The 263,189-nt window shown below is 47.5% G+C and overlaps 2 protein-coding genes across 13 annotated transcripts in view; both read left to right on the top strand.

Moving 5' to 3' along the window:
* tacc1 (transforming, acidic coiled-coil containing protein 1) overlaps window positions 1–4,355 on the top strand; it is a 457,444-nt gene extending 453,089 nt beyond the window's left edge. For all 12 annotated transcript variants that reach the window (XM_072485833.1, XM_072485836.1, XM_072485825.1 and 9 more), the window contains 2 exons: window positions 1,247–1,367; window positions 2,318–4,355. In XM_072485833.1, coding sequence (XP_072341934.1) covers window positions 1,247–1,367; window positions 2,318–2,386 — 190 coding nt within the window. In that variant the 3' untranslated portion in view covers window positions 2,387–4,355. The remainder of the gene's footprint in view (window positions 1–1,246; window positions 1,368–2,317) is intronic.
* Window positions 4,356–77,992: 73,637 nt separating this feature from the next.
* On the top strand, window positions 77,993–230,372 carry LOC140396918 (pleckstrin homology domain-containing family A member 2-like). Its single transcript, XM_072485847.1, has 12 exons — window positions 77,993–78,383; window positions 118,586–118,749; window positions 155,464–155,520; window positions 166,086–166,134; window positions 173,372–173,469; window positions 183,437–183,571; window positions 197,886–198,035; window positions 198,492–198,560; window positions 202,813–202,877; window positions 203,026–203,089; window positions 217,204–217,287; window positions 226,544–230,372. The coding sequence occupies exons 2-12, from the start codon at window positions 118,597–118,599 to the stop codon at window positions 226,955–226,957; spliced, it is 1,338 nt and encodes a 445-aa protein (XP_072341948.1). The 5' UTR covers window positions 77,993–78,383; window positions 118,586–118,596; the 3' UTR covers window positions 226,958–230,372.
* Window positions 230,373–263,189: the final 32,817 nt, after the last annotated feature.

The following is a 263,189-nucleotide window of genomic DNA, read 5'->3' on the forward strand; positions in this document are numbered from 1 at the left end:
ACCATAACAGTGGTTTTCTTCCCGTCAACGTTCGTAATTTCCAGAAGCTTCACCAAATCCCCACATGTACCATTAGGTACTTGATCAGACATGTTAAGTGTTACATTTTTAAGTTTCAACCCTTTTTTTAAAAGCCTCATGTTGCCCACTCGGGGCTCCCTTGGTGTTCCTGTATGTTTAATTCTCAACTGCAGGCCAGGGTCAGCATTTGCTCAGTACCTTTGCATCTGTATCGTCATATCGGATGCAGCAATGCTGCGCTGTCCTCTTATCCAGGCATTGTCAAAATCGGGGGCGTGACCCTCTGGTGGGTCGCGGGCGGGTGTTGGGAGGGTCGCGGAGCCATCCGTCGCGGCGCTCCCGATCACGCAAGTCTGCGCGCAACAGCCACAGCAGCCGGCATTATTAAAAGCGGCCTTCAAAATGGCCAGGAACAGATTTTTAAAATTCGGCCGCACTGTGCATGCGTGCCCGATCATTGGTGCGCACGTGCAAAACTATGTGCATGCGCACCGATGATCGGGGGCACATGCGCAGTGTGTGGCCACATTTTTTTTTATATGGTCGCAGCATTTGTTTATCCAGTTTGAGGGGCCAAAGGGACCCAAAACCATTTCCTCCATTTTTGTCAGCAACAAACAAGGTAAGAGAAAATGGTGGGTCGCGCAGGTCGGCCGGCGAGGTCGCCAAGATCGGTCGGCGTGGGTTGCGAAGCTCGGCCGGCGTGGACCGGCCGGAGTGGGTACCGAAGGTTGGCCGGTTGGTAAAAATGGGTCCCCGGAAAACAAGTTTGAAGAACACTGCTCTTATTCACCTCGATCGGGGGAAGGGGTTCCAACTGTTTGTGCCAGTGCACATTGCAGTTGCTTTGCGCAGGTTGGTCCTTGGGTGACAACTGTCGTAGTTTGAAGTACTCTGATTGGGCTTGCGCTCTTCATCCTCCATCCTCCTTGATTAGACTGAGTTGCTTTCCCAGAGCTGGCTGCCCACTGTAAATAAGGATGCAAAGGACATTGCTGTCAGTCAGTAAGAGTTATGACAGCTAGCAGCTTATTTATTGGTGGACTTGCTGAAACCTTCTCCCAGACTCCTGAGTGATGGGAATGAATGCCTAAATGCACAAGTTCATAATTGTGAGGCCTGCCTTTAGAGATCTTCCTTTCATCCATCTTCAATGCTGTTGTGTAACCAAAGTCATGCTGGCAGTAGAAGTAGTCCATGCAGTAACTCTCGTAACCAATTGCAGGGCCAACGAGGAGATTGCTCAAGTGCGTGCCAAGGCGAATGCAGAAGGAGCAGCCCTGCAAGCTAGCTTACGGAAGGAGCAAATGAAAGTGGATTCCATGGAAAGGACAATTCAGCAGAAGGTAAAGTCATAGAATTTACAGTACAGAAGGAGGCCATTCAGCCCATCGAGTCTGCATCGGCCATTGGAAAGAGCACCCCACCTAACCCCACACCTCCACCCTATCCCCGTAACCCCACCCAACCTTTTTGGACACTAAGGGCAATTTAGCTTCGTCAAACCACCTAACCTGCACATCTTTGGACTGTGGGAGGAATCTGGAGCACCCGGAGGAAACCCACGCAGACACGGGGAGAATGTGCAGACTCCGCACAGACAGTGACCCAAAGTAAATGGGGATTGGAGGTCAAGAGTGCCAAGGCAATGTATTAGAGTGGGAGGACAGCATTGGTATCACTCGCTCTGCCTATGCATGATGTCAGCATTCAGAGGTCTCTAGGAAGGGAAGTAAAATCAAACAGAAGGTCCTGCTACAGCTGCCGTCCTCTCAGTGGTCATGCTCAGAGCGGAAATGCGAGTGTTTGTGGTGCAGGGAAATTCTACGGCAAGAAGGAAAACGTGAATTAATTTTCTTCCAATACCTCTCCTGAAAGCTGTGGGTAGTACCTCTCCTGAAAGCTGTGGGTAGTGACCGTTTTCAGGTGCATTGCTGAATTGGCACAGGTTGATGAATGTTTTGGGGATCTTCACCCCAGGATGCCATCACAGCTGATTCTGTTCTCCCCCAACCTCCAGCTGCGATTGGTAAGTTTTTCCCTCCGGTATTCTGGAGTGACTAGGCCAGTTATCCTTTCTCCCTGACTGATTTATTAATTGCATGAACCAAGGTTGCGACAGGGAATTTCCTGGTGTGCCTGTCTTTATGCAACTTTACAGGGTCAGTTTAGCCAAGCAATTACTTTCCAGTTGGGCACCAGTGGTAAAATTTCCCCTCGATATGCAAAACCTAAAGTGTCAACCATGATCTAGCTTCAAACCGGTTGCCAATGTAATTTCTTTCCTCACTCGCAGAACCAGGAGATTGAAGAACTGACCAAGATTTGTGACGAGTTGATTGCCAAACTAGGGAAAACCGAGTGAAGCCGGCAACCCTGACACTGGACACCGCACGACAAAGCTTTCTGCAGACCCTCGTTCCCAAAGCACGCTGCCTTACTTAGAAATAATATCCAACTACAATGCATCTGGTCCCTGGAAGTGGCCACACCCAGTAGTCTGCAAAGTACATGTGGATCGGTCATGCACTGTTTACTGCACAAACAAGAGGTTGCCAAAACATTCCCAAGGCTGTAGGCGCCCAGTTTCTCTGACATGTAATTTGCTTTGCCAACACACCAACTTCATCTTTTGTTGCCACCCAATCATATTTGCATCTTCAGCTAAATATATAGTGCTTTAAGGTGTCATTCAGTACTTAATGTGTAATTATGAAACCAGCCTTTTACCGTCCGTTACATGTTCTTCAACTGACGATAAACCTAGAGACTGAGTTTTGACCTTCGATTTGACTTATTTGGTGTATTGGTGCCACAATTGACAAGAATCACTGCTTTGAAGTGAATGCTAACACAGCCAGTGCTGGGCTTTTCTTGACTGTAGCATATCTCTACAGGTCAGTTTAAAGGGGTCAACCAAGCCCTGTGATTTACTTGTGTCTTCCGACCCAATTGTTGCCATGACATTGGACAATCCACTGGCTTTCCATTTAACATGGGGGCACTAAGCAGTGCCATTGAAGATGCCAATAATGTTTTTTTTTCTTTAAAGCAGAATTGATAATACATTTTGTGAAAATCCTATTGAAAAAGTACTGGCAGTAGTTTCCCTTTCTCAACATTGAATGTGCATGCACGCTCACTATGTTGGAACCCAGGAGAGCATTCATCCCAAGACCACTTGGGGTTTGGAGGCTCACCCAGTTGAGCATGACCAAAACCCCAGAGCTTGTGGACGATTTGTTTGGCTGCGAGGTAAGCTTATCCTCTGAATGGATAATTGCAGGTTTCCCGTCTCCAGCCCTGCTGACTGTTGCCTGCCGAGACCCAAGTTGCAGCAGATCAGTGCTTCTGAGCTGCGCAGTTCGGGGCCTGAAGTCGGCGGATGTTGTACAAAGTCAGATCTGCAGATCAGATAATGGATCACACATTGTCTTCAGCATAGCTGTTAGGTGAACAATAAGGTGGTGTACAGGCGTGCACCCCTAAGTATCTCATTTCAGAGTTTAAGTGAAGGAGCTCATTTTTCTCAGGACACTCACCATTTTGATACTATGGGGTTTTGGGAGCCTGGGTTTGAGGTGTGAGATGTTGGCACACAGTGCAGTTATACACTGACTCCACTTTCCTCACACCATACAACACAATACACAAATATATTCATATTTCCACAAGTTCCATACTGTTAATAGTATAATGGGATTATGAATGCACAAAAAACTCTGTACACTGTACAATATATGTTTAATATTAATATAAAGATGTTCTAAACACGGAAACTGACTGATAAAAGTGCATATACTCAAATTCATGGTCTAGAGTCTTGTGTTTCCCGCCACCACTCCCACACTAACATCTTCCCCATCCTGACTCCTCCAACAGCATAAGTCAGTGCAGCAAGATACTGGCTGCTCGCCCCTCAAGACCGAACTCTGCAACTCTGAACTTTTGTTCTGCCTGCATCAATAACTTTCTGATATTGTGATAGTGCCAGTGGAAATAGAGTATTTGGTGATTCACGTACAAGTCCTTTTACTGTGTCTTTCCACTTGTGACTTGCCTGAATAACTTGAACCAGCTCTGGTGTTCCTTTGTAATTTGTCTTTTATTTTTTTGCCTTGGCTATGTTTAACTGCTTTTCACTTTGGAAAAACTCTTCACCTGCATAATTTTTATACACAGATATATTTGTCTTTTTATATGTTATGGTTCAAAAAGATTTTTAAAGTTGTAACTACAAAAAAGGAAAGATATTATAAAATTTTAATTCCATGTACTAATATATTTTTTCCATTGTCATTGCCTGAATAAAAATGATGGTGAGTTTTCACTTGCATCAGCTCTGTGCTCTACCTTCCTCCTTTTTCACTATTAATGTTAAAGAAATGAGATGCTTCAGGTGCCTGACGATGCAAATTCCTACCCCTGAAGTGATCACTCCTGACGTCTTGATATTATTTGTTGCCATACAAGTGTAGAAAGGGTAGGAACTGAGTTCCCCTTCGCCATTTCAGCAGCACACTTACACCAGTGGGTTTGTGTTTCTGTCGGACACGAGTACAGCGCAGTACAAGAATAAGGGTCATTGTATGGCAGCAGTCACAAGATGAAGTGGGAAATTCTGAAATGCTGGAAGGCTGAGAATGAAAGTAGACCGCAGCTCCACTATTAAGATTAGGGTTGTGAAAAGAGTCTTTCTCGAAGGCAGCATGGTTCAGTTAAGCTATGTAGCATTGGAACATATCAGTAATAGAGAAGGGCTCCCTTGTGGTATATGTAAATTATGAAATGATTATACGCAAGGTAAATTTGGTTTCAACTCCAGTTGGGAAAAACTTATCTGGCCGTTCATAAAACTACTCTGATGTCTTAACTCTTCCATCATGTTCTGACTATTCTCCGGAAAACGTCCACTAATTTGTTAAGATGCAATCTACCCGAATGAGTCCCATAGCGTACGCAATTAGCTGGGTGTTTCTAGGCACTCAGAATGCCGAGACAACATGCTATCGAACAGCCATTTGGGTAGATTGGTGGCCTCGGTGGGAACGCACGGCCGAGGCCGCACTTAGTCCTGTTTTCTGCACTGAGGATCTCGGCACACTGGAACTCCTCAGTGCAGGCAGAGATTTTAAAATGGCTCCTGATCTCCTGACCCCCCCCCCCCCCTGCTGCGACCCCAGAATTCCCCAAGTTGCCTGTAAAGGGGTCCTTGCACCACCACCCCCCCTCTCTGGGCATCCCTGGGCCCAATCCGCAGTGTGCAGAGAATGCCAGCCTGGTACACTGGCAGTACCACCTGGGCACCGTGACAGTGTCAGACTGGCACCCAGGTGGCAGTGCCAGGGTGCCACCCTGCCCAAAGGGCAAGCACCTAGGGCCTTCTGATCCCCTGGGGAACCTCCACGAGTACCGCTCCATCTGTCCCCGTTTGTGGAGACCAGCAGTGAACAGTGCTTGCTGAGGTCTCCAAGGCAAGAGGGTTAGATTCCATGCCTTGGTTAGATCTCGGAAACGCTTGTTAGTGAGACTGGCTGTCTCGTTCTAAGATGCAGATTTGTCAGAAAGTGATCCCGCCCATAATGGGCGGAATTTACATTGTGATGTCTCAAGATCGCGGCGAGCTGTGTAGATCCCAGAAGAGGGTTGGAGATGTCTTTCGGCATCTACTGCCCGTGCTATGTTTCGGGTGCAATGCGGCCGATCGATCTCGCCTGTAAGTTACAGGAGCCCAATTTTGCCATGCTTCTGGGTGAGGAAGAATTGTCTGGCTCCCCTTTTTGGTTCATCACCCCACCCTGTTGGTTGCAAAAAGGTTAATTTTACAAGGAAACCCCATTGGCCGGCTGCGGAAATGGAGAATCCTGCTGCTGGCAGGAGTTTGCACCGCGCCAGAAAAAGGGGTTGGCAGGATGGAGAATCCCACCCACTTCTTTCGCTCCAGAGTCAGTTTTCTTTAAGTCTGACCATTTCCACATTGAGATACAACTCCGATGTTTTGGGTGTCTGCTGGGATGCGACTGGTCAGTCTCCAATGTCTCTGCAACCGCAGGAGATTAAGGTTCAGTCTTTTGCATTTTTCCTGTCTCCCCTTTCAATTGTCTCTGTCTGAACTGGGCTTGACACCCTTCAAAGCACCATTCCGCGGTCTCTCTCAGGACTAGTTGGTCATGTATAATCTACATCGGATGGCTGACTTTCTGAAAAATGCCTATCGGCCATCTTTGGCTCAGTGCCTTTACTTGCATTTCTTTCAAAAAACGCATGTCTCCCTTAAAAAGTTCAATGTGCCCGAAAGTAATTCAGGTCTGTAATGCATTGTTGGAACAATCATCAGTCATTATACAACAGACATGAAGACTGAATTCAGGCAAGAGCGATGGAGAAGTTTCAATGTAAAGTGCATTAAACAAAATCCTGTATGTCACTGAAGACGAGGCAAAACCTCAAGACACCTTTTACTTATTTTTCAATGATTACTGTACATCAGAACACTCAGTATAGCATCAGCATTGGAACAACCCATTTGCATTCTTGCAAGTGAGAAATAGTTGGAAGAAATGAAAATTAATTAGGATTGCAGAGAAAGGTAAGGAAAGTATACTTATCTCCATGTTTAAACTCTCTGGTTATATTGTTGCTCCCTGTCTCCATGACCTCCTCCAGCCTTGAAACAACACAACCTCTCTTCACCTCTCTGACTCCGGCATTGTGTCCCACCTCCTTTCAGTCCAGCATTGGTGGTTGTGCCTTCAGCTATCTGTTTCCTACACTCGCAAATTTTCTCTCTAACTTTTCCACTTCTCACTTGTGCTCGCTCTCGCTTTAAACCCACCATTTTGATCATACTTTTGCGCACTTTTTTTTTGTTTGACATGCATTTTATTAAGTCTAGCGATATTTTCCTGATATATATTAATGATATAGATGGTGGTGTTCAGGGCATGATTTCTAAATTTGCAGAAGATTCAAAGATTGGCAACGTTGTCAGATGGATGAGGATAGTCTTGAACATCAGAAGCACACGTATGTTGGTGGATTGAACAGACAAGCGGCAGATCACATTTAATGTAGAGAAGCTTGAGGTGATTCATTTTGGCAGGAAGAATATGGAGAGACAGTACAAAGTAAAGGGAGAAACTCTAGAGGAGCAGGAGGTGTATGTGTACACAAGTCATTGAAGATGGAAGAGCAATTTGTGAGGGCAGTTAAATCATGGGATGAGTTAATAAATCATGGGATTTATTAATAGGGGCATTGAGTATAAGAGTAAGGAGGTCATGTTGAACTGATATAAGACATGTGTTTGGCCTCAACTGGAGTACTGAGTCCAGTTCTGGGCACCATGCTTGAGGAAGAATGTGAAGGCATTAGAGAGATTCACAAGAATGATTCCAGGCAAGAAGAACTTTAGCTGAGGCGAGATTGGGGTGGTAGGGACTGTTTTCCTTGGAGAAAAGAAGGCTGTGAGGAGACAGAGCTATTCCAGACCGGGCGGGAAGGGGGGGGGGATAGTGAGGAAACTGCATCCACAGAAGAGTACATCAAGAACTAGAGGACAGAAATTCAAAATAATTGGCAAAAGAAGTAAAAATAATGTGAGAAAAGACTTTTTTTCACCCAAAGGGTGGTTCGAGTCTGGAAGGAAAATCCTGAGAGGGTGTTAGTGGCAGGTGACGATGACGTTATCAAAAGGAAATTGGGTAACTCTCTGAAAATAAATAATGTGCAAAGTTACAGGAATAAGGTAGGGGAGCAGGATAAGGTCGAATGCTCAGAGAGCTAGTGCAGAGTCAATGGGCCGAGTGGTCCCTTCTGCACTGTAAAGGTTCTGGGTCACTATACAGTGCAGTATAAATGAAAGGTGTGTGTATATTCCATTATCTTCATTGTAATTCCCTATTGTTCATCTTGAAATTAGTTGTGTTCTTTAAGCATATCATCAGATGACAGACCCTCTGACAAACTAGATTCATCATGAGCTCTTAATACACAGCGACTGCCTCTCAGAATTCCAACTTTGCCAAAAACGAAAAGACCATAATGAAGACCATAAGGACCTGTTTGCTGGACTGGTGCTGCTTACTGCCAATTTAATGCAAGTGCTGTAGCTACCTGGGTTGGCCACTTCCTGACTTAAAATGGAGAACTGCAAAGACTGAAGGGAAATTCAGCCAACACAGGCAAAGACTAGCAAGTACAGAAATCATGTGTATTGAGACTTGTAAGAAACCAGACAGCACTGAAACCAGCAGCCATCTGCATAGTAATGAACAATTCCAAAGCACAATTGCAACAGTTAAGGTGAATAAAGCCAAGCCAGACTCCTCAGCGCCAGCAGGAGCCAAGACAAAGGAAAGCCAACGGATATTTCGGGACCGCCCAGCGATCAGGGAACAACTCCAGTATTGGAGAAATCAATCCAAGTGATCAGAACGCAGTCCAATCATTTGGAACCAGGTACGGGGTCCGCCCCAAAGGGTGGAAAGCCCCCAAGTTCAAATTGTCCTTCTTGACCGGGTCACTCAGCAACGCGAAGCAACCCCTGAGAGTGAACTGTCCAGTGGCCGCCAACCAAGTAAGTCTCAAGTCAACTCTCGCTACGAGATAGGCGCTCCTAGCTACCAGTCCATACCAGCTTTTGAATCCTGCAGACTCGGGACCTGAACGAAAGGCCATTTGTTCCCCTGACCTGGTGGGCCAGTCCGAAGCTAGGTATAGGCCTTTTAGTGATAAGAATAGTCTAGAAAGTAGAGTTTTATGCATGAGTAGTGATTTACTGTGTAAAATAAATGTGTTTTGATTTGAATCTTACTAATTGGTGTGTTGAGTTATTGATCATTTCTTGAACTTGAACCTCGTGGCGGTATCATAAAGATACCTGGCGACTCTAGAGCAAAGGTTAAACAAACAGAGCAAATTACAAATTAAGAGCCAACCAAAAGTTAGCAACAGTGCTAATGCTTTCTTTTCTCCATAAGCATATCACTATAAACTTGCTGCAATCTGCTTGAGCATTGCAATTCCATTGTCGTTTTGGCTGTCGAAATTGCTGCACCGGGGTTGTGTACACTGACACCACTAAAGAACAAAATGGTGAAGGAAAGGTCTCTCTGCTTTGTGAAACTGAAATCATGAATGTATTAATGACCCAAGCTTGTAAAACTACTCTGTTTGATGGATGCACAGGGCACAGCAACAGGCTGATTTTTATGCTCCCCTCAAACCTCCCATACTTCCTCCTCTAAATCTACTATCATTCTCTATTCCCTTCCCTCTCCAAATGCTTGTTTGGCTTCTCCATAAATGCAATAATCCTGTCTGCCTCAACCACACCCTGTGGCAGGGAGTTCCACAGAAGGAATGTTACAAAACTTAAGCAATTAATTAATGTTATTTTACACTTCTAAAATATTTATCAAAAACAAGTAGGCTTTTGAAATTCTTTATAGGCCCAAGTTAAGCAAAGTGTGAAAGAATTGGGCAAATGATGATAATCTTTATTAGTGTTACAAGTAGGCTTACAATTAACACTGCAATGAGGTTACTGTGAAAATCCTCCAGTCGCCACACTTCGGCGCCTGTTGGGGTACATAGAGGAAGAATTCAATGTCCAATTCACCTAACAAGCCTGTCTTTTGGGACTTGGGGGAGGAAACCAGAACTTCCAGAGGAAACCTGCGCAGGCACGGAGAGAGCGTGCAGACTCCGCACAGACAGTGACCCAAGCCGGGAATCAAACCGGGACCCAGACGCTGTGAAGCAACAGTGTTAACCATGTGCTACATAGGCACGAGCAGAAAAACAGGATGGGTGAGATTTTGCGCCTGGTGCACATCCCGCCGCTATTCCAAGAGAATAACTGGAAAGCCCCTAAACTATGTTTGTGCTGGGCACGGAGCATGATGTTCCCGGCCCAAGGCATCTGACGTCCTTGCTAGGACCAGATGAGCATCTTTAAATGAGCATTTTATTTTTGATAGAAGAGCTACTTTACCGAATTTCTGAATGACACGAGCCTATAAATTAATTTCAGCTGCAGAGGTGTACTGAGTTGCTGCTGCCTATCTGCTCTAACAATCAGTAGAGTGTGTGGGCCACTGGGCTTTATTGAACCCTGCCAAGATCAGTGAACACAGTAAGAAGTCTTACAACGCCAGGTTAAAGTCCAACAGGTTTGTTTCGGATCACTAGCTTTCGGAGCACTGCTTCTTCCTCAGATGAATGAAGATCAGTGAAGGTCAAGGTCTGTCATAATTTCAGGCTGCTATGCTATAATACATCTGATGGTTGCTATCACGGCAGGGATCAATTAATTGTTCTGGGAGGGAAGAACAAAGTTGCATAGGCATGCATGGTTGAAGACTGATGCCAGAGATCAAACTGCAGATTGCTGCCATTTGCTTCTGACAGAATATGTATGTGTTCTGGGATGTGATTCCTACTTCCTGTCAGCACTGTTGTTTCCTGAGCTTGAGGGTGTGTTTGAACAGCTGGATTCACAAGTATTCCCACTTCATAAGTGCTCAAAGAGCTCATTAGCAGCTTCAAACTAATTATTAGTGTTCAGATGCACATGGATTGGACAGTTTTGCCAGGTGAGGCTGTAGTGGTTACAGAGATCAAAAGCATCAGCAGGAAACCAAGATGAAGCCCTTATTTTCCCTAACAGGTGGCATACATAGCCAGAAATAGTACACTAATAATTACTTAGCATGGATGAAAATATACACCATTGTTATTTTACACACAAATTGCTGCTTCCTCCATTCAAATTACAAATATCAATCAGCAAAGCAATAGAAGCCACAGCTTTTTATCGATGTGGAGACTGGGAGATTGAGTGAGGTTCACTAGTATTCCCACTTCATAAGTGCTTAAAGAGCTCATTAGCAGTTTCAAACTGATTATTAGTGTTCAGATGCACAAGGATTGGACAGTTGCCGCCAGGTGAGGGGATTTGATGGGGTGGTTGGGTGGGGGAAGAGAGACTTCAGAAGCTTTATGGGTGCATCGACTATGATTGGACAATCGGCCGTCCTCATCCATTACCTAGCTTGCGCCTGATACTGTCGTCTCACTCGACTTCGACTCATGCTCCTTTTTATCAGCAATCGAATGTTACAGACTGGGGTCGCACGCTGAAGCTCCCGTCTCTGGTCTGGAGGTATGAGCCTTAATTGAAGCGCCCCCTTTACTGGCGATCTCACTGCCTGAGATCACTAAATCAATCGGCATCGCATGAAGTAAAAATACCATCATCTGGTCACATCGACTCAACGAGCATCGTTATCAAAGGAACTTCAAAAGAGATTTCAATATGAGAAAAGCTAGTCGGTTTGGATTTTGCAAAAGGGACAGAGGTTGTCACTGGATATTTCCAGCAACCATAATAAAACATTGGGTGAACCTCTCAGTGACATTAACATTTATACTGTGTGGTTTGGCCATCCTCCCCCAGTAAGTTCTGTCCTCCTGCTGAATGCACTTCGTAATCCTTTCCTGCAGAACTGCAGAGGTGCACTTAAAAAAGATACACAAATGTGTGAGTTAACTGGCACCATGTAGAAATATCCTATACTTAAGAACAGCAATTAAAATTTTGGTTCCGCAATAACGTCTTAGCTATGTTATGCCACAGGTTTATCTTGGATTTGTTGTGTGCAGGTGAAGCATTGAAATGCTACACCTACGTTGCATTACATTAGGATTGTAACAAACGGGGATCATGGAACTGCGTAGTTTGCAGACAGCTGTTCCATAATCACAGGATCAAGTGAATACAGCATGACTAAGAGGAAAACTGCCTGTGACTATTTCTCAGTATACCTCTGCTTTTTCTCTGGCAATGAAACTGGGAAACCACCAGATTCTTTTACGGAAAGCATATGGATGTAGAATTTTGGAGCGAATTATGAAGCTAGCATTTTTTTGGGATCAATTTGGCACATGAAGAAATAGTTGCTTTTATTCAGACAGTAAGACTTGTTAGCCTCTTGAGTGCGACTAAGATGTGGAAAGAAGACGGGAGGAAAGTGGTAACAGACCTTTGTCCAGTTTCAATAGATTTACCGGTTCCTCCCACTCCCACTCTGAAATTTGATGTCATGAGCAAAAGAATATCTTTCTGTTCATGAGATCAGGAAAGTGGACATTTCTGGAAACACAAGTGCTGTCATCGGCTAGTCTTGCAAAGCATTGTATTGGCCTCTTGGATTGCAATCCATATACACAGGATTCTGAGATACAGGAAGTAATGGCATTTCTTCTGTCCTATCAGAAATATTCTTTAATCACAGACATGCATTTCCCCATGCCAGTTTGTCACGAAGTTATGCACTGGACTCTAGATTTATAACTGCAGAACTTAATGCTGAAGACACATTGTTACAACTGGTCCCCGGGTGATATCCTGGGCGAGATTGCTCAAACTTTACCATCCAAATTGTTATGCCCCAGGTGAGGAGGGATGAAATGGCTCCCTTTGCTTATTCAACTCTCTCTGCTGGTCACAACAAGGTTTATCTCTCCCTTCCCAGATCCCTTTTCCCAGTCCATAATTTATGTTTTAAGAGGAGCCAATTTAACCAGGCTTTCTTGAGTTAAAGACGGAATGAGTTTATTATGAGAAAATGGTAAAACATGTGTCAGGAATCTGCCTGAAGTCAGCGGAGACGGTATTCAAAGGGGCCTCAGTTGGTATGTGTCTCTCCCGGTCACGAGTTGATTTAGATAATCAAGTGTGAATAGCCTATGGAGAAGAAACCGATTATAGACGATTGGGAAGGGCCCTGAGATCGACATATGTTAATATATATTCAAGGAAGTTGATGGGGCAGACAGCCGAATGCACAGAGGGCATAATCAAAGAACAACAAAGGTATAATTGACCAGACCCTGAGATGGAAGGGAGGCAGTTACCATCTGTCAGTCTCTGAAAGCAGACAGACCAGTTTACAGCCACCAAGCCTGAAGGCCAAGTTTACAGCAAACAAGCTCCTAAGATTTAGAGCCAGGTCCCTTCAGAAAACCATCGTAACAGCAATTTTCATTGCTGGACCAGGAAAAGACGGTTCCCAGATTTGAGTATCATCCTTGTATTGTGTGGTAACTGTCGCTGGTTATCCAATTTGGATGTTGTTTGGGGAACAGTCTGAAGAGTAGCAGCTAAGGCAGGTAAGTCCTTCATATCGGGAGCAGAGCTGAGTGGGAGAAATCCGGAATGCAGTCTAGGCAGGCTCACTGGAGTAGATTCTGAGCTATATTTTCTAAGGTAAGAGCTTTTTTCTTCTCACACGTACTAGAGAGTAGCAAGTTAGATTTAATATTTTATACCAACCTGTACTAACCAGGAGACGCATTCATTTTTGGGGGCCTTTTCGTGAAAGCAGCAGCAGTAAATTTTTATTAAAGGCCCAACTAGTATTTCATTTTTAATCACACCCAACAGAGGGAGAGAGATGTCAATTAGGGGGTTGTATGCTACTCCTGCACGATGTGGGGCATCATGGACACTTCAAGTGTCCTGCGGACTACATCTGTGGGGAGTGCATTCAGTTGCAGAAGCTCACCAAACGCATGGATTGGTTAGAGCAGCAGCTCGAAGCACTGAGGAGCACACAATTAGCTGAAATTGTTATGGATAATAGCTTCAGAGATATGGTAACACCCAAGATTCATGAAGATAGATGGGTGGCCACCAGATGAATAAGCAGATAGTGCAGGGGTCCCCTATGGTTGTCCTCCTATCTAACAAGTGTGCCGTTTTGGATACTGATGAGGGTGAAGAGACATCAGGGGACAGCAGCAGCAGTGGCCAGAGCGAATGCACCATGGCTAGCCCTGCTGTATAGACGGGGGGTACAAAGCACAGCATAGCAATAGTGTTAGGGGATTCAATAGTCAGGAGCACAGATAGGCGCTTCTGTGGCCGTGCAAGGGACTCCAGCGTGGTAGTTTGCCTCCCTGTTGCCAGAGTCCTGGATGTCTCTGAGCGGGTACAAAGCATCCAAAAACAGGAGGGAAATCAGACCGAGAACATTGCCACGAATGACATAGGTAGAAAGAGTAGCGAGGTCCTGCAATGGCAATTTAGGGAGTTTGGTAGGCCTCGAACAGAAATCTTTGGCTATCCTCCAATTCTCTGGGATCTCACCTGTGGCCAACAAGGAAACAATGTTGCCCCGTTATTTGAGAAGGGTAGCAAGGATAACCCGGGTAATTATAGGCTAGTGAGCTTGACGTCAGTGATAGTGAAATTGTTGGAAATGATTCTCATCTGAGGAGGTGGCAAAAATGATTGACGAGGGAAGGGCTGTAGATGTTGTCCACATGGACTTTAGTAAAGCATTTGACGAGATCATGGCAGGCTGGTGCAAAAGATTAAATCACCCGGGGCTATGGGGTGAACTAGCTCGATGGATTCAGAACTGGCTTGGCCATAGAAGACTAGCACATCTTTTGGGACTTGCGGGAGGAAATCGGAGCTCCCAGAGGAAACCCACGCAGACACAGGGAGAACGTGCAGACTCCGCAAAGTGAGTGACCCAAGCGGGAATCAAACCTGTGACCAATGTAGCAACATTGCTAATCACTATGCTACCATGCTGCCCATCACTAAGATTGCTGGAGTTGCATTGTCAGAAAATACAGCAGGATATATATATAGGCTGCAAAATTGGGCAGAGAAATGGCAGATGGAATTTAACCTGGGCAAATGCAAGGTGATGCATTTTGGTAGATTCAATTCCGGTGGGAGCTATAAAATAAATCATAGATTATCATAGAATTTACAGTGCAGAAGGAGGCCACCCAGCCCATCGAGTCTGCACCGGCTCTTTGAAAGAGCACCCTATCCAAGGTCAAACACCTACACCCTATCCCCACAACCCAGCAACCCCACCCAACACTAAGGGCAATTTTGCACGCTAAAGGAAATTTATCACGGCCAATGCACCTAACCTGCACATCTTTGGACTGTGGGAGGAAACCGGAGCACCCGGAGGAAACCCACGCACACACTGGGAGGACGTGCAGACTCCGCACAGGCAGTGACCCAAGCCGGAATCGAACCTGGGACCCTGCAGCTGTGAAGCAATTGTGAATCACAATGCTACCGTGCAGAATCATCAGGAGCACAGACACACACAGATCTGGGCATGCAGGTGGAAATGTTGGTAAAGAAAGCATATGGCATGCTTACCTTCTTCAGATGGGGTATCGAGTATAAAAGTTTGTAAATAATGTTCGTTATATAGAACATTGGTTCAGCCACATTTAGAATACTGTGTCCAATTCTGGCCACCACACTACCAGAAGGACGTGAAGGCTATGGAGAGAGTACAGAAAAGGTTTACCAGGATGTTGCCTGGTATGGAGGGTATTGGCTATAAGGAGAGATTGAATAAACTGGGATTCTTCTCCCTAGAAAGACGGAGGCTGAGGGGCGACCTGATTGAAGTTTATAAAATTATAACAGGTGAATTATAGGGTGAACAATTGGAAGCTTTTTCCCAGGGTGGAAATTACAAGGGGGTGCAAGTTCAAGGTTAGGGGGGATAGGTTCAGTGGAGATGTGCAGGGATAGATTTTTACACAGAGGGTGGTGGTGGTCTGGACTGCACTGCCAAGTGAGGTGGTTGAGGCAGATATGTTAGTGACCTTTAAGACTTATCTAGATGGACACATGAATGAGCATTGAAGGATACAGGCGGGTTGGTCCAGAAAGGACACATGATCGGCGAAGGCTTGGAGGGCTGATGGGCCTGTTCCTGTGCTGTATTGTTCTTTGTTCTTTGAGTTAAGGTATTGTAGATATATTTTGTAACAAGGGGTATGTTCTATATAAACTGTGTGTGTTTAGTAATCCATACATCCTAATTTTGTGAGACTAGAGTAGTCCTGTTTTTGTGTATTTGTCTTTACTTTAATAAATAGTCTTTAATAATTGTTCCATTCTCATTGGGGTTTAACTTGTCTCCTCATACCAAAATAAAATAAAACTGTACACCCCCATGATCCAAGGTTCCAAGTAGGGATACCTTTGCAGAAAGCTTCAGCATGCTTCGTGACACATTCATACAGATTAAGAAGTGAGAATTGAGTCAAAAGTAAGTTTTTTTTTAAAAAAAGTATGTGAAACAGTCCTTGACTCATGAGGAGCAGGTGATTGGCCATTGCACTGGTTGTGATTCGAGATACCAGTGGCAAATAGTCAGTACTGAAGATCCGGTCTTGAGCAGTTTGGCAGAGAAGCTTCCCCGTTTTGTTCCAGATGTGGGGCGAAATTCTCCCCCAACGGCGCGATGTCCGCCGACTGGCACCAAAAACGGTGCCAATCAGACGGGCATCGCGCCGCCCCAAAGGTGCGGAATGCTCCGCATCTTTGGGGGCTGAGCCCCAACATTGAGGGGCTAGGCCGGCGCCGGAGGGATTTCCGCCCCGCCAGCTGGCGGAAATGGCGTTTGTTGCCCCGTCAGCTGGCAGAAATGGCGTTTGGTGCCCCGCCAGCTGGCGCGGAAATGCGGCGCATGCGCAGGAGCGTCAGCCGGCGCCGGCAGTTTCCCGCGCATGCGCAGTGGGGAGAGTCTCTTCCGCCTCCGCCGTGGTGGAGACCGTGGCGGAGGCAGAAGGGAAAGAGTGCCCCCACGGAACAGGCCCGCCCGCGGATCGGTGGGCCCCGATCGTGGGCCAGGCCACCGTGGGGGCACCCCTCGGGGTCAGATCGCCCTGCGACCCCCCCCCCCCAGGACCCCGGAGCCCGCCCACGCCGCCTGGTCCCGCCGGTAAATACCAGCTTTGATTTACGCCGGCGGGACAGGCAATTTCTGGGCGGGACTTCGGCCCATGCGGGCCGGAGAATTGAGCGGGGGGTCCCGCCAACCGGCGCGGCCTGATTCCCGCCCCCGCCCAATCTCCGGTACCGGAGACTTCGGCGGGGGTGGGATTCACAGCGGCCAACGGCCATTCTCCGACCCGGCGGGGGGTCGGAGATTGACGCCCGTGGTCTTTGCTGATGTGGCTTATTTCAACAATCAGAGAGGGAGATAGAGATATACCTGTAAACAGTTTCTGCAGGGGTGCTGCTGCTGGCTGGCTGTCTTGACACTCCAGCACTTGTACACGCACATGCACGTATCCCACTGTATTTACATTTTGAGTCTACAAATCTGTCTGAACGATATTCATTTCCCATTATAGAACATAGAACATAGAACGATACAACGCAGTACAGGCCCTTCGGCCCACGATGTTGCACCGAAACAAAAGCCATCTAACCTACACTATGCCATTATCATCCATATGCTTATCCAATAAACTTTTAAATGCCCTCAATGTTGGCGAGTTCACTACTGTTGCAGGTAGGGCATTCCACGGCCTCACCACGCTTTGCGTAAAGAACCTACCTCTGACCTCTGTCCTATATCTATTACCCCTCAGTTTAAAGCTATGTCCCCTCGTGCTAGCCATTTCCATCCGCGGGAGAAGGCTCTCACTGTCCATCCTATCTAACCCCCTGATCATTTTGTATGCCTCTATTAAGTCTCCTCTTAACCTTCTTCTCTCTAACGAAAACAACCTCAAGTCCATCAGCCTTTCCTCATAAGATTTTCCCTCCATACCCGGCAACATCCTGGTAAATCTCCTCCATACCCGCTCCAAAGCTTCCACGTCCTTCCTATAATGCGGTGACCAGAACTGTACGCAATACTCCAAATGCGGCCGTACCAGAGTTTTGTACAGCTGCAACATGACCTCATGACTCCGGAACTCAATCCCTCTACCAATAAAGGCCAACACTCCATAGGCCTTCTTCACAACCCTATCAACCTGGATTGGATTTCGGCGGGAGCGGTGCGCAAGTGATTTCTGGGAGGTAAGTTTCTCCTTTAAAAACACTTACTTTCACAGGAGCAGGACATTGGATTTCGGCAGGAGCGGTGCGCAAGTGATTTCTGGGAGGTAAGTTTTTCCTTTAAAAACACTTCCCTTCACAGGAGCAGGCCTTGGGATTTCGGCGGGAGCGGTGCGCAAGTGATTTCTGGGAGGTAAGTTTCTCCTTTAAAAACACATTATGTCCGACTGTCTCCACTGGAAATGGCATTTAGTTTCTGTATGCTTTGGAAGTATCCATGTCTGGAAACAGGGAGATTCCATTATCTCTCTGAATATCAACCACCAGCAATTCAGCCAGTGACTGACTTTACATCCTCAGCCATTTTTGATTTGTATGTTCAATTTTTAAAAACTTAGGTCCTAATAAAAGTACAGTGAAATCATACACTTGAGTAATTGGAACATGTTGCAAAATTAAACCTGGCAAGATGTGAAAAATTGTTTGGACTGACAGGTACATTCCATTTCCACCACCTCCTACATTCATTGCTTTTTTAGTCCCCAATTCTATTTTTTTCCAAATAAGGAGCAATTTAGAGTGGTCAATTCACCTACCTTGCACATCTTTTTGGGTTGTGCAGGGTGAAACACACGCAGACATGGGGAGAATGTGCAAACTGCACACGGACAGTGACCCAGGGCCGGGACCGAACCCGGATCCTCAATGCCGTGAGGCCGCATTGTTAACCACTGAGCCACCCTGTTGCCCTCTACATTCATTACTGACAGAAAAAGGCCCGATCCCAGTAACTGCAGGGAAACCGGTGTGTTCGGCGCGCTGTGCATATTTTTGCATTGTCCAACCATTAGAATTCGAGCCCAGCAAAGCTCCGAGTGTCAGTGGGACGCATCCCAATTCTCCACGGGATGACTTAGGCTCCTGAATGGAGAATCCTGGCCGATAAATCCAGAGAACTGTTCCAGTTCAGGCGGGTTCCTGACTGAATGCAGAATTCCATCAAAAATTATGATGGTGCAGTGAGATGAGGTTGATATTCAGAGATTTGTTCTGCTTGGCAAGCGGTGGCTGGTGGTTTCCAGACAAACAAGTTGCATAGTCAGCCTGGAGTCCTGCTGTTGGATGTTGGCAAGTTGGAGATAAATCAGCAGACTGACCAGTTTCTGAGTTCTCAACTCTGTTTTAGATCCAAGGATGGTTTCGCCAACAGCGTCCTCTGGGTCGCCATATTGGTGTGTTTACGCCACCCTCCAACCGATCTCTCAACATCTTGGGGAGGGATGCAATTTAGTTACAATGCTCGAAGGCGGCGAAGGCATGTCAAAAGCTCCAAGGTTTCGCACGGCCATGTTAAAGCGGTATCGATGCATGAGGTTATAATGATTTGTGACAAATTCTACTAGTTTGTTAAAGATTTTTGAGTCAGGAGCCACTGGGTAGTTAAGGGTCTTACTAACACTGAAAGTTGGGGCCCTGTAGGCGGACAGGAGTTTTACCTATTGTTAGTCATTTTCAACAATCCCATTTTGCTGGAAGAAACACAGCATCCATTCAGTGTACTTTGCCCAGTCTTCCACACCTGCATCCCAAGGCCTCTAGTCTTCTGAAAAGCAGCATTTTAAAGTCTCACCAACCTCGTTCTTGTGCTGGGGAATTCTGGTGCAGTCAGGACATCCAGGATCACATCCATTGTTTGCCTCACGAGTCCCACAGGGATTTCAATTTGGGTATCCCCTTAGGTCTTGTGAGGGTTATTACAATGGTCACCTTACAATTCTAGATATCAGGAACTTGCGGTATCCACCTTTTGGTTGAGCAAAGTTTTTAAACAATTAAAAAAGAATAAAGTTTGATTTACATAGTTTTTGACATCTTTCTTGACTTATTGACATGACAAATAGGCTTTGGGAAGTGCAACTTTAAGGCATGCAGATCCCTTCCTCCCCAAAATCTCCCATTTTCCTCTTAGTGATCACGAAACAGTAATTGGCAAGTTAACACCTCTCGGTGGGGGGAAGGGGCTGGGGTGGCAAAAACTGAGCAATAATCTGCCACTTTGCGAGTCCTCTTCCTCTGTATGGCCCAAAGCGCACCACAGCCAATGAATCGCCACCGTCATTCTACTTCCTTTTTCGTGTGGCTCATTAGATTAAGAAGGGTTAGGGTCTTGGGCACCAGAAGCATTGAGGCGCCTCCGTACAACCCCTTCCAAATCTATTCAAACACAAACCGGTTGTAAAATGCATTCAGTTATAGGCCTGTAGTATATTGACATACTGCTTCATAATCAAGCAAATCATATAATAATCTTCATTGTCACAAGTAGGCTTACATTAACATTGCAATGAAGTTACTGTGGAAAGCCCCTAGTCGCCACATTCCGGCACCTGTTCAGGTACACCGAGGGAGAATTCAGAATGTCCAAATTTACCTAACAGCACGTCTTTCGGGACTTGTGGGAGGAAACCGGAGCACCCGGTGGAAACACACGCAGAGACGGGGAGAACGTGCAGACTCCACACAGACAGTGACCCAAGCCGGAATCAAACCTGGGACTCTGGAACTGTGAACCAACAGTGCTAACCACTGTGAATCATCAACGCAACTATTTTTCTGCATAAGCCACTTTTGGACATTACATATTTCGATGAGCCCTATGTGTTAATTCACCTGTTGCTCATCGTCACCACTTAAACGAGCAATGCCGACAGAACTCTTTATTGGGTACCTAGATTATCAGTGGATATTTGAACTCATCCAATCAAAATCTAATGGAAGAACCATGTGCATTGGTGACAAAATAGGCGAATAGCAAATACATTGGTCAGTGACCAGCAGAGTTTGAAACTTTATATGCTTCTCTCGTGAAGGAAGCAAAATAAGAATATAGTTTAATAAAGAACACTCTCGGATCGCAACTTCTGAGTACGCATTTCCCTCTCATTGCATCCGGTGTGTCAGCCACTTCCCTTATACAGTACTGAGTGGTATAGTGTGAGATATTGGAGCTGTCCCCTGTTCCAGCCTGGACTGCCACCCTCCATGAAGAAAATTGTGACCATGGTCTACTTCACAGCCACTCACAGTACTGTCCTCATCTGCTCGCAGGCTGCAGGTTTGTCTACGACTGGTGGCAGATTTCAATGTGAACCTCCATCATAAATTGGAGATCACGCGCATACTACTCCTAACTGAGGAAAATTGCTCCCTGAAGACCAAGGGTGTATGTGACCTTTGGCTATGATCTCTTTTCTATCCATCTCCTCCCTCTTCCTACAGCTTGTCCTTCTCCATGCACCTCTACACATTTTCCTTGTCATTTGTAACTAATCAGTGGTCTGAGGTCTTGAAATGAAACCCATGCCTTCAACCACGTACCACATCATTCCCAGAAAACTTCACTTACTTCAAATGACAGTTCACGACTGCCACTAGAAATCAATCAGCAACTGACCTGATAGTGGGAGCTCCTTCCTCGTGTTGATCGCGAGTTCAGCTGTGTGAGATTAAGAGGAGGTATTCGCCTCAGTGTTACGGTCAAAATGGCACTGTTCGAGTCAAATAACTATTACATGCTTACTGACGTCATGATCTACCCACTCTTCATACTTATTTTGCACACTTCTGGCACTGGCACGACAGACCTACCAAAATGGCATCCTCTGTTGTGGCCCACATCAGAAATGTGTGAGTGCAGTGCCATTTTGGAAACAAAATGACACCCTCATGCCAAAAATATGGGTATTGTGGAGCTCAATTTAGCAGCCTAAGTGTATGATGCAACAGGATCAGTCTCCACTCGAATAAAAATCTTTTCAGAATGCTCCCTTTACAGTACTTTTGAGTGAAACATAGTTTTGTGGACCTCCGCTACATGATGTTGCAAATGTTACAAATTCCCTTCCACAATTTGCTGATCTTCAGTCAGAATGAAAGAAGTAAATAAGCTGCCCTTTGGCTGATGTTGTGAGAACTCATCCAGATTGTGCGTCTTTCATATCATGAAGTGAAATGAGCTGGGGCCCGATTTTAACTCTGTTTGAATGAGTGCCACAGCTCTCACAACATACAAGATGGGATATTAATATTTAAGGACCCAACTTTTTCTTGAAGGTTCAGTTATGATATCAATTTTCTTTGCCCTTTGAGTGGTTAATGGGGTTTTATCGCACAAACAAGGCCTTGAATTCCATGATTGAAAGTTGCTAACAGTAGAACATATTAACTTAACGTTATTTTGAAAACTCCCTGAAATGAAGCCGTGTTTCCCTATTTGTCACATGCTAGAAACTTTACTTTCATCACATCTCCAAACACACTTCAGTTCCCTTAAATGTGCATCATCTGAGGCTGAGAGATTTGAGTTCATGCGGTTGGAATGAGTAGGCCTGAGGGCAAATGATTGGCACTGTGATTAAATGTATTCCTGGAGGCTTCATCATGACCTGCCCGCACACCCCAGTCATTCATCTTGCATTGTACTGCCTTCGCACGCCAATTAGAAAGCAAGACTCAATACCCAGTTGAATGGTGCTTCACTGTCACCCAAACAGCCTTCTTTTTCCCCTCTTCAATATTTTCAAAGATATTCAAAAAAACATTTTTAAATGTCCCGATGATTCTTCTCCACGGTTGCACATAAGACATGTCCTGGAGATTGATTTTCAATTCCTGGAGATTGATCTTTAATTCCTGGAGAATCCAGGCCAATCCTGGAGAATAGGCAGCTGAAAGGCCCACACTGAGCTTGCCTGGCACTTAACGTCAGCACGACAGCGGGAAAACCATTTGAATTTCAGGCCTGCACCTCTTGGCCCCACATTCAGGCAAGTATTATTTTTAACTTACCTTTTTGGTGCCTGCATGTGGTTTCCTGAATGTTCCGAGCTGCATTCAGGAAAAAAAGATTAGTAACGTTTCTGTCAAATGGGCCCCTTACTTGAAACTGTGAAGGATCTGGGGGCTATTTCAGGCACGGGCCCTGGATGTTTCTTTTGATGCCCTCACCAATATGTCAGGCTTCCTGTTCAGAGTGGAACACCTCCCATATTGGACAATCTCGTCCCTGTTTTTCATCTGCGTCATGGGGTTTCTAGGCCAGAAAATCTGACCTGCAATTTGTACCAACGTGCAATAAAACGTTAAATTGTCTGCTTTAATAATTGTCATGAATTGAAAGCACAATTTAGATTACTTGTCATGAATTGGATTTAACATATAAGACAAATTACAAATGCACGTTAATTAATGAACTGTTTCTTCAATTCATATCTCCACCCCCCCCCCCCCCCCACCCCCCTGGCCATTTTGTCTTTAAATTACCATGAATATGATTCACTTAGGCTCCGTGATACTGAGGCAGATGACCTTGCAGTCTGCCATGTTGATATTGTTGTAAGACGTTGTGTATAGTTCAGAAGGTCTCTTGAAGACGTTCTGAGTCTTGTATAGTTTAACAGTAAACGTTCATTAACGTTTTGTAACTCTAAACGTATGCACAGTACAATGTCTAAGCTGGGAGGGAGCGCCCTGCATGTTTGCATCTACACACGTTTATGTCCAGTACAAAACTGCCCTACAGAATTGGGTCATGTGTCCCTGTACATCACAGTGTAGTTGGCACTGTACCCAGTCTCACATTAACCCTTTCGATGCCAGACCCTTATATTCACAGATATTTGAAGAAAACAGAGAGCTTCCATTCTAACTGAAGCTATTTTGAAAACTATTTGAAATAAAGAACATCTCCCTATTTGCCAGGATAGAAATTCTGCTTTCATCACATCCGCAAACACACTTTACCCTTCAGTTCCCTCAGACTTATATTACCAGTCAGAGAAAATTCTGTTCTGCACTCCTGACAAGCAGTGCTAAAATTATGGACAGGATGCCTGTTAACCCCACTTCTCTGGGGTTAAATACTCACTCATTTTTTGCTTTGAGCCTAAAGCTGTCAAATGCTGCTCAAATTTGTCATTAATGCTCCTAAAAAGCAGAAGTCAGCCTTTTTGTAGAATGTTTTAACTCATTCTTTGGAGGAGGAGTGGAAATATGTAAGATGCTGTTGAACACAGGTTATCCATGGACGATTTTTTCTTGAAATTGCCTGTTTTCGCCACATCCTTTTTTTTGTGTTGCTCCGGCCAAATATGTATCATAGATTTAAGTAATGCATTTGAATCCCTGCTTAATTTCAGAACTATGTTCGTAAAGTCTTCAGTGATGTGATAGGAATCCATGTAGACAAAGAGGGGTACACTTTAAATTCTATGGCTTTACTGAGCCAGCCAAGATGCAGGTGGTATAGTTGGCCACACCTTTCATTGGCTCAGCAGTCTGGGTGGTTTCTTTCCAGTAATTGCTGTTTGAATGGATTTTTGTGTGGATGTCCAGTCAGGACATTACCAGGCTTGTTAGTGAATCCGTCTCCCCACTCATAGTGTGGAATCTTGCAGCCCTGTCGCGGTGAGCCATTCTAAAGTCCATTAAATTTGTGAGACAGGAAAATCCCGCCTGCAGGAGGAGCCATATAATTCCACCCATTATGAGGACTGCATGACCTTTATCATTCAGGGAAACTGAATGCACGTGTTAATATATTACATTTACATTGGGCGTGATCTACCTGAATGGGAACCCGGCGCTCGGAACGCTGAGAAACACCACGCCATTGAACTCCCATTTGGGTAGATGTGGGGCCTCAGCAGGAAATGCCCCAACGAGGCCACACTTAATCCCATTTTCTGCAATGGCGAGCACTGCTTCCCGGAACTCATCAGTGCAGGAGATCGGAACGCCATTTAAAAATGGCATCCCAAAGGTGCCCGATCCCCCCCACCTCCCCCCCCTGCCCCGGCATGACCCTGAATCCCCAACTCAACTTCAAGGGCATCCTCAGGCCCGCCTCCCCCCCTCACACACACTCACCCAGGTGGCACTGACAGGATAGTGGTGCAAAGGTGCCCAGGTGACACCAGTAGTGCCAGGGCGCCACCCTGCCCAGAGAGCAAGTGCCTGGAAGCCTCCAATCCCTTGGGAAACCCTCACAAGTGCCGTTCCGTCTGGTCCCCGTTTGTGGAGACCAGCACTGAACCTCGCTTCGCCAACATCTCCAAGGTGAGGGGATTCGATTCCATTGTCTTGGGTCGATCGTGGGAGTGTACATTAGAGTGAGACTAGCTGTCTCACTCTAATACGCATATTTGTCACACAGTGAACCCACCCACAATGGGCCAGATTCACATTGTGACGTCTTATGAGGTCGCGTGGCAAGCTGGGTAAATCCCAGAAGAGGGACCTCCCGGCATCTACCGGTCACATTGCTCTGTCTTTTGGACATAGCGTGGCCGGTAGATCACGTCCATTATGACTTAAGCTCACTGGGGAGCAGAGTCAACTCTGAAGGTTGTTGGTTTAAATTTCAGAGACTTGAGCACACAATATTAGGCTGACAATTCAGTGCAGTGCTAAGTGCTGTATTCTTCTCAGTGTGATGTTTCAGATCAGACATGAAGCCAAGGTTCCATCTGCCCACTCCGATGGATATAAATGGTCTCCTTGCACCATTTTGAAGAGGAGCAGTGGAAATAACCAAGAGAATGTGTGATGATGCAGTTTAGGACCGTGAACTCAGTTTTAAACTTCAATCAATGCAGGCAATTCATTGGTCTGTTCGTCATTAAAACAAGTAAAGGTGGGAAAATCAACAACGTGAGGAAAGAAAACTTCTGCTATCCAACATCACTCAACGCTTCAACCCAGCAGTGAATAAAGCTCGACCTGATGATCTGATGATTGTTGTCTGCCCACATTTCTGTGGTTTGCGCAGACAGACCAGAGGCCTGCCCAGATAGACTACGCAGTCAGTAAAGAATTTACTTCAGAAGCAGTTAACTTTCGTTCAAAGAATGATTAGTTGATGTGCACCTTGGGGTTCATAGCCCAAGAAAGGTAGGACATACCTGGAAATGCAAGTGATTTACAGTTTTAAAGAAATAAAGGAGACTCTGATAAGCCCCGATTGTTGCAGGAGCAAGTAAACTAATGCAGAATCCTGAAATCTGCAGAATTCTCAGAGGGGGCGATTTTGATGATGCACAGATTTATCACAGACCTTTCACTTCTATCAATCCAACAAGATTGTTGGATTTGTGTTCTCTGTCTACGAGCTACAAGGTTCTCTGTGAAATAAATTTCAAAGGGCTACAAGCTACAACAGAAACTTCCTCAATCTATTCTCGAACATCATTTTTCCTCATTTTGATGAACCTGAATTTCACCAGACAAATTAAGCAATTAAAATAGCTAGCCAATTATTAACTATTTTGCAGTCAGGAAGAATCTGCAATACACATTCCTTTACACAAGCTAAAAGTCAGGAAGTTAAGAAGGAAGCGGCAGGTCACACATTAACAATAATATTCGCAGCCATACGGACGAAAATACAATCCATCTGTCCAAATGGATATTATCTTTGTAATAATGAGACAAATATTTCCTGGTCGGTAACTGTCAGTTGAAATAGATCTGACATTATAAATGCTTGTATTATTCTACATTTATCCATAGTTATATATCATAGTCCTATCACAAAATGTATGCATTAGATTCAAATAGAAAATAAGGACTAGCAGGAGACTTCAGAATCAGGGGCGGGATTCTCCGCAATCGGCGCGATGTCCGCCGACTGGCGTCAAAAACAGCCGAATCAGTCCGGCATCGCGCCACCCCAAAGGTTCGGAATTCTCCGCATCTTGAGGGGCCGAGCCGTCACCTTGAGTGGCTAGACCCGCGCCGGACTGATTTCCGCCCCGCCAGCTGGCGGGAAAGGCCTTTGGTGCCCCGCCAGCTGGCGCGGAAATGACTTTGCCGTGCGGTGCATGCGCGGGAGCGTCAGCGGCCGCTCACGGCATCCCCGCGCATGCACAGTGGAGGGGGTCTCTTCCCCCTCCGCCATAGTGGAGACCATGGCGAAGGCGGAAGGAAAAGAGTGCCCCCACGGCACAGGCCCGCCCGCGGATCGGTGGGCCCCGATCGCGGGCCAGGCCATCGTGGGGGCACCCCCCCGGGGCCAGATCGCCCCGCGCACCCCCCCAGGACCCCGGAGCCTGCCTTGTCCCGCCGGTAAGAGAGGTGGTTTGATTCTCGCCGGCGGGACAGGCATTCCAGCAGTGGGACTTCAGCCCATCGCGGGCCGGAGAATCGCCGGGGGGGGCCCGCCACTCACTTGAGAAAGTGATGGCGCAAACTGCCTCCTTGAATACAACTGCGAGCTTTGCCCAGCCAGGGAACAGTTCATTAGTCCAGGCCTCAGGATTACTCGTCTAGTATCCCAAGAATAATGCTATGTGACCCCTATAATTGCTCAGTCAGAATCTATTATCAATACTGGCGTAGAAATATGTCATCAAAAAGATTGGCAGGAAGCACACTCAGATTTTTAACAGATTACTCGTCCATCTCTTGTAATGCTGCACAACATAATATCTCAAATAATTATTCACAGGATAGAAAAAAGGCCATTTGGCCCAATGGTGGCTATGCTCCTCTTACTTCTTTCTGCTGTTTCTTTGTCTCTCATGTTGCTATGTCATTCTCTTCCCTAAATTCTTCCTGTTGCTGGCTGTTTGTTTCTTCTATCCTTCTGGCGAGGTGTGTTGTGCTGTGTGTGTGTGGGTGGGTGGGTGGGGAGAGGGGGTAAAATGGTGCCACATGGCAGTGAAAAGAGCCATCAATGGCCACGTTTAACTTGCTTGGTAAATATGACCCTGAATGATTTGCTTCCCTTCCATCATGACTCATCATTTCTCTTCTCCACTCACTCCGATGTCTTTTCCTATTCCTCCCCTTCCTACTTCAGTGCCAACACGACCCTTGCCAATTCTCCTTTGAACTCGCCACCCAAACCTTTTATCTTTCCCTAACTCTGACTTGCCTCCTCTCACAGTGAACTCTCTGCCCTCCTCCAGGCCCCTTGAGAAGTTGTGTCTATCTCCCTCAGTCTCAGAAGCACAACAATCGTCAGCACAGATGTGAGGAGCAGCTGGCTCCACAACTCAACTGATTCTTGATGCGCAATCAATTGCATCCATAAAAATGAGTCCGGCGGGGGTGATGTGAAACTATATACAAGTTGTGCAATTCTGTACAGTGTCAAGAAGAAAAAGAAAAAATCCATGTTGACGGTCCGGAGTCCGTCAAAGGTTCAGCCGATCCGGTGCTTTGGTGCTTCGTTGGGAGCGGCGTAACGGTGGCGCAAAGTCGGTGCTGGCGGTTATGGAGGTGACACCGATGGCGGTGGTGGCTGTGCTGATGCTGGCCAGTCATCGGGGAACTCCAGGAGCATGCCAAAGTCCTCTTTGTCCGCTTGTGCGGAAAAGGGGGGGGGGGGGGGGGCGGTGGTCTGGTGGGGTCAGTGTTGGCGGCACGGTGGGAGGGGGGTGCGCATGGGTGGTGGAGTGTGTTGGGGTGGAACCTGAAGGTGCCAGGTCCCTGAGTGAGACAGTATCTTGGCGGCCGTCGGGGAACTCAACGTAGGCATACTGGGGGTTGGCGTGGAGCAGTTGAACCCTGTCCACCAAGGGCTCCGCATTGTGGAGTCGGACGTGCCTACGGAGAAGGACCGGTCCTGGAGCTGTGAGCCAAGTCGGGAGCGATACCCCGGATGTGGACTTCCTGGACAAGGTAAAAACACGATCATGGGGTGTGTTATTAGTGGCGGTGCACAATAGTGACCGGATGGAGTGTAGAGCGTCAGGGAGGAACACCTGCCAGCGAGAGGCTGGGAGGTTCCTGGACCGTAGGGCCAGTTGGACGGCCCTCCAAACCGCCCCATTCTCCCGTTCAACTTGCCCGTTTCCCTGGGGGTTGTAGCTGGTCATCCTGCTGGAGGCTATACCCCTGCTGAGCAGGAACTGATGCAGCTCATCGCTCATGAATGAGGATCCCCTGTCACTGTGGATGTAAGCGGGGAAACCGAACAGAGCGAAGATGGTGTTGTGGGCTTTGATGATGGTGGCAGACGTTATATCGGGGCATGGGATGGCGAAGGGTAATCTGGAATATTCATCGACCACACTGAGAATGTACATGTTATGGTCGGTGGAGGGGAGGGGCCCTTTGAAATCCACGCTGAGGCGTTCAAAGGGGCGGGAAGCCTTCACCAGGCGCGCACAGTCCAGCCGGTAGAAGTGCGGCTTGCACTCCGCACAGACCTGGCAGTCCCCGGTGACTGTCCTCACTTCCTCGATGGAGTAGGGCAGATTGCGAGCTCTGACCAGATGGTACAATCGAGTGACCCCCGGGTGACAAAGGCTGTCATGTAGGGCCCGGGGTTGGTCTACTTGTGCGCTGGCACATGTACCTCGGGAGGGGGCGTCTGGTGGCTCATTGAGTTGTAGCCACCTAAAATGGCTGATTCCCTATTAATTTGGCCAAAACCCGATTTAAAATGGCAAACCGAAAAGGCTGATGGGAAAAACAGCCAACAGGACACAAACGGACAGCTGCAGACAGAATAGCGTATTCGGCTCTGGGGAAGTCGGCCCAGATCGATACTCAAGACTATTAGCAGCACATGAACCCAGACATCTGCAGTTTAATCGGCTATCCCCGGGAACAATTGCAACATATTAGCAATTGAATGCCGGGCCAGACCTGTCGGCGCCTGCAGTGGCCGAAACAAAGACGGTGAACGACCACCCCCCGATCGAGGAATCGCCCCATTATTGGAGCATATCGAACCCAGTGATTGGGAACAAGTCCAATCACTTGGGACTCAGGGTCAAGGGCCGCCCCGAGAGGCGGGAAGCCCCTGGGCCCTATAAAGTGAGGGGCCAAGTTCAGATCTCTCTCTCTCTCCCTTCTTCACCTGCTCGCAACCTTCGCAAGAACATCGACCAGAAACTGTAAGTTTGACTCCAGCGATCGCTACCCGCTAGAGACTCCTAGCCATCGACCCGTATCAGCCTTTTGAATCCCGCGGGCCAGATCCGATTCGATAAGCCATTCGTTTCCCTGACCTGGTGGGCCCTTCCTAAAGTTAAGTATTGGCCAGTAGTGGTAGGTTTCGATATAGATAGTAGGATTATTGTGTAAGCATTTATTGTTGTACATAATAAATGACCGTTGATTTCAATCTTACTAAGCGGTGTGTTAACTTATTAACCATAACTCGAGCTTGAACCACGTGGCGGTATCAGAAAGATACCTGGCGACTCGTGAGCAAAGGTAACATAATCAGAGCTAATAAACTAAGGCTAAAACGAGCAACAGAGTTTACCGGGGCGATACAAAATCTTGTAATTATAGGTGGAGAGCTCGATTCTCCACCGCAAGATTTTATCATTTTTGATCTTGCCCCGCTGTGTTACTGAACATGAAGGCTACCGACCGTTGGTCAGTGAGGAGAGAGAATCTCTTACCGGCCAGGTAATGCCTCCAATGCCGCACAGCTTCAACGATAGCTAGGGCCTCCTTTTCGACGGATGAGTGTCGCATTTCAGAGGCATGAAGGGTGCAGGAAAAGAATGCCACTGGTCTGCCTGCCTGGTTTAGAGTGGCCGCAAGGGTGACGTCTGAAGCATCGCTTTCTATTTGAAAAGGCAGTGACTCGTCCACTGCGCGCATCCCGGCCTTGGCGATGTCTGCTCTGATGCGGGCGAAAGCGTGTTGTGCCTCAGCCGCGAGAGGGAATTGGGTGGACTGAATGAGTGGGCGGGCCTTGTCCGCATAGTTTGGGACCCACTGGGCGTAGTAGGAAAAGAACCCAGGCAGCGTTTGAGGGCCTTGGGGCAGTGGGGGAAGCTCCATGACGGGGTGCATGCGGTCAGGGTCGGGCCCGAGAAGTCCGTTTTGGACTACATAGTCGAGAATGGCTAACCGGGTTGTGCTGAACACAAACTTCTCTTTGTTATAGGTTAGGTTGAGAAGAGTGGCAGTGCGGAGGAATTTATCGAGGTTGGCATCGTGGTCCTGCTTGTCATGGCCGCAAATGGTGACATTATCTAAGTATGGAAAGGTGGCCCGCAAACCGTACTGGTCGACCATTCGGTCCATCTCCCTTTGGAAGACCAAGACCCCATTTGTAACGCCGAAAGGGACCCTAAGGAAGTGGTAGAGGCGACCGTCCGCCTCGAAGGCTGTGTATGGACGGTCCGACTTCCGGATGGGGAGCTGGTGGTAGGCGGATCTCAGGTCAATTGTTGAGAAGACCCAGTGCTGCGCAATCTGATTGACCATATCAGATATGCGTGGGAGGGGGTACGCGTCAAGCTGCATGTACCGATTGATGGTCTGTCTGTAGTCCATGACCATCCTGTGTTTCTCCCCAGTTTTAACCACTACCACTTGGGCTCTCCAGGGGCTGTTGCTGGCCTCGATAATACCCTCCTTAAGCAGCTGCTGGACTTCAGACCTGATGAAGGTCTTGTCCTGGGTGCTGTACCGTCTGCTCCTGGTGGCAACGGGCTTGCAATCCGCAGTTATATTGGCAAAAAGGGAGGGGGGATCGACCTTGAGGGTCGTGAGGCCGTAAACGGTAAAGGGGGTAAGGGCCTGCCGAATTTGGGGGTGAGGCTCTGGAGATTGCACTGGAAGTCCAGGCCTAACAGGAGTACAGCGCAGAGATTAGGAAGGACATAGAGGCAGAAGTTACTAAATCCTACGCCCTGGACAGTGAGGATGACTGTACAGAAGCCTCGGATCGGGACGGAGTGGGATCCGGAGGCTAGGGGGATCCTTTGATTGGCAGGGTGGACCGCGAGGGAGCAGCGCCTTACCGTATCTGGGTGAACAAAGCTTTCGGTGCTCCCGGAGTCCAGCAGGCACGAGGTCGCGTGGCGATTTTCACCGTCGTTGACGCGGTGTCCAGGTTGTGCGGGCGAGATTGGTCCAGCATCATCGAAGCGAGCTGCGGGTCGTCGGATGCTTCGGGTGGCGAGCGTGTGCGGTTCCGATCTCGAGATGTCCAGAGACCCTGTGGGGGACAAGATGGCGGCGCCCATTGCGGGGTTGGGACAAGATGGCGGCGCCCATTGTGGGGTCAGGACAAGATGGCGGCGCCCATTGTGCGCACATTGCGGGGTTGGGACAAGATGGCGGCGCCCATTGTGGGGTCAGGACAAGATGGCGACGCCCATGGGGCGCACATGGCCGAAGGGGGACAAGATGGCGGCGCCCATTGGTCGCACATGGCCCCGGGAGGAGAAAATGGCGGCTCCCATTGTGCGTTTGGCATGGGGAGGGGGTGATAGCGGGCGCGATCGCAGCGATTGCGCGGGCTTGGCACGCAGCCGCGAAGTGGCCCTTCTTACTGCAGGATTTACAAACGGCAGTGCAGGCCGGGCAGTTTTGGCGTGGGTGCTTCTGTTGACCGCAGAAGTAGCTGCGGGGACCCCCGGGGTGCGCGGATCGGCGTGCGGTGCAGGCTTATTGGGAAGACTGGGTCCCAGCTGAGGAGGTCGTTGGTGGGGTCCAGGAGGGGTGGGAAGGGGCAGAAGGGTGGGCAGCACGGCAGGGCGGGGGGGGGTAAGATTGTACATTACGGGATGCAACTGTCATGGAGAGTGCCAAGGTTTTCGTCTCCGCCAGTTCGAGCGTGGCCCCTTCCAGGAATCGTTCTCAGATGCGGTCCGACGTAATCCCCGTCACGAAGGCATCGCGCATGAGGAGGTTCGCGTGTTCAGCGGCTGTAACGGCCTGACAGTCACAGTCCCGGACGAGTGGAATTAGGGCGAGCCAGAAGTCTTCGATGGACTCACCAGGTAGTTGCGAGCTGGTGGGGAGTACATGCCTGGCCAAGAGCGTGTTCGCCTTCTGAGCATAGTGTTCTTTAAGGAATTCCATTGCTTTTGTGTAATTCGTGGCGTCTTGGATCAACGGGGACACGCTGGAGCTCAGTCTGGAGTGCAGGACGTTTATCTTCTGAGCCTCCGTTGGCGCGGGGTCTGCAGCATTGGTGTAGGCCTCAAAACATGCTAGCCAGTGAGTAAAGTCTTTTCTGGCGTCGGGCGAGTGCGGATCCAGCTGCAGGTGATCGGGTTTGATTCTGATATACATTCTGTGGAAAAATCTGACTGCAATAAATTGATGCGCAATGAATTTCACAAAGACACAGATTGGGTACAACTGTGGCTTTATTGCAGTCAGATGCGTGGCCTCCTGCTGCAGCTGGTGAAATGGCAGGGCAATGGAGATCATGCATATTTATACAGTTCTTAGTGGGCGGAGCCAGCCGACAGGAGCTACCGGCGAACCTGCAGTGCAGGTCCTACCTTACATCCCCTAATACAGTAGTTCACCACAATTCTTTCCAAGGAAGCAAGGGGAGGCATTGGTGCAGTGGTATTGTCACTGGACTAGTAACCCAGAGACCCACGGTAATTTGCTGAGCACCCAGATTCAAATCCCACCATGGCGGAGAACTTAAATTCCATAAAAGTCTAATAATGACCATTGTACTCTCGGGAAGGCCATTCTCATACCACAGCAATGAAAGAGAAAATGCTGGAAAATCTCAGCAGGTTTGGCAGCATCTGCAGGGAGAGAAAAGAGCTAATGTTTCGAGTCTGAAAAGAGCTAACGTTTCGAGTCCGATGACTCTTTGTCAAAGGGGGTGGGAGGGGGACTCAAAACGTTAGCTCTTTTCGGACTCGAAACGTCAGCTCCTTTCTCTCCCTACAGATGCTGCCAGACCCGCTGAGATTTTCCAGCATTTTCTCTTTCGTTTCAGATTCCAGCGTCCACAGTCATTTGCTTTTATCTCATACCACAGGAAAATGGTTGACTGTGAAAATGTTCAAACGCAGTCAGTTCAAGCAATAAGATGAGCAATAAATGTGACACCCACAAACCATAAATGAATAGAAAAAGCCTGACCCCAGACTATCGATGAGTTGGCAGTTCATTATCTTTCTGCCAGATGGTTCCTTGTCCTTGTCCTGCTGAGCCTCAACCTAAATCACTGCTCCCTAAATGTTCCCCTTGATTCACTCAAAACATGCTGATGGAGAAAATTCTCTGAACACTGCAGAACCTCTTCCCCCTCTCTGTCCCTTGTAACTATCTCAATCTAGATTCCAATAACAAAAGTCCCCCATTAACTACTCCATAATTCTTGCACTCGTCTGTAGTTTTTCTTGCAAATGTATTCCTCAATATCTTTCCCACTCATTGGTGTAACAGTATCTTTATTGTTTCATTAACTGTTACCAAATAGATTGCGACCTGAACCCATCTAGGACATGCCCTCTCTCTTTCCAGCACTGTAATATTCTCATGAATCAAGATTGCCATCCTTCCTCTTTTATTTTCTTCCATCTTTGTCTGAACACCTTTTAATCCAGGAATCATTAATACCCAGCCCTATCCTTTTTTGAGCCTGGTCTGCATTAACACCACAACTTCACATTGTCACATGGCATCCTGCAGCTCATCAATCTCATTACCACTCTGCGCATTCACATCCATGCACTGTAAACCTAATTTAGATCTTATTACTTTCCCCTTACTCTGAACCCACCTAATCTCCTGTATTATTCCTGTTCTGGTGCTATTGTCTCTGCCAATTCTCTGTACCGTGTTGCCTTTCTCTAATATTGGGCTGGGTTGTCCGTTCAGGAGTCTAAGGGTCCGATCTATTGCTGTTCACACTGACAGGATTTTCCGGTCCCACGCCATTGTCATAATATGCACCAGTATATCATGGTGCAGACACACACTGATGGACACACAGCAAGACCAATTAACACACAACACCGCAGCCAATCACCAGTTAGAGCACACTCACTATATAGACAGAAGGCATCAGAGTTCCCACTCATTCGGGATGCAGCTTCTCAGAAGGACAGAGCTTACAGCACTGATGTTCACCATGTGCTGAGTGCATAGACTGGTTAGGACAGGCATAGGTCTTTAGTTTAATCTAACATCGTGTTAACCCACAGTGAAAGTATGTTCAACAGTTTCTAACTTAATAAAATAGTGTTGTATTATTTTAAGTGTTGATGGCCTGTATGTGTTCCACGGATTCCGAGCACCCGACACAACAGCCGGCGCACGGGTTTCCCGGCGACAAGAGGTGAAGTCACCGGGAATTCCCGCTGACAATGGCGGGTTTGTTAAATCCGCCCCCACTGCCGAAAAACATGCGCCGGGTTGGCATGTAAATCTCGCCCTAACTGTTACCGCCAGGACTGAATAGTATGCGACTGAATAGTGTTGGGGCCCTATTCGTTCTGTGATTCAGGACATGAAAATGAGTTGTACTCCACCAGTGTCAATTGGCAGCAATTCCCCGTCATTAGGCGGTGTAACTGCTAGGGGGCGGAGTTAGTACTAAAGAGCCTCTCAACTGGAGCTGCTTTTAAGCACCACTCACCACGCACTCATTGCAGCCACGAAGATGGCTTATAGAAGACCTGCACCTCCCTCCCTCCCCCTGCCGATTTCAAGTGACTGAAGTGGACCCAATGCTCGATGCCAATCCGGAGAAGTGGGACACCCTCTTCTCCATGGTGGGCCGCAGACTCAAGCCCGCCCTCCTTAACAGCACTGTAGGACGTGATGGCAGGGGCAATCGGTGCTGCCAGCCTCACAAGGAGGAGACAGCTCATGATCCTGTGGGGTGGAGTTCACTGGTGAGGCCTCTGCCCAGAGAGGGTTCCATAGGCCATGGTGCAGATGTCCTTTGATTGGGATGTGCTCTGCTAATCCCCTGTCTCCTCTGCAGTGGGCAGCATTTCTGAGGAGTGCCAACACCTGGTGGGCCACGCTGATGATACAGCTGGGGCATGAGCGTTGCCACATGGGCGGCCTGGTTAGGCTCCCACATTACTAGAGGCTCTCTGAGCATTTACAGGACACAGTGAACAGTCAGTAGTGTGAACTACCAGGAGCCTGTAAGTGTCACCACTTACTGCAGCAATGGTGGTCTGAGCCAGGACACCTTGATCCTGAGGGGAACACCCCGAGTGCACGGACGTGGCACCAAGTTGTTTCCTGCTACTCTCCCCAGCCCAGGCAGTCAACCCCCAGCAAGCCCAACGATTTTTGACACTTTTGAGAGTTTTTAAGCCTCTCGCATCCCCTCAACAGCCACGGCGCCCAGCCCCACTTGTAAATACCTGCATCAATTACTCCCCAAACAGGCGCCGGACTGTGGCAACTAGGGGCTTTTCACAGTAACTTCATTTGAAGCCTACTTGTGACAATAAGCGATTTTCATTTTTCATTCATTTCACCAATTTGTGTCCACGTGACTTCTGCCTTAAGAGGGTCAGAGGATTTTGGAGGGGTCGTGCATGGTGTCTAACCCACTAATGAAATTTAAATCCATACAAATGATGGTTTTGCATGGACCCACAGGGCGCAAAGTTTGATTGGAGCATGGTGTAGGAATCGCTGCTGGGCACAAATGTTGTATTTTCAATTGTGCGCTATTTTCCGCCTGATTGTAATTCTCACTGTTAGCGGCCCCAAAGGGAGAGTTCAGCCCATTACCTCTTGCCGAATTGTTTTCAACTTTTCCCAATGAACAAACAAACTGCTCTTCAAAGATATGTCCCACCTCTTCCAGGTCTGGTCCCAATATTCAAAGAATTTAAAGCCTTCCATCCCGCACCTTCTCTCACCGGTGCATGGCATTGGGAGTAATGTGAAGATCCTGCTTCCTCGTTTCTTTCTTAAAGTCTGCCTGCAGGACCACATCCCTCTTTCAATCTACGCCAGTTTGCAACACATTTACAACACTTCCTAAAACCAAGCAGGGTTAGAATAGGGTCAGTTGCCAAGAAAAGAGGATATCTTGGTAATGTTTGGCTCTATTCAGTGGACACCACATTTCCATTCATTCCTTTTAAAAAAACATTTCCAATTAAGGGCAATTTAGCGTGGCAAATCTTTGGGTTGTGGGGGTGAGACCCACGCAGACACGGGGAGAATGTGCAAACTCCACATGGACAGTGATCAGGATCGAACCCGGGTCCTCAACGCCACGAGGCAGCTGTGAAAACCACTGCACCACCATGCCACCCACATATCCATCCATTCCTGGTTGTGAAAATGAAATGAATAAATGTGCAAAGCCCTCAAAGCAGAAAAATGCCATTGCATGAATAGGGTTGCCAGCTATGATTAAATATATTCCTGGAGACTTCATCCCATGATTTAACCCCACACGCCAGCCATGAGTCGGCCAATACATCCATCCTTGTGACATTAGGCCTTCCTATGCCAATCGGGAAGCAAATAGATTCATTACCCAATTGGATGGGGCTTGACTGTCAGCAAAACAGCCTTTTCCCTATTTCCCACCACCCCACCTCCACGCCATTTTTATATGTGACAGAGAAATGTTCAAAGAAAATGTTAAAAACCCATATCTTTTAACATCCATATGATATTTCTCCAGCAGTGTCCTGGAGATTGATTTTCAATTCCAGTGAACTCTAGGCTAGTCTTGGAGGCTTGGCAACCCTATACACGAACCACGCTGAGTTGAAGGTCTTGAATGAATGTTAGGACAGAACATGTCGATTAAATCACTCTCTAATAGCACTGTGGGTGTACCTACACCACATGGACTGCAGCGGTTCAAGAAGACAGCTCACTACTAGCTTCTCAAGGGCAATTAGGGATGGGCAACAGATGCTGGCCTAACTAACAATGCCCATATTCCATGAATGAATAAATCAGAATAGGTCACCCCAGTTGAGAAAACAGACAGCAAACACACTTTGTTGTTTATTGCTGCTCTCGAAAGACTTGCCTTGGAAGATTTTCCTATTCGGCCTCCATGGCAAGAGATTTTCAATTGGGTAGGTGGTACTTACATCAGCCTCCAATTGCCTGCACGCCTGCCCTCGGCCCATTCCTCGGGAGTCAGGACAATAAAGCTCTGTGAGGTGGCTGACAGGATCACTGTCCCTCAGCCAGCGGGAAACTGCCGTAGCACCTGAAAAAAAGAAAACATTGTGAAACCTTTTTGAGCAATTTAGAAATGGGAAATTTTAGAAACTGTAATTTTAAACTGAAATCCCCTCACCCATATTTTGGGGGGACTTGTGATGCAGTCAATGCTGTTCCCAGTTCCAAACTACAGACCGGCGTTCCAGCTTGATATTCCCGCCCATGCCGGGATACAAGAATAACAAATATTCGGATCTGGTAAGAAATGATTAAGAAATTCTATCCATCACTATGTTTTGGAAAGAGGGACTAAAATGAACCATCGTGCAAACAAGGAGGCCACAACCTAACTCCAACAAGGCAAACTAAAGTATATTCACTCTTTCGTGATTTTGTGTCGCAGAATTAGGCTGCACGGTTACAGCCACTTTGCATAAACAGTTTACTGCTCTTTGGATACACCAATGCCCTTCGGTGAGCTCCACCATGCTTCACATTCATGATGCACTAAATAAATCAGCATTTAGAATCTGCAATTCATCAGAGCATGAGACAAGGGATATTTGCAACAATTATTTTTAGTTGGACTATTTTATTTTCACTGAGTTTGGCTTAGGATTGTATATTTTTGTCCTGCTTACCATTGACAGGCAGAAAATTTATATTTAGAAATTTATGTTTATATTTAGATTGCTGTTTTCAGTCACTCTGAATTCATTATCTCTTCAGAGGATTACATACAAGACCAGAAAGAAAGCTGAATAGCCAGCTCTGCCTCGCAATGATGCAGTCAAGAGAATTGCTCACAATATTTTACCAAGCTCTTTCACTTCTATAACCGTTTTCCAATCGAGTAAACTAGGCCGATAGACCTTTTACGAGTTTAGAAGAATGAGCAGCCATCCCAGTAAAATAGACTTCAGATTTGATAGAATCATAGAATTTACAGTGCAGAAGGAGGCCATTCGGCCCATCTGCACCGGCCCTTGGAAAGCGCATGACACTCTATCCCCGTAACCCAGTAACCCCAGGTAACCTTTTTGGACACTAAGGGCAATTTAGCATGGCCAATCCACCTAACCTGCGTATCTTTGGACTGTGGGAGGAAACCGGAGCACCCAGAGGAATCCCATGCAGACACGGGGAGAACATGCAGATGGATATGCAGATAGGCTGGATGGTAGGAGAATGTTTCCCCTGGCTGGGGAGTCTAGAACAGGGATCAGAGTGTCAGAATGAGGGACGAGATGAGGAGAAATTCCTTCGCTCAATGGGTTGTGAATCTCTAAATTTCCCACCACAGATTTATGGATGCTCAGATGCAGACTACTTTCAAGACAGATACTTTTGAATACTAAAGGAATCTAGGGATATGGGGGAAGTGCAGGGAGCCAAATTTGGTCAATTGATCTACTCCTGTTTCTTATATTCTTCTGATGGGTTTTAAAGATATGAATGATGATCTTAAAATCAAAATTCAGGGGACTTGGGAAGCTAGTGGACGTCAGTGAGGACTGAGGTGATCGGTGAGCAGGGATCTAACATTCAGCCAACAAGGCTCTGGGAGAGTTTAAGTTAAGGCAACCTGGAGCTTACTAAACTAATATGGATGTCAGACCAAGTACATCAAGCTCACCTCACAGGGTTGCCGATGGGATCTCTCTATGAGCCGATGGCACATCATAGAATTGAACAACCCAGTGTCAAGCTAAAATAAAGCTGTTGCCATAACCTTGTATGACACAAGATGAGAAATCAGAATGTACTGACAGTCAATTAGGTCCAGGAGGGTCATGCAGCCCCTCTAGTTAGCTTTTGTTTTCCACGATATGCCTCAGCCAGGTAGTCGCTTTGCTACAATATCCAGCTAAACTTTCCAATGCACATTCAAAGTAGTTAGATCAGCGTAGCTGTTTCTGTACCAGTAAAAGATTTGAGACAGGACAGCACGGTGGCGCAGTGATTAGCACTGCTGCCTCATGGCGTTGAGGACCTGGGTTCGATCCCAGCCCTGGGTCACTGTCCATGTGGAATTTGCACATTCTCCCGTGTCTGCTCAGTGAGGACTGAGGCGATCGGTCCTCACTCAGCAGATTCCCTGGGGGATCTCACCCCCAAAACCCAAAAAGAGGTGCAGGATAGGTGGATTTGCCATGCTAAATTGCCCCTTAATTAGGAAAAAAAGAATTGGGTACTCTAAATTCATATTCAAAAAAGATTCAAGACAATGATGGACAGAAATGGCAGAAGAGCAGGTTTCAGAGTGTCGGATAGGGGTTCTTCTGCCAGCTTTGGCATGCCATTGCCTCTGTCCGGTGAGTGGCACTATTCCAGAAGATGAATTAATTAGGGATCTGAGGTTGCAGCTTTTATGCTTGACACATGGATTACTGGTGTAATTACTTACGTAGTGAAATATAAATGATGAGCATAATGGATTCCTTTCTAAGCACTTCTAACCTTACAGCAACTTAAATATAAATAATACTTAAATAATTAAAAGGAAACTTGTGACTGACTGGTGCAGTTGGTTATGTTCAATAGTTTCATGGTTCCAATTTTCCAGGCATGGGCTTTTTGATACAGAAACATAGAAACTAGAAGCAGGAGTAGGCCCATTTGACCCATCAGAGCTGCTCCATCATTTAATCTGATCATGGCTGATCCTCAATGAAATATATGAGGAATGTTCTTGGGTGGGATGCTGGGTGTGGGGGTGAGGGGCGGCGGTGGGGGGGGTGGGGGGGGGGGGAGGTGGTGGATGACAAGTAGTTTTCCATGGAGCAACCATGGAGGTGGCAGTGTTCCAGAATGCTCTGACAGGAGTTAGCATTAATACCAAGCCAAATGTAAATGAGAGTGAGAAATTGAGTAGAAATTTGCAGCCAAGTCCGTTTCTTTGTATCTCGCTGCACAGGGAAATTAGTAGTTGCCTGGGAGCAAACCGTCTGTTTGTCGGTTGTTGATTGATGGTTGCCATGGGAAGACCAAGAGGTGTGAGGAAGTAATATGTTCTCAAAGCTATGATACAGCTCAGCATTTAAATTGTAATTGTATCACTCTCAAAGTTCACAAATCATTATCCTTGACATAGAATCCCTGCAGAAGGAGGCCCATTGTGTCTGCACTGACCCTCTGAAAGAGTACCCTACCCACGCGTACGCCAGGACTATACTTTTTAATATGTTACAGGCAAAGTAACATCAAACCTCTATGATTATACCTCTGTGCCGCCACCTCCCCCTAATACTGTTCATGGTTTATGATAGTTATGGGATAGGATTCTCTGTCCCGGCAGCCGGCCAATGGGGTTTCCCATTGTGGGCACCCCCATGCCGTTGGGAAAGCCATGGCCTTGAATGTGCTGCCGGCAAAACGGAGGATCCTGCCAACGGAGAATCCAGACAATGAGCTTTCACGTTGTCTTCATTGGGGATCAGACTATTAGTGGAGTTTGGGGCACGAACCCACAACCTATCACATCACTGGAGTGTAGCCAACCCTGTAGTTGTTTCTTTAGGGATTTGGGAGATGCATGGCGGCACAGTGATTAGCACTGTTGCCTCAGCGCCAGGGAGCCGGGTTCAATTCCGGCCTTGGGTCACTGTCTGTGTGGAGTTTGTACGTGCTTCCCGCATATGTGGTGGGTTTCCTCCGGGTGTTCCGGTTTCCTCCCACAGTCGAAAGATGAGCAGGTTAGATGGATTGGCCATGCTAAATTGCCCCTAGTGTCCAAAAGGAGGGTAGGGGTTACTTGACAGGGTGGGAGCGTGGGCCTTGGTTGGGTGTTTTTTCAACCAATCAGTGGAGACTCAATGAGCCGAATGGCCTCCTTCCGTACTCTTGTGTATCTGTGATTCAAACTGTCATACCTTATGCCTTTATCCAGTTTTCCTAAATAAAGCAGTGGACATTGTTAATGAACTCAGTAATATCTATTATCCTTGACCTGTCATGATTATTGTTGGACTTGGAATGATTTATTGCAATCAGGAAAGATTATGTTAGGTTTAAACAAGGTTTTCAATGTTCAGCTGTAATGAAACAGCTGCCAATGTTGTTCATCGGGTGGAGTGTGATGTTTTAACCCAGCAACCTAATCATTCTATGGCCTGGCAATTGTTCATTAACCTATTGAGAAATCATATTGAAATTTGGCTTTTTAGAGGCAGCAACGTGATGTTTGCTCCAACCTCTTTGAAAATGATATCGGTGTTTTGGAGTCCGTCTGAACAAATTAATCTGAGCAGAATCCCTACAATGCAGAAGGAGGCCATTCAGCCCATCGAGTCTGCACTGACCCTCTGAAAGAGCATCCTAACCTGAGCCCACTCCCCGCCCTATTCCCGTAACTCCACCCAACCTTTGGGCATTAGAGGGCAAGTTGAGCATGGCCAATCCACCCTGCACATGTATGGACTATGGAACTGGAGCACCCGGAGGAAACTCACACAGACGGGGGAGAATGTGCAAACTCCACATAGTCATCAACGTCGGAATCGAACCCTGGCCGCTGGTGCTGTGAGGCAGTAGTGCTAACCACTTTGCCACCATGCAGTTAATCCATTAACAATCATCCATACACATTATAAACTGCTGACAGATCCTGTGAACAAATAGAATTTTCTTCAAATGAGCACACAAGGGCAGCTGACAGAATGTATCTTTGTGAGTTTCTCCCAGTGCCCAGCATCAGTCAAGTTGACCATATTGTCAAGTTGGTCATAGTCTTTTGAACCCAGCAACCTAGTCCCGAAAGACATGCTGTTAGGTGAACTGGACATTCTGAATTCTCCCTCAGTGTACCGAACAGGCGCCATAGTGTGGCGACTAGGGGATTTTCACAGTAACTTCATTTCAGTGTTAATATAAGCCTACTTGTGACAATAATAAAGATTATTATTATCATTCTATCGCGTGACAACTGTTCATTAACCTACTAAGAAATTATATTGAAATTTGTTTTTTTAGAGGAAATAAAGTGATGTTTGCTCGCAACCTCTTTGGTGGTTAGCACTGCTGCCTCACAGCGCCAAGGACCCGGGTTCGATTATGACCTTGGCTGACTGTGGTGGAGTTTGTATGTTCTCCCGTGTCTCTCCGTGAGTTTCCTCCCAGTGCTCCAGTCCAAAGTGTTTTTTCTGAACTCTTGAATGGGGAAGCTATATGAACTGAGTCACGATGTCATCTAAAAAAAAAATCAAAGTGGGCTGGGCAAGGAGGAGATTGGTGGGGGAGCTAACCTCAGATGTGGTGGCAGTAGGGACACCAAAAGTGGCTTCAGTATTCTCGGATTGCAATAAAGAAAATGACTTGTTGGAAATACTAGTCTATGGATGCTGGGATAGAGTAGAAATGAGCTAAGATGTGATGTCTACTGTGCTGAAGTAGCATAACCTATGTTGACGGTCAAGGCGAATACTTGAGTAATGGTCTCCTCGGTCAGGTATCAAAGGAGTGTGTGGAACAATAACATAGCATGAGGTCGGCATCTTGCTGCATGTGATCCATTTAGAGCAGTCTGGTTCACAGTGTTGTCCGTGTTATATTACTGGGTTCAGGAATATGTATCGTTACTAGTTGCTGTATATTCAGAAGGGTTGATGGTGTGATCCTGAAGAAACCACGAGTCTTCAACTTAAAGCAAACTAATTTATTAAGTAACGATTAATTATAATTGAGTTCAACACTCTACAGAACTATCACTAGTAATCAAGTAATTAAATATTAATGCACTAACTGATTCAAAACTACACGTGCTAACTATGCTATGATTTATCTATCATACATTACTGCTGTCTAGTCACTCCTGGGTTGAAAGGGACCAAGTTCCTCTGGGAGCTGATACTTGAAAATGAAATGAAATGAAATGAAAATCGCTTATTGTCACAAGTAGGCTTCAAATTAAGTTACTGTGAAAAGCCCCTAGTCGCCACATTCGGGCGCCTGTTCGGGGAGGCTGTTACGGGATACTTATAGTGGGATCTACTGGTGCACTCTAGTGGTGGTGTTACATCTAGATGTTATAATTAACCCTTTAGTTATCTACATGTATACATATTATTACAGTCAATACTTCTTCCTTTCATAAAATGTTTCTTCTTCCCTTATTCTGGTGTGACCCAACCACCTTTCCAGCTTGAACCAAGTGCCCTACCTGGAACTTATGGCACTTTCTGGAATTGTTGCAGAATAATTGAGTTATTCTCTGGAATGTGGATCCACAATCGGTTGACATGAAGAGGCAATTAAAGCCGACGCTTCTGAATCAGCCAACTATTTTTGCAGCCAGTGTGAGTAAATAGAGTTAGGATACAGTGCAGTGAAGATCACACTGAAGGGCAGAATAGACTCAATGGGCTGAATGGGTGTCTCCAGATCCTATGAAGTGTTGTTCAAAAAAAAATCATTCCAATGGGCCAGGTTTCCAGTTGGCCTAGCACTGCGTACTCAATGGTCTGACTCAGATTTCTAATTACTACCCACACAATGACTGAGAATCACAACTCTGATTTAAAAAAAGGCACTTTTTAAGGCGGGGGAGTGTGTGCACATCAGTCTTTGAAAATGGCAGGACGAGTTGAGAAGGTTGCTAAAAAGGTATGTAAAATTCTTGGCTTAATAATTAGAAGCTCAGAGTACAAAAGCAAGGAAGTTATGTTACAACTTTATAAAACAGTGGTCAGGTGCCAGCTGGAGTATCTTACTCGAACGTGGGCACCAGACATTCAGGCAGGACATCAAGTCCTCAGAGAGGGTGTGGAGGAGATTTACTGGAATGGTGTCACGGATGAAGGACTCCAGTTATGGGGAAAGAAGAGGGAAACTGGGGTTGTTCTCCTTAGAGAAGGTGATTCGATAAAGATGTTCAAAATCATGAAGGGTTTTGCGAGAGTAAATGACGAGAAACAGTTTCCAGTGTTAGAAGGGTTGGTAACCAGTGGGAATAGATTTAAGATAATTGTCAGAAGCAGCAGAAGCAATGCAGGTGGGGTAGATCTGGAATGGGCTGCCTGAAAAGGTGGTTGAAGCCGATTTGGAAGAGTGTTGGATAAATACAGGAACAGTTTTCAGGGTCATGGAGAAAGAGCTGTGGAGTAGGAATGATTGGATAGTTCGTTCGAAGAGGCTCAATGGGCCAGATGGCCTCTGTCTCTGCTGTATCATTCTATGATTCAGCTCTGGACTAATGTTTGGAGAAAAAAAAGGTGATCAGAATTTGACAAAATCCTGCCGAGTCCACTGTGACAACAGACATCACTGAGTTGGATGTCACTGACATTGATGAGCTGGTAATCTTAACGCTGCCTCTTACTTCACAGATGCCTGACCTGCTGAGTATTTCCAGCATTTTAGGATTTTATTTGGTAAAAGGGCAATGTTGAGAATAAAATGCCAGGGCCACTTTGTTAATATTACTGCAGCAAGTTCCCTGCCAGAAAGATGTGTCTGTGGTATTGCTAACTTTAGGGTAGGTGCAGGGGAGTGTAGCTAGGTGTTTCTAATTTAGATTTAAAAGATGAGTGGGTGTATTTCACATAGACTGTGTGAAAACTTTGAAGGTGGAAAATAATAGACTAAGAGCAGGAAGCAGAGTGTGAACAATTTTATGAGCAAATGCAGAGTTGACAGCATTGCTAGAAGCTGACCACTATTTTTCCAATGCAGACAAAACCTCAATAGGAAAAACATTTTTAGTTTCTTGCTGATATGCTAGTCTTATGTTATAGGTTTAAACATTATTTCACAGGATGTGTGTGTTGCTGGTAGGCCAAAATTTATTGCCCGTCCCTAATTGCACTTGAGAAGGTGGTGGTGAGGCCGCCCCTTTGAACTGCTGCAATCATTGAGGTGTAGGTACACCCAACAAAGTGCTGTCAGTGAGGAAGTTCCATGATTTTGACCCAGCCACAGTGAAGGAATGATGATATATTTCCAGGTCAGGATGCTGTGTGTCTTTGGAGGGGAACTTCCAGGTGTTCCCATGTGCTGCCCTTGTCCTTCTAAGTGGTAAAGGGTGTGGGTTATGGGCATGCTGTCGAAGGAGCCTTGATGAGTTGCTGCAATGCATATTGTCAACTGTTGCACTGTGCATTGGAGGCAGAAGGAGTTAATGTTTTACAGGGTGGAAAGGGTGCCAATCAAGCGGGCTGCATTGTCCTGGATGATATTGTGCTTCCTGAGTTTGTTGGAGCTGCACTCATCCAAACAAGTGGAGAGTATTCTATCATATTGCTGACTTGTGGATGGTGGACAGACTTCGGCAAGTCAGGAGTTCAGTGACAGAGGTTGCTTTCGGAAGTCATACATGCACTGTCACACAGCTGAAACTTGTTCCACCAGCATCCTGGACAATTTTGTCCCCTGTTTATAGATGTGCTCAATCTAGGTTGTTTCTAAGCCATGCAATATCTTATTCTGTATTTCAGGAGACAGATGGAGGTCTGTCAGAATGCAGCTGACAGCAGTGTCAAACGCAATTGTATTTGCACATTTTACTCTGGTATGAAAAGACATATTTCATGTTTATTCACTGCCGCTAACCAAAACATTTCTAACTTTTCTCAATTCTAATGCAAGCTCACTGACCTGAAATGTTAACCCTGTTTCTCTCCCCACAGATGCTGTCAGACCTGTTCAGTATTTCGAACATTCTCTATTTTTATTTACCATGAAAAGATTCAATATACATCTCTCATCCAACATAAGTTAAAATGGGTGCCTGCCATACCAAATAGGGGTGGGCATAACTTACAAAAGATTGATCATTAAAAAAAAGACTTGCATTTATATAGCACCTCTCACAATGTCAGAGCATCCCAATGTATTCTACAACCAATGAAGGAGGATAGTTACTGAAGTAATGCAGGAACACTCTGCAGGTATGGACACAGAGGGGCGAAGCTCAGATATTTGACTTTAGCTCCAGACAATTTGTCTCTTAGCTGGGCTGTTGAATTGTTCTTGCCTTATGACAATATTTAATTTTAAGGTGATTGGGAAAAGAATCAGAGGCGGCATGAGGAAAGCCTTTATATACATTGAGTGGTACAGATCTGGAATGCCCTGCCTAATAGGCTGTTGAGTACAGATTCAATGGTAGCCTTCAAAAGATAAAGCCCTGAAGGAGTAAAAAAAATTGCAGGGTAATGGGGAAAGAGCAGAGGAGGGGGACTAACTGGATTGCTCTTTGAAAGATTTGGAGCAGACTTGTTGAGTTGAATGGCCTCCTTTGTGCTGCAATGTTCCATGGTTCTAGAAATGCACACCAAACCATACTGTTCTGTGCAGAAATCACTTGCTGTCCCCTGACAGCTAATGGACATCACAATGGTTATACAGAAGGCAGTGTGACCAACCATTCTGTCTTCCAAGCCTTGTGATGTGGTGCTAAGGCTTATGATATAAAATTTGATTTTACCAAGTCACGTGAATCCGTGACTGTGTTCCTGTAATTCACTGTATTCGGGGGTGTTGCACCTATGTGCAATTGTATTATCTGTCTTTAAAATTTACTTCCTATCAGAAACCACCCATTCTAAAAACCACTGTAATAATTTTGTTGAACAACGCTTCATAGGTAATGGAGTAGGCCATTCAGCCCCTCGAGCTTGTTCCACCATTTAATGAGATCTTTGCCGATCTATACCCTAACTTTATTTGCTCACCTTGGCTTCATATCCCTTCATCTATTGGCTTGCAAAAAAAATCTGTCTACCTCAGATTTATGTGATCAACGACCGAGCATCTCCTGTCTTTAGTGGGAGAAAGTTTCACCCTTCTACCACCCTTTGCAAGAAGAAGTGTTTCTTTGTCTGGTTACAGGACAGCAGGTGAGACAGAAAACGTTCAGAGCCACAGGGTAAAAAATGGGGGGGAAACTCCAATGATTAACCTCGTTATATGGAAAACCACAACCAAAACAGAGAACAGCTGTTGTCTGGAAGCTGAAACACACTCCACGTTCTGAGTACATTGTTTCAGCTTCAATCTCACTTTATGATGCAAACCCATGGTTTGTTCTGAAGGACATGTCTGACTATCTCTCAGGCTGTTGCATATTACAAAATCTGCAGCCCACCAGTGCGAAGGAGGTTCTGGGAAATGTGGAATATGCTCCACCTTCCAGTCTTGAGTGACTGTGTGGAATTTGCACTTTCTCCCCATATCAATGTAGGTTTCCTCCAGGTACTCCGGTTTCCTCCCACAGTCCAAAGAAGTGCGGTTTAGGTGGATTGGACATGCTAAATTGTCCCTTAGTGTCCAAAGATGCACAGGTTAGGTGGGGTTATGGGATTACAGGCTTAGGGAGGGGCAGTGGGCTTGGGTAGGGTGCTCCATCAAGAGGATTGGTGCAGACTCGATGTGCCGAATGGCCTCCTTCTGCACTGTAGGAATTCTACAGTTCTATGTCTTGAAGCACAAAGTCAGCTGGTGTGCAAAACAAACTGAGTGTGAATCTCTGAAGAAATGTGTATTTTGATAGCTATAATAGGGAGTCAGGATTCAAAGGAGAACAAGGGCCTGCTGACTGGTCAGCTGTCTGCTTCAGTTACCAGAGAAAAAACACTCATTATAATTGTGAAAGAGGGTTTCTCAAGCTCTTTTTTAAAAAGCAGCTGTAAATTCTCATTATTTCTGACTTTGCTGAGTATTCATTTCTTTCTCTTGCTAAGTTACTTTTGAGGTTTGATGTTTATCATTATCAGTCTGGTGCTTGAGTGTCTTATCTATCCTGAACCAGCCGGGCAAGCTGACATTTACAGTCCTTGATGAGTTTTGCCAGTATCGGCAAAGGGGTGTAAATGTCAGCTGAGTCTTCATATCTCCAGATCTCCTGGTCTAGAGTTCAAACAGCATTGGCATCAGAGGAATGAATGATGACAGTTTAGGAGCTGGAGAAGGCCGCCCAGCCCCTTGTGCCTGTTCCATAATTCCGTGAGATCACGGGCTGAACTGTATCCAAACCCATCCACTCTCAACACTTTTGGTTAGGAAAGTTCTTTCAATCTCAGATTTGGGCGAGTCAGGAGTTCAGTGATAGAAGTTGCTTTTATTAAGTGAGTTAGCATCTGTTGCTTTTGCGGGAGGGAGCTCCATACTTCTCCCACCTTTCGCATGAAAAGTGTTTCCTAACCTCTTATTTCCTTATTTCATTTTAATATCTCGAGGAGAAAACGCAAGGACAATTTGGGATATCGTCGCTTGATGAGTTAGAAGTGGAGGATGAGGAGGAAATTCAAGTGTTTCATGTAGTAATTAGGGTCAAAAGGTACTCCTGAAAGGTACTTCCATGTTAAAGCAAGGTATGAGTTTTGAAGGTTGATGGCGGGAGGGGGGATAGACTTCCAGACAGGGGACTGTAAGCATAAAAGCCTTCACAAACATATTGTGTGATAGGGGATCGGCAGGATGTTTCTGGATGAATACTTCCTTTTATTTCAGAGTGCAGCTGTACATCCCCAGAAAATGCTTTCCTACCAGGAGTCCCCCCCCAGAAAAGAAGCCACAGAGCAGTCCAGACAGAGGCAGTGAAATGAGTTACTGTTATAACATTCACCTGGCATATACCTGCTGGGTCAGAGACAGGAAGCACCACGTGTCAATTCCTGAATTTCTCTCTGTTCTTCCATCCCAGGGCAGCACGGGTAGCATGGTGGTTAGCACAATTGCTTCACAGCTCCAGGGTCCCGGCTTGGTTCACTGTCTGTGCGGAGTCTGCACGTGCTCCCCGTGTGTGCGTGGGTTTCCTCCGGGTGCTCCGGTTTCCTCCCACAGTCCAAAGATGTGCAGGTTAGGTGGGTTGGCCATGATAAATTGCCCTTAGTGTCCAAAATTGCCCTTAGTGTTGGGTCGGGTTACTGGGTTATGAGGATAGGGTGGAGGTGTGGGCTTGGGTAGGGTGCTCTTTCAAAAAAAGAGCCGGTGCAGATTCGATGGGCTGAATGGCCTCCTTTTGCACTGTAAATTCTATGATTCTATGATCCCAAATAAAATAGTCTATGTAAAAATATTGTCAGGGATCTGACATTCAATGCCACCAGTGAACGGTGTGCTGCCGAGAAACACGTAGCTGAGCGGACCGGAGAATGCAGCCCTTTAGGAAACTTTGATTTGATTTCCTATGTCATCAGGAAATCTGTGTCTTGCATTCTGCATCTGTACTTAGTGAGCCAGACACTGCTGTTGAATGTCAGATCCCTGACAATATTTTTACATAGACTGTTTATTTTATTTGGGATGGAAGAACTGAGAGAAATTCCAAGCAATAACCTTCAAACCAATTCATTATAAGATATGGCAACATTTTCTTCCTTCTCATGCCATTTCAAGGGTTATATTAAATGATCTAAATATTTACAATTGCACTATCATTTCCCCTTGGCCTTTATAAGAGCTTAATGAGGAACCAACAAGAATATGTTGTTTCTGAGCAAAACGTTGGCCCTGGAATTTGCAGTTGTAATGATGGTGAAACTGTCAGGGTTGTCTGTTTTTACTGGGTAAAAGTTAACAATAACTTTAGGCATTTGCACCATGCACAGTTAAGTGTGGAAATCCTAGTCCAGCACTATGTGCACTGTTGCAGTCCTCATAGGTGCAATCTAAACAGGTTAACAGACTCGTGAACCCTTTAGGCACCATTTTGACTGCAAAACCAAAGTATTAAATTATGTTCAATGAGGAGTTTCTAATGCCATACTAAATCATAATTACTGTAGAACAACATTTCTGGCGCTCTTAAGCTAATTTTACAAATGTGGAGTCTCATGCTCTCAGAAAATTGCATGATTTAAAAAAATAATAAAGATTTTCCCCATGTGGAAGATCAGTTTCTCGCTTGATTCATGTGTTGTTCTCCCCCCCACCACCGGCAGTGGGATTCTTCGTCTCGCCTGCCAGCCAATGGGGTTTCATATTGTGGGCAGCCCCACTCCGTTGGGAAATCCCCGGGCATGGGTGCACTGCCGGCACAACGGAGAATCCCGGCAGCAGAGAATCTAGCTCCGTGATTTTTATTTTATTGCTGTGAGAATCTGAGAATTCTTCAGTCTGATTGCTGATCAGCCTGCCTACTGCCTGCCATGTTGCTGAATGCCAAAGATTCCCTATTCATGCTACCACATTCAAAGTGACAGTGGACTAGAGGAAATATATGCTGGAAAGTACACTGAATACGTGTCGGAAACTTGTTTCAGGGAGCACCATCTTTCAGCACTGACCACAAAATGCCCACCATTATGTTCTTTTCCCATTTTGATCATAATTCTAACTCTACTCCAATAGTCTTCTTCACAATCTCCACTTTTAAACCAGTTAAAACATGCTGTTGAAGCAACGGGTTCACAGGGCCACTAATTAACTCAGATTTCTTGCAGTGGTGGACTCCGTTACGTTTGAAGCTGCATTATGATAGATATCAAATTAACAGCAAAGAACAGATATTAAAAAAGATGGAGCGTCAGCAAGATCTTCTTAACTGATGTCAAAAAGACATCATCCTCAGTGTCACTCTCAGTAGTGTCAGTGATCTTGCTTAGTCTGCTATTTAGTAGCTATCTTGCAAGCTTTGATATGAATCACAGGGTTGATTCCCCAGTAGGGTCATGGGTCCAAAAGATGCTTAAAAGACTCCTGTTTCGGGCAGGGAAAACACTATGGGTGGGATTCTCCGATTGTCGACGCCAAAATTGTGTTTGCCGTTTGGCCGGAGACTCTATTTTTACGCCAAAATCAGGGGTGGCGCTGTTTGGGGAAGTTCCCACCTCCCCCCCCCCCCCCCCACCCCCACCCCCCCTCAAAAACAGCATAATCACTGAGTACGCCGCATGCCGTCACCTGAGGCCCTCTCCTGATGCTCCGCCCTGATGGGCCCACTTCCCGATGGCGTCAGTCGCGTGAGCTCACAGTTTTCGGGGACCTCGCGTGGCAGCTGCGGACTGTGTCCAGCGCTGCCGCAGTCGGTGGGGTGGGCGTTCCACTGGCGGGGGAAGCTTCAGCGGGGGTTGGTAGGCGGTCAGGGGGGCAAGGGGGGTTACAGGTGGCACTATCTGGCAGGCCGGATACACGTGCTATTGGCGCCATGTTGTATGCCACCGCAGTTTGCCGCCGTGCGCATGCGCGCCCACTCTTCGTCCGCATCTGCAGGTAAAGCCGGGAGCTTTACGTAGCACAACTGCGAGCTCCCCACCAGGCGCAGCATCGGTGCAGGAGCGGCACTAATTAACTCACATTTTGATCGTAAGACCAGACACTTGCTTCGGACATCGTCTCAAAATCAGAGAATCCAGCCCTATGTAAATGTAGCACTTGGGTGATAATCTTAAGACGTGTATCAAGCTGATTCTCCACATATCCCTTCCTGTAAGTGCCCACTTCTCATCATGAGCTGGACCCTTAAACCAACTGGGGAATTAAACCTGTGATACATGTCAAAGCTAGCAAGACTAGCTATCGAGTGTCACACTGAGCTAGATCACTTACGCTACTGAGGGTGAGACTTTTGCTTTAAGCAAACATTTCTAGAAGGAGAATAAAAACTAAAAGTCATGCAAACATTCCTGTGAAATTAATGTTTTGTGCTTAATCCTGGTAATCTGATACTATCCATTTCAGTTTAAATCATACTGGTTTGTGTATTAGCATATTGCAAGCCTTTGTTTTTAATGATTTCTCAAATTACAACAGATTATTAACTATTAAAATCTATTCAGATTTTGAATATCTAAAATCAGAAACACCCATGAATTAGTATAAATAGTCACTTGGCAGTAGAACTTGGTATTACTTCAAGATTCTTTGAACACACAACAAATGCTGCCGAATCACAGAATCATGTCCAATGTTAGACATTGAGCTCTGCATCTCAGTCCCTTTGGCTGCTCATAATAGGCAGAGTACTGACTGTGCTCAACCAACCTGTGCTTGCAAAACTCAGAACATAATGTCTGACATTAGATGTGATTCCGCGATTGGATAGAACTTGTTGAACAGTAACGAATGCTTTAAAAATGACACTTAACCCAATTTGAGATTATCAGTCTGGCTCACAATGTAGTTTACGGTTGCGAGACGCTTTGGGCGGGACCCCTACAGGGGGCCAGCCCAGCTGTCGATCCTGGCATCAGATGGGCATCGCGGATCTGCGCATGCGCAGTAGGACCGGAGCAATTTCCGCCCATGCGCGGTGTCTCCCTTCTCCGCGCCGGCCCCGACGCAACATGGCGGAGGGCTACAGAGGCCGGTGCGGAACAAAGGAGGCCCCCAGCCTGAGAGGCCGGCCCGCAGATCGGTGGGCCCCAATCGCGGGCCAGGCCACAGCGGAGGCCTCCACCCCCCCCTCCCCCCCGGGGTCGTACCCTCTGCCACCCACCAGGCCGCCCCCGGATCCATCCACGCCGAGGTACCGCTGAGTACGACCAGGTTAGAATGGTGCCGATGGGACTCGGTTTTTTTTGTCCGGCTGCTCGGCACATGCCGGGCGGAGAATCGCCGTGGAACCCCGTAGAGCGGCCCCTAACCGACCCCAAGCAGGTGGCCCCTAACCGACCCCAAGCAGGTGCCAATTCTTCGGTCTCCGGAGAATCGCGTCCCGGCGGCGTGGCGCGATTCGCGCCGGTCGCGGCAATTCTCCGGCCCGGCCCGGGGTGAGAGAATCCCGCCCAGGATCTATTCCTAAGCAGTGACCTGTCTTCTGCAGGCAAAAGGAATATATCCAGACATCTTTGAATAAAAAAATGCATGGGGGACAATGGCTCCATGGTAACATCTCAAGCAGTCAGAGTCAACTTGCCAACCAATAAGCACCCCTTTTCTGATCCATTACAGATTGTGGTCCCCTTTGAAATTTGGCATCCATGTATCTGTCCTGCTGACTGCAATACAAAAAGCTTCACCAGCATGAAATTGTGTCACTTAATACTGCATAATCTTTATGTTCGGCACATTGTGAAGCCTCCTAAACACAAACTTTGCAAACCAAAATATTCAATCTCCAGGAAGATCACTGGACAAGGCACAGAGAATAAATGGAAAATTTACACAAAATTCCCATTTAATGATTTGATTTGCGATAAACTGGAAAGTGAACTCCTGCTGCTTCTGGCTCTACAGAATTAGGACCTTTAATGATGCCTTACGGACATTTTGTGAGTAACCTTTAACTATCATCGTTTGTTCATGGGGTCTTCTACTCCAATATGAAGCCAGCGCTTGCAGGGCACAGATTATTTTTCACTCAAATTGTGCACTGGAATTTATTCAATGGTCTCTACTTGTCCTAAAAATAGAAAGATCTGCTTCAGACTGGGCAATAAACAAAAGTAACATTTTATTGAAGTTCTCCTGAATATATTTTATTTCTCCCATTTAGTACGGAATCTGGGAAGCAGGTGGGAAAATAGAGTTGAGGCCCAAGATCATCCATGACCATATTGAATGTTGAAACGTGACAGACCATATTGGCCTCTCCTGCTTCTTGTGCAATTTTGTATTCTGAGTCACCCTGTGTCATCATCACCATCTGTGACAAGAAGGGTGGGACAGTAATCCGGATCTGTTCAAATCAAACGCTTGGAAGCTTCCAAAGCAGCCAAAGGAGTGCCGCTGTCCAGCCGGAATTTTCCGCACCCTCCATGGTGTGTGTCAGGGTGGCGGAGGTGGTCCGCCATTGACTAGTGGCGGGACCTTCTGGTCTCACCGCTGTCCACAGTGTTTCCTGTTCTTTGCCGTCGGCGGGACCAGACCATCCTGCCGGTGAGAATGGCCGGAAAATTCTGGCCACTGAATCTGAAAGTCCCTCCAGAAAAATGGTTAGATTTCATGTAGTCTTTTTCCATTTCAATGCAGCTGTGCTTAAGAAATCAACAGCATAGGATGTAATGGGGGCAAAATGTCATTTTGTACCACTTCATGACACCATAGAGTCTTTATCAGCTGTGGTACTGCACAACACTACTCAGAACTTTTTAGCTGGGGTGTTTCATGGCTGAAACTTTACAGGGACAGTAAGCGGTACTGCGCCCGTTGTGCTACTTTCCATTCAAAGTCACTGAGAAACAAGTCTAGTGTTGATATAGGTGTGTGCAAATATTCTGCCGAAGTGTATGATTTGGGGTTTGTTTAGTGTTCATTCCAAGGCCAGTCTTTCTATTTACAGGACAAAGTAAAAGAGTAAAATGTTACTCCTGTACAGTCCCCACCATGCCATTCCAAATAAAGCCTGAAGAGCTTCACCAATAAAACTCCTCATCCACAGCTGTTTCTCAGCAACAACCATTGCACGTACATTCACAGACTTAAACTCTAGTTGCCAGCTGTCAGTGATGAACAGCTCTTAACATGCAACTTCAATTATCCCTGTCCACATTTAAAAGCCCATGCTCACACTCCCATCACCTCTCACAAATCCACAACTGCCTCGGAGTTTCATGGTCCTACAGTAAAATCCTCCACAAAACATGTTGCTGGTCTCAGATCATTAGGTCTTGCACCAAGATGTGCAGCACTCTTTAGAGTCGTATAATATTGCCTTCTTTCCAATATGAAGCAAGGCACACGGAAGCTCTTGTATACAGTTCTCTCTCGCTCACATACACAAGCACACACAAAAGAACTTGCACTGACAATGACCTAATACACTCACATAGACAGAAGGAAAAGAGGGCAAACCAAAGAAGGAGAGATTCGTAGGGGTAACCTACAGTTTCTGAAGGATGGGGGATGTTTTCAGGAGGGTTTAATGGAAGGGAATGAGATGGAGAGGTAGATGGGTTTCATGGGGAATTCCAGAGAGTGGGACACACATGGCTGATGGCACGATCATTGGTGGTGGGGCAATGGTTGGAGGAGGCACACAAGAGCTTGATGCCATATGTATAGTGAGTTCAAGCTGAAGGACATGTTGGGTAGGCCAACGAAGAGTACAGCAACAAGCAAGTGTGGAAATGGAGGGATTTAAAGGAAATGATCAGAATTTTAAATAGTGTAACATGGTTTATAGCCTATTATGTTGGGTAAAAGAAAAACCCTTAACTCTGATGGTCTTCAGACACTTGTTACCTGTGTAACGGTTTGAGGCGTATATATCAAGGTTGAGAAACCCATTTGTAGCATTGTGCGTTGACAGAACATGTAATATTTACCCAACTTTATATTGATGTACACTTAATATACTGGTTTGAAGTAACTGCAAGCCATTGGGTTGTTTTTTTCACTTTTTCAGCTCGTCATGTGAATTCAGCCTGGGCCAAATAGCAACAAAATGTTTCCATTACAAAATCCTGGGCCAGAATTTTGCACACGGAAGGTTTTACGGCCGGGGCGGCGGATGAAATTCTTATTGGGGGCACCCCACCCTTAAGGCCCAGTGGCCTCCATGCCTCCTTCACCCCCTGAACATCTCCTCTGCCATCCCCAGGCCATGAGACCCCATGAGCTTAGCTGTGTCTCAGGACGTTTTCTCAAGACAGCTCTTCCAGCCATTGAACACAGTTGCTGCAGTGAGTGAGCTACTGGTCAACTCTATGGTGGGATTTCCTTCTGAGCGTGGGGTGGAGGTCCTACCTAATGCAAATCAACACTCGTTAGAATGTAAATTGACAATGGAGAAGTCGAAGTTAGCTGGAATTTATTCCCTACCAACTCTTTAGATGGCAGGGACCATCCTAAAAATTCAGACACTGCTTTGATCAGAAAACATTCATTTGGAGAACAATTCTATGGTTGCCAAGAGTTTACTGGTAAGTCTTTCGTATGGCCAAACACCATATATCCCCAGACAGTAAGCACTGCATGGGGTTTATATTTATATATCAATTTTTGTGACCTGATGACATCCCAGAATGTTTTACATGCCAATGGGATTGCAATGTAGTTAAGTATGACCACCATGTTGTGCACAAGGAGGCCCCTCAAACAGAATTGAGAGAAATAGCCAGATAATCTTGTTGGTTAAATATCGGAACATTGGCCAGGATACCTGGAGAATGCCGCTGTTCCTCTTTGATCAGAGCTTGTGTGTCTATGAGCGAAAGTGAATGTAACCTGAATTTAATGCCACATCTGAGAGGTGGCACATTGAAAGTTGCAGCAGCACCTTCTTAGTACTGAAGTGAAATATCAGTGTGGATGGCGTGCTCAGGTTCAGAGAGTGGAACTTGAACCCACCACCTTCAAACAGAGAGTCAAACCTGATGCCGGCTTTCAGAGCACATGAGTCCCTGTCCTCATTTGATGAGGAGATTGTATTTTCTAACCTGATTCTGGGGTCCTCGATATACGCATCTACACAGAATGGCATTCAGCCTCAGACTAGCACTCTTCTCGTAGCACTGAGTGAGGCTGAGGTGGTGAAACCTTTTCTGTTACAGTGCCACACACTTTCACCCATTGGCACAGCCTCAGTGTTACCTGTCCCTGGACTGCAGCTGGCACTGACAACACCACCATCACACCTCCTGTAAACATAGTCGCTTCATTGGCTGCACTAACCCCCTGAACCCCAACCTCCCCTCCTCATCCCCTTCCACACCCATTCTGTACTTTAAATGGTTTCAACCAAAGCTTATGTGATAAAAGTCATTTTGGGGAAGTTTCCTCACTTGATTGTGTTCGAATGTGTTCGTTTACACAGAGATGTGACAATCAATAGACGTTAAATATTCTGTCATCACAAACCGTGATGCACTCTTTCATTCTTCTGAACTAAAGCCAATCTGGCCAAAATAATCCATCAGAAATAAATGGTGATCCATCCTTTAATTAGTGTTATGTCCGAGGCGTTTTCAGAACCCCAAAATGTATCATGGAGTTCAACTAACCTCTCCCTTTAACGGATTTGTTGCTTTTCCTAGCGCATGGCTTTTTCCCGAGGTGCGATATTACAATTATGGACACATGGGGCGGGATTCTCCGACCCTCCCGCCGGGTCGGAGAATTGCCGGGGGCTGGCGTGAATCCCGCCCCCGCCGGTTGCCGAATTCTCCGGCACCGGATATTCGGCGGGGGTGGGAATCGCGTTGCGCCGGTTGCCGGGCCACCCCCCCGTCGATTCTCCGGCCCGTGATGGGCCGAAGTCCCGCTGCTGGAATGCCTGTCCCGCCGGCGAGAATCAAACCACCTCTCTTACCGGCGGGACAAGGCGGCGCGGGCGATCGGGGTTCTGGGGGGGGCGCGGGGTGATCTGGCCCCGGAGTGTGCCCCACGGTGGCCTGGCCTGCGATCGGGGCCCACCGATCCGCGGGCGGGCCTGTGCCGTGGGGGCACTCTTTTCCTTCCGCCTTCGCCATGGTCTCCACTATGGCGAAGGCGGAAGAGACCCCCTCCACTGCGCATGCGCGAGGATGCCGTGAGCGGCCGCTGAAGCTCCCACGCATGCGCCGCACGGCAAAGTCATTTCCGCGCCAGCTGGGGGGGCACCAAAGGCCTTTCCCACCAGCTGGCGGGGCGGAAATCAGTCCGCCGCAGGCCTAGCCTCTCAAGGTGAGGGCTCAGCCCTCCAAGATGCGGAGAATTCCGCACCTTTGGGGCGGCGCGATGCCAGACTGATTCGTGCCGTTATATATATATGCTTGGTTGACTTCAGCTCCAGCACCTTGCTTTCTTCCTGCAGCTCTCTGGAAATACACAGACACACCCAAGCTGCTTTTTCAAACTGGCTTTCTCCCTTCAAGCAGATCACAGCAAACCAGAACTTCTCAAGCTGCTGTATCAAACTGGCTTTCTCCTTTTAAGCAGCTCACAGCAAAACAGCCAGGCACTTTTCAAAACTGAAACTTCAAAATGGCTGAACTGAGCTGAGCTCCACCCACTCTATGACATCACTGTTTTCTTAAAGGTACACTGCTTAAACATCCAATTCTTAAAGGTGAGTTTAAGAATTGTCACATGACATGAGTCTGCTGCTGCCAATGAGAAGAGAATCTGTCAATCAACAGTTGGCCCCATTCATGGATTCGTCTCTGCACCAATTGGCAAGGTTCACTGGGTAGGTATCAGTCTCAGCAAGGACAGCATTTACCTCTTGCTTTTGGAAGGTATTGGAGTTGCAGTTTGGACTTGTAGTCTGAATTTGCATCAATTGGTAAGCATAATGGCAAATAAAAGCAGATTAAAGTTTTCAGTGGATGAGGAAACATTTTGTTATTTCATCCAAGGTAACGAACTCCTGGAGTCATTGCAAATTGTAGAATAACAGGTCATGAAAGGGCAACAATTCACACCTGGCCTTCCTTGATAAGCCCATGATTACTCACAAGTTGTGCTTATGAAATTTTATTTAGCCACAAAACTACAACTGATATACTTCTGGTCATAGTACTACAGGGTTGCAATAATTCCTGCAGCTGCGCTAACAGACTGTCCCACAATCAAAGATTATCATAGAATTTACAGTGCAGAAGGAGGCCATTCGGCCCACTGAGTCTGCACCGGCTCTTGGAAAGAGCACCCTACCCAAGGTCAACACCTCCACCCTATCCCCATAACCCAGTAACTCCACCCAACACTAAGGACAATTTTGGACACTTAAGGGCAATTTATCATGGCCAATCCACCTAACCTGCACATCTTTGGACTGTGGGAGGAAACCGGAGCACCCGGAGGAAACCCACGCACACACGGGGAGGATGTACAGACTCCGCACAGACAGTGACCCAAGCCGGAATCGAACCTGGGACGCTGGAGCTGTGGTGCAATTGTGCTATCCACAATGCTACCATGCTGCCCGACTGCTGCCCGAATCGGCAGCTGTACTCCTCCACATGCACAGCACTGCCAGTGGCCTACCATGCCTCATTTACCATTAAAAAGTCACACTATGCTTCAATCACACACTAATTTCCCACTGCCCTATTAGCTTCACTCCCTATGGAAAAAAACATTCGCAGGCATGAATAACTGCAAATGAACAAGGAAACAGTCAGCATACTGCACATCCGATTAGAATCAGGAGATGGTGGTGTAGGTATAATGTCACTGGATTAGTTTAGCTTATTTGGTTTGTGATGCAGAGCAAGCCCAGCAGTGTGGGTTCAATTCTTGTTCCGGCTGAGGTTATTCATGAAGACCCCGCCTTCTCAACTTTATCCCTCACTTAGATGTGGTGGTCCTCAGGTTAAATCACCACTGGTTAGCTCACCCCCTCAAAGGAGAAAGCAGCCTATGGTCACCTGGGGCTAAGGTGACTTTACTTTTAGTAATCCTGAGGCCCAGACTAATTCTCGAGGGACACGGATTCAAATCCCGCTATGGGAGCTGGTGGAATTTAAATTCAATGTAACAAAAATTGGAATTTAAAATTTGTCTCAGTAATGGTGACCATGAAACTATCATTGATTGTTGGATTTACTAATGTCACTTTAGGTAACCAAATCTGCCATTCTAACCCGATCTACATATGACTCCAGATCCATAGTAACAATGGGCAGGATTCTCTGGCTGCTCACACTGGCGCAATCTTACAGTCCTGCCGATGGTGTTCCCCTGCCGCGGGTTTCACAGCGCTGAAGGGTGGATTCAGCAGGAAACCCCATTGCCAAGGGCGGGACCAGAAGACCTTGCCGTTGGCCACAGACCTCCATCACTGCCGAACGCACCCCAGAGGGGGAGGAAAATCCAACCCATGGTTGACTCTTAACAGCCCTCTGAAATGGGTGAGAAGCAACTCAGTTCAAGGGAAATTGGGGATAGGCAATAAACACTGACCTTACCAGCTGTGCCCACATCGCATGAGACAATCACAAAATTGCACTGCATTTTGCATTTCATTTCAAATGTAACATGGGAGCACTTCTTATAGGTGCATTAGAAGATACTTAACTTAGCTCACAAAACTATCTACACCAAATTACTTGGAGGCCTGATTAAATAAGATCTGAAGTGTCCAGAAGGACAAATGGCCATATCTCGACTGTGGACACATTGAAAAAGTAGGATTTTAGAATGCTGTTGCAATGCAAATTCACAGCAGGGGACCGAAGTGAGGCGGAGGGATACTTTCATGCGTGGGTGCATCTGTCTCGCCCATGTGTCTCCAGAGATTTGGCTGTCCAAGCAAACCATTCCTGACCTCTGTCAGGGCCTGCAAACTAATTTAGAACAAGTTTTGCAGTGAGTATAAACTCCTGAACGGTAGTGGGAGCAACAGCTGTTCTCATTTCTGTGATAGTTCTGATGTCTGTCAGTCCTCTGTCAGTATTATTGTATGTATCGGTCTGTCTCCCATAGCTGACAGTACAGAACAAGTGAAAGGTGATTTGGGAGCACCAAAATAAAACAGGCTGAATTCCCTCACTAGCTTTGAGCAGCTGAACATAGGGTGGAAACACTCCTCCTGCCCATAATGCAGCCAGACCCCGCAACTGGTGTCAGTTGTGTTCATTGTCAGTGATGACTCTGCTCATTTCCCAGCTTCAGCACAAAGATCATCTGTTCCACATCAGAAACCTACAGGCACTTGGAGCAGAGCAATCTTGCTGAACACGTTGCATCTGAATTATTAGGTCCTATACTGAAAAGGTATAGCTATTTTACATTGCCTTGACTCCGTGTAAACTAACATACTCGGACACACTCAAATGAGGAAACTTCCTGAAAATTATTTTCTGTTTGTAATTTCCATGGGGGTCGTTGGGGAGAGATTAACAAGAAATATCTGAGGTGCATTAGGGCAGGTGGCGGAGGGGATGGTGGTGAGGCAACCATTTCATCTCCAAGTTGCTGTAAAAAGCAGCGGAGTTTGTAGGTCGCCATTCATGCACCATGGAAATGTGGTTCCCTATCCTGGAACACATCAGATGTTTTACACAACCAACTTTGTTGCTCATCCTTGTGCACTTGAGGCCAAATCATATTCAATGTTGACCAAGTAGAAGCAATAGATTTTTGGAATTGGAAGAGGGCGGACATCCTGTTGGAATGGGAAGTTTCCCAATCGAGTGGAGGAATAGAGATCTGGAAGTGTAGCTGCACATATTTCTAAAAGTGGAATTGCAAAGGTGAATAACAGTAAAAGGCAAAAATGTAAATGTCACCGAGACAGAGTAGGGTGATAGGATTAGTGTGGATAGCTCCTAATCTGGACTAAGCCAACACCAACAGAATGGGCTAACTGGCCCCCTTATGTGCTGAAATGTCTACGAGTGGGATTTTCCAGCAACGGGTCCCACCAAAGTCTATGGCATTTTGTGTGGCACGCCTGTCCCGCCCCTGGGTTCACCTTCAGTGGGACCAGAAGATCCTATTGGCAGAAAGGGCCAGAAAATCCCACCCTACCTTTCTATATAATAATAATAATCTTTATTGTCACAAGTAGGCTTACATTAACATTGCAATGCAGTTACTGTGAAAAGCCCCTAGTCGCCACATTCCGGCGCCTGTTCGGAGAGGGAGAATTCAGGATGTCTAAATTACCTAATAGCACATCTGTCGGGACTTGTGGGAGGAAACTGGAGCCCCCAGAGGAAACCCACGCAGATATGGGGAGAGCGTGCAGACTCTGCACAGACAGTGACCCAAGCCAGGAATCGAACCTGGGACCGTGGTGCTGTAAAGCGACAGTGCTAACCATTGTGTTACCATATAGCCCGTATATATATTTGACTAATGAGCCATTCCTATCAAAGTCCTCACTTCAACATTGTGCTGTGAGGCTGAAAAACTTGTTTTAAACTCCGAACACCAACTGTGTAATTTCACAAACATCTTTTGAGCAGATGAAACATAATCCATCATGTCTGAGCGCGTGCACTCATTTTATAAGTGTCTGGATTCTATAAATTCCTTTGCCTATCTATTGAAACCACATGACGAGCATTTCAAATCTGACATTCCCGAAAATCTATTTTTTAAAGAAATGTGTCCTGCTCTCTTTTCAGAAAGTTTTCTTCACAAAACTTTCTTCAGCCAGAGAAAGATGATGTTGTCTAACATTTCCCCTGCAGCTCACATTCAGTGCCAGCTTGTGAAGGTTCAGTCACTGGGAAGAGGGAACAAGTCGAGTGGCAGTACAATATTCGGAGCTACTTGATGAGTTGTGCTCACTAATGTTGGTGCCTCACATCAGCTTGGGCTGTGCAGTGTGAATGAAATCATCAGCACATTTTTAGAATAACACAGAAATCCAGAAGCTGTTGTTAATAATTCTCAGCTCATCCCAGAGGATGCATGGTTGAGGTTCTCCCCACTGCAATCTCCAAGCAATCAGAAAATTGACAAAACCTTCCATCTTTATGTTGTTAGCCTTGCTGTAAGAACAATTGAAAAGGTTGTTCCTTGTTGAATGAAGTGCAGCTGGCTAACAGCATACTAATTTCATACATACTGTCAAAAAACCTCATTGGCCCTGAACAACTAATATTATATTTGTGAAATGTCAAATTTTTCTGTTATGATTTTTAACATTCACATATTTTAAAATAATAAATGTTAGTTATAAAGTTTATTTTTATTTTATCTTCTGTCTTAATTGAATCATAATTTTTGGCACTATCTGAAAACTGAAATTAGAAGTCGGGACAGCACTTTTAATTTCCTGGTTTGCTGTCTGTGAGAATAGTTTAATGTAATTGATTACTTACTCACTTGATGAGATTTCAACTGGACTTTCTTCAACAAAGTGACAGAGTACCTTTTATGTCTACCTAAGAGGGCTTACAGGAGCACAGCTGAATGTCTCATACAGGAAATCACACCTCCAACAGTGCCGCACGCCCTCAGTGCAGACTTGATTTTTATGCTCAACTTCTGGAGTTGGACTTCAGCCCACAACTTCCTGGACTCAGGGGCAAGAGTGCTACAAACTGAGCCATGATTACTAGTCCCAGGTGGAAATGTATCTAATTTCTAGTTGCTGTGCTGAAAATTGTTATTTTAGTTCTAAATCTATCACTGTCCAGCTGTGAATGCAGATTTTCCAATTAAAAATAGCAAAGACTTGAAGATAACCAGCGCCCTTTGGTAGCTGCATGAAACATTGGTTGAAAGATACACGCTTTGTTCCAGTTAGACAAATCACATAATCATGTAATTTGGTGGAAACACTTTCTCACATGCGGGACTTTTTGCGATGTTGGTAAACACCAATAACCTCCTCATGAGAGCAGATATTTCCTTAGTCAAAGTCTGAAATTATCTCAGTTCAGTCTCATTAGCAGAGACAGCACAATGTTAACTAGCATTGGTCTTTGCATCTATCAGTTGGTATAAATGCTCTTGTTCACATATGTATTGTGCTCTCCACTTTATGGGTAAACTTCCATCATGTGTTCTCAAATTTCTGAAAATCACATAATGCAAGCAGAGAAAAACCCAAATGAAACTGTGAATAAACACAAAGGACTCAAGAAGATACAATTGCTGGTGCAAAGTATCACCTTCAGATAATTTAGTTACATTACTTAGAGCCATTAGCTGGGCTGTCTAACCCTGCCACAAGACGGCTAATCGTATCCTTTCTCTGCATTACTCTTTCCCAGGTTATTTCTCACCTGTGTCCTGTGACATTTAGGGAATGCTTGAGACAGAATTTGAAACTGTGCTCAAACAACAACTGAACCTTCTTATCAATAAATAGCTTCATCAGGAGTCTGTTCTCAGTGTTTCTACCCCCAATATTTCCAATAAATTAGAACAAGTTCCAATCCTTATATATCATCTTTCACCTCAATTAGCTCCTCAGTTCTGATTGATGTCTTCAATTCTACCTGGGTGTAAGGTGAACACTTGAATGACAGGACGTTGGCATGCACTTCAGAGCTCCGTGAATATCAAACGCTACCTGACTGCTCAGATCAGCAATAGGTGTAAACTGAAGCCAAAACAGAAGAAATATATTTTCCATGGTCGAAACATGAAATATAATTTTGGTTGTTTACCTTTTTAAAAGTTTCCCCACCCCTTCCCCTCTTGTCCTGAAGAGGATTACTGGCATACAGTTCCAGCATTGGATGCAGCCTTCCATACGTCACTCTTCATAATAATAATAACCTTTTATTGTCACAAGTATGAAGTTACAGTGAAAAGCCCCGAGCCGCCACATTCTGGCGCCTCTTCGGGTAAGCTGGTACGGGAATTGGACCCACGCTGCTGGCCTGTTCTGCATCACAAACTAGCTGTCTAGCCCACTAAGCCAAACCAGCCCTTAGGTCAATAAAGGGTAGGCTTTCCCCCTCAGTGCCCAAGGTATAAGAGCTCAGTGGAGCAGAAGCCTCATTTCAAAATCTGGCACAAGGTGCTTGGTGCTTTCATGGCCAGTGAAATGAATGAACAGGAAGTTGAAAGGGTTTGTCCCCCTCCAAGTTCTTGAATTCTGCTCCTGACACTAAGAATGATTGGCCTCTGGAATGTACTTCTGGAAAGAACAGCTAGGACTGAAACTCCGGGATTGTTACACTGAACACTGCAGACGCTCTGGATGGTTGAATTGAAATTGTTTGAATTGCCTTCTTTATCCATAATTATCTTTTCATGAAATCTTGAAGTACATGAAGTACATTCCTTTGTGAATGGCGGTAGCCTATTGATTGTGGAAAGCATCTCAGATGGCACAAAACCATAATCAGCTAATATCCACAGATGCACATTTTACCTTACAGGTTTCCCGATTGCAAAGAAAAAGTGAAAGGTGGCTTGATTCTGCTCCTTCAAAGGGCGGCGCAGTGGTTAGCACTGCTGGCTCATGGCGTTGAAGACCCGGGTTCGATCCTGGCCCCAGGTCACTGACCGTGTGGGTTTTTGCACGTTCTCCCCGTGTCTGCGTGGGTATCACCCCCACAACTCAAAGATGTGCAGGGTAGGTGGACTGGCCCCACTAAATTGCCCCTGAATTGTAAAAATTAAAAAAAACTATTTTGCTCCTTCATATTCCTGTTTGCTGAGACAGCGAAGTGAGCTCAATGTGGAAAGATGGAATCGAATATTACCAGGTCATTGATGAGCAGATACCTGAAGGAAGCATAGCTGCTTGATCAACATATTTACACCAATGATTCAATAATATCCTACAGGCAAGAGAAGCTGCTACTATGACCCAGTCTCCGCTGCACATGTCTCCAGAACCAGACTATGTGGTTCTTCGCCCAGGGACATTTCTGCACAGTTCTGATCTCCATAATATAAAAAGGATATTGAGGCATTCGGTACAAAAAGGATTCTCAAGAATGGTGTCACAACTGATTTTCTTATTAGGAAAGGCTAACAAGCTGTGGATATGTTCTCTAGAAGGTTTGGGGGATGATCTGATAGAAAAAGTAAAGACCTGTGCTTATTTTGTACCTTTCATGACTCCCAGACATCACAAAGTGCTTTGCAGCCAATGAAATACTTTTGAAGTGTAATCAATGTGTAACATAGGAAATGTGGCAGCCAAATTGTGCACAGTAAGCTTCCACCAACAACAATGTGACAAAGGTCTTTAAAATTATGAAGATAATTATGAAAATAGGGAAGACCCGAACTAGGGGCTATAAATATAAAATAATCGTCAATCAATCAAATCAATCCAATTAGTGCACGGATCACAGGTGCAGCAAGTAATTACAAAGCTAATTTAATGTTATCATTTATTGTGAGGGGAGTTGAACACCAGAGTAGGGAGGTTATGCTTCAGTTATACAGGGCATTGAGACCACGTCCAGAGTGCTATGAATAGTACTGATATTCTTATTTAAGAAAGGATGTAAATGCGTTGGAAGCAACTCAGAGAAGGTTTACTAGATTAGTACCTGTAATGGGCAGTTTGTCTCATGAGGAAAGGTTGGACAGGATAGGCTTGCCTCCGCGGGAGTTTTGAAGTATAGGGGCTGGTTTAGCACAGTGGGCTAAACAACTGGCTTGTATTACAGAACAAGGCCAGCAGCGCAGGTTCAATTCCTGTACCGGCCTCCCCGAACAGGCGCCGGAATGTGGCGACTAGGGGCTTTTCACAGTAACTTGCCTACTTATGACAATAAGCTATTATTATTAGAAGGGTAAGAGGTGACTTGATTAAAACATATATGGTCCTGGCAGGTGGCTGTGGAAAGGATGTTTACTATTTAGGATGCCCATTTAAAACAGAAAGGAAAATGCATTTCTCTCAGAGACTTGTGGATCTTTGGAATTCCTCAAAAGGTAGTTGAGGCAGAGGCTTTGAGTATCTTTAGGGCAAAAGTAGATGGATTCTTGATAAGGAAGGGGGTGAAAGGCTATTGGGGGGTGGTGGTAGGCAGGAATGTGGAGTTGAGGTTAAAATTAGATCAGCCATGATCTCATTGAATGGCGGAGCAGGCTCGAGGGGTTGGTGGCCTGCTCCTGCTCCTAATCCGTCTGTTCGTTTCTGTAATTCATGAGAAACCTCTTTACCCAAAGAGTGGTTGGAATGAGGAACTCTACCACAAGGTGTAGTGGAAGTGATTAGCATAGCTACATGTAAGGGGAAGCAAGAAAAACACAGGAAGGAGAAAGGGGTGAAGGATATGTTGATAGAGTGAGATGAAATGGGTAGAAGATAGTGAGTGCGAAGAATAAATGCTTGCATAGATCAGTTGGGCTGAATGGCTTGTTTCTGTGCTGTAGATTCTCTGTAATTTTCTGTCAAGGTAGGCAATAAATATTGATTGCCTTGTTCAAGTTCTAAAAATAAATATTAAAACAAGGTTCATAGCTACTGGCAGCCAAATGAGAGATCATTCTTCACAGACCGGGGGCTGAACTTTGAACGTACCTCATCTCTGTACCACATCTAACTAAGCCACCAGGGGTGCTATCGTTGCAGCAGTTTTCTCCACTAGTAAACAAAATACATTATATAAACCACTTTAGCAAAAAGTCAAAACGGCATAAGAGTTTGCCACTTATTTTCAGACAGTCAAACAAGTTCAGGAAACGTACAGGGAAACAGGCCGACCACGAGAACAAACTTAGCAGATCGCACTGCAGTTAGGCGAAAGGCTGCTACGTGACCTGACAGTCGCAGCTAGTTACTACGACAACCATTGCTACTTCAGTCAAACACACTGTGTGGAATTCTGCTGAAAAAAAGGCTGTCAAAATGGCAGTTTGAGGGAAGCTGAATCACTAGTGGGCACGAGTCAGAGTGTGAATAACAAAACCCAAGGGGGAAGGGGGAAATAAAACTGAGCTCTGGGCAAGTTAGATCTATCGACGCAAACGATTATGGGGTAATCATTCACAAACTTGCTGTATTTCATGTTGTCCCCCCGCCCCCCGCCCTCTCTTCAGGAGGATTTGTCACATTTTATAAGATCAACTCCAAGTAAAGAAGAACATGATTTCAGTTAGCTTCCTCACCCACCCCCTCCACAAGCTCTGCATCAGTAGAGCCACGGTGAAATGTGATCACCTTGTGCCAATCCACAGTCCTTATACACAGGAATAAAAGAGTGGGGGCAGGATATTAATCTGCACAGGGGAGAAAACATTTGTGATAAAGTTTTAAATTAGTGGTGAGCAGCTGTAATGATTATTCATGAGCTGCACACATGGGCACAGCTCCAGCACAGCTCCTTTGCACCCTTTCATGAACCAAGAAGAAGAAATGCTTCCATTGCTTTGAAATCTGCAGTTTAAATGGGCAACCTCTAAATCACAAAAGCAAAATATTGCAGAGGCTGGAAATCTGAAACTAAAACAGAGAATGCTGTAAGCACTCAATAGGTCTGGCAGCATCTGTGGAGAGAAAAACAGGGTGAACGCTCTTTTGCCAGTTCTGCCGAAAGGCCATCGACATGAAACTTTAACTGTTTTTAAAAAATATATATATTTATTCAAATTTTTCAACAGATTTTCAACAGACCCCCCCCCCAACAAAAAGAAAGAAACAAGAACACAACAATCAAAAATTATACATTGGATTTCCCCCATATACAATAACCCCCCATATGACATTTAAAAGCACCAATAGGGAAGCCCCCCCCACCCACCCAAACGCTCCCCCCAAAAGACCCCCCCCCCCCCCCGGCTGCTGCTGCTGCTGACCTCCTCCTAACGCTCCGCGAGATAGTCTAGGAACGGTTGCCACCGCCTGAGGAACCCTTGCACAGACCCTCGCAAGGCAAACTTTATCTTCTCCAGCTTGATGAACGCTGCTATGTCATTGATCCAGGCTTCCACACAAGGGGGCTTCGCATCTTTCCATAATAGCAAAATCCTCCACCGGGCTCCCAGGGACGCAGAGGCCAGAATACCGGCCTCTTTCGCCTCCTGCACTCCCGGCTCGTCCGTTACCCCAAATAATGCCAACCCCCAGCTCGGCTTGACCCGGGCTTTCACCACCTTGGACATAGTCCTCGCAAAACCCCTCCAAAACCCATCCAGTGACGGGCACGACCAGAACATATGGACGTGATTTGCCGGGCTTCCTGAGCACCTCCCACATCTATCCTCCACCCCAAAGAACCTACTCAACCTCGCCCCTGTCATATGCGCTCTGTGAGTAACTTTGAACTGTATTAGGCTGAGCCTGGCGCAAGAGGAGGAAGAATTAACCCGACTCAGGGCATCAGCCCACAGACCCTCATCTATCTCCTCCCCAAGCTCCTCCTCCCACTTGCCCTTTAACTCCTCCACCGAGGCCTCCTCCTCTTCCTTCAGCTCCTGGTAAATCGCTGAAACTTTGCCTTCTCCAACCCATACACCCGAAATCACCCTGTCCTGAATCCCCTGTGCTGGGAGCAGCGGGAATTCCCTCACCTGCTGCCTCACAAACGCCCTCACTTGCATGTACCTGAAAGTGTTTCCCGGGGGTAACCCAAACTTCTCCTCCAGCGCCCCTAGGCTCGCAAACGTCCCATCGATGAACAGGTCCCCCATTCTTCTAATCCCTGCCCGATGCCAGCTCCGAAACCTCCCATCCATCCTTCCCGGGACGAACCGATGATTCTCCCGAATCGGGGACCAAACCGAGGCTCCCACCTCGCCCCTGTGTCGCCTCCACTGCCCCCAGATCTTCAACGTCGCCGCCACCACCGGACTCGTGGTGTACCTTGTCGGCGAGAGCGGCAGCGGTGCCGTCGCCAGCGCCCTCAGGCTCGTGCCCACACAGGACGCCATCTTTAACCTCTTCCACGCCACCCCCTCTCCCTCCATTACCCACTTACGGATCATCGCCACATTGGCTGCCCAATAATAGCCGCACAAATTCGGCAGCGCCAGCCCACCCCTGTCCCTGCTACGCTCCAGAAACACTCTCTTCACCCTCGGGGTCTTATTCGCCCCCACAAAACCCATGATGCTCCTACTTACCCGTTTGAAAAAGGCCTTGGGGATCATAATGGGAAGGCACTGGAACACAAAGAGAAACCTCGGGAGGACCGTCATTTTGACCGACTGCACCCTACCCGCTAGTGAGAGTGGCAGCATATCCCATCTTTTAAAATCCTCCTGCATCTGCTCCACCAACTGCGTCAAATTGAACTTGTGCAGGGCCCCCCAACTCCTAGCTACTTGGATCCCTAGGTACCGAAAGCTCCTTTCCGCCCTCTTCAGCGGTAGCTCATCTATCCCCCTTCCCTGGTCCTTTGAATGCACCACAAAGGGCTCACTCTTCCCTAAGTCGAGTTTATACCCCGAAAAGTCCCCAAACTCCCTTAGGATCCGCATGACCTCCGCCATCCCCTCCACTGGATCTGCCACATACAGCAACAGGTCGTCAGCATACAACGACACCCGGTGTTCCTCTCCCCCCGGACCAGTCCCCTCCATTTCCTGGACTCCCTTAGTGCCATGGCCAGAGGCTCAATTGCCAGTGCAAACAACAAGGGGGACAGGGGGCACCCCTGCCTCGTCCCCCGGTACAGCCTAAAGTACTCCGACCTCCGCCGATTCGTAGCCACACTCGCCACCGGGGCTCTATATAGCAGCCTGACCCAGCTGATGAACCCCTCCCCGAACCCAAACCTCCGCAACACTTCCCAAAGATACTCCCACTCCACCCGGTCAAAGGCCTTCTCCGCGTCCATAGCTGCCACTACCTCCGCTTCCCCCTCCACCGGGGGCATCATAATCACATTGAGGAGCCTCCGCACATTTGTATTTAATTGCCTACCCTTCACAAATCCCATCTGGTCCTCATGGATCTCCCCCGGGACACAGTCCTCAATTCTCGTAGCCAGCACCTTTGCCAGCAACTTAGCATCAACATTGAGGAGCGAGATCGGTCTATACGACCCACATTGCAGTGGATCCTTGTCCCGCTTCAGGATCAAAGAAATCAGCGCCCTAGACATTGTCGGGGGCAAGGTTCCCCCCCCTCCCTCGCCTTATTGAAAGTCCTCACTAGCAACGGGCTCAGCAGGTCTTTGTATTTCTTGTAGAATTAACCGGGAACCCATCTGGCCCCGGGGCCTTCCCCGCCTGCATGCTCCCCAATCCTTTAACCAGCTCCTCCAGCCCAATCGGCGCCCCAAAACCAGCCACCTCCTCCTCCTCCACCCTCGGGAACCTCAGCTGATCTAAGAATCGTTGCATCCCCTCCTCCCCCGCTTGGGTCTCAGACCTGTACAGATCCCCAGAGAAGTCCCTAAATACCTTGTTTATTCTCACCGCACTCCGCACCGTATTCCCCCCTCTATCACCGCACTCCGCACCTCTATTCCCCCCACCAATCTCCCTCGCTGCCTCCGTCTTACGAAGCTGATGTGCCAGCATCCGACTCGCCTTCTCCCCATACTCATACGTCGCCCCCTGCGCTTTCCTCCACTGTGCCTCTGCTTTCTCTGTGGTCAACAGGTCGAACTCCATCTGGAGGTTCCGTCGCTCCCTGAGAAACCCCTCCTCGGGGGCCTCTGCATACCTCCTGTGCACCCTTAAAATCTCCCCCACCAACCTCTCTCCCGCCCCTCACTTCTCCCTGTGGGCCCGAATGGAGATTAGCTCTCTCCTGACCACCGCCTTCAGCGCCTCCCAGTCTACCCCCATCTGCACCTCCCCATTGTCGTAGGCCTCAAAGTATCTTTCAATGCACCCCCGCACCCGCCCGGACACCTCCTCATCTGCCAATAGTCCCACATCAAGGCGCAACAGCGGATGCTGGTCCCTCTCCTCCCCAACTCCAGCTCCACCCAATGCGGGGCGTGGTCCGAGTTGGCTATGGCCGAATATTCCGTTCCCTCCACTTCCGGGATTAGCGCCCTACTCAAAATGAAGAAATCTATCTGGGAGTAGGCTCTATGGACGTGGGAAAAGAAGGAAAATTCCCTGGCCAGCGGCCTGACAAACCTCCATGGATCCACTCCCCCCATCTGGTCCATAAACCCCCTGAGCACGTTGGCCGCAGCCGGCCTCTTACCCGTCCTGGACCTAGAGCGGTCCAGTGCTGGGTCCAGCACCGTGTTGGAAATCCCCCCCATTATCAAGCTTCCTACCTCCAGATCCAGAATCCGACCCAGCATGCGTTTCATAAATCCGGCCTCATCCCAATTCGGGGCATATACGTTCACCAGCACCACCCGCACCCCCTGCAACCTACCGCTCACCATCACATATTGACCTCCATTATCCACTGCAACATTCATTGCCTCAAACAACACCCGCTTCCCCACCAGTATTGCAACCCCTCTGTTCTTCGCATCCTGCCCTGAATGGAAGACCTGCCCTACCCATCCCTTTCTCAGCCTAACCTGATGTGCCACCTTCAAATGTGTCTCCTGGAGCATAACCACGTCTGCCTTCAATCCCTTTAAGTGCACGAACACCCGGGCCCTCTTGACCGGCCCGTTCAGGCCCCTCACATTCCAAGTCATCAGCCGGATTGGGGGCTACTCGCCCCCCCCCCCCCCCCTGCCGACTAGCCATCTCCTTTTCTAGGCCAGCCACGTGCCCGCGCCTCCTGCACCCTCCGGTTCCCCAGGCGGCGGACCCCGCCCCGACTACCTCTCCTACTTCCAGCTCCCCTTTGGCCAATGCAGCAGCAACCCTGTTTCCCCCCCTCCCCCCGCGAGATCCACATCTAGCCATTTTGCTCCCCCCATGACACTCCCGTAAGTCAGCTGACTCCTGCTGACCCCGGCCTCGCCCGCCATTCCATCGACCCCCCAGTGTGAGAATCGCCCCTCCCCTTGGCAGTCAGTGTGCGCTCCTCTCCAGCACCGCCCTTCCCCCCCGGCCCCACCCCCATCCTTCCCTAACGTGGGAAAAAGCCCGCGCTTTCCTGAGCCGGCTCCACCCCCTCTGGCGCAGCTCTATTTTGCGGCCTTACCCCAACTCCCCATCCCCGGGCCTCCACTCCCCCTCTTCCTCCGTGGGGGCCTGCCCCTCCAACACCGACGCCCACACTCTCCCAGAGCCCTCACACCAAATCCATTCACCCATCCCCACCCAGCACTCAAACATTCCCCAAACATAATAAACAAAGTGAACACAGTAAACATCCCCCCACGACAAACCCTCAATTTGAGTCCAACTTTTCAGTCTGTATAAAGTTCCATGCCTCATTGGGCGTTTCAAAATAGTGGTGCCGATCTTGGAACGTGACCCACAATCGCGCTGGCTGCAGCATACCGAACTTCACCCCCTTTCGGTGGAGCTCCGCCTTAGCCCGATTGAAACCAGCTCTCTTCTTAGCCACCTTCGCACTCCAGGCCCGGTAAATTCGGATCTCTGAGTTCTCCCACCTGCTGCTCCGCTCTTTTTTGGCCCATCTCAGGACATACTCTCTGTCCATAAAGCGGTGGAACCTCACCACTACAGCTCTTGGCGGCTCGTTGGCTTTGGGTCTCCTTGCCAGGACCCGATGTGCCCCATCCAGCTCCAGGGGCCTTGGGCAAGCTCCCGCACCCATCAGCGAATTGAGCATCGTGCTCATATATGCCCCGGTATCAGGCCCCTCCACTCCTTCAGGGAGACCCAGAATCCGAAGATTCTACCTCCTCGACCTATTCTCCAGGTCCTCGAAGTTTTCCGCCCACCTCTTGTGCAGCGCCTCGTGCGTCTCCACCTTCACTGCCAGGCCCAAGGTCTCATCCTTGTTCCCCGAGGCTTTTTGCCGCTTCTCCCGGATCGCCGCCCCTTGGGCCTTCTGGGTCTCCACAAGCTTCTCATTCGCCGCCTTCATTGGCGCCAGCATTTCTGTCTTCAGCTCCTCAAAGCAGCGTTTAAGAAACTCCTGCTGCTCCTGCGACCACTGCGCCCATGCTGCTTGGTCTCCACCAGTCGCCATCTTGTTTTTCCTCCCTCGCACTTTTCGCTGCCCCAAGATCACTTTTTTCACCGCTCCACTCCTGGTCCAATCCATTTAATGTCAGGGGGACCTTGCTGTCACCTTCCCACACTGGAAGCCATCAAACAATTGCCGTTGGGGCCCCTCTGGAGAGCCCAAAAGTCTGTTCCCGGCGGGAGCTGCCGAACGTGCATGCGACCTACCTAGGCATAGCCGCAACCGGAGTCGAAACTTTAACTGTTACCCCCGCCACAGATGCTGTCTGACCTACTGAATATATCCAGCATTCTCTGTTTTTGTTTCAACCTCATAACAGGTATCCTTGGGGGGTAAGAAGAGTGCATGAATATGGGAATTGTACCAGAAACAGAGAACCCAGGCGAGACAGTCAATCCTCAACATGCTGATCCAACTTTTATGGGAACACATGACTGTGTTTTCAAAATCTTTTTAACCATGTTTCTTACTTTTCTCTTCTTCTGCGGTCGGCATCATATCGGAGTGCCTCTGAGGAGGTGGTCCTTCCAGATCCTGGAAGGGCACGTCCTCTGCATATTGATACAGTCTGTGTTGGAGAAAAGAGAGGCAAACACAGCCAGCAACAATAATTTGCTTTTACACACCATTGTGAACATCGCACTTCAAATGAGCATTATTAAATAAAACCTGACACTGAGTAAGGTGAGGAGATATTTGAACAGGTGATCAAACATTCGGTCAAAGAGGTATGCTTTAAGGATCATCGGAAAGTATGGGAGAAAGATAGAGAGGTTTAAGCTTGGGATTCCTTCAGGCTTAGGACCTCGGCAGTCGAAGGCACGGCTGTCAATGTTGAGGAGATGGAAATCAAGGACACATGAGGACTGAAGTGGAGGAGTGCAGAGATGTCAGGGGCTTATCAGCATGAAGAATGTTACAGAGGTAGAGAGTGGCAAGGCCCTGCAAGAATTTGGCCACAAGAATACGAATTTTGAATTCAAAACATTGCTGAACCAGGAACCATGGTAGGTCAGTGAGCACAGGAGTGATGAATGGGATTTTCTACAAGTTAGGAAATGTGGCAGCAGAGTTTTGGGTGTGCTGCAGTTTATAGAGGGTGGAAGTTGGGAAGGCTGCCAGGAGGGCTTTGGAATAGTCAAATTTGAAGGTAACAAATCCATAACACTAGGATAGTGCTGTATCCTTCACACGACTGTTTATTACATCCAGTTCACAAATGTTAAAGAAATTGCTTTTGTCTTAAATTGGTGTAAGTTTCCAACAGCCTTGGAAAAGCATTGTGAAAGGAATAGTAACTGTACACCTCAACAAGATTATATATGACTGTAATGGATAGTAAACTGTTAAAGCAATGTCCTGGGGTGAATTCAGATTCACTCATATTCATCAAGGTTTAAATGAAGAGTGTTCAGGCACCTGGTCAGTCATATGCAAATTCTGAGTGACTGAACAGGAAGTTGAAGGTTACACTTAACCAGACAGTGTCTGCTGCCTGAGCTGAGTTACAACTGCCTCTGGATATGTTTTTGCCACTGCTACACATGAGTAACTCAGTGTGTTGGTTTTCGGGGGAGTAGAATTGGGTTGCCTTGCTGAATTGCATCTTTTGTCCTCTGATCTTGAAAATACAACGCCCAGGCTTTCTCACATGAACTCATCTACTTCTATCTGAGATAACGCTTTGCCATGTCTTAACCATGAGCAGCCTCAGTTGCTTGGGTCTTGGGGGAGTAGACTTAGTGGTTGCCTTGATGAAAATACAGCTGATCATGAAATTACATTGATCTCAACCAGGAACAGACAACAGTCTAAACACTGTGCGCTCCTCAATACAAGTTTTAAGGTTAAGTCTGGAGGCTACCCACAGAAACATCAGTGTGCAGTCATCAGTGAAAAACCTAAGGGCTGTTGGACAGGGGATGATCCAAATTAATGAGCATGCCATTTCACGCTGAATGATGGAGGAGTTATTTCATGAAATTCTTACTGATGAATTATTGACAAAATGTATTAAATTCAGATTATAAACCACATGTCCCTCAACAGCTTTATCACAGTTTAAGAGCATGGAGCATATTCAAAAGCCTTCTGATTTTTCAGCAAGTAAGACTTTTGAACAGAATGATTGCAGTGTAAATGATCACACCAGTGCTTATGTAGGGCACAATGCCTAACTTTACTGTAACCATAGTAATCTGAATCATCTGTGCTGCTTGAATATGTTTCAGCAGAAAGAAAGAATAGAAAAAAAGGAAATGTGCAGGATAGCTCAGCTTTCTTGTGTTGGAAACATATAATTACAACTGCCACTGCAGATACATATGTGCACAGATATATATATATATATACATACACAAAATCCTAATGATGTCAACGCAAATAATATTTCCATGGTAGACGTGTGTATACATTATGCATTTACATCAATGCAGTCATGAAGCTTATGTAGAATACAGGGACCAAACTTGCGGAAAAATTACTCTTCATCACACTTTGATGTTGTGCAATGAGCCTTTTGTGTAACATCCTTAATTCAGAACCTCACATTATTCATACCAGTGGCACATCTGTAACCACAAGCACATCATTCTACTGTTTTACACCTCAAAGAATTGTCTCCAGACGTACAGTACACCAACACTAGGAAGACAAAATCTGAAACTGAACTGCTGGGTGTTTATAACACTTTGACACAATATTGCGGAAAAAAAATCTTACACATAAGAATTTATTAGGGACCTGGTATTCGCATAGATATTTGCACTTCTGACACACATGGGGGCACACACAATTGAACTGAGGCAGCTTTCAGAGGTCCATCTTCAGTTTGCTCAGAATGGATGATTTTGGTGACTTCAGCTTTCCATGGTCAAAACTACCATCAAATAAAATCAAAATAGCCGAAACTGCCCAACCCCAACCATCTCAGCACACTTGCATGGAATACATGTGGCACATACACCCACCCATCACAGTCACACACCGAAAGGATGCACCCATCGACACATAATTCACACGTCAGTTCTGCAGACCACATATCCGTGCATTCGCACTTATGTCCAACACATGGCATTTTCTAACTATTGGTTCTTGGGATGAACTGCTCTGATTGCGAGGACACAGCGCAGATACAGGTTGTGGGAAGGGAGAATGAGAGGGGCCAGAACCGGCTCTTGCTTTCCACTTGTCAATTGGCTGCACTTCACGTGCAGTGGTGCTTTTTAAGGTGCAGATGCATGACAACGGCACAAGTCTGCCAATGATTAACCTCCCAAGCCGTGCCAGGTATACATTTACAATGCTTTTGCTTTGGGAACCTATTTAGTGAAATATCTTCTCATTTTTCCTGCACCGTGCGCCTGCACCAATAGATTCAAAACAATCTAATGTAGCTCCACGGGCTGGCTTAACTCGCTCCGCTGAGCACAAATTGGTGCAAGTGCATCTTGAAATCGTAGATGCAGCAAAAGGAGGAGGCCATTCGGCCCACCGCGGCCGTGCTGGCTCTTTGCAGAAACTCTCCAATTATTCCCATTGCTCTGTATAGGTCATCCCTGCAAGCGTTTGCCCCAATTCTCATGTGGAAAGTTGCAGTTGAATCTGCTCCCCCTTTCAGGCAATGTATTACAGATCGCAACAACGTCTAAAGTAATTGTTCCTCCTCCCAATTCTCCCTCTGGCTCCTTCCGTCAATACCACTCCAGCTTGCAGTTCCTCCTCTAAACAATGCGCGCTGCCTTCACGGCTGCAAACAAGGTTCAGGGATTCACAACTGCTGACTTGAGGGGACAGATAACACCGTCTTGCCAAAAGTCTCTCGGTTAATCGCTGTTGTCTCGGTGAAAGTTACTGAAAATAAAACTCCCGGGGGAAAGGCGAAACAACGCTGGCGGCAGCCCTCTGCATAAGTTTTGCAAAGGGTCTCTCCCCCCACCCTACCAAAAAAAATTGGGGAAGTCAGTCAGAGGAAGGAGTGTTTTATCTTTCGCTAAACCGCACCCACCAGTGAAGTCCAACCCACTTTTAAACTTCTGCTGGCTATTTCCACTCTGTGACACGCCTCCCCTATCCAGCTAAATTGCATAGAAACTCGGTAAAAAAAACTCGTGTGACGCTTTCTTCCTCCCCTTTGCCTCTTTAAATCTGGAGCTCAAATAATCTGGCCTCACTTCTCAGAGAGAGAGATAAAAAAACACACAGGGCTGATCTTACAGTTACCAGTTTCCATTTATAGTTAACGTTGACATCCGGGTTGGGTTGGTTAGCGACTGCTGTCTTCATGTAAATTTCACCCGGAAAAAGCGAGAGAGAGAACACATATTGCAACCCCGCTGCAGAAAAGGGTTTTTATTTTTTTGGCGGGGGACAGAGAGAGTTTCAGCTCCACATTCTGATCAGCCACGTTCCAAAGTGTTTGCTGCATGCAACAGATTGCCGTTTCTCATCTGGGTAAGTTGATGGATAAAGCATCCGGTTTTTTTTTGTTTTGTTTTGTGTTAAGCTGCCTGGGCAGGAGAAGCGTGTGTGGACGCTTGTACTTGTCAAGCTGCTGCCGGGCCGCTCTCAGCAGAGGAGCTCCAAGCTGCCAGCCCAACTTCGTGGCAAAGGAGCTGGCGCGCCTTTTGCCTCGTCCTGCCTGGGTTTGCAATTTTTCTACTGGGGGGTTTTGCACCCATTTGATTTTTTTTGATGGCCTGTATGTGACAGCTTGGCAGGCGTGTGCAGCTCCAAATTTGGGGCACGGACCAGCCAAACTGGGCTCTTGTAGGTCAACGGAGAGAATCTCTCTCTCTCGATCTCTGCAATTGGCAAGTTCGTGTCCAGAGACTTAGGGTGTGGCCAGGTGTGCCCGAGGTGGCAACAGAGGGTTACAATGTGGCGGACCAGGGCAGGAAAAAATTCAGAAAGGCTGATGGGGTGCTGGACTCTTGTAGCCAGAGAGCTGAGAATGCAGCAAGTCGGGCAGAGGTCAAGTCATTCTTTCACCGTGCATTCACCACCACACCTAGAGCCACTTCTGGGCACCACGCCTTCGCAAGGATGTGCTGCTGGCTTCGGAGAGAGCGCAGGGCGGGTTCAGCAGAGTGATTGATTGATACACGGTTCTGCTCCAGACTGGGTTTCTATCTCCTGGAACTTAGAAGGTTCAAGATGAATTCTGTCAACCTCTTGGACATATTGAGGAGGACCAGATGGGTTAGACGGAGATACAGACTGTTTCTGCTGGTTGAGAAGTTGAGGATGAGGAGGCATGGTCAGGAAAAATCCCCAGCCAGACCTGACAAGAAGTGAAGTGAGAGAACACGGGTGGTGATAGAAGTTTGGAGCTGTCCTCCACAAACACCAATTGATAACGAGTCAATTATTAATTTGAAATCTGAGATTGATAGATTTTCAGTAACCACAGGGACCAAGGGACAGGAGACAAATTGGTACATGGAGTTCGATCGCAGATTAACCATGATCTCATTGAAGTTTTGAGCAGGTTTGTGCGAGAGCTTGATGGCCTCCTTCCTGTTCCCATGTTCCGAGTTTCTGACCGTGCTTCAAGTGTAACATGGGGAACCGTTAGGAATGCATATATCCAATCACAGCAATGGGTCTGCGATTGACACCACATAACTTTCACACAAGCCATGAGGCAAATATGTCACACCCAAATGATGCACAGCCTCCTGTTAAATCAACACAAAATTCACAGTAATGATATCAGTCAGCAGGCACGTCTGATATTACTGAGATAGGTGCAACATTTATTTGTGTGAAAGAATCACGTTTTGTCTGATGTAGCTATTTATCTATTAAGGGCTGTCAGTAGTGGAGGCAGGAGGAGTTGGTCACCTACCTGCTTTGCAACTGAAGATTGAAAGATAAAAATAATGCAAATTTAAGCCATGGTCATTACAGTTCAACAACAGCAATAACTTTAAGAAGTCTTACAACACCAGGTTAAACAGCAATAACTTTGTGTTTGTACTGGGACTTTCACACAGCAAAATACCCCAAGATGCATTATCAAAGGAAAGTTGATGATGATGCTGAGCAACATAAGGAGATATGAGGACAGATGAACAAAAAAATTGGTCAAAGAGATGGGTTTTAAATGAGTGCCTTAAAGGAGGAAAGAGAGATCAGAGGTGCAGTGGTTGACTGTGGAAATTCCAGAGCTTAGGACCCAGGCAGTTGAAGGTATATCTGTCGATGGTGCAGCAATGAAAATCGAGCACGTTCAGGAGAATCGGAGTAGCACTCAGAACTCAGAGTTTGAGGGGCTGGAGGAAAGTGCAGAGGTAGGAGATATTCGAAAACAAGGATGAAAATTTTAAAATCAAGTGTTGATTGACCAGAAGCCAATGTGCGTCATGAAGCATAATGGCTCAGTGAGGAAACAGGGTAGTGATAAATAATTGTTTTTCTCAAAAGGATACTGACATGTTGGTGCATTGGGCAGACAAGTGACAGATGAAGTTCAATGCAGAAAAGTGTGAGGTGGTGCATTTTGGCAGGAAGAACATGGAGAGACAGTATAATACAAAAGGAAAAACTCTTAAGCATGTGCAGGAACAAAGAGTCAATGCACATGTCCATAAATCATTGAAGATGTCAGGGCATGCTGAGAGAGCAGTTTATAAAGCACTTGGTAGCTTAGGTTTTATTAATCGAGAGTTGAGTGCAAGGAGGTCATGTTGAACTTGTATAAGATGCTAGTTCAGCTTGAGGGCAGCACGGTAGCACAATGGCTAGCACTGTGGCTTCACAGTGCCAGAGTCCCAGGTTCGATTCCCCGCTGGGTCACTGTCTGTGCGAAGTCTGCATGTTCTCCCCGTGACTGCATGGGTTTCCTCTGGGTGCTCCGGTTTCAGTTCAAAGACGTGCAGGTTAGGTGGATTGGACATGCTAAATTGCCCTTAGTGTCTAAAAAGGTTAGGAGGGGTTATTGGGTTACAGGGATAGGGTGGAAGTGAGGGCTTAAGTGTATCGGTACAGACTCAATGGGCTGAATGGCTTCCTTCTGCACTATGTTCTATGAGACTGCGCCTAGTCCTGGGCATCATATTTGAGGAAGGATATGAATGGATTGGAGAGAGTACAGAGGGGATTAACAAACATGATGACAAGGATGAATAACTGCAGATGTGAGGAGAGGTTGGGTCTGTTTTCTTGGAGAAAATAAGGCTGAGAGGTGACTTGACAGAGGTATTCAAGATCCTGAGGGGTATGAACAGGGTAAATGGTGAGAAACTGTTTCCTCTCAGGAGTATATCAAGAACACATATTAAAATAGGGGGTGGGGTGGGAAAAAAAAAAGAACACAGATTAAAATTAATGGGCAAAAGGAGAAGTGATGTGAGGAAAAATGTTTTCACCCACAGGGTGGTTGGAGTCTGAAAAAAAAACTTCCTGAAAGGGTGGTGGTGGCAAGTTCGATTGAGGTCTTCAAAATTGGATTGCTATCTGAAAAGAAAGAATGTGCAAGGTGACAGGGTTTAATGGGCAAGGAAGCCAGTGGTAAGAACCACAAGGATTTATTGTAACTAAACATAAAGGCTGTGATTTTATGGCCACGTTGCACTCAGGCAAGAGCACAATGTGCATGGTAGTTCCCAGGAAAGATCTCTCACAGGCTTCCCACAGCCTTCCCGCCTCGCGGGACCTACATAAGTCCTGTGAGGCATTGGGGTACCAAATGGCATGCACGTAAGTAGGTTTAAAACCTACTTAGGTGCCCTTACCCGGGATTTACCGGCCTCCCCAGCGAGGCTGTAGCCAGGTGCCGTTCAGTACTGGTCCACACAAACATGGACCAGGTGGAATGGAACCTGGAACATTTTGTGGGTCAGCGGAGGCCCCGGGGTATAGCTCAGGATGGTCCTCTTGCTCTCCCCCTGAAACGGGCACCAGGGAACTGCTCAGCTGACAACTTGGACTGCCAAGGTCCCTAGGCAGCACTGCCAAGCTGGCAGGAGCACTGCCTGGTTGCCAGAGTGGCAGTAGAAGGGTGGCAGGGTGGTACTGCCAAGGGTCAGAGGGGGGCCATGTCCATAAAAAGAGGATGGAGGGTTGCATGGCAGATAAGTAGGGGCCTCTGGGAGGTTGGGGAGTGATGGGTGGGGGTCCTGGAAGGGGGGGGGGTTATATGGAGCTGTGGGGGCCTGAAGAGGGGGGATCCCCCTCAGGACCCCATCGCGGGCTGTCCTCACCTGGGGGTGGGGGGGGGGGGGGGGCGCCGGTGGCATGGGGTAGTGCTCAGGTGTGCCGGGAGTGACATTGCCCATGGGTTGATGTGTGGGGGATGAACAAGCTCACTTAGACATCGGGGCACCCTTTCAAAATGGCGGTCCAATCTCTGAGTTCAGCTCCCTAGTGCTGAAAAAATTCTAAGTGTGGGCTAAACTGGTGAGAAACTCCCCAGAGCCCCAAAAAGTGACTAACTGTCATTTGATTGTCGTGGGGAATTCGCCAACAGGAAACTCCCTGAAAAACCTGCCATAATTGAACTTCTACGTTTTTCCGTTAACTTCCATCCAAAGTCTGCCCACGACAGTAACCATGTACAAATCACAGTTGCCGTTGGGAGAACCAAGTCCCTGCTCGGGCCGGCTTTTATGCTTGGTTTAACGAGTCTCAGCTGAGTGGGCCTCTGCCCACTACCGGGTAAGCTCGTACTCCTCTAGCCCCATGGGGAGATTTATTATAGTTTCCCCCTTGACCTCATGCGGTTTATGACAGAGGGATAAGGCAGGGAAGTGGGAATGGGGAGAATGTTCTTTCAGAGTGCCAGTGCAGACTCGATGGGCCGAATGACCCCCTTCTGCACTGTAAAGATTCTGTGAATTTTGTGAAGTTGGTGCAAATAAGAACGCAGGCAGCAGAGATTTAACTGGCCTCAAATTTATGGAGGCTGCTTGAATCTATTTAGATGTTTTCTGATCACAAAGTATAATTCACTTTCACAAAACAGGAATGCAATGGATATACAATGGTACAAATAATGGGGCCAAATTCATACTTGCAGTAGTTGCAACAGCATATTGCTGGATGTATACTTTTACACTCTTACCATAATTACGTTATTACACTCAAAACTTGTTTTACAGCCAACTTACAAATGTCACTGTAAAAAGGTACCAATTAAAAATGAAGTGCTGATCAAGATCAAAGATCTGGCCAGTGATGTAGTAATTGAATATGCTCGAGCACGTGGGTGTGTGTGTAATGTGTGAGGTCTGTAACTATATAGACTGAGATCATTAATAGCATCACCAAATCTATTTGTTACCTTCATATTTCTGCTTCCTGTACCGGCTGTGGTTATTCATGAAGGCACCGCCTTCTAAACCTTGCCCCTCACCTGAGATGTGGTGAATTTCGGGTTAAATCAACTCCAGTCAGCTCTCCCCTTCACAGGGGAAAGCAGCCTACGTCATCTGGGACTATGGTGACTTTATCTTACCATTTCCGCTTTGCATCGATTCAAGAAGGAAAAAATAGCAAGATTTCAAATAATTCAAGGTACCTACTTCAGAGTGATCTTGTACACAACGAAACAACACAGATATGCATATAAGGTACGCATTTTGAAATGTGTAGAAATTTCTTGGCATGAATTTTCTTTCCGAGGGTTGCAACTCTTTCAAACTTTTTTCCTCAAAGGGTAGTGGAGGCAGAGGCTTTGAATATTTTTAAGGCAGAGCTGGATAGATTCTTGAACAAGGGGATGAAAGGTTACCAGCGGTAGGTGGGAATGTGGACTGAGATTACAATCAGATCAGCCATTATCTTACTGAATGGCGGAACAGACTCGAGGGATTGAGTGGCTTGCTCCTAATTTTTATGTTAGTTTGCAAGGCACCATGAATTTACATCTCCTGCATACGTACTAAATTGCTTTACAGCAATGCTTTTGAACGTTATGCCCCAAAACGCGACAATTAACATTACTCACGGCAAGGTCCCATAGACAACAATGCGATAAATCACCTGTTAATCTGATTTTGATGTTGCTGCTTCAGAGACATAAATCTTGGCAAAGCTGGAGGAACCATCGGATCACCTGACAGACAGATTCTAAAAGGTGGAGCTGCTAGAAAAGCAATTCTTCCTCAGCTCTGTGCTGAAGTGAAAATTTTAGAGCCTTCTACTGCCCAACTGGTAGAAGTGAACCAGTTGGATCAGTTGCTTCTGTACAATCTCACAATACATTGCTGTCAGAAATGGTGAGGTCAGTGTCAAGTCAGTCTGGCAATCACAAGCTCTTTTTTCCCCAACATGCCTGTGTGTGTTCAGAGCACTAAAGGGTGTTATTGTTCTGCAGGCAGTTCTGTTTTGATGTACTCAAATCCATAACCACATGCACAAAAACATGAAACAAATTAGTGCTTAAAATGGTGACTCGACAAAGCGAGGCAGTTCTTGCAGTGACGCATGTTGGCATGTTTGGAGCTAGGAGGGTGTGTATGGAGACAAGTCAATCGCCAAAAAGAAAGTGATTGTATCAAGGGCTTCATTGTGTCCAGTTGCAGGCACATGACAGAGTTGTCTTTTCAGGTCTTTCCCTTGGAGTTGAAATTCTACCTCCTTTCAAAGATTGAAAAGCAATCAGTTTTCTCTCTGCACATTTGTCCCATTTCATTCATTTTAGAAACGTTTTTCCCTTTTGTTTCTCTTGCTAGTTTTACTAATGAGTAGTTAGGGGTAGGAATCCTGGCCGAAGTTTCAACCCTCTCCCTCAGCAAGGAGATCCAATCCCTACCCTGAGGTCAAAAATAGATTGGGGGAATAATACTTGGACCATCCTCGTCTGCATGACTCAGTGACATGCTAGGGAAATGTGTTCAGTCAGCATGGGAAGGCATTTAAAATACGAAAAACACAGTCTGAAAAATGCAGATAGCTGCGGTAGTGTTTCTGCCATCATTTTTGAAATCAAGTAAAATGCGGCTGCATTTGGATGGACCAAGAGCTTTTCGATTGTAATAAACAATGAATAATGATCTAATCAGCTGTGGTGGTTAGATTGATTAGAATAGGACATATGCAATGGTTGAATGGTTTATGACTTGTCTTGTTTCACAGTATTATTTCTACTGTGTTGTCCAGAGTGAAGGTGGAAACCCCACAGTGCAGGAGGCCACGTGGCCCATTTAGACTGCACTAACCCTATGAAAGAGCACCCTACCAAGGCTCACGCCCGCACCGTATCCCTGTAATGCCGCCTAACCTATACATCCTTGGACACTAAAGGGCAATTTTATCATGGTCAATCCACCTAACCTGCACCTTTAGACTGTGGGAGGAAACTGGAGCACCCGATGGAAACGCACGCAGGCACGGGAGAACGTGCAAACTCCACACAGTCACCCGAGGTCGGAATTGAAACCGGGTCCCTGGCGCTGTGAGGTAGCAATGCTAACCACTGTGCCACCGTGCCACCCCGTGTTACTTCCTATTCCATTTCCCCTTTTCCACGTTCCTCCTGGGTTGGACAATTACCGTAGAGCAGCCACGTGCCCTCCCCCTACAAACGCTACAAGGGTGGCATGACAGCACAGTGGTTAGCAATGTAGCTTCACAGCTCCAGGGTCCCAGGTTTGATTCCTTGCTTGTGTCACTGTCAGTGCGGAGTCTGCACTTTCTTACCCTATCTGCACGGGTTTCCTCCGGTGCTCCAGTGTCCTCCCACAGTCCAAAGATGTGCAGGTTAGGTGGTAATTGCCTTTAGTATCCAAAAAGGTTAGGTGGGGTTACTGGGTTATGGGGATAGGGTGGAGGCGTGAGCTTAAGCAGGGTGCTTTTTCCAAAGCATTACTCGATGAGCTGAATGACCTCTTTCTGCACTGTAAATTCCATGATTCTATGTCAGTCACTTCGCAAACCTGCTTGGCTTTGTCCCAAAAGTGTTTTGCTTGCAAAGCTCTTCCTGCTGTACCTGCACATCAAGAGAAACAACTTGCAAAGGTGTAGTTGCCTTCAGAACTCAGGGCACCCCAGAGTACTTTACAGACAACAAATACTTTGTGCAATCTGGAGAATTACATTACAATCTTGTTTCCCTTTCCCCTCCCATCTCCACTCCAGTCTCCAGTTATTTGCAATACTTAACATGCTAAGTGGTTTAGCCAAGTGCTTGTATATAAAATTAAAAAGACGTTCATAAAAACATGCCTGAATTAACTGATAGGCCAGCTACAAATCTTAAAGGCACGGTGCGAATGATGTGACTTGTTCAATGTAAAAAAAAATTGGATTCCATTTCACTGGATTCTCATTCTATCGTCCATCATATATCACAGTAGCTTCATTGCAGTGGTAATGTAAGCCTACTTGTGACAATAATAAAGATTATTATTATTGTGTGGTGAACATGGGAGTCCTGAGGCAATACAATGCATGAAATAGGTTTGAGGGGCTGAATAGCCTACTCATGTTCCTATGTTCAGTACACCACAATGACCTGAATGTCTCTTGTACTAGTTTTCTCTTCCAAACTCTTGCCAGGGCATAATTCCATGAACTCGGTCACTCTCTAGCCTGATGGTTATCATTCACCAATCAGCCTCAGCAGCCTGTATTGGCTGGCTATTCAATATTGGAAGCATTAAGGCCAAATCTAAAGTAAACCTGAGGTTAGCACTAATAATAGTGAACCCGTGTTAGAATCTCACCAGTCTCGGAAGATGAATTCACCTTAAAGTGGAAATGTTTTTAAAAATGAATCCAGTTTGGAAATTAAGAGAAGTGGCATGAGTAAAAGTGTGGTTAAAGCTGTTGGATTGTAGTTAATTAATTAGTGATGGAAACCTGATATCTTTCCACCATTATGTGTCTCCGGTTCTTTGCCAAGGCACTTGACATTCAATTGTGTGTGCAATGGAGCAAACAACACAGTTACATGACATCACTCCCACCTTCTCTGCTTGACTACAGATGGGAAACACCTCCTGAGAACCAATGTTAGGCAGCAGAGCCCCTTCACCTCCATAAGAACACTGTATACAGGACACCTCACCTTCTTTGTACTGGCCCCTGAATAGAAAAAAGTGCATTCCAAATAAAGAACTATTTCCCAACTGAATTCCGCCAGTTTTGAATTGATTGTGAAGCACTTTATTTTGTTTTATTTGTTCATGGGATGACGGTGTCCTGGCTGGGTCCATCCCTAATTGCCTTTGAACTGAGTGGCTTGCTGGGCCAATCACATTGCCGTGGGTCAGGAGTCACATGTGGGCCAGACCAGGTAAGGATGGCAGATTTCCTTCATGACATGAGTGAACCAGACGGGTTTTCACAGCAATGGCTGATATGACCATCATTAAACTTTTAATTCCAGATTTTTAAAATTTAATTCAAATTTCACCATCTGTCATGGTGGGATTTGAACCAAGGCTCCCAGATCATTATTCTGGGTCTCCGGATTACGAACCTAGTGACAATACACTATGCCACTGCCCCCTTGTGATGTCCTAAAATTGTGAAGAGTGTCTGCCTTTTGTGCTGTTTGGGTACAGATTCCTTAGCCCCAATGCCCATCCCCCTCCCCAAAATCGAAGGAAGAAAGCTGTAGTGTGAGTGTAGGCTGTGAGGATTGGGACCAAGGCTGTTGAAAGCATTAGTACGGTTTGCTGTAAATTCAGACCAAAAGTGCGCCCAAGTGACAAAGTGGTAGAATGCTACAAAATGTGTCTTCTATCTGAAATGTGTCAATAAAACCAACCAAAGTGTTGCACTCCCTGTGTGTCCTCCATAATACATTTGTGTGAGTGAAAGAAACACTGTCAGGTTTTGGTGTTTCTCTTCTCTCCGTGGTTGAGTTATCTTAGTCTGGTTACAGATAAGAGAAAGAAAAATATTGGGTCTGTTTTGGTGTGATTGTGTCAACGTGGGTTTATTTGACAGCTTTGTTTTAATCTGGTAAAGGGATGGGAGCAATGGACTGTTTCCCTGTCTTTGAGGAGTCGAGAATGTGGGACACTCGAGGGTTTCGGGGCTGCGACCTTAATGATTGCAGCAGAGATCATTTCAAAGTTTTTAAGGAAAAGTGGTTGAAGGGGAATGTTCTAAAGAGTAACATCAGGAGCACCTGATACTGATGTAACTGCTGACGTGACTGTGCAATGTCACATGATTAAGTAACAGATCTGAAGCAGAAGTACTTATGAATACTAGTCTTGGGCTAACAAATGGCAAACATTAAAGAAACCCCACCTAGACCATGAATGAAAGAAGAAACAGATATGGAATGGGCTCATGTGATTGGACTTCAACTCCCAACGTGGGCTGGATGGGCTAAAAAGCCTATTTCTGCTTAAATAGGGACAGGAAGAGGTAATTTAAACCATTGAATCTGTTCTGTTATTAATGGCTGATATGTGATTAACTCCTTATGCGTCTTTTAGCTTATCATCATTAATACCTTTGCTAAACAGGAATCTATCGTTCTCAGTTTTAAAATTAATAATTGATCCAGCATTAATTGGCATTTTCAGGGAGAGTTACAAACTTTTACTAACTTTTGTGTAAAAAATGTTTATTAATTTCACTCGTGAAAGATATGACCCGAGTGTTTATGCTCTCTCCCTTAGTTCTGGACTCTAGGACTAATGTAAATAGTTTCTCTATCTCATATCTGTCACATAAATATCTTGGAAAGCTATGATTAAATCACCCCATAACCTTCGAAATTCCATGGAATAGTTTGTTTAATCTCTCCTCGTAGCTTAACCCTTAGAGAATAACTATTATTCGAGTAAATCAATGTTGCACTCTCTCTGAGGCCAGTACTATATATCCTTCCTAAGGTTTGGTGCCTAGAACTGCTCACAATACTCCAGCTATGGTCTAACCGGAGGCTTTATATAGCTGAACCATGCTTTGTAACTTGTCTGTAATTTCTCCTGTCATCAGGTGCCTTGGGCCTCAAAGACAACCACCTTGATGAGGCACTAGCTCAGTCTTTTCCCACAAGCATTTACAAATTATCAGATGGAATGACAGTTGAGCTGCTTGTTCAATTATTTGCATGTGATGTAACTGACATGACCCTTCAACCTCAAAACAGAAAAGGGTTTCTCAAACAACCTATTTGTGGAGAGACAAGACTTCAATCCATTATCTCCATTTGCTTGTTTCCCGGATGAGGAGATGCTGGCATTGTGGTATTGTCACTGGACTACTGACCTGGAAATCCATGCTCTGGGGATCCGGGATGAATCCCACTATGGAAGATGGTGGCATTTGAATTCAATAAAAATCTGGAATTAAAAGTTTAATGATGACGATGAAACCATTGTCGTAAAAAGCCAACTGGTTCGTCAATGATGTTTAGGGAAGGAAATCTGCTGTCCTTACCTGGTCTGGCCTACATGTGACTCTAGACACACAGCAATATGGTTGACTCTGCCCTCTGAAGTGGCCGTGCAAGCACTGAGCTCAAGGGAAATTAGGGATAGGCAATAAGTGCTGGCCCAGTCAGTGAAGTCCACATCCCTTTAAAAAGGCTGTGATGTTTTAAGTTTGACTGTGGCCCAGTTTCACTTTCTGCCTGTTGATGTCTCTCTCTCACACAGACACATACACCAACTCTATGATGAGTCCTCTCATGTCTGCAATGAGGGGCGATGTACTGTGGTTATTGTTTAGGCCTTGCTGCAGATAGCAAGAATACTGTGGTCAATGAAAGCTGCAGTGGCACTTTGGGAAAATGACTGTGCACATTCAACCCGACTGCAACAGAGTCAGTTTTCCTTTTCACGCAATGTGTGGAAAGGCGTGGAACCCACTCTGAAACAGTTTGATCTGAAAGCTGGTCTTCTCACTGCCAGCCTTGCGGCTTTTGCAACCTGGCCTGAACAGCCTTTTAATTGGGTTGCTCTGGTTTCGCTGCGGCTTATCACAAAATCCTGTTGCTGCTGCTGCTGCTTTCACTGATGATGAAACTGGCTGTTTCATCTCGCCTGTGTAAGTTGGGGCAGATTTGCCAAGTTCGTCACAGATCTCGTAACGGCGGTGCTTTTTTTCAACAGACTTCCTGTGCAATCACATAAATGTACAGCTAGCTGGTTAATCAGCTTGGTAGATTTCTGATTTCCTTTTGGGTGTGGGTTGGGATCGCAAAGAGTTTACCACTTTGATCACCTGTCCTAATAGGTGGTTTAATATCCAGTTTAGTTTGATCATTTTCCTGTGACATTTGACTATGTTAAAAAGGAGCTAAATAAATGCAAGTTATTGTAGTAGATAGGAGTTTAATTATGCACAATTATAATCAAAGACAGTACTTTGGTACAGTCACTAACTTGGCAGGAACTTCTTCACATCCATATCCCTATTTCTCTCCCTTGTTGTGATCTCGCAGTTTAGTGAAGAAGACCACCTGATAATTCTGGTCCAAAGCCTTGTCCCGACCATTCTGCGGGGTGAGCACGATGTATGGTCACAGCACAGCGGCGACTTTGCCTCCAAACTGGGGCACCAATTTCTAGCCCATTAATGTCTTGTCACAACTGGATCTAAACAACCTGCTTGTCTTGTATTTCTGATTTAGTGAACTTGCAAAAAAAGGAAATGGTCATTCCCTTAATTGTTCTGAACGTTACAGCGGAGGAGACTTAAGCAGCAGTGTAACAAACATGTTGCTAACTCTGTGATGACACTTGGAGAGTCCAGACTGACAGTTCCAAATGCAAATTGTCAGCCCTCCAGAGCACTGGTGCTGCTTGCTTTCAAGTGCATGTTAAAACTCAGCTCAGGGTATCTTGCGTATTTAACTCAAATTTGATTTGGTTGAATATTATCCACCGTTGTCATATTCTACCTTAAAATACAACCTCATAGTTAGGAGGTTTGGAAGACTTGTTTCCTAATTTGGGCTGTATTAGTTTGTGTGTGAGTGTGTGGTGTGAACAGGAATTTGTAAGCACCAAAACTGATGTTTATGGGTCAAGGTGATTCCTGAAGTGAATTTCTGCACTCAACAGCCCCCCCCCCCCTCCCAGTATTGCTTTATGTTTAGTCTCATACACATACTGCACAGTGTATACATTGGACGTGACTTTGCACTGAAATGGCTCAGACCAACTATAGAAGCCCCTACCTTTACAGTGGAGAGCATGCCTATGGTTTTGGGGCGTGGGGGGGGGGGGGGGGGGGGGAGAGCCTTCTCCACCACCCTGCTGTAGAATTGTCACCTATGAAATGAGAAGAGCAATCGGCTGGGGGCTTGATTCCAGGACAGTAGGACTGACCTGCATGACACAGATGACAATGTACAACAATGACAGCAGCAACAAAAGAAAGACCAGTTCAGCGAGCTTCAGAGCAGATCAATGGCATTGCAAATTCTATTGCAGGATGTAAAGGAGCAGATTATATGACAAGAAGAAGGTGGCTGCAGTCCATTCTGGATTTGCTACAGTTTTGAGTGCATGGTACCTGCCCCCAGTTACGCATAAACTAGGGCCAGCCAGAACAAAAATGGCCTTGCTACCATCAAGGAGAGTAAGCTTTCCCAAGCTGAGGATTGTACTATCCTGATCTCATTGAGCTTTGTTCCCCTTTCAGCCAGCAATACTAAAATAAGACTCAATCTCAAAATCCTCACGGACAGTATATTGCAGTACAGAGACTGTTTGCAGTGATTGTTCTGTGTTACATAGGCCTGGATGTGACAGACGATCAGCACAGCCAGAGACCCAAGGCAAACGAGCATCTCGCTACACCCTGCTTCACTCCTCACACCACCATTTCCCAACACTAACACAGTTACACACATCCCACATCATCACAAATGAAGGGCAGCAAGTGACGATAGATTAGAAGCAGACAGCACTGCCGTCTCAGCATTCTGACTTTGTTAGGCCGGCTTCAAGGTGGAGGTTGTTCTCCATGTGTAATCGTTTACAGGAGATCCTGCAAAATAGGCTGTAAGACGTTATGGAGACAGTGCACCAGATAGACCTGTGCAGTGATAGAAAAATAGCTGAATACCGTGGAACCCTCCCACAGATAGGGGCTGGTTTAGCACAGGGCTAAATTTCTGGCTTTGAAAGCAGGCCAGCAGCACGGTTCAATTCCCGTACCAGTCTCACCGAACAGGCGCTGGAATGTGGCGACTAGGGGCTTTGCACAGTAACTTCATTTGAAGCCTACTTGTGACAATAAGCAATTTTCAATTTTCAGATTGCATAGGACATCTGAAGCATGGTCCTCAGATACACGGGACTCTCAGAACAGTTGGAATACGTAATAACATCCAAATTGCTGCTACATAGACTTTTGGCATCCGTCTGCAAAAAAGTCTCTTGTCCGGTTTCAGAGTACTGGGTGATCAGATTGAGGGAGCAGTGAGGCAGGGATCCACAGGTCACCCGAAGGTTGCCTCCTCACAATGGGAGAGTGCCTGGAATACATACTGCTTTAGTAACAGGACACCAGCAAATGTCAGCCAAATGACTTCCTAATAGGTGGAGTTGGGTGTGGGGAAGAGGATCTTCAAACTTATTTTCCTTGGCAGAAAGGCTGATAACCAGGTGATATAGATTTAAAGTAACTAGAATAGGAATTAGAGGGAAGTTAAGAAGAAAAGTATCACCCAGAGTTGCAGGTGGGAGATCTGAATCTCACTCCCTGAAAAGCAAAAAGTGGCAGAAGTCCTCACCTTTTATAATGTACTTGAATATGCACTTGAAATGCTGTTACAGGATTATGAAACCATCTTACCCAAAGATGTCCCTCAGGTCTGACCCCAGTTGATCCTGTATCTCAGGCTTGTCTCCAGGTGAATCCTGTCTCTCTCTGGCTTGGCTCCACATGAATCCGGTACCTCAGGCCTGACTCCAGGTGAATCCTTATTCTAGTGCCTTTCTCCATGTTAATCCTGTTCCTCAGGCCTGACTCCAGATGAATCCTGTTCCTTAGGGCGACACGGTGGCGCAGTGGTTAGCACTGCTGCCTCAAGGCGCTGAGGACCCGGGTTCGATCCCGGCCCTGGGTCACTGTCTGTGTGGCGTTTGCACATTATCCCCATGTGTGGGTCTCACCCCCACAATCCAAAGATGTGCAGGATAGGTGGATTGGCCACGCTAAATTGTCCCTTAATTGGAAAAAAAAATGAATTGGGTACTCAAAATTTATTTTTAAAAAGGACTAACTGCACATGAATCCTGTCCCTCAGGCCTCACTGCAAGTGAATCCTGTTCCTCAGCCTGACTCGACGTGAATCTTCTTCTTCAGGACTGATTCCATGTGAATCCTGTTCCTTAGGCCTGACCCAGGGTGAGTGATTTTTCTCAGGCCAGATTCCTGGTGAATCCTGTATCTTAAGTCTGACTCCACGGGAATCCTGTTCTCCAGGCCTGACCCACAGTGAACCCTTTTTCTCAGTCCTGATTCCAGGTGAATCCTTATTCTCAGGGCTGGCTCCACATGAATCCTGTTCCTCAGGTCTGTGCCTATGGCCTCATTCCAGGTGCATCCTATCCCTCAGGCTTGACTCCACTTGAATCCTGACCGTGAGGCCTGACTCTACGTGAATCCTTATCCTCAGATCGCACTCGATGCGAATCCTGTCACTCAGGCATGAATGCAGGTGCTCCCTGCTCTTTATCGGTGAGTTTCATGTTGGTGTGGAACCATTGAAGTAGGAGTTTAAAATCAGTTGTGAGGGTGTGTACTGAAATTATGAAGTCAGTGAGGAGAGAAGACTCCCTATAATTCTGTCTTGTGTCAGGTCTGGTCCTGACATCATTACTTTAAAAAAAGAATGTACCCAATTCATTTTTTCCAATTAAGGGGCAATTTACAATTTAGTGTGGCCAATCCACATACCCTGCACAGCTTTGGGTTGTGGGGGTGACACCCATGCAAACACGGGGAGAATGTTCAAACTCCACACAGAAAGTGACCCAGAGCCGGTCAAACCTGGGACCTCGGCGCCATGAGGCAGCAGTGCTAACCACTACGCCACTGTGCTGCCCTCTGACATCATTACTTGCATCTGCACCACTGCTGCCTAAGTGTTGCAAATAAGTTGGAGACTGTTTGAAGGCAAAGTGTGCTTCAAGTTGATTCGCACCCCCGATTTCGGGCAGGTTGAAATGACAATTATGAAACACTGAAACCTTGGTACAGCTTCAGAATCTTTTGACCATACAACCGCATTTTAACTCCTCCCACCATTACATCGGAATCTAAATGAGTCGATGAAATTGTGTCTAGATTACACTCAGTCTCAAAATGATGCAAATCTAAGGAAGCCTGTGCTCAAAAGAACTGAACTGGGTTAATGGATTTGTGGATATGTACACTGTGTGGTGGTATGAAGCTGTAGGCTGGAGACCCAAGGATTGATTCCAATTGTCCCCTCACCTCCTCATCGCCCCCCCACCACACACAGGGCTTGCCTATCTCTAGCTATCTCAACTATGAACACTGTACTTCTCAAGACATTTTAATCAGCTTCCACAACAATAGGTTCTTCATCTTTATGTTCCCTCCTCCTGCCCAGGGCCAGATGCAATGTTGTGACAGTCGTTTCTATTTTAAGCAGCAGGATTTTTGCAACTAGGTTTCATTGTTAACTATGCGATGGTAAAGTCCGGGGGTGGGTGACTAGACACAAATCTGCTTAATCAGGAGAGTGCCCTGGATATGTCGCCCTTCTTGCTGGTGTACGTACACATTCAGAGTCATTGTCCTCTTGCTTAGATCACTTAACCCTTTATTTCCAACTTCATGCATTTGGAGGGGGTGATGCCCTCTATCTCCATCAGATGAAGCTGATGATGCCGCTACTTAGTTTAGTTCGTCAGCCATGGTGAGGTACCAGGGTATGCCCACTGGTGGGCAATGCCAGCTGTTTGAAGGCATAAATAAGAGCTGAGGACCCTGCACCAGTGAGACATTCCCATTTAAAGGTGGAATGAGAGAGACTCGCAGTTGGTGTGTTGCCTCCCAGGTGCCAGGGTGCGTGATGTCTCGGATCGTGTTTTCGGGATCTTTAAGGGGGAGGGGGCGCAGCCCCAAGTCGTGGTCCACATAGGTACCAACGACATAGGTTGGGATAGGGATGTAAGGCAGGAATTCAGGGAGCTAGGGTGGAAACTTAGATCTAGGACAAACATAGTTATTATCTCTGGGTTGTTACCTGTGCCACGTGATAACGAGACGAGGAATAGGGAGAGAGGAGTTGAACACGTGGCTACAGGGATGGTGCAGGAGGGAGGGTTTCAAATTTCTGGATAATTGGGGCTCATTCTGGGGTCGGTGGGACCTCTACAAACAGGATGGTCTACACCTGGACCAGAGGGGTACCAATATCCTGGTGGGGGGGAAATTTGCTAATGCTCTTCGGGAGGGTTTAAACTAGGTAAGCAGGGGCTTGGGAGCCTGAATTGTAGCTCCAGTGTACAGGAGGTTGAGAGTAGTGAGGTCAGGAGTAGGGTTTCAAAGTTGCAGGAGTGTACCAGCAGGCAGAAAGGTGGTTTAAAGTGTGTCCTCTTCAATGCCAGGAGCATCCGGAATAAGGTGGGTGAATTTGCGGCATGGGTTGATACCTGGGACTTCGATGTTGTGGCCATTTCGGAGACATGGATAGAGCAGGGACAGGAATGGATATTTCAGTAAGCGCAGGGAAGGTGGTAAAAGAGGGGGAGGGATGGCATTGTTAGTCAAGGACAGTATTACGGTGGCAAAAGGACATTTGATGAGGACTCGTCTACTGAGGTAGTATGGGCTGAGGTTAGAAACAGGAAAGGAGAGGTCACCCTGTTAGGGGTTTTCTATAGGCCTCCGAAACGTTCCAGAGATGTAGAGGAAAGGATTGCAAAGATGATTCTGGATAGGAGCGAAAGCAACAGGGTAGTTGTTATGGGGGACTTTAACTTTCCAAATATTGACTGGAAACGCTGTAGTTCGAGTACTTTAGATGGGTCCGTTTTTGTCCAATGTGTGCAGGAGGGTTTCCTGACACAGTATGTAGATAGGCCAACGAGAGCCGAGGCCATATTGGATTTGGTACTGGGTAATGAACCAGGTCAGGTGTTAGATTTGGAGGTAGTTGAGCACTTTGGTGATAGTGACCACAATTCGATTACGTTTACTTTAGTGATGGAAAGGGATAGGTATATACCGCAGGGCAAGAGTTATATCTGGAGGCAAGGCAATTATGATGCGATGAGGCAAGACTTGGGATGCATCGGATGGAGAGGAAAACTGCAGGGGATGGGCACAATGGAAATGTGGCGCTTGTTCAAGGAACAGCTACTGCGTGTCCTTGATAAGTATGTACCTGTCAGGCAGGGAGGAAGTGGTCGAGCAAGGGAACCGTGGTATACTAAAGCAGTCAAAACACTTGTCAAGAGGAAGAAGGAGGCTTATGTAAAGATGAGACATGAAGGTTCAGTTAGGGCGCTCGAGAGTTACAAGTTAGCTAGGAAGGACCTAAAGAGAGAGCTAAGAAGAGCCAGGAGGGGACATGAGAAGTCTTTGGCAGGTAGGATCAAGGATAACCCTAAAGCTTTCTATAGATATGTCAGGAATAAACAAATGACTAGGGAAAGAGTAGGGCCAGTCATGGACACTAGTGGGAAGTTGTGCTTGGAGTCCGAGGAGATAGGAAAAATGAATATTTTTTGTCAGTATTCACACAGGAAAAAGACAATGTTGTCGAGGAGAATACTGAGATTCAGGCTACTAGACTAGAAGGGCTTGAGCTTCATAAGGAGGAGGTGTTAGCAATTCTGGAAAGTGTGAAAATAGATAAGTCTCCTGGGCCGGATGGGATTTATCCTAGGATTCCCTGGGAAGCTAGGGAGGAGATTGCTGAGCCTTTGGCTTTGATCTTTAAGTCATCTTTGTCTGCAGGAATAGTGCCAGAAGACTGGAGGATAGCAAATGTTGTCCCCTTGTTCAAGAAGGGTAGTAGAGACAACCCCGGTAACTATAGACCAGTGAGCCTTACTTCTGTTGTGGGCAAAATCTTGGAAAGGTTTATAAGAGATAGGATGTATAATCATCTGGAAAGGAATAATTTGATTAGTGATAGTCAACGCGGCTTTGTGAAGGGTAGGTCGTGCCTCACAAACCTTATTGAGTTCTTTGAGAAGGTGACCAAAAAGGTGGATGAGGGTAAAGCAGTTGATGTGGTGTATATGGATTTCAGTAAAGCATTTGATAAGGTTCCCCACGGTAGGTTACTGCAGAAAATACGGAGGCATGGGATTCAGGGTGATTTAGCAGTTTGGATCAGAAATTGGCTAGCTGGAAGAAGACAAACGGTGGTGGTTGATGGGAAATGTTCAAACTGGAGTCCAGTTACTAGTGGTGTACCACAGGGATCTGTTTTGGGGCCACTGCTGTTTGTCATTTTTATAAATGACCTGGAGGAGGGCATAGAAGGATGGATGAGTAAATTTGCAGATGACACTAAAGTCGGTGGAGTTGTGGACAGTGCGGAAGGATGTTACAAGTTACAGAGGGACATAGATAAGCTGCAGTGCTGGGCTGAGAGGTGGCAAATGGAGTTTAATGCAGAAAAGAGTGAGGTGATTCATTTTGGAAGGAATAACAGGAAGACCGAGTACTGGGCTAATGGTCTCGGTGTCCATGTACATAGATCCCTGAAAGTTGCCACCCAGGTTGAGAGGGTTGTTAAGAAGGCGTACGGTGTGTTACCTTTTATTGGTAGAGGGATTGAGTTTCAGAGCCATGAGGTCATGTTGCAGCTGTACAAAACTCTGGTGCGGCCACATTTGGAGTATTGCGTGCAATTCTGGTCGCCGCATTATAGGAAGGATGTGGAAGCATTGGAAAGGATGCAGAGGAGATTTACCAGAATGTTGCCTGGTATGGAGGGACGATCTTATGAGGAAAGGCTGAGGGACTTGAGGCTGTTTTCGTTAGAGAGAAGAAGGTTAAGAGGTGACTTAATTGAGGCATACAAGATGATCAGAGGATTGGATAGGGTGGACAGTGAGAGCCTTCTTCCTCGGATGGTGATGTCTAGCACGAGGGGACATAGCTTTAAATTGAGGGGAGATAGATATAAGACAGATGTCAGAGGTAGGTTCTTTACTCAGAGAGTAGTAAGGGCGTGGAATGCCCTGCCTGCAACAGTAGTGGACTCGCCAACACTAAGGGCATTCAAATGGTCATTGGATAGACATCTGGACGATAAGGGAATAGCGTAGATGGGCTTTAGAGTGGTTTCACAGGTCGGCGCAACATCGAGGGCCGAAGGGCCTGTACTGCGCTGTAATGTTCTATGTTCTATGAATGTGAGGCTGACAATGAGTCCGAGGTACCAGATCCTGTCACAGAAATCCCCCATATGCCTTAGGTTAAATCCTTGGCCAGGATTCCTGCTTCTGATGGAATCCATCAGCTGAGTTGGGGAGCAGGGGAGCGCGGGGGTGGGGGGAAAGGGGGTTGATGGGGGCTTGGAGTGACAGGAAAGGCTTTTGTCCATGGTCAGCAAACTGCTGTCAGTCGCTGGGCCAAGGTACTGGTGCTGTTGGTGCCTGAGATACCCCCAGCTAGAGTTTGCACAGAGACAGGGGACAATACTGGTCAAAAAAGGCTTCGCTTGAAGAAAAACATTTGGAATTTAATAAAGCCAAATGGAAAAGCAATAGGCACAGAAAGTTTGCAAGTATGTTCTGTAAGTGAATTGAATTGTCAAACTGTGGCGTCACATGTTTGGCAGCAATCAGCTGGAAGTTTTCAAATTCTAATGAGAGCGGCTGATTAACTTTTGGCATTTGTAAACAGAGGCTAGCATTGTGGTGCCTTTTATCACCCCACATTTCAGAGTCTCCGCTTTTAAAAAGAGCAGATATCTGTATAAACCCACTGGGAGCTTTGAACAGACAAGGCTCCACAATCCTAATACGTCTGGCCTTTAAGACAGCACGAGCTTAACTGAGGGTGGAAAAGGAACTTTAAAAAGGCTGTCAAGATAGGGAGAGTGATCTCATTGGTCATTATTTTGGACATTTGTCTGGACAGTGGCAGCTTTGCTGCTCTCCTCTGGGGACTTGTGCTGGACGGGTTGAAACCCGCCAGCATTGAGGTCTCTGCTAATTCTGGTCGCAGAATCAAAACTTTTTATTTCAGACTGGACCCAGCAGATAGTCCGCACCAGCTAAGATAGCCTCGCGAACCTTCACCAAGCCACAGTTATCCAGATCATGGGCTGTTGTAGGCAGACGGTTCTTAACTCTCATGTTGTCCGAGTGAATTTCACGATTGGTTTGACGTTTTGAGATGTTTCTCCCTCATCCCCATTCTGTTTTCCACTGTGGAAAGCTGCTTTTGGAGGTGAGAAATTCCATTGCTTTACCGAGGGCATGCTACCTGGATGTGAAAAGCCCCAAAGGAGTAGAATATGTTTGCTGAGAACATTTTAATATAAAAGCACAAATCTGCACCTTTAAGAATTCCTGACTCAGAGTTGTATGCACCCGGAACGTGGACTCCAAATTCCATATCCCCACCTCACAAATTTCCCATTATTCATTCACAACGAGTGGAAAACCATTGGGGAGCACACCCAAATCCCAGTCCAGAATTCTGCAATAGGAGTATTAAAGGATGAAGATTTAGCCAAAAGAGAAGGAGGAAAAGCCAAAATGTGTCCATTATTTACCCCTCAGATCAACATCACTAAAAATAAAAAGATGTTCTGGTTAGTGGGAGCTTGCTGAGCACACATGGACTGCCCCGTCTCACATATTACAACAGTATCTACTTTATCTCTTTAAAGTGCTTTACGTCTGACTCAATGACATCCCAAGGTTATGAACAGTGCGAGCTAAATGCAGGCCTTTTGGTCAAATGATGAGAAAAGGTCATTCCGCCCACCAGCCAGTCATGAAGTTGCTAACTACTTCAGCGTGGTGTCTTGAGTGTGACCCAAATGTCCCTCCCATCTCTTTCCATGCTCTGTGCCAGGCTCTGTTCCAGACGAATATCTGTCTTTGCACAAAGATGCTGTTTTTCTATTTTGAAAGGGCTTTATGAGATGATAGGGTTGATTATCTGGACCCAATGAGGGAAATGCACTCCCACAATCCGGTGATTTTTTTTCCAGCCAATAATTTTAATGGGTATTAGAAGCACAGGCTGCAGCCATCTAATACACAGTTTGTAAGGCTAAATCCCTGCTGGGAGCATGAAATAGGCCCTGCAATTCCCCTGTTAAATAAGGGCAGCACTCTTAGGGTGTCACATCTGTTGTGAATATAAACTCTGCAAGTGTTGAATACAGTCGGAGAAGCTGAGAGAGTTTCATGTCGTGGGGTGTGCAGATGGTTTCAGTTTAATCTTCCCCATTCCCATCTTTGCTCTTGAAAAGGAAAGATCGGGGGGGGGGGGGGGACGTCTTTAAAATGATGGAAGCTTTTGATAGAATAGACACAAGGAATGTGCTTCCACCAGAGGGAAAGAACTGTTTCAGGTGGTCACTGAGAAATCAAATCTTTACCCAGAGATTGTGGAATTCACCATCACACAAAAAGATGGATTTACAGGAATGCTGGGTAAGTACACGAAGGCGAATGCAATAGAGGATGATATTGAGTTAGATGAGGAAGTGTGAGAGAAAGCTCGAGTGGAGCAGAAACACTTGCAAGGACTGGTTGAGCTGAATGCCCTGATCCGGCGCTGTACATTTTATGCTAGTGGTGGGCAACCTGTGGCCTGGGGGCCACGTGCGGTCCATCTGTGTTCTGAGTGCAGCACGTGAGATGTTTTGTTGACCGTTGCCGACACGCCGGATTGCCACATTCCGCTTGTTTCCGTCTGTGTTTTTCCCCCCACCACTATGACTGAAGTAAAATGCACGTAAAGCAAGAGCAAGTGAGGTCTTTGCTAATTGAACACAACATTGACTGTGAGAGCCTGCACTCTCTCCGCATTCAAAGCGTAAATAGTTATTTTGTTTTTACCATTTGAAGTTGATAACAGTTCTATTAAGAAAAGAATGATTAAGCATTTTCTATAATTTATTATGAAATGTTCGACGTGTATTAAATGTATGTATTTGTATGTATTTATTTGTATGTAAATGTATGTATTGTTATTCGTGGGGCCATGGTTAGTGAACATGTCCGACCTCAATCTTGCGGCCCACTGATAATGGAAGTCCACTCATGCGAACCACTCACTCACCTAAGTTGCCCATCACTGTTTTATGCCATAGAAAATAGGAGCAGTGGGCCATTTGGCCCATCAAGCCTGCTCCAGCATTCAGCGTGACCATGGCTGATCCGCTGTGTCTATGCCATATTCCCGCTCACTCCCCATATCCCTTGATGCCTTTAGTGTCTCGGAATCTATCTACTTCCTTCTTAAATACGTCCAGTGATTGGCTTCCACAGCCTTCTGTGGTAGAGAGTTCCACATGTTCACCACCCTCTGAGTAATGTCTCCTCATCTTAGTCCCAAATGGTCCGCCCAGTATCCTGAGACTGACTCCTTGTTCCAGAAACCCCAGCCAATCTGTCCAGTCCTGTCAGAATTTTATACGTTTCAATGTCATTCTGTGTACAATTGGCCTAAGACAACTTGCAGCTGCTTCCCCAAAAGGATGGGCTGAATCAATCGTAGAATTTCAGTTTCTTTGTTCGAAATGTTATGAGAGACCATTATCACAATTGTGCAGCATACCAATCTATAAAGCACTGGACCAGAGCCCTTGCTTACACCAGGAGGGGCATGTTTTCTCTCGTAACAGGCAGATTAGAACATAGAACATAGAACAATACAGCGCAGTACAGGCCCTTCGGCCCACGATGTTGCACCGAAACAAAAGCCATCTTATTCCCATCATCTGGATTGGGACGTTGTTGCAGGGATGGGGTGCAAAAGTACCACTTAACTAGCTCCCCACTGGTCTGTTACGGCGTACAACTGCTTGATCATTTCAACCAGAAATTGTAGAAATATGTGTCTCGATCAGTGCTCCTATATCACTCTCCTTTTTGAAGGTTGGATGGAGACTGAGTAAGTGGGCACCGCACAGGTTCAAATCTCTAAGATTTGATCTATCGCCTCCTACCACCATCCACTAAGTTATCATTACAGACCTGAGTGTATCCCCTTTCTAGAGAACTTGCTTTGTGATTTTCAAGAAGCTATGTTGGAATGGTACCATCTACTGAAAGCTGACCTGCAGACAATCCCAAGCATCAAGGTCACAACAGCCGTCAACTTGTATGCCACCAGGCCGTTGAAGGCTCCTATATCTTTATCATCCAGTTCAGTAGGGGCTGCTGCACTGTGGGAGGTGTTGTCTTTTGGATAAGATAAATCAAAGCCCTATCAGGAGGAAGTAAAATATTCCGTAGTGCTACTATGAAGAATAGCAAGGAAGTAATCTTCAGTACCTTGAGGAATATGTATTCCTCAACATCACCAGAAAACAGGTAAATCTAGCCATATAATGTCCACAGGACAAGAGAAGCCAATAGCCTTCACTTTGAGGACCTTGAATAAAGCTGAAAGCAACTATGCGCAGATCGAGAAAAAAGCCACAGGAATCATTTTTGGAATAAAACGGTTCTACCAATTCATGTACTGGAGGAAATTCACTTTATTGACGAACCATCATCCGCTAACAACGATTTTTGGACCTCACACCGGGATTCTATCACTGGAAGCGAGCAGAATGCAGAAGGTGACATTGTTCTTGTCAGCACATACATACACCATCAAGTATCGTCAGCCAAACCTTCATGGGAACGCAGATGGAACCTCCTGAAAACTCTAACCAAATAGATGAGTGATAAGCAGTTCATGTGGAAACATATTTTACTTTGAGCAAGTAGATAACACTCCTGTAACCGCAGGACAGGTGAAAATGCGTACCAGAAGTGATCCAGTACTGTCAGAGTTTATGGACATGGTGCTTCGAGGCAAGACTTTAGGAGCAAACCATAAGTTAAAGCCATATTCTAGCTGAAGATTCAAATTATCTGTACAGGCAGGTTGTCTCCTCTGGAGAGTGAGAGTCATCATTCCACCATTACATGAAGACGGGCACATTGGCACAGTGGTGAGCATTGCTGCCTCATGGCGCCGAGGTCCCAGGTTCAATCCCGGCTCTGGGTCACTGTCCGTGTGGAGTTTGCACATTCTCCCCGAGTTTGCGTGGGTTTTGCCGCCACAACCCAAAGATGTGCAGGGTAAATTGTCCCTTAATTGGAAAAATGAATTGGGTACTCTAAATTTATTTAAAAAAAGAAAACATGGAGACCACTGTGGTATAAGGATGAAGGAGATTACCAGGATCTATTTCTGGTGGACAGAGCTATGCCAAAATCACAGAGAAGGACATTCTGTGTTCATCTTGTGCAAAAGTGAAGAACCTGCCGACATTAGCCCCATTGCACTTGTGGGAATGGCCAGAAGAGGCTGGGCAACGGGTACATGTTGATGACGCTGGACCGTTTTAAGGCACATGTTGATGCTCATTCAAAGCGGCCTGAAGTTGCCATCATAAAGTCAACGTTATCGGCCAAAACAATTGAGAGATTTGGGTAAATCTTCAGCAGATTTGGTTACCCGGAACAACTGATGAATGATAATGGACCGCAGTTTATATCTCAAGAGTTCATAAACTACGTGAAGGAGGACAGAATCCAACACATCTGGCCCACTCCTTATCACTCTGCCACAAATGGGCTGGCAGAATGTTTTGTGCAGATGATGAAATATTTGTTAAAGGCAACCAGGGAACAAGGTTCATTGTCTCAACGTTTGAGTCAATTCCTGCTCATGTACAGGAACACTGCGCACTCAAAAATCCAGGTTTCTCTGGCATTGCTAATGGTTAAACGTCAACTACGCACAGCATTCGATTTCCTCAGACCACACAAGACAAAATAAACAAGAAAGAAAAAGCAACAGGATCAGGTCAAGAAATAAATTATACCACAAGTGAAAAGTGGATTCATGTCTTAGCACAGACAGGACCGGTTTCATAAACCATACAACCCTAGATGATGTAATGTGGAGAAGGCATGTAGACCATCTTTTGGTGACAAGAACCAATCCGCCAGAGGCAGAACCGACAGAGAGTCCAAATCCAGCTGTGCCAACAGACGACCTTGACCTTCCCGAGAACCTGACACTCGCCAAATCCATTGGAGAAAACAGCACCCTAATTGTGAATCAAACACCGAATCAAACTCAGATCACGATGTCATCTTCGGTTAAGAGAACCACCGACGCTCACACCAAGCCAAAGACATCAGAGGTTGCAGCAAGTACTAAAAAGCACATGCCTGAGGTTCGCCGACAACCACATAGAGAACGACGACCTCTGGAACGCCTGATATATTGATTGTTGTTGATTGACTGTTCATGTTGCTGGTTGATAATGTTATATTATTTATTGTGTCAGGACCTTTGATTTAAAGGTGAAGGAAATGTATCTATTCATGGTGTTTTGAGTGTTTACTCATAAGCAGCTTTGTAGCTGAACAGAGGTACTTTAAAGAACAACTGCATGACGTCATTGGCCGTTTGCACAGGTAAACGGACAGTTTAATATCGCAGCCTGTAGTTTGGAGGTTGAACCTCCAAGGCCTGCAGGCTCAATCTCGAATCCACCACAATACCAAAAGACAACAACAATAACAGATAAGAGCATCATCACTGAGATAGATTTATAATTATGAAGATCATGCTCGGCTCTTATAGAGGAGGTATTTATCAAAGGACTTAACACACTCATTACCCAAATAGGCTATAACTTTTGTACTTAAATTGGGAAAAACACCATCCCCAACACTATGCTTAGTTTTGTTTATCCTTTGGTTAATGTTAATGATGGGCTTCTTCGAGATCATGTACCGCTCTTCCTTCTACACACTTCCCAATGAAAGGATTAAACAATCTGAATGGCTGCTGGAAGTCTTCATATACATCCAAAGAAAATAAATGATCTGGTCAGAATTACATTGATGTGTTTGACGTGACATTGCAGCTCATAAATGCAAACAACTCAATGTTTCATGCTGAGAGGCTGTAGCTTCAGCACAAGCCATGGATTTGAGTACATAAGATGTAGCCTGGTGCCTCATTACAGTGCTATCTTTAAGATGAGAGGCAAAATTCTCCATCCCGCCGCGCCACATTTCTGCCCCGACCCGCCGGCGGGATGCTCCGTTACACCGGCCGGTCAATGGGGTTTCCCATTGTGGGGCAGCCCCATGCCGTCGGGAAACCCCCGGGCGCCGGCAAAACGGAGACTCCCGCCGGCGGAGAATGACGCCCGAGATGTTAAACCGATATCTTGATTGCAATTCTCCAGCTGTCTGGGATTCACTCCACTGCCAACACCCCTGCCCGCGGGTTTCCCAGTGGCGTAGGGTGGCTTCAATGGGAAATCCCATTGACAAGCAGCGGGAGTATAGAATCTTGCCGCCAGCGAATAGCGCGTCACTGAGAAACACGTGGCTGGGGAATCGGAGAATCCAGCCCCTTATCTGCCCTCTAAGCAGATTGATGAAATTCTCCAGTATCGGCGCGATGTCCGCCGACCGGCGCTAATCAGTCCGGCATCGCGCCGCCCCAAAGGTGCGGAATCCTCCGCATCTTGGGGGGCCCAGCCCTAACCTTGAGGGGCTAGGCCCGCGCCGGACTGACTTCCGCCACCAGCTGGCGGAAAAGGCCTTTGGTGCCCCGCCAGCTGGCGCGGAAATGACATTTCCGGGCAGCGCATGCGCGGGAGCGTTAGCGGCCGCTCACGGAATCCCCGCGCATGCGCTGTGGAGGGAGTCTCTTCCGCCTCCGCCATAGTGGAGACCGTGGCGAAGGCGGAAGGAAAAGAGTGCCCCCACGGCACAGGCCCGCCCGCGGATCGGTGGGCCCCGATCGCAGGCCAGGCCACCGTGGGGGCACCCCCCAGGGCCAGATCGCCCCGCGCCCCCCCAGGACCCCGGAGCCCGCCCGCGCCGCCTTGTCCCGCCGGTAAGAGAGGTGGTTTAATCCACGCCGGCGGGACAGGCATTCTAGCAGCGGGACTTCGGCCCATCCGGGCCGGAGAATCGCGGGGGGGTGGGGGGGGGTCCGCCAACCGGCGGGATTCCCGCCCCCGCCGAATCTACGGTGCCGGAGAATTCGGCAACCGGAGGGGGGCGGGATTCACGCCAGCCCCCAGGGATACTCCGACCCGGCGGGGGGTTGGAGATTCTCGCCCAAAATATCCGACAGCATGATAGAAGAATAGGGTGTCTTGGCCAATAGTTATCCTTTGAACAACATCACCAATAAGACGATTATCTAGTCATTTATGTCACTGTAACGTGCAGGACCTTGCTCTATTCAAATTCACTGCTATGTTTCCCTTATTACGACAGTGACTATACTTCAAAAATGCAGAACGTGTAAGTTAGTTCATTCTTCTGTCTGTATTTTCTGATCAAAAGATGCAGACCAAAGTCAAGATTTTCTAGAAGATGAAAAATCAAATCACATACACTCATACAACCTGCGCTGGGAGAGACCAAAGACCAGGGAGGAAATTAAGGTTTTGTTTTAGTACCTAATTTATATTCTGCCTCCTCAAAGATTCAGTGCTGTTTTCTTAGTAAAATGCTTTCTGTGTTCCTGTGCATTGAACTGAAGTTCTGGATGCAGGGGCACTTTTGAAACTGCTGCTCTGACGCCTCTCCTGGTGTTGGATGAGGGAGTAATGGGAACCCTTCTTCCCTTTTAGGCCTCTGTTACAAACTGTATTTTGATCCAAAGTGAAGTATGTTTAGACAGCCCAACCTCACTAACACATCGAATCCAAAGGATCAAACTGCCCTAAAGTGTGCACAAATTGGCACTAAATTGATATTTGTTGGAAAGCATCACAAGATTGGGGTGATTTATGGCATAATTCAAATTGAGAAATCTGGGTGGTTTCCAGATAGTGGCAGTAACATACGCCACTGAGACAGGAGTACATTGCACTTTTATCCCAGGGATGCTTCATAATGCAAGCAGGTGCAAAATGTTTCAGTTTCTTTTTATGTTTCCGTCTTCTCCCCATTCCTTTCCTGAAGAAATTGATTTCTGGTGTCAAGGGTAGCAACCACGTTCCATTTTTGCCATAGCACCAGGAGAAGGCCATTCAGCCCTTCAGGCCTGTCCGGCTCTTCGGTTAGATCATGGCTGATCTGTATCTTAACTTCATCTACCCACCATGATCCTATAACCCTTCATACCCTTGTCTACTATCAATCTCAATCAATTTCAAACTGGCCGAGTCTCAAGATGATTCAAAATTTAATCACTTCTTGAATAAGTGTGGCCTAACATCATCCAGGGATGGCCTAGTTTTAAATTTAAGATGATGCCCCCTTGGTCTGAAACTAGGAGCAAAATTCTCCATCCCGCCCCGCCACATTTCTGCCCTGACCCGCCGGCGGGATGCTCCGTTACACCGGCCGGTCAATGGGGTTTCCCATTGTGGGTCAGCCTCATGCCGTCGGGAAACCCCCGGGCGCCGGCAAAACGGAGACTCCCGCCGGCGGAGAATGACGCCCTAGGTTTCTCTCTATCCTATCAATTCCTCTGGTCATTTTAAATAATTTAATAAGATCATCTTTTAATCTTCTATACTCAATGGGATATAGACCCAGTCTATTCAACCAGTCCTCATAATTTAACCCTTTTAACTCATCTATCATTCTGGTAAATCTGTGCTCCATGGTCAAAACGGCTTCCTAAGATGCAGTGCGATCAAGGTCTAACCAGAGCAGTGTAGATTGCCACATATTTCCCTCTTTTTTTGTTCTAACCCTCTTGAAATTAAAGCCAACACCCCATTAGCCTTTTGAATTATTTTTGTACCTGTGCACCAGCTTTTAGCGATTTCCACAGATCTTGGGCGGGATTCTCCCAGCCCTGGGCCGGACTGGAGAATCCCCGCGACCGGGCCACGCCACCCCTACGGCGGCATGCGATTCACTGCAGAACGGAGAATTGGCACCATTGGCGCCGGCGTGGTTGGCGCGGCGCCAGTCGCGGGCCGCTCTACGCGGCCGACCCGCTGATTCTCGGGCCGGGATGGGCCGAGCAGCCGTTGTGGAAACGCTGAGTCCCGTCGGCGCTGTCCACACCTGCTCTCAGCCGATGGGAACTCAGCGTGGAAGGGTCGGGTGGCGGCCTGTGGGGGGGGGGGGGCCTCCGATGCGGCCTCCGATGCGGCCTGGCCCGCGATCAGGGCCCATCAATCGGCAAGTCAGCCTCCCTGGCTGGGGGACTCATTTCCTACGCACCGGCCCCTGTAGTCCTGCGTCATGTTGCGTCGGGGCTGGTGCGTTGAAGGAGGCCACTGTGCATGCGCGCAGGCGCCGCTGTGCATGCGCGGATCCCGAGGCGTCCAATTCACGCCGGGATCGGCTGCTGGAGCGGCGTGAACCGCTCCAGCAGCGTGATGGCCCCCTGTAGGGGCCAGAATTAGTCCTGGGAGTGGCCCGTTCATGCCGCCATAAAACGCGACGCCGTTTATGACGACATGGACACTCTGCCGTGGGATGAGAGAATCCCGTCCCTTTGCTTTATGTCATTAAGAAAGTTGTCTGATTTTTGTTTTGTCCAAAGCTTTCCCCACATCGATCTCCGCCTGCCAGTTTTGCCCACTCAATTAATTATCAATACCCCTTTACAACTTTCCGCTCCCATCTTTATTATTTACTGTGCCACTTGCCATTACTGCTATCTGATGGAAACAATATATAAAAGTAGCGATTGACCTGTTAACATTGGAAAGTCAGTTGGTGATCATGACGTCACTGCAAAACAGAGACTGGGTACAAAATAGAAACAAATCGTAACGTGTGCAGTTTACAAAATAACAGAAGAGTGAGGCAACGACTTAGCTTCTGCTTAGATTCTAAACATCTGCCATTTTTGGTCTGTTCAATGGAATTATAGTGAACAGAAATTTGTGTCTTTTTTTTGTGTTTCTTTGCTCCACAAACAGAACATTTCACTCTATTGAGATGCATTAAAACAACAAACCACGACTGCAGTTTCAGTGCCAATGAATTCATCTTGAGTTTCAGCCATGTTAAACTCTGCTTCAAATTCATTCTGGAATATTTCGTCTGGTGGGCTTATATTATTTAGTGTGGACTATATTGGCATTGTGTTTTAAGGGATTGCATTTAAAAAAAATTTACAGTACCCAATTTTTTTTTCCTATTAAGGGGCAATTTAGCGTGGCTAATTCACCTAACCTGCACATCTTTTGGATTATGGGGGTGAAACCCATGCAGACACGGGGAGAATGTGCACCCCACACGGACAGTGTCCCGGGGTTGGGATCGAACCCGGGAAGTGATTGCATTGTAGCTAATGAATGTTGGTTGTTTTTCAACAATTTGGCAATCGACTCAGAGGAACCAGAATCTGAAAGATTTGTACATATTGTGTATTAAGGAAATCAATCTGTAAAAGTATCATTGGGTGTGTGCAGGTGAAGAGATAATTAGAGGATGAAAACCACTTATTAAAGACAGCAGAGGAACTTCTCTATATTCGAACAGTTGATGTTCTTTTTTGTATGTGAAACGATTTGCACAACAGAAGTTTCAGACAATGTGGGGAGGCCCCTGGAATTCCACAGCTGAAATTTGAAAGATTTTGCTGTCTGAGAATGTTCTTATCTAGCCAGTGACAAAATGCTCTTCTTATGTCGTCATTGCCATTGTTCATTTGGTCGCAGTCTTGCTTCTCAGTCAGAAAACTGCGTGAGTTCAAGTCCCTCTCCAGAGATTTGAGCACAAAACTCTAGACTGACAGTTCTGCGCAGTTCTGAGGGAGTGCTGCACTGGTCCGCGGTGCTGTGTTTCAGATGACATGTTAAACCGAGACCCTGTCTAAACGCAAGTGATCCCGTAGCATTAACGTGAAGGAGAGCAGAGGGTTCTCTTCGTGTACTTATTAATGTACTAAACTAACACCCAAAACAGATTATCTAGTCATTTTCAAGTTGTTGTTTGTGGGAGCTTGCTGTGCACAGATTAGCTGCCGTGTTTCTTACATTATCATGATGACTAGTCTTAGGTTCAGTGAATTGTACAGGATAGAAAGAGGCCATTTGGCCCACCGTACCAAGCTGGCTCTTTTATTAGTTGACCCCGCAGGGCGGCACGTGGTGCAGTGGTTAGCACTGGGACTAAAGTGCCGAGGACCCGGGTTCGAATCCCAGCACTGGGTCACTGTCCGTGTGCACCCAATAATTGGGTACTGTAAATTTTTAAAAATAAATGAATTAGTTGACCCCACACCTCTGCCTTTTCCTCTTCAAGTGTTTTTCAAATTTCCCTCTGAAGGCAAAAAAAAAAAAAAGAATTTTTCGAGTAAACACGGGACGGTCTGCTCCAGCAAAACCTTGGCCAACGTTTTGCACCAGGAGGGCTAATTTGTAAACTTCAGCCGCCTTTCAACTTTGTTCTCCTACCTTGTCGAAATACAGTTCTGTATTTTTGTTGTATGTGTTTTTCAAAAAAGGGTACTCTTGGAGGGAAAGAACTTATTTCTGGAGAGAGATGGGACAAGTAACCCAGGGCTGTCTAGATGCAGTGCATCTGTAGCCAGTTTTAAAATGGAAATTAAGTGGAGTGGAGGGGAAATGAATGTCAGATCAAAGACTTCCCAGAGAAAGCAATCAAACGTAAACTAAATGAAACGCTTGGTATGATACAGTATTGGCAACACATATAATTACTTACATAAGACATTTGAGACGGGATTTTCCCGGCAGCCAGCCAATGGGGTTTACCATTGTGGGCACACAAAAGCCGTCAAGGAATCCGCGGGCGTGAGTACGATGCTGGTGAAACAGAGGTCCCCGCCAAAGGAGAATCCAGCCATTGATGTTTATAATGTAAATATCAAGGGGAAACAGTTTCATAGAATTGCTACAGTGCAGAAGGAGGCCAGTCACCTCATCAATCCTATAGCGACCCTTCAATTAGGCACTCTACCCAAGTCCAACCCACCCTATCCATGTAATCCCATAACCTAACCTCCACATCCCTGGACACTAAGGGGCAATTTATCATGGGCAATCCACCTAATCTGCACATCTTTTGACTGGGAGGAAACCGGAGCACCCGGAGGAAACCCACACAAGACAGGGGGAGAAAGTACAAACTCCACACAGACAGTGACCCAAGGCTGGAATTGAACCCTGGCGCTGTGAGGCAGCAGTTCTAACCACCGTGCCGCTCCAGTCTACTGTGAAGGTTTAACATTAATATGCTTTTGATCTCGCATTTTCCCCTGAGACAGGAGGGTTCATGTCATGGAGAGAGATGGGGTTGTGTTTGTATGTTGTCAGGTCAGGTCAACCAAGAGAACAGATACTGTATGTACTTCATCATGTATTCATTCTCTTTATGTACAGAAGATGATGAGATGATGAGTGAGAGAGGATGTGCACTGGCAACATTGTGACCCAGTCACCCTCACTCATCAAGACCTCAGGATTGTGTTGGAGCCCATAACACACACTGCCCATTCTCACTAAACCTTATAAGTTCCAGCGTTCCAGTTTTCTGGCGTGTTGGTTGACTTTCCAACTGCCACTATGATTAACCACTGGCACAATGATACACTGATTTTAAAATTACGTAGCCTTCTTTCCGAGTGTCCGCGTGACAGTCAGGAAAGACAGGGAAAGTTGCAGCACTCGGCAAGTTTTTAAACATTTTTTCACTGACTTAACTGTTTTGTGAGCTCTGGAATGATCCTAGCCAGCTGAGCAATAAAACAGATTGAACAGAGCATTGTGGATGAGAGTGACACATTTTCAATAAAAACAGCTGATCTGTGGCCAGTAACCCTGATAAATATGAGTTTGCACAACTGGACTGAAGCTTGTAGGGATGAGAATAGGCCACAGCCCACGTGGAATTCTGCTGTGAAGGAGCATCGTTGAGGTGTGAGAACACAGGTATTCTGCAATGTCACCTGACTGTCTCTTGGGATCAGCAAATTTTACTCACAAATGTAAGGGTTTTGAATTCTGAATCGAACAAAAACATTTGAGAGTCATGGAGAGGGAGGAGTGGACAGAATTTCCGGTGCCAACCCATCATAGAATCCCTACAGTGCAGAAGGGGGCCATTCAGCCCATCGAGTCAGCACCAACCCTACCCAGGGCCACTCCTCTGCTCCATCCCCATAACCCGACCTAACCTGCACATCTTTGGACACGAAGGGACACTAGTGTGGCCAATCCACCGAACCATTGATATCTTTGGACTGTGGGAGGAAACTGGAGCACCCGGAGGAAACACACGCAGACACGGGGAGAAAGTGCAAACTCCACACACAGTCACCAAAGGCTGGAATTGAATCTGGGTCCCTGGGGCTGTGAGGCAGCAGTATTAACCAGTTTTGCTGTGTTGAATTTTAACGGATCATGAGAAATTGGAAAACACGATATGCAATTCACCCATTTTAATAGCTGTGCAGCTGGGGCAAAGAAAGAGGAAGCTGAGCGTCTGCTAATGTGTTTTTGCCTTGTCACTCCTCATGTAATCTCTGTGCATTTTTGTCATAATTTCGTAAGTGATGTATTTAGCTGTCTTTCTTTGAAGCAGCCCTTTTCTTGCAACCAAAGACTTCTGGTTAGCACTGCTGCTTTATTGCACCAGGGACCTGGGTTACGGGGATAGGGCGGGGACCTGATTCTAGATAGGGTGCTCTTTCAGAGGGTCCATGCAGACTCGATAGGCTGAACGGCCTCCTTCTGCACTGCATGGATTCTATGAGTTCTTTCCTAGCGGCAGTTTTTAATCAGAAGCTATTGGCAGTTGTGAATGAAAAAAAAAAAAAGAACATTTTCTGGATCATGACAAAATGCTATGGCCGGGATTGGGTCGGAGAATCGGGGGGGGGGGGGACAATCGCACCATGCCGCCCCGACGATACTCCGGCGCGGTCCCCCGGTGATTCTCCGGGCCTCGACGGGCCAAATGCCTGCCGCGTTCGGCCGAGTCCCGCTGTCGTGGGTTAGAATGGTCCCAACCGGCAGGACCTCGGAGTTCGGTCTGCGGGGGCCGTCCCGGGGGGTGGGGAGGGACCACGGTGGCTTGGCCCATGATCGGGGCCTACCGATTGGCAGGCGGGCTAGCTCCGCAGGGGGCCTATGTTCCTCCGCGTCAGGTCCCTGTAGGGCTCCGCCATATTGCCATGGGGCCGGCGCGGAGAAGGAAACCCGTGCGCATGCGTGAACTCGCGCCGGCCATGGCACGCCGGCCTTCAGGCGCCGGAACCGCAGACACCACACTTCTGGCTCCCCCCCCGCCTGGGGCTGTATATGGACCTGGCCACCTTTGGGCGGCACTCATTGTTACTGAAGTCACAGGCAGGCAAGTTCTCGGTTAATAAAGCCTCTGTTCACTAGTTCTCATCGTCCTGCAGTGAATTGATGGTACAACACACAGATAATGCACTGCTGATGAAACTGTTGACATGTTCTGAGGAAATAATAAGCTATTTTGTAAATGCTTTCGTACTTATAATTACCAACAACTAACTTACAATTAACAACTAAAGGACACACACTGGTGGGATATTATGGATATCAATGGACTGAAGAGAACAGAACACAAGTAGTGCTAAACAATAAAATAAAAATGGTACCAGCAAAGTTTTAGAACATGTCATAGAAATTTACAGGACACGCCACAAAGCGATATGAAATAGTTTGATGTGACCCTTAGCCGCAGAAAAGATAACGGGTCTAAATTTCCCCATCAGCATCATTTCATTATTTAAAATAAATAGGTCAATGCCGGAGTTACAATAATAAAATCAGGCAATCTAGGCTAGCTTCATTACAAGGAAGCAAAGTGATCAATGGAAATTGGTTGTGTGCCATTGCTTAGGCTGGGAACGTAGGGCCTTTTCAAATCCGATTGTCTGAGTGTCCTGCTTTTTGGTGGCATGATGGTTACTAGGGGAACATTTGTTGTGCAGCAAGCACTTTCTGTAGTGACTGGATGAAATCAGCATGATTGCTGTGGTTTAAACAGTGAGAACCTTTGCACTGGCCCAAATATGCAGCGGAAACAGAAAGTGCATCCAATTGGTGCTGCCTCGCAAGCTAAACAATGCAATAGTCAAAGTGGCAACATTTCTACATTGAGTTGAGAAGGAAATGATTTACAAGGCCATGGGGAAGAGCAAGCAAGTGGGATTGATTTGATAGGTCTTTCAAAGAGCTGGTGCAGGTACAGTGAGCTGAATAGTCTCCTTTTGTTTTGCATAATTTTTGTCAATTTTGTTCCTTCTATGGAAGGGGCAGACTCCTGAAGCTGGATGCCCCATAGTCAACAGGTACCTCATTCAAGCAGCTCCTCTTCACATACATGCCCACACACAAGCTTGATCCGATTGTTTACCGCACAGCTACACTTCCAAAAGGTTCATCAAGAGCAGGAACACTGGTTACGTTCCTTCTCCAACCTCACCCAGTGACAAAAGCCAAAAAAGTCTTTCAAGGTCAACTATAATAACCTGTCCCTATTCAGCTACTCATTTAGGATGAGAATAAAGACGAGGATATTCCTGGCCTGCTTGCCTTGCTCTATTCTGATGGATGCATTTTACCAACTGTTGCAATGGGAGGAGTTGGGAATGGTGAACTGCTTGGATTTCAAAATGCTAGTTTTAAATACAGGTTGAGTACCAAAACCACAATTAGAAAAATCATCCACACCAAGGGTTCTAATGGTGTGAAACTCCGTGGGCGCGATCTACCAGTCGCCAGAATTGGAGCGGGATGCGGCCGGTCAATGCTGGGAGAGGCCTCCCATGGGCTTCCCAACAGCTGTTACAGCTCGGGATCTAACCAGATCTCGCGAGATATCACAATCTGGGTCCCACCCACAATGCGTGGGACCCAGTCTCGCATGGTTCCGTGGGCTTAAGAACCCACTTAGTGCTGACGCTGGATCTAACCGGCTCCCGGCATCTGTTGGCCTCCCCAAGGAGACCACAACCAGGCGCCAATTTCTACTGGTCGACACAAATGTGTGGGCGGGTAAAACCCCACGAGTGAAGAAAGTATTGCTGGAGTGCAGTCGGGGGGAGGGTGGGTTGGCGCTGCTGAACTTCTGCAATTACTACTGGGCGGCTAATATAGCCATGCTTAGGAACTGGGTAGCGAGGGAGGGGTCGGTTTGGGAGCGGATGGAGGTGGCGTCATGCAAAGACACCAGTTTGGGAGCACTGATAACGGCACCTCTGCCGTGCTCGCCAGCCCGATACTCCACAAGTCCGGTGGTGGTGGCGGTTCTGAGAATCTGGGGGCAATGGAGGAGATACAAGAGAGTGGAGGGAGCATCGGTTTGGACCCCGATTTATAATAATCATCGGTTTGTACTGGGTCGGCTAGATGATGGGTTCCGGAGATGGCAAAGGGCAGGAATTAGAAGGATGGGGGATCTATTTATAGATGGGAGCTTCCCCAGCTTGAAAGCCTTGGAGGATAAATTTGAATTGCCAGCAGGGAACGGGTTACGTATTTGCAGGTACAAGACTTCCTGAGAAAGCAGGTTCCGGCCTTTCCGCTGCTGCTGCCAAGGGGGATACAGGATAGAGTAGTCTCCAGTACCTGGGTAGGAGAGGGGAAGGTTTCAGATATTTACCAGGAGCTTTCGAAGGCGGAGGAAACTCCAGTGGAGGAGCTCAAGGGCAAGTGGGAGGACGAGCTAGGAGGAGAGATAGAGACGGGTCTTTGGGCGGCTACCCTAAGCAGGGTTAATGTCTCCTCATCATGTGGCAGGCTTAGCCTGATACAATTTAAGGTAGTCCACCGGGCACACATGACAGTGGCTAGGATGAGTAAATATTTCGGGGCAGAGGACAGATGTGCGAGGTGCGCGGGAAGCCCAGCAAATCATGTCCACATGTTTTGGGCATGCCCGAAGCTTAGAGGGTTTTGGCAGGGTTTCGCTAAGGCAATGTCCACGGTACTCAAAACACGGGTGGTGCCGAGTCCGGAGGTAGCGATCTTTGGAGCGTCGGAAGAGCCGGGAGTTCAGGGGGCGAAAGAGGCTGACGTCTTGGCCTTTGCCTCCCTGGTAGCCCGGAGACCGGTCTTGTTAATGTGGAGGGACATCTGAAGCGAGAAAGGATGACAGATCCTTGATAAGTTAAAAAACATACCCAGTATTTCATTGAGGAATTTCATTTAAAACAAGTAATCTAAACCCACCCTGATTTTAACTGTGCAAGTGGATGTAAAATCCCACACAGTGAGTCAAACTCTCGTATCCATCTCGTATGTGATGGAGGGAGTGACGGCTGCATTGATTTTGACTGCGACTTTGTGAGTGAGCATTGTCAACACTGTACAACGAAGGGCAGCACGGTGGCGCAGTGGGTTAGCCCTGCAGGTTCGATCCTGGCTCTGGGTCACTGTCCGTGTGGAGTTAGCACATTCTCCCCGTGTTTGCGTGGGTTACCCCCCACAACCCAAAGATGTGCAGGGTAGGTGGATTGGCCACACTAAATTGACCCTTAATTGGAAAAAATGAATTGGGTACTCTGAAGGTAAAAAAAACACTGTACACCGATGACATCTGTTTCCAGGGTTAAGTTATAAGCTTTTTAATTGAAGTTTACAGCTTTCACCCAACCATCCATCATTTTACACATGTAACAGGCACAATATTCTCAAACAATTCTTTATTGCTCCCTTTCTATTCATGCGCTGCGATGCTGAAGCAGACTTCCATTAAACTGAACTTGATACCCAAACTGTCATCAGTGCAAGAAGATGACTAGAAGTGGTTGGTCAGTCACCTAGAAAATTGTGAATGCTACATCAACTTGGCAACATTGCAGACAACGGTGGATGCAGATTGTGATACGAGAGTTTGACTCACTGGGTGGGATTTTATATCCACTTGCACAGTTAAAATCAGGGTGGGTTCAGATTACTTGTTTTAAATGAAATTCCTCAATTAAATAGTGGGTATGTTTTTTTAACTTATCAAGGATCTCTCATTCTTTCTCGCTTCAGATGTGCACATATCTTAATCAGCATTCAAATTAGTTCCCAAGATTAGGCTGTAAAAACTTATTCCATTGTGAGTTATGAAGGCTGTGTCTAAAGTTGCATATCTAAAGTCAAACATAAGGAGGAGATCCTCATAAAACACTTCACAGAATCAATTCCTCTCAGACAGGGCATCACCGCCCATATTGGAATAGTTCCTGTAACACTTTGGGATAGATTCTGGTGAGACTTTGACCCAGTGGTTCAGGAATGATACATGTTTATTCGGAAAGGGTGATAGAAACAGATGAGATACAGATCATCCATAATCTTAATTAATGGCACAGCAGGCTTGAGACGCTCACTGGCATACTCCTGTTCTAATGCAATACTGTTCACAAAATGGGCAGGATCCCTGCACCCCCTTAAATGCGGGGCTTGGGGGGGTGAGCCTGTCTCTGCATAACCGGCTCACCCCACTTTTTTGTTTTTGGGTGATAACCCTTTAATTTGTATGGGACGGGTCTTCTGTCCATCTCCATTCAGCTTGCATATTCAGGTACATCTGGATCTCACTGAGTCTAGACTGATAGGACCCAGGAAGGTGGGGTGGGGTCCAAGTTAGACAGGGCAGTCCCCGGAGGGAGAGATGGGGAGAGGATATACATAGGCAGGATAAGATGTGGAGAGGAGCCTATGTCGGCACAGATCAAGAGGCCGTAGGGTTAAACACCGGTTGAACACCAGCCTCTCCCACTACGCATTAAATTGGTATGAGGTCCTTAATTAGGCATTAATTGTCCACTTAAGGGCCTCAATTATGCCACTGTTGGGTGGCCCAAACAATGCCTCCCTTGCTGCTTATAATATAATGGTGGGGATGGGCTGACGGTTGATCCACTGCTTATGATGTCCGGCACCCTAATTTATGGGTCAATCCACCCGCTTTCCTCGCTGCAGGTGGCATGTGAAATCCAGCCCAATAAAACAAAGCGTAATGACAACTGGAAATATAATGAAATAAGAATGATGGGCAATACGGGTTGCATAAGAGTTAAAGGGGGGAGGAAATGGAAAAGACAGCATGGTGGCACAAGTGGTTAGCACTGCTATCCCACAGCGTCAGGGACCCGGTTCTATTCCGGTCTTGGGTGACTGTCTGTGCAGAGTCTGCACGTTCTCCCTGTGTCTGGGTGGGTTTCCTCCGGGTGCTCTGGTTTCCTCCCACAATCCAAAGATGCGCAGGTTTAGGTGAGGTTATGGGATTACGCAAATAGGGCGGGGAAGTGGACCTAGGTACGGTGTTCTTTCAAAGGGTCGGTGCAGAACTGATGAGCCGAATGACCTCCTTCTGCACTGTAAGGATTCTATGGATTACAGTGCAGCTACTTGTAACAGTACAAGTACAACAAAGCGAACGACAATTGCTTTGAATAATTGCAACTACTTCCGCTTCATGTGAACATTTCTGCCTATGAGACATATCAAAATCATTAATAATGTACTATTGTTTGTGACATGGTCAGATCTCTTATTTTAAAACCATTTTTATTCGTATTAATAATTATTTTAATTTATCCATTTGAAAGCTAGTGATAGCCAGTTAACATCTGGTATTTGTTTTGTTCCTCAGTGTGATGATTAATGAGAATAGAAATGCCGTATGTGGATCGAAACAGTCGCATTTGTGGGTTCCTGGACATTGAGGAGGTTGAAGGCAGCGGGAAATTCCTGAGACGGTACTTTATTTTGGACACGTTGGACAATGCACTCTTTTGGTACATGGACAACCCGCAGGTTTGTTTACCGTGGCATTGTTGTTTGTGGTGTGACTTATTATAGGCAGGGCTGCAGTCACTTTTGGTAATCCAGGTGTCACAATTTTGCGCGCAGTGCTTATACTCGACGAGAATTCTTGACGTTACTGTCACCTCCAGCCTATTGCCCAGTAATGTTCCTTACGGTAGGGCAGCCATCAAAAGCCCCAAGCACCTGCATCCTTCATAATATTCATTTAAAACTCTCACTCAGAAACTGAAGGGAATGATCAGCGGGAAAGTCATTATGCACAAGCTGATGGAGTTCTGCTTGAGGAAATGTTTGAGGCAAAGACATCTTTCAATGATAGGGACACGAGCCGACCATTCAACTCCCAAGCCATGTCTGCCATTGATTGAGTTACAGCTGCGACAGGGTTTTGGTATGACCACATTTGGAGCACCGTGTATGATTTTGGTCTCCACAATTAAGAAGAATAAAAACAAAATACGGCAAATGCTGGAAATCTGAAATAAGAAACAGAAAATGCTGGAAAGACTCGACAGGCCTGCCAGCATCTGTTGAGAGAAAAATAGAGTTAATGTTCGAGTCCATATACAAACTCTGTTTCTGTCTCCACAGATGCTGACAGACCTGCTGGGTCTTTGAAGCATTTTCTGTTTATATTCAAGAAAGGACAGGGCAGTACGGTGGTGCAGTGGTTAGCACTGCTGCCTCATGAGCCGAGGTCCCAGGTTCGACCCAGGCCCTGGGTCGCTGTCCGTGTGGAGTTTGCACATTCTCCCCGTGTTTGTGTGGGTTTCGCCCCCCCCCCCACCACCCAAAGATGTACAGGGTAGGTGGATTGGCCACGCTAAATTGCCCCTTAATTGGAAAAAATGAATTGGGTACTCTAAATGTATTTGAAAAAGATATTCAAGAAAGGATATAATTGCATTGGAGGTGATATAGTGAAGGTTCACTAGATTTGTTCATGGATGAAGGATCTGTCCTCTGATGAGGGGCTGAGTAAATTGGGCTTATATTCTCTCATTACAATGAGGGGCAATCTCATTGAATCGTACAGAGCTCTGAAGGGGCATGAGTGGGTGGATGCTGGTCCCGTCAAAGTCAGCAGGCATTTGAATGGCTCGCCACATGCTGGAAAATCCCAGTCATTGTTTCTGCTGGTGGGGGAATCTAAAACACAGGAACACAACCTTGGGATAAGGAGCTGATCATTCAGGACTGAGGTTATGAGAAATTATTTCACTCAAAAGGTTTGTGAATCTTTGAAATTCTCTGCCCCGGAATGTTGTAGATGCTCCATCATTGGACGCTTTTGAAAATGAAAATCACTTATTGTCACAAGTAGGCTTCAAATGAAGTTACTGTGAAAAGCCCCTAGTCGCCACATTCCGGCGCCTGTTCGGGGAGGCTGTTACTGGAATCGAACCGTGCTGCTGGCCTGCCTTGGTCTGCTTTCAAAACCAGCGATTTAGCCCTGTGCTAAACAGCCCCGGGGTAAGGCTGGGACACAGATTTTTGATCTTTGAGGGAATGAATGAATATGGGGAGCAGGTGGATAAATGGAGGTGGAGCCTGAGACCAGCCATGAGCGTATTGAATGGCGGAGCAGATTCGATGGGCCATGCGGTCTGCCCGTGTGTGTCTTACTTCTTACACTCTTATGTTCTTATCATGGCTGATCTGTATCTTAACTCTATTCACCCACTGTGGCTTCAATTTACGTGGCTCGTGAAAATCTATCGATCTCAGATTCAAAATTATTAACTGAGCTTGCACCAACTGCCTTTTGTGAGAGAGATTTTCACACTTGTACCACTTTGCATGAAGGATTATTTCCTAATTTCTCTTCTGAATGGCGTGGACTGATATTAAGGTTAAGCTCTCTTCTTAGAATCTGTCACCAGCAGAAAAGGTTTCTCTCTACCATATTAATTCCTTTTGAACATCCTAACATCCCCTCAGTCAAATCACCTCTTAACCTTGTGTGCCAGGGAATGCGAGCCTCGTTTTATGAAAGGAAATTACAAATCATAGAAGTAAATTACTATGTGGAGAGAGTAAGGCAGTTGCATTAGTTTGGGATAACTCTACCTCTTGTAAACAAAGGATCTTATCATGCGTGCGCTGTAAGATTATAAAGTCTCTGCAGCTGAGGTTCAGTGGTGTTCCCAAATGATTTTGCTGAGATGACTGAGACTTCATCAAACCTGTCCCTAATATTTGGGGCAGCACGGTAGCATAGTGGTTAGCGCAGTTGCTTCACAGCTCCAGGGTCCCAGGTTCGATTCCTAGCTTGGGTCACTGTCTGTGCGGAGTCTGCACGTTCTCCCCGTGTCTGCGTGGGTTTCCTCCGGGTGCTCCGGTTTCCTCCCACAGTCCAAAGATGTGCAGGTTAGGTGGATTGGCCATGCTATATTGCCCTTAGTGCCTAAAAAGGTTAAGTGGGGTTACTGGGTTACAGGGATAGGGTTGAGGTGTGGGCTTGGGTAGGGTGCTCATTCAAGCGCAGGTGCAGACTCGATGGGACGAATGGCCTCCTTCAGCACCAAAATTCTATGATAATATAATTTTGCCTGGCTAATCCTGTCTTGGCCAATTTTCGCTGCTCCAGGAATAATAATATTGCACTGAATTTATCTTGATTGTCTGCTAAACCCAATCTCACTTCCTTACTGACCGTATTACCAACAGTTGGGGTCTTCAACCTACAGTATGAAAGTATTCAATTGAGGCAAAATTATTAAATATAGCCGTAAGAGCGACCGAGAGGTTAAAGGTTGGGAGGTGACAAGTAAGTCTCCTTGAAGGGTTTTTCAAAGCCAGTGACGATTTTCACTTCATAAAATCTGCCAATAGTTTTTTTTCTTTCTCCATATTACCATTTGGGAAGTCAAGTATCATTCGGGTACTTTGATATGTTGTGCCAAGTAAGAAAGTAAATTGCCAGACAATAGCACGGATTGACATTCGGTCTTCATTTCCCTCTCATACCAAATTAATTTGCTCCAGAAATTATGAACGCTTGATTTTACAGCATCTGAAATGCATTATCCCACATGGCTGCTGCAAACCCAGCAGTTATTCCCAACAATACATGGGGCGAGATTCTCCGACCCCCCGCCGGGTTGGAGAATCGCCGGGGGCTGGCGTGAATCCTGCCCCCGCTGGTTGCCGAATTCACCACCACCGGATATTCGGCGGGGGCGGGAATCACGCCCCGCCTGTTGGCGCCCCCCCCCCCCCCCCCCCCGCACTAAAATGCCTGTCCCGCCGGCGTAGATTAAACCACCTACCTTACCGGCGGGACAAGGCGGCGCGGGCGGGCTCCGGGGTCCTGGGGGGGTGCCCCCACGGTGGCCTGGCCCGCGATCAGGGCCCACCGATCCGCGAGCGGGCCTGTGCCGTGGGGGCACTCTTTCCCTTCCGCCTTCGCCACGGTCTCCACCATGGCGGAGGCGGAAGAGACTCCATCCACTGCGCATGCGCGGGAATGCCGTCAGCGGCCGCTGACGCTCCCGCGCATGCGCCACCCGGAGATGTCATTTCCACGCCAGCTGGCGGGACACCAAAGGCCTTTTCCGCCAGCTGGCGGGGCGGAAATTCGTCCGGCACGGGCCTAGCCCCTTAAGGTTGGGTCTCGGCGCCCAAAGATGCGGAGCATTCCGCACCTTTGGGGCGGCGCGATGCCTGACTGATTTGCGCCAGAGAATTTCGCCCATGATGTCTTGATGTGCCACAAAAAAAGTGATTCAACTCACAAATAAAATGCAGTTCATTAATAAGATATATAACATCACCTTATCTGGATGCTGTTAGGGTCAAAGGAATAACAACCTTGTTTCCAATTACCAAACCAATTGTAGATTCATTGGGCTTTATTCTCCGATTTTCAGGCAATGTCCTGATACCGGTGCGTGGGAACGGTGGCATTTTACGACCAAAAAACCAGCGCAAAATGCCCACTGATCCTCCGTTTGGTGGGGGGCTAGCAGGCAGGCAGCATACAGCACCCGGCTCGAGCTGCCGATGTGGCCGGAGAATTGCCGGGTCTGTGGCTGCGCATGCGCACGGCTGCGGCCTGCAGCACTGTGCGCGGACCCAGCCTGCCAAATAGTGCCCCCCCTTTGGCCAGGCTCGCGACCCCCGGATCACGCCCCAACAGTGGCCCCAGCCCCTGCCAAAATCCCCCCTGCCCGCGGATTGACTCTCGCCCTACTGCCATTGGGAACTCGGCCGGTTGGGGGCGGAGCATCGGGGGGAGGGCCTCAGTGAACGTCCCGTGGCTGTCGATACGATGCTTTGAAGGTGGCGAAGCATCGTGGAAGCGGCGCCGCTCACGATTTCATCGCAAATGGGGATTCTCAGGCCGATCGCCGAATGCGATTTCGGAGACTGGAGAATCCCGCCATTATTTCTTCAAAGCCCAGCAAATGATGTTAGAGGTTATGATGTGGCCACACAGTGACAATCTGCCTTTCGATTTCTGGCACTATTGTGCAAATGACTGGCCCAGTAAAATTGCTTGCATTTATATAAAACAAAAAAGAGTGGCTAAGGTAAATATTGGTCCTTTAGAGGATGAGAAGGGAGATTTAATAATGGGTGATGAGGAAATGGCTGAGGAACTGAACAGGTTTTTTGGGTCAGTCTTCACAGTGGAAGACACAAATAACATGCCAGTGACTGATGGAAATAAGGCTATGACAGGCGAGGACCTTGAGAGGTTTGTTATCACTAAGGAGGTAGTGATGGGAAAGCTAATGGGGCTAAAGATAGACAAGTCTCCTGGCCCTGATGGAATGCATCCCAGAGTGCTAAAAGAGATGGCTAGGGAAATTGCAAATGCACTAGTGATAATTTACCAAAATTCACTAGACTCTGGGGTGGTCCCGGCAGATAGGAAATGAGCAAATGTGACACCACTGTTTAAAAAAGGAGGTAGGCAGAAAGCGGGTAATTATAGACCAGTGAGCTTAACTTCGGTAGTAGGGAAGATGCTGGAATCTATCATCAAGGAAGAAATAGCGAGGCATCTGGATGGAAATTGTCCCATTGGGCAGACGCAACATGGGTTCATAAAGGGTAGGTCGTGCCTAACTAATTTAGTGGAATTTTTTGAGGACATTAACAGTGCGGTAGTTAACGGGGAGCCAATGGATGTGGTGTATCTGGATTTCCAGAAAGCCTTTGACAAGGTGCCACACAAAAGGTTGTTGCATAAGATAAAGATGCATGGCATTAAGGGGAAAGTAGGAGCATGGATAGAGGATTGGTTAATTAATAGAAAGCAAAGAGTGGGGATTAATGGGTGTTTCTCTGGCTAGCAATCAGTAGCTAGTGGTGTCCCTCAGGGATCAGTGTTGGGCCCACAACTGTTCGCAATTTACATCGATGATTTGGAGTTGGGGACCAAGGGCAATGTGTCCAAGTTTGCAGACGACACTAAGATAAGTGGTAAAGCAAAATGTGCAGAGGATACTGGAAGTCTGCAGAGGGATTTGGATAGGCTAAGTGAATGGGCTAGGGTCTGGCAGATGGAATACAATGTTGACAAATGTGAGATTATCCATTTTGGTAGGAATAACAGCAAAAGAGATTATTATTTAAATGATAAAATATTAAAACATGCTGCTGTGCAGAGAGACCTGGGTGTGCTAGTGCATGAGTCGCAAAAAGTTGGTTTACAGGTGCAACAGGTGATTAAGAAGGCAAATGGAATTTTGTCCTTCATTGCGAGAGGGATGGAGTTTAAGACTAGGGAGGTTATGCTGCAAATGTATAAGGTGTTAGTGAGGCCACACCTGGAGTATTGTGTTCAGTTTTGGTCTCCTTACTTGAGAAAAGACGTACTGGCACTGGAGGGTGTGCAGAGGAGATTCACTGGGTTAATCCCAGAGCTGAAGGGGTTGGATTACGAGGAGAGGTTGAGTAGATTTAGGACTGAGTTTAGGAGGAACTTCTTCACCCAAAGGGTTGTGAATCTATGGCATTCCTTGCCCAGTGAAGCAGTAGAGGCTCCTTCATTAAATGTTTTTAAGATAAAGATAGATAGTTTTTTGAAGAATAAAGGGATTAAGGGTTATGGTGTTTGGGCTGGAAAGTGGAGCTGAGTCCACAAAAGATCAGCCATGATCTCATTGAATGGTGGAGCAGGCTTGAGGGGCCAGATGGCCTACTCCTGCTCCTAGTTCTTATGTTCTTATATAGCACCTTTGAGATTTCACAGAGCATTATCAAGCTCAATCTGGCAACTGAGTGAGGATTGTTTGCAATCTGGGTGCCATATTTGACTCAGAGATGAACTTCCAATACCAAATCCACTCTATCACCAAGACAGCCTATTTTCATCTCCATAACACCACCCGACTCTACCCCTTTCTCAGCTCATCTACCACTGAAACCATCCATGTCTTTGCTACCTCGAGACTGGACTTTTATCTTGCTCTGCTGGCCCATCTCCCATTTTAACTCGCACCAAACTTTGTCCATATATCATCCTTGCGGTCACTGGTCTACAATGGCATGCCGATACATCAACACCTCAGTTTTAAAATTCTCACCTTTGTCTTTAAATCCATCCTTGGCCTCATCCTGTCCAATCTCTGTAACCTCCTCCGGCCTTCAAGATCTCTTCCTTCCACCAATTCTGGCTTGGTCATCGATGGCTACACCTTCAGTTGCCACGACCCAGAGCTTTGGAATTACCTCCCTAATCCGCTGTGCCTCTCTGGGCTGGATGCTCCGGACCCGTGTTCTTCGGGAGTGCGCCATTCCCTGGCGCCGGGATTCTCTGCTCCCGCCACTTGTTGATGGGAATTTCCACTGAAGCCACTCCACGCTGCCAGTAAACCCATAGGTGGGGATGCCCTGTTGGCAGGAACAGTGAACCACAATGGCTGGAGAATTCTGGGCCCTGTCTCCTCTTTTAAGACCATCCTTCAAACCTCTTTGACCAGGCTTTTGGTCACCTGTTCTGATTTCGTCTCTAACCCGGCACCAAAAACTGATGAAAATGATCTTTTTTCAGCTTTCTAGCTCTTGCTCAGCGCATTGGGATATTTTACTATATTACATGTGCTCTGGAAATGTAAGCACTTGGCCCACCTCGGGCGAGCGCCGTTCAACACTGGTCCCCATGGGATCAGACGGAATGGCATTCGTGGGGGGGGTCTCGCAGGGGATCGGAGGCCTGCATGCCCTTTGGGCAGGATGGTGCCCTGGCACTGCTGGTGTCACCTGGGCACCCTGGCACTGCCAGCCCAGCACTCTGGCCTGCCCAAGTGGCACTGCCAGCATGTCGCGTTATATAGCCATGTTTCCCGGCACTGCGGGCGCTGGGAAACACATGGCTAAGCGCACTCGCTGTGGGACTTTGTTCCCGTTCAGTTGAATCGAGGATGTTCTGCACCTATAGAGATGCTGTCATTCAGATGAGGGGTTGGATTTTATGGGGCACTGTATTCCACGCCCCCCCACCCCACAACCAACTAAAAGGTGAGTGTAGGGCCTTCCCTAGTGTAGGGCCTTCAAGCTGTTCTTGAGTCGGTTGGTACGTGACCTCAAACGTTGGTTTCTTTTTTATGCTGGTTGCCTTTCTGAGGCAGCGGGAATTATAGATAGAGTCAATGGATGGGAGGCTGGTTTGCGTGATGGACTGGGCTACATTCACGACCTTTTGTAGTTTCCTGCGGTCTTGAGCAGAGCAGGCTCCATACCAAGCTGTGATAGAACCAGAAATAATGCTTTCTATGGTGCATCTGTAGAAGTTGGTGAGGGTCGTAGCTGACATGCAAAATTTCCTTAGTCTTCTGAGAAAGTAGAGTCATTGCTGGGCTTTCTTAACTATAGTGTCGGCATGGGGGGGACCAGGTCAGGCTGTTGGTGATCTGGACACCTAAAAACTTGAAGCTCTCCCCTTTCTACTTCGTTCCCATTGATGTAGACAGGGGCATATTCTCCACTACGCTTCCTGAAGTCGATGACAATCACCTTCGTTTTGTTGACATTGAGGGAGAGATTATTGTTGTTGTACCAGTTCACCAGATTCTCTATCTCATTCCTGTACTCTGTCTCATCATTGTTTGAAATCCGACCCGCTACGGTGGTGTCATCAGCAAATTTGAAAATCGAGTTGGAGGGGAATTTGGCCACACAGTCATAGGTGTTTAAGGAGTATAGTAGGGGGCTGAGGACACAGCCTTGTGGGGCATCGGTGTTGAGGATGATCGTGGAGGAGGTGTTATTGCCGATCTTTACTGATTGTGGCCTGTGGGTTAGAAAGTTCAGGATCCAGTCGCAGAGGGAGGAGCCGAGTCCATGGCCACGGAGTTTGGAGATGAGTTTCGTAGGAGTGATGGTGTTGAAGGCTGAGCTGTAGTCGATAAGTAGGAGTCTGACATAGCTGTCTTTGTTATCTAGGTGTTCCAGGGTAGAGTGCAGGGCCATGGAGATGGCGTCTGCTGTGGACCTGTTGCAGCGGTAGGCGAACTGTAGTGGATCAAGGCAATCCGGGAGGCTGGAGTTGATTCGTGCCATGACTAACTTTTCGAAGCACTTCATGATGATGGATGTCAGAGCCACTGGACAATAGTCATTAAGGCACGCTGATTGACTTTTTTTTGGTACAGGGATGATGGTCGTCTTCTTGAAGCAGATTGGGACATCAGATTGTTGTAAAGAGAGGTTGAAGATGTCTGCGAATATCCCCGCCAGCTTATCCGCGCAAGACCTGAGTGCCCGTCCGGGTACCCCATCCGTGCCAGTGGCTGCTCTGATGTCTGCAGGGGTGATCTCAGATACAAGTTCATCCGAGGCTTCTGGGGTGGAGGGCTCGCTCTCGCTGACCTCTTGCTCAAAGCGGACATAGAATGCGTTGAGCTCATTAGGGTGGGGTGCGTTGGAGCCGACGATTTTACATGCCTTCATCTTGTAGCCCTTTATGTCTTGCAGACCTTGCCATAGACGGCGGGGTTCCGTGTGGTTAGCCTGGGACTCGAGCTTGGTCCGGTACTGTCTTTTGGCATCTTTGATGGATTTCTTTAGATCATATCTGGCTTTCTTGTAGAGGTCAGGGTCGCCTGACTTGAACGCCTCAGACCTAGACTTCAGCAAGCAGTGAATATCCCTGTTCATCCAGGGTTTCCGGTTGGGAAACACGCGGATTTGCTTCTTTGGCACACAATCTTCTACACACTTACGAAAGAAGTCAGTTACTGTAGTGGTGTACTTGTTCAGGCTGAGTTTTTAAATACTGACCAGTCCACTGACTCTAAGCAGTCCCATAGGAGATCATCCGATTCCTCAGACCAACAATGCACAACTTTCTTTGACGGATTCTCCCGCCGGGAGCAGGAGCACAGCCTTGTGGTCAGATTTGCGAAAGTGAGGGCAGGCGATAGAGCGGTAGGCATGTTTGATATTTGTGTAGCAGTGGTCCAAGATGTTTGGGCCTCTGGTGGAACAGGTGACGTGTTGGTAGTAACTTGGTAGTACGCTCTTGAGCTTGGACTGATTGAAGTCCCCAGCTACAGTGAACAAGGCCTCCGGATGTTTCGTTTCAAGGCTATTTGTGGTGGTGAATATTTTGTCCAGTGCGATTTTAACGTTCGCATGGGGTGGGATGTAAACTGCCGTCAGGATAATGGAGCTGAACTTCCACGGAAGTTAGCAGGGGCGGCATTTTAGTCTCCGGTATTCTAGGTCCGGGGAGCAGAAACTCGCCAGTGTTGCTACATTTAGGCACCAGATGGTGTTGATTACGAGGCAGACCCCACCTCCCCTTGCCTTGCCTGAGGCCACCGTACGGTCCATTCGGTGGATTGAGAAGCCCTCTGGTTGTAGGGCACAGTCCGGTGAAGCAGGAGTGAGCCATGTCTCCATGAAACAGAGCACACAGCAGTCCCTTGGTTCTCTTTGAAAAGTAAGTCTGGCTTTAAGTTCGTCCAGCTTGTTTTCTAGAGATTGGAGTAAGCTAGGCAGAGGGGCTTTGGGGCCACGTTGTTTCACTCTCACCTGCAGGCCTGCACGTTTTCCATGCTTCCTGGAGTGACTGCTTCTTTTCGAGCCTGGGAGACGGTGAGAGTATGCAGTGTTAAGGGAATTGTTGTGTCCAATGAGGTTATTCACTCTGGTCGGTGTGTGGATGGAGGATTTGTTGCCTTACTTGCGGTTCCTGCGTCGGTAAGTGGGTCTACGCGGTCGAGCGTTCCAGGTCGCTGTCGGGCTGCGATTTGTCTTCACAGGTTGGTGGATGTCCAGACCATGCTCCGGTGTGGATGGGGTGAAGGCCGGTAAGTGGATGACGTCTCTGGGATCGCGGTTGCGGATGGGGCGATGGCCGGGTCCGTGTGTTGGGATCTGCAGGGTCCTTTCCAGATCGTAGATTTTCACAGTGACTTCATTGCAGTGTTAATGTAAGCCGACTGGTGGCACTAATAAAGATTACTATTATTATAATAGAGAGATGCTGGCAGAAAGCCCCCAATATTCTGGAACAAAAAGTGTGTCAAACTTAGTCATAAGTGGCCCAGACAAGCACAGTGCAGGTGAAAAAATTTGACCCATTTCTATTTTTAACTGAGGTCGGGAAGACTGGGTGGTTGGCATGCCAGGAAAGTCTAGGCCCCACCTCTTTTAAATAAAGCCTTGCAAAAAGCATCAAAATGTGACAGAAGCGGCACAGTAGTTATCACTGCTGCCTCACGGCGCCGAGGATCTGGGTTTGATCCCAGCCCCGGAGTTCTCCCCTTGTCTGCGTGGGTTTTGCACCCACAACCCAAAGATGTGCAGGTTAGGTGGATTGGCTACGCTAAATTGCTCCTTAATTGGAACATTTTTTTAAAAATGTGACAGAAACCAAGTTTCTGTGGTCAGAACTTTGTCTGAAAATTCTCTCTGTTTGGTGACATATGCTCACGCTCAGAGCAAATATGACTTTCCTTAAGGTTATCTTTATCTCATGATAACTTCAGTAACAATGACACAATGTGTCTCGTCTCTTTTGATCACTTCAACTTTCCTCTTTTTCCAATCTTCTGAAGGTGACACCTCCCTTGACAAGAATTTGCCTTTCAAGATCGGGATACTTTCGATTACATAGGGGTACAAGACAAGGGTGCCCCTTGTCCCCGTTACTGTTCGCGTTGGCAATTGAACCATTGGCCATAGCGCTGAGGGACTCTAAGAAGTGGAGGGGGGTGCTTAGAGGGGGAGAGGACCATCGAGTGTCACTATATGCAGACGATTTGCTGCTATATGTGGCGGACCCGGTAGAGGGGATGCCAGAGGTAATGCAGATACTCAGGGAGTTTGGAGAGTTCTCGGGATACAAATTAAATATGGGAAAGAGCGAACTTTTTGTGATGCACCCCGGGGAACAGTGCAGGGGGATAGATGTTCTGCCGCTGAGGAGAGTAGCAAGGAATTTTCGATACCTGGGGATTCAGGTGGCCAGGAACTGGGGAACCCTACATAAACTTAACCTGACGCGATTGGTAGAGCAGACGGAGGAGGACTTTAAGAGGTGGGATATGGTGCCCCTGTCATTGGCGGGCAGAATACAGGCGGTCAAAATGGTGGTCCTCCCGAGGTTTCTTTTCGTGTTTCAGTGCCTCCCCATCCTGATTACAAAGGCCTTCTTCAAAAAAATAGACAGGAGCATTATGAGCTTTGTGTGGGCGGGAAAGACCCCAAGAGTAAAGAGGGGGTTCCTGCAGCGCAGTAGGGACAGAGGGGGATTGGCACTGCCGAGTCTGAGTGACTACTATTGGGCCGCCAATGTGACGATGGTCTGTAAGTGGATGAGGGAAGAAGAAGGTGCGGCGTGGAAAAGGTTGGAGATGGCGTCCTGTAAGGGAACGAGCCGAAGAGCGCTGGCGACGGCACCACTACCGTTCTCCCCGAAAAGGTACACCACAAACCCAGTGGTGGTGGCGACCTTGAAGATCTGGGGGCAGTGGAGACGACATAGGGGAGTGACGAGTGCCTCGGTGTGGTCCCCGATAAGGAATAACCACAGTTTTGTCCCGGGGAGGATAGATGGGGGATTTCAATGTTGGCAGCGAGCAGGAATTAGGAAGCTGAAGGACCTGTTTGTGGACGGGACGTTTGCGAGTTTGGGAGCATTGGAAGAAAAATATAAGTTGCCACCAGGGAATGCTTTCCGATACATGCAAGTGAGGGCATTTACGAGGCAACAGGTGAGGGAATTTCCGCGGCTCCCGACGCAAGGGGTCCAGGATAGAGTGATTTTGGGGGCATGGGTTGGAGAAGGTAAAGTGTCCGAAATATACAGGGAGATGAGAGACAAGGGGGAGGCGATGGTAGAGGAGCTGAAGGGAAAATAGGAAGAGAAGCTGGGGGAAGAGATTGAGGTGGGGCTATGGGCAGATGCCCTAAGTAGGGTAAATTCCTTGTCCTCGTGTGCCAGGCTTAGCCTGATTCAATTTAAGGTTCTACACAGAGCGCATATGACGGGAGCAAGACTGAGCAGGTTTTTTGGGGTGGAGGACAGGTGTGGGAGGTGCTCGGGAAGCTCGGCGAACCACACTCACATGTTCTGGTCGTGTCCGGCACTGCATGAGTTCTGGGAGGGTGTGGCAAGAGTGATCTCAAAGGTGGTGGGGGTCCGGGTCAAACCAAGCTGGGGGTCGGCTATATTTGGGGTTGCAGAAGAGCTGGGAGTGCAGGAGGCGAAAGAGGCCGACGTCTTGACCTTTGCGTCCCTAGTAGCCCGGCGAAGGATTCTACTTATGTGGAAAGCGAAGCCCCCGGGCGTGGAGGCCTGGATAAACAACATGGCAGGGTTCATAAGACTGGAACGAATAAAATATGCGTTAAGAGGATCGGCTCAGGGGTTCACCAGGCGGTGGCAACCGTTCCTTGACTATCTCGCGGAACGATAATGGAAAAACAGAAAAGGCAGCAGCAGCAACCCGGGGGGGGGGGGAAGGATTATTCCGTGTTCTTGTTTTTTTAGTTAGTTGTTGATATTTGCTTTTTGTTTATTTCTTTTTCCATCTGTTGTTAGTTTAATATATTATTTAAATAATGTTTAATGTATATTCCTTTATTAAGTTGTAAAAACGGAAAATTTTTGTTTGAAAAACTTCAATAAAATATATTTTTTTAAAAAACACAAGAACTTGCCTTTCATGTGGACAAGTAACATGACAGAGGTCCAATTTCTTTTCTTAATGGATGTCAACGCAAGAAAGGGATATTAGGAGAGAGGGAGGGGGAAATTTCTGGCAATCGACAAAAATGCAGGGCAGATGAAGATGGGTTGAGAGTGTCTGTGCATAAATATACAGAACATGGTAAATAAGGCTGGTGAGTTGAAGGCACAAGTAGCCACATGGGATGGTAGCAGTATTGGAGACTTGGCTCAAACAAGAGGATAAATCAACACATAATATTCCAGTTACAATGTATTCAGGAAAAAATGGAAAGTACAAATGGAGGTAGTTTTGGTAATATGCACCATGGGAGCGATTCTCCAGGGGACCCTCTGCAGGGGTGGCCCGCCATGGGAGAGTGGGGGGAGGCGCTGGTGGAGCAACCAGTCGCGACACCACCATGCTAACCCCTGGATCGTGTGTACCTGTTCTGGGGGCAACCCTTGTCCCTGCCCGTCTGCTCCACCGACCACCCATACCCCCATCGAATGCCGAGGACTCTGGCCATGCGGCTGAAGGCTATTGCTGCTGGGGAATTGGCAATCATGGTTAAGTGAGCACTTCACACAACCCAAGTGGATTTCCATGGGTAGGCGGGCCATGTAGCATGTGTGTGTCATTGCCTAGCATCCCAATCACACCTTGATGCATGGACACTGTGCTTGAACACAGCGGGAGGCAACACCACACACGCAGCAGCCAACATCCGGACACCCAGGGGATGGAATACAGCTCTGTGGGCAAATCCACGAGCGGAGGGTGGGTGACTGCCACGGGGAGGTGGGGGGATGCCTGGAGAGATTGGCCAAGGGTTTGGAGTTCGTGACAGAGGTGTCATACCGGTTGTGCACAAGGGTGTTTGTTGTGACTAACAATTCCCCACTCTCCTGATGGTACCTCAAAGGAGGTGAGGATTCTTATGTCTGGCACCCCAGCACCAGTCTGGGCCCTCTTCCGGCAATTGTGGGAGCTTTTCCTGAGGAGATGCAGCAAGGGCACCGTTAGCACATGCGTGGTTCACAGTGTTGGGAGGGTGTGTGTGTGAAGGAAGGGTTGGGTTGAAGGGAGAGAGGGGTGGTTGGGGGGGGTTGCATGAAGAATTGGAGGGGTGGATGCTCGTAGGTGGATGGACGGAAAGGTCTGTGTGTGTGTGTGTGTGTGTGTGTGTGTGTGTGGGGGGGGGGGGGGGGGTCTGCTCAGTCTTGCTGCCCAGTTTGGTTGTTGACCTTTTTCCGGCACCGGAGGCCAGTCCTCCGGATCATACTCCTGGTGCTCACAGCCGCCGCCACCACGTCCCAGGCAGCACTGGCTGCCCTCTGTGTCTCGGAGCCTGGCCAGATCTACATCCCCGAATCTAGGGGCCGGATTCCTGGCACCATTGTTGCGAGCTGGCTGGGGTTGGCTGTGCAAGAGCTGTTTAAGTGCTGGTCGACCTTGTTAGTGGTGGGCTGGCGAGCTTTCATTTGCGGTGAGAAGCCCGTGGGGCCTCATTAATTAGACCAATTAACATTGAGTAGCATTGCTGGCCTCACTGGGCTGAGCGCCGGGAAGTTTGCGGCAGTTCCCGTTCACTACCACACTTAGAAACATTTCCGGTGAATCCCGCCCCATATCACTTTAGAAAGGGATGATAAAAGGTTCCAAGGCCGATTGGAGCCTGTTGAAATTCTATTTGGTTTTACTTAAGGAACAACAGAAGAGCTGTATGCCTGTGCCTATAATGTATTTACATTGTGCATTTATGTATGCCCCATGGACTGTACACAGAACAATACTTTTCACTGTACTTCGGTACACGTGACAATAAAACAAATCCAATCCAATAACATTGTTGGGTGTATAGTATAGGTTTGCAAATAGTGGGATGGAGATAGACGGGCAAATTTGCAGGCAGATTGCAGAAATTTACAAGACATTTTTGATAATGAGGACTTTGATTGTCCTGCTATAAACTGAAAAATTCCTGAAATGCGGAGAGGAACTTTCTTCACCCAATATTTCCAGCCCAAATAAGAAGGGGGCATTCCAGGGAATGAAGTAGGGGAAGGGCATTAGGAAACAGATCACAGTACCTGTAGGTTTAGAGCAGTTATGGAACAGGCAAGGAAAATACTTAACTGGAAGAGGGCTCATTTCAGTGAGTGGCGAAGGGATCTGGCCCAATGGTTGAGAATCATAGAATGGGTTGTAAAATAGGGCACTCTGGGCAGCACGGTAGGACAAGTGGATAGCACTGTGGCTTCACAGCGCCAGTTTCCCAGGTTCGATTCCCCGCTGGGTCACTGACTGTGTGGAGTCTGCACGTTCTCCTTGTGTCTGCGTGGGTTTCCTCCGGGTGCTCCTGTTTCTTCCCACAGTCCAAAGACGTGCAGGTTAGATGGATTGGCCATGATAAATTGCCCTGAGTGACCAAAAAAGGTTAGGAGGGGTTATTGGGTTACGGGGATAGGGTGGAAGTGAGAGCTTAAGTGGGTCGGTGCAGACTCGATGGGCCAAATGGCCTCCTTCTACACTGTATGTACCACAGCAATAGGAGGGCTTTAAAGAGGAGATAGTTCAAATACAGACCAGGCACATTCCCACAAGGAGGTAAGGAAGAGCATCCGAGCAAGAATTATCTGGATGCCTAATGATATACTGATTAAAATTAAACACATAAAGGAGCATGATAAACAGTAGGTTTGAAATTCAGTCGAAAACAAGGAAGTACAAAGGAGAACTGAATAAGGGGCGTAAAGAGAGTGTATGGGAATAAATTAGTGAGTAACATAAAAGAGAAAGCAAAAGTTATTTTCCAAACATTTCAATAATAAAAATGTAGTTAAAGGAAAGATGGGATTTAATAGGGAGCTTAAAGATATTTTTGTGGCGGCAGGGGGCATGGATGAAGTATTAAATGACTACATAATAATAATCGCTTATTATCACAAGTAGGCTTCAATGAAGTTACTGTGAAAAGCCCCCAGTTGCCACATTCCGGCGCCTGTTCGGGGAGTCCAGTACGGGAATTGAACCCATGCTGCTGGCCTTGTTCCACATTACAAGCCAGCTATTTAGCCCACTGTGCTAAACCAGACTATATGCACCTGTCTACAGCAAAGATTGCTAATAACTATGAAAGGAGGTGGTCATCGATAAATGGGACAGAATAAAAGTATGTGAAGAAGAGATATCTCATAGGTTGGCTGCACTCATCGCTAAAAAAACTTCAACCAGTCCAGATGGGAGGTTTTCTGGGTTATTGAGAGATGAAAGGGAATTGTGGAAGCTCTGGTCACAATATTCCAATGCCCCTTGGATATTGGAATGGTGATACATGACTGGAGGATTGTAAAGTGGGGGGGGAGGAAGCAGAATTAACATGACAACTAAAGGACAATCAGCCCAATGTTAGAGGTATGAAAACTTGTAGAGGTAATAATCAGGGTGCAAAATTAATTGACACTTGGAAAAATAGAAGGTAATAAGTGGAAAGCCAACATTGATTTGTTCAAAGCGAATCACGTTCGACTAACTTGATTCCAAGTCCCACCCTGTGCCTGAGAAGGGATTCAAATCAGTGAAAGCTTCAGGAAATCTCAAACAGCTTTTATCCAAGTTCAGATTCTGTAACAAATCAGACAAATTGGCATCTGTAACATGTTTACTTGTCTCCTGCAAGTGGGAAAACAACCCCAAGAAATCCTGAATTATATTATATTTATAGCAACAACAGTTTGATCCACACCGGTAACCAATTCTGACAATTAAAGTTCTGCAAATGTTCCCTGTACTGAGACAAAGCAGAGCAGCTTGCAGACAGAAAAGCTGAAGTGAAGGCAGGAAATTAGGCAAAACAAGGAGGGAACAAAGCACTTCTGCCTTTGTTTTGGATTAACAAATACAATTGTAGAACAGAGTTACAGACCACAATAAATTATCGCATATTCCAGTAACAAGCCACCAAGCTAACATTCAGCAGGTATTGTGCCTGTACTAAAATCTCAACTGAAAGTAAGTTCCAGTTTTGCCCAGTGATGTGGCAGCTATGTGGCACATCTGGTTAATTGAGAATCCAGATGTGGCCAATTGCATCTCTGATTGGTAAATAAACAGTGAGAAATGGTCACTGAACATGTGATCTCAATAGTCATATTCACATGGCCGAGGCAAATGATCTTGAACCTTTTGTGCATCGGTGAGTAAGATGAAAATTGAAGTGTGTTAATATTTTGGATGATAGTGAATGCTTCATAATCTTTATTAGTGTCACAAGTAGGCTTACATTAACACTGCAATGAAGCTACTGTGAAAATCCCCTAGTCGCCACATTCCGGCACCTGTTCGGGTACACTGCGGAATTCAGAATGTCCAATTCCAATTCTTTCGGGACTTGTGGGAGACAATTGTAGCACCCGGAGGAGAAACACGTAGACACGGGGAGAACATGCAGACTCCGCACAAACCCAGACTGGGAATGGAACCCAGGTCCCTGGCACTGTGAAGCAACAGTGCTAACCACTGTGTTACCTTGTCGCCCATCTAATAATTCAGAGACCTAGATTAATAGTCTAGATACATGAGCAATGAGAAATTCAACTCAAGTAATCTGAAATTTAAAACTAGCAGCAATGAAATTATCAAATGATCGGAGAAATCTATCTGGTTACTTATGTCCTTGAGGGAACAAATCTGCCATCCCTACCTGGTTTGGCCTATATGTGATTCTAGAGCCACATTTGGGGGAAAGGCGGGATCAGGGTATGGAACTTGATAATCAGCCATGATAATGAATGGCGGAGCAGGCTCGAAGAGTCGAATGGTCGGCTCCTGCTTCCATTTTCTATGTATGTTTCTAAACTCCCTCTGAAATGGCATATAAAAGCCACTCACTTGCATGCAAGAGGAAAGTTCACCACCACCTTCTCATGGGCAATTAAGGATAGGACTGCTGCCTTGGCAGCAATTCCCACATCCTGTGAATAAAAAAAAAAATTGAAGCACGTGTATATTACCTGAGCAGGATGAGAGAACTGGACCTCTTACGGCTGTGACAGAGATCACCTTGCCCCAAAGTTTTACACTGCATAGAATTATTGGGACCAAAGTGATCTCTTCTGCACCACTTTGAATCATTATGGAGTTGTCAGAGGAATTTCCTCGACCTCCCCCTTCAAATTGGGTTTGAGTCTGGTTTATCGTCTCTTGTAGGGAATCAGATGGTTTGGGAAGGGATGGAGTAGGTGTTGTATATTGTCAATGCACAAGGTGCTACAATTGTGCAGGCTGGGCTGACTGGAGCAGAAGGTTTTGCCCACTAAGTATGTTTGGGTACTAAGGGTAAATCGCCCAGAAATCGGCAATGTCCAGAGTTGGGTGGGAAAATCAGCGTTGGACCCGCCAAAGCCAATGGCAGGATTTTCTGTCGTATTGTGCAAAGAATGGGCAGGCATAGGTTAGGTTGAAGGTCAGATTGTTGGCGCGGCAGCCTCTGATTCACCCATCTCGCCATGACCTTCGAGCTTCAGTAATCCTGACGCTGTATTTGAACGGTGCCCTTCATGTGACGCTGCCCTCTCCTGAATGCACTGAACACTTCCACAACTCATCAGTAACTTGTTCAACTAATCATTCCTAAATTGAGTTCAGTGAGTATGGATACAGCTTTTGGCTCTAAAAAGCATCACAGCAAAGTCCATGTCTGCTCACCATGTGATAGAAATTAACCTCAATTCGTGTCACAAAATGTTTCCAATTGGCTGGTAGAAAGACGGGAGCATGAGCTGGCTAGAAAGGAAGGGATTTTGCACTCCTTTCATGTCTGATGACATACACATATTGACACACACTGATAATCACCAACACTGACTAGTACAAGTAAGGACACACGCACATTCATGAATACGTTCACTTTCCAACAAGTGTTACTCTCCAGTGATTGACAAAGCTTGGCTGATTTCCCCTTGCATACCTCAAGAATGCTCAAGGCGTTGTGGTGCCCCCAGTGAGCTCATCACAGGACAGTTATTGAACGTGGGATGAGGTTGATCTTTATGACTCACTGGCACGGCAGATAATCAATCCACTTCTCCACTGAGAATGGACTACCGATAGTGAGGCCGGGATTGAAATTCCTGCCTGACGTCAACTGACATTTGGCTGGTCCGTCAAAGTTTCCATTCCACCCGAGATGATTCCCGCCGCAGGTGGGCCCCGAAAATCCCAGCCTAAGTTCCAGGCAGCAGTTCAGCTGTGTCCGGGTGGCACAAACTGATCTGCTTATAAATAACAAGGTGTGCCTCCTGGTAAAATAATTGCTGTCAATTTGTTTCTCACTTGTTACAACTGATCCTCAGATGTCAACCCAAAGATGAACCCTCAAATTGTTATGCTCCCAGTGAGGAGGTGTGAATTGGCTCCATTTCTTGATTCAACTCCTTCTGTTGATCTCAACAAGGATCCCTTCCTTTGCAGATACCTTTTCCAGTTCAATATTTTTGTTTTAAAAGGAGCCAGGCTTTCTTTAGTTAAAGAGTGAGTTTATTAATTCCCAATTTATTTTTTCCAATTAAGGGGCAATTTAATGTGCCCATCCACCTACCCTGCACATCTTTGGGTTGTGGGGGCGAAACCCACGAAAACACGGGGAGAATGTGCAAATTCCACACGGACAGTGACCCAGAGCCTGGGACCTCAGCGCCGTGAGGCAACAGGGCTAACCCACTGCGCCACCATGCTGCCCCTCAGTGGGTAACTCTGAGTCAGAAGGTTGCGATTTCAACCCACCCTCCCAAGACTTGAACACATCAATCTCAGCAAACACATCAATCTCAGTGTAGTACTGAGGAGTTCTGCACAGCCAAAGCTTCTGTATTGCAGCAAAGATGACAAACCAGTGCTCTGTCTGCCCTTTCAGGTGGAGTAAATCATTCAATGGCAGTATTTCGAAGAAGAGCAAGCGTGGTCTCCCTGATCTCATGGCTAACATTTATCCTTCAGCCAACAACACTGAAGAAAGGCGATTATGAAATGAAATGAAAATCACTTATTGTCACAAGTCGGCTTCAATGAAGTTACTGTGACAAGCCCCTAGTCACCACATTCCGGCGCCTGTTCGGGGAGGCTGTTATGGGAATTGAACCGTGCTGCTGGCCTGCCTTGGTCTGCTTTAAAAGCCAGCGATTTAGCCCTGTGCTAAACAGCCCTTTAATTTATCAGGTTATTTATCTGATTGCTGCTTGGGGGAGTTTGCTGTGTGAAAATCAACTGCTGTGTTTTCTACATGAAGGCAGTGACTGGTGTTGCAGTGTCCGTCCCTGATTATCAAAGCCAGGCTATCATATCTTCGGTGATTTTTTTCTCAATTTTAATATTTTAAATCTGATCAGGATTTATACAAGCTAGGAGTGTGACACATCTGCTAGTTTCATAGCTTTAGGTTCAGAGGGAATCTAACTTCTGTAAAATAATGATATGTTGGGGCAGAACGTTTCTCTTGCCCCTTCACTACACGCTCCACAATGTGCTTTCTATGAAATCACCAATTGTTTCTGACTCCCACAGAATTGGAGAGACTGTTGAAAAACATCTGGTCAGTAACATATGCTAGCTCGATAAAACACATTTTTGTGAGTGATTGAAAATGTCTCTTCTCTAATTATAAACTCAACCCCCACGGGAGATAAAGACAGCACTGTCCTTGCACAGACCGTCAGGATGAAGGTGCCAACACACCGGTGTTGGAAATGGAATCTCATACGATAAATGATCTCTGCTGTGTCTCCTCTTTTAATCTACTTGTTATTGAGGATTCCAGAATTGGGATCCTTATCATGAAGAGCACGCCCATACTTTATTGAGTGAAATTCGAAGAAAAACAGTTCAGTTAAAACGGAGCAGCTTTGACTATTACCGCCCATGTCTCTGATCCTGGGTGTGACTTGCGTTCTCTGATCTCCTCAGGAAGAGTGAAGTAAGTTGAGGTTCCAGTCCCGAACACTATCCAGCAGCCCCTTTTTGGAAATTGTGTTTGCGTAGCTCTTGGAGGAGGTCAGGAACTGAGGTGGTGATGCCTCTTTTGGTCCAACAGCCCACTCAATTTCAATGTTGAAATTCAAGGATTGAAGATGGACAAGGTGCCAGAGGGACTTTTGATGCCTAAAGATCACAGGTCAGCACAAATTGGTAGCCTACAGGAGTAAATTCCAGCACAAGGGAGGCATCAGTACCCTTAACTAACTGTCCTCACCAAGCAATTAGCACAGTCTGTTTTGGAAGCTTTTGAGGGTTACATTTAAACAAGATTTTGGGTTAGAGAGCACAAGCAAGTTACAACGGTGCCTTTATTTCCTGGTCCAGCCTCCTGTCCAATGTCCTGTCCTGTTCAATGATGCGCCTGATGCTCAGTCCTTCACTTATCCCACATCTGCAGTTTGTCATTGTTTTAACCAGAATAACGCTTGTTGGAATGTACTTACCATGCGCATCTATCATAAATGGACTCTGAACAGCTTAATTTCTCACTGATGTTCCTTGCAGCAATGGGAAATGTTTCCTCATGCCTTCACAAAAATCGCGGTCAAAACGAAAATAATTAACAAGCAACAGGTGACAGAAACCTTTTCTTCCGCGCTAACTGATTTGAATGTAAAATACTGAGGTATAGGAGGTGGTGCATGGATTGATTTCAGTGACTACCAGCATTCTTGACAGGTGAAACTAAACAAATGAGCACTTACGATAAACTCCCTGAACCCTGGCTCCAATCCAACTGTTGTTCGAAAATACATGTTACAGCTGTCCTCGTAGAGACTGAGAGGAGAGCTTTACTTCACCTGCCCTGGGGAGGGACCTGACTGAACCTTTACCTGGTACATGCCTGCCCCCCCATCACAGGGCAATGGGTTCACATCCTGGATGTCACTTAAATCCATCTGAATCTGAGAGAAACCTATCTGCTAAGATCTTTGATGGCTTGGGCCTGTAGTGGGGCAGGGTGGGGATGCTGACAGAGGAGTCACACTGCTGTTTTCTCCTGTCAGAAGATCGAGATTCCACTTTGCTTGCAAACTGCACATTGGAGTGAGCTGGTCTTGGAAAAAAAAAGTTTTATCGACTCTTGGAGCGTGAGCATTCCTGCAAAGCTGGCATTTATTGTCCCTCCCCCATTGTCCTGGGAAGGCGGTGAAGGGTTGCCTTCTCAAGCTACTGCTGTTTCAGCAGTTTGATACCTTTCCCTAAGTCACTTTAGAGAGCAGTTATGTGCCAGGAATATGGGTGAGGAATTGGGAGTGTGGACAGGGGCAAACCCCTAATCCAGCTCCTTGCCTGATCCAAAAATCAATTCAAATTGAATCCAATTCATGGTCTCCACAAGAGCGACATACCAGATCCAGTCATTAAACCTGATCCCACGCTCATCTTAGCCAAAAGGCGCAGAAGTGATGAACCTGTTGCATTTTAAATAACTTCATGGTCACTTTTCACCAATACCGTTCCAAGCTTATTGACAGGGGTTTTTTTTAGTAACTAATTCAAATTTTCAAACGAATGTGGTGAGATTCTTGATGTTCTCCTGCACTTTATAGAACACACAGTGCAGAAGGAGGCCACTCAGCCCATTGAGTCTGCACCGACCCACTTAAGCCCTTACTTCCACCCTATCCCCGTAACCCAATAACCTCTCCAACCTTTTTGGTCACTAAGGGCAATTTATCGTGCCAATCCACCTAACCTGCACGTCTGTGGACTGTGGAAGGAAACCGGAGCACCCGGAGGAAACCCGCGCAGACACGGGGAGAACGTGCAGACTCCGTACAGACAGTGACCCAAGGCGGGAATCGAACCCGGGACCCTGGTGCTGTGAAGCCACAGTGCTAATCACTGTGCTACCTTTCTGCCCATGGTTATAATCTAGATTTCTGGATTACTTTTCCAGTAATTGTGACATAATCATTGTATTATCATACCCAGATCATGTGGTGATGAGAAATTTCTTTGAGGAATGTAAGGGGGTAGGGGAGAATTAGAGAGCCACGTGGTTATAGTTTCTGTATTTTGCTGCAGTTCTGTGGAGTACCACAGTGGCATTAGATGTGGGCACACGGCACAGCTCATTTCCAGATGAGTTCCTAATTGTGGTTTGAATGTCAATGGGGTGGCACTGGAGGGTGATCTGGTGCCAGCTCTCCTTGGAAAATATGATGGACAGTCAACGTGCCCGCTACAGAACAGTGTTGGGTAAAAAGCTGCTCGATCAATAGGAGGTCACCAAAGAATAATCAATTTTAAGACCAGGCAACTGGATGATTACAACAAAGACTACCGTGGGATTTATTTCACATTTAAAATACCGGGGGCTGGATTCTCCGATTTGCAGAATAAGTGCTGACGTCGGCGTGGGAACAGTGCCATTTTACGCCAGAAACAACGGCGCAAAAGCTGCATCGATCCTTCATCTGGTGGGGGGGGGGGGCTAGCAACTGTGCAGCATCAAGCCCCCGGCTTTACCTGCGGAGACTTGCCGGGTCCGTGGCCGTGCATACGCACGGCGGCGGCCTGTGGCTACCACACTGTGCAACATGGCACCGGCCGTGCCACATACTGTCCCCCAGTAACACCCCTCGCCACCCCCAGACGACCCTGTACCAGTGCCCCCAGCCCCTGCCAAAGGCTCCCCTGCCCGCGGAACGGCTCCCCCCACGACTGTGGCGCCGTTGGACTCAGTCCGCAGCCGACACGCGATTTAACGAAAAAAAAGGATAAGTATTACACGCCGTCGGGAACTCGGCTCATCGGGGGCGGAGCATCGGGGGAGGGCCTCAAGTGACGTCCTGAGGCTGTCCCGACAGTGTGCAGAGTACGCCGTTTTCGAAGGGGCAGAGCATCGCAAAAGTGGCACCACCCCCGGTTTCAGTGCAAACAGGGATTCTCCGGCCGAACACGATTTCGGCGACTGGAGAATCCTGCCCCGGATATCTGCACATAATGCCGATTTTAGTTTAGTTGAGACGGATTAAATATAGAATCAGATATAATCAGGAACGATTATTATCCCCAGAATCCTGATAATCCTGAAGGGGTTAATATCCCTCAGAATACTGATAACCATGTCTTGACTCCCTCACGTCCTGACTCCCTCACGTCCGGACTCCCTCACGTCCTGACTCCCTCACGTCCTGACTCCCTCACGTCCTGTCTCCCTCACGTCCTGATTCCCTCACGTCCTGACTCCCTCACGTCCTGACTCCCTCACGTCCTGACTCCCTCACGTCCTGTCTCCCTCACGTCCTGACTCCCTCACGTCCTGACTCCCTCACGTCCTGACTCCCTCACGTCCTGACTCCCTCACATCCTGACTCCCTCACGTCCTGACTCCCTCACGTCCTGACTCCCTCACGTCCTGTCTCCCTCACGTCCTGACTCCCTCACGTCCTGACTACCTCACATCCTGACTCCCTCACGTCCTGTCTCCCTCACATCCTGACTCCCTCACATCCTGACTCCCTCACGTCCTGTCTCCCTCACGTCCTGACTCCCTCACGTCCTGACTCCCTCACGTCCTGACTCCCTCACGTCCTGACTCCCTCACATCCTGACTCCCTCACGTCCTGTCTCCCTCACGTCCTGACTCCCTCACGTCCTGACTCCCTCACGTCCTGACTCCCTCACGTCCTGACTCCCTCACATCCTGACTCCCTCACATCCTGTCTCCCTCACGTCCTGACTCCCTCACGTCCTGACTCCCTCACGTCCTGACTCCCTCACGTCCTGACTCCCTCACGTCCTGACTCCCTCACGTCCTGACTCCCTCACGTCCTGACTCCCTCACGTCCTGACTCCCTCACGTCCTGTCTCCCTCACGTCCTGTCTCCCTCACGTCCTGACTCCCTCACATTCTGACTCCCTCACATCCTGACTCCCTCACATCCTGACTCCCTCACGTCCTGACTCCCTCACGTCCTGACTCCCTCACGTCCTGACTCCCTCACATGCTGACTCTCACATTCTGATTCCCTCACATTCTGATTCCCTCACATTCTGACTCCCTCACATCCTGACTGTCTCACGTCCTGACTGTCTCACGTCCTGACTGTCTCACGTCCTGACTCCCTCACATCCTGACTCCCTCACATCCTGACTCCCGCACGTCCTGACTCCCTCACATTCTGACTCCCTCACATGCTGACTCTCTCACATTCTGACTCCCTCACATTCTGACTCCCTCACATCCTGACTCCCTCACGTCCTGACTCCCTCACTTCCTGACTCCCTCACATCCTGACTCCATCACATTCTGACTCCCTCACATCCTGACTGTCTCACGTCCTGACTGTCTCACGTCCTGACTCCCTCACGTCCTGACTCCCTCCCGTCCTGACTCCCTCACATCCTGACTCCTTCACGTCCTGTCTCCCTCACGTCCTGACTCCCTCACATTCTGACTCCCTCACATGCTGACTCTCTCACATTCTGATTCCCTCACATTCTGACTCCCTCACATCCTGACTGTCTCACGTCCTGACTGTCTCACGTCCTGACTCCCTCACATCCTGACTCCTTCACATCCTGACTCCCGCACGTCCTGACTCCCTCACATTCTGACTCCCTCACATGCTGACTCTCTCAGATTCTGATTCCCTCACATTCTGACTCCCTCACATCCTGACTCCCTCACATCCTGACTCCCTCACGTCCTGACTCCCTCACGTCCTGACTCCCTCACGTCCTGACTCCCTCACATTCTGACTCCCTCACATGCTGACTCTCACATTCTGATTCCCTCACATTCTGACTCCCTCACATCCTGACTGTCTCACGTCCTGACTCCCTCACATCCTGACTCCCTCACATCCTGACTCCCGCACGTCCTGACTCCCTCACATTCTGACTCCCTCACATGCTGACTCTCTCACATTCTGACTCCCTCACATTCTGACTCCCTCACATCCTGACTCCCTCACGTCCTGACTCCCTCACTTCCTGACTCCCTCACATCCTGACTCCATCACATTCTGACTCCCTCACATCCTGACTGTCTCACGTCCTGACTCCCTCACGTCCTGACTCCCTCACGTCCTGACTCCCTCCCGTCCTGACTCCCTCACATCCTGACTCCTTCACGTCCTGTCTCCCTCACGTCCTGACTCCCTCACATTCTGACTCCCTCACATGCTGACTCTCTCACATTCTGATTCCCTCACATTCTGACTCCCTCACATCCTGACTGTCTCACGTCCTGACTGTCTCACGTCCTGACTCCCTCACATCCTGACTCCTTCACATCCTGACTCCCGCACGTCCTGACTCCCTCACATTCTGACTCCCTCACATGCTGACTCTCTCACATTCTGATTCCCTCACATTCTGACTCCCTCACATCCTGACCCCCTCACATCCTGACTCCCTCATGTCCTGACTCCCTCACTTCCTGACTCCCTCACATCCTGACTCCCTCACATCCTGACTCCATCACATTCTGACTCCCTCACATCCTGACTGTCTCACGTCCTGACTCCCTCACTTCCTGACTCCCTCACGTCCTGACTCCCTCACGTCCTGACTCCCTCACGTCCTGACTCTCTCACGTCCTGATTCCCTCACATTCTGACTCCCTCACGTCCTGACTCCCTCACGTCCTGACTCCCTCACGTCCTGACTCCCTCACGTCCTGACTCCCTCACGTCCTGACTCCCTCACGTCCTGACTCCCTCACGTCCTGACTCCCTCACGTCCTGACTCCCTCACATCCTGACTCCCTCACATCCTGACTCCCTCACGTTGGGACCCAGCTCTGTTGGGTCTGTATTCTGCTCAATGATCTTGTCCACCTTCAAGCTTGCTCCTTCCTTTCTGGCCCTACTAACTGCATAGGCTTCCTTCATTGGGTATGGTTAATGAATTTGAGCTGGCAGCTTGGGCAAGTGACCATGATTTTAATGTGAGCCCTTCAAGAAGGTGTTGATCAGCTAAGACAGTCAAGTCCAGTCAGTGCTAATTTGTAACCATCGTGGCCAATTATGAAGCTCCTACCCAGCAAGCTCTTTAAACATTGCACAGCTCAAACCTGACCTTTTCTTTATGAGACTGAAGGGAAAGAGTGGGTGGGTTCTCTGATCCTGAGGGTAAGTGTTGACGCCGTTGTAAACGCCGTCGTGTTTTACGACGGGGTCAACAGGCCCCCAGGAGCAGCGATCCTGCGCCCTACAGGGGCCAGCACGGCACTGGAGCAGCTCCAGCTGCTGATCCCGGCGTCAAACGGGCGGTGCGGGTCTGCGCATGCGCTCTGCGGCCGGCGTGAATTCGCGCATGCGCTTTACGACGGGCGGGAACCCGCGCATGCGCGCTAGTTGCCTTCTCTGTGCCGGCCCCAACGCAACATGGCGTAGAGGCCCGGGGTCAGAGAATCCCGCCCAGTATGAGGGCATGATTCAACGGAAACATTTCTAAGTGTCATTTTGGGCGCGTTTGGCAGAGTGTTTTTCGACGGCCGGGTTGGTGAGATTGTGGCCCTTATTCAACGGCACCTAATGGCAAACATGAGCCCCCACGAGCTTCTCGCCATTGCTGGCTGTCTCGCCGTCTGATTCATCTGACACGTGCCGTAGCTTCTCGCTGCTAACAAGGGGGAGCTGCTTTTAAACACACCCTCACCACTCATTCCCAGTCAACACACAAGCATGACAGCGTGCAGACCTGCCCCTTGCTTTGGGGATGCCAAACTGGCCAAGTGTCTCGACGCTGTGCATGAGATGCGGAACATCCTGTTCCCCCAAGGGGAAAGTCCAATGTCGAAAGAAACCCAATGACCTCCTGGCATCAATTTGCCTGCCACGCCTCAAATCCCCAAACCCTCCGCAACAGATCACTGGCTCATACCTCGCACCCTCCCCACATCTGATCTTTGTACTTGTTACACAGAACCCACTGGCACCCACCAGCACAACCCCTTCATGTCCAGGTGCGGTGCCCACACATCTCAGCTGCAAGAGACATCCCAGACCCATCAGGCCTGCAGCTCATAATGCCCTCTCCTTGTACCCACACGAGAAGATAGTCCTTAATAAATGGGAAAGGGCCAAGCCGGGTGGAGGGAGGGAGTGGGGGGGGGGCGCAGAGTCCCAGAGATCCGAGTCCTCACCCTGTTACAGATGCCTGGTCAACCCTTAACAATGGCTAAGATACTGAACAAGATGGTAACTTATTGAAGTTCTAATCCGGTGCAGAAAGATCGATTTGTTCCAAGAGTGATAATATAAGAAATAGGGCGTGATTAGTTTTACAAACAAACTTTATGATAAGAAAACAATGGGTGGGATATACCGGCTGTTCACGCCGGTGGGAAATTACGCTCCCATGTCAGCATTTCCCGTTGACAATGGCGAGACCTTTGCCAAAAACCACGCTGTGGTTGGTAAATCCCGCTCAATATTTAAACTTCTACTTCAGCTAACACAAACAGATTTCATGCAGTTTCTTAATCATACATACGAGTTCCCATTAAACCACACGGTACATGAAAATGCAACTCTTGATCCACTTACACAAACAGACAAAGTTAATATTTGCTTTATGAAGCACTTTTCTTATGTTAGAGACATTTGTTCAAAATCTTTTTTCCAAGTCTGCCTTGGTGGCAGCTTTCATGACCTTCCTGGTTGATTCTACAGCCTTCTCTGTAACAGCATTTCCTGTCTCTCCCTCAGCTCCGCTCAGCCCCTCAACCAAAGGTTCTCCCCTGAGATGGTCAAGACTTGAATCTATTCTCGTTATCTTGGCTGATTTCCCACTCCCGTTTATACAAAGAAACAGAGCTATGCCATTTATATGCAACTAACTTTCCACTGACAGACAAATAGGTCATCAGACTCTGTGATGGGCTCATGACTGGTCAAACAAGGTTGTCCTGAATGACAATGGATCTTGAGTGGATCATTCTGGGTGAACGCATCCTGTGTATTCAAACTAATGAGGTTAAGTCTGAATGGGACAAGGTAACTCAGGCTATTAGTGTATCCCTCTACCTCTGCTAATAGCAGCTTTTTTGACCCCTATATTGCCTGCTACATCTTGGACCCCATTTCTGGACACAAGTTCCTAATATTTCCCGATCCTGACAGCCCACTATGGGGAACATGGAGGTTGCCTGGTTGACCGAGAAGAGAGCAGTTACTAACAGCAAGGTTGACCTGCACCACAGAGGTGAGGACCCACTGTCCTTTCACCCAGATGACCTGTCTCAATTGAGTAGTTCATGTCAGACAAAGTGATCCTTCCCTCTCATCAACCATATATCCTTTGTCTCGCAAGATCTCCATCTGATGAGGCTGGGACATCCAGAGTCGTTCCCTCCCCTGCCACTCAAGAGACCACCTTGCAGGAGAGCTCCGAGGAGGCCACTGGCGAAGTGTCACAGCTATCACCCTCACCTTCCACCAGCGCAGAGTCACACACCTCGGCGGGCGACATTAGTGGAGAGGCTTCTGGGGCACAATCTGGTGAGCAACACAGAATTGGTGATGCACATCAGGTGAAGGCAGGAACATCCAAGGGAGACGGCAGTCGGAGATCTGCTGGATCCCAGGACTCAGCTGGGCCCCAGTCAGATGTCGAACCTCTGGACAAGGTTTCCAGAGCTGATGTAGATGATAGGACATGGCTGTGACATTCAGGAGAGCATTCCAGCAACTACATAGCCGATTGGAGAAGTCCCAAAGGCTTCGGTTGCAGGCGATGTTACCGGCCATGCGTGGTGCTGAGGCCAACACTTCTAGGGTGGCAACCTCAGTAGAAAGCCTGAAGCATGGCATCCGAGTCTTGAATGGTGGTGTCCAAGATATGGCTCGGACTGTGACAACTATGGCTGATGATCTTGACATCATGTTCCAGTCACTAACAGACGTGTCCCAGATGCAGGTGGATATTGCACTCCAGAGCATGGCCCAGTCACAGAGGAACATTGCTGAGAGCGTCGGCACCATGGTGCAAACAATGGGGAGCCGCCAGGACTGGCAAAACCAGAGGACTCAGAGGTCTCTGGCGCTCACTCCAGTTCTCACTGCATTCCATGAAGACTCCTAGGGCCCTACAGGCAACATCAGGGAGGAGGAAGCGCTGATGGCCAAACCGGAGCCTGCCGGCAAGGAGACGACGGGGGCCTCCAGTTCTCCCGATTCCCCCCCTCCTGACACTGGTGGATCTCAATGGCAGTGGGCAGAACAGGGCGGCACAGCACGCCAGCAAGTGCCCCCCCCCCACGGGTCCCCGCAGAGAACGTCCGACTAGGGCATCCTAGGATCATAGGCCACAGGAAGGCTGCCTCCATCTCTGATGTGGATCCTGGGAACACACCGAGTCGTACCAGTAGACCATGTAAGATCAAGAAGATTGAGGAGCGTTGAGTGAACACTGGTGGAGGGGGAGGTGGTGGTCACTATCTGCAGCGAGGGCGAATCAAAATGTCATTAGTTCACTATTAAAACCTAAAACACCTGATACATGTGAAACCACTGTTACGTTAATATTCACAGTGGGCCTGCCTGCACCCCTACCCCCTGTTGCCTTTTGCTGCCCCCCACTCCCTAGGAACAGTGGTCCAAGATCAAACGCCCCTGATGCAGACCCCTTTCAGGAGAGGTGTGAGCGCGCGGTCAGCAGAAAGACAGGAGTCAGACATTTGCAGAGACTGAGGAGCACCAGAGCTTTCCTCACAGCAAGTTATCATCAATCTCCTCCCTTGCATATTGACTGCTGACAGTGCCAACACAGGCCCATTACCCTAGAGTGAGGTAACACAGAACCTTGGAGGTGGAACAGGGTGGTCGGGGAGGGGGCAGTGTGATGAGGGGTAATTGGGTCATATTTTACTGCTGACATCCTGATTGAGATTAGCACACTTGGCACAGAGCATGTTGGGAACGGAATGAGGGGGTGGGGACCTGAGAGGAACGTTCCGATGAGTGTACCTAATTTACAAAATTGAACCACTCTTACCTCAATTCCAATCCTTCTCTATCAATGCTTCCAGGAAACTTTGATCAGCTTAATTTTACATTTAAGTTCACTTGAACTTCCTGCTTTGTTTCAATGACTTCAGCAGCTGTTCCGAAATAGATTCTCACACCATCAGCTCCAGCTCTACATTGTGCTCTGGAGCCGATTAGTAGATGTCGTCACATGACATAATTGCCCTTTAGACGAATAGTTGATCTCTAAAAGGGTCATCTCTTTGCCCAGTGTCCCCACTCCTATGGAATGTAAGGGTGCAGCAGTGCTCAGCTGACTGTCTTTACACTCTTGTTAAATTGTGAAGATAGAGAAGGAATTAACTTCCACATCACACAGGGGTAGTTACAGTCAGATTGTGGGTGATGAGTAATTGTTCTGGTTACAGCTGCAAAAGCCTTGCCCTTTGACTGTGGTTTCTGATCAGCTGAGCAACTCCCAGGAATTTTTACGCCACCCCCATCATGCCAATAGCACCACATGAGCTTTATGTACAAGATAATTACATACTTTCACCAAATGGAAGTACTTTTTGTGCCATTGCTAAATCAAAATTATACCCTTTGAATGTAAACAAATGAGTTTTTGGATTGATTTGCCCTTAGACATTGACACATACGTTGCAAATTCTGCTGGCAAATAGCCGTGCTTAAGACTGGGTAAGGCTCTCAGTGATGGGCAATCTGCAGGCCAGGAGCCACATGAGGCCCATCTGGGTTTTGAGTGTGGTCCGCGAGACATTTTGCTGACCGTTGCCCATGCGCACGGTTGCCACATTCCGCTAGTTTCCGTCGGCATAGTTTTTTTATCTACTGATATGACTAAAGTGACATGCACAAAAAGCAAGGGCACATGAAATAAGGTGTGCTGTTTGCACACAACATTGACTGTGAGAGCCAAGCGGTCCCTCAGGGTCCAATCAGAGCGCAAATATTTCTTTTGTTTTTTCCTGATGAGGTTGATGACAGTTCTTTTAATATATGAATGACTGAGCAGTCTCTATAATTCGTTATGAAATATTTGGCGTGTATTAATTGTGTTTTATCTTCTGCATGGGGTCATGGTTAGTGAACAAACCTGATTTCAATCGTGCGACCCACTAAGACGAAGGGGGACCACTCATGCGGCCCACTCACTAGCCTCAGTTGCCCATCACTGCAGCCTCTCTACATTCAAAAACTGCATAACAGCCAAGCACTAGGAGAGGGCCAGTGTGAAGAGACAATGTCTGGATTGGGTTGGATTTGTTTATTGTCGTGGACCAAGGGACAGTGAAAAGTATTTTTCTGCGAGCAGCTCAAACAGATCATTTAGTACATGAAAATAAAATAAAATAAAATACAATGCCGGCATTGGGTGAAGCATACAGGAGTGTAGTATTAATCAGGTCAGTTCATACGACAGTCGTTTTGGAGTCTGGTAACAGTGGGAAGAAGCTGTTTTTGAATCTGTTCGTGCGTGTTCTCAGACTTTTGTATCTCCTGCCCGATGGAAGAAGTTGGAAGAGTGAGTAAGCCGGGTAGGAGGGACCTTTGATTATGTTGCCCATTTTCCAAAGGCAACGGGAGGTGTAGACAGTCAATGGATGGGAGGCAGGTCCATGTGATGGACTGGGCTGTGTTCATGACTCTCTGAAGTTTCTTGCGGTCTTGGGCCGAGCAGTTGCCATACCAGGCTGTGATGCAGCCAGATAGGATGTTTTCTATGATGCATCTGTAAAGGTTGGTAAGAGTCAATGTGGACATGCCGAATTTCCTGAGGAAGTATAGGCGCTGTTGTGCTTTCTTGGTTGTAGCGTTGACGTGGGTGGACCAGGGCAGATTTATGGTGATGTACACACCGAGGAATTTGAAACTGTATCTTGGAGGTGATTTAAAAAATCATCTCTGCTGTCATCCCCCTTGTCATCCCCCTCTGGGTGAGGAGGTTTCTCCTGAATTCCCTGCTGGATTTGTTAGTGACTGCCTGATGTGAGCCCCAGTTCTGGCCATCCCTGCAAAAGGAAATACCTCTGAGTGACTACCCTATTCAATACCTTTCATCATCTGAAAGACCTCAACAGATAACCTCTGAAACTTCTACTTTCTTGTGAAATGAGCCACAGCTTGTTCAATCTCTGCTGATTGATAACCTCCCTGCTCTGGTGTCATTGCACTAAGTATTTGTTTGCACTTTCTCCAGTCCCTCTAATGTCATTTTTATGATGTGGGGCCCAGAACTGTTCACAGTGTTTCAAGCGTGGCCTGACCAAGGTCCAATACAAGTTTAACATAACTTGCCTGTTTTTTAATTCTGGCCCTCTGCAATTAAAGCCTTTGGCTGTGTTGTCGAGCCTGAGCAAAAGGGAATAAGTCAGGAACGATTACATTGGCAGTTACTCCTGTACACTCAACCAATAAGGACCTCTTCAGAGTCAGGCAGCTCTGGTCCAAAGCATGCCTTTCAATTTAAGGTGGTACACATGGGACAAACTTAATGTGAGAGCTTTGCAAATAGAGACATTGAATGAAAAAAACCCAAGGGAATTGCACTAAACTTTCCTCCGTTAGCTGAGATGGAGTATTGTGCACAATTCAGCACACCAGTCAAGGAAGGCCTTGCAAGGATTGAGGAGAGATTTGCCAGAATGATAGTAGGGATGAGGGAGTTCGTTTATGTGGAATGATTGGGATTGTATTCCTTAGAGCAGAGGAGGTCAAAGGAATGGCGTGAATCCCGCTCCTGCCGTGTCCCGAAGTCTCCGCCACCAGAGATTCGGCGGGGGCGGGAATCGCACCTCGCCGGTCGGCGGGCCCACCCCCGCCGATTCTCTGGCCTGCGATGGGCCGAAGTCCCGCTGCTGGAATGCCTGTCCCGCCACCGTGGATTAAACCACCTTTTGAACGGTGGGACAAGGCGGCGCGAGCAGGATCCGGGGTCCTGGGTGGGGGCGCGGGGTGATCTGGCTCCGGGGGGTGCCCTCACAGTGGCCTGGCCCGTGATCGGGGCCCACTGATCCGCGGGCGGGCCTGTGCCGTGGGGGCACTCTTTTCCTTCCGCCTTCGCCATGGTCTTCACTATGGCAGAGGCGGAAGAGACCCCCTCTCCTGCGCATGCACGGGGATGACGTCAGCAGCCGCTGACCCTCCCGCGTCTACCCGCGTCGCCCGCCGAAGACCTTTCGGCCCCGGCTGACGTGGCGCCAAAGGCCTTTCCCGCCAGCCGGTGGAGCGGAAACCACTCTGGAGCGGGCCTAGCCCCTCAAGGTGAGGGCTTGGCCCCAACTCCGCACCTTTGGGGCGGCCCGACGCCGAAGTGGTTCCCGCCACTCCAACACGCCGGAACCCCCCGCCCCACCGGGTAGGGGAGAATCCCGCCCCTTGTGTGGATAGGAGGATAAATTCCAGGGTTGTTAGCACACTTCAAGAAAGGCTGACGGTATCAGATCTCAGAGGAACTTTCAAAAAGCAATTGGACATGTTTCTTGAAAAGGACTAATTTGTTTGCTATGGGAAAATGCTGATGAGTTGAACAAAATTGGACACTTCTTACAAAGATGCACAGGAGACTGGATGGCCCCTTTTCTGTCCTGTAAGATACTTTAATTGTAAGGAATTGGAGGCACAAAGTGATAGTTTTTAAAAATCAAAAAGATAAGGTGCTGACCTATCACCTATGGTTGCACACTCTTCTGTAGCTGGTACTGGGTGGGGTAGTTTGCACAGGAAATACTCCCCACAGAACTTCCTTATCTTTTAGCCAACAGTTTATCTTGATTCTGTTTTAATTGAGGGCACACATATATGCCTTTATTGCAAATAAGAAAGAAAAGCATCGTTCCAACACCGACTTGCAGGCATAAAGATGCCCACCAGCTTCACTGGATGAGTACTAACCCATGCAGGTTGATTTGGCTCTCCCAGCTTGCAAAAGTGTAAAGAAAGACTTGCATTTATTGCAGTGCCTTTCATATCCTTAGGCAATTCCAAAGTGTTTCACAGCCAATAAAATACTTTTGAAGTGTACGCACTGTTGCAATGAGTAAATGTTACACCAAGGAAAGCTCTCAGTGAATTGCATTGTGTTTATCACAACAGATCAAGCATGTCTATTAAATAGACATGTGCAATGCAAGGCTAGGAAACTGCTTTTGAACGTAACACTTGAATGCAGTAGGAAAATGGGTTACTGTCAGTGGTGAGACATTGATTCATGACCCAAAATGGTGGGGAGATAAAAGCTGTTTTTTTTTTCTGTTTACTATGGCTCAGTTGGGAGCACTTTTGCTGTTCCAAGTCCCACTCCCGGCAGTTGACCACGATAATCCAGGCTGACACTTCAGTGCAGGATTGAGGGAGTGAATGCTGCATTGTCGGACCGACCATCTCGGAGGTGAGATGTTAAATCGTGTCCTTCCCTCAGGTGGCTGCAAAAGGTTCCATGGTAGTATTTTGAACAAGAGCAGGGGAGTTATCCCTGGTGTTCTGGGTCAATATTTATCTCTCAATCAACATCACCGAAAACAAATCGTCTGATCCTTATCATATTGCCAGTTGTGAGGGCTTGCTGTGCGCAAATTGGCTGCTGTGTTTCCTACATTACAACTCTTACTGACTTTCAAAAGTATGTAATTGGCTGCAAAGTACTTTGGGACATGCTGACGTCATGACAGGCACTATATCAATGCAATTATTTAATCCTTCCCCTCCTTTCAGTGCTTTGTGAGATTCTCCGTGTACTAGGTAGTCATACTAGAATTCAGAAACTATAACCATTACATACGTGCTGTGGGCAGCACGGTGGCAAAGTGGTTAGCACAGCACCAGGGACCGGGGTTCAATTCCGACATTGGGTGATTATCTGTGGAGTTTGCACATTCTCCCTGTGTCCGTGGGTTTCCTCCGGCTGCTCCGGTTTCCTCACACAGTCCGAAGATGTGCAGATTAGTTGGATTGGGCATGCTAAATTGTCCCTTAGGCTGGGGTTACAGGGAGGGAGATTGGGCCTAGGTAGGGTGGTCTTTTGAAGGGTTGGTGCAGACTTGATGGGGCGAACAGCCTCTTTCTGCACTGTAGGGATTCTATGCTCAGCACTGATGCCAAGTTATATTGAATTCAAACTTGATACTTTCCTATCGATTGCAAAAGCAAAAGCAGCACTTGGTAAAATGTCTGTGTCTTTTATGTACTGGGCAATTTTAAAGGATACTGAGGTGCAGGGTTTGCTTTGAGCCAGATCTTGGTTGAATACTGTAGGGTTGGGGTATAATGGAAACATACAGACCGTTCCCACCCCTGGGATCTTCTGGGCGAACCCCGACCGTGGGTTTACAAGCGGCAGAGGATGAGTAAAACTGGAAGCCCTGTTGACAGTAGTGGGACCAGAAGGTGCCACTGTCAGCCAATGGCAGGCTGCTGCTCTCGGTGGAGGAGGTACAGAAAATCTCATCCACAGAGTGGGCGAATGTTGCATGTCATTAGATGTTTCAATTTATCATCTGTTCACTGTTCATCTGTACAAGCTCTTTGTACAAGTAACATGTGCACACAGACAAGATCTAATAATGTATTTTTTTGTTTACTTTCAGAATCTACCACCTGGAACCCAATATGTTGGCAGTCTGCAGTTGCCCTACATCTCTAAGGTATTTTGTCTACCTCATCTTTGCTGGGAAAATTCTGTATTTACACTCATTACACTCACCTGAGGGAAGGAAAATTAAATAATTACCCAGGCTGGTTTTTCCGATCAGTGCCATCGCTGAGGAGTGGCACTCGCACAGAGCACTAGCGACAGCAAATCATGGGCTTGTGGCTCAGTTGTTCAACCATTGAAATTATTGGATGGAAAGTAAGGGGTTGTGGGCCAGCCAAGGTCTGATTGGCCCCCTGTGAGTGACACCCCTCCCAGGAGTGTTAGACTCAACAATGGAACACTTGATAAAAGCAAATTATTGCGGATGCTGGAATCTGAAACCATAAGAGAAAAGGCAGGAAAATCTCAGCAGGTCTGGCAGCGTCTGTAAGGAGAGAAAAGAGCTAATTAATGTTTTGACTCCAGATGACCACTTATCTTTTTGGAGGCTGTTTTTATCGGCAAATTGTCTTTCTCACCTAGTACTTGTCTTTGCAAGTGTTTTCTCACCAGCCGACAACAGCAGTGGAATTAAACAGGCACTCAGAGAACTTCAATTGGGAAACAAAAAGAGTTTTTTCTTGATGGATTAAAAACATTTGCCAAAAGTGGCTAGTGGAAATCTTGGGATAGATGTTGGTGGCCTCCACTTGATGCTGCTGCCATTGAATTGGAAAAGTGTCATGTTAGGAGTGCACATTGGGAAGATGATCCCTTTATTTACAGGATAAACCTACATTGTATTCTGAGTAAATTACTGCAGTGTTTGCAGGGAGTGATACTGTGGCACATGACATATGCCCATTGTGTATCCTCATAATGTCAACGACCCCATTTAATATTACATGTAAAGCTGAGATGACATCTGTGCAATTTACTCTTCCTGACGCAGTGTGAAAATACAACTGATAATAATCTTGGTAAGTCTGTGAAGCTATTGCATCATGTCAGTGAATAACAGCCAAGAGTCTTTGGGGAGGCGGTAGCATAGTCACTGGATAGGAAGTTATAGGGAATGCGGCTCCAATTTGCGCAAAAGCAAGCTGTGACAAACAGCAGTCTGACAATGCTCAGCTCATGATTTTTCAAGGTATTAGTTGATGGATAAATATTGGTCAGAACACGGGGGATATCTCCGCTGCTGTTCCTTGAAATAGTGGCATGAGATCCTTTAAATTCCTTTGGGGAGGTAGATGGGGCCTTGGTTTAATCTGTCTCATCCCAAAGTAGCACCTCTCAAAGTGCCACACTCCCCCATGCCATATTGGAGCAACAGCCTAGTTGTGCTCAAGTCTCTGAAGTTAGACTTGAACTCACAATCTTCTTTTGAAATAATTCATATACAGGATGTGGGCATTGCTGGCCAGCCAGCATTTATTGTCCATCCCTTGTTGCCCTTGAGAAGATGATGGTGAGCTGCAACCTTGTGCTGCTGCAGTCCCCAAAGTGTAGGTACATCCACAGTGTTGTTAGTGCTGACTCGAGAGCAGAAGTTGCCCACTGAGCCATGAGAGACAATCCAGCAACAGAGCTACATCAATCTTAGTGGGAGGAACCCTTAAGTTAGTCATAGATTTATTTTGCTGAGCCCTTCAGTTGCCCAGGTCCTATGCTGTGGAATTTCCTTCATGATATCACTCTGTCTCTCTCTCTCTCTCTATCCTTTTTAAAAATAAATTTAGAGTACCCAATCATTTTTTTTCCAATTAAGGGGCAATTTAGCGAGTCCAATCCACCTAGCCTGCACACCTTTTGGGTTGTGGGGAAGAAACCCACACAAACACGGGGAGACTGTGCAAACTCCATACGGACAGTGACCCAGAGCCAGGATTGAACCTGGGACCTCGGCGCCGTGAGGCATCAGGGCTAACCCACTGCGCTACCGTGCTGCCCTCTCTCTCTATCCTCCTTTGTGGCACAGTGGTCAGGTCCCTACCTCTGGACCAGAAGCTCCGGGTTCGAGTCTAACCAGGACTGGCTGGCCAGGGAAGGAATGTTCACAACAAGGTTCAATCGGCTGATAATTCAGCTCGGGAATCCTTCCACCACTTCCCTCACTATTCCCCAAAAGGAAAAGCAGCGTAGGTGTGAGGATACACTAATAATAATAATCATCATCTCTTCCTTTAAGCCACTCTTCAAGATCTGCCTCTTTGACTAAGCTTTTGGCCATCTATCTTGACATTTCCTTATGTGGCTCAGTGTCAAATTTTATTTGATAATAACTTCGGTGGTGTTTTACTACAATGTGCCTTGCTGTTTCAAAATGGTAGGCAGCAGATGGTCAGACTCCAAAAGAGACCTTTATGCAGCGAAGCGACTAGTATTTATATAATGTCTTAAACATAGTCCAAGGACACTTAAGAGGAAAATAAAATTCAGATGAAAATTGACACCCAATCAAAGATACTGATTCAAGTAAAGATAGATGATGTGTTTTATGATTGGTTTTAAAGGAATTTTGAAAGACAGGTATTTTGGTGCATCAACTGCTTCAACTGACTGTCAGAGAAGAGGGGAGATGCTAGTGTGGTGGTAATGTCCCTGGACCAGGAATCCATCCTGATGGTGTGGTGACATGGGTTGAAATCCCACAGTGGCAGCTTGTGAATTTTAAATTTAATTCTTAAATCTGGAGGACACAGTGGTTAGCACTTCTGCCTCACAGCGTCAGGGACCCTGGTTCGATTCCGACCTTGGGTGATTGTGGAGCTTGCACGTACTTCCCGTGTCTGCGTGGGTTTCCTCCGAGTGCTCTGGTTTCCTCCCACAGTCCAAAGGTGTGCAGGTTAGGTTGCAGGGTTGTGAGAATAGGCAGGGGAGTGGGACTAGGTAGAGTGGGTCAGAGGGCTGGTGTCAACTCAAAGGGCCGAATGGCCTCCTTCTGCACTGTGGGGATGCTATGATAAAGCTTGTCTCATGAAACGATTATCACAAAGGTGCATCTGGTTCATTTATGTTCTTCAGGGAAGGAAATCTGCCATTCTTACCCATCGACTCCAGATTCACAGCTATGGGGTTTACCTTTAACTGCCCTCTGAAATCACCAGACAAGCCACTCAGTTCAAGGGCAATTAGGGATGGGTAACAAAATGCTGACCCAGCCAGCGATACCCACACCCCACGAAAGTAAAAAAATGATGCAGATCACCGGTTTTGCATGCTTGCTAAACTATAAAGTGCTAGCGTAAAGTGAGATTGAATCGTTGTCACGGGACAAAATATCATTATTGCTTTGATGCTGACTGAAACTTGATTTATATCACCTTGAAGAAATGTGTTGGAACTTCAAAGGAAAACCAATCTGTCAGTCCTGGGCAGATTGTGTCAGCTATGGCTCAGTTGGCAGCACTCGTGCATCGGAGTAAAAAGGTTGTCCTCCTGCAGAGATTTGAGGACAAAAGTCTGAGCTGACACTCCAAGGTCAGAAAATAGAAGATGCTATTTGTCAGATGAGACCTTGTTTTCTCTTTCAGGCAGACATTAAAGGTCTCATAGTACTATTTTGAAGAAGAGCAAGGGATTTCTCCCTGGTTTCCCGGCCAGTATTTATCTCTCAACTGAAAACAGGTTATCTGATTATTATCACATTGCCGATTGTGGGACTTTGCCGGGTGCAATTGGCTGCTGCATCTCCTGCGCAGCAATAGTGACGACACTTCAAAAGCACTTCACTGGCTGTAAAAAGTGCTTTGGCACATCCTAAGGTTGTGAAAGATACAACATAAATGCAATGCTTTCTTTTCTTTCCTGTGGTTATTAGTTTTCTTGCTGTTCCTCTGTGTGTAAGGGACAATAACAACTTGCACATTTTGTCTATGCAGTTTTGAAGATTATCATCATAGTCGAGGAGAGTTGCAATAAGCACAATCAATTAAAGGTTGCTTCATTGTAAGCTTGCAGTCCTTCTGGAAATTCCAGGATTTTGACCTAGTGACAATGAAGGAACAGTTATCTCTGTCCTCATAAGCATAGTGTGTGGCTTGGCAGGGACTCTGGAGTTGATTATGTATCTACAGTATCACTGTTCTTGTGCTGCTTGGTGACTGGGATATGGGGTGCATTTGACTGAGCTGGGTGTGTTTCTGTAGATTATACAAAGTACAATATTGGTAGTCAAGAGCGGAATTCATGCATTGATGGGCTCATTGGTCAAGCTCTGAAGTGTTGAGACTTGAATATGCTAGTTGCACCCATTCAGGTGAGGGATGACCATTTCTTCGTATTCTTGACTTATGGCTGGTGGACAGCGGCAAGCCTTTGCAGAGGTGGGCCATTCATTGCCATGTAGCCTGGCCCGCTCTGATTGGCATATATGATTGGTCCCCCTAAACTTCTGAGCAATAGTGATCCCGAGCCGTGATCCCGAGCCATGATGCTACATGGGCTAGGCAGGGGATGGTATTTGCCAATCGTGCTGCTTTTGGAGGTCAGGGGGAAGTGACAGAACATTCTCTTGTTGAAGAGAGTCCATGCCCAGCAAGTATGTGACAGAAATGTTACCTCCCGTAGCTAGTCAGATGTTGTCGGAGTCCTGCTCAAGACTGTCATGGGATGCCACATTCTCAAACAAAATTCCTGGAGTCAGTTGATGTGTTTTATGTTTAGATTTTGCTGACAAAAGAATGCGGTGGAGATCCCAGAAATGACCAGGAAGTGACTGACTGGGTTTCAGAGTTAATTGTTAACCTGGGTAACACTAGGTTTCATGAGAAAATTAATAAACAGCTTTGAGCTCCTGTCTGCTTCTGAAACTGTAACCTAGTTGTGAGAAGAAGGAAGATCATGGGGAGAAAAAGCTTGACATGAAATGCCATATCCTGAAGAATTTGCCTCCCACTTAACACAGAATGCAGATTGAGGAATGATTTACCATCTTTGGAGAGAATGGTTTCCCAGTCAAAACGTGGCTTTTGCCCCGACTATCGGACTTCTCTTTCTTGCAGGAAGCAGGAAGGTCAACAAGCAGATTCCTAGCATATTTATTACCTCATGTTTGCAGTGCATCACCACCCCTGAGAGTGCTCTGCCTTGGCTGATGGATACGTTAACAATTAACCTATTTACCTTCTTCTTGGTAAAATCTCGGCCCCAGCCGAGACTCAAGGGAATTTTACGGCCCCGTCGCAGTGGGGGAAGGGGTGGTAAAATGCGGCGAGTAGTTCAAAGGTCCATTGACATCCACTGGATTGGAAAATCCCGCTGGAGGGAGGAACCTTATAATCAGCGAGAGTAGACACTGCCTGGCTATATTCCAGAAAATTAAAGCTCTCTTGGGAAAGAAGGATCGGCGAACATCTTATCAATTCCAACACTTTTGTAATTTTGAATGCATGTTACTGATCCTTTCCAATAATCTATTGACAAGTCCCTGGCGAGGGTAGGGAAGAAGGTTTACCAAGATGAGAGGAGAGGAGAGGTTGGGGGAGCTGGGATTATTCTCCCCAGAACACAGAAGGTTCGAGGGAGACTTAATAGAGATATTCAAAAATGTGATGGATTTTGATAGAGAGAGGAGAGAGAAATAGTTTCCTCCAGTGAGAGGATCAGTAAGCAGAGCACACAGCTGTGAAATAATTTGTCCAAGAACTAAATTGGGAGAAATTTCTTCACGCAGAAGGTCGTGAAGATCTGAACACACCACCTGGAATCAATTTCCTCAGAAATTTTGAAAGTACTTCAAAATAATAATTTGCAGGGTCAGTGAGAGAAATAGGATATGGGCCTAAATTGGAAAGATCTCTCAAAAAACCAGCACAGGCACACCAAATAGCCACCTATCTCCTCTGCTGAAACCTTCTACGACTCTGATCCATAAGCATGCAATCCAGTCCTTTCACTATTTAATTTGATGAGCAGCAACTGCCCATTACAAGTAATAGACAAACTTTTCAATAGGTTCAGGACAATCATAAAATGAGTTTCAGCTGATAATGCCCCAGTCGTTTCCAACATTATCAAAGCTTATGGCCGGGATTCTCCAACCACCCCCCACCCGCCCCCGGCTGAGTCGGAGAATCTCCGGGGGAGGGGCGCGAATCCCGCCCCACCGCCGGCTGCCCTATTATCCGGCGCCGTTTTTCGGGCGACGGCGGAATTCCCGCCACGGCAGTTGGGGGCCGTTGACAGCGGCCCTCCCGGCGATTCTCCGGACCCCGATGGGCCGAATGGCCATCCAGTTTTGGCCAATCCTGCCGGCGTGAATTACTCACCTCACGCACAGCAGGACCTGGCAGGTTGTACGGGGGCAGTTCTGAGGGAGGGGAGGGGGTATTCAACCCCGGGGGGGCCCCCATGGTGGCCTGGCCCGCCATCGGGGCCTACCGATGCTGCGGGTGGACTGTTTCCATGGGGGCCTTCTTTCCTCCGTGCCGGGCCCCTGTAGGGCTCCGCCATATTGCCCGTGGGCTGACCGGAGAAGAGAACCCCCGTGCCTGTGTGGAAATACACCGGCCGTTCTGCGCATGCGCGAACTCACGCCAGCCCTTTGGCGCCAGCTGGAGCAGCGCCAACCACTCCAGCGTCAAACGAGCCCCCGAAAACTTGGAGAATTCATCACTCTCGGGGGCTGTTGACGCCGGAGTGGTTGGCGCTGGCTCTCCCGCCGGCGTGGGGACTTAGTCCCCAGAAGGGAGAATCCCCGCCTATATATTTGTGTCTTGGACTAACTCAGTAATCCTAACCTGGTCCTTTAATTATGAATGTGTCCATCCCTATTTTCAATGTTTCTTGAAACAAGTAAATTCAAAATCGATGCACTATTTGTGAAGCAGTTTCCTGCAGCGTCTGTGTATACCCTAGCAATCGATGTTCCCTCTAATTTTCCCTACCTTCAAAAGGAACTTCCCCTGAAAACTGCAACTAATCTGGGTGAGTCATTGGTTCGAACCAGAGTGTTTTTAAAACATTTACGCAGACACTGAAAAGAGGTTTTCACAAAGCTTACTTTTTCTAACCACAGTGTCTAAATTTTGTGGCAGCTGTGACCCAACTGTGCTCCGTGGTGCAAGTGTAGGTCACTGTTTCACAAGAGGAAAATTTCAGCAATCCGGGTTAGGAGGCATTTGCTGCTTACATTAGCCAATGCATTTTGTCACATTCGGGATCCGAAGATCAAACAGATAGCATAGGAACCGGTTGCATTCACACACAAGTGAGGAAGTTCAGTGTTTAGTTCTGAAGTGCACTAGCATTTTTCTGGGTTTGTGACAACGTGCAATTCCTCATTTCGGTCTGGATTTGGAATTACCCCACACCATCACAGTGCACCTTGTTCAGTTAAGAAGATGGTTGAGGACCTATACTATGACATTGCACAGTCCGTGCAGAAAACTCACCCCACTTCTGTTCTGTTGGCATCTTTCCTTGGGGGAAAAACAAGTTTATCCTTAACACTCAGAAAGAGATCGGTCACAGTTTGTTATGTGGAGGTGGAAAGTACTGTAAAAACTCAGTGTCTAATGGCCAAATTTGAATGAAGGCCCCAAAGAAAAGCACATTTCAAAATAAGAACTGCTCCCCTGAAAAGTCTCTTTTGTAAAATCTCAACTGTAATATGGGAGCGATTCTCCGGCCTCATTGCACTCTTACTCAGGGGGTGGGGGGCGTTGGTGACTACTCACTTGTGCTGCTTGGTATAGGTCGTTGACCTTTTGCCGACACTGGAGGCCAGTCCTCCTGGTCACACTCTCGCTGCTCACAGCCGCTGCCACCTCCCCCCAGGCAGCACTGGCTGCACTTACCTCCAGGACCCTCGGGAGAACAGGACATCCCTCCTGGCCTCCACTGCTTCTAGGAGCCTGGCCAGATCTGCATCCCTGAATCTTGTGGCCGGTCTCCTGGCTGGGGTTGGCTGAGCAAGAGCTGCTCGACCTTGTTAGTGGGGGGTTGGCGAGCATGGTGCCAGCAAATCAGCTGCCGAGCCTTCATTTGCAACGAGAAGCCTTTGGGGCCTCGTTAAGTAGACTAATAAACGTTGAAGGGCGTTGCCGGCCTCGCTGGCAGAGCGTCGGGAGTCCCGCAGCAGTAGCCGTTCGCCACCACACTTAGAAACCTTTCTGAAGAATCCTGCCCCACGTCTCCCGGATATCGAAAGAAAACCTTTCCTTAATCTGGGTCCACCGCTTGGAGGTTTCTGGCTCTTCCAGGCCAGTACTCACATGTCAGCTTTCAACTTTTTGGTTTATTCTGTTTTGCTTCATCCCCCAAGGTCTTGAAGCTTTCAATTTTCTCCCGAAGATTTTAGGCCATCTTGAAAACGTTTCCTGAGCCATTTCCCCACCATATTGTCATTTGGCTAAGATGAGCGTGCGATCAGGCGTAATACTTGGATCTGGTATGTCTCTCTTGTGGGGACCATGAATTGGATTCAATTTGAATTGTTTTTTTTAGAGCAGGTAAGGAGCTGGATTAGGGATTTGCCCCTGTCCACACTCTGAGCTCTGGCCTTGTAACTCTGATAAAGTTATAAAAAAATAAAATAACATTTTAAAAAAATTATCCAGTTGACTGATGTCCCTTAAGGAAGGAAATATGCCTTCCTTACCCTATTTAGTCTGTAAATGACTTCAGATCATAGCAATAGGGTTCATCCGTAACTGCCCTCTGGGATGGCCTCAGAGGTAATTCAGTTGTATCCACCATCTCCTCAATAGCAATGAGGGATGGACAATAATAAACGCAGGGCTCAGTGTCTGTGGCTCCAGGAAAGGCAGTATTCATCAGGCTTCCCAATCCTGTATTGGTTCACGCTTCCTGAACAAGGTCCAAATTAGCCACTGATGATCATGTAACTGTCATTCAACAAGAGTTACGGGTCCCAGGAGTGGAGGACAGAGAAGCGGTTGGAGGCAAGGAGAAGATTAAACTCGAAGATTGACATGAAGCATGAATTGTGCAGTGCAATTGATGTGAGGCAGTTGCTGCAACTTGTGAAATGTGCAGGGCAAACAGACCGCCGTAAATCACCTCCTATCAGGGAATGAGCTCTGTGCACTTGATTCAGACCATCACGCGGCACGATGACATAGTGGTTAGCACTGCTGCCTCACATCTCGAGGGCCCAGGTTCAATTCCAGCCTCGGGTGACTACCTGTGTGGAGTTTGCACTTTCTCCCCGTGTCTACGTGGATTTCTTCTGCGTGCCCTGTTTCCTCCAACAATCCAAAGATGTGCAGGTTAGGTGGATTGGCCAAGCTAAATTGCCCTTAATAATGTCCTGAAATGTTACTGGGGTACGAGGATAGGGTAGAGGCATGGGCTTAAGTCGGGTGCTTTTTCCAAGGGTCCGGTGCAGACTCGATGGGCTGAATGACCTCCTTCGGCAATGATCACTGCCCGACTGAGAATCTCAATTTACGACTTTCTCCGGCTGCAGTAAGTCTGCAGACTACAGGAGCGCCAGCACAAATGCTTACATAGCTTTTGAACTCAGTTTGGTATCAGTGGCTAGTTCTTCCGCACAGGGTTGACGTGGCCTTTCCCAGACAAGGCTGTGCACCCCTTGCTTCAGTGCATTCAGAAGTTGGGTCACTTTTTTTGGTCAGTTTCACAGTCGATGTGCAGCTGAAATGGCTTTGCACCAGCATGGACATGCAGAGCAAGTACAGCAAGTGTGAGGGTCTGCCTTTCAGCTACGGTTTGTGGCTATTGGAGTAAACCACCTACCAACAGCATTCTGCTCAAGCGATAATGGGATACTTTGCATGGTTGTGTGTAAAATCTGTAAAAGGCCCAGTCATGTGAAACTACAAATCCTGAATTTTTCACCCATCACTCAGTGGGCTTGGAAGCGGACTCGAAAGGAACGCAGCCCCAGCTGTGATTCGCCCTGGTGCACAATTCCACACTAGCTGACTAATTAACGGCCATCCAGCATGAAACACACTTTGAGGAAGGCTGAACGGTGCCAGGCTGGGCGGGCGCCCAGAACAGGGAGTGTGCAGGCTGACCTTTGCTTAAGGGTGGGTACAGGGAGCTGCTGGCCCATATAAAAATAAATATTGATGCTAGAATTATGCCACCAGTGTCTCGGCAGCACAATCATGCACACACAGTGGATTATGCCACCAAGGCTAGTAGGATTCACACCAGCTTTTCACCGAAGTGACATTTAGTTACATTTTGGGAAAATTTTGTCCATGAAATAATGCACTCCAAGTGTAGAGCCTTCAGGCTGAGAATTTGTCATTTGAAACTAAGACTGCCACCACTCTGTACGTTTCCATCATGTAGTGCTTGAGTTTTCTGCAGTATTTATAAGCAGGACTGACAGTCAACATTGAGATTTTGACCATTTGCAAATCTCAAGGAGAGTTCTCCTTAAGTCATTGGAAATAAGAACTTTCCTCAATTGGGAAGAGTTGATGGGAAAATCAATGGCTTCTTGCCTGTCATTTTCTGGTCCATTCTCTGGGCCTATGAATTCCCATGCAGAGCTCCCTCCGAGCATTGCTCCACACTGGATAGGGGAAATCAGCTCAACTGTTACAGAACGTCAGTACTCCTTGCTAAATACAACCTGCCATCGATATTTGAGATTTAATCTTTTTAATCTAACTGTTTTTTGGTTTTCAGGTCAGTGAAGCTACTGCAAAGCAGAAACCAAAAGTTGAATTTTGTTTTGGTAAGTGTTTAAGTTTGACATTTAAATATAAACACTGTGCACCTTTAATTATCCTTGGAATCTCTTTAAGTCTCATTGGGCACTGCCATTATGTTGTACAATGGTCCTGCCGTTGTGTTGGACGAGTGACACGTTGAGAAATATATTTCCTCCCAGCTGCGAAATTCAGTTGTTCCAAAGAGGTCTGCACCCAAACCACTGCTCTGTAATTCTGATCCTGTCAGGAACCTTTGGCTATGGGGGTACCTCCTTAGCACTGACTTGACCTATTGACTCTCTTGCTGCTCCTAAATAAATAATCTTTTATTGTCACAAGTAAGCTTACATTAACACTGCAATTAAGTTACTGTGAAAAGCCCCTAATCGCCACATTCCGGCCAACCGGAGCACCCGGAGGAAACCAACGCAGACACGGGAGAACGTGCAGACTCCGCACAGACAGTCACCCCGCAGGGAATCGAACCTGGGACCCTGGCGCTGTGAAGCCACAGTGCTATCCACTTGTGCTACCGTGCTGCCCCACGTGCTGGTACGGGAATTGAACCCGCACTGCTGGCCTTGTTCTGCATCACAAACAAGCTGTCTAGCCAACTGAGCTAAACCAGCCTGTCTCCATTTGTCATACAAGTAAGAAAGACAACATTTTGAAGGTTCCAGTTAAAGAGAAAAATATTTCGAGCAACTTTGGCTATTTCATGTTTGCTGTTGTGCGTGTTGCACAGACTTCAAATCTGTTCTGCTATCACCTTGTAACCACAATCCATCTGCTTCAATTTACCATTTCTGAGCTGCAATGCTTATAATATTTGCACATGAACATAACCAATTATTGTTATATGACAGGTGCTTATCTCTTAAGCAAATGTTCAGAATCGTACGTGCCACAGCTCAAAGAGTTATTACATTTCAACAAGGCTTTTGGGAAAGAACAGACATGCTGCAAGTGGTGAATGGGTTGAAATCTCAGTTCTATGAGCTATATTTCCATTCTCATTCAAAACATGCTGTTGGCATTCTCGATTTCACCAATATTTATCTCTGGTTACTGGATATTTCCACCAGGCCATTTTTCGAACCCCAACAATTGCCACATCATAACCTGAAATTGTTGAGCCTCGATCTTTGAAATTGAATTCGGTAAATTGAATTGGGTAAAAAATTATGAATAGGCAGACAGCCTAACTCATTTGGAAGAACTTGGACAGGCTAGGCAAGTGGGCAAAGAAGTAGCAGATGGAATAAAATGTGGAAAAGTGGGAAGTTGTGCACTTTGGTAGGAAGAATGGAGGCATAGACTACTTTCTAAATGGTAAAAGGCTTAGGAAATCAGAAGCACAAAGGGATTCAGGAGTAAATTTCCCCTTAATTGGAAAAAAAATGAATTGGATACTCGGAATTTACAATGAAAAAGAAAGAAGGCAACGTCAATGTTAGCATTCACGTTGAGAGGGCTAGAATACAAGAGCAGGGATATACTTCTGATGTTGGATAAGGTTCTGCTCAGACCCCATTCGGAGTATTGTGAGCAGTTTTGGGCCCCGTATCTGAGGAAGGATGTGCAGGCCTTGGAGAGGGTCCAGAGGAGGTTCACAAGAATGATTCCTGAAATGAAGAGTTTGTCATATGAGGAGCAGTTGAGGATTCTGGGTCTTTACTTGTTGATGGTTAGAAGGATGAGGGGGGGAGCTTATTGAAATTTACAGGATACTGTGAGGCCTGGACAGAGTGGACGTGGAGAAGATGTTTCCGCCAGTAGGAAAAACTAGAACTCGAGGACACAGCTTCGGACTGAAGGGACGATTCTTTAAAACTGAGATGAGGAGGAATTTCTTCAGTTTCAGTGAATCTCTGGAACTCTGTGCCGCAGAAGGCCATGGAGGCCAAATCACTGGGTGTCTTTAAGACAGAGATAGATAGGTTCCTGATTAATATGGGGAACAGGTGTTATGGGAAGAAGGCAGGAGAATGGGGATGAGAAACATATCAGCCATGATTGAATGACTGAGCAGACTCGATGGGCTGAATGGCCTAATTCTGCATCTATGTCTTACAATCTTATCATATTCCATCTGCCGTGTTCTTGCACACTCACTAAGCCTGTCCATACCCCTTGAAGCCTCTTTGCATCATCCTCACAACACACATTCCCACTAGGCTTGTGTCATCAACAAATTTGGAAATATTAAATTTTGTCCCCAAATCCAATTTTGGTTCCCAAATCATTTCAGTCCTGAAACATCATAGCACGAATTTCTCAGGGTAGTGTCCTCGGCCCAACCATCTTCAGCTGCTTAGCAGTGGCTTTTCCTCCATAAAGTCGGAAATGATGATGTTTGTTGATAATTGCACCTTTCATGGTCCCTCAGATACTGAAACAGTCTTTGCACTTCTGCAGCAAGACCTAGACAATATTCAGGCTCGGTCTGCAAAGTAGCAAGTGCCAAACAGTAACTATCCCTCCCCATGGCATTCAACTACATTGCTATTGCTGAATCCTCCACTATCAATATCCCGGGCGTTACCATTGACCAGAAGCTGAACTGGACCCAGCCATATAAATACTGTGGCTACAAGAACAGGTCAAAGGCTAGGAATTCTGCAGAGAGTAACTCACCTCCTGACGCCCCAAAGCTTGTCCACCATCGACAAGGCACAAGTCAGGGGTGTAGTAGAATACTCTCCATCTTGCCTGGTTGAGTGCAGCTCCAACAACACTCAACGAGCTTGATACCAGCTGCTTGATTGGCACCCCCTGCACAAACATTCACTCCCTCTACCACCGATGCACAGTGGCAGCGTGCGCACCATTTACAAGATGCACTGCAGGAACTCACCATTGGTCTTTCGACAGCAACTTCCAAACCCATTATCTCTATCATCTAGAAGGAGAAGGGCAGCAGATACATGGAAACAAGCAAGCCACTCATCATCATCCTGACTTGGAAATATATCACCGTTCCTTCACTTTCTCTGGGTGCAGGAACTCCCTCCCTGACAGCATTGTCGATGCACCTATACCACATGAACTGCATCGGTTCAAGAAGGTGACTCACCACCACCTTCTCAAGGGGAAATTTGGAATCATAGGATCTCCACAGTGCAGAAGGAGGCCATTCAGCTCATTGAATCTGCACCGACACACCGGGCATTCTACTTAGGTCCCACCCTGTTCCTGTAACCTAACCTACACATTTTTGGACACAAAGGGACAAGTTAGCATGGCTAAACCACCTAACCCTCTCATCTTTGTCTGTGGGAGGAAATAGGAGCACCCAGAGGAAACCCACACAGACACAGGGAGAACATGCAAACTCCAGACTGGAACCGAACCCACGTCCCACAGTGCTAACCACTGTGTCACCTGTCGCCTATGTGCCACCATGCTGTCCCGATGGGCCCAGCTGGGAAAGAAATGCTGGCCTAGCCACCAAAGCTAATCCCATGAATGAATATAAAGAAATTCTAACTCATTGATATAGATTTTGAACAGCTGTGGCCGAAGTACTGATGCTTGCGGGTACCTCACTAGTTACTGCCTACCAAGCTGAGAATTACCCATTCATTCCTACTCTCAGGTTTCAGCCTGTTAATCCTCAATTATTTTACCCCCTATCCTGTTGACTCCAGTTTTGTTTACCAATCTCCTGTGTGGGACCTACTCAAAAGCTTTCTGAAAATCAAAATACACCACATCCACTGGTTTCCCCTTATGTATTCTGAGAGTATCATCTTTAAAAACTCCGACAATTTGTTTAACATCTGCCCAATCAGATCATTATTTTCTAAGGGCCAGATCTACTGGCCATGTTACGCCCAAAAGAAAGCGCGGCACGGCGCAACAGGACCAGTAGATGTTGGGTGATCCCCTTTCCAGAGTCTAACCGACTCGCCACGCCTCCCGAGACCTAACACAGTCTCGCGAGACATTGCGATGTGGAAGGGTGGGATCACTTTTGGGGAAATCTGCATATTAGAGTGAGACAGCTAGTTTCACTCTAATATGCATTCCCACGAGCTACCCAAGGTGTGGTATATAATGGCGAGTGGAGCTCCTCAGTGCAGAAAATGGGATTAAGTGCGGTCTCAGCTTCGCGCGTTCCCGGCTGAGGTCCCCAATCTACCCGAATGGCCGTTACAATAGCACGGTGTTACTCAGCGTCGAAAAACACCCGGTTAATCACGCCTTACAGGACTCTGTTTCCATTTGGGTAGATCATGCCGTAAGTGACTCGTCATCACATTTTTTATAATAGATTCCAGTACTTTCCTTAATACTAATATCAAACAAATAAGTCTGTTGTTCCCTGTTTTCTCACTCTCTTCTTACTGAAACAGTTACATTTGCAACCTTCCAATTTGCTGGCACTGTTCCAGAATCTATGGAATTTTGAATGATGATCACCAATGCATTCACTCCTCTGTGTTTTTGCGGTAGTGGCCCAACTTTGGCTGGCGGCGGTGGAACCTTCTCGTCCCACCATTGTCAACCGGAACCGGAAGATTCCACCAGCAGGAGTGGCCATAAAATTCCGCCACTATCTATTTTGCCTCTTTAACTACTCTGGGATATAGACCGTCGGGTCCCATGGATTAACAACTTTCAGTCCCATTAATGTCTCCAATGTCATTTTTTAATGAATACTAATTTCTTTTAGTTCCTCAATCCAGCTCGGCATTTAGTTCTCTGTTATTTCTGGGAGGTTTTTGTAACTTCTTCTTTGAAGACGGACACAAAGTAATGATTTAGCTTCTCTGCTATTTCATAATTTCCCATTATAAATTCTCCTATGTCTGCCTGCAATGGACACAGATTTGTTTTTGCTCAGCTTTTATTTTTACATACCGAAAAAAGCTTTTGCAGTTACTGCCGTGGATGTGTTCTATTCCCTGAAAAGCAGAGGACAAACCTTATGGGTTAACAGCGGTTAAGAACTGCTAAAATAATATCACACAGGAGGTGGCCTGTTGTTACCCTGTGGCTCAGTTAGCAGCATTTCTGTCTCTGAGCTGGAGGGTTGGTTAAATTCCACTCCCAGATTGGTTGGCCACGGTAGGAGCATTCATGGCTTAAAGCAGGTTGCTAATGAGCCTGTAGGATCCTTCCACCATTCATCAAAAGAGAGAGAGAAGAGTATGTAAATACACAATGCTCTAGGCTTCAACGTGCACGTTGCCTCAGCAGGTTGGGCTGCTTGAGGAACACTTGGCTCAGTTGGCTGGATGGCTGCTGTGGATCAGATTGGTGCCAAGAGTACAAAGTGTGTTCCCCTTTCTGGCTGGGGTTGATTCATACAAACAAGGAGCAGGAGTAGGCCATTCAGCCCCTCCAGCTGCTCTGCCATTTAATTAGATCACGGCTGATCTCAAATCTGCAACAAATCTGCATCCTGCCTCCCCCCCGAATCGGGACCGGCTTCCTTCCTTGTGGTGTTGTGGGTTAGACCTGCCTTTGGGAGGAGAACTGAAGAAGGTGTGGAGGCTTGTTAATTGGCCTCCTCCTGTAAAATTTATACCAGCGGCACGACTGGAAGGCTTGAGGTGGGGACCTGGACCTGGTATTGAATTTGGGGTTCCAAATTCCCTGGGAAAATTGAGCCTAAATGTCAAAAGTGTGCCCTGCTGATGCAAAAATAAAGTCAAGCAACCCCGAAATAGCAATGAAAAATTGGACACAACTTTATATTAAGGGTAATGTCAAAGGCTTGAGAGATGGGCATAAGGCAAGCAGGGTTTATAAACATTTAAGTCATGTATAAGACAATTCAACTAGTCTGATTCTTCAGACCTGGGGCTAGGCCCTTTCTGAGTAGATGAATTGGCCAGATTTCACATAGAGCTGCTAGTGAGCTGAACTGACGTATACTGATGTGCTGATAAAGCAGGTGTTATAAATCAACCACAAGCTAGTAACGGATGAAAGAGTACGTGGGCAGGTTGTTAAAGCCAACGGAACTGTCTCCACATGTTCCATTTTATGTGACCTTTCAGCTTGTCTTCAAGTGTAGAAGTCTGATGTGAGCCAACATCCCTCCTCAACAGTAACAGCCTGAGACAAGGAAGTACAGAATGTTCTGTTTGCTTGTGACAGCTCTGTTCTATGGTTATCTGAAATTTCAGAGGTTCCAAGTGAGTTTTTCTTAAAGTATGCCACCGTCACCGACAACTATTTTTGGACATTGCAAACAGTGTGGCGACTCCTGTGATCTTCTGACCAATTACGTACACCGCCACCTTATGTGGCAAGTGCTAAACTGCCCAAACCTCTATGCATCCACCTCATGAAATAGCGAGTCTCACCTCTTTAGCTAACTCACAAGTGACTTGCTCTGTTTTGTCCATCAGTGTCGTGTTTGGATCACTTTATTTTTCTGTTCTGTTTCTTCACCTAGAATGGATGTGCAAGTCCCCATGTGACTTCCCCCACTTGCAACATCCCAGGATAGCAGAGGTCAAATTGACTGCACCTCATTTGTGCGAGCATGACCATGAATCGATATCTTACCACTTCACACCACTGACCTCCATTGTGGATAAATGTCTTGAATTCTGCAAACTGTTGTCATGTGAGAGTACCTTTAAGAAATGGGTGTTTAAGAAATGTACCTTTAAGAAATGGGTGTTTATCAGTGATGTCAGAGTGTAGATGGAGCTGGGCTGTCTGTCAGCTTTTTACTTTCGTTTTAGGCTGTTTGCGGCAGGGTGCGTTTTAGTCTCATTTTCAGTGTTGGAGCTGAAGCCAGACCAAACAGGTGTACTGCTGTTCTCTCTGCCATCAAAAGACTATCTCTTGATCATTTGGTGAATTCAGAATTATAAATGTAGTGAATGTAAATCTAACGTGCTTCTGTTAAAAGGTGTTTCTTTTGTCTTCTGGATGTTGTTCGGGAAGTTATTAAGTATTACTTAGTGTTGCATTCTTTGGGGGTTGTATTTGAATTGATGGTTGCTAAGATGTTCACTGTATGTTTTAAAAAGGTTAACTTGAGTTCATAGAATAAACATTGTTTTGCTTTAAAAAATATTTTTCCATTTCTGCTGTACCACACCTGTAGAGTGGGCCGTGTGCTCCCCATACCACAATCTAGTAAAAGTTGTGGGTCAGGTGAACTCCATGATACACTTTGGGGTTCTCTAAACCCTGGCCCAGAACACTGTTTACTTGTTTCATGCACTGTACATGTATATTAATGTATATTGGTGGAAACAGTGAAGTTAACTATTTCTGTTTGAATTGCAGTTATAAATGCAGGACTACGACGCTACTTTCTACAAGCCAATGATAAGAATGATTTACTTGAGTGGATTGACGCCTTAAACAAGTCGTGCAAAATTACAGTAAGTTCTTTTTTTTCTAATGTTCCTGCTCCTTTCAGTATCTTGGACCACATGTTGTTGTCATTCTGCTCATCACTCTACCCTGTAGTTTGAGTTGTAGAGGACATGCATCCTTCTCTCACACTTTGCTTCAGCCCATACCAACTCAGGTCAAACTCTAAAGCAGCAGTCGACTTGCCTTCAGAATGTTTCAGTGGAACAGGAGAAGGCCATTCAGACCCATTAGGGTGCTTCGCCATTCAATCAGATCGTGGCTGATCTGTTTCGTAATTCCATTTTAGCTCCAATATTCCTTCATGTCATTATTGAATTTAAAAACCTGGGGGAGATTTTGTGGCCATTCTCGGCAGCGGGATCTTGCTGACAGGGAACCACCACCGTGTGTTTCCTGGTGACAAGGCGTGGAATCAATGGGAAATCCCATTGACAGCGATGGGACCAGAAGATACTGGCACCGGCCAACTGCGGGCTGCCTCCGACCACTAAGAAGCACGCTGCTGGGAGGGGGGGGGGGCGCAGAAAATCCCTTCCCCATCTCCATCTAAACCAGTCTTGAAAGCCCCAGCTGCCCAAGCATCAACAGCCAGATTGACACAGCATGCATCCACAAATGCAAAGATTAAAAACAGAAAATGGTGAACACTGACTTACAACAGGTCAATTAGTGTCTGGGGAGAGAACAGATAAATTCACCTTTTTGGGAGGGACTGAAGCTTCAGAAGAGGCCGAAGAGCACGTTCGTACAATCAGGAAGACATGGCAGAGGAAACAATAAATTGTAAACACACAGAGACAGCCCGAGATGTTCATGAGTGGGATGATGTGACTCGTTATCTCAGTCTTTGATAAATGGCAGTGTATCAGCTTCAGCCAGAGATACTCAGGTTAGAGGGCTGAACACATGAACAGGAATTGGTGCAATATATAAACAGGTACACAAGGCTCCGGGGTATAGTGAGCGGAGGAATACTAAGACACCTCAGTGAGCAACAGACATTAGACATTAATAATCAAGTACATAATTACTGAGCATCAACCTCTGTAACACAGTCGCATAGTGCAGCAAGATATGGGTAGAATTAGAGCTTTACTCCGCTTTGACGTTCTCGCCCGGCCCTCAACCTTTTGTACTGAATGATCTTACTTCTGATTTCAAAATGACTTTTCCCCCTTTTATTTATTAACCCAGCCCCAATTGTGTCCCCCACCCTTCCACCCTTCATTTTCAAGCCTGCGGGGTTGGAGTTTGGATGCATTGAGGATGTAATGTGAGGTTCAGGGATAGAACATAGAACATTACAGCGCAGTACAGGCCCTTCGGCCCGCGATGTTGCGCTGACCTGTGAAACCACTCTAAAGCCCATCTACACTATTCCTTATTGTCCATATGTCTATCCAATGACCATTTGAATGCCCTTAGTGTTGGCGAGTCCACTACTGTTGCAGGCAGGGCATTCCACACCCTTCCTACTCTGAGTAAAGAATCTACCTCTGACACCTGTCTTATATCTATCTACCCTCAATTTAAAGCTATGTCCCCTCAGGCTAGACATCACCATCCGCGGAAAAAGGCTCTCACTGTCCATCCAATCCTCTGATCATCTTGCATGCCTCAATTAAGTCACCTCTTAACCTTCTTCTCTCTAACGAAAACAGCCTCAAGTCCGTCAGCCTTTCCTCAGATCTTCCCTCCATACCAGGCAACATTCTGGTAAATCTCCACTGCACCCTTTCCAATGCTTCCACATCCTTCCTATAATGCGGCGACCAGAGTTGCACGCAATACTCCAAATGCGGCCGCACCAGAGTTTTGTACAGCTGCAACATGACCTCATGGCTCTGAAACTCAATCCCTCTACCAATAAAAGCTAACACACCGTACACCTTCTTAACAACCCTCTCAACCTGGGTGGCGACTTTCAGGGATCGATGTACATGGACACCGAGATCTTTCTGCTCATCCACACTGCCAAGAATCTTACCATTAGCCCAGTACTCAGTCTTCCAGTTATTCCTTCCAAAATTAATCACCTCACACTTTTCTGCATTAAACTCCATTTGCCACCTCTTAGCCCAGCGCTGCAGTTTATCTATGTCCCTCTGGAACTTGTAACATCCTTCCGCACTGTCCACAACTCCACCGACTTTAGTGTCACCTGCAAATTTACTCATCCATCCTTCTACGCCCTCCTCCAGGTCATTTATAAAAGTGACAAACAGCAGTAGCCCCAAAACAGATCCTTGTGGTAAACCACTAGTAATTGGACTCCAGTCTGAACATTTCCCATCAACCACCACCCTTTGTCTTCTTCCAGCTAGCCAATTTCTGATCCAAACTGCTAAATCACCCTGAATCCCATGCCTCCGTATTTTCTGCAGTCGCCTATTGTGGGGAACCTTATCAAACGCTTTACTGAAATCCATATACACCACATCAACTGCTTTACCCTCATCCACCTGTTTGGTCACCTTCTCAAAGAACTCAATAAGGTTTGTGAGGCACGACCTATCCTTCACAAAACCATGTTGACTATCTCTAATCAATTCATTCCTTTCCAGATGATTATACATCGTATCTCTTAAAAACCTTTCCAAGATTTTGCCCACAACAGGATTAAGGATCACTGGTCTATAGTTAGCGGGGTTGTCTCTACTCCCCTTCTTGAACAAGGGGACAACATTTACACAGTTACCAGCCCCTCTTTAGTATTAAGCACACAGACCGGGGTTTTATACAGTTACCAGCCCCTCTTTAGTGTTAAATCACACAGACCAGGTTTTTTTTACACAGTTTCCAGCCCCTCGGTGTACATTTGCTGCAAGAACTTACACAGTGGCCTTTCCCCATTGAGCCTTGGTGCTGGGTACCCCAAGCTTGAGTGCGTCCCTCAGCACGTAGTCCTGGACTTTGGAATGTGCCACTCAGCCGAGGACAATTCTTTACCCTGGAAGATCAACAGGTTACGGGCAGACCAAAGAGAGTCTTTCACAGAGTTCATGATCCTCCAGCAGCAGTTGATGTTTGTCTCAGTGTGTGTACCTGGGAATAGCCCGTAGAGCACAGAGTCCTGTGAGACAGAGCTGCTCGGGCTGAACCTGGACAAATACCACTGCATCTCTCAAACAAAGAACAATACAGCACAGGAGCAGGACCTTCGGCCCTCCAAACCTGTACCGGTCATACCAAACTTTGCCAAAACCCTCAGCACTTCCTTGTGCCGTATCCCTCTATACCCATCCTATCCACGTGTTCGTCAAGATGATTTTTGACCGCCGTAATGTATGTGCTTCTACAACCTCCCCTGGCAACGCGGTCCTGCTCTCCCCACTGTCTGCATTAAAAATCTGCCTCGCACATCCTCTGCAAACTTTTCCCTGTACACCTTAAATCTATGCCCCCTGGTGACTGCCCCCTCCACCCTGGGAAAGATTGCCTGCCCATTCACTCTATCCATGCCCCTCATAATGTTGTAGGCCTTTATCAGATCACACGTCAAACTCCGTCTTTCTAACGAAAACAGTCTGAGTCTATTTAGCCTCTCCATATAGCTCACACTTTCCAGACCAGCCTGATAAACCTCCTCTGCATCCTCTCGAAAGCCTCCACATCCTTCTGGTAGTGTGGCAACCAGAATTGTGCACAATATTCCAAGTGCGTCCTTACCAAGGTTCTATACAGCTGTAGCATGACTTGCCAGTTTTTATACTTGATGCCCCGTCCAATGAAAGCTGGCATTCCGTCTGCTTTGTTGATGACCTTGTCCACTTCCGTTGCCACCTTCAAAGATCTGTGGACCTGCGTGCCCAGATCTCTCCGACTTTCTATATTCCTCAGTTTTGCCATTTCCGGTATATTTCCCCTCTATGTTAAACCTACCAAAATGCATTACCTCCCGTTTGTCCAGATTAAACTCCATTTGCCATTTCTCTGCCCAAGTCTCCATCCTCTGTCTGTCCTGCTGTATCCTCTGACAATCCGCAACACTCTCAGCCACTCCCACCAACCTTGGTGTCATCTATCAACTTTCGCTCTCCAGGCCTTCTTTGGAAAGGCACATTCCACATGGAGGTGAGTGACCCTTTCATCCCCCCCCCCCCCCGTTGAGACTTCGGGTGTGCATGCAGGATCTGACTGGGAGGACCCTTCTCACCACCAGCCAAGCTGGGTCTTGGTGCTTGTTTGAAAGTTCTGGCGATGAGATAATCTGCCAGATGCCTCTGACAGTCTGCGCAGGGGAACCATCTGACATGATCCACCGCCTCCTTTTCCCTAAGGGCCTTGAGGACATTACGTGCAGATCACTGCTTGGTCGCCTTGTGGTCAAAGGTGTTTTCCTGAACAAATGTTTCCCTGAGGGACAGGTACGACAACACGGTTCAACTACCAGAACATCCTGCGGCAATGAGGCCAGACCCATCCTACGTAACACCGGGGACAGGTAGAATCCCAGTACGTAGTGACACTTGGTGTTTGTGTACTGGGGGTCCACACACAGCTTCATGTAGCCACACACACAGGTGGACATCAGGATGAGGGCGGCCTTGGGTATGTTTCTCCCTCCCTTATACAGAGATTTGTACATGCTGTCCCTTCTGTTTGTAGATTTTGTATATGGTGTCCCTGTGATCTCCAGATGAACTTGATGATGGCTCGGGTGACTGCTGCGCGCAGGACTGGGGAATGGGCCAGACCTGTGCCACATCCAGCATCACCGAGATCCTTCCCATATAATTACTAGTGCAGGAGGCCATTCAGTCCATCGAGTCCACAGCGACTCTCTGAAAGCGCAAACCTACCCAGGCCAGTCCCTCGCAACTCCACCTAACATACACCCTGAGACACAAATGGGTTAATTTAGCATGGCCAATCCACCGAACCTGCGTATCTTTGACTGTGGCAGGAAACCCACACAGACACAGAATGTCAGGGTCAGTGAACCCGGGACCCTGGTGCTGTGAGGCAGCAGTGCTGACCACTGTGCAGCCCATAATGTTGCAGATTGTACGTGTTGTTCAGCGTGCTCTTTTCACTTCTGTTTGGAATATAAAATGTGTGTTGGAGCAGGCAGGAGGAGGAGCTGGATGATCAAAGACATTTCACTGCTCTATCTGTCACTCAGTCTGCTCCCCGCCTCTCTCTCTCTCTCTCAGTCAGGTCGGGGCGGGCTGTATAATAAAGAAAAGTGCAGCAGCTCGTCTCACATTCAGCAGCGATTTGACTGAAGAAGCATGTTGTCTGGCAGAGGCAAAGGACTGGGAAAAGGCGGAGCGAAGCGGCACCGCAAAGTGCTTCGTGATAACATCCAGGGCATCACCAAACCAGCAATCCGCCGCCTGGCTTGCCGTGGCAGCGTCAAGCGCATCTCGGGTTTGATCTATGAGGAGACTCGCGGGGTGCTGAAGGTTTTCCTGGAGAATGTGATCAGGGACGCTGTCACCTACACTGAACACGCTGCTTCAGGCCCTGCACTTTGACAGCATTGGGTGGGATCTGACAGCATGTCGATGGGATGGAAAAGGTTTAGGTGCTGAGATAGGTGTTGCAGGACTGAGAGAGGGAAGGGACATCCTCGTTTCACTGTGTGAGAGAAAGATCTAAAAAAGAGAGGCACACTGGGGCACTGAGGAGGCAGTCAGTACACTAGCTGCTAAAACAGCAGTAGAAGTGAGAGCTCTCGAACAACATAGAACATACAGTGCAGAAGGAGGCCATTCGGCCCATTAGGTCTGCACCGACCCACTTAAGCCCTCACTTCCACCCTATCCCTGTAACCCAATAACCCCATCTAATGTTTTTGGACATTAAGGGCAATTTAGCATGGCCAATCCACCTAACCTGCATGTCTTTGGACTGTGGGAGGAAACCGGAGCACCCGGAGGAAACCCACGCAGACACGGAGAACGTGCAGACTCCGCACAGTGACCCAGCGGAGAATCGAACCTAGCCACTTGTGCTACCGAGCTGCCCAAACGTGGTTAGAAAACATAGCCTCTGGCCTATGACTGTTTGCGATTTTCAAGCTATCACATTTTGTCGAGCCAAAACATTTTTCACGAGCTGAAGTAGTTTGTAACTTGGTGAAATGTGTTGTTTTTTTTGTACAGAACCTGGGGCGAGATTGTCCGACCCCCCGCCGGGTCGGAGAATCGCCGGGGGCTGGCGTGAATCCCGCCCCCGCCCTTTGCCGAATTCTCCGGCACCGGATATTCGGTGGGGGAGGGAATCGCGCCGTGCCGGTTGGCGGGCTCCCCCCGCGATTCTCCGACCCGGATGGGCCGAAGTCCCACTGCTAGAATGCCTGTCCTGCCGGCGTAGATTAAACCACATACCTTACCGGCGGGACAAGGCGGTGCTGGCGGGCTCCGGAGTCCTGGGGGGGGCGCGGGGTGATCTGGCCCCAGGGGGTGCCTCCACGGTGGCCTGGCCCGCGATCGGGGCCCACCGATCCGCGGGTGGGCCTGTGCCGTGGGGGCACTCTTTTCCTTCCGCTTTCGCCACGGTCTCCATCATGGTGGAGGCGGAAGAGACTCCCTCCACAGCGCATGCGCGGGGATGCCGTGAGCGGCTGCGCCGCCCGGAGATGTCATTTCCGCGCCAGCTGGGGGGGGCGGAAATTAGTCCGGTGCGGGCCTAGCCCCTTAAGGTTGGGGCTCGGCCCCCCAAGCTGCGGAGGATTCCGCACCTTTGGGGCGGGCCGATGCCCGACTGATTTGCGCCGTTTTGGGCGCCGGTCGGCGGACATCGCGCCGATACCGGAGAATTTCGCCCCTGATTCTGTATGGTCTTGGTTCCAATAAACCGAGGAGAATATCAGCAGGTTCAGGAAGTGGCCTTGCTTTTTGATCACCACCTCAATTTTTTGCATTCACGAATAGCCCTCACTTTGAATTGTGCTCAACTTGTTTTCAAAAAGAAATGAGGAATCTCTCATTTAATGACCCACAGCCCCCAGCAAAACAATCATTGCCGTTGTTCTTCTTTTGTGAAAATTAAATGAGCACATAAAGCTGCTTAGGTTTGAAAATGATCCTCCATTGGACAACTCAAAGTACCAGACGGATGTGACTCTATTGCTCAGCTATCAAGGGGTAGCACAAGTTCCTGTCTGATTAAAAGGCCCTTCTCCCAGTGTCGAGGGTGGTAGGATCCAGGGTCAAACCGGGCTGGGGGCTCGCAATATTTGGGGTTGCAGGGGAGCCGGGAGTGCAGGAGGCGAAAGAGACCGGTATTCTGGCCTTTGCGTCCCTGGTAGCCCGGCGAAGGATTCTTCTTCAGTGGAGGGGTGCGAGGCCCCCAAGCGTGGAATCCTGGATCAACGATATGGCGGGGTTTATTAAATTGGAGAGGGTGAAATTCGCCGAAAGGGGATCGGTACAAGGGTTCTTTAGGCGGTGGCAACCGTTCTTGGACTTCCTGGCAGAACGATAGACAACGGTCAGCAGCAGCAGCAACCGGGGTGGGGGAGGGGTTCAACTTTATTTTTGTTTATTTGCCCTGGGAGACCTGAGGGGGTGTATATATTTGCTATGTTTGCTTTGTGTTAAACTCGGGGTGTTAATTTATTATTTATCTATAGGGGAGAGGGGGTTGTTTTAATTTGTTCTGTATTTAATTTTATTGGGTTTCTTTTCCATTCTGTTGTTAATATATTGAGAAAACCCTAATTAAAATTAAAAAAAATAAAAAAAATAAAATAAAAAGCCCTTCTACCTACTGAAACTAAGCTGGTTTTGCATCACTCCATTGCCAAATTTTCTTTAATTTTACACATGTTTTCATTGGAGCAGGACAAAGAGAGGTGTGGGGAATTTCTGAAGCTTTATAGAGACCTGGGACTGACAGGATGAACTGAACTCCGTTGTGAATCCAATGGCTTGTAATTTTTGTGATAATTCTGTGCTCAAAAGAATAGTTTGTGCAAGCAGCAAAAAAATAGCTCTGGGACACCTGACGTTGTTGGAGAGGGAAGGACACTAATTTGCTTCAGAGTTGAGACATACGGTGGTAACGAAAAGAGATTCTTAAGACAACAATGTTTGCATTTCTGATAGAACATCAATGAGTGATGAATTGTAAGGAAATCAAAGGTAGTTTTAAGGGAATTAAATTTGTATTTAATACAAACGGGGGTCCTTGCCATGGGGGTCATTTGGGGCAGCACGGGAAAGAGTGCCCCCACGGCACAGGCCCGCCCGCAGATCGGTGGGCCCCGATCGCGGGTCAGGCCACCGTGGGGGCCCCCCTGGGGCTAGATCCCCCCCCGCAACCCCCTGAGGATCCTGCTAGATGGCTGACAAGTCAGGTTCCGTCAGGATGGACCATGTCCATTTTATGCCGGCGGGACAGACCGAAAATGGGCGGCTGCTCAGCCCATTGGGGCCCGGAGAATTACCGGGGGGGCCACTGCCAACCGACCCCAACCGGCGCGGCGTGATCCCCGCCCCAGCCCGAAAACCGGCGCGGGAGATTTCGGCAGCCGGCATCGGAGTGGGAATCATGCCGCCCCCCTGCGATTCTCTGACCCGGCGAAGGGTCGGAGAATCTCGCCCATTGGGTTACGGGGATAGGGTGGAAGTGAGGGCCTAAGTGGGTTGGTGCAGACTCGATGGGCCGAATCACCTCCTTCTGCACTGTATGTTCTATGGGCAAACATTAGAAATAAGGTATAGTTTCAAGTGCAGTTAGTTTCATGTTTTTGTGCTTGGAAGGGTAAAACCTAGAGATAAATTCATGCTGGACAACGGTATTTATATGTGTGGAGATTAGTTAAGTTCCAGCTGTGTTTCTATTGTGGATAAAGAGGGCTACGGCATGAAGAATAAATAGGCCAACAGAGGTTTGTGGGTGTTGCTTAGCAAATGGGGACTTGTACAGTAGACAAGCTTTTAAGTTTTAGTTCAGCTAATTTGATTGCAGTTAGAGACAAGATCTCGGGGAGTGAACATCTCTCAATTCTGCCAAAAGAAAGATTGGGACAGGTTGGGAGCTGCAAAGAGGCAGGCTTCCTAAAGTATAAGATAATGCCCAGATAACCAGGAAATTGGGACAGAAAGAAGGTTTAAGCCGACTGGAGTTAAGTGAACAGAGGTATTGTTCAGAACAATTCAAGGAAGAGTAAATTAAATGTTCTGAGTTAAAGAGACAATTGCAGTAACTAGACTTAAAGTGGGACAGCAGCCTCCAAAGGTAAATCAAACGTCTGATGCTATTTTAATAGATTCTGGAAATCGAGAGTTAAAACAACTGTGAGCTGTTTGCACAGCCGTCAAGACAAAGAAATCCGAAAGGGATTGGTATACAATCGTGGACTGGATTTACTGTTAAAAGTGGAGCAGAAGCTTTGTTAAAAAGTGTAATTTGGAAAATCTGGTCTGGATTTCAAAATGCAAACCTCTGTGGGAAAGCATAATTTTGAGAGAAGATTTTAAAGTGCGTTTTTGGGAGTGGAATTTGGAAACTCTCATGAAACATTCACCTGGGATGATTCTACAAGACATCTACAAACATTCACTTGGAGTTCAGAATGGAGAGTGTATTTGCCCAGTCGACTTGTATGCTTAAAAGGGACTTTGTTTTAATGACACCATTGGAGATTTAGAAGTACTTTGTAACCTGTGTTAATCCTAAAACCTGTGTATAATTGTTTTAAAAAAGGGAGGTGTAAGGGCGTGGTCCATCATAATCTAATTATTAGATGTTTAATAAATGTTTTGTCCTGTTGTAAAACTAATTTGCGATCCGGTGACTGTTCCTCCACATTTAATTTTAAAATAATTACGGTCTTTTGAGCCAGGGTTCCATTCTGGGATTTCCCCGGCTAGTTATAACATCAACTGGGATCGTAATAATCTACTCCTCGTTCTGTAGCTGGTAGAAAGAATTACAGACTAAATGTGACATTAGATGATGTATACATGGCAGCAGTTTTGTTTTCTTGACATTCGATTTGTAATTTTACGTTGATAGGTGCCAAAGGGCAATGCGAATGACCCACAACCCAGTGCTGAACTAAAAAGACCTACAACAGAAGGCCAGAAGCAGCAGATACCATACAAGACTGAAATAATTGGAGGGGTTGTTGTTCAAACACCCATCACTCAGGTGAGAAAGGACTCCCCACCAAATTTATTTGCCCCTTCATTGTGAAATTCTGCTATATGTTCTTTTTAAAAAAAAAATTTTTAAGGGGCAATTTAGCGTGGCCAATCCACCTTTGCACATCTTTGGGTTGTGGGGATGAGACCCACGCAGACACGGGGAGAATGTGCAAACTCCACACGGACACTGCTGTACATTCTTTTTGAGATTTATTTATTGGACTTGAACATTGTTGTCAGTGTGGCATTTATAGTCTTTAACATAGAAAAATGTTCCAAGGCATTTCACAGTGTGAGCCAAAGGAGGAGAGATCAGAAATAATACCCAAAGCTTTGTCAAAGAGATGAGTTTTAAGGAGGGTCTTTCAGGAGGAGAGGAAGGTGGAGAGGCAGAAGAGGTTCGAGAGAGAAACCCATAAAGTGAGGCTTCAGGTAAGCATCAAATGTGGGAGAAGGTGGAGGGGATGAAGTAGAAGAGATCCAGTCAGTGAAAAGGGAAATATCCTGGAGTGGGATGTGGGACTTACGGAGACGATAGAGACTGCAAGGCCATGGTGGGATTCACATTTTCACAAGGGAGGTACAGCTTAGCCATGTGCAGTGCATCCTCCATTCTCTTTTAACATTATGGTTGAACGTCAGCCTAATAAATGAACAAGCCCCAGTGTAATAGAGTAGAATGCTTCCATTTCCTATCGCACCTCGAAATGCGATTGCCATTTTACTGCCAAACTGAGTGGTTTTGCATTTTTACCAACACTTGGGGACAATTGTAGTGTTTTTCAAGAAGAGATCTTTAGCTCACATGTCTCCAATAAAAACTTTCCTTAAACTGCCATGAAGAGTACACACACTCCTCACAATTGGGAATTGTGTGCTTCAGCAATGTCTTGGGCTTGGTTACTGATCTAGTAGATCTGTGTGTGGTGATAAGAGAGTGTAAAATGTATGCCTGAGATCTGTAACTGAAGTTTATGCAAAACCTACCAAAATATCTATCAACTTTTAATTTCCACAAAACACTTGCAAATGTTGTGTCTCTGAAGAGCTCATGTTCAAGTAATTGCACAAGTTGGCCATTTTGCCAGTGGTATGTGGAAGAAAATGTTCCTTTCATGCAAGCCTTCTTTTAACTAGCTTGTACAGTTCCATTTCTTCAACAAAAAAGGTGATGCAACATTGACCGGTGCAGCTCATACTTTGGAATGCTGACACCAAGTTCCATTCCCTATAACCCAAGTGTCCATATGCCTGGTCCACGTTTGTGGAGACCAGTGTTAACCGGTGCTCTCTCGGGGTCTCCGGATTGGATCCTGCAGCTTAGGGAACTCCAGCGAGTGCATAGGGGCTGGTTTAGCACAGTGGGCCAAACAGCTGGATTGTAATGCAGAACAAGGCCAGCAGCGCGGGTTCAATTCCCGTACCGGCCTCCCCGAACAGGTGTCGGAATGTGGCGACTAGGTAGGGGCTTTTCACAGTAACTTCATTGAAGCCTACTTCAATAAGCTATTATTATTATACTCTCTCCCCGCCTGTCTCGCTGGAGGATAAACTTGGGCATAGCAGGCGTGAGCGAGCACAGCCACAGGAGTCATGCGCGTGCTCAGAAACCTCATCCCCCTTTGAGGAAAGAGCCCTTGAGCTGGCCGAAGAAGAGCAAGACCAGGGCCTGCACAGAGGACTAAGTGGAGATGCAGACAAAAGTGAGAGTCATGCAGCCATAGTTCAAGCCTCATGTGAGTAAACGTTCTCCCATCAGTCTGCCCCTGTGATGCACTAATCCTTTGCAGATCAAGGATTCAACCTGCTTGGACCATCCTCACACCTTCTGGACATCAAAGATCTGAGCAGCTCCGAAGCAGACAATTTAGAGACAGACATTGAGGAGAGTCATTGCTGTCACCCGCACCCTTCACCAGCACAGCTATTCACACCTCGGATGGATTAATGAGTAAGCAGGTTCCTGGGGCACTGACTGGTGAGCAGCTCCCACTTGATGATTCACAGCAGGCTGAGGCAGGGGCATCCCAGGGATCCAACATTCGGAGGGATGTCAGAACACAAGACTCTGCTGAGCCCCAAGCCGATTACATGACCCTGGGTACAGTTGTCCCAGAGCTGTTGACACTGCAAAGACAGAGTCACAAGCATCAGGCAGGATAACAGCATCCCACCTCAGATTGCAAGGCCGACTGGAGGAGTTCCATCACTTTCTGTCTGAAGAGATGCTCCCATCAGCCCAACTCACCGAGGCCAACTGTAAGGGTGACATCCAGATTGGGACATTGGTGCAGGATCTCCATGGTAATATCCATTCCATGGTTCAGCTAATGACCTCCATGACTGAGCACAGTACGAAGTCTTACAACACCAGGTTAAAGTCCAACAGGTTTGTTTCGATGTCACTAGCTTTCGGAGTGCTGCTCCTTCCTCAGGTGAATGAAGAGGTATGTTCCAGAAACACATATATAGACAAATTCAAAGATGCCAAACAATGCTAGGAATGCGACCATTAGCAGGTGATTAAATCTTTACAGATCCAGAGATGGGGTAACCCCAGATTAAAGAGGTGTGAATTGTATCAAGCCAGGACAGTTGGTAGGATTTTGCAGGCCAGATGGTGGGGGATGAATGTAATGCGACATGAATCCCAGGTCCCGGTTGAGGCCGCACTCATGTGTGTGGAACTTGGCTATAGGTTTCTGCTCGGCGATTCTGCGTTGTCGCGCGTCCTGAAGGCGTTCTCCAAGGCGGCCTTCAGGACGCGCGACAACGCAGAATCGCCGAGCAGAAACTTATAGCCAAGTTCCGCACACGAGTGCGGCCTCAACCGGGACCTGGGATTCATGTCGCATTACATTCATCCCCCACCATCTGGCCTGCGAAATCCTACCAACTGTCCTGGCTTGATACAATTCACACCTCTTTAACCTGGGGTTACCCCATCTCTGGATCTGTAAAGATTTAATCACCTGCTAATGGTCGCATTCCAAGCATTGTCTGGCATCTTTGAATTTGTCTATATATGTGTTTCTGGAACATACCTCTTCATTCTCCATGACTGAGGGCATGAGCTCTATGGTGTAGGGCTTCAACTCCATGGCGGTAGGCACATGTGGGAATCCATTAACAGGCAGCATGGTAGCACAGTGGTTAGCACTGTTGCTTAACAGCATCAGGGTCCCAGGTTCGATTCCTGGCTTCGGTCACAGTCTATGCGGAGTCTGCACATTTTCCCTCTTTCTGCATGGGTTTCCTCCGGGTGCTTCGATTTTCTCCCACAAGTCCCGAAAAATGTGCTGTTAGGTAATTTGGACATTCTGAATTTGCCCTCCATGTATCCGAACAGACGCCGGAATGTGGCGACAAGGGGCTTTTCACAGTAACTTCATTGCAGTGTTAATGTAAGCCCATTTGTGACAATAAAGATTATTATTTTTATATTATGAGTGTATATGGCAGAGGACAACGGGGCTTCTCAATATCACTTCAGCTGCCCCTCAATCCCAGGGGCCCCAGGGCACCTGTAAAGGATGAGTATCGGCTGTAGCACAGTCCGGTACCCTCCATCCAGGAGACCCTGGGGGTGTCCAGCCCATTTGACAACCCACTAACTTTGAGCGATACACCTCAAGCCCCAGACACTGAGTACGGTAGCACAGCAACACACGTCCAGCCTGACAGAGGGCCGGACCCTCGGACCCTCAAGGTCCAGGCTCCATGGGACACCTGCCTAGGTCATCTCAGGCAACAGGGCGTGGAAGACAGCAGGACACCTCAACCTCAGCTGTGGATCCTAGGGAAATACCTAGACATAGCGAGAGGGTGAGGAAGAGTAAGAAATTGTAGGCACCTAGGGGTGCGGGTGAACCTAGGCACTAGTAGAGATAACTCACCATTGTAATACAGCACTTTAATTAAACATAACTGTGTTCACCCATACAGATCCTCCTTGCTGTCATTTCATGGTACCATGCTCTGCGAACCCCCACACACACTCGGCGCTTCAGCCGTGTGGAGTGTGAGAATGGCAGGGCTATGTCTCTCCTACCTCCCACACTGGCGACGAAGTAAAGAGGTGCCACTGCTGGCACAGACCCCTGGCCTCGGAGAATACAGTAGTCATCCAGCGTCTCTCAACCCCATAATAAGTCCGTTCATTGGCAGGAGGCCCTCACTTCTCTGTCTTGCAAGTTTGACACATTGTTGAATATGAGAGGAGCATCAATCTGTCCTCAATGTAAATAATCTTTATTCTCCTGCAGCGTGAGGCCAATGTCTTTAGCCCCCTGCTCATGAATGTAGGAACAATCACGAGGACCTCACGCAGGCGCCACATTGGTGAGTTGATGTCAGACCCCATGGTGAGAAATCCCTTCACTCCCTGGTACTGATCATCCCAAACCGGGAAGTTATGACGGCGTCCCTAACCCTTCACCCCATGCAAGCCTTGGCCATCTTCCAAGATCCTTGCTACTCCTCCTCTGTGTGGTGACACTTGCCACCCTCCTCCTCATCTGAGGAGATGTGGTGCTCCTCCATTTTCTCCTGATATAGCTGCTCCGGAATCCGCACTGCAGTGCCGAGCTGTGCAGTGCGCAGCAAACCACAACGATGCGGAACACTATCTGGGGCTTTATGCGAGGGCTCCCCTCCAACTGGTCCAGGCATCAGAACTGCATTTTGAGCATTCCAGTTGTCTGCTCGACCAGCGCGCACACTGACGCATGTGTCTCATTATTGTGAGTCTCAGGGTGTTTGTGGCCTCCGCAGTAGCGTCATCCTCAGTGGGTAGCCTTTGTCCCCCAAGGAGCAATCCCTCCAGCTGCTGCTTTCCCTCAAAGGCGACTGGGATTTCCAAGTGTCCCAAGATGTAAGTATCATGGATATTCCCAGGAAACAGGCACACATCTGCATGATGTGTATTGTGCGGTCACAGACAATCTGGATACTGAGGGAGTGGTGTTCCTTGCACAATGGTGCCCCATGCCTCCATGGAGACTGCAGACCCAAAATGGGTGCAGTCAATGATACCCTGCACCTGGGGCATGTCTGCTAAGTGGGCGAACCCCATGGCCCTGGCATCCTGGCTCGCCTTATCCTTCTCCAAATTGATGTATATGTGGGCCCTCGCGAATGGTGCATCTGTGGCCTCTCTTATGCAGTTGTGTGCGTTGACTGGGATATGCTGCTCAGGCCACCCGTGCTGCCCTGAAACGAGCCACTGGCATAGAAGTTCAGAGTGACGGTAACGTTCAGGGCCACAGGAAACGGGTGACCTCACAGTTCATGTGGTGCCAGCTCTTGCATAACCTGGCAAAGATGGTCCACCATCCCTAGGGACAGATACAGTCTTCTCTGGCACTGGACCTCTGACACTAGAGCTAAGATGTTCGATAACAGAAGACCTTTTGGCGGTAGTGTCTCCTATGGGGCTCCATCATCTGTATTTCTGCTCCCAGAGGAACAATAGGGCAGACTTCCCTTCCTCTGCAGGGCGCTGTTCCTGACCACGTGCAGCGACACGTAAATGCCCTTGCAGCTGGTCGATCACAATCAAAAAAATAGCCAACTTTACTGGCTCCATGATTTCTCAGAATTACAAACTGAAAGGAAGAGAACGTCAAAGTGAGCAATGAGTGTTCCTGACAGTGCCCTGACCCTCAGACCTCTACACTTCAGGGACATCCACCCCCTCAAAACAAGGCCAAACCAGAGACCGGTCTGCAGCATGGGTAAGGTGCATCTGAAAAGAATCAAAAATAGGCCGAAGAGATGGATTGGCGTGGTAAGAAATGGGAGATGCATCTCAATGATGCGGCCTTTGTTGTCTGTACCATCACTTGATATTGATTCAGAAATGAACACTCCAGGCCTGTGAATGACATGAAGCTGGAAGGAACTGCAAACAGCTTGGAATAGGTAAAACCACAAAACTCCTTCCCTTCTTTAAAGATCCTCCCCAAGCCTCCCTTTTTGACCAACTACACAGCACCCCTCCCAGTACATTCATTTTTGTCAGATTACACCTTGTATATTAATGGCTCCATATATTGGAGTGTGGTTGCAGAAGATGTGGAGGTGAATGACTAGACATGCTGCATGCAAGGTTTTGATGCATAGATTTGAGGCCTCAGGGAAAACTATTCTATCTGAGGAGTGACAATAATGAGAGGCTGGCTTGAGATTTAGTGGGAACAATGACATTGAAGGTGGCAGTGAGGCAGGGATGCACAAGGATAGCAAAGGCATAAACATCTGTAACGGTGGAGGAGCAGAGTGAGGGGAGGTAGGATTTGGAAAGAAAACTAGTTGGGGAACTGAGATGTAATTCCTTCCAAGGGCAAAAAGTGAAAGCAAAGGCCTGTTGGAGAGAAATCTATAAGAAAAGAAATAACAGTGGTCTTAGAGAGCTCTACTGTCAACAGAGATCTTCCCCGTGTGCTCATGAGATTGAGGAAGTAGCCTTATATATGACTGAGGAATCTCCGTGGAGTGAAAAGCAGAGAAGAGGTGAGTTTGAGATCGGCAATCGTGAGAATTTGCTCAGTGTAGGGACAGAGGCCACACAGAACAGGGACATTTCAGTGAAGGGGGTAGGACGTGGTTAATTCAGTCAGTCCATTGATGTGTCATGGGAAGTCTCAGTTTTCTGGATGTTGGGTCGCCCATGTGGAATTCCCTTCAGTTTTCCTTGAATTTGGCTCCACAGGTTTTTCCCCCTCCTGCAGCTGAGGTTAATAAGCCATGAGTAGTGAGTGCGGGTGAATATTGGTAAGTCTGATAGTTTCTGCTCCACTTTATGGATCGGGCGGGTGATCTCACATGATTTTATATTAGTGACTACCATTCCTTGAGAATCCTGCGCCCTTTTGGGGAGGGAGAGGCAACCAGTCCGGCCCTTGAACACCACCCCTTTCTCAAAACAACTTTGCCCATATAATGACCACAAGGAAAAAGTGATCAGTACTTTCCCACAGATACTAAAATACACATACAAGTCAAATAAGAACTGAACTGCAAATTTCACATATATCTTCCACACCAGGCAGACATCCAGTGAGGACCTGCAAACTTTTTATTTTAGTGCTCAAACTACTGATGTGGTTGAACTCAGGTTGGCATCATATGACGGGGTTAGTTGATAGGGTGGTTGGCCGTTGCTGGTTAACTTCTGGTTCAGTTATCTCATCAGCCAAGTCAGTCACTTGTGGCCACCACAGCACTGAAATTACTAATTTAGAAATTACATTTACATTAAACCCACATCTGCGCCGCTCTTCCTCATTTAAAAAAAAATCTTTAACCGTTTGAGCACCAGACTACATTTGACAGTTTTCGAAGCACACGTCCCACATGAATCTACCACAAGATTTCTGCAAAGATTTACTGAACACCTCTCATCCCACTGCATTCTGCAATAAACTGGCACACTTATTTCCCAATTATTTAGTATTACTAGAATACTCAAATATATTTACTTTGATGCAATGATTCTGCAGACTTTTGGTAGTTATTGATCTTTCACTGTCAAAATGTCCAAGCGCATAGGCGGCTTCATTGGTTTTCAGCTCACACACATTATGAATGCAACAAAATAAAGCTCCCCAAATGCCAAGAACAGCTAGATACTGTGACAATAAATCGAAGCTGCAGAAATATGCATCTAAAATGTAATTTAAATAGAAATTTTAAAATGTAACAGTTTTGGCTACCTCCCTCCTGATTATCTCGTTACAAATTCTGCCAATTTTCATGGAATCAGACGGCACAAAAAAACGAGGCTATTCGGCCCATCAAGCCTGTGCTGGCTCTTTGAAGGAGTTGCCTAATTAGTCTCAGTCCCTTGCTTTTTTTCCACAGTGCTTCAGTTTTTCCCCCTCCTTTTCAAGTCGTTATCCAATTCCCTTTTGAGAACTACCACTGAGTTCCTCTTGAATTATTGCGTAACAACTCACGTGTTAAAGAAAAATCTCCTTATTTCCCTTCTGGTTCTTTTCCCATTTATTACGCTTGGGTTTAACTTTTTCTGTCTAACATTGCATTCAAGTTTGAAAACATTTAAAAACATTTAAATAGTTTTATTTTTTTCTAAGTTCACTTTACTGTTCATTTGGAAGGTGGCACAATTACCCAGAAGAAATAGTTGTCATGCTGAAAACTGTCAACTAATTAGCAAGTGTAGAGATTGACAAACAGAAAGTAAACTCTTATGCAAGTAAAGGTTAATCTTTAGAATAATGCAATCAGTAAAATGGGACTTGTTGCACTTTGGAACTCATAGCACATTCCAAGAGCTCACGTTGTGCAATTGTGGCCCTATTTAATAGATAGAGTAATTATTACTGTTTGGGTGCAATTCTCTGACCTGACAGAGAGAGTGAAAACCGTCTTTTGATACTCTGTAAATAAAATGTTGAAATGAATTTGCATTTATGTAGCCCCTTTCAAATCTTCATGGCATCCCCAAAGGATTTTAAAGTCAAAAGTTAATTCTGAAGCGCCGCGAACGGCCTGTTAATTAGTTTTTGGTGTTGGCTGAGGGATAAGTGCTGACATCGGGTACGCTCACATTGGTGTGCAGCGGGAGAGAGTTTTTACTGCTGCCTTCCTGAAACACGTGGCCTACACTGCCGCTTGGCTACATTCACTGCTGCTTCACAGGATCTTTTGCATTCACCTGACAGGGCAGGCTTAAAGTTTTGTGCAAAAGACACCACCTCTAGCGGTGCAGCATTCCCTCAGTGTTTCAGTGTGAGTGTGAGACTGTATTTCATGCTCAAGTGCCTGGAGTAGGACCTGAGCCCATGACCTCAACTTCACACAAGAGTGACATTGCTGAGCCAGGACTGACAATGGAATGACGCGTGATGGCTTAGAGCTACATACAGAACTATAGAAGTCATCATGATTTTACATGTTGCCTAAATGTACTGGATACAATACATTGAATAATAGGCGTCTACAAGACAAACATTTCATGAAAGGATTTAGGTTATAAAGTATCACCTGATCATTGAAAGCGAACAAACTTTAAATTACCTTTGTTAAATACAAAATATATGTATTCTGAACTTCCTGTGATGATTTCAACTTGTGACATTGAATCACCCTGACTAGGAGCATCCCAGAATCGCTGGTCTGTGGCGGGTGAGGTGATAGCTCCTGGGATACTGTTGCGCTGCCCGAGGATCTGGAGGAATGCCAGCTCGGATTCCCACTTATTAACTCCTGCTGGAAAGTGCTTGTGTGTAGGCAATGTATAAAATCAGGTTTCGGCTTCCATGTGGTATCCTTTACATAGAAATATATTTATGACACAGATAGAGGCTATTCGGCCCTTCATGTCTCTGCCAACCAAATGAAAGCTTTCCGGCCTAATCCCACTTTACAGCTCTTTGTCGATAACCTTACAGATTACCGTGCTTCAAGTGCATAACCAAGTACTTTATAAATTAGAGTTTCTGTCTCCAGCACCCTTTCAGGGAGTGACATCCAGACCCCCACCATCCTCTGGATGAACAAGTTTCTTCCTAACTCCATTTTTACCCTCCCATCAATTATTTTAAATCTGTTGAACCCTCTCCATTTACAAAAAAGGATCTTTCTCTATCTCGGCCCCTCATAATGCACACTTCAATCAGGTCTCCCCCGCTCCCCAGCCTCTTCTGTTCCAAAGAAAACAATCCCACCTAGCCTGTCCAATCTTTCCTCAGAGTCGAAAGTTTCCAGTTTTGGCAACATCATTGTAAATCTTCTTCATCCTCTCTCCAGTGTGAACATATCACTCATGTGTTGCAGTGGCCAGAACTGAATGCAGAACTCTAGTTATGGGCTAACTAGTGTTTGCACAGGACTGTCTTGTGACGCAGTCATCGTGTCCCTACCTCTAAGGCAGCAACTCCAGGTTGGAGTCCCACTCTGGCACTTGTTGGCCAGGGAAAGTGAATTCATAACATTCATTGTCTGGCGGTGGTAAGAGGCTCCTGGTCAGCCAGAACCTGCAGAGGGCACTGACAAACCACTTCAGTACCTTGTCAAGCATAACCATGGTCAGGCAGCACGGTGACGCAGTGGGTTAGCCCCACTGCCTCACAGCGCCGAGGTCCCAGGTTCGATCCCGGCTCTGGGTCACTGTCCGTGTGGAGTTGGCACATTCTCCCCGTGTCTGCATGGGTCTCACCCCACAACCCAAAAATATGCAGGGCAGGTGGATTCGCCACACTAAATTGCCCCTTAATTGGAAAAAATTAATTGGGTACTCTAAATTTATTTTTTTAAAAGCATAAACATGATCCAAAACATGGAAGTCCATTGTTGCCTACGCCATCTATGGCATGGTACCTTCTTGGTTTTCCACTCGATGTCTCAGGCAATAATTGAATAAGTGTCCAGCATCCAGAGGCAAGGGTCCCAATGCAACATGGTGTGGTATCAGAGGGTTATGGCCTTTTGGGTAACTGAACGCAAGCGAGAGTTCCTACTTTCATAGGAAGCTAAGAAAATTCTTGACACAGCTCAACAAAGGATGAGCTATGTGAGGTTATCAAACATCATCACTTCTAAAATTAAAACTTAGATTGTCATTTTTTATCATCAGTCAACAAGTATTTATTTTTAGAGCTGAACTTGTTTTAAAAATTGAATAGTTTCAATCAAGCGCGCTGTGCAGAACATAGTGGAAAGTTTCTGCTTCATCAATCACTTTCAAGCCAACAGAGAATTATCTTTGCCTTATTTGGCCAATCACATCAGTTGCAGTTGCTTAACTCAATTCCGATCTGAATAAAAACCATTTCAGTTTTCAAACGCTGGGAACTATTCTTAAAGGAGCACAAATGTTACTTCAGGTGTTTTGTTTCTTCACTTTCTTTTGTCATGTTCTTTCTGGCAGAAATCTGCTCTGCACAGAATGCAGTCTGTGCTCAATCACAGCAGGAAAGCACGTTTGATGCGAGCACAGGCCAGGGAATTAGTGCTGCAAAGTTGCAGCCTGACCTCTGACCGACATTCCCTTCAAACCCGGTTCTCATATTGTGAACGTAGGATTGGTGAATTTACACCTGTTGAGGAATGGTGCACTGATCTGGGACGCTGGTACCCACAGGATTGTTGTAGGGGAAATGGTGGGAGTGGTAATGTCACTAGATTCGTAATCCCGCAGACGGGGCTAATACTCTGGGAATATGGATTCAAATCCCACCACGGCAGCCGGATTGATAAATCTGGAATTGAAAGCTAGTCTCAGTAATGGTGCCATGAAACTATTAATAATAATAATCTTTATTGTTGTCACAAACCCACACAGACATGGGGAGAACGTGCAGACTCTGCACAGACAGTGTCCCAAGTAGGGAATCGAACCTGGGACCCTGGCGCTGTGAAGCAACAGTGCGAACCACTGCTACCGTGCTGCCCATCTGGCTCACTAATCTGCCACCCTTACCTGGTCTGACCTTCATCTGACTCCAGATTCACAGCAATGTGGTTGACTCTGAAATGGCCTAGTAAGCCTCTCTGTTCAAGAGCAATTAGGGAAGGCAACAAATGCTGGCTTTCCAGTGACACCCACATCCATGAAAAACTAAGTAAATATGTACATCGGCCCCTAACTGACTGTAAAAATAATGGCAAAGCTAATAGCAATCGCTGTTATTTGTGCACATGTTCTGTTGATAGGCAGGTGGGCGTGTAATGTAGATAAAGCTGAAGTTGCTATGCTCTGATCTTCCATCAGCTTCTTAAACAGCATCTTATTGCCTGGCTCACTTTGAACATCATGAAGTCTCTATGCTTGGGTAAATGTAGATGCATCTCACCAGAGAATATAAATTCTTGTCCATTGTGCTCTTTTGAAAATGTGGTCAGTGTGAGTTATTGCCAAACAACCTCTCTGGCACTGAATGTTAACTATTACCAGTGAGAGTCTCATTACTGCAGATTTTAATCGTTCGAGATTTGAAAAATGATGGCTGGGATTCCCTGGTCCCACTGTGGCTGACCCACCTTGGGGGGATGTGGCGGAGCCAGCCAAAAGTCCACTGAGTTTTGGAAGGACCGGACGAAACCGGTGGTTTGAAGTTCAAAACATTTATCAATAAATTATCTTTCCCTTTTGCCTCCTCTCTCAATCCAATATTTCTCTCCCTCTCTTTGTTTCACCTTCTATACGTGATTTGATCGTGAATGTATGCACGCTAATTTACATTTTCTCCACAATCTGGAAACGTCACTCCCCTTCAATCTGACTGGTTAAGAGGCTGCTTACTAGCTTGTCCTGTTCACTCAGGTCTCAAAGCCTGCTTGGTTGACTCTGCACCTAACACCTCGTAACGCTTCCATCCGCCACTACTGGCACACCTTGGCTACAGTGTCTATCATCTACAGGATGCACTGCACAACTCATCTAGGGTTATTCAGCAGTATCTCCCAAAGCCTCACCTCCTAGAAGGACAAGGGCAACAGGCACATGGAAACCATTTCATATCTTCCAGACTTGAATCTATGCTTGCTTATTGTCACTGGGTCAAAATCCTGGGACTCCCTTCCTCGCAGCACAGTGGGTGTACCAACACAGAATGAATTGCAGCGATTCAAGAAGATGCCTCACCACCTCATTCTCAAGGGCAATGAGGGATGGGGAATAAATGCTGGCCTAGCCAACGATGCCTGTGAATGAATAAATAAAAAAGACAAATTGGAAAATCAAACCTCGGACTCTCTGGTCTACATAGCTTATGAACACAATACATGGTCGGGAAGCATATTGGGGCAGAGACCAGATGTCAAGAGAGTTTTATCGTGTGTTGTGCACTGTGGTGAGGCTAATGGTGCTCCAAGTTCACGCTCCAGCAACAGATTCAGAGAGCTAGCACCACCACCAAATCAACTGCTGACATCAGTGGGGGTGAGATACAGCTGTATAGCCCAGCACTGTAAAAACCACACTGCCTTCCTGTACAGGTGGGATGAGAAACCATGAACTGCGTGCTTGAATTGGGCGTTATGATGCCTTACAGACTTCTACAGTGGCATTAATGAGAAAGTGTAAAACAAAATAATGACTTGTATTTCTGGCCGACTTTCACAACCTCATTATGTCGCAAAGAGCTTTATACCCACTGAAGTGTTTTTAAAGCAGGGCCGTTGCTGTAATGTAATAAACAAGGCAGCCATTTTGTAAATTTACATACACAGTAATGTGCTTTAGTAATGTTGCTCTTCTTTGAAAACAACCTTTTCTGGCCACCTGAGAAGGCAGAAACTTAGAAAATTAGGAAGAGTAGGCCATTCGAGCCTGATCCGCCATTCATTCTGGTCATACCTGATCATCCAACTCAGTAACCTGTTCCCGCTTTCCCCCATATCCTTTGGTCCTTTCGGCCCCAAGGGCGAGATCTAACCCCTTCTTGAAAACATACAATATTTTGGCCTCAACTGCTTTCTGTGACAGTGAATTCCACAGGCTGACCACTCTCTGGGTAAAGAAATGTCTCCTCACCTCAGTCTGAAATGGTCTACCCCGTATCGTCATACTGTGACTCCTGGTTCTGGACTTCCGCACCATCTCCCTGACATCAGGAACATCCTTCCTGCATCTACCCTGTCTAGTCCTGTTAGAATTTTATAGGTTTCGATGAGATCCCCCCATATTCTTCTAAACTCCAGCGAAAATAATCATAACCGTTTCAATCTCTCCTCATACTTCAGTCCAGTCATCCTAGGAATCAGTCTGGTAAACTTTCACTGCACTTCCTCTATGGCAAGAACATCCTTCCTCAGATAAGGAGACCAAAACTGAACACAATATTTCAGGTGCGGTCTCACCAAGGCCCTGTATAATTGCAGCAAGACATCCCTGCTCTTGTACTCGAATCCTCTCGCTATGAAGGTATCATTTACCACTTACTGCACCTGCATGCTTACTTTTAGGACTGGTATATAAGGACACAGGTCTCACTGCACATTACCCTCTCTTAATCCATAGCCATTCAGATCATAATCTGCTTTCCTATTTTTGCTACCAAAGTGGATAACCTCAAATTTATCCACATTTACTGCATCTGTCATGCATTTTCCCGCTCACTGGAGTGTCCTAAAGGAGGAAAAAAGGAATAAGATTTGCCTTTACATAGGACTTTCCAGGAGCTTTGGATACGTCAAAATGCTTTGCAGTCAATGAAGTACAACTAATGGGCCTTCAGCGAATGGCCACAAGCAGCAATGTGTTCTTGACCAGATAATCTTGTGATTAATGGTTCATTCTCGGGTGGTTGGTGACAAGGAGCTCACTGTCTCTCCTTTGCTTTGGTCTAAAGGTGAATGGGGGCGAAAGTCAAGAAGCTGCTGAATCTGCAACACACAGTGTTTTGAAGCGTTCCTTAAGTCACATTCCGGTGTCTGGAAACAAGCAAACGTCAGGACCTCAGTTTTTGAAGAGTGGGTTCTGTGTGAAACAGGGCATTGTGGTGAGTGCTTTTGCAAGGGTTATTTTCCAGTTTGCTTCTGAGGATGACTCAATCCGAACATAATGTGGATTGATGGTAGCTCGTGCATTTGACTGACATAGTTTCCAAACTCCAATACTGTGATAGAGAGGGCTCAATGAGCCCTAGTGTTTTGAGCATTGAAGTCATGTATTATGGGGCCTGTTGGCTCGTCTACCCGCTGCCTGGTAGGTGTCCTGAGCATTGCTGCCACTTTGAGCCGGCATACAAAAGCCTCGAGGCCTTACCGAAATGATGCCCAAACCCCATAATTCAGTGTGGGCTTCGAAGCAATGTTCAGCATATGAAGGCTAGAATGGTCAAGCCGACTTGAGTTTTCAGTTCACTGCCATGTTGCTCTTTGTTCTCAGTTACCCTTTGTTTCCAATATTCTTATACACCTTCAGTCAACTCATGAACTTACAATTAATGTTGCAGAGAAAAAGCTGGAAGAGAAGATACTTCACACTGGATGAAAATTTTTTCAGTTACTTCAAGTGTGAATTGGTAAGTTTAAATTGGGCGATGTTTAATGCAGAACCATTTCTACTTCTACTGAAGTGCACGTTTAGTTTTTCCTTCAGTTTTATCATTTTAAAATCATGACTGTTTTCTCGAGTTTCAATCAGTTGTGCCATCAAAGAGAATGGAACGCAGGTGTAATGTAAAATATTGATATGGATTCATCGAGCTCTCAAACTGCACTGATCACGATGTTGAGTTATTACAGAGGTCTGTGCACATCAGCTGACTGTGAACAATCGCCAAAGCCCACTTTTTATCTTTTTCTGCTTTCCAACCCCGTGGGTTGCAAATGTTATGACAACACAAAAAACTACCTTGTGAGTTTTGGCATTGCACTGATTCTGTGATTCGGAAAGTCCTGCAAACTACACACTCGGGAGACTTATTCAAAGATTGGAGTCAGCAGCACTGCTCCTTCAGTCAATTAACCTGGTGGCACTCAGTGTACAGCCACTTGGGAGAAATACAGGAGGGTTTGCATTGCCCAAGAAACACGCCAGCTGGACCCACTGCCTTTTCCAGAAGGAAAGAGCTTGCAGATTAGCTATGATCCCGTTGAATGGTGGACAGGTTCAGGCAGGATAGGTGGGCCAGCTAAATTATCTCCTTCTTTTCCAATGGAACTGGAAGAGAAGAAGACACATTAAATGGAATTGGTAAGATTGAGAGCAGCAGTAAGGAATAATTCATGAGGATTACTGTGAGGGAGCCAAATACAAAACCAAATAGTTGATGCTTGGCTGATCTTCCGCATCTCAATTAATTCAACTTCCTGGAAGGCCAACTCAATTTCCCTTCAACGTCATTACCACCTGTACCATTAAAAATCATCAGCACTCTGATTTTAGAACAAAATATCTGTGACAGTTAAAGATCACAGAAAGGAATGCAACAAACTACAATTAAATGTTTTAATTCTTTGCAGCTCTTTGTTTCATTGTTAAAGGACAACCCCTCTGCAAATCACCACTCAAAAATGATTCCAGAAAAGGGTTTTATGAGAAATGTGCGCAGTTAGTCGTGCTTCAGGATAGGAGTTCTAGTTTTAGTGACAACATCATGTCATGAGAAAGAGGAAAGCTTTGTCTAATCCACCTGATGAGCCTAGTCCCTGAAGGCATTCTTTTAGCCTTCATATTGCACTTGACTGAAATGTCTTTCTAAATATAAATAGTTTTACAGCCTGTGTTCAAAAATAGAGCTCGTGGAATGTTTCCTCACAAACTTCCATTAATTAAGGATGAGAATTTTTTTTGACTAATTCTAGATAAGGCATTACTCACATTGATTTTGTCCTTTCCTCCTTTTGCTCGTCCTGAATTAAATCAGGTTGGGGTTCCATGGGCGCAAACAATTCCCCAATACCTCACTCAAATGCCTAGTGTGAGTTTAGAGAGTGAATGCTCAAACCGTAAAACATTAAGGTTAATCCAGTTGCTCTGCGTCCCTTGCCAAGTGTAGAATCCGAATGGGAGAAGTGACAGGAACACACGGTAGGGTAAAAATGAATGACAGGTTTATTACGGTGCATACAAAACTACGAAAGACTGGGGAATGGATTCTCTGTTTTTGCACCCAAGTGCCGATGCCGGCTTCGGGACTGTGGAGTTTCAAGACACCAAACTCAGCGCCAAACCCTCACTGATTCCGGGACTGATGATGGGCAAGCAACAGCGCCGGGTAAAACTCCCGGATACGGCGCTAAAAACAGCCAGACAATGGCCGGGTCCGTGGCCTTGGCAAGCGCACGGTGACGACCAGCGGTCGCTCCGTACAACATGGCGCCGGCCATGCGCGAACCTGACCTGCCAAATACACCCCCACAGAACATCACCTGGCCACCCCGCACCAGTCCTCCCAGCCCTCGCAGATGCCCCCGCCCCCCCATCTGCCCTGGCTAGCAGCATGGCTCCCAATGCGTTCCAACGGCGTACGATGTGATCACGCCACTTTGGAGGGCACAGATATTTGAAAACCGGCATCACCCCTGATTTGGGGATCGGAAAGGATTCTCCGCCTGAATGCTAATTACGATATCGGCTTCGGGCAGCGGAAATTCCCGCCCTATAACACCTCCCACAGGTCAGGGTTTTTATACTGTGTGGTTTTCCCTTGTTAAGGGGAAACCCGCCCTCAAATACCGGGGGAGTTCATAATCAGCTGTTTAAGGGGGAAACGAATGGAGCACAGTCCTTGGCCCCCAAGGGTGTTATAAACACCAAGCATGATGACTTTCCAGCAGAATTGCTGGACAGCAGATAGAATCAGGAATGCTGGGCGTATTTTCATTCTGCTGCAGCTGCTGAGGCCCTGCTAACTCGATAGAGATCAGGATTTAAGCCTTTGGATGGCTTGACCTTTTAAAATTCATTCAGGGCATTTGTTTCCCATCGCTAATGACTTTTGAGGAGGTGGTAGTGAGCTTGCTCGGCTATTTGAGAGGCAAGTTAAGAGGCAATCACATTGCTGTTGGTCTGGGTTTATGTATAAGCCCGGCCAGGTAAATATGACCGATTGCATTCCTTAAAGGAGATTAATTAACCAGATGAGATCTACGATGATCTGAGGGTTACACGGTCAAATTGACGGGCAGCACGGTAGCATTGTGAATAGCACAATTGCTTCACAGCTCCAGGGTCCCAGGTTCGATTCCCGGCTTGGGTCACTGTCTGTGCGGAGTCTGCACATCCTCCCCGTGTGTGCGTGGGTTTCCTCCGGGTGCTCCGGTTTCCTCCCACAGTCCAAAGATGTGCAGGTTAGGTGGATTGGCCGTGATAAATTGCCCTTCGTGTCCAAAATTGCCCTCAGTGTTGGGTGGGGTTACTGGGTTAGGGGGATAGGGTGGAGGTGTTGACCTTGGGTAGGGTGCTCTTTCCAAGAGCCGGTGCAGACTCGATGGGCCGAATGGCCTCCTTCTGCACTGTAAATCCTATGAAAATTGCTGATACTAGCTTTTTATTCCAGATTTACTAAATGAACAGAATTTAAATTCTTCAGCTATCATGTTGGAATTTTAACTCACAAGCATTTTACATGGGGGTGGTGGAGGGCCATGGACCACTCGTCATTCCTGATCCCCACCCCTAAAAGGAATGTTGGTCAGAAGCCGACACACCTGGGAGAAGCCCGTCCCGAGCCAGAACAAAATGCAGGCGGGCTAAATTGGTTGCGATTTGGATTTGTACCCCTCAGTTGGAGGCAATCCTGCCCTCAGCAGCTGCTGACCAATCTGATTGACCAGCAGCCCCAGCAGTTATTTTTTTCATCCATTTGCAGGATGTGGGTGTCACTGGTTGGCCAGAATCTATTGTCCGTCCCTAATTGACATTGAGAAGGTGGTGGTGAGCCACCAGAGTGCTGTTAGGGAGGGAGTTCCAGGATGTTGACCCAGCAACAGCGAAGGAGCGGCCAATATAGTAGACCTTGCAGAACCCAATCTGAACATCAGTAAGCAGATTATTGCTGAGTAAGTACCCCTTCATAACACTGTGGACCATCGCTTCCATTAGTTTGCTGATGATTGAGAGTGGACTGGATTGGATTTGTCTTGTTTCTTGTAGACAGGACATACCGGGGAGATTTTCCAATTTCTGGGTAGATGCCAATGTTATAGCTGTATTGGAACTGTACTGGCTCCCCTATTGTTGAGGATGGGGATAATTATACCTCCTTCTCCAGTGAGTTGTTTAAATTTTCTCCCACCATTCAGAACCGGATGTGGCAGGACTCCAGAGCTTCGATCTCATCCATTGGTTGTGGAATCACTTAGCTCTATCTATCGTGTCGTTCTTCAGGATTTAGCCTGAAAGTAGTCTTGTGTTGTAGCTCACAAGGTTGACACCTTCTTTTGGGTTTGTCAGGTGCTGCTCCTAGCAAGCCCACCTGCACTCTTTGTTGAAGCAGGTTTGCTCCCCTGGCTTGATGCTTATGGTAGAGTGGGGGATAGGCCATACCGTTTTGGGAACCAGCTTGGGAGTTGGACAAGACGATGGTAAGCTAGGCACTGACATGTTTTATGCGCCAGTACCCCACCCCCCTGCAATCGTGGCTGGGACATGTAAAATCCAGCTCATATTTCTGGACTACAACTCCAGTAACATAACTGCTACATTACCCTACCCCTAAAATGGCACATGTTTACTGCAAACAAAAAACATTTCAACATCTATTTTAAAAAAGACATCTCATTGTTAGATTTAGAACTGATTGTGTGATTTGAATCCTGCCTTTTCAGGAAAAAGAACCACTTCGAGCAATACCACTTAAGGATATACAGAAAGCCCAAAACTGTAGCTGCAGGTAAACAAAGTTACTTGTTGGAAAAGTTCTGTAAATTAATTTTATCCAGATTATCACACTATTCCAGAACTCAACATTTTCTGGCTTTGCTTTGACAAAATAAATCTCACCTTTCATCTTAACTTATTTTGTCTTTTTTTCCCCGCAGTCAAGCACTGATGAGGGATAATTTGTTTGAAATAGTCACAACGTCTCGAACTTTCTACATTCAGGTAAATCTATCAAAAATATTACTCCACCTGAGCACCTGAGTGTATTTAACTCTGATTGGGGCCAACTAAAAACACAGGCAATCAATGTATTAAAAAAACCAAAAACTACACAGAAGCCAACTCCAAGTATTGAGCGATCAAAATGAATGCGATCAGTGCTTTTTTTTTCCAAGGTTCAGCGTCAGCTTCTATGATAATTTCTAACACCTGTCCAGAAGGTGAAATAATGCATGCTCTGATTGACAGCATCAACAACTCAGCCACATCCGACTGCGAGCAGAGAATAAAACGTCACATCACAGAAGGAAATCACTTGACCCATCCATTGTGCCTCTGCTGCACTGTGAACAGAGCGTGAATCTGTTTAGTTAGAATATGTGAAGTTGGTTGCGATGCCCAGTTGAATTGTTGAAGGGGCCATAAAATGTTTAAAAGCAATTTTATCTGGTCAGTCACTGAGGAACCGGATGCTCCCTCACTCCTACCTATATACAATGTCCCTTTTGTCAACTGAACAACAGTCTTGTGGCTTAAGACACCAGCTCAAGAAAAGCAGTTGGTCAATTCATGAATTTCAAGAAGTTTAGATGCACTCCACAGTATGTACTTAATCAGGCAGATCAAATTCATTTCTGGCTGCCAGCTTCTATTGAATTTTTGAGTATGTTTCTAAACAATGACCCCAAGGTACTGAAATGTTCTGAGAGTCATTTTCGCCATGCAGCCACTGAGATCTTGATAGCTGCAGCTGAGAGCAGGCAGAAAACCAGGGCTCACCTCATCAACCCCTGCACTTCCCAGTTGTCATGGACCCATTCTCAACCTTAGACCATTAAACTATAACAGGCTGGAACTAGGCTTGTCCCAAATGGGCTTCTCAGCCAATTGCCTGCCCCAGAAAGGACTGACGAGGCAAAAGAACCAATCACATGATAAAGAGCGATACGACCTACCTCACAAGATTCGGTATCTCCTCAAAAATCCCTCAGAACCTTCTGGTCCATTCCCCAAACTTTAGCAACAGGGAGTTCCCAGTTGTATTCACCATTGGTGGATTCCACCACAACTACAACAACACCAGACTGGTTCAACTCTTCAACAGAGACCAGTGTTGCTCTTTGAAAACTGTCAAGACAAAATGCCACATAGACTCCCAACTCGGCAGCATGTGCAGATAAAGCACACTGCACACTAGCACAAAAACACCGTATCACCCTGAGGGATAGAATGGCTGCAGGCTGTGTGCACGATATACTGTCAAAGGGATCAACTCATTTCAGCGGCATAGTGGAGAGAGTAGGAATTGTGGAATTTAACCTCATTCAATTAGATTGTGGTTTATCTGTGACCTAACCCCATATACAATGGCCGTGGTTTCAGGAAAAAAATCAGAGTCCACTGACTTAGCTCGCCAGTACAGGAAGACCACTCACTCGCGGTTCGGGGTGCCATACGAAAAGGCGGCCCCGATCTTTTGACTCCCCCTCAGCATCCCCACCACAGCCTCCGAACCCCCCCCCCCCCCCCTTGCACCCAAGCTACCTCTTCTGGGGTCCTCGAGCCACCCCCCTCCCCCCCTCCTCCTCACTCATCCGTTAATGGCAAGGCCCCCGGGCCTGACCGCTGGCACCCAGGCATCTTGGCACAGGCAGCCTGGCAGTGCCCCTGCCAGTCTTTCAGTGTCCCTGACAGCCTTGCATTGCCACCTGGGTACACTGGCAGCACTACCAGGGTGCCAGGCTGGCATTACCAGGGTGCCCAGCTGCCAGCGAGAGTGCCAGGGCACCACCCTGCCGAGCCTGACCTCCCAGGGGTCTCCAATGGACTGGGTGATTCACTCCCCACCCCCCCCCCCTCCCAGCTGCCATTACATCAGGTCCACATTTGTGTGGACCAGTACTAAACGGCGCCCAGTCTAAGCCTCACTGGGGAGGTCGTTAGTTCCTGGGCCCCGGGAGAATACGGCGCGCACATATTTAAATGAGCCTCTAATCTGGATCACGCCCAGTGAGGGCGAAATCCAAACGTCTTGTGAAGTTTGGTTGAATCTCGCGAGAGGTCTCAAGCGTAATGAATCTCGCGAGATTCAGTGGCCTCATCCTGTCACCAAGTCAGGCACGACAAGGCCGGCAAATCCTACCCTGCATACCTCAGTCTAGCTCCAACATTTTCTCATAATATGCAGGCTGGTGCAGCCATTACTGTCAGCAACAGTGTGCTGGTATTCCCTCCCACCCCACCGTGATGAAGAGAAGCATCCCTGAAAGAAACTGGTGTGAAATACGTATGGCAATCGGAAATTGTGCTTGCTGAACTTTTGGCTGCAATACATCCCCTGGAACCTGTGGAGTACTGGGCAGTGTCGGGCTAATTACTGGAGGCCCACAAACCTAAGCAGCTCCATACAGTCTCAACCCCACCCATAGAACTGAATATGATCAGCCCTGCACTTGGACACAATGAAATGCAGCGCTCCAAAACTATAATACCCATCACCAAAGTCAGAAGAGCCTTGATGTCCTGCCTCCACAACTATTGTCAAATTAACCAAAACGTTGCGGTATTCCTGTGTGCACAATGTGCAGACTATCCGGTGTATTCCTTTTGAAGTGCCCCCTGCCAGGATTAATTGGGTTCCTAAAATAAATCTATAAACATAGTTCCAACACCTTGAACAAATTAATTCAATAAAACAAATTTCCTCCTGCACAGTAAATGGTTACCATTGGGGTTTGTCCTCTCAACAATGTTTTTCCCTTTTCCACCACATGGCCCCATTTGAAGATAGACTGTATTGTTGTTAAATAATATGCATCGAATTGTAACTTTACTCATGACTTGATAACACAAAATGCACCAAAATAATGGTGCTGAATGACATTTTCTGACCTGTCTCTTGCTTCCCTTGCCGGTCGTAGATATTCTTAAACTCATTTATACTGTGTGCTTCTGAGGCCTTCAGTCCAAGTATTTCATCCTTTAGGTGAAGAAGGTGCGCCTGAGTTCCTTTCTCATTCTCAATGGCCCTGAACAGAAAAATGTCAGGATGACCCAGCCGTGATTCCTATGTAGCTTTTAAAGGAATTAGCAATAACATGAGCACTGTCTACAACCTCCGCCAGGCCCAAAATGCTAAGGAATTACAGTCAAGGATGTCAGACTTTGTTATATCAGCAAATTCGGTGACCAACTTTTGCAAAGTACCACTTAGAGAAAATGAATAAGTCATCGGTTTATCTCTCTTTGGGCTTGGTGAAGGGGTGTGTTGTTGACTGAGGCACTGAGAAAGCTCCCCTGTTCTTGCTCCACATGAGCCTCCACTTGTCCTTTGTCACTGTGGTACCCTCAATAACGACGCTTAGAGTGTAAACGGTAAAGAAGGCTTTAATAGACTAAGAACTATGCTAGAGCCGAGACATGTGCTAACTGCTGCACAGCCCACAAGGCAGCCCCTTGTAAATGGCTCACAGATGGGCGGAGTCCCCAGGGTTCCAAGCCCGGTCTTAAAGGGGACATCACCTTACATGATGACAAGGCAGTAACCGTTCATCACAGTCACTCAACCCAATCAATATAACCTTTTATCCCTTTCTCCCTCATATGCATATCTAACTCCCCCTTAAATGCATTGATGCTATTGACCTCAACGATTCCCTTTGTTAACCCGTTCCATGCTCTTCCCACTCTCTGGGTAAAGATGTTTCTTCTGGATTTCCTATTGGATTTATGAGTGACTCAGTTATATTGGCTGCCCCACCCGCAAGTGGAAACATCCTCTTTACTTTTGCCTCTTTCATAATCTTAAAGACCTCTATCAGGTTACCCCCTCAAGAGCATTGGGCTGTTCTTTGAATGATAAGGTGGGACAAGGCATCGAACCTAATCTAAATCCTAGCATCTCCAATAGAACAGCAGGGGCTCAGTGCTGCACTGCTATGCTTCTTTGTATTCTCCAAGCAACTGATAGTACTTTCAGCAGATATTTTGCAGCGAGAGGTCAATCGCCCACTTTTTTTGATATTTAAAGGTGGTGCTTTGGAGTGATTACACTGATCAGCAGAAAACAGGGGGCGAAATTCTCCGTTATCGACGGAAAGTCCGCCGATCGGCGCAAAAAACGGCGCAAATCCGACTTGCGTCACGTCGGAAAAATGGGTCGATAGTCTCCGGCCCGAAATGGGCTAGCAGCGACGTAACGGGATCCGCGCTTGCGCAGTGGTTCACGCCGTGCAGCGTCATACGCGCTGCACGGCGTGACGGCTCATAAGGCTGCGCTGCACCCCCCCACCCGACCGCAACACCCGACCGCAACACCCGACTGGATGGCTGGCCGTCGCTCAGCCCCGAGGTTCGAGTCACGCGATGTGGAGGCGCTCCTGGACGCGGTGGAGCAGAGGAGGGACGCCCTGTATCCCGGGCACGGCCGCAGAGTTGCCCCACGCCACAGCCGGCGTCTGTGGAGGGAAGTGGCAGAGGCCGTCACCGCTGTGGCCCTGACACCACGGACAGGCACCCAGTGCCACAAGAAGGTGAACGACCTCGTCAGAGCAGGCAGGGTGAGCCTCCCCCATATCCCCCCTCCCCCATATCCCCCCCCCATATCCTCCCCATATCCCTCCTCCCCCATCCCCCCTCCCCCATATCCCCCCTCCCCCATATCCCCCCTCCCCCATATCCCCCTCCCCATATCCCCCCTCCCCCATATCCCCCCCTCCCCCATATCCCCCCATCCCCCATATCCCCCCTCCCCCATATCCCCCCCTCCCCCATATCCCCCCTCCCCCATATCCTCCATATCCCCAAGTGAATCCAGCCCTAACCTTAACCTCTGCAATGCACGCGCAACCGATGGCGTGCATTCATATACCTGCCTAACACTGTTGCCTTTTACCCCTGCCGCCCCCCCCCCCCACAGGAGAAGCGCGCACACAACAATAGGGAGCATGTGAGGACTGGAGGAGGGCCCGCTGATGAGAGGCCACTGACCGTACACGAGGAAAGGGCCCTGGAACTGGCTGGCGGACCTGAGGACCGGGAGGTTGCTGATGCAGAGGTCGGGGGCGTACTAGCGAGTGAGCCACCGACAGCCCGTCCCCATATCCCCCCTCCCCTATATCCCCCTCCCCCGTATCACCTGATCACTGCCTGATGTCTAACCATGCATGCTTCATTGTGTATCGCAGGACCAAATGTCCAGGCACCCATCCCCGCAGATGCAGACCGCCCGCAGGATGCCCCTCGGAGACCACGGGAGACGGAGAGACACGGACCCTCCAGCATGCGACGCCCGCAGGATGCCCCTCGGAGACCACGGGAGACGGAGAGACCCGGACTCTCCAGCATGCGACGCCCGCAGGATGCCCCTCGCACACCACGGGAGACGGAGAGACCTGGAGCAACAGGGAGACGACACCCCCGTCATGTGCGGGAGTGACCACCCAGTGACGAGGGGGGCAGGACACCACTACCCAGGACACCACTACCCGGGACAGCACTACCCAGGAAGACGAAATACCGGACAGTGACTCAGAGTGGATGGGTGGAGACGAACCCCCACCCCAAAGTGCCATGGACTCAGAGTGGGATGAAGAGCACGACACAACGCCACTGCTGTCACCAACACCCTCCACCATCGCAGAAACACTCACCACGGTTGGGCACTTTAGTGATGAGGCGTCTGGTACACTCACTGGTGCGCACAACACAGCCGTCCCGGTACAGCAGGTGGAGGTAGGAGCAGCAGAGGGACCGGGCGGTCGGAGGGCAGCCCAGCCCAAGCGAACATCTGCCGCCCAGATGGATCCCGGGTTCCTGCAGTTACCACACCCACACATAGATCCGATGCAACCACCGACCCGGAGACGAGCGAAGAGGGTGACGGGCGGCTTGCGGTCGCAGGTGGAGGAGTCCACCCGCGTCCAGGAGCTGGGAGTGGTGCCGGTCATGCGTGCCACCCAGGCTGACACCGCACGGGTGGCGTCCGCGGTGGAGGCAATGGGTGCGACGGTGTCAGACATGGGGAACGGTTTGCGAGGCCTGGGGCCTTCCGTGCAGGTGGCGTCTGTGGCCCAGGACATGGCTGCCCTCTCACAGGAGGCCATGAGCCAGTGCCAGCGCCAGATGGCAGAGGCGCTCAACGCCATAGCCCAGTCTCTGCAGGCCATGGCCCAGTCTCAGCAGGCCATGGCCCAGTCTCTGCAGGCCATCACTGAGGGCATCGGCGCCAGTGGCCATGTGCGAGCCGGCGTCGCACTGTCACAGACAGGGTTTGCCAACCCCCTGGGCTCCATGGCTGCAAACCTGCAGACCCCTGTCGATACCAGCACGGGCCTCCAGGACTGGCAGCGACAGATGTCGGGGGGGCGTCCGTTTGCATCCCCCACCCATGTAGAGGCCTAGGGGCCATCGGGCACCCCGAGGGAGGAGGAGGTGGTGTGGTCCGTCCCGGCTCCCTCTGTAGGGGAGGTCCCGGTACACCGCGATACCTCGGACTCCCCCCCTTCCGTCCCAGGTGCATCGGGTGGGCAACGGGCAGGACAGGCTGGCAGCTCGCCATCCCAGTCACCCGGGCCGCTGCCTGGCCCATCTAGGCCAGGACGCCCCAGGAAACGGCCGCCAAAGGGATCCAGTGTCAGAGGGCAGGAATCACAGGAGTCCACCTCCAGTTCTGCTGTACCGTCTGGGGAACCACGTAGACGTAGTCAAAGGGCCCGTAAGGCCAAACAATTAGACACTGAGTAAGTGGGCACCTACCGAAGCTGCCTTTGTGCTCTGTCCAAAGTGTGCGGGGGTGTCATGTACGTTGAGCGCAAGTGTGTGTGTGAGGGGTGGTCTTACCTCAGCCCCAGGTGAGTCTGCCCCCTTCCCCTGGGCCACCATCAACATCCCCCGGGCAGAGGACGGGACCGTGCGCTGCAGTGTCACAGCCGCATGCAGGGATGGTCCGGGTGGATGGTGGTACTGTGGCCATGGGTCAGACATAGTCCAACGATGTAGAGCCAGGAGCTCATCGGAGGCGGGTTGTCATCATCCTCCATGGCCTGCGATAGACACGCGTCCACCCGCAACTGTGTGAGCCCGGCCCGTTGTGCCGCAGGTGGATCGGCAATGGGGTGGGTGGCGTTGGGGGTGAGGGTGCTGGGTGGTGGATGGGTGGGGGGTGTGGGTGGTCGGCTGTTGCCATGGTGTGCGGTCTGTGGCCATACTACCCGATTCCCACGCCCATCTAGTCAGTGAAGCGGGCGTCTATCAGTCTGTCCCGTGCCCGCTGGGCCAGCCGGTAACGGTGGACAGCCGCCCGCCTGTGTCTACCCCGTCTGCCCTGACCATTGCCCCCATCCCCCTCATCTGGGGAGGACTGGGCCTCTTCCTGCTGCTCCTCCACTCCGCCCTCCTCTGCCTGCGGCACATCGCCCCTCTGCTGGGCTATGTTGTGCAGGACGCAGCACACCACAATGATGCGGCCGACCCTATCTGACCGATACTGGAGGGCGCCCCCAGAGAGGTCCAGGCACCTGAAACGCATCTTCAGCACACCAAAGCACCTCTCGATCACTCCCCTTGTCGCTACATGGGCATCATTGTAGCGGTTCTCCGCCTCATTGCATGGCCTCCGTATAGGCGTCATCAGCCACGATCGCAATGGGTAGCCCCTGTCGCCCAGCAACCAGCCCCTCAGCCGGGGATGGCGTCCCTCGTACATGCCGGGGATGGATGACCGCGACAACACGAATGAGTCGTGTACACTGCTTGGGTGATGGGCGCAGACGTGCAGGATCATCATGCGGTGGTCGCAGACCACCTGTACGTTCATCGAATAGGTCCCCTTCCTATTAGTGAACACGGCCCTGTTATCTGCAGGAGGCCGCACGGCGACGTGCATCCCATCGATCGCGCACTGGACCATGGGGAACCCGGCAATGGCAGAGAAGCCCACGGCCCGGGCATCTTGGCTGGCCCGGTCCACGGGGAAGCGGATGTAGCGGTGCGCCATGGCATATAGGGCATCTGTCACTGCCCGGATGCACCGGTGCACCGATGTCTGCGATATGCCAGACAGGTCTCCACTCGGTGCCTGGAATGACCCCGTTGCATAAAGGTTCAGGGCCACCGTAACCTTGATGGACACGGAGAGAGGGTGTCCCCCGCCAGTGCCACGCGGTGACAGGTGTGCCAGCAGGTGGCAGATGTGTGCCACGGTTTCCCGGCTCATCCGGAGTCTCCTCCTGCATTCCCGGTCCGTGAGGTCCTGGTATGACTGCCGGGGCCGGTACACACGGGGCGCCCTCGGGTGCCTCCGTTGCCGTGGGGCCGCGACGTCCTCCTCCCCCTCCTCGTCCTGTCGGTCAGGTGTCCCTCCAGCCTGGGCGGCTGCCACCTGCCCCTCTGCGGCAGCCTGCGCCGCCTCTCTGGCACGCTCCTCCTCCTCATCCAGGGCAACATAGACATGAGCGGCTGCCACCACGGCGGCCAACATCGCTGGATGATCTGAAAACATGACGGCCTGGTGGGGGGGAGGGGAATGACGACATGTCATCATTGCCCATATCCCCTCCTCCCCCCAGCCAGGTGGCATGGACCGCATGGGTCCAACTGTTGGAGGCTGGCACCTGGCCAGGTGGACCAACTCACTTGCCCTCCCATCCCCCTCCTCGGCACGGACCCCCCCCCCCCCCCCCCCAACCTCCACCCCAGCACGGACCGCCCTCCAACCTCCACCCCAGCACGGACCCCCCCCCAACCTCCACCCCGGCACGGCACGGACCCCCCCCAACCTCCACCCCGGCACGGCACGGACCCCCCAACCCCCACCCCGGCACGGCACGGACCCCCCCCCAACCTCCACCCCAGCACGGACCCCCCCCCCAACCTCCACCCCAGCACGGACCCAACCCCCAACCTCCACCCCGGCACGGCACGGACCCCCCCCCCCAACCTCCACCCCAGCACGGACCCTCCCCCAACCTCCACCCCAGCACGGACCCCCCCCCAACCCCCAACCTCCACCCCAGCACGGACCCCCCCCCAACCTCCACCCCAGCACGGACCCCCCCCCAACCCATAACCTCCACCCCGGCACGGACCACCCCCCAACCTCCACCCCGGCACGGACCCCCTCCCGGCACTCCCCCGCAGCCCAGCCTACTCTAACCCCCCCCCCCCCCCCCCCCCCCGCCGCACACACACACACACACAACCCGAGACACACCTCTCCTCACGCAATCAGACTGCGGCCACGCCATTGCCTGCCCAGAGCCAACCCCCCAGGCCGTCACTCACCTCCACGCTGGTCGGCGTGATCCTGGAGCACCGGGTCACGGCGATGAAAAGGAGGTTTCATTCACGTCGACGTGAACGGACATCACGTCGACGGGACTTCGGCACATCGGGAAGGGAGAATATCGGCAGGCCGAAAATCGGCTGCCTTGCGCAGACCCGTGACATTCTCCGCGGCAGCGGCGCCATTAACGCCCCTCCGACTTTTCTCCCTTCGGAGACTTCGGCAACCGGCGGGGGCGGGATTCACGGCGGCCAACGGCCAGAGGGTCGGAGAATGACGCCCCTGATTCACAAAGTGCAACAGCACCATGTGGTGGTAGAATAGCACAACTGCATGAAATCATGCCACAAATCTGTCCTCATGCTGTATGTACATCCTTTTGCTACCAGCAAGTTGCACTGTTGTACAATGGAATGAGGGAGCTGAACTTTACAAAGGGGGGATTTCACGTGCATATTTGTGCTGCAGATTTTGTTTTGTAAATTGTTAGTTGATCTTCCTTGACAAAAATTATCTTTCTGGTAACTGTATTGTCATTTCCCCCTCAATGACTTTGTAAAATAAGTCCAAACGCCTTGAGCAAAACTGTAATGTAAAAAAAAAACTTTCTTTGAATTGCACCAAAGTAGATGATTACCATGGTTATTTGAGGCAACCCTGTTCAACATAATCCATGTTCTGTCCCACTTACAGGCCCAGATTGTTTTCCCCGTGTTCCAAAATATTTCATAACAGAAGAATGAATCACTTTAGTCTCTGTTGCTTTCTTTTCGCCAACTCTTTTTGCTACAATTTTGGTCTTTTTTTGACAGCTGATGGACATCTGAGTGGGGGAATGAGAACCACCAGCGGCTGGATGCTGCTTCTGGTGGGGCCTGCAGGAAAAGTCTGGTTTTGGGTGGCTCCACTCCTATTCTCCGTCATTTGACTAAACTAGATTTAAACAGCCAAGATATAAAACAGCCAAAAACCAAGGTGCAAAAGGAAGCAGAATCTGGGAGACAACAGCTTGTGGAACTTGCATTGAACAGTCTTTCGGGTTCAATCCTGGGCCTTGTTTGACAACAAATGTAGTCAACATTTGTCCAAAGTGAGCAGCATTCCTGCCAGTAAAGGTGACGCCCATGATCCAAATACATGTTTCAGTCTACATCGCTGTCACCAGCCCTGTCTCCAAGTGCAGCACAAATGCAAAGTAGTTTTTAGTTTAAGGTAGAGACTGCCCAGGTCTCAGCTGCCAGTCAATTGAAATGCTTGTGCTTTGTGCCCAGCATGTCAGTTGGAAAAACACCAGCCAACGCTGAGCGTTGTTCGCACATTATTTCAAAGTGGGTCCAGCTGTTTTCAAAACCACTGGTCCTGCAGCACGGGAGAAACCGCCAGGTTGGTCCAATCTCTCCAGGACGCAGTTCTGCACTTTAATTGTAGCATTGGGCCTGTGTTTCGTACCAAAAACGTCAAAGACCTTTTTTTTCAGAAACCACACCTTCAAGGGCTGTTGAATTGTTGCAATTCAGAAAAAGGCCAATTCCAGTTACCGGAATAGGTGGGTGGGTGTACCCCAAATGAAAGTTCCTGAGGGAGACCACATTCAGCAGCAGTCAATCTATTTAAAGCTTGATTTCCAAAGATCAGCAGTGCTATTTCCTGGCAGGCACAGAATACCACATAGCCAGAAATCTCCAGCAGCAAGACTATAATTAACTCATTCTATGTCTTTCAATATTAAGAAGTCTCACAACACCAGGTTAAAGTCCAACAGGTTTGTTTCAAATCACTAGCTTTTGGAGCACTGCTCCTTCCTCAGGTGAATGAAGAGGTAGGTTCCAGAAACATATATATGTAGACAAAGTCAATGATGCAAGACGATACTTTGAATGCGAGCATTTGCAGGTAATTAAATCTTTACAGATCCCGAGAGAGGGGTAATCCCAGGTTAAAGAGGTGTGAATTGTCTCAAGCCAGGACAGTTGGTAGGATTTCACAAGCCCAGGCCAGATAGTGGGTGGGGGGGGGGGGGGGGATGTAATGCAACATGAATCCAAGGTACCGGTTGAGGCCGTACTCAAGTGTGCAGAACTTCAACCGGGATCTTGGATGGCAGTAACCCCATTACTTCATTTGTATGGGGCAGGGGCAAATCTCAACAGGAAATGTACCGGCGTACAAGCTGTTTTGGGACATTCCGCCCCCTTCAGCTTTCCCACCCACCAACATTCGCTCCCTTAATTTTAAATGATTTAATTTGCATTCTCTTTTCATTAAACTTGAAAAACAATATGACTTAAAATGACTTGCACTGTTTGATGAAAAAACTAAATTCAAACTTCTTAGTTATTCAGTTTTTCCCACTTCAAAGATGACATCAAAATTGTCCTTCACAACGTAACAGGCGCACTAAATGACCAGTCCTGTTCCTATAACTCCATTAGAATTGTATGTGATCGTACACCCAAACCTAGGGCCTCTCCCCCGCCCTATCCCCATAACCGCACCTAACCCGCACATTTATGGTCACTAAGGGGCAATTCATTTGGGTATCCAGGTGGCCAGGAGTTGGGGGGCCCTGCATAAGCTTAATTTGGCATGGTTGGTAGAGCAGATGGAGGAAGACTTTAGGAGACGGGACGTGTTGTCACTCTCCCTGGCGGGCCGGGTGCAGTCCATTAAGATGAGGGTCCTCCCTAGGTTCCTGTTTGTGTTCCAGTGCCTGCCCATCCTCATCCCCAAGCCTTTTTTAAGCGAGTAAGCAGGAACATTATGGGGTTTATATGGGCAAGTAAGACGCCAAGGGTCAAGAGGCTGTTACTGGAGCGTAGTCAGGACAGGGGTGGTAATGATTTGGAAATGGGTAATGGAGGGAGAGGGGCTGGCGTGGAAAAGATTAGAGGCGGCGACATTCGTGGGCACGAGCTTGGGAGCGCTGGTGACGGCACCTTTGCCGCTACTGCCGATGCAGTACACCACGAGCCCGGTGGTGGCGGCAATACTGAGGATCTGGGGGCAGTGGAGATGGCACAGGGGTGAGTTGGGGGCCTCAATTTGGTCCCCAATACGGAATAATCATAGGTTTGCACCGGGCAAGATAGATGGCGGATTCCTAAGCTGGCAACGGGCGGGAATTAAAAGAATGGGGGACCTATTTATCGACGGGGCTTTTGCTAGCCTGGGGGCGCTGGAGGAGAAATTTGGGTTACCCCCCGGAAACGCTTTTAGATACATGCAGGTGAGGGCGTTTGTGGGAAGGCAGGTAAGGGAATTTCCGCTGCTTCCCGCACGGAGGATTCAGGACTGGGTGACCTCGGGTGTATGGGTGGGAGAGGGCAAGGTCTCGGCGATCTATCAGGAGTTGCAGGAGACGGAGGAAGCCTCGGTGGAGGAGCTGAAGGGCAAGTGAGAGGAGGAGCTGGGCGAGGAACTGGATGGGGACCTGTGGGCAGAGGCCCTGGGCAAGGTTAATTCCTCCTCGTATTGCACCAGACTTAGCCTGATCCAGTTCAAAGTGATTCACAGGGCACATATGACAGGGGCGAGGATGTGCAAGTTTTTTGGGGTGGAGGACAGATGCGTGAGGTGCTCGGGGAGCCCAGCAAATCACGCCCATATGTTCTGGGCGTGCCTGGCGCTAGAGGGGTTCTGGAGGGGCTTCGCAAAGGCTATGTTCAAAGTCTTGGACACTCGGGTAAAACCGAGCTGGGGAATAGCAATACTCGGGGTATCAGATGAGCCGGGAGTACAGGAGCCGAAAGAGGCCGGAGTTCTGGCCTTTGCGTCCTTGGTAGCCCGGAGGAGAATCCTACTAATGTGGAGGGATGCGAACCCCCAAGCGTGGAGGCTTGGATTAATGACATGGCAGGGTTCATCAAGTTGGAGAGGATAAAGTTTGCCTTGCGAGGGTCTGTGTAGGGGTTCTCCTGGCGGTGGCAACCGTTCCTAGACTTTCTCGCGGAACGTTAGGTGGAGGTCAAGAGCAGCAGCAACCCAGGGGGGGGGGGGAAAGGGGTTTTTGGCTTGTTTTAGGGGCTGTTTAGCACAGGGCTAAATCGCTGGCTTTGAAAGCAGACCAAGGCAGGCCAGCAGCACGGTTCAATTCCCGTAACAGCCTCCCCGAACAGGCGCTGGAATGTGGCGACTAGGGGCTTTTCACAGTAACTTCATTTGAAGCCTACTTGTGACAATAAGCGATTTTCATTTCATTTCATTTCATTATTGCAAGGGGCGTTTGCCCCATTTTTGTTCTTAGTTTGTCAGATAATTTAATGTTTAGTGGTTTAAGTTGTTGGAGGGGATGGCGTAAGGCCCCCCTTTTTATTTTTCTTATGTATATTTTCTTTCCTTTTTGGAGTGTTTTGTAAAAATTTATTGAAAATCTTGAATATAAACATATTTTAAAAAAACAAAAACTAAGGGGCAATTCAGCATGGCCAATCCACTTAACTTGCACATCTTTGGTCTGTGGGAGGAAGCCAGAGCACCCGGAGGAAACCCACATGAATTCCACATTGAATCTGGGTCCCTAGTGCTGTGAGGCAACAGTGCTAACAACGGTGCCACCATACCACCCAAAGACAGCTCCCAAGAAAAAGGAACTTGAATTTATGCAGTGCCCATCATGATCTCAGAGCATCATTAAGTACTTTACAGCCAGTATTAGTCAGGATGACCAAGGGCAGGATTGACAAGGGTGCAAACTGTAACTGTGCGAAGGGTCACAGTGTTTTCATCCACAGAACCCAAAAAGATTGTTCAGTGAAGTCAGTTTTTTAGCACTTTCTTTCAGTGCATGATTAAAGATGAAATAATTTCATCTTTGTATTTTGTTTTCTGTAAACAGGCAGACAGTCCTGCGGAGATGGAAAGCTGGATGAAAGCCATAAATCAGGCAATCAAGGCGATGAAGTGTTCAGGCAATAATATGGTAGGTCTCCTCCGACATGTTAAACACTTGATTTGAGAGTCTGCTGCTTATGAAAAATACAGTTTAAAGTAGCATTTTGGCCCAAAAATAAGTTGAAAAGCAAATGGTTATGTTATTGTTACCTGGTACTTCTGAGAAGATGCTGGTAAATAAACAGCATCTTCTGACAAACTTAGCCATGTATTTCTTTAAAATGTAGCGACAAAATTGTAGATTAAGGGGTTAGATTGTAAGAAAAGCAATCTGAAATGGAAGACGCAATCTAACGGCCGCATCGTGAGACATAGCGACCTAGATCTCACCCACAATGAAAATGAATGAAAAAAATGAAAATCGTTTATTGTCACAAGTAGGCTTCAAATGAAGTTACTGTGAAAAGCCCCTAGACGCCACATTCCGGCGCCTGTTCGGGGAGGCTGGTAGGGAATTGAACCCGCGCTGCTGGCTTGCCTGGGTATGCTTTAAAAGCCAGTTATTTAGCCCTGTGCTAAACCAGCTCCCGGAGAGGGCGTGGTCTAAATTTCCATATTCTGGTATGCACTCGCTGGAGTTACCTAAGCTGCAGGATCCAATCCGGAGACCCCGAGCGAGCGAGCACCGGTTAGCACTGGTCTCCACAAACGTGGACCAGGCATATCAGCACTTGGGGTGAGGGCTCCCAGGCGATCGGGTGTCACTGGGTGGTCGGACTCCTGGTAGGGTGGTACTGTCCCTGATGCCACCTGGGCACCCTGGCACAGACACGAAGAGAATGTATGCAAACGGTGTTTACTGTACGTGCGTTCTGGACCTCATTGATGCCGCTGTCGAGGTGACGGAGAATTGAGATTTTGCGTCGAATCGGCGCCTACTGCGATTTTGGTGTCGGAACCTGCCCAATCGTGTTTCCTGATTTCGGTGTCAGCTAACGGAGAATCCCGCCCAGTATGTTCCACCTTTTCGTGATGGTCTTATGGGCGTGAATTAGTGCAGGCATTGACAAGTGGGGCCTGGGCGCCATGTCTGCAGAGGGGAAGCGGGAGGCTAAAAAACACCGAAAACCTCTCTAAATTGCCGGGCTTGCTGGGGGGCGGCTGCCCAGGCCAGGGGCAGTAGGAGGGAATGACTTGGTGCCAAGTGTATGCCTTTGGGATTGGGCCACCATTGTTGCAGTCTGTCTTTTAAACACAGCCCCTGGTGTTACTTACAGGCTCCTGGCTGCTTACACTGCCCGTGCCCTTTGAATACTCAGATGACCTCTGGTCAACTGGGAGCCCATCCAGGCCCCCCCAAGACACCCTCATACCCTAGCTGTAACATCAAGGGAATGGACGTTGGCAAGTTCAATCAGGGCCCCACCATGTGTTGGCACTCCTTAGAAGTGCTGCCGCAGAGCTGACCCCAACCAGAGAACACCTGCACCTTGGCCTTTGGAGCCCTTCCTGGTTCTCTGCCCCTCTCAGGGCCGAGGCCTCACCAGTGACCCCCACCTCTCCAGATCACCAGTTGTCGCCTCCTGATGAGGCTTGCAGCGCTGACTGCCTCTACCACCACCTTTCAGGTAGTGTTCAGGAGGGTGTCCCTCAGCTCCTGACACCTGACTGGAATAGAGCTGTGGGTCCATCCCAGACACCCGATCTTACGAGGCAGGTATTCTGTGGGCCACCTTCGTATCTGGAGTGAGTGTGTGGTAACTGGAGCATTTTAAACCAGCTCCAGCTGCCAAGCTGTTTAGCTCTAACTCCGGCCTCAGCAGTTAGAACGCCCCTGGGTCGGGAATTGCTCTGAATTCGCGCCGGCATTGTGCTGGCTCATTTGCATGTCCTGACTCGCTGACCGAATAGCGCACCCAACTGGAACGCGAATCGCATGCTATTCAAAACCGGCGGCAACACTAGTCTCCCAAATGGAGAAGACTACCCCTGGAATTAAAAAATTCTAGTGGTGCCCATGAAACATTGTTGATCGTTGTAAAAGCCAATCTGATTCATTGATGTCCTTTCGGGAAGAAAATCTTCCGTCCTTACCTGGTCTAGCCTGCATGTTACTCCAAACCCACAGCAATGTGGTTGACTCTTAACTACCCATCAAAATGGCCCAGCAAGCCACTCCGTTCAAGGGCAATTAGGGATGGGCCAGCAAAGCCCACACCTCATGAATGTGTCAAAAACAAGAGGCTGACTCAGCACCACCTTCTCAAGGACAATTCGAAATGGGCATTAAATATTAGCTTTATCAGAGGTGCTCACACCCTGTGAACAAATATATTTTAAAACTTCCTTGGCTCCTTACTATCTATTATTTACTATATCCAAATTGGATATTTTTGTATGGGTTCATTGAGACTATGGGCTGGAATCTCCAGCCGTGCCTACCCGTCGACCGGAAATTCCTGCCCGAGCTCAATGGACCTTAGCATGGTCCAGATCCTCCCTGTGCCAATCTTACGGCAGGCGGGGCAGAAGAATCCGGCCCCCTGTTTTTCTAAGCTCCCATTTTGAGAACAAGTTTTGTGGTGGGGAGCAGGATTGTAGATTGTTTCTTGCTGCAGAGATGGGCCCTGATCGCATCAAATATACATCCGGGTGTTTATTCAGTGGCGTGACTTGAATGGCGCATGGTCTGCCTTTGCATCCGGGTGCCATATTAAAAAGACGGCCAACATCACTGACCGACTATTGAAGAAAGAAGGTGGATTGCCTGAAAATGAAGCTAGATTTCCGGGAGCACCCTGAGACCGGACGATGGACCAGCTGAGAACGAAGATGGATCTTCAGGAACGTTCTCTATCTGGAAGATGGACCTCCTCCAGGACACTGAATCTGGAAAATCCACCTGCAGATTCACCCCTGACCCACTGATGTGGTGTTCTGGGTCCAGGGTTGCTGGCTGCTTCCATCCCAAACTCTGGAGGCAGCCCCGGCCATTGTTCAGGCGAGTCCTGACATCTGTATGTCTCGTTGTACCAACGTGTTTCCCGTGAGTGTTTTCCTGCTGGCATCGTGCAGCATCTGCTGGGGGCGGGGGGAGGTATTCAGGCCGCCTTCTGCATCCCATTAACAGGATGCAAATGAGATTCAGGCCGGCAGCTGGCGGCTTTTCCAATCTTCCATGATGGACACCAGTGGAAGATCCTGTTGTAAATTCACGCCAACATGCAACGATTTCTGGGCCACCCGCCATATTCTCCCTCCATCGACAGCGGGAGCTTGCGAGAATTCCGCCCAGTGTCTATTCACACACTCTGATTCTTTACATTGCAAGTTCCCCATCATTGGAAATTAGAGGGCAAATCATCTGTTAATCCCAGCTCTAAATAATCAGATTGAAGAATCGTTCATGACACATGCATAGTCTAATAAATCTAAGCAATTATATTTATTTAATAAATTGTAAAATCGTGTACAGCACACTACTGAAATAAAGAGAGGAAAGGAAAGATGGGACAAGGTAGAAAAAAGGAGATACAAATAGTTAAGAAAAATGTCAATGCTTTTAATATCTTCATCAGCAATTAAATTGTGAAGGGATGAGCCTCCATTCTTGTGAAATTACACGCGCGATCTTCCGGCCTCATTACACTCGCGCTCACGCGTAATGAGGCCAGTGAATAACGGGAGAGGACAAAAATGAGATCCACGCCGGACGCCAAACAGTTTGCGATGCAACCGGCCCACTCCCGTAGGCGAAATTGGGATCTCGCCGTAGTGAGGCGAGAAACAAATTAGCACAACTTGAGCCACATTTCCCGACAAACAACGAGAACGAGCGCATATCCAACGGCCTCCAGTAGATCATCGGCCTCTCCAGCAAGTGACTCACACTGGCACTGATTATTACTCCTTTTTAAAAACGTGAACTTGGCGCAAGAGCTTCTATGGGCAGGGGAGAAGGTGAGTAGCAATCTTTGCTTACAGGCAAAGAGCCCGGATGTGCTGGGTTTACCACCCCAGTGCTCGGCGGGTGTGAGGAACCCTCCGCAGGGGTGGGCCGCCATGGGAGGGTGGGGAAGAGGCACTGGGTGGGCAACTGGGAGGGGGGGGGGGGAAATCGCTCGTGGCACCACCATGCCAATCCCTGAATCCCAACTCCATTCTTGGTACAACCCTTATCCCTGCCCGCCTTCCCAACCGATCACCCATAAGCCCCACCGACCGCTGAGGACTCTGGCTGCACGGCTGAAGGTTAGCGCTAATAAGGAATTGGCAATCGTGGTTAAGTGAGCACTTGATATATGCCAAGTGGATTCCTGTGGGTAGGCGGGCATTTAGCATGTGGGAGTCATTGCCCAGCATTCCAATCGCACCTTGTTGCCTGGACATTGCCTGAACACTGTGGGAGGCAACACCACACACACATCATCCAAATACCATAGGGTTGGGACAGAGCTCCGGGAACATGTCCAAGGCCGGAGGGTGGGTAAGCGCCACGGAGAGGGAGATGGGGGAGTGGGGTTGCCTGGAGAGATGGGCAAAGGGTCTGGGGGTAAGGCCGCATTGCAAAAGAAAGTGACAGAGGCATCACAATGGTTGTGCAAAAAGTTGTTTTATGGGCTGTACAATACCCCATTCCCGATAGTGCCGCTCCCCGTATCCTCTTACATCTACCCTGGTGCCCTCAGTGGTGCTCAATTTGCCTGGCCCTCCTAGCTCTTCCACTGCATCTTGGTGCTTCCCCAGGATGCACATCTGAGGTGGAGGCAGCCAGCTGCTTACCTTGTCCCTGGTGGGTGTCCTCTGGAAGTTCTGGGGCTGGAGGGCCTCGGCTCACTTGTTGGCGGCACATGCACAGCGGTGCTGAACTGTCCCCGAGACACAGTCTCATCAGAGGGGCGGTCTCAGGGGAGCTGGTGGCCACCGTCGCCACTCCATGGGATGGGTCCGGATTGGCACCCAGAACAGTACCCATGGGGCCCTTGGGTTCACCTTGGTATGGAGGGGCAGCTGGTGCAAGCCCTGGTTGTCCCTGCAATGTCAGGCTCTGCCAGTCCTGGTGGTTCCCCATGGACCGCACCATGGTGTTGACACCCTTGGCGATGCTTCTCAATGACTCAGCCATGCCCACCCATGACTGGGACAAGCTCCGCAGCACCTCAGCCATGCCCATCTGAGTTCGGAACATGTCCCGCAGAACCAGTCCTGGTGGTTCCCCATGGACCGCACCATGGTGTTGACACCCTTGGCGATGCTTCTCAATGACTCAGCCATGCCCACCCATGACTGGGACAAGCTCTGCAGCACCTCAGCCATGCCCATCTGAGTTCGGAACATGTCCCGCAGAACTTCATCAAGGCTTTTTAAAATATTTTTTTTAAATTAAAGTTTTGCAAAGTTTTTCACAATAAATAGTAATAATCCTAACACAGCAAAATAGAGTGAACATTAACATAGTTCAAAAAGAGAATATACAATAGCAATTGATGAGACGTGACCCTACGCGCCTCAGTCTTCCCACACCCTCCCAACAGAGCACTCACCCCCACTCCCCTACGGGTCGCTGCTGCTGTTGACGTTTTAATTTTCCCTGAGAAGCCATCGGACGGTATTATGCCCCCGCTCAACAGCAGCAGCTATGTACACTTGGCAAAATTATTTACACACATAAGTAGGCATCTGTTCGTGGTGTTGTCGTCCCTTGCTTCTCCCAGACGGAGTTCGCTGCCGTTGTCGTCTCGTTCCGCTTCTGCGCACTTCCGCTTCTGCGGCCCTCCCGTCTTCCCCGTTTTCTCTGTTCCTTTGGACGTTAAGTTTGTGAATGTTTCCCTGCCTCCCCCCTCCCCCTCCCTGGCTCTCCTCTATTGTTCCCTGTCTCTTCCCTCTACCCTCCTTCTCCCCGCTCCTGCCCCCACCCCCCCTCCCCCCTGTGGCTCGCCTTTCCTTCCTCTTAGATTTAGGTGTCCCCCCCCCCCCCCCCCCTCCCCCCTCCCGGTCTATCTCTCCCTCTGATGCTTTGGCTACTCTCCCCTGTTTCTTGGCTACCTGGCTATTCTTCTGCTTGTTTGTTGGCCACAAACAGGTCTCAGAACAATTGGGTGAATGGCTCTCACGTTCTGTGGAGGCCGTCACCTGACCCTCGGATGGCGAATTTGGTTTTCTCCATTTGGAGAGATTCCGAGAGGTCGAACAGCCAGTCTGCAGCTTTGGGTGGTGCTGCTGACCGCCAGCCGAACAGGATTCTACGGTGGGCGATCAGGGAGGCAAAGGCAAGGGCGTCCGCCCTCCTCCCCAGGAATAGATCTGGCTGGTCTGAAACCCCGAAGACCGCCACTTTCGGGCATGGCTCCACCCTCACCCCCACCACCTTGGACATTGCCTCGAAGAAGGCTGTCCAGTACTCCACAAGTCTGGGGCAGGACCAGAACATGTGGGCGTGGTTGGCTGGGCCTCCTTGGCACCGCTCACATCTGTCCTCCACCTCCGGGAAGAACCTACTCATACGGGTTCTTGTTAAGTGGGCTCTATGTACCACTTTTAGTTGCGTCAGGCTGAGCCTTGCGCACGTGGAGGTGGAATTGACCCTATGCAGTGCTTCGCTCCAGAGTCCCCACCCTATTTTGATCCCCAGGTCCTCCTCCCACTTCATTCTTGTTGCGTCCAATACGGTGTCGGCCCCTTCTACCAGTCGGTCATACATGTCACTACAGTTTCCTTTAGCTAGTATGCTTGCGTCCAGTAACTCTTCCAGTAGTGTCTGTCGTGGAACCTCATTAAGTTTGGCCTAGTACTGGGTAACACCCATCAGTGAGGCAGACATACTGCCGAGACCCTCAGCCATGGCCGTGACTGACAGCGCGATGCCTTGGACATCTTCACTCGTGCAACGTCATGCACCAGGCTCTCCAATGCGGCTGTCACCCTAGCAGTGTTGGCCTCATTGCCAGCGCCATTGCCTGTGCCCATAGCCTCTGGGAGTCCTCGAAGCGGCTATGGATCTGCTGGAGTGAAGCTGACCTCTTCCTCTGAACGTCCTGACCGCTCCCTATCGTCTCCATCAGCTCCGGGAAACGCTGTTCAGGTTGGGATCCAGCTGGGTCCAGGGATCAAGCAGCCCTCCGACTGCTATCTCCCCTGATGTTTCTGTCTCCATCTGATGTACATCAGCAGCAGTGTGGTGCTCACCAGATTGTGCCCCAGGAGCTTGCCCGCTAACATATCCCACCTCGATGTGGGTGTCTGCGTTGGTGGAAGGTGGGGATGACAGCTGTTCTGCAACTATTATGGTGGCATCCTAGGAGCTCTCTTCCGGGGTGTCCTCCTTGGAGTCAGGAGAGGGAGCCACCCGGGATGGGCCGGTGCCGTTGGCTGGGGGCCCTGCAGGAGAATGGTCATGTGGGAGGGATGGGTCAGTCAGTAAGGCAATCACTACTCACATTTGGCAGATCCACCTCTGCGGTGTCCACCAGCCTCCATGTTGGTGATCGCCCTGTCCTCGGCCACACCGGTCACCTCCAGGGCCCGCTGCCGCTGCTCGAACGAGGTGAGGATTGTCAAGTCCGGCATCCCTCTGCCAGTCTGGGACCTCTCCCACTGATTATGGGAGAGCTTTTCTTGAGGAGACACGGAGAGAGCATCGTTAGCCACACAGGTGGTTCAGTGGTGGGAGAGGGGGCATGAAGGTGGAGTTGGGGGAGAAGAGGGAGGGAGGGCTGGGGGTCACTTGGAGAGATGGGGGGGGGGCATGCTCCCTTGCAGGGAGTGGGAGAGGTGGGGCGACTCACACGTGCTGCCATGAGTAGGGTGTTGACCTTCTTCCTGCAATACTGGCCAGTCCCTTTGGTCATACTGTTGGAACTAACGGCTGCTGGCATCTCATCCCAGACAGCACTGGCTGTCTTGTGGCTCACATTCCCTCCTGGTCTCCACCATTTCCAGGAGCCTCCCCAGGTCAGCATCCCTGAATCTTGGGGCCGGTCGCCTCAGCGCCATTATTGCGAATTGGCTGGAGTTGGCTGAACAAGTGCAGTTAAACTGCTGCCCGACCTTGTACGTGGGGGGCTGATACTGACGAATTGGCTGCCGAGAAGCCCGTGAGGCCTCATGAAGTGGACCAATTAACGTTGAATTGCGTTGCAGGTTTCACTGGGCCGAGCGCCGGGAAACACGCTGCAATTCCCGTTCGCTCCAACACTTGGAAATGTTTCCGGAAGATCGCGCCCGACATTTCAGTGCCAGAGATGTTGCTCATAAGTAATTAAGGCTCATCACATTATTAAAAACTCACTTACAACTGAATGCATCAGCCCTAGCTTATTCTTTAGTAGGTAGGTAGCACAAATTCATGCCTTTATGAAGTTTGCAGCACTGCTTCTGTTGTCAAAGTACAGGTCTTGTGTAGCGTCTGGAGAAGTAGAGCAAATATGCATTTAACTGCACATGTGCAGACTCCAGAAGTTGCTATCACATTTATTCCACAATAACAGTGAGCACTGTTTGCCTTGCGCTTATTCTCAATGCAAAAATCTGGGCATTCAAATGGAGTGAGCAGAAATATGAAAAGGAAAGTGGGTAACTTCATCTCAAAGTTGCCCACGCCATCATATGTATAGCAGTAACGTGGGAACCAAAAAAGACATTTGCCACTTGCGATTCTTAGTTGTACCATCTCATAAACATTTGGGTCGATTGGCAGTTAATTTTGACAAGGACGGGATGGAGTCTTACATTTTACATCCAGTTGAATGAGAAAATAAGCAGCGCATGTCGTTAACTTGTCAGTTACCCACTGACTGAAGTGCCCGGGGAATGAGTCAGAATGCAGATGGTTGTTCATTATTTCAAGCTGTGGCTTAAGCAGCTCAATGGAATATATGATTAACCCTCTCCTACCTCAAAAGATAATCAAACAAGACCACAGAGCAATTACTTTCAAACAGCTGATGCAAGCTCGCATCTGGGGTCATTTTGACAGGGCAGCTCCAGGGGCTGTATAACTTTTAAAGTATTGCGCCAGGCTCATCCTTAGGTGCAAGTTCTCGCAGTGAAACGTCATACTTTGAAAACGTTTGTGAATGTTTTAATGCATAATTTACATATCGTGAAAACATTGACAATTCGCTGGACTGTCATTATGCTGCAGTGCACATGTCTACACAGAATGATTGCAATTTTTTTGGGTGGGCTGCAGTGTGTGCTGTGCTATACAAGGTATCAACATTTTCTGGGGCAGGCTACAAGGATTAGAGGGTCTTCTCCGATCCGTCATTGTTGCTTGGTATTTGGAAATGAAATCTCGCTAACATTATATTTCCTCTTTCTCATTTCTATTATGCTGTTCGCAGGCAGTTCCAGTTCAATACACCATCACCGGCAGAACTTCTTCATCACAGCCGCTTGATTCCCTGACTGTATCTAACCCTTCCTCCTCGGCGCCTATGTGGCCTCAGTCCAGCTCGAAACCGCAAGGAGAAGAAAAGCGACCTCTTGCCAAGTCTACCTCCGTGGTGTCATCATGGCAGCCATGGACTCCTGTACCAACTGCTGGAGAGTCACATTTATCCCCGGTAGAAGAGATAGGCAGGCATGAGAGTGCCCTGAAAGCACCATCTGAAGTACCTAAGTCACAGCTGCCAATGAAGGAAGATGTGAATGGTCAAGGGAAGCGCCGCAGACACAGGTCACAGCCAGCGCCCAGAAATGAGCAAAAGATCCAATACAACATAGATGATGATGGCATCCGAACAACGGATGTTTAATGACAGTAAACTTCCCTCTTCTATTATTTGTTCTGTCTAGGATTAGTGACTCAAATAGTTTTTGTTTTGGGTGAAAGTGCCTGCTTGTAAACAGCTTAGCTTGCCATCCTCCTTGCCACACCTTGGTTACTTCGTAAAGTCGGGAAGCTGTGTTGGAGACTCTAGAGCAGCAAGTTTGTGTTGTTGGCTGCTCATTACATTTCCATCATACTTTTCATTCCCACTAGGTATGGTAGGATAACCTTACAGCCGGGTTCTGTCTGTTCGGCAACTGAAACTCAAGACAAAAGAAGACCCAGCACTACTTACCACAGCCAATGGGTCTCCATGATACACTGGTGATAAGGAATGTATTAGAATTTGAACAGTTTTGACATTCCTGAGGTGCAGCAAAGACCTCTTGCACATTTGTCACTGAAACACTGTTGAGAAATCAGAAACACAGATGTGTGTTGTGACCTTGCAGCCGTTGCAAAAAATGGAATTCGTACTCTGCATTCCTTAATTATGTTATTGTAGCTTAAATCTTCATTGCTGCTTTACTGAAAATGGACGCAAATCAATTCCTTGGACAAGGAGTGAACCTAGAAAAGAGCCGTTGCGATCCCTCAACTGGGTTGTCATCACATTTAATGCCTGCTGCTTCAGTACTTGAGCAAGGGATTGGATAAATGTTTATTTCATCTGAGATTCCTTGGATTGTTTTGTTTATGTTTCTCCAGAATCATTTTTAATTTACCGATCTGAGGGCCTCGGCCTCCCGCTGTTCTGTATATCTTATTTTGGTTCAGGCATAGTTGGTAAGTGACTCAGCAACTGAACTCAGCTCCAAAATGTCTCAACACATTGCATAACTCAGTTGAATAAACTCAGGAGGGTAGACAGCCCATCTGTGAAAAGTTGCAGTGAGGGCACACTATCAACCGAGAGACCCAAACTTGATTCTGTTTTCAACTAACCTGTACTCTTGGGAGAAGCCTGTTTGCACTAGGAAGGTCAAGTGAGGAAAGGGAGAGAGGGTGAGAGAGAAATTTCTCCTAATTTTCCTGAAGCATCCAGTATTTCTCTGTCTCTCTTCTACATGGGCCTATGAACTATATTTTGCTGCATGTTTTTTAGGCTTTCTGTGGCTGTGGGCAGAGAGTTGGTGATAAACCATCAGGCTTTATATCAAACATGTAAACATCTGCATTTTGACTCTGTAACATCTGCTCATGAGCTTTTCTGCTGAAAACAGATTGTCTGAATTAACTTTTCCTCGGAAGGAACAGGATTGGATGGGGTGGGGTGCGTTGTTTTGCTTCGAAACAAGAAGTTATAGTCTGCTATACTCCAACTCCTTGCAGATTTCACCAAAGCTAAATGCTTCAACCGTTGAAAATATCATAAAATTCAGCCGAGACACATTTGGATAGTTAGAGTTCTATCAATTTTCCCAATGATTGGCGATTGCAATATTCACAGCTCGGTTCATTTGTGATATTTGCAGTTCAAGTCTGCCAACGAAACATTTTAACAGGTTTAATGCATTACCGATTCTTGAGGAGATCTGCATCTGTAAGCTCCATTTGTATTGAGTTGCCCAGTGTTTGGCATCTTTATGTTACATTTTGGGTACGGCCACAGTACTAACCCATGCAGTCTTTGCACTTGTACCAATTAAATAGTTATTTGTTGAACAACGTGATCCCATTTTTCACTTAAAACTTGAGAAATGGAGGGAGGTCCTTTTGCTGGGCATAAGTGTAAAAGAGTGATGACGAATTGGCAGTCTGGATTACATCTCTTTCCCTATTAAACCCCATTAAATGAAAAGCAGGGGAATTGAAAAAGGAGCAATTGACTCACTGATAGCCATTTAACACGACAAAGTCACGCATCCTCCTTTGCAAAGGACAAGGCAAACAAGGTCCATCATCACTGATTTATCCAAGGTCAATCATTCAAATGCAAGATAAAATTTATGTTTCTGTATTTAACACCCACACACTCCGAGATGCACCTACATGCCCAGCTGAGATCTGAACATGCTTTGCGTGTGCAGAGCTGATAGATTTGAATGTCAGGACTCGGAATGGCAACCTCAGGAATGTGAAGCAGGTTATAATGGGTTAGTGGCCCTACCTACCTTATCTATCATTACCAAAATCTCAGGTACAGAAGAAGCAATAAAATCTGAACACGCAAGTGTTGGAATTTGTGAGAGTGTATGCAGACTGCTGATGCTTACTTCCTTCATGTCTAGACCATTGCACATTTCTTTAATTTCTTGCTTGACCAAGTGTTGCTTGGTGCCAGTGATTCTGAGCCAGATTATCCTCTTGCAGATGAAACTATATGGGCCTGAAGATTGGTGGTTATTAATTCCCTCGCACTTTGGTCATTCCAAAAAATGGAACTAAGAACTGCACAAAGTAACTGCTTTGGATTTGCCTGATCTTTGAAATAGGCCCATTCAGGATAACAGTCCGGCACTTTTATAAAGTTTTACAGTAAAGCTGAAAGAAAATACAGTCTCAAAAATAAAATTGTGTCCCTCAAATTATTACTGTGCGATATGGCAAATCTGAAGATATGGTGATCAATAGAAATACTTGAGATAACTATGTTCATTTTTGACATACATCCCGCCCAATGATTCTAGAATCAAACCACCAAGCTAATGATCGATCATGAACGTGTTGTGGCAAAGCAACTTATTATTTTAGAAAACTTTTACTTCACATTCTATCAAACAAAATAAAAATGACTTTTTGCAAAAAAGTATGGGAGCCTTAATTAGGCCCAAAATTAAAGCAGTCTAATCTGTGCCTAATGTTTGGGGTGTATTTTTCAGCAGATATTGCTAATTCTCAGAGGAACGAGCAGTTTGAGAATGTACTACACTGTGAATTTGAAGCAGATAAACTGAAAGGTGATGATCAATAACCGTTGTTTCAAACATCTCTTTTCAGATGCATTGTTTTGGTAAATGCTTTGGCTATCCTCATGTGACCGCCCCAAATCTGTAGCTAGCTTCACTTGATTGACACCGCCACAGCGATGCTTTATGGGGCTCCATCCATTATTCAGTGTTAGCATAGATCTCTGCCTTAAGTAGTTCCCTTCTCCAATGTAACCAGTTGTATGTGTGCTTATTTGATATTTGTGCTCAGTCACCAAGCATTATAAAACAAGTTTGTATTTTCTTTAAGTTATGGATTGTGCCCGATTCAAGGAAAATTAAAATCAGTTTCATTGTTAAATGATTCTCCCTGCCATCAATCACCCAGGCAAACACTTTTTCCTTGTTGTCTAATGGTAACCTACAATAATCACTTGCTCTTGTCATTATGACCAATTTCATTCTGAATGAATGTAAAGTTTGGTAACCGGTTGTTGAATTTTTATTGCATTAAACAATTTCAAAATCGCATTTTGCTTTGAAAGTATGTTCTGAATTACTTTCCATCTTTGAAGTTCGTGTTGCAGTTTTGGGTGATCTTCAAAAAATTCTGGGGGAAGGCTTGGGCATTTTCATATTTGTGTCCGAGTTGCAGTTCCATCGTTTATCTCTCCTGTTTGTTTTCCAGCCTGAGGAGGGGAGAGGGGGACACTATGTCTTGTTGCAATTCCCAGGACAGTATTCCAAGAGGATGTTGAGTCGAGTCAGTTGAGTGTTCACTGTTTGCAGCCCTTACAGATCCAAGTGATTGAGGAAGTGCAGATTGCTGCAGAAAGATTCTCAGTTGCCACCCCGTGGAAAGCAGTTGACCGACAAACATAATGGATGACGTGAATGGAAAAAGGAGAATGCATTCGTGTAGCATCTTTGACAATCTCTGGCGATCTAATGGCTTTTTGCAAAGTCCTTTTGAAGTGTAGTTGCTGTTGTGAAATGCATCAGTTAACTTAAGCACAAACAGCAAGAATGATGATGACCAGAGGAGGTGTTTTTGTTTTTGGTTCATTGAGGAATAAGTGTTAGCCAAGACATGGGGAGAACGTCCCTTATATTTCTTCAAAGTAGTGCCATGGTAGCTGGAACCTTAACAGTAATTAACAACGACAGCAACAAAATGGCGGCATGGTGGTCAGCACTGCTGCCTCACAGCGCCAGGAACCCAGGTTCAAATCCAGCCTTGGGTGACTATCGGTGTGGAGTTTGCACATTCTACCTGTAACTGCATGGGTCTCCTCCAGAGGTTCACATTTCCTCCCACAGTCCAAAGATAGCAGGTGTAGTGGATTGGCCATGCCAATTTACCCTTAATTTCCAAAGATGTACAGGTTAGGTAAGGTTACGGGGCGGGGTGAGGAGTAGGACTAGGTAAGGCGTTCTTTCAGAGGGTCGGTGCAAACTTGGTGGAACAAATGGCCCCCCTTCTGCACTGTAGGGGCACGGTAGGATGAGCTTAGATTTTGTGTGCATATCTCTGGAGCAGGATTTGAACCAACAACCTTCAGAGGTGAGAGTGCTACCCTGTGAGCCATGGCTGACTCACATGATGTATACAGAGCAGCAGCAGGTACAAGTTCATTCCATCCTAAATCCCCAGGTAGGTTTAACTGGGTTTGCCTTCAGCCCGCTGCCTCTCCCGAGAGGAGTGTCACTACATCCAAAACTGCCGCAAAAATTCTTAATTAAAAAAAGCCATTGTGCACTGGCTATGTAGGCAACCATGATACATTATAAAACCGCGATGTATTCACTAACAATTGAAGTCAGTGACAAAATCAATGTAAAATTCACTGCCAGTTTGGTTTGCATGATCGCACAATGTCAGGATGGACCCACTGTATACTCTGCCACACTGGGGGGACAGTATTGCTGTACAATTTGCAATTTGCCTGAGTTTGCTTAATGCTGGATGGAAAAACATGTTCACATTTAGCAATGGCCTGATGCCATCATTCCACTGTGGGAGGTGACTGCATACCGAAAAATCTTTGGCAAGCAGAATACTTCTGAGCTTTCAGGATGGGGCACATTTCTCATCTTTTCTGCAAAACTCTGAGTGCCACAATTTTGTCTAAATTTTCAGAATGCCAACTAGGTAAGTGTGAAAAATAAACATGCTTCTCGAAATATATGGAAGCATTCAGGTGTGTTGATCAATACACTGAGCAATTCTTGCAAAATGCATGAAGACTGAGCAGCTTTTAGTGGAGACTTTGCAACCCCTCCAATGACCACAGACTCCTCATCTATAGACTATGATTGAGGTCTCGGAAAGGAATAATGCTTTGTGCCTAGGATTAAGGTGATCCCCATCCCTTTCTCCCCTCTGACCTTTCAGATTTTCATGATAAAATGCCAGTGTGGTCGAACCAATTTATACAGTTTCACACCAACTCTTGCCAGTAACTAACTTCACCAACTCAACCAGAGCAACTGAGCAAAGAGAAGCTAAGAAAACAACAAGAGAAATCTTCAATTCAGATTCTGGTCCCATAGACTTCCACTTCAGTTTTTGTGCTGTTTCTTTTGATCTGCTTGCTGCAGTCAGCATAGTGTCACAGACTGTTAGCATAATGGCTTGCAGTTAACTGAATACTTTCCAACAATTCCATTTCAACTCCCTCCGAGGGCAGAAACAGGAAATTACTCAAAGAAGGGGGAGGGGAAGTAATAAATGAAAGATCAAAATAACAAATTGACAGAATATAAATCAAATCTTGGAGGGGCCTGTAGCTTTGAAACTCAAAAGGGTGGAATTCTCCCATGCCCTCACCGAGGGGTTCAAAGGCAGGCGGAGGGAGAATCCGGTGAAAGTTCAAAAATTGGTTTCACACCAGTATGAAATGATGGTGGGATCTTCCGGCACGATCTGCCATGGCCAATTGCAATTCCACAGAGGCCATGTACAGGAGCAGGTCATCCGCATACAGTGAAACACGATGCTCCTCCCCCCCAAAACCAACCTTCTCCAGTTTCTGGACTCCCTCAATGCCATGACCAGCGGCTCGATCGCCAGGGCAAACAGCAGGGGGGACAGAGGACACCCCTGCCTCGTCCCTCGATGTAATCTAAAGTATCCCAACCGCAGCCGGTTCGTCGACACACTCGCTACCAGGACCTGATACAACAATTTGACCCACCCTATAAATTCCTCTCCAAACCCAAATCTGCCTAACACTTCCCACAGGTACTCCCACTCCACCCGATCAAAGCCTTTCTCCGCGTCCATTGCTGCTACCAGGCCAAGATCTTCTTAACTTATGTGTTGACTTTTTCATGTCATGTTAGTAGTTTAAGGTGGTGCACCGGGCGCATATGACAGTGGCGAGAATGAGTAAGTTCTTTGGGGTGGAGGACAGGTGTGTGAGGTGCTCAGGGAGCCCAGCAAACCACATCCATATGTTCTGGGCATGCCCGGCACTTACAGGATTTTGGAAAGGCTTCGCAAAGGCTATGTCCAAGGTCTTGGATGCTCGGGTAAAACCGAGCTGGGGGATAGCGATATTTGGGGTATCAGACGATCCGGGAGTGCAGGAGTCGAAAGGGGCCGGAGTTCTGGCCTTTGCCTCCTTGGTAGCCCGGAGAAGGCTCTTGTTAATGTGGAGGGACACAAAACCCCCAAGCGTAGAGGCTTGGGTAAGTGATTTGGCGGGATTTCTCAGGTTGGAGAGGATAAAGTTTGCCTTGCGAGTGTACTTGCAGGGTTCTCCAGGCGGTGGCAACCGTTCCTTGACTTTCTCGCGGAACGTTAGGTGGAAGTCAGCAGCAGCAAACTAGAGTGGGGGGGGGGAGGTGGTTTGGGCGTGGATGGTTTTCATTTGTAAAGGGCAGATACCCCACCTTGTGTTGAATTGTTAAATGGTTAAGTTGTTTTCTGTTTTATTGCTATGTTTTCTTTTCGTTGTTTTTCTTTTTGTAGTGGTTTGTAAAAATTATTGAAAAATTTTGAATAAAAACAAATTTTAAAAAAAAAGATCTTGGCCTGGGCGGTAAGCTCGATTGTGGTTCCGGGTCACTGTCCGTGTGGAGTTTTCACATTCTCCCCGTATCTGCATAGGTCTCACCCCCCACAACCCAAAGATTCAGGGTAGGGTAGGTCAATTGGCCCTGCTAAATGGCCCCATAATTGGAAAAATTAAAAAAAATGTCTTGGCCAGCTCACAGATCTCTGTGGGTTGGCCAAGACATTTTTTTTAATTTTTCCAATGGCTTAAGGGGATGGCTCTTCCCCCCTCATCTGGGGAGGTCATACTCAGGTGAGGCCACAGGGACTCTAAGGTTGCAGAGTCTTTGGCCTCCGGTCGGGTTATAACATCTCCTCTACTCTCTCTCTCCCCCCCCCCCCCCCCCCCAACAAAGTCCGATACATCTTAAATGGCAGGACAAAGAGATCCTTTGCCTGCTTTGCTTGAGGCTGTCTCTCGAATGCACGCTGTTCTGGATCCGGAGGGAGCGCTGTTTGCGAGCCGAACACCTGGGTGATTCTACTGTGTTCGGCCTAGCAGTCGCTGCAAGACCCGTTTTGACTGCTATAGGCAAAGTCTCCATGTCAGACTTTGGGCTGTATGAGTCAATCTCTGAATCGAGGGACTCATCCGCCTTACTGGTTATCACAAGTGGCTGCTCCAGTTGAAGAGGCATCACCAGTCGTGGAGGCTTTGATCTGTCCTCGAGGACCTGTAAGGCTTGTCTGCGGAGATGGTCCACATGCCTGTTCGATTCTTTACCTTGTAGTCATACGGAGTATGAGACCGACCCTAATTGCTTTCTCCCATCGCAGGGATCCACAACACCCCATCAGCGAAGATTCGGACATCGACCATGTTGCCCACTACAAATTTCCTGACGAGTCTGGTTCATCGTGTCTCAACGTGTTCCTGCATCGCGGATCTTTTCCACAATGTCTGGCAAGACGAGGCTCAACTGCGTGTGCAGCCGATGCCCCATTAACAGTTCTGAGGGTGCCACTCCACTGGTGGCGTGTGGTGTGGTCCTGTAGTAGAAAAGGAAACGGGCGAGGCGGGACTTTGGGGAACCGGTGTTCTGTTTTCACATGCCGAGCTTAAACGTCTGCACTGCCCATTGGATGACAGGTGGTAAGGTTCAGTCTGTACATGACGGACCTTGTTTTGCTTTCGAACATCAGTGAATTATGTACTCGTAAAAGCGGGTGGCCGTTGTCCAACACCAACACCTCGGGAAGTTCATGAACACTGAAGGTTTGTCTGAGCCTCTCAGTGGTGGCTTGCGATGTCATCGTGGTCAGGCGGTGGACTTCCATCCGTTTTGAATGTGCGTCCACGATAATTAGATATATTGCTCCTTGAAAAGGTCCCACAAAATCTACGTGGAAGCAGGACCATGGTCATCCCGGCCACTCCCACTCCCATGGCGCTGCAGGGTGTAGCTTCTGGTGTTCTTTGCGCCGTGTACATTGTTTTGTTCAAGTTCCAATATCTGCATCTATCCCGGGCCTCCATACATAGCTCCTGGCCAACATCTTGGAGACTCCGGGTATCCGCTGTGGAGGTCTTGCAGGGTTGCTCCCTTCCCGCGCTCAGGGATGACCATCAGGGAGCCCCACAGCAGGATACCATCACCACACTGAGTTCGGCCACCTTCATGGTGAAAGTGCGTAGATCCTCCGGCAGAGCACAATGCTGAGCCAGGTACAGCACTATGTGGCGGACACTGGCCAACAATGGGTCCATTTGCATCCATGCCTTTACCTGGGCTGCTGTAACTGGCAAAGAGAACATAAAATGTAAAGCTGCAATTACCTCGTCTGACGCGGCAGGCGTTGGCGTTCTGGTGGGCAATGGGAGTCAGCTGAGGACGTCCGCTTGCAGAATTTTTGTTCTTGGATAATGTTCCAACATGCATTCACAAATAGCCAGTAGAAGAGCCCAATGCTGAATGTGGGCGGACGCCATAGGGGGAATTGTCCTATCTCCCTTGAACAAACCCAACAGGGGCTTATGGTCTGTATAAGCCTTAAATGTATATCCATAGACATAATGGTGGACTCGCATCACCCCGAAGACCAACGCCACACCTTGTATTTCGATTTGTGCATAGTTCTGTTCTGCTGCCGCCAGGATGTGTGAAGTGAATGCAATGGGTTGTTCTGTTCCGTCATCCACATGGTGCACCAGAACCACCCTGATGCCGTAAGGTGAGGCATCGCAGGTTAACAACAAGGGCTTAGACGGGTCAAAATGAGTCAGCAGATGCGAAGACGATAGCCGATGTTTCACTTTGCCAAAAGCCATCTGTTGCGGCATGTCCCAAAACTATTGTTGCCACTCCTTTAGTAACAAATGCAATGGGGCCAACACTTGCCAAATTTGGAATAAACTTGCCACAATAGCTTATGAGGCCCAAGAAGGAGTGGAGTTCCGATGGATTCTTTGACATGGGGCCTACCCGATTGCTCGTACCTTGTCGTCCACTGGGTGCAAGCCATTCCTGTCCACCCTGTAACCTAAGTAGAACACTTCTTTTGTGTGAAATACACATATCAGGTGGATACCGTATGCCTCGAAACAACGTAGTACATCCTGTTGGTTCTTCATTTGTTCCTGGTTGGACGAATTGGTGATCAATATGTCTTCCAGGTAAACTGCGATCTGTGGCAATCCTTGAAGAATATTCTCCATTACTCACTGAAACTTCAAAATTCCGAAAGGCAACCTGGTGTACTCGTACAAACCCCAGCGTGTGTTGATGATCACGTATTTCCGAGAAGCAGGGTCTAAAACTAACTGTAGATAAGCGTGGCTCAGGGCGAGTTTTGTGAAGGTATGCCCTCCGCTGAGTCGTGCGTATAGGTCCTCAATCCTGGACACCGGGTAATGGTCAAAACAGAACGCCTGATTGATTATCATCTTATAATCCTTGCAGAGATGGATGGATCTGTCAGGCTTCATGATTGGCACAACCTGCGCAGCCCAATCTGCGAACTGCACCGGGCGGATGATCCCTAACTGTCCAATTCTGCATCTATCTTAGGCTTCAGTGTGTAGGGATGGGATGGGCCCGGAAATACCGTAGCTGGGCCTCGGGGTCCAATGAAATCTTGGTGGAGGCTCCCCGGATAATACCTGGTCCGTTTTTTAAAAACGGAAAAGGCGCCAATACTGTACGCCCATCGGGGTACAGGCAGCACACTTGTTGCCTGTCCAGCTTCAGCCAATCCCGCCCCTGAAAACCGGGGCCCGAACCTTTCACTACCATCAATGGTAGGTTTGCTGACTCTGCTCCATATTCCACGGGGACTTCCAAGGTCCGTTTATGTTGCCAGCTGTGCGTCAGTGTCTGACGCCAAACAGCAGATTCCCGAGCGGATTTGGTTGTAAATTCGGTGGCTGATTACTGAGACCACAGCCCCGGTATCTAGCTCCATTTGGATAGTGAAACCGTTGATCTGGTCCATGAAGTGGGTCCTTCTCCTGGAACGGTCATCAGGGGTGTAGTGGCGGCCGGTCGGGTGGGCTCCCCCCCTGGTGCCCATTTCTCCCGACACCAGTGCATCCATCCCTCAGAACGGGAGTCTCCGCTGTGGGGGAGTGACGGTGCCTCTCGACAGGAAAATGCTGATGCTGGTCCTGGTCTCAAGGGTGTGTCCCCAATGCCAAAAGTCCTGAACTACAGCATAGGAAGGGGGTGCTCCGCGCCCAGCTGGGCATCCTCAGTTGAGGCAGGCCATTCTTCGAAGCTCCTGGACTCTGTGCTCTGCATCCTCCCGGGACAAGGCCAGTTTGGTTGATTTCTTCATATCAAGATGTGTTTCACCCGGTAAGCGTTCTTAGGTCGTCCCATCGCAGATACCGCCAACCAACCAGTTTCTGGGTGCTCGGATAATGTTGGGCAGAACTTCGGTCACAGACTCTCACTGGTTTTGGGTGGCCATGTGAAAACAAAAACGGTGGATAATCAGTGGGGTCTTGGATCAAAATGGTTGCTCACCAAGGTAACTAATTCCGCCAACTGGCGGGTGTCGGGCAAATCCGGAAAAGTTAAACACTTGATAATGCTGTAGGTGTCAGTCCCGCAGACTGCAAAGAGGGTCACCATTTGTCTTTCGTCGCCGACGATGTTGTTGAGCCGAAAAAAGTAGTGCATTCGCTTGATAAATTGGGTCCACTCACCCGTCTCGATGTTGAACGCCTCTAGGTTTCCGATAGTGGCATACCCACAGCCTGGATGGAGGCCTCCTGAAGCCTAGTCGAGATGGGAATGCCATCTCCTGCAGTTCCACTTTACCCTAGGCATCAGTGTAAAATTCCAGGCAAGTGACCACTTGGAAGCGATGACTATAAGAAACCTCCAATTTATTAAACCTATTATTTCACACCTCCTACCCCTACCCGCCTGTTCCACCAACTACCCACAACTCCCAGCCTCTGGCTGTGGGGTTGAAGGCCGTTGCTAATAGGGAATTAGCAATTGTGGTTAAGTGAGCACTTCACACAACCAAGTAGATCCCTTAGGTGGGCGGGCCATGTAGCATGTAGGAATTATTGCCTAGCATCCCAATCACACCTTGATGCATTGACACTGTGCTTGAACAATGCGGACGCAAAACCACACCTGCAGCAGCCAACATCCGAACACACAGGGGTTGGGACACAGCTCCGGGGACATGTCCACGGCCGGAGGGATGGGCCAAGTGTTCAGAGATCAGGCTGCATTGCGGAAGAAAGTGACAGAGGCATCATACTGGTTGTGTCAAGGGTTTTTAATGTGTCATACAATTCCCGCCTCACCCCATGCCCCCTCACTCCCAACCTAACCCCCCCTCCCACCCTTTCCCCCACTCCCCAGTGCCCTCAGTGATCCTCAATGTGCTTAGCCCTCCTAGCTACTTCTAGGTCTATCCCCAGGATGCACATCAGAGTTGGAGGCAGCCAGCTGATTACCACTTCCTGTGGCCTTCAATGCTCCTGACGGATGTCCTTTGGGACCGGAGGGTCTCGGCGGACTTGCCGAAGGCACATGCACAGCCGTGCCGCCCTGTCCTATGTGCTGCCTGCGAGCTGCAGCCTCATCAGAGAGGTGGAACTCGTGGGAGCTGGTGGCCACCATCCCCACTTTATGGGACAGGTCAGGGTTGGCACCCTGCACCCACTCCCCCTGCTCGGTGTCCATAGGGCCCTAGGTTTCACCTTGGAATGGAGGGGCAGCTGCTCCTACATAATCTGGCTCTGCCAGCCCTGGCGGCTCCCCATGGTCTGCACCATCATGTCGACGCTCCTCAGTGACTGGGGCATGCTTTGCAGCGCCTGGGCAATACCCACCTGTGACTGGGACAAGCTCTGCAGAGTCTCGGCCATTCCCATCTGAGATGGGACATGTCCCGCAGCACCTCATCAAGGTTAGCCTGGAACTGGGTGACATTTCCCAGCAAGTTGGAGATTCTGCCACCTCAGCCATGGCCGTCACCAACTGCGCGATGCCTTGGACACCTTCACTAATGATGCCAACGTCATGCACCAGGCTGTCCTGTGCAGTCGCTATCCTAGCAGTATTGGCCTTGGTGTCACGCATTGCAGGCGGCATCTCCTGCGCCCGTAGCCTCTGGGTCTCCTCCAAGCGGCTATGGACTTGCGGGAGTGTCGCTGACATCTCCCTCTGAATGTGCTGGCCACACCCAAACGGCTCCATCAGCTCCGGGGACCCCTGTACCAGAGGTTCAGCATCAGGCTGGGACCCAGCTGGGTCCTGGGATCCAGCAGACCTCCGAATATTGTCTCGCATGTGGGTTCCTGCCTCCATCTGATATGCATCAGCAGCAGTGTGGAGCTCACCAGATTTTGTGCCCCAGAAGCCTGACAAACATTTCCCACCGGCATGCGTGTATCTGCGCTGGTGGAAGGTGGAGATGACAGCTATGACCCATCGATTGAGTCTTCCTCGCAGCTCTCTACCAAGGTGTTCTCTTTGAGGCTGGAGGGGGAGCGGGGGTCCGCCCGTGATGAGCTGGGGCATCGGCTGGAGGACCTGCGTAGAATGGGCATGTGGTCAGTGGGAGGGATGGGTCAGTTAGTAAGGCAATAATAACTCACGTTTGACAGGTCCTCCGGGTGGGGCCAGGTGGATTCTCACCTCTGCGGCTTCCGCCAACCTCCACGTTGGTAACCGCTCTGTCCTCGGCCACCCCGCCACCTCCAGGGCCAGTTCCTCAAAGCTAGTGGGAATTCTTAACTCCTCCGCCAGTCTGGGCACTCTCCTGGCGATTGTGGTAGAGCTTCTCCTGCAGAAACACAGAGAGGGCATTGTTAGCCACACACGCGGCTCACAGTGCTGGGAGGGGGAGGTGTGAAGGAAGGGCGGAGGGGTTTGAAGGGAGAGCGGGGGTGAAGAGAGGGTTGGAGGCCGCATGGAGAGTTGGGGTGGGGGTGGATGCTCACGTGGGGAGGGAAAGATCTCAGGGGGTGAGGCGGGGGCCTTGTTGTCTACTCACCCGTGCTACCCGGTGTAGATCATCTACCTGTTTAAGACGGTGGAGGCCAGTCCTCCTGGTCACGCTCCCAGAGCTTATAGCCGCAGCCCCCTCGTCCCAGGCAGCATTGGCTGCCCTGTGGCTCATCCTCCAGGACCCTCGGGGGTGAGGGGGGGGGAAAACAAGACATCACTCCTGGCCTCCACTGCATTTAGGAGCCTAGCCAGGTCTGCATCGTTGAATCTTGGGCCCGGTCTTCTCAGCGCCATGGTTGCAAGCTGACTGGTGTTGGATGTGCAAGAGCTGTTTAAGTGCTATGTTAGCGGGGGGAGAGGGGGGCGGGGGGGGGGTGGGTGGGTGTGTGTGTGGCAAGCGTGGTCCTAGCGAATCAGCTGGCGAGCCTTGATTTGCAACGAGAAACCAGTGGGGCCTCGTTAAGTGGACCCATCAATGTTGAATGGCGTTGCTGGCCTCGCTGGGCCGTGCGTCAGGAAGCTTGCGGCAGTACTTCTTCGCTGCCACACTTAGAAATCTTTCTGAAGAATCACTTCCTTTGACTGAAATGCTGTTTCTGATGTAGATTACCAGTTCATGAGTGATGGCGAGGACATTTGGCGCTCATCCATTTATCCATTCCAAAAGATCCTAATACCTTTCCTCACGCCCCCATGCATTCTGTAAGGCTTGGGTGCAGAGCAATGGTTAAGGAGTGGGAGTGTTTGAGTGGAGTTCCCGCTTCCTTATCCCTCTCCTGGCTCAGAGTCACATCACTCCTACCACTCTACTGAAGGAAGCTCAGTGGAAGTCAATAATGAGTTGTAAAGCTATGGATAAAAGGCATCTGTGGCATGTTTAAGGTGGCAGACATTGGCATTCAAACTATGCGTGGTTGTGCAAACAGTCCACAGGGATTAATATGGGAAACCTGCTTGAAATTCCGTGGTAGAAAACTTTCTCTTCATGGCAGGTATCCTTGTAATTCTCTCAGCCAACAATGCACTAATGGGAATATTTATGTAATCTCTCTTCATAAACTAACCCCTGGAGCTGTGGTAACCTTCAGCTGAATCTGCACTGCAACTCATTCCAAGGCCAACTTATTCTTTCCAAGGTGCAATGCCCAGATGTGTACACTGTCTCCCAATGTGGTCTAACCAGTGCTTTGTTAAGCTGCCGCAAAACATCCTCCCCATTATAATCAAGCTCTTTTTAGATTCAATGGCAAACATTCATAGAATCATAGAAAAGTTACAGCACAGAAGGAGGTAATTCGGCCCAACTTATCCATGCCACAAGGTGCCCTTTCTAATCCAACCTTCCTGCACCCGGTCCATAGCCCTGTTGTGTCATACAGCACTTACGATGCAGATCCAGGTACTGTCTCTGCCTCCAGCACCAACTCGGGCAGCGAATTCCAGACTCCCACTACCCTCTTCTTCATCTCCCCTCTGCAACTACATATCGCAAACAGTAAGGGTACCAACACCGAGCCCTGTGGAAGACCACTTGAAAGAACTTTCCAATTGACTCTGTAGCTCTAATTGTAAGGGCAGGCACCAACCATTACCCTTTGTTTCCTGTTATTTAGCCAACTTTTTATGCAATTTGCCACATTGCTCTGAATCCCGTGGGCTTTCACTTTATTGACCAATACTTTGTCAAACGTCTTGCTAAAATCCATGTACACAAGATCCACTGCACTACCTTCATCCACCCTTCTTTTCGCTTCCTCAAAGAATTCTATCAACTTTGTGATGCAAGACCTTCCTTTAATAAATCTATTCTATTCACCTTTTATATTGGAAGGCAAGAAAAAGCAAACTCCAAAACAAGGAGGGGGCACAAAATTTAAAGTTTAAAAGAAAACTCAGTATTTAGTGAGTTAATGGAAGCACTAAATAGTGAGGAAAGAACTTTCCAAAAAGGAAAGGGCACATCAGTAAATGAAAATGAATTTACTGCCCTTGGAGTTATTTGCATTTGTCAGTAATCCAAAGTGGGGCAGCACAGTGGGTTAGCCCTGCTGCATCACGGCGCCGAGGTCGCAGGTTCGATCCCGGCTCTGGGTCACTGTCCATGTGGATTTTGCACATTCTCCCTGTGTTTGTGTGGGTTTCACCTCCACAACCCAAAGATGTGCAGGGTAGGTGGATTAGCCACGCTAAATTATTCCTTAATTGGAAAAAGTGAATTGGGGACTCAAAATTAAAAAAAAAAGAAATCAAAAGTGTCAAAGGCTGAAAGAAACAGTTTTCCTGGGCTGTGTTGGGACATGCTCGATACAATGAGACAAATGGCATGCAAATTCTTAAGACTGCACCCATGTTTTTGGTACATGTTGAGGTTTTAAAACGTTTTTCTTAATGCAGCCTTGCTGTGGTAAGCATTCAAACAACTTGTTTATAATTATCTTGCTCAGCCCATTCAGCTTATGGAACATAGGATGGAATTTCATAGTGGCTTTAGTGATTCATAGCTAGCTTGTGTGATTCAACATGTAGTAATACTGCGGAGAGCAGTTTCAGCAGTCTGGAATGGCTGCGGGAACATGCCCACATCCTGCAGATATTGTTGTTCTGCTCATTCACTCAGTAAAGAGTAGATCTTTACCGATTTTTGGGAACAGAACTTGAGAATTGGCAGGTGGGTAGTTTTTTTTTCCAATTAAGGGGCAATTTTGCATGGCTAATCCATCTACCTGCATATCTTTGGGTTGTGGGGTGAGAATGTGCGAACTCCACACGGACAGGGACCCAGGACCAGGATTGAATCGGGGTCCTCAGCGCATTGAGGCAGCTATGCCACCATGCCACCCCTGGGTGGGTAGTTTTTTAATGGGTGACTTTAATTAATTTGCAGAGAACATATATTTCAGGTATCTGCCTTCAAAAGAAAGCAAACAGTCTGCAGAACTACAGGTACTAGAAATCTGAAACAAAATTAGCCAGAAATACACTGGTCCATCAACATTGTGAAGAGAAAAACAGAGGCTATTGTTTGAATGGGAATGCTTCAGAAGGGCTGGTAAGTGGAAGATACATGAAGCAGTTAATGGAGTTGAAATCAATGGATGGAAAATCAGAGACAGTACACATAATTTTCTTGGCTGCATGTGTGATCCAGCTGAAAATACAAGCCTTGAAAAGTCTGCCATATTATCTCCGTCTCAAAAATGTGTCATTCTCTTAACTCCTTCGAATTTTCTCAATACTCATTCCCTATCTTCATTTTCTGATACTTTTACCAAATAAACATTTGTCGATATTTGTGAAAGTTTCAATTGTCCCATTCTTTAGCAGGAAAGAGTTTCAGTTCTCCAATGCACATTGTGAAAAAGTACTTCCTGATTTCACTCCCAAATGGCCTAATTTGAGATTTATGGTTGTTCTGTCTCATGGCACCCCCGTGAAGGAGGAGGGCACCCGCTTCTGTTGGCCGTGAAGGTCACTGCAGTACTAAACATTTACGCCACCGGGTCATTCCAGACTTTGAGCAGGTGTGTGTGTGGCATATCCCAATCTTCTGCCCACAGCTGCATCTGGAAGGTGACTGACATTCTGTATGCCTGCGCCTCTGACTATATTGCCTTTGACCTGGACCAGGCTCATCAAGGTGCACGGGGTGCAGTGTGCCATCTGAGCTGTCTGTAGTGTTCTGTGAACTTGCCGTTGCAATTACGCACACAGAACTGCTGGTGACTGAACTAGAATGATGATTTATTGATCAACACAAGGAAGGATAACATACATAATACTATACAGACTAGGTTACTGCTCGAGATCTGCGAACTCTCCTGGACACCCAATGTGCGACTGTCTTGTTGTGCGCCTTACTACCAAGTGTCCCACGTCACGTGACCTATGTCTGACGCCACCAGCTGTTTGGAGGTTGCATTGCTAACTATGTACAATACTGTTCACAAGCATATCAATACCTCCCCCTTCTTTTGCAGATGTTAATATTTCTATACAGAAACATTATTTGTATTATCTTTTAACACATGTGAAATATGTCTATACAGATTTAACTGTGCTTCAATTAACATGAAATGCCTGCTATATGTGTCCTTTGTGCAGAGCTGATTGTGCATCTCCAACGGGATCCCCCGCGGATCGTCTGGGCTCTTGTCAGCTTTCTGAAAGACTTGTTTCCATGTTGGTCTTTTGTGCCTTAGCCTTTTGACGCGATGCATCCTGAAGACGAGTCTTTTTGTCTTCAGCTTGTTTGTCACCAGCTTCTTTTGTTTCTTTTTGCTGCTGCGTTGTGTGCTTTCTGGCCTATCGGCCACATTGCCAATGTCTTTTTCCTTGGTGTCAGCAGTGGGACTCACGGTATTCCCCACTCTCCTTCTCTTCATCTTTTTTGTCCTGAGAACAATTTTGTGACTGATTTTGTGACAGCACCTTTTTGTTCGCTTGGCACTGGTGGCACCCATCTTGCTGCTGGCCTGTGCCATGGAAGCAATGGCTTGTAGGTCATCTGCAGAGATGCCTCATGTTGGCATGCTTCTGAGGGACTGTGCGATGGTGGTCAAGTCTGCACCTTCAACGGCTGGCTGCAGAGCTTCGCACTCTGGTGCCTGGGTAGGGTTGCACTCGGGTGTCTGGATTGAGTCCACATCTCCAACTGTCTATATATTCTGTGCTTAAACCCCAAGTGATGGCTTCTCGTCACTTGAAATTACAATACACAAGTCACCTTTTCCAGAGAGACCAGGTAGTGCCTCATCCTCGTCTTGTGAGATTATATACATATCATCCACCGTCATGGTACTGCATACAGATACAGCCATGTCTGGTAATATGGTACAAGTATCAACTTGTTGCGGAGCTGCATACAGACACATCCAATGGCTCCTCCTCCTCTTGTAATATTATGTACCTATCATCCGTCATCGTGGAAATACATGCAGATGCCAACGTGTGACTCCGAGATTGAGACACAGGCTGCATCACAGGGGGAATCCTCGGGTCCACGGGCCGTGGATGTACAACCGTTGCGCCGTTCATCACGGAAGCGCCGGTCTCCGTCTCGTTACACGCCGTCTAATCCAGCGCCACATGCAAATGGTGTCCGGCCTGCGGCAAAACGAGTCCGACGCCCTCTTTCGCCAGCGTCTTCGGTGGATTCCTTGGACTTTGGGGGGGAGGGATGTTATAACCTGCCTACTTACCATTGGCTGGGGACTAATGACAATCCCACAATCCTGTGGGAATATGAGCTTCCCCAATGAGGGGGGGCGGAGAAACCATTAGTAAACTCCTAGTATAAATAAAGCTGGCCAGTTTAGGAACCAGCAGGAAGGAGTGTGCAGCAAGGGAAGTTGCTGCTGCTGTTATATATATATGTTATTGTAAATAAATGTTATTACTTTTGTATCCTTAAAACTCGTGCTGGATTCTTCGTGGCCCTCACAAAAAGTACCATCGCTGAGGGCGTTGACATCATGCTGCAGACATTAGGAACCACCAGGACTGGCAGTGCCAGATGACCCAGAGGATCTGGAGCTCACTCCAGCTGCCCATCCGTCCCATGGAGTCACCTAGGTCCTACAGGCACACTCAGGGAGGACGGAGCGCTGAAGGGCCTTTCACGAAAGAGACTACGATGGTCTCCAGTTCTTCTGAATTCCCCCTTCCTGACATTGGCGTATCTCAAGGGCAGCGGGCAGAACAAGGACGGCACGGTGACGCCTGTGACACCAGTAGGTCGGCCAGGCCCTCCCGAGGATGTCCGTCAAGGGCATCAAAGGTCACAGAAAGCAGTAAGCTGCCTCCATCTCTGATGTGCATCCTGCGGACACACCTCGATGGAGCACTAGACCACAAAAGATCAAGAAGATTGAGGAGTGCTGAGTGGGCACTGGTGAGGTCCCTGTGCGTAACTAGGGGGGATGGAAATCCGTCACGTTAAAATATTCACCGTTAAAACATGTCACATATGATAAATATGAAGTCACTTTAGTCTTCACAGAAGACTCTCAACGAGATATGCAGTTTTTTGATGAGAAGCAAGCGGAAGACAACAAATCAGATGAGGAGATGGAAGAGCCAAAAGGGAATTCTAGATTTCTTTTTTTTAAAAAATATTTTATTGAAAATTTTTGGTCAACCAACACAGTACATTGTGCATCCTTTACACAATATTATAACAACACAAATAACAATGACCTATTTTATAAACAAAAAATGAATAAATAATAAATAACAAAAATGAAAACTAACCCTAATTGGCAACTGCCTTGTCACAAGTAACACTCTCCAAAAATATAATTTTAACCAATGCAATGTGCCCCAATTCTTGGCTATCTGGATCCCCAGGTAACGAAAGTCCCTTGTTACCTTCCTCAACGGTAGGTCCTCTATTTCTCTACTCTGCTTCCCTGGATGCACCACAAACAACTCACTTTTCCCCATGTTCAATTTATACCCTGAAAAATCCCCAAACTCCCCAAGTATCCGCATTATTTCTGGCATCCCCTCCGCCGGGTCTGCCACATATAGTAACAAATCGTCCGCATACAAAGATACCCAGTGTTCTTCTCCTCCTCTAAGTACTCCCCTCCACTTCTTGGAACCCCTCAACGCTATCACCAGGGGCTCAATCGCCAGTGCAAACAATAATGGGGACAGAGGGCATCCCTGCCTTGTCCCTCTATGGAGCCGAAAATATGCAGATCCCCGTCCATTCGTGACCACGCTCGCCATCGGGGCCCTATACAACAGCTGCACCCATCTAACATACCCCTCTCCAAAACCAAATCTCCTCAACACCTCCCACAAATAATCCCACTCCACTCTATCAAATGCTTTCTCGGCATCCATCGCCACTACTATCTCCGTTTCCCCCTCTGGTGGGGGCATCATCATTACCCCTAACAGCCTCCGTATATTCGTGTTCAGCTGTCTCCCCTTCACAAACCCAGTTTGGTCCTCGTGGACCACCCCCGGGACACATTCCTCTATTCTCATTGCCATTACCTTGGCCAGGATCTTGGCATCTACATTTAGGAGGGAAATAGGTCTATAGGACCCGCATTGTAGCGGGTCCTTTTCCTTCTTTAAGAGAAGCGATATCGTTGCTTCAGACATAGTCGGGGGCAGTAGTCCCCTTTCCTTTGCCTCATTAAAGGTCCTCGTCAATACCGGGGCGAGCAAGTCCACATATTTTCTATAGAATTCGACTGGGAATCCATCCGGTCCCGGGGCCTTTCCCGCCTGCATGCTCCTAATTCCTTTCACCACTTCTTCTACCTCGATCTGTGCTCCCAGTCCCACCCTTTCCTGCTCTTCCACCTTGGGAAATTCCAGCCGATCCAAAAAGCCCATCATTCTCTCCCTCCCATCCGGGGGTTGAGCTTCATATAATTTTTTATAAAATGTCTTGAACACTCCATTCACTCTCTCCGCTCCCCGCTCCATCTCTCCTTCCTCATCCCTCACTCCCCCCATTTCCCTCGCTGCTCCCCTTTTCAATTGGTGTGCCAGCAACCTGCTCGCCTTCTCCCCATATTCGTACTGTACACCCTGTGCCTTCCTCCATTGTGCCTCTGCAGTGCCCGTAGCCAGCAAGTCAAATTCTACATGTAGCCTTTGCCTTTCCCTGTACAGTCCCTCCTCCGGTGCTTCCGCATATTGTCTGTCCACCCTCAAAAGTTCTTGCAGCAACCGCTCCCGTTCCTTACTCTCCTGCTTCCCTTTATGTGCCCTTATTGATATCAGCTCCCCTCTAACCACCGCCTTCAGCACCTCCCAGACCACTCCCACCTGGACCTCCCCATTATCATTGAGTTCCAAGTACTTTTCAATGCACCCCCTTACCCTTAGACACACACCCTCATCTGCCATTAGTCCCATGTCCATTCTCCAGGGTGGGCGCCCTCCTGTTTCCTCCCCTATCTCCAAGTCTACCCAGTGTGGAGCGTGATCCGAAATGGCTATAGCCGTATACTCCGTTCCCCTCACCTTCGGGATCAACGCCCTTCCCAGCACAAAAAAGTCTATTCGCGAGTAGACTTTATGGACATAGGAGAAAAACGAGAACTCCTTACTCCTAGGTCTGCTAAATCTCCACGGGTCTACACCTCCCACCTGCCCCATAAAATCTTTAAGTACCTTGGCTGCTGCCGGCCTCCTTCCAGTCCTGGACTTCGACCTATCCAGCCCTGGTTCCAACACCGTATTAAAATCTCCCCCCATTATCAGCTTTCCCATCTCTAGGTCCGGAATGCGTCCTAGCATCCGCCTCATAAAATTGGCATCATCCCAGTTCGGGGCATATACGTTTACCAAAACCACCGTCCCCCTGTAGTTTGCCACTCACCATCACGTATCTGCCCCCGTTATCCGCCACTATAGTCTTTGCCTCGAACATTACCCGCTTCCCCACTAATATAGCCACCCCCCTGTTTTTCGCATCTAGCCCCGAATGGTACACCTGCCCCACCCATCCTTTGCGTAGCCTAACCTGGTCGATCAGTTTCAGGTGCGTTTCCTGTAACATAACCACATCTGCCTTAAGTTTCTTAAGGTGTGCGAGTACCCGTGCCCTCTTTATCGGTCCGTTCAGCCCTCTCACGTTCCACGTGATCAGCCGGGTTGGGGGGCTTCCTACCCCCCCCCCCTTGTCGATTAGCCATCCCCTTTTTCCAGCTCCTCACCCGGTTCCCACGCAGCTGTATCTCCCCCAGGCGGTGCCCCCCCGCCCATCCCCTCCCATACCAGCTCCCCCCTCTCCCCAGCAGCAGCAACCCAGTAATTCCCCCCTCCCACCCCCCCCCCCCCCGCTAGCGTAATTACTCCCCCCATGTTGCTCCCAGAAGTCAGTAAACTCTGGCCGACCTCGGCTTCCCCCCGTGACCTCGGCTCGCACGTTGCGACGCCCCCTCCTTCCTGCTTCTCTATTCCCGCCATGATTATCATAGCGCGGGAACCAAGCCCGCGCTTCTCCCTTGGCCCCACCCCAATGGCCAACGCCCCATCTCCTCCACCTCCCCCCATTACCACCTGTGGAAGAGAGAAAAGTTACCACATCGCAGGATTAGTACATCAAATTCCTCTTTCCCCCCTTTTTAACCCCCCTCTTCGCCCCCCACATTCGCCCCACCACTTTGTTCAAACGTTCTTTTTAATAACCCGCTCATTCCAGTTTTTCTTCCACAATAAAAGTCCACGCTTCATCCGCCGTCTCAAAGTAGTGGTGCCTTCCTCGATATGTGACCCACAGTCTTGCCGGTTGCAGCATTCCAAATTTTATCTTCTTTTTATGAAGCACCGCCTTGGCCCGATTAAAGCTCGCCCTCCTTCTCGCCACCTCCGCACTCCAGTCTTGATAAACGCGGATCACCGCGTTCTCCCATTTACTGCTCCGAGTTTTCTTTGCCCATCTAAGGACCATTTCTCTATCCTTAAAACGGAGGAATCTCACCACTATGGCTCTGGGAATTTCTCCTGCTCTCGGTCCTCGCGCCATCACTCGGTATGCTCCCTCCACCTCCAACGGACCCGCCGGGGCCTCCGCTCCCATTCACGAGTGCAGCATCGTGCTCACATATGCCCCGACGTCCGCTCCCTCCACACCTTCAGGAAGACCAAGAATCCTCAGGTTGTTCCTCCTTGCATTGTTCTCCAGTGCCTCCAACCTTTCCACACATCGTTTCTGATATGCCTCATGCATCTCCGTCTTCACCACCAGGCCCTGTATGTCGTCCTCATTCTCGGCTGCCTTTGCCTTCACGACCCGAAGCTCCCGCTCCTGGGTCTTTTGTTCCTCCTTTAGCCCTTCAATCGCCTGTAGTATCGGGGCCAACAGCTCTTTCTTCATTTCCTTTTTGAGCTCTTCCACACAGCATTTCAAGAACTCTTGTTGTTCAGGGCCCCATGTTAAACTGCCACCTTCCGACGCCATCTTGGTTTTTGCTTGCCTTCCTTGCCGCTGTTCTAAATGATCCACTGCGATCCGGCCACTTTCTCCTCCTTTTTTCATCCGTATCCAGGGGGGATTCCCTTCTGGTTTACCGCAGTGTTTTTAGCCGTCAAAATTGCCGTTGGGGCTCCTATCAAGAGCCCAAAAGTCCGTTTCACCGGGAGCTGCCGAAACGTGCGACTCAGCTGGTCATCGCCGCACCCGGAAGTCCCGAATTCTAGATTTCTGGTTAACAGTCTTGAAGAAGGAGTAGAAACTCAGTGGTATGATACAGGAGCATGTTGAGCCTATATTAAAGCATCTACAAGATGTGAATGTTAAATGTGCCAATGTGCTTCATTCTGGAGTCTTCAGTTTGAGCCAAATGAGTATTTTACTACTGAGGTAATTACAAAAGCATACCTACCACCTGGAATCGCGGCCTGACGAGCATGAATTCTGATTCTGTGACGAACCAGAAATTATGTGGTGCATAGGGTGCCAGATCGACTGGAAGAAAGGAAAAAATGTCACATTGAAAACCATTAAAACAAAGCTGAAGCATAACGGTCGGAGCACTCGCAAAACAGTTATGAAAACTGCACCAAATGACTCATTCTTTCATTTCTTCAGTTTGCCTGAAGCTCCACAGCATGGAATGTTAAATAAAAGTTCTGCAACAAGACTCGCTGCTGACTTTGAAGTCAGTCGCCTCCTGCGTGAACACATAATTCCCTGTGCAATGTCGTACTTACAGGAGAAGTCTTTGCAGATGATGCTGACTCCGATGATAAGTGCGATGATGATATTTACGAAAACCATGAATATGATGAAGAAAGTAAAGGTTTGGAGGATGAGCCGGAGGAGGACGGTTCTGAAACGTTAGTCAGGTTGTTTCGCGGGAGAGATGGCAAACGCAGTGAGGGAGCCTATGAAGTGCTAACCTGATGATGTGATCACAAGGGACGCCCAGCCTGCACTGGACATCGAGTCGTGCGAAAGCTCTGAGATGGCGTATGTAGAGATGAAAAGTGAGATTGCAGTAGCAGATACCTTGGAGGAAAACGACTCAGCTGCGAACAATCTAATAACGGAAGATATATACTCCACTCTTCCAACTTCTTCCATCGGGCAGGAGATACAGAAGTCTGAGAACACGCACGAACAGACTCAAAAACAGCTTTTTCCCCACTGTCACCAGACTCCTAAATGACCCTCTTATGGACTGATTTCATTAACACTACACCCTGTATGCTTCATCCGATGCCAGTGCTTATGTAGTTACATTGTATATGTTGTGTTGCCCTATTATGTATTTTCTTTTATTCCCTTTTCTTCTCATGTACTTAATGATCCGTTGAGCTGCTCGCAGAAAAATACTTTTCACTGTACCTCGGTACACGTGACAATAAACAAATCCGAATCCAATCCAATCCAATATGTGGAATTCAGGATGAGAAGAGTATGTCACGACATCCTGGGCTAGTGCGTGTCAATTCCAGCCCCACTTGACCTGGAGTTGCAACATAGTTGAAACAAGATTTTATTTAAAATACCCAAGGTCCTTGGTTGAGAGGAAAGAGTGGTGGAAGGGACAGAAAATATTGATTAAAAAAAGGATAAAGATCTTAGATGCACTGGGATGATTTTCAGTTTGTGGCTTTCTAAAGTTTTTTTGGTTTGATACTTTTTCTTTCTTGATTTTTTTTCTGGCATTATTTCAGGTTCACGGCAAAGCATGTGCCGGGCACTCACACTTTCAGACCAACACACCAATTATTTCCCTTCAGCAAGCAGGAGAGAGAGAGAGAGATATTTTGGTGTCGCAAGCTATTCACAGCCCGATCACCATTCCTGATTTTGGCGTCAGGCGATAAAGAATCCCGTCCCATCCCACCAATTAGACTGTATTCCTTTCACCCCTGTCTGCTTCTTTGCACTCAATCAATTGCCAATGACAACTGCTTGCAGTTATATAGTACCTTTAAAGTTTTAAGATGCTTCACAGGAGCAAATAAAATTCGAGTCACATAACAAGACATTAGGACTGGTGACTAAAAGCTTAAAGAGACGTTTTTAAGGAGATTATGAAAGGAGAAGATAGAGCTAAAGAGTTGGGAGAGTTCAGGGAGGAAATTCCAGAGCTTCAGACTGTGGCAGCTTAAACACGACCATGAAGGAGTGAGCAATGGAAATTGTGGAAATTCAAGAGGCCATGAATCAGAGAAGTGCGGCCATAAAAAGATTTCAACACAAGAATGAGAATTTTAAATTTGAAACATTGGCCAAACTACCCCACCTTGCAAGGTTACCTTCAATGTTTTTATTCTTGCTAATAATCTCTTGTGCAGAATCCTCAAGGATGTTCGTACTAGTCAGGCTGCTATCCACCATGTTTCTGCCCTTTTCAAAAAAACTCAACAAGATTGGTTGGGCATGACCTACCCTTCACAAATACATCCTGACCCTCTTTGATCAAGTGTTCATTGAAGATCATTCAAGTGCTCAGTTATTCTATTCCTGATGACAGAACCCAGGAGGCCCCATTCACTGATATTAACCCGATGGACATGCAGATTCCTGGTTTTTCTGCCTCCTTTCTTAAAACGATGGAATGACATATGCAATTTCCCCACCTGCTTTTCATATTCTAACCATTATGTTCTGAAGATCTATATCTATTCTAAGGCCCATCGATTTCTCCAATACCACATTTTACCTTGGCCTCCACTGTGAAAATAGACACCAAGCCCTCAATGAAGAAGTCTGCCATTACTTTATTGTCCATCATAGTATTACGCTCTTTTTTTTAATAATGGAAGAGGTGCACATTAGTGACTACATGCACAATGTAGTCATATAAACTCGAGTAAGATCAAACTCCATTTCCATATATAATTTCAGTACAAACTTGCCAATTTTTCAGTACTCCGTTAATGAGTGAAAATGTTTCCAAATTTAAAACATCAAAGACGTATTTTTAATGTTGAAACAGTACAAGCTGCAGAATGAGAAAACCTCATTTGTTCCTATAAGGCAATCCAGATCATGTACGATTGGCCCTTTCATAGACCCTGGGCGGGATTCACTGTCGGCCAACGCCAAAATCGAGAAACACGATTTGGCGGCCAATCAGTTCTGGCGCCAAAATCGAGCCGGATATCGATTTGATGCCAAACCACAATTATTAATCGCCTCGACAGCGGCACCAATGCGTTCCAGGCGCATGTACAGTAAACTCCGTTTGCATTTCATTAGCGGGACTGAGCCAGTACCTCCGGGGCCTCCGCGATTCTCTGCCTCTGATGTGCCGAATTCCCGATGGCACAGATCACTTGTGGTTTTAAAAATCGTGAAATTGGCGTTGTGACTGATGAGGGAGAGAGAGGGGGTACGGAAAGTGTCCAACATCGCCAGTTTGCTGCCAGTTGTGCCGCTGGTCGGGGGTAGTAGCGGGGTGTGCCCAGGAGGTGGGCTGTGGGGTCGGAGTGAACGGGCATGGAACACCATTGCCACAGCCTGCGAGGCAGACATGCAGCTGCACATGCAGCTGACTGGCCACTGTGAACTTAGGGCCACAGGTCGTATGGATGTCCTTCCAAGGCACCCCCCTAGGTCCCTCTGCCCTAGGCGACCCATCAGCAGGGTGGATGCGCTCCAGTGCAACCAGTGCCATCTTGTTGGCTGGGATGAGTGTGTGTGGGGAATGAAGTGTGTATATGCGACTGCAACTTGTCAGCCTCATGTGCGTCGATCGCGAATCCGGCGAATCCAGCAACGTTTCTCATTGGAATCGATTGTGTTCCACGTGATGCTAGTGCTAGCCCCTCAACAGTCGCTGAATCAGTCCTGGTGCAGCGCCAGTACTGTTGGAATTGCTACTGCTTGGATGAAGCATAAAACTGTGGCCCACACCTATTCTCTCGGGTGACGTTAAAAGGTCCTACAGCACCAGTTGGGTAAAAGAACGGAGGAGTTCTCCCAGGTATCCTGGTCAATATTATCACTCAGCCAAAATCAGTAAAATTCCAGGCTCAAGTTCCATCATAGTGTAACAATGAGGGAATGTTATATTGATGAAGGTGCCATCCTTCTTTACCTTAAACGTTAACCGAGGTCCATTTGCCTGCTCGGGTGGTTGATTGCAGAATATCCCATGTCTCTTTTTCAAAAGAGGACAGCGAAGCTATTTCTGGTGTCCCTCAATCAACACCACAAAAAAAATATTTCATTTCATTATCAGATTGCTGTTTTGAGGCAGTGTGTGCAAATTGGCTGCTGTGTCCCTTACAAGAACAATGGCTACACATCAAAAGTTCTTAATTGGCTGTAAAGCACTTGAGACATCTGGAGGTTCTGAAAAACGTTTTATAAATACAGGTCTTTCGTTCAATTAAATTCCTGAGAGAAGCTTTGATATTAATAATAATAATTGCTTATTGTCACAAGTAGGCTTCAATGAAGTTACTGTGAAAAGCCCCTAGTTGCCACATTCCGGCACCTGTTGGGGGAGGCCGGTACAGGAATTGAACCCACGCTGCTGGCCTTGTTTTGCATTACAAGCCAGCTGTTTAGCCCACTGTGCTAAACCAGTTTTGAGATAAGCTTTGATATAAAAATTCCCAAAGGGAAAACAATCATCAATTCTCATACATTTCACTGTATTGGAATACACAAACAGCTGGGGGGTAAGAAAGGATCACTATACAATAACCACACATCCCTACATTGCATCTGTATTTTAAGGACTATTGAAATAGTTTTTGAACTTTGAGAACTCGTAACATTTCAATGCTAAGTGAATATTCAAAAAATTGAAACTAGATTCAATATTTTCATTCGGATAAAGGAATAACTTGAATTGATATGATCCCTCATGGAATTGCAAAGAGTTTCCCAGTTAATGAGGTGCCTTTCAGCGATAGTTACTGGTGTAATGTTAGCAATCAATTTGGCCACATTCTGGAAAAGGAGCCTTGCGAATAAAAGCAATTAGATAAATGATCATGAAATCTACATTTCAGTAGTATTGGTTGAAGGTCACCAGTTATTGTTGACCAGGACAGCAGGAGAATTCCAATCTTCTGTTGAAAAGTGCCATGGAAAATTTTACCAATGAAGATATGGGACCCAGGCCAAAATGGGAGGAAAGACAAGGGGTGTGATTTAATGGCCTTGTTGCAACTGACTTGCTGACACGACGAGCCCGTTGAATCTCACGAGGCCCCTAATGAGATTTGTGATGCTCGAAACGCCTCACGAGGCTTCACGTGATCTCACGAGATGTTGCGATCTGGATCTCACCCTCGCTGGCCAAAATCAAGTTTAACATATTTGAATGAGATATGAGGCTCATTTAAATATATCTGCGCCAGGACTGCCTTGCTCTTAAGAGGTGAGTTAAAGGGGGGGGGCTTAAGGACCCCATAACAGGTAAGTTGGGTGCAGTGGGGGGGTTTGGAGGCCGTGGTGGGGCAACAAAGCTGGTTGAAAGATCAAGTTACCTTTAAAAATAGCACCCCATTCTGCGATCTCTCTTCCTGCACTGGCGAGCTGAGCTCGTCAGTGCAGGAAATTAGGTAAGTGCAGCCTCGGTGGGGCGTTCCTTGCCAAGGCCAAAGAAAATGGCTAAGTCTCGTTAAGTAGCACAATGCACATCCCGCTAAATGCGCTCAAAAATGGACTCTTCTCTTGACCCTTTGAATCCCGCCCAAAATGTTTCTGATTTTAATTTTGTCTTTTTTTTAAATGTGGTTAGGATGCTGCATAGTCAACAGTTTCTCAGTGGAATATAATGTTTAAATGATGTGGACTTAATTATTTATGACTTTAAACTTTGGTCATGATAACTTACCAATCGAGGGAACTGCCATCTCAAATAACTTTGGAATTTCCTCTCGGGCACTTCATTTAGCTTTCCTTATGTAATTAATTACTCAAATAGCCTACAGACACCGGAAACTAACTGTTGAAACCAAATAATAGGGATGCCATGATGATTAGCATGACTAACCGTGCTTAAACCAAATGCGTGTGATTCATACTATGTTTGTTGCACAAATACTTGAATCTTTAGATTTGTCATGTTTTTTTCTCACGTACTGTTTATTCTGTTGCGTGCAGCTTGCCAGTGTACCTCTTTTTCATTGTCAGCAGGCTGGAGTAATCTGGTCAGCATATATTTTCATGACTGGCGATAATGAAGCCTCATTGATGGCAGCAGGAAGTCTGATTGAAACAAAAAATACCAGATGGTGTCAGGTTTTCCCTTCATTCAAGTCAAAAATTTCTTGTTTCCCTTGCGGTGTCCAGTGAATGTCCCAGCTGGAATCTGGCAACATCTACCGAACAAGGGAAAAGTGACTCCGAGTGACCAGCAATTTCTGGAAGTTAACCAACGCTTTCAGTCAGAGCCAGACCATCAGTTTGAATTTCTATTCATCATTAATTATTTCAAAATTAAAGCAGCCATCTGACATCCAAATGAACAATGCAAATTATTTGTTCACAGGTTTTGCCAACGACACTGGCAAAACTCCATTTGCTACTCATCCATGTCTGCCCTGAGAAGGTGGTAGCGGGCCTTACCTACAGTTTCTGCAGTGATGATCCTCCGGCAGAAGCGTTCGGTAGGGAATTCTATGACTTTGACTTTGTGACCATAGAGAAACAGTAATAAATTTATTTCCAAGTCAGGATAATCTAAGGAGGAGAACCTAGAGGTTGTGGTGTTCAAGTCCTGGCTGCTCTTGCCCTTAAGCTGTAGTCGTCTCACTGTTACGACCGGGTGAGGAGGAATAAGCTGGCTCTCCTTTTCACCATCCTCCTCAGTTGGATTGCAACATGGGGTTGTTTAAAATCCTTTCCCCGTGGATACCTATTCCCAGTCCAAATGTATTTACTTTTTAGAAGGAACCAATTTAACCAAACTTTCTTGAGTCAAAGAAAAAGTAAGTTTATTTTGTTCCAACACATGAAGAAAAATAATAAAGACACAACGCACAGACACAGGTCATAAAGTTAAGAGGTCAAATAAATCTTTTTAAAAATATATACAAATCTGTCCCTGGCTCGTCTGTGAGGGGTAGATGGTGGTATATTGCAGCTGTTTAGTAATTTCAGTACAGCGAAATGTAGCGAGTTATTTACCTCATACGATGCAGGAAAGGATATCCCGAAGGCTGGTACATTGGCGAGACCATGCAGATGCTGCGACAACGAATGAACGGACATCGCACGATAATCACCAGGCAGGAATGTTCCCTTCCAGTCGGGGAACACTTCAGCAGTCAAGGGCATTCAGCCTCTGATCTCCGGCTAAGCGTTCTCTAAGGCGGCCTTCAGGACGTGCGACAACGCAGAATCGCCGAGCAGAAGCTTATAGCCAAGTTCCACACACATGAGTGCGGCCTCAACCGGGACCTGGGATTCATGTCGCATTACATTCATCCCCCACCATCTGGCCTGCAAAATCCTACCAACTGTCCTGGCTTGACACAATTCACACCTCTTTAACCTGGGGTTACCCCATCTCTGGATCTGTGAAGATTTAATTACCTGCTAATGCTCGCATTCCAAGCATTGTCTGGCATCGTTGAATCTGTCTATATATGTGTTTCTGGAACATACCTCTTCATTCACCTGAGGAAGGAGCAGCACTCCGAAAGTTAGTGACATCGAAACAAACCTGTTGGACTTTAACCTGGTGTTGTAAGACTTCTTACTGTGCTCACCCCAGTCCAACGCCGGCATCTCCACATCAGAGTTATTGTAAGTGAGTGTAACACTTACAGCCACAGTACAGCAGTGGTGGAGGAGATGGATAATGAATCTGGGGGGAAGTATGCTGATTAAGTGGTGGATGTTGGCAAGCTTCTTCAGCTTTGTTCCACTGCATTCATCCATCCAGGAGGGCAGAATATTCCAAGAACCCAGTCAACTCTTATATATTTGCGGACGACACAAAGGTTGGCGGAATTGTGGATAGCGATGAGGACGGTCAGAGGATATGGTGAGAGTGAAAGCCAATCTGGCAAGGTGGGACGGCCTTCCTCTGTCACTGGCGGGTCGGGTACAGGCGGTTAAAATGAATGTGCTGCCACGATTCCTGTTTATTTTTCAATGCCTACCGATTTTCCTGCTAAAGTCTTTTTTCAGGGAGATTGATGGAAGGATTACCTCATTCATATGGGGAGGGAAGGTGGCCAGAGTGAGAAAGGTGCTACAGAGTGGAAGGCGGGCAGGGGGTTTGGGTCTCCCGAACCTGTTGTACTACTACTGGGCGGCGAATGTGGAGAAGGTGCGGAGCTGGGTCAGAGGGGTTGATTCTCAGTGGGTCAGAATGGAGGAGAGTTTGTGCAGGGGGTCGGGGTTGAAGGCACCAGGGAGTCCGGTAATAATAGCTTCATTGAAAATCTGGAGGCAGTTTCGCCAACACTTCGGGTTGGTGGTAGGGTCAAGGGAAATGCCGATTTGGGGGAACCACAGATTTGAGCCAGGGAGGTGGGATGGAAGTTTTCAGAAATGGGAAGAGAGGGGGATTAAGACGCTAAAAGATTTGTTTCTTCGGAGTCGGTTTGCAGGATTGAGGGAGCTGGAAGCGAAGTATGGGTGAGAGCAGGGAGAAGTGTTTAGGTCCATGCAGGTTCGGGATTTTGCCAGGAAGGAGATACAGAGCTCCCCAAAGGAACCGGCCTCCACATTGCTGGAGGAGGTGTTGACGACAAGGGGACTGGAGAAGGGGGCAGTGTCAGCGGTGTACGGAGCTATTTTGGAAGAGGACAAGGCACCACTGGAAGGGATCAAAGCAAAGTGGGAGGAAGAGCTGGGAGAGGTGGGAGAATCGCGTTTTTCGATTGTCTCCGGTTTTCAAGCCCACGCCGAGGTTATCACAAGCATAGAATTTGAGCTCATAGTTTCCCCCATTGTATAGGCAGGTCTTGCTGGGGTTGTGGCCAAATCACCACTGAGGGAGTACCCACCCACAGTGATAGCTGGAAAGTGGATGCGAGGAGGTGAATACTGATATCAGTACTGGGGTGACTGTAAGGTTCCTGGGTGGTGTCCAATGAGAGGCCAGGCTATAAGGGAGAGTGGGGTTCTCAGGAATGGTTTGCATCCCTGCCTCATGATGAATGAAGACCCTCTCACTTGGAAAAGCACAACCGACTATGAGTAGAAACCCACACAGAGGCAGAACTCTGAGGATCAAGGGGTTAAGCTCTATTGAATAACAATTCCACTTGTCTTGGACGTTTGTCTCTCAGGAATAAGTGCATAGGGCTGTGACATGGGAGAATGAGAGCGCCCTCTAGATGTGCTTATCATGCTAATTGTAGGCTTTACACTAATTATCTGTACTCGTCTGTCACAAGAAGCAGTCATTAGCTTGACATGCAATTTCACGCTTCAGTGAAAAGTCAATTGTGCCAATTAAATATGCACAGCTAAAGTTTTCTGCCACTGACTTGAGTTCTAAGCAACCTCGTAAACCTGCTTCTGGGCCTGGCCAAATTTGACATAAACAGGTCCAGGCAGCGGGCGAACGAGGGTCATCTGAGCCCACTATATGCCCCTCTACCATGGCCACATTCATGGCTAGGTGTTCCTGGAGAGGGTCCATGTGGTATCCGCGGGTACCATTTAGGCCTTCCGTGCCCGCTGGGCTACGCAAGGACTGGGGTGCTTTATTGACCCTTTTAATCACATTTTAGTTTGAAATTTTAAGTTTCATTTGTGATTTTTTTTTTGTTTAAGACAGTATTCCTTTAAGGGGCTACCCCTTTTATTTTGTCTGTCAGTTTATTTAATTTAGTTTATTTGGTTCAACCAAAATGTTTGCAGTTCCAAGCATTGAGCCTCATTGCTCAGACAAGAGTTTACATTACACAGGATGTGAATCCCAATGCAAGACTGCGTGGTGAAGGCTATTATCACTCACCCTGTTACAGGTCATGACGGGGCCTTTGAGGTGCCCCGTGAGGCTGCAGACATGGGAGCCACCCATCCTGTCACCTAATGCAAGAGGTTGACGGTGGGTGGGGGAGGGAGAAGTTGAATAGTCAGGAGAAATGTGCTGGTGAGTCGTTTAAATGGAGCTCCCCAGTGATTAATTTTTTTCTGGGGCAAGCGAATTCGTGGGAGGCTGCCAAGAGTTTCCCCGCGTGATTCACAAAGGGGAAAAAAATACTTTCAGAGGCTCAGAATTCCATTGATTTTCACTCTATTTCTCATCGGGACTGGCACGTTGCCATTTTTTGGTAAGATTCCACCCTATATCTCTTTGTAGCCTCTTTGTGTCTTCTCACAGCCAATATAGCACCAAGCTTTGCATCAGCAAACTTCGATGCATTATTCTTGGTCACTTTGTAATTAAGTAATATAGCTTGTAAATAGCTGAGACCCAAACACTAACCCTAAGGGGCTGTTTAGCACAGGGCTAAATCGCTGGCTTTGAAAGCAGACCAAGGCAGGCCAGCAGCACGGTTCGATTCCCGTAACAGCCTCCCCGAACAGGCGCCGGAATGTGGCGACTAGGGGCTTTTCACAGTAACTTAATTTGAAGCCTACCTGTGACAATAAGCAATTTTCATTTCATTTTTCATTGTGACACTCCACCAGTTACAGCCTGCTAACCTAAAAATGCTCCATTATGTGTACTCTTTGCTTTTTGTCCATTAATTAGTCTCTGTCCATGCTAATATATTACCCCGAGCTCCATGAGCCTTTATCTGGAGTATAAACCTTTTGTTGCCACCTTATGCTACATCTTCAAACCATTTAATCAATGTGTAAACACGATTTCTCTTCAGTAAAACCACGTTGACTTTGTTTGATTATTTACTTTGACTTTCTCGCTGCTTTGTTAAGATTTCCTCAATAATAGATTCCAGCATTTTGCCACCAACCGATGTCAGGTCTATGATTTCCTGTTTTCTTTCTCTCCTTTCCAGTGGTGAAGAACTATATTTGCTAACTTCCAATCAGCTGGGACTGTTCCAGAATCGAGGGAATTTTGGAAAATAATAACCAGTGCATCTACTATCTCTGCAAGTATCTCTTTCAGAACCCGAGGATGTAGGCCATCACCTCCTGCAGATTCATCAGATTTTAGGCTCTTTCACCAATCGTTTTTCTCTGCTGACCTTACCTTCATCTTAAATCGCGCCCCGGCTATCCTCTATTTCTAGTATGTAACATGTGTCTTCCGCTGTGAAGATAAACCAAAATATTTGTTCCACATCACTGGCATTTCCTCATGCGAACTTCTCCTTCTTCGAAATGACTAATATTTATTTTAGCTACTCTCCTTCGACATACTTCCAAAAGCTTTTACAATCTGTTTTTATATTCCAGGTTGGTTTACTTTCGTATTCTATGCTTTTCCTTTTCATCAACTTTTTAGCTGTCTTTTGTTGGTTTATAAATCCTGAAGCTTATTTGCTGTTCTCTGCAACACACCATCCCGACTTAGAAGTATCATCAGCATTCCTTCAGTGTCGCTGGGTCAAAATCCTGGATCTCCTTCCCGAACCCCAGCCCTGTGGGTATACTTACACCACATGAATTGCAGTGATTCAAGAAGGCAGCTCACCATGACCTTCTAAAGGACAATTACGTTTGGGCAACAAATACAGGCCTTGTCAGTGACACGCACATTGAGATGGTTGACAGCTTCAAATTCCTCAGTGTGTACATCACCATAAATCTGTCCTGGTCCACCCACGTCGACTCTATGACCAAGAAAGCACAACAACGCCAATACTTCCCCAGGAAATTTGGCATGCCCACACTGACTCTTACCAACTTTTACAGATGCACCATAGAAAGCATCCTATCTGGTTGCACCACAGCCTGGCATGGCACCTGCTCGGCCCAAGACCGCAAGAAACTTCAAATTTGTGAACGCAGCCCAGTCCATCACACAAACCGGTCTCCCATCCATTTACTCTATTTGCACTTCCCACTGCCTTGGGAAAGCGGGCATAATCAAAGGGCCCTCCCACCCGGCTTACTCACTCTTCCAACTTCCTCTATCAGACAGGAGATACAAAAGTCTGAGAACACGCACAAACAGATTCAAAACCAGCTTCTTCCCCGCTGTTACCAGACTCCTAAACGACCCTCTTATGGACTGAACTGATTAACACGACACTCCTGTATGCTTTACCCGATGCTGGTGTCTATATATTTACATTGTGTACTTTGTGTTGCCCTATTACGCATTTTCTTTTCATGTACTAAATGATCTGTTTGAGCTGCATGCAGAAAAATACTTTTCACGTGACAATAAACAAATCCAATCCATGAATGAATAAATCTTTGGAAAAACATTTTGAAGCTTTGGTGTTAATCTAATACTGTCCTTAACTTCCCTCGGGTCAGTGTTAACATAGCGTGTTTCTTGACCTCACAAGGTTCCAGTGTTTCACAAACAACTCCTGTTGTCTGGTCGAAAAATACGCACAGGAAGATCCCACAAGCAGCGAATGAGCAGATACTGTGGATCTACTGACATTGGCTGGGGCAAAACAAAAATGATCAGGGAACCATAAGCATTTTCTGCCTCTACACAGAGCCTGCCGTCCATCCTGTTTGCATCCATCGCCTTGAACACTTCAGGCGAAAAGTGCCATCTCCGGCAATGCATCACGCTCTTCTCTGTCAGCCTGAGCTGTGGGCTTCGGTCCTGGGGCTGAAGCCTTTTGGTTCAGAGTTGAGAGGGCTGCCAACTGAACGGAGCTGACATTCTGCACAGTACTTTACGACATCTTATTTTTGGAAGGCAGATTGAGAACATGACATGTATTTTCGAACAGAAAAGCTGATCCAAGATCTATTGTCCTCCCCACAACCGTTTGAGGAGATAAGCCTCGCATGAGAAATATGCAAGCTTCTTTTCTTTGATGCTGGTTGTAAAATAATCGTTCAAGGTGCACGGCTTC

The sequence above is a fragment of the Scyliorhinus torazame genome, chromosome 20 (genome assembly GCF_047496885.1).
Source record: "Scyliorhinus torazame isolate Kashiwa2021f chromosome 20, sScyTor2.1, whole genome shotgun sequence".
Taxonomy (NCBI): Eukaryota; Metazoa; Chordata; class Chondrichthyes; order Carcharhiniformes; family Scyliorhinidae; genus Scyliorhinus; species Scyliorhinus torazame.

Coding starts and splice junctions, on each gene's coding strand:
- LOC140396918 (XM_072485847.1), top strand. CDS start 118,597: ATGAGAATAGAAATGCCGTATGTGGATCGAAACAGTCGCATTTGTGGG. Junction 198,561..202,812: donor GTTACTTCAAGTGTGAATTG/GTAAGTTTAAAT, acceptor CTGCCTTTTCAG/GAAAAAGAACCACTTCGAGC. Junction 203,090..217,203: donor CTCGAACTTTCTACATTCAG/GTAAATCTATCA, acceptor TTCTGTAAACAG/GCAGACAGTCCTGCGGAGAT.